This window comes from Tachyglossus aculeatus, chromosome X1 (genome assembly GCF_015852505.1).
Source record: "Tachyglossus aculeatus isolate mTacAcu1 chromosome X1, mTacAcu1.pri, whole genome shotgun sequence".
Taxonomy (NCBI): Eukaryota; Metazoa; Chordata; class Mammalia; order Monotremata; family Tachyglossidae; genus Tachyglossus; species Tachyglossus aculeatus.
The window spans coordinates 122,056,368-122,299,784 of record NC_052101.1 but is presented as its reverse complement, the minus strand read 5'-3'; the positions used below and the strand labels follow the sequence as shown (position 1 = coordinate 122,299,784).

The window sequence follows — 243,417 nt, the reverse complement described above, 5'->3', positions numbered from 1 at the left end:
AAGCCAGGGCTATCAGTGAACTCCAGGAAGGGCTGGGAGCCAGAGCTTTAGAGGTGAAAGCTTTTGGTGTCTCCTGGGGGAGGTATTTTATGAAAATTAGTGATTGCTCTTCCAGGATCCCCTGGTTCTTGCACTCCTAAGAAGGTGTGGGGGAAGGGTGAGGGTTGGGGGTCTGTCCCCAGATCTGGGAGAAACGCCAGAGAACCAGGAGAGACATTCTGCAATGGTCCTCGATCGCACCCCACCCCCACCCACTCTGGCGTTCTCCAACCCACCCTCATCAAGGTCAATTTGGTTTCAGCTGTACTCAGGCTCCTGGAATCCTGCAGCTGCCAGGGACTTAGGAAGGCCATTCCCACCAGCCAGACCAGGACCCACAACCTTGGCCCAGCCTAGATCCCAGAGCTGAGGAATGCCTCCGGGGCTATGGACAGCATAGGTTGCAGAGGAGAAGGTTCTTGGGGATAATGTGGGGGAAAGACACCAGCTGTCCCAGACTCACTGCCCAAGTTTGGGAGGCATCCAAAGCAACCCTCTGGCTCATTGGGATAGAAGCAATTTCCATCAAAGAAGAAATCCCTTTTCCCTGCAGGGGGAAGCGCCTAATGGCCCCTCCTGTAATACCATGAGGTTATTAATCAATCGTATTTATTGAGCGCTTACTAAGAGCTTGGGAGAGTCCAACACAACAGACACATTCCCTGCCCACAGAACAAATAATTGTGGTATTTGTTATGTGACAAGCATGGTGCCGAGCACTGGGGTAGAGAGGAGATACATCGTTCCTGCCCCACATGGGGTTCTCATTGTAAGGGGAAGGGAAGAATGGACATTTCATTTTTAGAGGTGGAACCTGAAGCACAGAGCTGTTAAATGCTGTGTCCAAGGTCACACAGCGGGCTAGTGACGGAGTCGGGATTGGAACCCGGGTGTCCCCATTCCCAGGCCAGTGCTCTTTCCACTAAGCCCTGCTGCTTCTCATTCTCGGCAGTGGCTTTACCTCGCCAGGCAAGGAATCCGTTGGGTTGCAAGGATGGTGTTGGGTGGTGGAGGGGCAAGGCCTGGGGAAACCCCCCAGGAAGGGTGGGGTGTGGGCAACCCTTATTTACAGACCTGGGTGAAAAGCTGGTCCCAATCAGCACATAACCACCCCAAGAGGAAGCTGAGACCACCTAACTCACCACCACCACCTGTGACCAGACCCTGGTTCCCCGGAGTTGGGGGTGGGCTAGGTGACTAAGCAGAGTTTAATCTTTACTGCTTCTCTCCCCCCTTTCACAGATGGCAGCTAATCTGTCTCTCTAGGTTGAAGCTGGTTGTTAACCCTTTAAACTTTCCCGCTACATCAGCTGTACCGGGGCTGCGACCTCATGGAGGTGAGAATAGGATTTCTTCCTCTCGTCCAGCCATCACTCACCCCTCTTTTTCACCTCCCCGCGGTCCGGCATGGCTTCACTTCCCTGTAGCCTCTGGGTTCCCCCCACCTCACCCCCTGCCCAGTCGCTAGGCCCTGGGGGACCGTGGACCAAGATCTGGAAGACAGCCTCCTTCGTCCCAGCTTTTGCTGCAGGATAAACGACTCCTGTCTGGGGACATGTGATTTATGAGCTTGAATGTGCAGGAGTCTCCCAAGGGCTCTCTGTCCTGCCCCCGACCCCCTCCCCACCCGGAGGGGGAGGCTGACGGGGGAGGGGGGCGACTTTGCCCTGTGGCACCCAGCTTTTCAGGCCCATCCAACTTGGGGCCAGGCTGGAGGGGTTTGGCCTGGTCCTGGGGGCCTGTGGAGCACTGCCTAAGCTGGCCACGACAGAAGAGGCAGAGCCAGAGGGGAGGAGCCGGGCTCGGTCTGCTCCCTGCGGACCCCGCATGTCTGGGCAAGGGGGGGGGGGGGGGGGGTAGGCGGGGCCTGCCCCCTTGGCAGGCCGACAGGGAAAATGGAAGGCTGGGGCGGGGCGGGACGGGAACAGAAGAGGAGCAGCTCCACAAAATGGATGCTGTTAAACCCCACCCTTCAGGTCTCCCAGTTGCCAGCTGCTCACGCCCTCCGGGAAACTCGGGCCCGCAAGGGGAGGAAGGGCGAAGGAGGGAAGGGAGGAGGCGGAGGAGGAGGAAAAGAGGAAGAGACAGAGGCAGGACAGACATCAGAGGAAAGGTCCAAGACTGTAGGAGCACAGGGACCCCGCTAGGCTTAGCTAGTCTCTCTCTCAGTGGTTTCCTGCCCTTTCCGTCAATGTCTGCCAAGTCACCCAAGCCAGCCGCCTGGCAGGTCTCTTTGCACCCCCGGCTGGCATCCGATCCCTTACAGGACAAGTCCGCACTGCTCCCTTGTCAGGACAGTGTCAGGCCTGGTCCCTCTTGAGCCCAGGCAGCCACCCAGTGCCACCCTGGCACCTGTGATCGGGCAGTCGATAAATAAATGGCACCTATTGAGTGCTTACTGGGTGCGGAACACCGATCGAAGCGCTTGGGAGAGTACAATGTAACAGAGTTGGTAGACACATTCCCTGCCCACGAGGAGTTTGCAACCTAGATGGGGAGACAGACATTAATATAAATAAATTATGGATACGTTTGTAAGTGCTGTGGGGCTGAGGTGGGGGCGGGGGTGAATAAAGGGTGCAAATCCAAGTGCAAGGGCAATGCAGAAGGGAGTGGGAGAAGTTTTCCCCTGCTCTGCATCTCCGCAATAATAGTGATGATGACAACTGTATGTTAAGTACTTACTATATGCCAAGCACTGTTGTAAAGTACAAGATAATCAGGTTGGACACAGCCCCTGTCCCACATGGGGCTCATAGCGTAAGGAGGAGGGAGAATGAAAAGCAGTGTGACCTAGTGGATACAACACCTACCAGGAAGACCTGGGTTCTAGTTCTGGCTCTCCCACTTGGCCGTGTGACCTTTGCCAAGTCACTTCACTTTTCTGTACTTCAGTTACCTCATCTGTAAAATGGGGATTAAGACTGTGAGCCCCAAGTGGGACATGGACTCTGTCCAACCTGATTAGCATGTATCTCAGCTCTGCCACTTGTCTGCTGAGTGACCTTGGGCAAATCACTTCACTTCTCTGGGCTTCAGTTACCTCATCTGTAAAATGGGGATTGATATTGTGAGCCTAATGTGGGACAGGGACCATGTCCAATCCGATGTGTTTGTATCCACCCCGGCACTTAGTAGAATGCCCGGCACACAGTAAGCGCTTAGCAAATACCAGGATTATTATTATCTATCCCAGTACTTAGTACAGTGCCTGGCACTTAGTAAGCATTTAACAAATACCATTTAAAAAAATGTATGAAATCCCCCAGGAAACTGAGGAACAGAGAAGTGAAGGGACTTGTCCAAAGTCAAACAGCAGGCAAGTGGCAGGGGCAGGATGAGAACCCTGGTCCTCTGACTCCAAGGCCGAGTTCTTTCCACTAGGCCACGCTGCACCCCCAGGGGGTTGATCTGAGCACCATGGTCTCAAGGTCATGGTCTAAACTTCTTGCCTGGGAGATTGGGAGCCTTAAAGGGCCACACACCCCCGGGGTGAGATGTCGTTGTTCCCTCCCTTTCCTCCCTCCCCACCCCCCAGGGCTAAAGACCTCCAATCCACCCCACTCAACTGCCAGACAGCTGCCACCATCCTTAGAGGTGGCTGCATTTTCAGGGGCTAGATCTCCTGGGGGCCCCCATGGCATCATGCCAAGACAGATCATTTTTCTTCTCCTGTATGCTTCCCCTCTGCAACCCTGTTCCCTGGACCCTCCCCCACTCACCCTAGACTCCCTCAGTGGGGAGCTGCAGTAAACAACCTGCTGCTGTCTTGTGGGCAGCAGGAAGGGCAGCTGGGGAGTGAAAGCAAAATCCCCAGGTGATGGAGTCAGAGACTCAAAATAGCTTCGGGGATGGTCCTGGTCAAGGCACCCGTGGCCACAGCTGGGTGAGTGAGTGATAGAGGAATGGTTGTGCGGGGGGAGAAAGAGTGAGAGAGACCAACCACTAGGTTGGGGGGAACACCACAGACTGAACGGACAAGGGGGAAGGGAATCAACTGTGGGGTTTGAGAAGATGTTGGTGAAGATGGGCTGCCACAAGATAAGAAATTGAGCCCAGTTACAGGTTCAGAAACACCTATTTTGCCAGGGGATAGGATTTCTTCTAGGTAGGAAAACAAAGGGGAAGTGGTCAGAAATGTGGACATGAAGCAGAGAGATGCAGTGGCCCCCCTGCACTTGATTGGCGGGACTCAGAGAGGTAGAGGGGGTCCCCCTCCACCCCTCCTCCTGCCCAGAGTGCCAAACCAGCTCAGAAGCTTGGCTTACACCCTCCCCAGACCCTTAGAAGCAGTTGCAGCAACTTCTGCTGCAGCATCTGGGGGAGGAGGAATATGCCAACTGAAAAGGGGGTTCTGAGCACAGCCAATGGGGACAAAAGCAAAATTTGGCTCCCACTTCTTGCTCTTTCCAGCTTGGACACTACTAATTCCCTGTGAGCTCTCAGGGGCCAGCCAGGGGCTTTCTTTTTGACCCAAATCTCCCTTCCCTCACTCCACACTCCCTCTGTAGCTCAGGCTACAGAATAGACAGACTATGAAACTCCAGACAGGTTTCAATTCTCTGAGCTTGTTCTTTCTTTCCCTCTCTCCCCATCTTTTCATATCTTCCTCTTTCTCTCTTCATAACTCTCTCTCCCTCTCATCTCTCCTCTCTTTCTCTCTTCATCTCTCTCTCCCCCCTCCCTCCTCGTCTCCCGTCTAAAATGGGATGCAAATCTCTGCTTTTCCCTCACTCTCCAGAATGCTAGAATTGCAGAGAAGAGGCGAGGGAAATATTTGAGTTTGCTGGAGTCCTAGGGCTGGAAATAACCAGGGAAGTGTAGCCTAGTGGAAAGAGCACGGGCCTGGGAGTCTGAGGACCTGGGTTCCAGTGTTGCCTCTGCCACTTGCCTGCTGCGTGACCTTGGGCAAGTGACATCACTTCTCTGGGCCTCAGTTTTCTCATCCGTCAAATGGGGATTCGTACCTGTTCTCCCTTCTATTAAGACTGTGAACCCTATGTGGGACAGGTACTGTGTCCAATCTGCATATACTGTGTCTACCACAGTGCTTGATGGCATGGTATTAGCAAAACCCCAATTATTTTTTTCATTATTAATCAGCCAGTCTGCACACTTCGCTCCTCTATTGCTAACCTTCTCCCTGTACCTCAATCTTGTCTATCTCACCACTGAACTCTTGCCCACATCCTGCCTCTGGCCTGGAACATCCTCCCTCTTCATATCCGACAATTACTGCCCCCCCCCCCCGACCCCCAAAGCCTTAATGAAGGTACATCTCCTCCAAGAGACCTTCCCCAACTAAGCCCTCTTTTTCTCTTCTCCCACTTCCTTCTGCGTCACCTTGACCTTTCTCCCTTTGTTCTCCCTCCCCTCCCACCCCCATAGCACTTAAGTACATCTCTGTCATTGATTTATATTAATGTCTGTCTCCCCCTCTAGTCTATGGGCAGAGAATGTACCTGTTTACTGTTGTCCCCTCCCAAGCACTTAGTACAGTGCTCTGCACACAGTAAGCACTGAATAAATACGATTGACCGACTGCCGGGCATTTGGTCAGGCCTCCGGCCTAAACCATCCAGAACAAAGGCTTTTTTTTTCTTGAAGACTTCCAGGGGCAGAGGTGATCTCTTGGAAGTCCCTTCCGTGGCAACTATCACCCATCAGGCAGGAAGTCCTTTACCTTTAACTTGAAATCTCCTGCTCTGATCTAGGTCCATTTCCTTTCATTCAGTTGTCCTCCTCATCATCTGTGGCATTTATGGTGTCCCAGTGTGCAGAGCCCTAACTGGCTATGTACAGTGGGTAGAGCAGGAACCGGGAACAGACAAGGATTGAATGAATGAATGAATGAATGAAAAAGACCCAATTTTTGCCCTTGATGGGCTCACAATCTAAGAGCCTTACTGAATTTTTTCCCCTTTGACCTTTTCCTGATTTAGCTCAGTCAATGTAATTTTATTACTGTTTCTAAAGTGAAAGCAACCACTTTCAATTTTTTTATGGTATTTGCAAAGTGCTTACTATGTGCCAAACACTCCCCCCACAACTTCTAGACTGTGAGCCCATTGTTGGGTAGGGACTGTCTCTATCTGTTGCCGAACTGTACTTTCCAAGCGCTTAGTACAGTGCTCTGCACACAGTAAGTGCTCAATAAATACGATTGAATGAATGAGTGAATCTTCTAAGTGCTGGGGTAGAGATAAGCCAATGAGGTTGGACACAGACCCTGTCCCGCAGGGGGCTCACAGTCTAAATCTAATTTCGTATCATCTACCAATCTGATGAGGATCCTCTCCGGTTCTTCATTAGGGCCACTAATAAAGATATCCACTAGAAGCAGCTTCATGTCCTGTCCCCGTGGGACACCAATTGAAAGCTAGCCCCAGGTTGGCACTTGGTCAGCTAGGTGGCCTAATATAAAGAACACAGGACCGGTGGGGAGAAGGGTCAGGAGAACTCGGTTCTAATCCTGGCTCTGCCACTGGCCTGCTGGGTAACCTTTGGAAACAGCTTGGCCTAGTGGAAAGGGGCCAGGCCTGGGAATCAGAGGATCTGGGTTCTAATCCCAGCTATGACACTTGTCTGCTGTGTGACTTTGGGCAAGTCACTTCACTTCTCAGTGCCTCAGTTCCCTCACCTGCAAAATAGGGATTCCACACCTGTTCTTCCGCCTACTTAAGTTATGAGCCCCATGTGGGAACTGATTATCTTGTATCTACCCCAGAGCCTAGTACAGTGCTTGACACATAGTAAGAATTTAACAAGTACAATTATTATTTCCTGTGCCTCAGTTTCCTCACTGGTAAAATGGGGATGAAATATCTTTCTCCTCCTCAGATTGTGAGCCCCATATGGATCAGGGACTGTATCTCATCTGATCATTTTATATCTACCCCAGAGTTTAGTACAGTGCATACAATACTTGGCACAGAGCAAGCACTTTAAGAAATGCTACACATTATTATTACTGGGCAAGACCATCCTTTCCTAGCTTGCCAATGGAGAAGGTTTTCTTTCATTTATTTTTTTTTTTTGCGAGGAAGCTGGGGGGCCCCGGGGGGAACAGAAGGTAAAGCCTTTCTGAAGCCTTGCTAGATTACCTCTATTGGTTCTATTTGTCCATGTGGCCTGTTTCCCTTTCTGAACAGGAAATGAAATTGAGCCGGCCCAATTTGCTCACTACAGAGCCTTGTTAGTTGGTTCCCAGAATGTGATGCTCTCTGCTGGGGGAAGTGGAAGAGCAAATTGATCATTTGACATTTTCCTAGGTTTCACTGTTAATCTGACCAACCTGTGAGAGCAGGGCTCACCGCTTTTTTTAAAGATGAGCACCACATTTGCCTTTTTTTCAATCCTTAGGGACTCATCATCCACGAGTTCTCAGAAATAACAGTTAGTGGCTTGCCCAGACATCCATGATTCTGCAAATACCCTAGGACACACGTCACTGGACCCTGCTGATGTAAACACATCCAGATCTTTTAGTTTGGCTTTCTGACTTGTCATTCCAAGTGGGGCTCTCCCAAGGAGGCTATTCAGATCAGAGTTGTGTGGTGTCAAGAGTGAAACCAACATTCAAGGCCTCTGCCTTTCTGGTCATTTGTTGTTATCACCAATGGCACCATATACTGAGCACTGATTATGGACAGGGCACTGTACTAGGTGTTTGGGACATTGTGGGCATCCTACCTCGCCACACTTTTCTCCTTCTACAACGCATCCCGCACACTTCGCTCCTCTAGTGTTAACCTTCTCACTGTGCCTCCATCTCACCTATCTCGCCACCGGCCCCTAGTCCACATCCTACCTCTGGCCTGGAACACCCTTCTTCCTCAAATCCAACAGACAATGACTCTCCCCTCCTTCAAAGCCTTATTGAAGGCACACCTCCTCCAAGAGGCCTTCCCAGACTAAGCCCCACATTTCCTCATCTCTCACTCCCTTCTGCATCTCCCTGACTTGTTTCCTTTGCTCTTCCCCCCTCCCAATCCCTTAGCACTTATATACATATCTGTTATTTTATTTATTCATTCATTCAATCATATTTATTGAGCACTTACTGTGTGCAGAGCACTGTACTGTTTGGAAAGTACAATTCGGCAACAGATAGAGATGGTCCCTACTCAATAACGGGCTCACAGTCAAGAAGGAGGAGACAGACAACAAAACAAAACAAGTAGACAAGTATCAATACCATAAAAATAAATAGAATTATAGATATGTACACATTATTAATAAAATGGAGTAATAAATATGTACAAATATACACAAGTGCTGTGGGGAGGGGAAGGGGTAAGGCGGGGGCTGGGGAAGAGCAGAGGAAAAAGGTGGGGGCTCAGTCTGGGAAGGCCTCCTGGAGGAGGTGAGCTCTCAGTAGGGTTTTGAAGGGAGGAAGAGAGCTAGCTTGGCGGATGTGTGGGGGGAGGGCATTCCAGGCCAGAGGTAGGACGTGGGCCAGGGATCGATGGCGGGACAGGTGAGAATGAGGCACAGTGAGGAGGTTAGTGGCAGAGGAGCGGAGTGTGCGGAGTGGGCTGTAGGAGGAGATAAGGGAGGTGAGGTAGGAGGGGGCAAGGTGGTGGAGAGCTTTTAAGCCAACAGTGAGGAGTTTTTCTTCATGCGAAGGTTGATAGGCAACCACTGGAGATTTTTGAGGAGGGGAGTAACGTGCCCAGAGCATTTCTGTAGACAGATAATCCAGGCAGCAGAGTGAAGTATAGACTGCAGCGGGGAGAGATAGGAGGATGGGAGATCAGAAAGGAGGCTGATGCAGTAATTCAGTCGGGATAGGATGAGAGATTGAACCAGCAAGGTAGCGGTTTGGATGGAGAGGAAAGGGAGGATCTTGGCGATGTGGAGGTGACAGCAGTAGGTTTTAGTGACGGATTGGATGTGTGGGGTGAACGAGAGACCAGAGTCAAGGATGACACCAAGGTTGTGGGCTTGTGAGACGGGAAGAATGGTAGTGCCATCAACAGTGATGGGAAAGTCAGGGAGAGGGCAGGGTTTGGGAGGGAAGACAAGGAGTTCAGTCTTGGACATGTTGAGTTTTAGGTGGCGGGCAGACATCCAGATGGAGATGTCCTGAAGGCAGGAGGAGATGCGAACCTGGAGGGAGGGAGAGAGAACAGGGGTGGAGATATACATTTGGGTATCATCTGCCTAGAGATGATAGTCGAAGCCGTGGGAGCAAATGAGTTCACCAAGGGAGTGAGTATAGATGGAGAACAGAAGGGGACCAAGAACTGACCCTTAAAGAACCCCTACAGTAAGGGGATGGGAGGGGGAGGGGAAGGAGGAGCCCGCGAAGGAGACTGAGAATGTATGGCTAGAGAGATGAGGAGAACCAGGAGAGGACGGAGTCCATGAAGCCTTGGTGTCATCCTCGACTCCGTTCTCTCGTTCACCCCTCATATCCAATCCATCACCAAAACCTGCCGGTCTCACCTCCGCAACATTGCCAAGATCCACCCTTTCCTCTCCATTCAAACCGCTACCTTGTTGGTTCAATCTCTCATCCTATCCCGACTGGATTACTGCATCAGCCTCCTCTCTGATCTCCTATCCTCCTGTCTCTCCCCACTTCAGTGTACACTTCACGCTGCTGCCCAGATCATCTGTGTGCAGAAACGCTCTGGGCATGTTACTCCCCTCCTCAAAAATCTCCAGTGGCTACCAGTCAACCTACGCATCAAGGAAAAACTCCTCACTCTCGACTTCAAGGCTCTCCCACACCTCGCCCCCTCCTACCTCACCTCCCTTCTCTCCTTCTACAGCCCAGCCAGCACCCTCCGCTCCTCTGCCGCTGATCTCCTCACCGTGCCTCGTTCTCGCCTGTCCCGCCATCGACCCCCGGCCCATGTCATCCCCCTGGCCTGGAATGCCCTCCCTCCGCACATCTGCCAAGCTAGCTCTCTTCCTCCCTTCAAAGCTTTACTGAGAGCTCACTTCCTCCAGGAGGCCTTCCCAGACTGAGCCCCCTTTTTCCTCTCCTCCTCCCCATCCTCCCACTCTACCTCCTTCCCCTCCCACAGCACCTGTATATATGTTTGTACAGATTTATTACTCTAATTTACTTGTACATATTTACTATTCTATTTATTTTGTTAATGATGTGCATCTAGCTTTATTTCTATTTATTCTGATGACTTGACACCTGTCCACATGTTTTGTTTTGTTGTCTGCCTCCCCCTTCTAGACTGTGAGCCCGTTGTTGGGTAGGGACTGTCTCTATATGTTACCAACTTGTACTTTCCAACAGTGCTCTGCACACAGTAAGCGCTCAATAAATTCGATTGAATGAATGAATGAATGAAGCCAAGGTTGGATAACTTGTTGAGGAGGAGGGGATGGTCCACAGTGTCAAAGGCAGCTGAGAGGTTGAGGAGGATTAGGATAGAGTAGGAGCCTTTGGATTTGGCAAGAAGGAGGTCACTGGTGATCTCTGAGAGGGCAGTTTGGGTAGAGTGTAGGGGACAGAAGCCAGATTGGAGGGGGTCTAGGAGAGAGTTGGACTTGAGGAATTTGAGGCAGCGGGTATAGACAACTCGTTCTAGGAGTTTGAAAAAGAAGGGTAGGACTCTCTAGGGCGATAACTGGAAGGGAAGTGGGGTCAAGATAGGGTTTTTTTTAGGATGGGGGAGATGTGGGCATGTATTGATGTCTGCTTCCCCCCCAAGACTTAACCTCCTTGTGGGCAGGGATTGTCACTGTTTATTGCTGTATTGTACTCTCCCAAGTGCCTAGTATAGTGTTCTGCACACAATAAGTGCTCAATAAATATGATTGAATGAGTGAATGTGTCTGTTTATTGTTGTATTGTACTCTCCCAAGCCTTTAGTACAGTGCTCTGCACACAGTAAACGCTCAATAAGTACAATTGAATGAATAAATGAATGAACTAATTCACTTGGAGTAGAGGACATTTTTCTTGCCCTCCAGGAGTTTACGATCCAATGCAGGAGACAGACAGAAGCAGATTGTATTCCTGCAATGAGAAACAAAGGGAAAAAGTGACATAAATAATAATAACAACAATAATGTGGTGTTAAGTACTTACTGTGTGCCAAGCACTGTACTAAGCATTGTGATAGATACAGGGTAATTAGGTCAGACACAGTCTCTATTCCTTACAGGGACTTAGATGTAGTCTAAGGAGGAGGGAGAACAGGTATTGAATCCCCATTTTACAGATGAGGAAACTGAGCCACAGAGATGTCAAGTGACTTCTCCAAGGTCACACAGCAGGCAAGTTGTGGAGCCATGATTGGAACCCAGTTCCTCTGACTCCCAGGCCCACAGTCTTTCCACTAGGCCATGCTGTTTCTAGAAAAGGAAAAAAAATAAGTGAAGTAAATGAACCATTCTACACCAAGGGCTAAAGATGGCTGATGGGATGACGGAGAAAGTGGGGATTTTTCAGGGAATACCTCGGGAAGGAAGTGGCTTTTCAGGGCTTTGAAGGTGAGAGGGGCATGGCTTAGCCAATTTGAGTTTTCCCCAACCCACTCTCCCTTCTGCATTGTCTATGTACTTGGATCCTCGATATTCAATCCATCCTCAGTCCCACAGCACTTAGGTTCAAATCCATAAATTACTTACTTTCATTAATGTCTGTCTTCCCCTCTAGACTGCCAGCTCGGTCTGAACAGGGAACATGTCAGAGAAGCAGCCATGTCATGTCAACATGTCAACGGAACATGTCAACGGAAAAGAGCACGGGCTTTGGAGTCAGAGGTCATGGGTTCAAATCCCGGCTCTGCCAATTGTCAGCTGTGTGACTTTGGGCAAGTCACTTAACTTCTCTGTGTCTCAGTTACCTCATCTGTAAAATGTGGATGAAGACTGTGAGCCCCACGTGGGACAACCTGATCACCTTGTAACCTCCCCAGTGCTTAGAACAGTGCTTTGCACATAGTAAGCGCTTAATAAATGCTATTAAAAAAAGTTAATTAGGTTGGATGCAGTCCCTTCCCCACATGGGGCTCACAGTCTTAATCCTCATTTTACAGATGAGGCAACTGAGGCACAGAGAAGTGAAGTGACCTTCCCAAGGTCAAAGAACCAGCACAAGCCTAGGAGTCAGAATGTCATAGGTTTTAATCCCAACTCTGCCACTTGTCTGCTGTGTGATCTTAGGCAAGTCACTTCACTTCTCTGGCCACAGTGCTTCTAAAAAATCAGAAAAAGCAAAACATTAATAAGTGAATAGACTGTAAGCTCGTCCTCTAGACTGTAAGCTCACTGTGGGCAGGGAATGTGTCTACCAACTCTGTTATGATTACCTTGTACCTTATATCTTCTAGACTGTGAGCCCACTGTTGTGTAGGGACCATCTCTATATGTTGCCAACTTGTACTTCCCAAGCACTTAGTACAGTGCTCTGCACACAGTAAGCGCTCAATAAATACGATTGATTGATTATCTACCCCAGTGCTTAGAACAGTGCCTGGCACATAGTAAGTGCTTAACAAATACCATCATTACTATTCTCCCAAGCACTTAGTACAGTGCTGTGCACACAGTAAGCACTCAATAAATACCACTGATTGATTGAAGTAAATGAACCATTATACACCAAGTGCAAAGGATGACTGGATGAGAGAACCAGAGGAGGTAGGGATTCGTACCCCTTCCCTCATAAATGTAAGCTCGTTGTGGGCAGGGAATGTGTCTGTTTATTGTTATATTGTACTCTCCCAAGCACCTAGTACAGTGCTGTGCACACAGTAAGTGCTCAGTAAATACAATTGACTGACTGACTTCACAGTATGCAGGCCAGTGGAAAGCATCCAGCCCCAGCAGCCTAGGTCACCTTGTCCAGGTACAGAACTAGACTATTTTTTTTAATGGTATTTGTTAAGTACTTACTATGTTCCAGGCATTGTACTAAGTGCTGGGGTAGAAACCAGATAATCAGGTTGGACACAGTCCAGGCCCACATGGAACTCACAGTCTTAGTCCCCATTTTACAGGTGAGGTAACTGGGGCTTGGAGAAGTGAAGTGACTTACCCAAGGTCACACAGTAGACAAGGGGCAGATGCTCCCAGGTCTATGCTTTGTCCACTAAGCCTTGCTGCTTCTAGAGCAGGGCAGAAAGGGCAGCACCTCCAGGTAGGGATTGCTGGGCTCTGGCTTCCTGCTTCTGGTGGATGTTAAGTTCAGCAAAAGGTTGACGAGGAGTGGGTGGGAGGGCGGTGGAGGGTAAAAAAAAATGATGGTATTTGTTAAAGCGTTTACTATGTGTCAAGCACTGTTCTAAGCACTGGGGTAGATACAGACTAATCAGGTTGGACACAGTCACTCTCCCACAAGGGGCTCACGGTCTTATTCCCCATTTTACAGATGAGGCAACTGAGGCCCAGTGAAATTAAGTGACTTGCCCAAGGTCACACAGCAGACACGTGGCGGTGCCAGGATTAGAAGCCAGGTCTGTGAGCCCACTGTTGGGTAGGGACTGTCTCTATATGTTGCCAATTTGTACTTCCCAAGCGCTTAGTACAGTGCTCTGCACATAGTAAGCGCTCAATAAATACGATTGATGATGATGATGATGATGACTCTCAGGCCTGTGCTCTATCTACTAGGCCAAGTTGCTTCCCTACAGGCTTTTCTACTGGTGGGGACAGAGGGATTGGGGGTTGGGTGTGGAGGGGGAGTTCAGGGGGACAGAATATTCACCATAGAACCCCTCCAAAGGGCCCTGGTTCCCGAAATCAGCCCTGGGGTTAAACGTGTCTAGCCACGCCCCTGCCTGGGACCGCCACTCACTTGAAGCTGACATTACCGTGGTCCCCGTTGCAGATCCTAAACCTTTAGGCCTGATCCAATTATCCCCAGAATAAATAGCCAACCCCCGCCAGCATCTCCAGCAACCTGCCCAGCTCCATTAACAGCTCTATCTGGCTCTTGTCAATTTTGGCTTTGGAAACAACACTCAATACCAGTTGGTAACTGATCCTGTAATTACAACAATTTGATAAATTCATTGTTTGAGCCCAGCCCGGGCTCCTGAAGGCTTTCAAAGCAGCTTTCAAATTGATTAACGGTAATGCAGGATATATTGTTCCAGCAATGCTCGCCCTAAACTGGAAAACAGTAGTTTATGTTTTCCAGTGAGACCACGAGCAGCAAGCCCTCACGACGCTGCCTTAGGGGAAGTAGCATGGCTCAGTGGAAAGAACACGGGCTTGGGAGTCAGAGATCATGGGTCCTAATCCCGGCTCCACCGCTTGTCAGCTGTGTGACTTTGGGTAAGTCACTTTACTTCTCTGTGCCTCAGTTACCTCATCTGTAAAATGAGGATTAAGACTGTGAGCCCCATGTGGGACAACCTGATCACCTTGTATCCACCCCAGCGCTTAGAACAGTGCTTTGCGCATAGCGCTTAACAAATGCCATTATTATTATTATTATTCTAGACTGTGAGCCCACTGTTGGGTAGGGACTGTCTCTATATGTTGCCAACTTGTACTTCCCAAGCGCTTAGTACAGTGCTCTGCACACAGTAAGCGCTCAATAAATATGATTGATTTATTATTATTATTATTAGTGGACAGAGCGTGGGTCTGGGCATCAGAAGGACCTGGATTCTAATCCCGGCTCTGCCACTTGTCTGCTTTGTGGCCTTGGACAAGTCACTTCACTTCTCTGTGCCTCAATTACCTCATTGGCAAAATGGGGATTAATGCCGTTAGCTCCATGTGGGACAAAGACTGTGTCCAACCTGATTAGTTCCTCCCCTCCCTGTTCCCTCCCTCTACTCTACCCCCTTCCCGCCCCACAGCACTTGTGTATATATGTACATATTTATTATTATATTTATTTTATTAATGCTATGCATATATCTATAATTCTATTTATTTATATTGATGCTATTTATGCCTGTCTACTTATTTTGTTTTGTTGTCTGTCTCACCTCTTCTAGACTGTGTGCCCATTGTTGGGTGGGGATTGTCTCTGTTACCGAATTGTACTTTCCTAGCACTTAGTACAGTGCTCTGCACACAGTAAACGCTCAGTAAATACGATTGAATGAATGAATTAATCTACCCCAGCGCTTAGTACAATGCCTGGCACACAGTAAGCACTTAACAAATACCATAAAAAAGTGTAGGCTCCTGACTTCAGAGTGGGGAAAGCGATTGCACGATCCCTTACAACAGGCCTAGAAGGCAGCTCACTTCTCTACCTTGCTTCTCTACCTTGAGCAGGGCATTTTGACGATTGGAGTCCAAGACAGTGTAAAGGGAGAGAAGGAAGAATCCCTTTTTATTGCTCTAGACTCTGTCTGCACTTGGATCAAGAATCTAGGACTGAATAATAATAGTAGCAACGATAGTGGCATTAATTAAGTGCTTGCTATGTACCAAACACTGTTCTAAGCACTGGAGTAGATACAAGTTAATCAGGTTGGACACAGTCCCTGTCAAGTCTTAAGCTCAAAGTCTTAATTCCTAATTGTTACAGACAAGGGAACTGAGGCCCAGAGAAATGAAGTGACTTGTCCAAGGTCTCACACAGCAGACAAACGGCGGTGCCGGCATTAGAACCCAGGTTCTTCTCTCAGGCCCATGCTCTACCCACTAAACTACGCTGCTTTTCATAAAGCAATCAGATTGGACCCAAGCCCTGTCCCACGGGGGGCTCATAGTCTAAATGGGAGGGGAGAATAGGTATTAAATCCCCATTTTATAGATGAGGAACTGAAGCCCAGAGATGTGAAGTGACTTGCCCAAGGTCACACAGTAGGTGAGTGGAAGAACCAGGATTAGAACCCAGGTCCTCTCACTCCCAGGCCCGAGCGTCTCTACCTGGCACATTTGAACCCAAGGACACTCACTTTCTTGAAGCTGTTCCAGGGTTTCCCCCTCCTCCCATCCACTTGCAAAACCTTCAGCCCTCAAGCAATGGTATTTAACTGACAGGCAACAAGGAGGGGTTCAGGGAAAACTCAAAAGAGTCAAATTCAGGGAACCAGTGACTAATAATGATGGTTTAATAATGATGGTTTTTGTTAAGTGCATACCATGTGTCAGGCACTGTACTAAGCACTGGGGTGGACACAGAGTTGGACACAGTCCCTGTCCCATGGGGGGGGGGGGGGGCTCACAGTCTCAATCCCCATTTTACAGATGAGGTAACTGAGGGACAGAGAAGCAAAGTGACTTGCCCAAGGTCACACAGCAGACCAGTGGTGGAGCTGGGATTAGAACCCGTGAAGAAAGAAATATTAGAGTCCCTACAGGCAACAGGTTAGTAACCCTCGTACCAAACCCTAAACTCTCTCCCTTCAAAGAGCATGACCAGATTCAGCAAACAGGTCCAGGCAGGGAGGGTCCCAAGAATACCACTACAGTAAATTGGTCGGTACCATTGTGTAATCGAATAAAGGAGCGTGACAGGACACTCAAGTTTGTTCTTTCTAGAGGTGGTGCAGCAGTGGGAAAGGGAGAGATCAGTCCAAGACCTGTGAAGCAGAGAGGGAACGGGCCAAAAATGACAGGTCTTTTTTTCCCCCCACCTGTGGCTTCAGATGCTGGAGTACGCAGAGCAGCTTAAGATTGTTTTAAAACCAAAATACAAACAAGAACCCCTGGAAAAATGACTTCCCCTGCAGCTCCTATCTAAGGATTCTGGGAAAGCAGAGGATTTATTTATAATAATATCTGTTTCCCCTTCTAGACTGGAAGCTTGTTCATTCAGTCATTCAATCCTATTTATTGAGTGCTTACTGGGTGCAGAGCACTGTACTAAACATTTGGGAGAGTACAATACAACAGTAAACAGACACATTCCCTGCCTACAACGAGCTTACAGTCTAGAGGAGTGGGGGGGAGGCAGACATTAATATAAATAAATTACAGATCTGTACATAAGAGCTGTGGGGCTGGGAGGGGGGATGAACAAGGGGAGAAAATCAGGACGACTCAGAAGGGAGTGGGAGAAGAGGGAAGGGGGGTTTAATCAGGGAGGGCCTCCTGGAGGAGATGTGCCATCAATAAGGCTTCGAAGCGGGGGAGGGTAATTGTCAGATTTGAGGAGGGAGGGCGTTCCAGGCCAGAGGCAGGATGTGGGTGAGGGGTCAGCAGCGAGATAGATGAGATGGAGACACAGTGAAAAAGTTAGCATTAGAGGAGTGAAGTGTGCAGGCTGGGTTGTAATAGGAGAGTAGTGAGGTGAGGTAGAAAGGGGCAAGATGATTGAATGCTTTAAAGTCAATGGTGAGGAGTTTTTGATGCTGAGTTGGGTGGGCAACGACTGGAGTTTTTTTGAGGAATGGGTAAACATGTCGTGAACGTTTTGGGCAAGGAACATAATAATAATAATAATGATGGCATTTGTTAAGAGCTTACTAAGTGCTAAGTTCTGTTCTAAGCGCTGGGGTAGATACAAGGTAATCAGGTTGCCCCTCATTGGGCTCACAGTCTTAATCCCCATTTTACAGATGAGGTAACTGAGGCACACTGAACTTAAGTGGCTTGCCCAAGGTCACACAGCAGACAGGTGGCGGAGCTGGGTTTAGAACCCATGTCCTCTGACTCCCAAGCCCGTGCTCTTTCCACTAAGCCATGCTGCTTCTCTGAACATGTCTACCCACTCTGTTGTAGTGTACTCTCCCAACTGCTTAATACAATGCTCTCAACACAGTAAGTGCTCAATACACTGCTTGAGAAGCAGCATGGGCTAGTGGACAGAACGTGGTCTGGGAATCAGAAGGACCTGAGTTTCAATCCCAGCTCTGCTACTCGTCTGCTGTGTGACTTTGGGCAAATCACTTCACTTCTCTGTGCTTCAGTTACCTCACCTGTAAAATGGGAATTAAGGCTGTGAGCCCCATGTGGGACATGGACTGTGTCCAAACTGATTATCTTGTATCTGCCCCAGCACTTAGAACAGTACCTGGAACATAGTAAATACCACTAAAAAGCCACGTATGACTGACTCCCCCCCCCCCCCCCCCCCCATCTTCCTCCCTCCCTTTTGGTCCGCCAAGTTCCAGAGGGCACAAACCCAGCAATAAAAGTCTAGGCGTTCATCCTCTTGTCTCTTGCTCCTGGGGGAGGGGATGCAGCACACACCATTCCTGGGGGGAGTGTAAAAAACCAGACCTTCTCGCCTGAAGACCAGAGTGGGGGAGGTGGAGTCCAGTTAAATTGATAAAACAGCTGTTTGACCTAGAAGATTTTAGGCCAGCGGTTTTCAAGGATCATTTGGTTGTGCCAGCACCTTTTGAAAGGACTCAAATGCTCGCTAAGGCCTTTAATATTCATCATCGTCATCATGGTATTTTTAAGCGCTTACTACGTACCAAGCACTGGGGTAAATATCAAGATAATCAGGTGGGACACAGTCCCTGTCTCGCATGGGGCTTGCATTCTAAGGAGAAGTGAGAACAAGGTATCAAATTCCCATTTTACAGATGAGGAAGCTGAGCCACAGAGAAGTGACTTGCCCAAGGTCACAGCAGGGAGGTGGCAGAGTCAGGATTAGAACTCAGGTCCTCTGTCTCCCAGGCCCATGCTCCTTCCAGTAGGCTCTGCTGCTTCTCCGATGACGCTCAATCAATATCATTGATTGAATGACTGATTTGGAAAGGTAGGTTAACAAGAATAAATGACTTCAAGCTAAAGGAATCTCAGCAAATATGTGAAAATGGTCATTTTTGATGGGGACATTTATTATTTGGGTAGACTGTTGGTCATGGCAAAATTATCAGACGTCTGCACTTGGGAACTTCTGGTAATAATAATAGTAGTAATAATAATAATAACAGCAATGACAATTGTGGTATTCTTTAAACACTATGTACTAAGTGCTGGGGTGAATACACTACAAAGAGATATTTATAGTGCTACATGTAACATATATATATATACACACACACACACAGTTATAACTATTATGTTGTTCTCTTCCAAGCACTTAGTACAATGCTCTGCACACAGTTAAGAGCTCAATAAATACCACTGATTGATTGAGATCAGACAGTAAGAGGGAGGGAAAACAGGTATCGAATCCCCATTTTTCAGATGAGGAAACAAGCACAGAGAAGTGAAGTGATTTTCTCAAGGGTCACCCAGTAGGCAAGTGGCAGAGCTGGGCCCATGTTCACTCCTTTGGTTTAGGCGTTTACCTGCCTGGAGGCAGGGCTCAGGTCAGTTGAGCTCTCAACGTCAAGTCAATTCTAGGGGGCAGTTCTCTGTGGGCAGGAATCCTCTCTACCAACTCTGTTACATTTTGCTCTCCCAAGGGCTTAGTACAGTGGCCTGCACACAGTAAGTGCTCAGTAAATACCACTGATTGATAGGCATCTATGTTCTTAATCCTTTCTTGTTACTGATCTCTTACTGTCAAGGTTTCTAGTGTGGTTCAAATCCAACTGGCCATAATAGCAGTTGTAACAATGATGGTATTGTTAAGCACTTACTATGTACCAAGCACAGTTAGTAGTAGCAGCAGCAGCATTTATTGCTATTGGGAAAGTACAAGACGGAGCTCCTGCCCTCAAGGAGCTTACACTTGTGGGGAGATGGATATAAAAATATTTATAAATAGAGTAATCCAAACGGATTGTATAATTGATTATACCTATACACAGGTGAGGAGGAGTCTGAATAAATACCTGAGCACTAGAGGTGACAGGTTGGAAGTTAATTGGGGAAGATTTGTTGGAAGAGCCAGGATTTTTCAGAGGGCTTTGACTATAGCAAGAAATGTGGTTTGCTGGGTTTTGGGATTGGGTGTGTGGGCAGAGAAGAAGGGAGGGACTTCCAAGCTGAAGGAACTGGAGTGACTGTGAGCTCATCATGGGCAGGGAATGTGACTACCAACTCTTTTGTATCGTGCTCTCCCCAGCCCTCAGTGCAGCGCTCTGCACGTAGCAAGTGTTCAATAAATATGATGGATCAACTGATTGATTGGGATGGAGGTGAGAGAGTTGAGAGTGAGGTATGATTAGAAAGTGATTTTGAGAGGAATGAAAAGAATAGTGAGTGGAGTGTTTGTTTTATTGGTTAAGTGCTTACTATGGGCCAAACACTGTGCTAAGCACTGGGGGTAGATACTAGAATAATAATAATTATGGTCAGTATTAAGCACTTACCATATGCCAGGCTCTATTCTAATCCCTGGGGTGGATACAAGCATACTGGGTTGGATACAGTCCCTTGTCCCATGTGGGGCTCACGGTCTCAATCCCCATTTTACAGATGAAGTAACTGAGGCATAGAGAAGTGAAGTGACTTGCCCAAGGTTACACAGCAGACAAATGGCAGAGCTGGGATTAGAACCCATCACCTTCTAACTCCCAGGCCCATGCTGTAGCCACTATGCCATGCTGCTGTGTAGTCTTTTAGGCTATATCTCCTGCTGTTGCTTTGACTATCAAGCTTGTGATTAACAGACACAAGTCACTGGCCTCTGCAGTAGGCCAGATTATTATTATTATTATTATTAGTAGTAATAATAATAATAATAATAACGATGGCATTTGTTGAGCACTTACTATGTATCATGCACTCTGCTAAGTGCTGGGGTACATACAGGACAATCAGGTCCTAGATGGGGCTCACAGTCTAAGTAGGAGGGAGAACAGGCACTGAATCCTCATTTTGCAGATGAGGGAATTTAAGCACAGAGAAGTGAAGTGACTTACTCAAGCTCACACAGCAGGCAAGTGGTGGAGTCAGGATTAGAACCCAGGGTGTCTGACTCCCAAGGCCGGGCTCCTTCCACTAGGCCACGCTGAGGGTGTCACATCACTACGTTGGCTCTGCCTATAGCAACTTGATTTTCCAAGCTTCCTCTAGACTGTGAGCCCCTTGAGAGCAGGGATTGTGTCTACCAACTCTAATAATAATAATAATGATATTTGTTAACCACTTACTATGTACCAAGCACTGTTCTAAGTGCTAAGGTAGATACAAGGTAACCAGGTTGGACACAGTCCCTGGCCCATATGGGGCTCACACTCTTAATCCCCATTTTACAGATGAGGTAACAGTCACAGAGAAGTGAAGTGCCTTGCCCAAGGTCACACAGCAGACATGTGGCAGAGTTGGGATCAGAACCTATGTCCTTCTGACTCTTAGGCCCATGCCCTATCCACTAGGCCAGTACTGTCCCAAGTGTTTATTACAGCACTCTGCACACAGTAAGCACTCGATAAATACCACCGATTGATGGATTGATTGAGGTCTGGCCCTTGGTTTAAAGATGAAGACCAGCTCATGACCGTTTACCTGAGAACACCCCTAACTCCAGGGGAACAGGTGCACCACTTTCAGACAGCCAGAGTCCAAATTGTGTTCATCTGCATTGAAAACGAGAGCCTCGCAGGAGGCCCATGGCGCTGACTGAGCAGGGCCAGATTCTCCGACACGTGAAACCTTGTTCAGCGGCTGACGGTGAAACCTTGCTCAGCGGCTGATGCAATCCCATCCCTGGATTACCGAGCCTCTGCTTCTAAACCAACACTAATCCTGGCATTTAAGACTGAGACAACGTTGAAATCTGTTTGTGCCCCCAAGATCCCCGGGGGGATCGGTTTGTTTCATCCCTGGGGGAAAGGTTTTGCGGAACCAGGGGAACCCACATTGCCGGCTGGCTGGAATTTAGAACTCCGTGCCCCCCACCCTCTCCGAGAGAAAGCTGTGGCCTTCTCTGGCTCACAGGTCTTTCAGAAGAACAGAGGCCTATGCCTGGAGCAAATGCTGTTCCAAAGCCTCCGGGCTCTGATGGCAAAGCAAGGCTCCCTGGGGATCTCCAGTTCAAACAGGACCTGGCCCTCCCTGCTGCCCCCGAGATGGATTTCATGCTGATCCGGGCAGCCAGATCACCAATCATTGACCATTGAGAGGAGGGGATAGCCCCGAGAAAAGTCATGAAACCTCAAGGGCAAAGCCCTAAACCCCACAGCTTCTCCTTCCCCAGACCAGCTTGTATTTTAAGTTGGGTCCAAGCAGCTGTAGTGGTGATAAGCCTGAAATGTTCATTGGCTGGACCTCGTCCACCTCATGGAAATTAGTGGGGAAGGGGGAGGATTGGGTTGCATTACATTTAACCCCTTGGACACTGATTAGCTCCAGATCAGCACTCTGATAAACCTTCAGGGGCCCCTCAGTATCTGTAATAATAATAATAACAATAACAATAATAATAATAATAATAATGGCATTTATTAAGCGCTTACTATGTGCAAAGCACTGTTCTAAGCGCTGGGGTAGATACAAGGTAATCAAGTTGTCCCACGTAATAATAATAATGATAGTATTTATTAAGCCCTTACTATATGCCAAACACCATACTAAGCACTGGGGTAGATCCAAGACCATCGGGTCCAACATGGGGCTCACAGTCTAAGTAGGAGGGAGAACAAATGTTGAATCCCCATTTTGCAAGTGAGGGGAACTGAGGCACAGTTAGATTAGATTAGATTAGTACCCAGGTCTTTCTGTTTCTCTATCCACTAAGCCAAGCTGTTTCCCGTTGAAGCAGGCCATGAAGTACCGATTCCTCTGCTGATCCGAACCTACCCTACCAAAGTTGGCAAAGAAATGGAAGTTATACTAGAAATCCAGCAGGCACAGACTTTTACTAAAACAATAGTACTTATAATGGCATCTGTTAAGAGTTCCCCGTGTCCCAAGCACTGTACTAAGCATGGGGGAAGATACAAGATAATCAGGTCAGACAACAGTCCCTGTTCCACCAGGGGTTCACAGTCTAAGAGGGAGGAAGAACTGGTATTGAATCCATTTCATAAATGAGAAAACTGAGGTCCAGAGAAATGAAGTTCCTTTCCCAAGGTCACCCAGCAGGCAAGTGGCAGAGCAGGGATTAGAACCTAGGTCCTCTGACTCCCAAACCCACACTCTTTCTCTGCTACTCACTGCTGAAGTTTATCAGGCTAGAAAACTTGAAGCCAGTAGGATTCAACTGAATCCACCTAGAGCACTTAACTGGCAGGTGAGGTCTTGAGGCGCTTAGTACAGTGCTCTGCACACAGTAAGCGCTCAATAAATACGATTGATGATGATTACCTTGATTTGATTCCTTGAGAATTCCCAAAATGGATAAAGGTCTGTCTTCCACTTCTGCAGTCAGCGTCATGTGGGACAGGGTGCCCAACCTGATTATCTTGCATCTACCCCAGTGCTTAGCACGTAAGTATAAAAAGTACCATTATCTCCATTACCATAAAAAAACCTCTACTACCTCCAGAGAGTCGAGCACTTTATTAAGCCAATGAACTGACTTCTCTTATTCTGGAAAGACCAGTCAGTTATCAATAATATTTTATTGAGCATCAACAGGGCAAGCAGTACAGTTAGGGTTCATGCTAAAGGGCAGATATAGTCCCTACCCTCCAGACGTTTCCAGTCCACAAGGTAATCAATCAATCAATCAATCGTATTTATTGAGCGCTTACTATGTGCAGAGCACTGTACTAAGCGCTTGGGAAGTACAAATTGGCATCACATAGAGACAGTCCCTACCCGATAGTGGGCTCACAGTCTAAAAGGGGGAGACAGAGAACAGAACCAAACATACCAACAAAATAAAATAAGTAGGATAGAAATGTACAAGTAAAATAAATAAATAAATAAATAAACAGAGTAATAAATATGTACAACCATATATACATATATACAGGTGCTGTGGGGAGGGGAAGGCGGTAAGGCGGGGGGATGGAGAGGGGGACGAGGGGGAGAGGAAAGAAGGGGCTCAATCTGGGAAGGCCTCCTGGAGGAGGTGAGCTCTCAGCAGGGCCTTGAAGGGAGGAAGAGAGCTAGCTTGGCGGATGGGCAGAGGGAGGGCATTCCAGGCCCGGGGGATGACGTGGGCCGGGGGTCGATGGCGGGACAGGCGAGAGCGAGGTACAGTGAGGAGATTAGTGGAGGAGGAGCGGAGGGTGCGGGCTGGGCAGTAGAAGGAGAGAAGGGAGGTGAGGTAGGAGGGGGCGAGGTGATGGAGAGCCTTGAAGCCCAGGGTGAGGAGTCTCTGCCTGATGCGCAGATTGATCGGTAGCCATTGGAGGTTTTTGAGGAGGGGAGTGATATGTCCAGAGCGTTTCTGGACAAAGATAATCCGGGCAGCAGCATGAAGTATGGATTGAAGTGGAGAGAGACACGAGGATGGGAGATCAGAGAGAAGGCTAGTGCAGTAGTCCAGACGTAGTCTGGTCCAGGTAGTAGTCCAGGTAACCACGTTTAGCCGCAACACAAATCAGAAAAGCCCGGGATCCTCAATTTACCATAATGTGAATGTTTTTAGAAGTTGGGTGGAGAAAATCTCGGGGAATCAATTTGATCCTCTGTGAGCTCTACCTCTGACAAAGGGAGGAGGCGAGGCTAGCTATTTCTGTCTCCTGACCGGAAGCTATTTAAAACAACTATACAGCCAACACTCATAACTAGCTCTGCTTTGGAAATCAATCAGTCGTTTTTATTGAGCACTTACTTGTGCAAAGCACCGTACTAAGGGCTTAGGAGAGTACAACAGAATTAGCAGACTTGCTCCCTGCCCGTAACGAGCTTACGGTCTCTCTAGAGGGAGAGACAGACATTAACATAAATAAATAACCAATATGTATGTAAGTGCTGTGGGGCTGGGGGCGAATAAAGGGCACAAGCCTGGGCGATGCAGAAGGGAGTGAAATGAGGAAATGAGGGCTGTCAGGGAAGGCCTCTTGGATGAGATTAACTTCACAAAAAATTTGAATGTGGGCACAGTAACTGTCTGTCAGATATGAAAAGGGAAGGTGATCCAGGCCAGAGGCATGATGTGGGCTGGTAGTGAGTTAGACAAGACTGAGGTAGAGTGAGAAGGTTGGCATTAGAGGGGCGAAGTGGGTGGGCTGGGCTGTAAAAGGAGAGTAATGAGCTGAGGTGGGAGGGGACAAGGCAATTGAGTCCTTTAAAGCCAGCGGTAAGGAGTTTTTGTTTGATACCGAGGTGGACTGGTAACCACTGGAAATCTTTGAGGAGTGGGGAAACATGGACTAAACGTTTTTGTAGAAAAATGATCCGGGCAGCAGAGTAAAGTATGGACTGGAGTGGGGAGAGACAGGAGGCTGAGAGGTCAGCAAGGAAGCTGGTGCAGTAATCAAGGTGGTATAGGATGGATTAAGGGTTTAAGACAAATGCTTGGATTAACACGGTAGCAGTTTGAATAGAAAGGAAAGGGTGGATTTTAGTGATGTTGTGAGGGTTGAACCAACAGAATTTAGTGATAGAATATGTGGGTTGAACAACCGAGAGGAGTCAAGAATAATAATAATAATGCTATTTTTTAAGTGCTTACTACGTGCCAAGCACTGTTCTAAACACTGGGGGAGATACAAGATAATCAGGTTGTCCCACGTGGGGCTCACAGTCTTAATCCCCATTTTCCAGATGAGGTAACTGAGGCACAGAAAAGTTAAGTGATTTGCCCAGTCACCCATCTGACAAGTGGCGGAGATGGGATTAGAACCCACAACCTCTGACTCCCAAGCCCGTGCTCTTTCCACTAAGCCACGCTGCTCCCCCTCCACCAGTATTACGGGCTTGTGAGACAGGAAGGATGGTGCTGCTGTCTATAGTGATGGGAAAGTCATGGGGAGGGAAGGGTTTGGCTGGAAAGATAAGGAGGTCTGTTTTGGTCATGTTAAGTTTGAGGCGACAGCATGACATCCGAGAAGGGATATCTGGAAGGCGGGAGGAAATGTGAGACTGCAGAGAGGGAGAGAGATCAGGGCTGGAGAAGTAGATTTGGGAAGTAGCCACATAGAGGTGGTAGTTGAAGCCACGTGAGTAAATGACATCTCCAAGGGAATGGGTGTAGATGGAGAGTAGAAGGGGACCCAGAACTGAGTCTTGAGGGACTCCCACAGTTAGGGGGTAGGAGGCAGGAGAAACCCGCGAAAGTTACTGAGAATGCACGGCCAGAGGGATAGGAGGAGAATCAGGAGAGGACCCTGTCAGTGAAGCTGAGGCTGGATAGTATTTCCAGAAGGGGGGGGGGTTTCCCAGCGTCAAAGGCAGCTAAGAGGTTGAAAGGACTTGGATGGAGTAGAGGCTGTTGGATTTAGCAAGGAGAGGTTACGACCTGCCCCGTGCATGCTGGGCTAAGGGGGTTTAAGCTGCAGTAGTGAGTAACCCCCACAAAGGGCAAAAGGCCCTTAAGGGTCCCTTTTACCATCAGGCTTGGTGGGCTCCATGCTTTATGTTGTTTTCTGTGTTGTTTTGGATTGATACAATTGCATTATTGTACCATTTTTCCACTTTCAAGGCTTTATTAAAATCACATCTCCATGCAGCATAGCCTAGTGGATAGAGCACAGGCCTCGGAGTCAGAAGGTCATGGATTCTAATCTCGGCTCCTCCACTTCTCTGCTGTGTGACCTTGGGCAAGTCACTTAACTTCTCTGTGCCTCAGTTACCTCATCTGTAAAATGGGGATGAAGACTTTGAGCCCTTTGAGGGACAGGGACTGTGTCCAACTCAATTTGCTTGTATCCACCCCGGAGCTTAGTACAGTGCCTGGCACATAGTAAGCACAACAAATACCGTAATTATTATTATTGTTAGGATGACCTGGGCTCTAATTCCGGCTCCGCCACTTGTCTGCTGCATGATTTTGGGCAAGTCACTTCACTTCTCTGTGCCTCAGTTACCTCATCTATAAAATGGGAATTAAGACTGTGAGCCCCACGTGGGATAGGGGCTGTGTCCAACCTGATTAGCTTGTTATCTATCCCAGAGCTTAGTACAGTGCCTGGCACCTGGAAAGCGCTTACCAAACACCATAAAAAAATGCATCTCTGGTGGCGATCAACTACTGGGTATTTCCTGAAAATCTGTATATATCCCCTAGACTGCAAGCTCCTTGTCTGCAGGGAACACAACCAACTCAGTTATATTGGACTTTCCCAAGTGCTTAGTGCAGTGCTCTGCACCCCATAAGCACTCAATAAATGCCTACCTGTAGACATCCGAAGAACCTATGGGTTCTGCTCCAATCTTTGCCATATTACTCAGCTCTCAATGTCCACATGGAGTTTTAACTTTTCAACCTACCACGCCCCAGCTTCCCCAGGCTCCTCAAATCTCCCCAAACTCCCGTAGGCACCCTCATTTCATTGACATTTTGGAGCTTTTGAGTCACTGTGAATTGGACCACTGCTACAAGTTGGAAAGGACCACTCTAAACGATCTAGGTGAGAACATGGTCATCAGCCCTTTCTCCCTACACTCACCGAACAGAAAGACCAGACCCAGGACCCGAAAGCTCTCACCAAGATTTAAATGTCTGCGCAGGACTCCTGTCGCAACCTGTGTCATGGGCTTTGCTGAACACTCATTTTTTTAAGATCACTAAAGACAAGACTGGGGAACATGGGTTAGAGTGGGCTAAAAAGCACAATAAACACCGCCCATCTCTTTTAGTGTCATGGAACTTTCTCAATACAATGTATGGATACTGATTCCAGGTTCTTTTATTCATGGGAATTGCCTCATGGGTTGACGGACATACTTCTTTCTTTTTCCCACTTGGTTTATCAAGGATGAAAAGTCAGAAAAAAATTCAAGTGACCCAAACACACCCAAGCTGGTGTAAGTGTTGGGGGTGTGTGTGTGGTGTGTGTGTGTGTGTGTGTGTGTGCGCGCGCGTGCGCAAACCAACAGTAGAGTGGTTCCGTGTGGTCTTTATGCATCATTTATAAAGACAAACCCCTCTCCTTTCATAAGGAGGGGACAGACTATATGAACCACAAAAGATTTCTGAGACCACATTACAGCATCTTCTCTTCTAGATTTTCAAGTGCAAGCCACCCATTTCCACTTTCCTATTTGCTCTATTGCCCCCCCCACCCCCGCTTCTTCCAGAAAATGTCCAAGTGTGATGTCATCTAAATGCCCAAAGACACTGATTTTCTTCTCTAAGGGATTAAGGGGAGTAGCAAAAACTAAGAATTCATTAAAAGGAATTCCTCTGAAGAAGGCCAAAGCTGAAAGGCTTCTTGCTGGAATCCTTATGCTACAGGACTAGGAAAAACTAGAAAATTGGAAATCTGTCAAAACCCCCGCATTATAAAAATTAAACCAGGCCAGTTTCATTTGGCTGCCAAGGAGACCAGGCCAAGCCGAATGACTTTAAACAACTGCCCACACGCGCCTCCCCCTCCCCCCGCCAAACAAAAACAAGAAAAATCCCAACAAACCACAACACAAAGAGCTCCCAAATCTTAACACTGGTTCCAATGAAAGCCAGGGGTTTTATTTCACAAATTGCTTAAATCTTCTATTACAACAGTTAGTCATTTTTTTAATCATTTCTGAATTATAAAATCTCAATGCTTTAGCATCTCCAAAAGGAAGAAAGAATATATATGGCTTGTAAGGACCAACTTTGCTCTAATCCTCCTCCAGGAGAGACAGGGGAATTCAACAGGATCTGAGCAGTGCCAGTAAATCAGGTGGCCATTCACAGCAAAGGCAGGGACAAGGAGCAATGCTGAGACACAGGGGCATGCGACAGCCACTTCCAGATTACACTGTCGCCAGTACAGCCAAATCTCTAACAAACACAGACAAAGACCCTTCCTGCCACCCCACCCCAACCCGGTACAGAGACAAATTTTACTTCCTGTCCAGGCTTGGTCGAACTGCCTCAGAGCTGCGCTGCGAAGGCCGGGATTCAGGAGGAAAGACTACAGTTCTTACAGTGATAGGAATGTCAAGCAGTACAACAGCAGTAAAAATAAACCAGATGTTTTATTCTTTAAATGTGCACTCAGTTTTTCCCCACTCAATTACAACAGCAAGAAAAATGTAACCTTTAGGTAACAATACTGCATTGTTGAAAATGATCTGGGTAGGGGTGGGAGGGAAGGAAGGAATCCTTCTTGTGGTTTAGCCAACATTTAAAGTGGATGGAGCTTCCGTCATCTTCTCCCTCCTCCCTTTCTAGCACATTCAAACTTGATGTGTCCCCTGCTCCACTGAGCCCAACTTTTCAAAAGTTATCTTTTCCATTTTTCCTCAAATGGCCCAAGCCCCAAGACCTATACATAAAAGCATGCCAAATCTGTTTTTGTGAAAAATCCAGCACACACCAATGCACAAAATGTCCGAGACCATCCTAATTTAGCCTCAGCAAATATTTATTTATGGAAAGAAAACTATATTCCACACCAGAACTTCAAAGACAAGTGCCTTTTCTCTCCAGTCTTTCAGTTGGTTAAATGACCTTCTTGGAAATGCACTTTTGCTAAATCTCAATTTTGTAGCTCTTGAAATCAAGGTGAGAAAAGATCTGTTAATATTAACACTGGCACTTTCAACAATGGTTTTTAACAAAACGTTTAACAAAGGGAGAACTTTCCCAGTGACCCAAACCCCAACCTTCCCGACACAAATCCACAGCACAAACTGCAATCTTGACTTCCCAATAAAGGTGCACTTTTTCACCACCTGGATGTGGTGCTTCAAAATCAAGCGTATAAACAATGCTAACTTTATGTCTCCTCAAAAAAGTCAAGGAGTTCTGGGGATTTTCTTTTGCCCCCGAACTCAAACACAGTTTGGCCCATGTCATTAAATAGAAATGGCTAGTTAGCCCAGTTAGGTGTATAAGACAGGTATTTGCCAGGCACAAAAAAACGCAAGGAATAGAAATACTTGCATACTCTGGTTTCTTGGTGCAAAAATGCACCTTTTTTCCTGAACATGAATGCTTCCCCCTGACCATCCCCCCCCCCGCCCCCGCACCCCCCCAACCTTTCCTTTGCCCCCAAGTTGGAATGGAAAACCAAACAATCCCAAATTACCCACCTGTCATCCCTGCTAACTTATCATACACTCAAAACAAAAGTCAAATGGAAACTCTAAGGTTTTTATACAACAACAAAAATATAACATTTTGCAAAACTAGGTCTTCTATTCTACTGCATATATATAAAAAAGAGATCTAAACATTAATATTATTCACACAACAGAAGAAAGGGGGTGGGGGGTTAAAATGAACTTATTAGAATGCAAGAGATGGATTTCAAGAGGGATGTCCTACAGAGTACTGATATTAAATTAAGTGTCCAACTGCAGCCAAAGGAAAAATAGTACTTGATTTCAAGTGTAAATCTGCCAGTAACTTCTCCTGTCCATATATCTCTCTACAGATATATGTTGTGACACATTCATCTCAGCACCAAGTCTGGTACCGATCCCACTGCCCCCCCAGTCCCCCCCCCCCCCCCCCAAAAAAGTGAAAAGACTGTACTTGGGATGACCAATCTGGAGGAGGAAAAGAAAAATGCCAATCTGAAACTTCTAACCAATGGCGTGAAAAGGTAACACACATAGGCAACCCCTGTTTGAAGGACAGGGTTCCTAAGCACTACCCAAACTGAAAGATCAGAGTGATGCAATGAACTTGGTATCAACTGATAAATGAAACTGCTGGAGGTGGGCAGGGAAAGAAAAGAAAAATCCGGCTAGGCAGCCATTTATGCTACCCGGAGCGGGCCCATCATGTGCTTTCACTGATGTCATCTGGCTAGAGCATGGATTAAGAAGGCTCAGCTTTGTCCATCAATAACAGTATTTAAACAACAACAACAACAACAACAACAAAAACAAACAAAAAACACCCCAGGGGGATGGGGGGGGAGGGGAGAGAAGCAAAACCAAAACCAAAAATCTCAAACAAAATACTGTAGAAAAAACACTCCCCTCTCCTCTCCCCACCAACGACCACAGCTTCCCCCCACTCCGCAACTAACCTTCTTGGCTCTGCCACAATCTATCTTCCTCCTCCTTTCCAACAGGATGGAGCTTCCTGAGATCTGAAGTTTTCAATTATTTTGTTGTCATTTTTTCCCCTGATTAGTTTTACGAAACTTTCAAGTGAGCCGCGGCGTGCTTTCTGCTGGAGAGACCAGGCTGCATCCGCTGCCGCTTTCCCCTTCAATAATTCTGGACTTGGCCCTTCAAGCCACTTTAAGAATCTGTCCTACATGATTTGGATCAAGATGACATGATGTCTACCTTAGGTTCTACTTAGAGAGCTTGCCCCAGCACCAACCAGCTAAAGAGAAATCACGCTCAACTGGAATATCTGAATCCATACTTCTTTAATCACTAATTCAGCTCTTAGGAGCAGATTTAAAGATACCTCTATCTGCAGGCTGCCGTGAGAGGAGGCAGCCACAGTGGTGGGGAGAGAAAGCAAGAGATCCCACCTGCTAAACATATCTGAAATAATCGGATTCTGATCCCACTATTGTCACACACACAAGTGCATTCTTGGTCTCCAGTGTACACTGCATGCTGTTGTGACTGGCAAGCTACCAATAATATGAAAGAAACCAAAGACACAATGAGTCCACTTAGTCCCATTTTTTGTGCTGGTGATGGCAAATGAAAGAAGAAAAACATTAAAAGCCACCCCCCCCCCCAAAAAAAATAATTTGGCCCCCCCACCACCCTTCAACAGCCTTCACCACCAGTCCGTCACAATAAGTTTATAGTCCAAGTATCAAAAAGTCTTGATTCCACAAGCCCGCTGTCGCTTAGAACCAGAATGGGAGCACATGCTGAGTTGAAAATTGGTCATCTTCCTTCCTTCAAAATGAGGGGGGGAAAGCACATCTGGCTGATAGGTGAAAGCAGGTCCCACTGTGCTGTGGCATAAAAAGGGCATCTCGTTGCATTACTTCCATGTGGCAGATTGAGGGATGGATCGGGGCGGGATCATGTCCAGGAGATATTCACGCTGGCGCTCTACTGCCGAAGAAGTCTTGTGCACTGCTAAACTAGGGTTGACAAAAGCTAAAGCCCCACCTGCACCAGGAGAGAAAAAAAGCAGGGGTCAGCCACCGGCTCAGGTCAAAGAGAACACCAGGGAGCAAAAAGAACAATTCTACGAGCCACTCTCAGATTTCGTTTAAACCAAACAAAAATCCCCACCAACAACTGGCAAAAGCCTTAATTTTTTGGTTCAGTCAGTACACTCTGTCTTTCCCCAGATTAGCAACTCCAGGAGGGAATTCTATTTTTACCAGTGCTCAGCACATCCCACTACTGTGACCGCGGTAGTGGGATTTTCACAAACCCTTAGCATTCTAAAGAGGCAAACTCCGATACTGTTCTTCTTCTAATGTGAATCTTGAAAACAACTCACAGACCATTATCCACGGGTATATTAGGCCAAAATCCAATCATTATAAACTTCAATGTATTTACTTTTACCTCACATACTTCTTCGCTTTTAACTTTAAATACCTATAAACTGCATGCCGTTCAATCCAATTTTACATTTTAGTAACGTCAAAACTCGGAAAAAAGGCTGCCGTTCAGAAAGGGAAAAGACCATCACTTAATGAAAAGGCTAAGTATTTCTTCTCTGAGTAAGATTTGGCCCCGCTAAAGAAGGGCGTTAAAAACCAGGTCCGTGCCTGCAGACTCAATTTCAAATACCGTAAGGAAATAGGAGGAAGAGAACAAGTCCTTTGCATTAGAAGACAAAAGCGACAACTTGAAAGCCCCGGCCCAGAAGTTGTGATACCAAAACGTGTGTCATTGGACGCTGGAATAGGTAACGGATGGAGCTTGATAGAGAAGAAAGAAGCTCAGTGAGGGGCATGGGCAAAAGACATTGACCCCATGCTGGAAAGTCCTGCTCAAAAAAGGCCTCCAAGGAAATCATTTCCCTCAGAGAATTCCTTCTGCTGGTCAGACTGGACTGAGGGCTGCTGACTGTGAGTAGAGAAAAAAGCCCACGCATACACACACGTGCACACAGAGGAAACACCAAACACACCTGTACTGATGGTAGTCAAGAAAAAGAGGGAGAGGGAGGGGGGAGAGAGAGAGAGAGAGAGCACACGTGCAAACACCACCAGACATACCTGTACTGATGGGAGTCTTCTTCCAGTTGGTGGTGCCCTTGCTGACAGGTCTCTCCACATGCTTACCTGGCCTGCTAATGAGGGCTGCAGCAGCTGCTGCATTCTGCAGCTTAGGCGACTGGCTAAATGCATGCAAGACTCCTCTGGGGGAACCTGAGGGGCCGCGCGACAGCTGGCTAGAAGTCTAGTGAAGGAGAAAAAACAATTAGGATGGCAATGGAACCCAGGTCCAGGCGGCTAAAAGCTCACTAGAGCAATGAGAGCTCTTTCCTCACGGTGTTTCAATCCTTCCCACCTCCCCAGGGGGGCTAGCAGTTTACCAGCGGGCCTCCAAAGTTCAGGCCAAATGGAAAGAGAGCCAAAATAAAACCCACCACAAAATAGCAGCATTGTATCTGACTGATTTTGGCAGAGGGAGGGGGCACGAAGAGTTGGCAAGAATATGGGTGGGGCTAATAGCATTGACTTCGGCCAGAGAGAGTGAAGTGCTGTACCAACGGTTCCCCAAGCACCTCAGTTCTGACCTGCAGCATAGCCCCATTAGTCCAGTCGCGGGCCTCTCCTGAGCGGAACGCCAATTTACGCCGTGGTTTTATGACCTATACAAATGGGGAGTTGAAGTTGAGATCAGACAGTTCATTTGCACTTGTGGCCCGAGTTGACGTTTTGACCCCAGGTGCCCAGCAGAGCTCAACGCACTGCTACAGTCTCCTGGCAATGCTACTGTCTTATGATTTGTGGCCATGGGATTGCAGGACAGAAAACACACGACAGGGAGGCTTTGGTCACCAAAACCTCCAACTGTTCTAGGACTGTTGCAAAACAGGCGCTTCTACAAAAGAGCTCAAGTCGGGACCCGCCGCCCCTCGCCCACCGCCGCCTCATCCCCAGCTTCCCCAGCCGATCTTACAAAATGCCTCTGGCAAACAGGGGCAGAAATGCAGAACATCTGACCAATCCCCATTCCCCACCACCAAAGGTGAGCCCCGTGTGGGACAGGGACTGCATCCAACCCGATTAGCTCCTATCTACCCCAGTGCTCAGGACAGTGCCTGGCACATAGAAACTGCTGAACAAATAAATACCAGTATTATTATTATTATTGTTATTCTCATTATTATTATCTGAGAGCAGCATGCTAGTGACAGCCAGGCAGACGGCAGCAAGGTTACGGGGAGCCGTTAAAATGGAATGGAGGCCGTTATTGAAAATTAGCGCCACGACTCTCAACTCCCACTGGGAGATGTGCATCATTTATTCATTCCATCAAGTTGCTTTTTCTTCATCACAACTGTAGTATGCTGTTCCTGGAAGCATAATCAACTTCCACGAAAAACTCCACAAAACTTTGACTACTTTCTACAACCACCCCAAATGATCTCAGTTTCAGATCGACAACTATACTCCTGGAAATCCCGATTAATCTTTTCCATAGTAATCTTTCCTTACTCCTTAAATTAGCTAGGCGCTTTAATTCAAGGTGCCTGGAAATAAGAATATCTTGAGTTTGTAGGGCCCCTTAATTTTTCCGAGGCCCTTTTAAGTGAGTTGCCTCATTTTGTCCTCATACCCTCTGGTGAATTAAGAGTCAGGTAGTATGGCCCCCATTTTCAAGCAGAAGATATGGAGGCCCAGAGAGGTGAACCAGATGTCCCAGAGCAGACAACTGCCACAGATGGGATGAGAATCCAGAACCTCTAGCTCCTAGGCCCAAGATCAGCATATTTTTTAAGAAGCCAAATGCCAGCACAAGACCGTCAATCGATGTATCTACCGAACCGCTGATGACAGCAGCAACTGAACCCTCTGGCTGGCCACATCTGTCCGGGCCCAAATTTCCCTGTCGCTAAAAGGAGGCTCTTCTAAAGCTCTGGCACACTCTAGAGACCCTCAACCGTCCCAAATGACAAAGACGCGGCCCCTCTCCCGGGCACAAAACGCAACCAAAATAATCCCTGCGCCTCACGTTCTGGATCGCCGGTCACAGTGTTGCTTACCAGCACCCGGGCGGGGCTCTGATTACATGGGCCAATAATTCTGAATGGGGTGGCGAAAAAGCCTTCAATTACCCTGCAAAACTCAGGCCCGGGGCAAAGCCCAGGAACCGTTCCACAGAAAACAGCGCCTCGGCTGTCCGGAGCAATGGCCGGTCTAGCGTACAAGGGTCAGTTACCTGCTTCAGTGAATGGTGCTGGGTGATCGGTTCTGGCTTAGCCTGCACGGGAGATGAGGTCTGCTGCAGTATCCGCTGCTCGATCTCCTGCTCTTGCTGCAGGGCCTTCACGAAGGCTGCCTTCAGGCGATTGGTATGTTCCGCCTTCAGCGCCTTCTTCTGGTTTGATGTCATACAGTTTTCACACATAATGCTTCCATTCTTTTCTTCTCTCCAGCGGCAGGTGAAATCGGTCTTGCACTGAGCACACATGTAGGGCTCGTGGGATAAAGCGGTGGTTGAAACTTTGCCTGTGGAAGCCAGATCAGTTTGCAGCGGGTGTCAGCACGTATGAACCAGGAGCATTTACCAGAAAGGGGGCTCGACCTTGGGAGGAGGCCTTCCCGCTTTTTTTTCCCAAATGGACACTAGTCCAGAGGACTGGAGTCACTCAGTTACTCAACCTCTGCTACCTTCAAGAGCTGGCGAGTGGAAGCGACTCAATATGACAACAATGGATGGTCCCCTGCCACGTGGCTACACTAGGAGGTTCAGCATGTTAAATAATTGGCCCGGCTGGCAAATAATTACCACCTCTGGCTTTAGATTAAGGCTTTTCCTGAGACTACTGCCAGCAATGATTTACCGGGACACTACTCTATCAGTTCTAAATTAAACCCCAAAGGGAAGTTTTAATGACCCTGCCAGTTTAAACACAGAAAAAAAACCATGCTAAATTACAAATGGACAATAAGAATTATATTCGAAACATGCACCCAAGCAACCTTTTCCTTTCCAGGAAAGCAATAAATTCCAGTTTGCCTAGGGCTCAACAGGGAACAAAAATTTTGTTTTTAAATGATGGTTAAAATATAGAGGGTTAAAAATATAAAAAGAAACTCCAACGCCTTTAAACTTGTACGTTAACCAAAGTGTTTCAAGCTGTCCCTTTCCCCATTTACCGATGACCTAGATACGTGTCAGTAAATAAAAGCCGGCTTCTGTTTAAATAAGCCTGAACTTCCCGGCCACCGTTCTGGGCACATGTGGCATTAACTTTGCTCCCTGGCAGGGGGAGGGGAGTGAATACACTGCCGGTTCATACTTCTGACACCGGCCACGAACTGGGGAAGGAATCAGGCTGGAGCAGAAGATGTCGGGTAGAAGAGATTCCTGAAGCTCCTTGTGGGAAGGGAACGTGCCCTACCAATTCCGCTGTACTGGACTCTCAATCAACGGGATTTATTGAGCACAGCATTGTACTAAGCGCTTGAGAGAGGACAATACAACAGAATTAGCAGACAACGTTCCCGCACGTAACGAGCTTTCAGTCTAGAGATGAGTTTACAGTCTAGAGACTCTCTCAAGCACTTAGTATGGTGCTCTGCACACCGTGAGCGCTCGCTAAATACCATTGATTGATATCACTCTCAGAGTCTACTGAAGCAGGAGAGGGAAAAGGCAGACAGGCGAGCTGGACTCTGCCACTTCAGCAGGGGCTGGGCTCAACAGAAGCACCAAGCCTCCCCCAGGAGAGGGTCCTACAAAGCACAAGTCAAACTGGCCCAGAAATGTGGGTATAATTTAAGGGATGAGGCGCTTCTGGGGGGTTGGGGGGTGTCTAAAAATCTTATTATTCTCCACACCTCAGCAGCCCATACCTTCACAAGAGGTCTTTCAATCCTTTTCATTACCAAATGAGTGCCTTTCATCTCTACATCTCGAGTCTTGCTCGGGTGACGTACAAACCCTGAAGGAATAGACCCATGGTATCCAAACCACCCAGTTCCCCCTAGCTGTTATCCTTGCTGGTAAGGGTCAGTTGAGAGGCAAAGTACTACATGGATTCTGAAGAATGAACTTGGCTTTCATAGTTCAGAACTAGGCAGCCCCAGTGTGGAGTTACATACAGAGATATGTGAACCACTGTGGTGTGTGGCCAGAGAGCTTCAGGGAGGACAGACTATCATTTTTTAAAAGCACTTGATTTTATAAAATACTTAAGCAGCTTGAAGGAGAAAAAAAAGCTATGAGCAAACCTGCTGGTCTCACCTCCGCAACATCGCCAAGATCCGCCCTTTCCTCTCCATCCAAACTGCTACCCTGCTGGTTCAATCTCTCATCCTATCCCGACTGAATTACTGCATCAGCCTCCTCTCTGATCCCATCCTCCTGTCTCTCCCCACTTCAATCTATACTTCACGCCACTGCCTGGATCATCTTTGTGCAGAAACGCTCTGGGCATGTTACTCCCGTCCTCAAAAATCTCCAGTAGCTACCAATCAACCTACGCATCAGGCAAAAACTCCTCACTCTCGGCTTCAAGGCTCTCCATCACCTCGCCCCCTCCTACCTCACCTCCCTTCTATCCTTCTACAGCCCAGCCCGCACCCTCCGCTCCTCTGTCGCCAACCTCCTCAATGTCCCTCGTTCTCGCCTGTCCCACCGTCGACCCCTGGCCCACGTCCTCCCCCTGGCCTGGAATGCCCTCCCTCCGCACATCCGCCAAGCTAGCTCTCTTCCTCCCTTCAAAGCCCTACTGAGAGCTCACTTCCTCCAGGAGGCCTTCCCAGACTGAGCCCCCTCCTTCCTCTCCCCCTCATCCCCCCCACCTTACCTCCTTCACCTCCCCACAGCACCTGTATATGTATGTGCATATTTATTACTCTATTTTACTTGTAAATATTTATTCTATTTATTTTATTTTGTTAATATGTTTTGTTGTCTGTTTCCCCCTTCTAGACTGTGAGCCCGCCTGTTCGGTAGGGATTGTCTCTATATGTTGCCAACTTGTACTTCCCAAGCGCTTAGTACAGTGCTCTGCATACAGTAAGCGTTCAGTAAATACAATTGAATGAATGAATGAAAATGACCATAACTGTCCTTTTTGTCATCATGAGCTAAGCACTTTTGAGCATACACAATGAACAAAATGAGAACGGACATTTTACTGAGGCAGATGGCCTAGTGAAAAGAGCACGGGCCTAAGAGTCGGGGGACCTGGGTTCTAATCCCGGCTCCGCCAATTGCCTGGTGTGTGACCTTAGGCAGGGTCACTTACCTGTACTGGGCCTCAGTTTCCCAATTTGTAAAATGGGGATGAAGTATCTGTTCGCCCTCCTACTTAGATCTGTGAGTCCTATGTGAGACGGGACTGTGTCTGGACCTGTCATCTATCTAAAGGACTTGGCACATTTGAAGGATTCAAATACCAGAATTATTATTGTTATTAGGGTCAACTAACCCCAAACTAAGGCAGAGACCATGTCCCTCCTAAAGCACCTGGGATAGAATGAGTCACATTTTTTAATTTTTTTTTAATTTTCTATGGTATTTGTCCAGTGCTTTCTATGTGTCAAACACTATTCTACACGCTGGGATAAGGTCAAGTTAATTAGGTTGGACACAGTCCTTGTCCCACATGGGGTGCACCATCTAATTAGGAAGGAGAACAGGAGAACTGAGGCACAGAGAAGTTAAGTGATGTGCCCAAGGTCGTACAGCAACCAACTGGCAGAGCCAGCACTAGAACCCAGGTCCTCTTGACTCAAGTCCGTACTCACTGTACCTCGTTCTCACCTGTCCCGCCGTCGACCCCCGGCCCACGTCCTCCCCCTGGCCTGGAATGCCCTCCCTCCGCACATCCGCCAGGCTAGCTCTCTTCCTCCCTTCAAAGCCCTACTGAGAGCTCACCTCCTCCAGGAGGCCTTCCCAGATTGAGCCCCCTTTTTCTTCTCCTCCTCCCCATCCCCGCGGCCCCACCTCCTTCCCCTCCCTACAGCATCTGTATATATGTTTGCACACATTTATTACTCTATTTTACTTGTACATATTTACTATTCCATTTATTTTGTTAATAATGTGCATCTAGCTTTATTTTTATTTATTCTGATGACCTGACACCTGTCCACATGTTCTGTTGTGTTGTCTATCTCCCCCTTCTAGACTGTGAGCCCGTTGTTGGGTAGGGACTGTCTCTATATGTTGCCAACTTGTACTTCCCAAGAGCTTAGTACAGTGCTCTGCACACAGTAAGCGCTCAATAAATACGGTTGAATGAATGAATGAATGCTCTTTCCACCAGGCCACACTGCTGTTTGAATTATAGAATATGAAGAATTCAGAGGTCTTTCAGAACTCATTTGATAGCAGCCCTGGCACTTACAGGAGGCCATTTCAGTCCAAATAAGGCTGCTCAGAGTTTCTTTCTCCCCCATTCACTCAAGTAAGACCAGGTCGCTGGAAGGAGATATTAGAAATTGATGCACAGGGAAAAGTTGAGTAAAGGTTAAGTTTGGTGCAAAGGAATGGAAAAAAAAAACCTACGAGCTAGAAGAGATCATTAAAACGATGGAGAAGAAAATGTGACCCACACAAAAAAAATCTCTTCCACTATACAATATCTCTTTCCCTTGCCAGTCAAAGTTACGTTTTCCAGCCCCCTACACCCCTAGTTTACCAGGAAAAGGAACATTATTTGGAAATTGTGAGCTATTGCTTGATTTATGTCATGAGACGGAAGAGAAGTAAATTAAGGGTATAACGCAACTACTTCGGAGGCTCAGCCTAAGAGATATTCTGCTCCCGTAATCGAGGAGTTTGGGATTACAGTCGGCTGACACCTCATTTCTGAAGCCCAGGAATCACTGTTTATTCAGTCAGCCTGTTGACCGCTAAATGTGGGGGAAAAAAAACAACAACAACCCTTGTTTCCTAAATCATATTCAGCCAATTCTAGCCTCGGGTATGGATCCAGCAGCGTGGTCTAGTGAATAGAGTATGGGCCTGAGAGTCAGAAGGACTTGGGTTCTAATCCTGACTCTGCCACTTATCTGCTGTGTGACTTTGGGCAAGTCACTTCACTTCTCTGTGCCTGTTACCTCATCTGGGGCAGGAGGCCTTCCCAGACTGAGCCCCTTCTTTCCTCTCCCCCTCGTCCCCCTCTCCATCCCCCCGTCTTACCTCCTTCCCTTCCCCACAGCACCTGTATATATGTATATATGTATATATGGTTGTACATATTTATTACTCTATTTATTTATTTTACTTGTACATTTCTATCCTACTTATTTTATTTTGTTGGTATGTTTGGTTCTGTTCTCTGTCTCCCCCTTTTAGACTGTGAGCCCACTGTTGGGTAGGGACTGTCTCTATGTGATGCCAATTTGTACTTCCCAAGCGCTTAGTACAGTGCTCTGCACATAGTAAGCGCTCAATAAATACGATTGATTGATTGATTGATTGATTGATCTGTAAATTGGAGATTAAACTGTGAGCCCCGTGTGACACAGGGACTGTGTCCAACCTGATCAGCTAGTATCTACCCCAGCGCTTAGCACAGTGCCTGGCACATAGTAAGTACTCAAGTACCATTACAAAATGGATTCTTCCAATTATACAGCTGGAATGACAATGAAGAAATCTGATTCAAGGCTCGCTTTGAAATCCAACGTGCTAAAATGCTAGGGGGCAATAATTCACATGAGTGCTTTGAAATCCAGGGTGTTAGCTCACCTTGAGTTTCCAGTAGGTTTTGGACCACTTCTTCCAATCCAACCAGGTAGATGAATTCGTTATTGGCAGCGCTGGGCAGAAAATTCATCTCTGGGGCAGGTGGCTTGGGTGGAGGAATCTCTAGCAGGGTCTTCTCGAGCTGTTTGCGCAGTGCAAGTTTTGCTGCAGCTTGCCGGCTGGCTGGCGAGTCATTGGAGTTCACGATGGAGGCCACGCTGGTGGTGGTAGCCGCACTGGCCTGAGCAGATGCTACAGTTGTACCTTTAATTGAGGTTGGTGAGGCCTTTCCCAAAAGACACAAATCATGGGGCTTGGTTACTAACATTTCAGGAACAACGATCGGTGTTTCTGCATTTCTTGATCACCTACGCACATGGCTCTGTACAGTCCCACAGCACTTAGGGACATGCCTGTAAATATATGTATTTTATTTTCACGTCTGTCTCCCCCCTAAGCTGCAAGCTCCCCATACGCAGGGAATGTGTCTGCCATCTCTAATGCATGTATTCTCTCAAGAGCTTAGTCCTGTGCTATGCACTCAGTAAGTGCTCAATAAATTCCATTGATCAAGTCCTCTCATCAAAAGCACTTCAAAGGCTTGTGTCAGAGACTGCCTAGTCAGAAGCTAAGATATTTCATGTGTCCTTGCCTAATGGGAGAACATAAAGAAGCAGCATGGCTTGGTGGAAAGAGCACGGGCTTGGGAGTCAGAGGTTGTGGGTTCTAATCCCGGCTTTGCCACTTGTCAGCTGTGTGACTTTGGGCAAGTTACTTCACTTCTCTGTGCCTCAGTTACATCACCTGGAAAATGGGGATTAAGAGTGTGAGCCCCATGAGGGACAGCCTGATTACCTCGTGTCTACCCCAGTGCTTAGAACAGTGCTTGGCACATTGTAAGCGATTAACAAATGCCATCATTATTATTATTAATTTATAATAATAAATAAATGCCATCATAGTTATTGTTAACTTATTATAATGATAAATAATAATAATGATGGTATTTGTTAAGCACTTATTATGTGCCCAGCACTGTTCTAAGCACTGGGGTAGACACAAGGTAATTAGGTTGTCCCACATGGAGCTCAGTCTTAATCCCCATTTTCCAGATGAGGTAACTGAGGCACAGAGAAGTGAAGTAACTTGCCCAAAGTCACACAGCTGACAAGTGGCAAAGCTGGGATTAGAACTCATGTTCTCTGATTTCCAAGCCCATGCTCTTGCCACTAAACCACGCTGCTACTAGTTATCAAGTGGAGACCCAATCTTTATTTTGGATGAGGGGAGGGGGGATGCAAAAGGAGGGTAGGGGGCCTCTTTTGCTCATGTACTGGCTTTGGGAAGACAGAGGTCTGGTAAACTGTCACAGAAGCAGCATGACACAGTGGAGACAGCACGGGCCTGGGAGTCGGAAGGTCATGGGTTCTAATCCAGGCTCTGCCACTCGTCTGCTGTGTGACCTTGGGCAAGTCACTTCAATTCTCTGGACCTAAGTTACCTCATCTGTATTCATTCAATCGTATTTATTGGGGATTGAGCCCCATGTGGGACAGAGACTGTGTCCAACCCAATATGCTTCTATCCACCCCAGCGCTTAGTACAGTGCCTGGCACATAGTAAGTGCCTAACAAATGTCATTTTTTTTTAAGTGTAAAAGAATGACTCAAACACCGCACATCTGACTATAGGGAGCCTTTACTCTTTTTTAAATTCCTTAGTACTTTAAAATAAAAATAAAAAAACTCCTGCCCAATAAAAGGAAGTCTTGACTTAATTTTTTAACTATTCAATTCTTAAGCCTCACTCTGTATCCTAGGATAATTCGGATTTCTTCCATCTTGCAAGCAGTGCACATAAGTTTTATGTAGCAGACAGAATTGTTTTCTTCTTCTCTGGAAAAGAAAAATAGAGTTTCTAGGAGCTAGGGCTCAAGAGCTAGAACCGGGTCCTTTGGCAAAGACACAAGGTGAGGGAGAGTGACAAATGTATACACTGGATGACAGAGAGCTGTGCTTTTCCTCCTTGGTTCCCTTCACGAAAGACCCGATTCAGGACTCACCTGTGGGATATTGACAAGCAGGCTAGCATTGGGGACGTTGGCAACGCGGATCAGCCCCTGTTGGATAATTCTCTGCCCCTGAATCTGGACACTGGGGACAGAAGCCCGCGGCGCAAGAAGTAGCGGAGGTGGCCCCGTGCTGGAATGCTGTCGGATAGTGTGGATTTGCTGGGGAGAGACAGAGATTGGCTGATGTAATGATTCCATGAAAGGTGGAGGGACAGAAGGGCCGGAGGTTTGGAGTGAGGCAGGGGATGAAACGGTACAATGGAAACGATGCAAGACAAGACGATAGAAGAGCAGCATTATTATTCCTATGGTCTGGGCACCTCAGTTTCCATCTTAAAAGGAGACATCATGGTTTGGTTAAAAAAAAAAGAATTATTAATCTGTAACGATTGTTTTCCTATCACAGTCAACCGATGTCTCCCATTTGGGGTACATTTTCCCTTGGGATACTCCACTTCAGTGACGGGGCTGCGAGAAGAGTTGATCCATAGTGCGGGAAACAGCTCAACCAAGTTCAATGCTCCCGGTGAAGGGCGGTCATCATTCAGGAGATAAAAGGTACGGAGATTTTTCAACCGATTAAACTGCAGCTCTGCAAATGCTGAATGCCCTGCGTTGGAGGTTGTTAAGGACTATAAGCTCATTGTGAGCAGGGAATATGTGTGTTTATTGTAGTACTGTATTACCCCAAGCGCTTACTATAGTGTTCTGCACATGGCAAGCGCTCAATAAATACGACTGAATGAAGGACGGTTAGAGCTCCCTTCTATCATATGCCCTTTGTGATTTTTCCTAGCATTAAGGGGTACGTGAAATATGAGGTCAACTCCGCTGGAAAAGTTTGGGAAGCCCTATGCTAAGGAAGTAAATTTTCTGTGTTTTCAGAAAGGACACGGGAGAACCCATAGCAACCAAACAGCAAGTATAGAGGAGAAGCGGTTCGGTGTCCCATCAAAATCACAAAGATTTGTAGGTTTTTTCCCCCCTATGTTATAAAAATGTTCACAGCAGTGCAGGTGGCCATTATCCAATTTAACTACCTCCTCCCCATCTCAAGCCTCTCCGGAGCTACCTTCTGGCCTACCTAGAAAACAAGGCGATGGTGTCACCCAAAGAGCACGGGCTTGGGAGTCAGAGGTCATGGGTTCTAATCCCAGCTCTGCCACTTGTCAGCTGTGTGACTTTGGACAAGTCACTTAGCTTTCTGTGCCTCAGTTACCTCATCTGTAAAATGGGGATTAAAACTGTGAGCCCCATGTGGGACAACCTGATCACCTTGTATCCCCCACAGTGCTTAAAACAGTGCCTGGCACAAAGTAAGTACTTAACAAATACTGTCATTATTATTATTATTATTATTAAGTGATGGATGGGCCTCAGTCCCATCACCAAGCCTTCAGAGCTGAGGATTGGCGCAAAGGAATCGATGACTGTGGCTAGTGGCTTGCCCTGGGCGGTGCCAGCTCCACACTCTTGCCCCTGCCACCTGGGTTCTAATCCCGGCTCTGCCAATTGCTATCTTAGGGACCTTGGTCAAGTCACAATTTCTGTGCCTCAGTTTCCTCAACTGTAAAAAATGGGGATCCAATACCTGTTCTCCCTCCCACTTGAGACTGTGAGCCCCACGTCGGGCAGGGACCATGTCCGATCTAACTGACTTGTACTTACCCCAGAGCTTAGGCTGATGTTTGACACACAGTAAGCGCTTGACAAGCACTATAAAACAAACAAACCCTCAAGCTCCCACCGGACATGGGCTGCAAGACAGGGACGCCAGCACACGGTGAAGTGCCCGCAACAGTTTCATGGGCACAACTCGTTTACAGCCTGGGTGACCGTGGATTAGTGCCAGTGCCATGAACCGGCGGCTTCCGTGGTCTTTGTCGCCCATGTCTGCCAGCTATTTTTCAGGATCACTGCTAAGCCTATTCATCACGTGAGAGGCCCTAAGTGGCTCTTTGGTCAGAAACCTTCACCGCTGACTGCACGGCCCCAGCAGACATTTCCTGGACTTCGAATTGTTACGCCGCTCCCCTCCACCACTTGTTGCGACAATATTCCAATTGCTACCATCAGCTGTATGTGTGTGCGTGTGTGTGTACGTACAAGCACTTTTGTGGATAAAGGAAATTCCACCACATTGGGTAGGTAGGGAGGTATGAAGAAAGTTGAAATAACCAAGCGGTATAGGCTAATGTGGCCAGGTCAGTAAAGCACACGCACGGTCAGGCTCAGTGCCACTGGGCAGGAGAGTCACGGGGCTGGAAAATCCAAGCAAAGACCAAGATGCCAAGGGAGCTCAGCCTGCGGAGTCAGCATCTTCTCCCACATTGGTAACACCTGCAACGCTATTCATGGTAGTAGCTTCCCTCCCCTCGCCACGCCCCAAAGCACAAAGAGGAGCTCGAGAATGAGTTCGTGATTGGCTTGTGGCCAACGGGGCCCTGGAGCAGAGGAATCAAGATCATAGTGAGGGAGGAAAGGGAACGCGGAGAAAATCCGGACAGAGGCTTCCTCTTACCTGTGCCCCTCTGACAAGAGGCGGCATAACGATCTGTGCGGTCTGTTGAGACCCCAACTTTGAAGATGCCTGTTGTCCACCACGGACCAGTGGAGGGGGGATAACATTTCCCGGAATTCGGGTAGAAGTCTGGAAAAACAGGAGAAGAAATTTGGGTCTCTTACTGCATTCATAAAAGCAGGAGAGAACAAGAACATCGAGGGTAATATAAAGACTTACACCAGGGCTGTACAAACCTAGAACTCAAAACGTTTCCATTAATTTACAAATGGTGGTTGATCTAGGAAAGAGATCCAAAAGCATTCCACCAGGGAAACGCACTTCTAGAGTCTGGCTGAGTCAGTAGTTTTGTGGGTGAACCTACACTCTTTCTTAGAATTCTGGTGCCTTTTTATTTGACTTTCCCATGAGGGCCCCAAATGAAACCAAGCTTGTGTGCCTTTGTCAGGGAGGGGTTTTGGGCACTAAGCATCTGATTCGGGCTGGTCACTCAGTCTAAGAGTTCTCTCCCCCTCACACTGCTTGTTCCTTCTCTGGAGGTTTGGTTTATAATCAGAGCACCCCTCTTTTGGCGTTGCTGCCATTGCTTACAGACGGGGACTCATAAGGCCCAATAAAGACAATACAAAACACTGCGCAAACGTTTAAGGAGAGAATTTCATTCCACTACCGAGAAACCTGCTTTTGTTTGACTACCCCTTTGCAGGGACTTAAATAGGGAAAGTTCTTGGCCTAGGTCTGCTTCGGGATTTCAAGTAATAATTCAGAAAAGTGGATTTGGAACTTATGTGTTGTCAGTCATTGGTTAAAAAACAAAAACTGTGCAACTACTGGGGCTGTTTTGTCTTTGGTTGAAGCCCTGAGTGGCCGCAGCAGGGTGGCTCAGTGGAAAGAGCATGGGCTTGGGAGTCAGAGGTCATGGGTTCTAATCCCCACTCCACCGCTTGTCAGCTGTGTGACTCTGGGCAAGTCACTTAACTTCTCTGTGCTTCAGTTACCTCATCTGTAAAATGGGGATTAAAACTGTGAGCCCCATGTGGGACAACCTGATCACCTTGTATTCCGCCCCAGTGCTTAGAACAGTGCCTGGCACACAGTAAGCACTTAAATACCGTCACTATTATTATTATTAAGTGACGGACGGGCCTCAGTCCCATCACCAAGCCTTCAGAGCCGAGGATCGGCGCAAAGGAATCGATGACTGTGGCTAGTGGCTTGCCTGAGAGGTGCCAGCTCCATGCTCTCACCCCTGCCACCTGGGTTCTAATCCCGGCTCTGCCAATTGCTATTTTAGGGACCTTGGTTAAGTCACAACTTCTCTGTGCCTCAGTTTCCTCAACTGTAAAAAATGGGGATCCAATACCTATTCTCCCTCCCACTTAAGACTGTCAGCTGTGTGACTCTGGGCAAGTCACTTAACTTCTCTGTGCCTCAGTTACCTCATCTGTAAAATGGGGATTAAGACTGTGACAATTAAGACATGGGTCAATCTGTTTACCCTGTATCCCTCCCAGCGCTTAGAGCAGTGCATGGCACATAGGAAGCGCTTCACAAATACCATCATTATTATTTACTGAACACCCACTAGGTACAATGCACAGCACTAAGCGCTCAGGAAATACAAAACCCAGGAGTGAAATATTCCCTACACTCAAAGAGTTGACACTCTGAGGGAGACAGAAAGAAAAAAAAATACAGTAAATATCATTCTTACAAATACATAGCATATATTGTAGTAAAAATAAAGAATTGACTATACAACTGAAAAAACCCAATGCACAAAAGTGCTGAGGACGGATGTAAGGAAGTGCATAAATACTAGAGACGGCTGATTTGTTAAGGTGCTGGGATCTCTGCACATAGTAAGCGCTTAATAAATGCCATTATTATTATTATTATTATTATCCAATTAGGTGGGGAGTGGTGGTGGGAGGGGGGTGGGGAGGGGGAGGGAGAGAGAGAGAGAGAGAGAGTATGTGTGTAGGATAAGAGTTATAAGCTGAGGGAAGAGTATGAGCAAAAGGGATTGGAGGCAGGAAAGCTGACAGTGAGTTGGGGAATCACCAGATGAAGACAGCACATAAGTACGGTGGGACTGGTAGGTGGAGAGCCTTGAAGCTGATCGGGAGGGATTTTTGTTTGCTGCAGGGTGATACGGGAAGTCGGTGGAGGGTTGCCAGGATGAGAGAGACGTGTGCCAAGTGAAAGCGACCCGTGCCACATGGTGTACGTGGTTGGAGGGGGAATGAGGCTGGAGGTAGGAAGACCACCGAGGAGGCTGATGAAACAGTCTAGCTCGCACTACGGCCAGAGGCTGGTCCGGGCTAGTAGCCATTTGGGTGGGGAGGAAGGGGTGGATCTGGAGATGTTGTGAAGGAACAGTCGGCAGGACTTGGCAGTAGACAGAGCGTAACAGTTGAAAGGCAACAGAGGAGTCGAGGACGGCACCGAGAAGGGGCTTAGCGACTTCTCCCCCCGTTGGTTTCGTTATGCCTCACAATAGCTAGACAGACTAATCGGAGGCTACGGCCTGGTCCCCCCCAGCTATGGCGTTCCACTCAAGCTCCAATATTCCAAACGAGTCATGCCCTGGTTAAACCAACATACGTTTCCTTTACCTACTCAGTTCGGGAAGGGTGCTTCTGCTCTGCATAGCTACCACGCTTTCCTTCCTGCCTACAGCCTTCTTGCTCTCTTTCCTTCACGCTAGCTGTGCTTGAGGAATACACTGACCTGAAGGGACGGCTTGCCGGCAGGAATGTTTTGGGTTCCCCGCACCAGTGGGGGAGGGGTGGCCACTGCACTCCCAGAAGAGCCAGCAGGCTGCAAGAGAACATCAGCACGATACACATGTGAGAGGGGGCGGGAGCAGACTTGTAGCTACTCAGAGGACCGACCACATTCCCCACCCCCGCCCCGAAGTGCATGAATAAGTAATAAAGCGCTCGATATTGATTTGCTTTTTTCTCCCCCCCTCAGGCACAAAGCTCTCAAAAGCTGTACTTCTAAACCAACCAACCAAAAAACTGTGTCCGTTACGGGCCCATTTTAAATGGGCAAACCACCGGGTAAACGTGAATGGAAAAATTTCCCTCCAAGAGCTTTCTCTGGCTTCTAGTAATCATAAAAGGCCACCCGCCAACACAATTACTGCTATCGGGGCTACAGAATCAAAAATAATGGGTGCTCATGGTCCTCCTAGGAAACTTAGAAAAACATTAAAAGCTACCAGTCACTTACTGCTCGAGAAGAGATTGAAGACTTACTAGAAGGTTCCCAAAAACCAAACCCCAAATCAGATAAATACTTTCTTCAATTAGACCTCTCTTTGCATATTTTATCACCAATTGTTACCCATGATTTATTTCAGTTTCTGCTTTATTGAGCTAGCTACTGAAACAAAGGAGAAGGAAAAAAGATATCAGCATTTTAGAAGTCTACAGAAATCTCAACTGGCTACATACACACTTCAAACACTTTCCCAGAGGACACCGATAATACAACTTAAAGAGTCTTCAGGGGGCAGGGGGAATAAAATTAAAACCGGGGACCTAACGGCAAGGTAAAACGGAGGAAGAAAATTTTGCACTTTCTAAGCGGGTGTCTTGTGTCTTCTAAGTGGTGTCACAGTGGGGTCTGCCCTGGTCTTGCCCTTTGTTGGGATCAGCCTGGGTGGAGCTCTAGAACACCGGTGCCCACGGGTGGCAACCTTTTGTTGAGCAACGGGGGGGTCGATGAGGAGGCAGGGGAAGGTTGGGGACTGGGAGGGAGACAGGCTTCCAGAGCTAACGGGGCAGAAGGCCACCATTTCGGATCTTTTTCAGACCTGTCGGGAAATTCTGAGGTACAGACGAGTCCTTGGACTTTAGGACACAATTGGTTCCTGAAAATTGCCTCAAATTGAAAACACAAATGGGAACCAATCTTCTCATCAGCACAGTGTCATAAATGGGGGCCTGGCTCCTGAATCAAGGTCAGATACCCTATTTTTACCAAAATGACCCAGAATTGTGTACGCAATTACAGATGAGCAATATGGCTAATGCATTTCGATCACTCCGTCACACGTGCACCCTTAGATGATGTCTCCTTGGGGTTCGAAGGATGGAAATATTGCTGTTGCACGATAGGGGAGCTGACTTTTACTTCACCAGAAGTACAATGGATTTGTCTGCCTTTCTTGGTGACTCCTCCCAAAGAGCAGCTGGCACTTCCCTCCCAACCCCCACCCCACCCCATGGCTTCTCCTGCTTCTCCCCTATGCCCCTCCCCACCTTTTTAAACATCCCCCACAAACCCCGTTCATGGGTTTACCCTTTTTTCCTCATTTCCCCACAGTTCCCAAACTGCCTCCTCACCCCCGTTGCTGGTGCCATAAAGGAGACTTGGGGCTGTCAGGTCAAAACCCAAGATTTTACATGCCGCTCGTCAAATTCAAAACGTCGTACGTTGAGGACTGACTGGATTCTCAGAGACCTGGGATGAATGGGTTCACCAAAAATATCGTGGGGGCAGTTGCCCCCACCGAGCTTGCACTCGTGCCAGTGACTCAAACTGATCCGGGGGGAAGGGGGCTGGGCAGGGAGGAGGTGGTGCTTCTGTGTATTAGCAGTGATTTTGCATGAATGCAGAAATCACCATCTAATTTGCCACCCCCTGCGCCACAGAGAATCGAGGCGGGGAGGCAGAGATGGGACCTAACCCGAGACCTGTGGGCTCACTTGAGCCCACATGGGGCTGTAGGGTATATTTCTGGCAACGTGCTGTTCAGAACAGTCCAAGCTTCTTCTGACAAAAGCCCTCCAAAAGTTCTGAGGACTGCTGGGGCCGGGGGGGGGGGGGGCGGGGTGAGCGGGCAACACGTATTAAGATGTGGTGGTCTCGTCCATTTCCTAAAACAGCATTTCCTGTCTGGACACATCATTGCGTTCCGACAAAATCCGGAGCCGAGGAGAGAAGATACGGCACTGATCAAATACGAAAAAAACACCTGCCCAATGCGTACCTCTGCCTTCAAGGTTTTTTGCCTTGGAAAACCACTGCCTGTCCAACATATTCAAGAGGAAAAAGCAAGCTCACCTTCATCGAATACTTGTTTTGTGAGGAAAATTTTTGTGAGGCAGGCTAGGCCTTTGGCCTACTGAAGAGCCAGCCCCTCCTCCCCCCACCTTTTTTTCTTTTAAAGATATTGCTCCAGAAAGTTTTGGTGGTGTGAGATGCATAAAGGCACCCTAGCTTGAGTCTAAAAGAAAACACTTACCAACCTCCACTCGCCCAGGCTACACACAGAGAAAGAAATAAAGCCAACATTCATCGGTTCACCACAAACTTTGTGCCGGGGCCAGGTTTGCCGAAAACCACGTGGCTGAGCTAAGGGGGTCGGAACTTAAAGCATCAACTGTCCACAGATGTGTTAATTAGAACTGAACTTCTTTAGACTGCGGTGCTGGATCGGTTGTGGAAGCCAGGAGGGACGCAAGTGAGGCGTGCCGGGCTGTCAATTCGGTCAATTCTGGGAACCATTCTTTAAATGCTCAAGCATTCCCGCCCCATTGGCCCTGCTACCCGACAAGAGGGGTGAGAAGTGACTGGGATCCCAGAACAGTGGCTGGGTATGAGGGAAAGAGGCCCCCTGGAGCTTCGGTGCTGGCCAAGCAGTGGGCCAGAGGTTGGCATTTCAGGTAATATGGGCAAGGTGTACCATCTTCTGGCATGCATGCTGGGGGTCGCCGACTCCTGGTACACACGCCAGAAAAAGCAAGTACCTTCTGAGTAGTGGTCTCTTTTTGTATTTGACTCTGCCTTAGTTTTTTCAATAAAACAAGTTTTGCTTCTTCTAATCTTAACTCTTCTTTTAGCTGTTTAATCATTCTCTCTCGTTCTTCAGGACTGCTTTTCTGTAAAAGCAAAGAGGAACAGATGAGGGCAAAAGAGGACAAAAGGAAAAAAAAAGAGACAACCTACTATAGCATAACTTCGTGGGCCTGAAAGAGTATAACTGTACTTGAAAACTCAAGTACCAGGTGGTGGGGGAGGGGGCAGGTGGGGGGTGGCGGGGAAAGAGAGAGAGAGAGAGAGCGCAAGCGAGCGAGAGAGAAAACTCTCTCTAAACCGCTACGGCTCTAAAATTTCACAGAGTCCCCCCGACACAGCCAAATAGGCCGTATTAGCCTGAACGGACACGAAAGGAAGATGTCACTCTGCAGGCTAACGCGGGAATATTACCACCCACACCAATGGTGCTACTCAAAAGTTTGTCTGAGGGGCCGGAAGTGCAGTGCAGTGCAAGCCGGGGGGTGGGGGTCGGGGGGAGGCAGGACAGGGGCTGGGAAGAAACTTTCAGAGCTCAGTCTGAAAAGTGACATCAGCACTCAAGGCCTGTCCTCCTGTAAAACAAGAGGTTGGATGCACTGCTATCATGGAGCCGGGGGAAGCCGGGAGGCGGACAGCAGCCTGTGAATCGGGCAGCCGCTTCAAGAGCTTGGCAATCAGAAGAATTAGCGCCTCTCTTCGGATGTTTTTCAAAAGCTATAATTCTAGAAGACAGCAAAAGACTGAACTCACCATGAGTGCCTCGGTATTGGTCTCATTTAATGCTATTTGCGTTAAACCATTCACTCTAGGGCTCGAAGGCTCATTGTCCGATAAAACTATAACATCAGGTGAGGGAACTCTCTTTTCAGGCCTTACATCACTATAAATCAAAAAGAAAGAGGGCTGTTTACAGGCTATGCTCTAATGAGAACATTCCCTTCCTCCCTCACCCCAAGAAAACTACCCATCGCACAGTTGGAAATCGGCTTGCCGATGAGGCTCCTTTTTCAGGCAGCAGTTCACTTTCTAAACCTATCTCAGCTCATACGTTTTTTAACCAGAGAAGCAGTGGGGCTTACTGGCAAGAACCCGGGCTTGGGAGTCAGAGGTCATGGGTTCTAATCCAGGCTCCGCCGCTTGTCAGCTGTGTGACTTTGGGCAAGTCACTTAACTTCTCTGTGCCTCATTTACCTCATCTGTAAAATGAGCCCCACATGGGACAACCTGATAACCATTTATCTATCCCAGCGCTTAGAACAGTGCTTGGCACATAGTAAGTGCTTAACAAATACTATTATTATTATTATTATTATTATTATTAACCAGGGGAGGAAGGCGATGGTCCATTTCCTCCCTACTCCAATGGGTCAGGCAGTGCTTCAGAGCCCACGCCGCCCCCCACAAAGACACCCTTCACCCCCAACATGAATCAACAAGTCTGAAACCCCTCTTACACCTTGCTTCCAAACAGTCCAGTGACCCAAGGTCAATGGTCTCTGAAATAGCCAGAAAATCCAACAGGTAACTTCACTTGTGAAGCTTCGAAGCACAAGTCCTTGATTCCCAGGGCAATTAAGCGGGTATGTCCAGAAATCCACGGTACGGCAGGGCAAAATGAATGTTTCTCATCGTCTTAGGTGGGAGCTATTGAAAACCGAAATGAAACACAGCGGGGCAAGGGTAGCCACCTGCAACATAACTTGTAAATGTCGCTGGACATTTAACTAACTGCCTTTAGGTTTGTGAGTTGATTTTTCTGCTACAAGTGAAAGGTTTCCAACCAACACTAAAATGGAAATTTCAAGACCATGGCAGAGTCAAAGTCTCCCTACACAAGTCTGCCCAAGAACAAATCTCGACCCAGCCTTGGAGGGGCTATAATTAGGACTTAGTTCAGGGCCTCCAGTTTCTCAGCTGAGACGGTCTGTCTGAAGTTCGTCCCTCTAGACGGTGAGCTCGTTGTGGGCATGGAATATCACTGTTTATTGTTGCACTGTACTTTCCCAAGCGCTTAGTACACTGCTCTCTGCACACAGTAAGCGCTCAATAAATACGACTGAATGAATGACTGAAAGGGCCAACTGGAGTAATGGCATTTCACTGCAGGGGGAGAAAAAACATGAGCAACAAGAGCTATTCACATGTATTATGAACTCATCCACGCCAGCCGGCTGTCAAGAGATCAGTTCCTCCACAGGTGATCCGGGTCCATAACCGGGATGACCACCTTTCATATAGAAAAAGTCCCATAACAGGTGTAATCCCTTTACTGTTCCTATACCAATGCATTTCCTTGAGAATACAGGCCCAAACTTCACCCAGCTCCTAATTTGAGGCACGTATCTTACTAGCCATACAAAGCTAAGGGTGTCAGTCCTAACTAAGCAAAAACACATGCTGAGGAGGAATTACAGTTTGAGCACACTTACATATAAGCGCCCTGGAGAAGTATCTGCAAACTTCACTGTATGTGAAATCAGAGGAATAGCGGGGATGCACTGTGACTTCTGCCTCCCTATGGTAGCAGTTACCTCAAATAAGCCAAGAGGCAGGCTTTGGAACAGATGCATGTTGGCAACTTTCACCTAAGTAGCTGGGGTTTGGATGAACGGTAAGAACGAAGGGTTTTGCTGAAGGCGGGTCCTGCTGATGAACTGGGGCTGCAGTGAGGGTAGACGGCTGAATTGAGCTATGCCCCCTAGGTGGCGCAGTGTGTCAGGCGAACAAAACTTCCCTGACAAGACCAAAAGTTTTAGCTCTCCTCCCGGATAGCAAACACCGGCGAACCGCATATGTAGTTTTTTCCCCCCTCAAGCATGAGATGCCATCAGGATAAGTCTAAAGAACGGCTTTAAAACCCCAGTGCCATTAGCCCCACTTCAGTCTATACTTCACCCTGCTGCCCGGATCATCTTTGTGCAGAGATGCTCTGGGCATGTTAATCCCCTCCTCAAAAATCTCCAGTGGCTACCAATCAATCTGCTCATCAGGCAGAAACTCCTCACCCTCGGCTTCAAGGATCTCCATCACCTCGTCCCCTCCTACCTCACCTCCCTTCTTTCCTTCTACAGCCCAGCCCGCACCCTCTGCTCCTCTGCCATGACGCTCCTCACTGTGCCCCATTCTCGTCTGTCCCGCCGTCGACCCTCGGCCCACGTCCTCCCCCTGGCCTGGAATGCCCTTCCTCCACACATCCGCCAAGCTAGCTCTCTTCCTCCCTTCAAAGCCCTACTGAGAGCTCAACCTCCTCCAGGAGGCCTTCCCAGACTGAGCCCCCTCTTTCCTCTCCCCCTCCCTACCTCCTTCCCCTCCCCACAGCACCTGTATATATATTTGTACAGATTTATTACTCTATTTATTTTACTTGTACATATTTACTATTCTATTTATTTTGTTAATGATGTGCATCTAGCTTTATTTCTATTTATTCTGAAGACTTGACACCTGTCCACATGTTTTGTTTTGTTGTCTGCCTCCCCCTTCTAGACTGTGAGCCCGTTGTTGGGTAGGGACCGTCTCTATATGTTGCCAACTTGTACTTCCCAAGCCCACTGTTGGGTAGGGACTGTCTCTATATGTTGCCAATTTGTACTTCCCAAGTGCTTAGTACAGTGCTCTGCACACAGTAAGCGCTCAATAAATACGATTGATGATGATGATTTAGTACAGTGCCCTGTACACAGTAAGGGCTCAATAAACACGATTGAATGAATGAATGAACTGCCCATTAGCTCAGGTCATCGGATGACCAATCTTCCATGAAAGTGAAACGAAAAATTAAAAAATGGAAACATTCGGCCTAGTGGACAGAGCCCGGGCCTGGGAGTCAGAAGGACCTGAGTTCTAATCCCGGATCTGTCACTCTTCTGTTGTGTGACCTTGGGCAAGTTGCTTCACTTCTCTGGACCTCAGTTCCCCCATCTGGAAAATGGTGATTAAGAATGTGAGCACCACGCGGGACAGGGACTGTGTCCAGTCCGACAACCTTGTATCCCCTCTAAACTGTGAACTCATTACGGGCAGGAAGTGTGTCTGCTAAGTCTGTTGTATTGTACTCTCCCAAGTGCTCTGCACATAGTAGGCACTCAATATAAACGAATGATTGATTGATATGGGAGCCTCCCACTTCCACAGACAACAAGAGTTGCTGACTGCAGAGGGGCGGGGGGCAGTATGTCTGGAGTGATTCAGTTTCATTCATTCATTCAATCATATTTATTGAGCGCTTACTGTGTGCTTGGAAAGAACAATTCAGCAACAAAGAGAGACAATTCCTGCCCAACAACAGGCTCACAGTCCGTTTCTTCCTCACAACTGAGTTGCCCCACTTAGATCCAGTCCTGGCCATCTACCTCACCTCATCCTCATCTCAGGAGAAGCAGCATGGCCTAATGGATAGGGCATGGGCCTGGGAAACAGAAGGACCTGGGTTCTAATCCCAGCTTTGCCATTTGTCTGCTGTGTGACCTTAGGCAAGTCACTTCATTTCTCTGGGCCTCAGTTACCTGATCTGTAAAATGCGGATTAAGACTGTGAGCCCCATGTGAGGCATGGACTTTGTCCAACCTGATTAGCCTATAACTATCCCAGCGTTTAGAACAGTGCCTGCACATGGCGCTTTACAAATACCACAATTATTATTATTCTCATCGGCTTTCGTTTGAGAGTCCATGTGGGGCAGAGTACTGAGTCACCACCTCATTTCTCCAGTCACAACAGCAGTTAGTACAGTGCTCTGCACACAGTAAGCGCTCAATAAATATGATTGATTGATTTGAAAACCTGTATATGTATATGCTTGTACATATTTATTACTCTATTTATTTATTTATTTTACTTGTATGTATCTATTCTATTTATTTTATTTTGTTAATATGTTTGGTTTTGTTCTCTGTCTCCCCCTTCTAGACTGTGAGCCCACTGTTGGGTAGGGACTGTCTCTATATGTTGCCAACTTGTACTTCCCAAGTGCTTAGTACAGTGCTCTGCACACAGTAAGCGCTCAATAAGAACACTTACTGTGGGCTAACCACTGCACTAAGCGCTTGGGAGAGTATGATTGTCTGTAGATTTTCTAATGTAAATCTGCAGGGGGAAATTGGCATTCTGCCATAAAAAAAGGAATCATACACAGCTAAAAATGGCTCGTAGAGCCCTGTCAAAGTTACCGGTCCACCAACCTGGCATTAATACCCGCAGTTAGCAGTGTAAAGAGTACCACTGGCATCACTAATAAATAACAATGATGATATTTAATTACAGTTTACTACTGTGCTGAGCGCTGGGGTAGACACTCCGGATAATCAGATTGGACACAGCCCCTAACAAGACACACGCTCACAGACAAAGAGGGAGGGAGGGAGAACAGGCAGTTTCTCCTCATTTTGCAGATGAGGAAACAAGCACAAGAGTAGCTAAGTGACTTGACCAAGGTCAAGCGGCAGAGTTGAGAGTAGGATCTGGTTCTCCTGAATCCCAGCCCTGTGCCCTTTCCACCATTACAAAATAACTGGCATGCCATGTCAATCACTTTGGATGAAGTCGGCTGCTGTGGTCCAAAAGATTAGATTTCAGAGCACTCATGTGAAGCAAATTCAGACTTCTACCACAGTCAACTCAACTCTCCTTTACTGTTTCCAATGCGGCCTCCTTCCACCTGGGCACAAAGCACGGGGAATCTAGGGGTAGGAAATACTGCCCTGGCTTAGAAAAATCATATTGTTGCTTTATGGCCTGGAATGCCCTCCCTCTGCCCATCCGCCAAGCTAGCTCTCTTCCTCCCTTCAAGGCCCTACTGAGAGCTCACCTCCTCCAGGAGGCCTTCCCAGACTGAGCCCCTTCCTTCCTCTCCCCCTCGTCCCCCTCTCCATCCCCCTCATCTTATATGTATATATGTATATATGTTTGTACATATTTATTACTCTATTTACTTATTTATTTTACTTGTCCATATCTATTCTATTTATTTTATTTTGTTAGTATGTTTGGTTTTGCTCTCTGTCTCCCCCTTTTAGACTGTGAGCCCACTGTTGGGTAGGGACTGTCTCTTTATGTTGCCAACTTGTACTTCCCAAGCGCTTAGTACAGTGCTCTGCACACAGTAAGCGCTCAATACGATTGATTGATTGATTATAGCTTTTGCATTACAGTTAAGGTTTCATAAATCACACTTGGGGGAAAAAAAGAGACGGACATGCTTAAACCCTGATTTGTCTAAAGGAGATTTAATTCAAGAAGAAATGGCTAACTGGGAGGATGGCTTCACTGGCTGAAATTTTCTAAGATCCTCTTTAACCATTCCCTTCTCAAAGCCCAAGAATAATCAATAAGCATGTCTAGCAGGGGTGATGTCAGTTCTCCTGCTCCCTACCCCTCAATCAATCTACCACACAGCATCCTTACAGCTAACAGGGAGCTAACTTCCTGTATGTTAATCAGGCCACCAAAAAGGCACGTGACAAAGGCATTTCCCTCTCTGGTCATGTGACCCCATAAGTTCCTTCCAAAGTGAAAACCATGGCAACAGCCAGTTTGAACCGGTTTGTGACACATAGCCTTCATTTTGTGAAGTGAGGTAAGGTTCAGGTACTGGAAAGAAAATGGAGCAGACTTGAAAGGGCAGCTCTTGCACTGCTGCTGCAACTTCCTGGATCAATTGTCCACTTGTAAGTATTTATAAAAAGCACCATGAACTATATAATCCAACAAACATTTTTAACACTGCTAGGGAGGGAGAGCCTATTCATTATTACAGCTTTTCAGAGTTATAAACTTTACTAGTAAGTTCTTTGGTCTTCTGAGAGCATCCAACATTATATTTAGCAATGAAAAGTGCTCTTTTAAAGATTTCTCTATTTTGGTCACATGGATTCTTCTTTTTTTGTTTTAGGCCACATGAGAGAGGAAGGCAGGAAATACTGGGAGGCGTGTCTGCTAGTTCTGTTATAGTGTATTCCCTCAAGCGCTTAGTACAGTGGAGAAGCAGCATGGCACAGTGGATAAAGCATAGGCCTGGGAATCAAAAGGTCATGGGTTGTAATCCTGGCTCCACCTCTTGTCTGTTGTGTGACCTTGGGTGAGTCACTTTACTTCTCTACACCTCAGTTACCTCATCTGTAAAATGGGGACTGAATTGTGAGCCCCATGTGGGACAGTGTCCAACCTGATTTGCCTGTACCCCAGCGCTCAGTACAGTGTGTGGCACATAGTAAGCACTTAACAAATACCACAATTATTATTATTTTTACAGTGCTGTGCAAACACGATTGACAGAACCACAGGAAAAACAGCTGCTCCATCAGATCAGCTCAAAATCCCTAACATTACCCAAGAGTCTATTAACTCTGAGTTCTCTTTGGAAGTTAAGGAGTTTGGCTGTCTGAACACCAAAACTTTTATGAGGATTTAACAGCAACATTAATAAAAGGGCATTAAGTAGACTTGCCAGTCCTGGGAAATGATAAAAAATCTCATGGTTTGGAGACTTTTTATTTTTTTCTTTTACGGTGACTTACTCAACAGCTGCTTTGCTTATCTTGAGCCTCCCACCAATGATGGTTTCTGCCTTTACAAATACGAGGCTGAAGTTAAAAATGGAATTGAAAATGGGACCTGGGCAAATGATATGTCAGCAACCTTTTTTATCTTTCAGAGCCTGATCATTCAGTTCCTTAGCTTTCTGACCTTTTAGGCACTGAACTGCTCATTAGCACCCACTTCTGAAGTATGTGAAATTTCAATCACTTAAGAGTTTCCCCAAACACCTCCACCAAAAAATCTAGTGGGTGATCAGGTTGGAGCTATTAGCTGAAAAAAAAAAAATTCTTGATTCATCTGTGAATTTCAAATATCCGTACCATGTCATTACCGTGTAGCATTTTGTTAGCCGGTAGGTCTGAAGACCAGAGGAATGAAAATGCACCGATATTTACGTTGCTGGTACGATATCTGTTGTTTTTTCTAATGTAAACCCTTTAGAACGAGTGGAAATCATTTTAATAGAATATTTTGCCCTTGTGTTGTAAGTTCATTCATTCATTCAATCGTATTTATTGAGCACTTACTGTGTGCAGAGCACTGCACTAAGCGCTTGGGAAGTACAAATTCCCAAGCAGGAGAAGCAGGAGTGGCTCAGTGGAAAGAGCACGGGCTTTGGAGTCAGAGGTCATGGGTTCAAATCCCGGCTCCGCCAATTGCCAGCTGTGTGACTTTGGGCAAGTCACTTAACTTCTCTGGGCCTCAGTTACCTCATCTGTAAAATGGGGATTAAGACTGTGAGCCCCCCGTGGGACAACCTGATCTCCTTGTAACCTCCCCAGTGCTTAGAACAGTGCTTTGCACATAGTAAGCGCTTAATAAATGTCATTATTATTATTATTATTACTGCAAATCGGCAATATATAGAGACAGTCCCTACCCAACAATGGGCTCACAATCTAGAAGGGGGAGACAGACAACAAAACAAGTAGACAGGTGGCAATACCATCAGAATAAATAGAATTATAGAAGATGTTGCTGCAAGGGGAATCCCCAGGTCTAGGTGCGGCTGAAAAAGTTTTATGCATGAGGGGGATCATGACTTAGTAAAAGGATCTCAAGGAAACAAATAAACACTCAGAGCAGCCTTTCAAAACAGCACTGAAGAGAAGCAGCTACAGCATCGGAGCTTTGGTTTCCCCTTGTAATTCGACCAGAACAAAATGAGTAGGAATTTGACAGAAACAAGGGGTTAAACACTCTTCTCTTACAAAAGGCTTGGAGAATTGCAGACTAACATTTGTGTTAGAAATTCAAGTTTTCAGCTCCAGTTACGGGATCTATTTGTGACCACCTTCCCAAATTAGTTTGCAGTGGGCAAATAAACCTAAAGGTGTGCACATGAACTCATTTTGGAGCATTTTCTGAAAATTAGGGCCGTGGTTTAACATTTCTCGTTACACTAAAAACCAAAAAGGAAACTGAATCCAGATTCTGGGCGTTTGACAATTTGTGGGGGAAAACCTTTCATTACCCTGAAAATGCAGCCTTTGCTTCTTTTTTTTGGACAAGGTAGAAAAAGTGATTCTTTGTTCACACCACTGTAAAGTCTATAATATTGTGAATCATTGTTTTAAAACTGCACATGTAGACAAGATGAACTTGTCTAACAGAAGCAGAAGATGGGTCTGAAAAGGACCACGGTGGGCGGTGGGGCGGGGGGGGGGGGGGGGGGGGGGGTGGACGACGAGACGACAGAGGAGCAAATCCCATACCAGTTCTCTAGAGTGCTGATTCAGTTCAATGGAAAAAAATAGGAAGGGCTCAATTTACTTTATGGAGGGTTCCTCCTTATCCACTGGAATAATTCCTGATTGCTCTTCTAGAGGTAATGGCAATAATAATTATAATAATTGTGATATTTAAGCACTTACTATGTTCCAGGCACTGTACTAAGCGTTGGGGGTGAATTCAAGCAAATTGGGTTGGACACAGTCCCTGTCCCAGTATTTGTTAACAGGGATAGTAAAGTAGTAATAGTATTTGTTTAGTGCTTACTGTTAAGTGCTTATTGTTATATTGCACTCTCCCAAGCACTTAGTACAGTGCTCTGACACAGTAAGCCCTCAATAAATACTGAATGAATTTGAATGAATGAATGAATAGTATGTACATAGCACTGTACTAATGTGCAAGGAGAGGACATTACATGATCAATCATTAGTATTTATCAAGCACTGTGTGCCAAGCACTGGACTAAGCAGTTGGGAGAGTACCACACAACAGAGTTGGTAGACATGTTCCCTGGCCACAGAGGATTTACAGTCTACAGGGGGTGATGGGGCTCAGAGAAGTTGCCCAAGGTAAGTCACTTAACTTCTCTGAGCCTCAGTTACCTCATCTGTAAAATGGGGATTAAGACTGTGAACCCCACATGGGACAACCTGATCACTTTGTATCCCCCCCCCCCAGCACTTAGAACAGTGCTTTGCACATAGTAAGCGCTTAACAAATGCCAACATTATTATTATTATTATGGGCATTAGCCCCGCCCCTAACAGGCTCTTCTCTGCCCCAGCAAGGCAAGGTGAAGCAAGGGCCATTTTGGCAGTTACGACAGTTGGCCTCTGAACGCCCCTACCAAATCTGCGAGGAGGCCAAGACTCCGCCCGTAAGTCACGATGCTCTGTTGTTCTCTCTGCATTTATCCTTTTGGCCGTGTCTTTTTATGCTGTTTTTGTGGATTCTTCTTTCTTTCTATATCCATCGCCCAGCCGTCAGCCCCAACCTTATCCTTAGATTGCAAGCCCATCCGTATATTTTTTCCCCCAGCACTAGTACAGTGCAGTTTGCCCGCAGTATGTGTGCAATAAATACTAGCCAAAACCTCAGCAGGTGCACTAGCAAAATGAGACCCTGTGCCCCAAGGTTTAGCATGTTTTAAACTCCCCTTCTGCAGCTCCGGGGGTAGGCTACTCTCAGTTCCAACTGATCCCTCTCCCAGCTTCCTCTGCATTTCATACTGATAAAGCAACAGGGGAAAGGAACAGGGACAGAAGTTTCTGATGGCAATAAAGACAAATATCACTTTTATCTTCAGGAAAGCTGGGTATCGTTTCCAAGGCCTCCTTTCTGAATGAAGCAGTCTGGATCACCAATTGCCATTAACCCTCTCTCCCTCGAAAGACTTGACTGAGTCAGTCTCCCAGCCTACCCTTCCTGGCTCATCATCATCATCAATCGTATTTATTGAGCGCTTACTATGTGCAGAGCACTGTACTAAGCGCTTGGGAAGTACAAATTGGCAACATATAGAGACAGTCCCTATCCAACAGTGGGCTCACAGTCTAAAACTGCCGACAACATCCCTGCAAGATTACTGCAGCCTGTAGGTACGGTTTCGAGTCCAGGTCTTGAAACTCCCTCACGGCAGAGTTGAGAAAGATACCATGGCACGAGTTGCAACCGCCCCTCTATGAAATAATCCAGAGTAGGAAACACTATCGTCAGCATCGACTTCCAAAAAAAAAAAAGGCCCCAGAAAACCATCTCAATAGCAGAGATCTGCTTTCCCTTTATTCTTAGAGGATTCCCTTTTTATGGATGAAAGGCAGAACTCCCTGTGGGCCCAACCTATTCTTGTTTTAAAGTCCAAGGGAGAGAGGGGTCAATCAATTTTGATAGGCCTCAGGTGTCAGACTATATCCTGAGAGGATTTTTTCCATTTAGTGGGGTCAGAGGTGACTCCTTCCAGCACACACTGTCAAAATAAGCCACTGCATTAGATTACACCATTCGGGAAGTAATCAAGGCACAGCCCCTAGAGAGACTTTGTGTGGGATCTCTCGCTGGGTGGGGTCTACCTTGGTGCCTTATGGCAAGAGTGAACGTGGTAATCATACAAAATCCACCCGAACCAAAGAATATTAACCTAAACGGGTTATGTGCCTGTGAACTGAGGATGCCCGAATTCTACCTCCAACAAACCTACTGCTAAGAACTTCTAGCACTTATATGCAAAACTAAATTCACACATTCTGGAGCAAACATGAAAACATTCATCTGCATGAAAAAAAAGTTAAAGCATCCTTGCAAATAGCCACTTCCTCAGGATGGGAAACAGTCTACACCTGCTTAGTAGTAAAGATGCTGATTTCATTAATTTTACTACCTTTGTACTCACTGGGGTGAGAAAATGCTGGCTAAAATTCTTTCTGATTAGGCTGAAGATTGTTTTTTGCATTTATTTGGTAGGCATGAATGAAGAGACTGCCCACTGTAAATGGAGGGAGATCAGGAAGGGTCAGTTTGAGATCCATAGCTCCCCAGTGAGGAGACAAAGATCCTTCTACAAGCCCAGCACCTGGAACATTCCTTTGCACCTCGTTTGTGCTCAATAAATATAATTGAGTGGTTAATAGCTCTCAAATGGAGATGAACAAGAGATTGGGATTGCTTTCAGGTGCCTGGGGACTCCCAGTGTGAACACAATGACAGCTTCACACTTCACCCAACTACCATTTCTATGCAGGACAGCTCCCCATACTATCTCTCTCCTTTCCCTACAATCCTGCATTTCCTCCTGCCTTGTCTACATGGAGGTCCTGTCCACACCTCAAGTTTAACATACCTCCTAAATAAACCCTGCCCTCTTTCCCTTCAGAGAGCACCAGCGTGGCTCAGTGGAAAAAGCAAGGGCTTGGGAGCCAGAGGTCATGGGTTCTACTCCTAACTCTGCCACTTGTCAGCTGTGTGACTTTGGGCAAGTCACTTAACTTCCCTGGGCCTCAGTTCCCTCATCTGTAAAATGAGGATTAAGACTGTGAGCCCCACGTGGGACAACCTGATCACCCTGTATCCCCCCCACGCTTAGAACAGTACTTTGCACATAGTAAGCACTTAACAAATACCATTTATTATTATTATTACTATTATTATTATTGTTATCATCACCATCCTCCCTGTCTCACAAGCCTGGGCCGCTGGCATTATCCTCTACTCATCTCTAGACTCGGGATGGGCAGGGAACGTGTCTGCTAATTCTGCAGTAGTGTACTCTCCCAAGTGCTTAGTACAGTGCTCTGCACATAGTGAGTACTTAATACAATCGATTGACTGATCACCTCACTCAACCCCCATATTCAGTCAGTCGTCAAATCCTGTCGGTTCTACTTTCACAACACCTCTAGAACCCATGGGCTAAGCATATCCTGCTGTAACTACTGCATCAACCTCCTCCCTGACCTCCCTGCCTTTCCCCTCTTCAGTCCATACTTCACTCTGCTGTCCAGATCATTTTTCTAAAAAAAACGGTATTGCCCACACCTCAAAAACCTCCAATGGTTTGGGGAGCCATCATAAATAAAAATGGTAGGTGGGTGGAGGATTGAGTGCCTTAAAGCCAGTGGGTAGAGAGAACATCAACTGTGCCTAGCTCTCCTTTCTCCATCCAATTTTGATGCTCACCCCACCCCCACAGCCCTCATGCACATCTGACGATGATGACAGTATTTGTGTATTTGTTAAGTGCTTACTATGCGCCAAGAACTGTTCTAAGTGCTGGGGTAGATACAAGGTAATAAGATTATTCCACATGGGGCTTACAGTCTTAATCCCCATTTTACAGATGAGGCACAGAGTTTAGTGACTCATCCAAAGACACAAAGCTGACAAGTGGCGGAGCCAGCATTAGAAACTACAACCTCTGACTCCCAAGCCCGTGCTCTTTCCACTAAGCCACGCTGCTTCTCATACTCTTGCTCCCCCCTCTATAATTTATTATAATGTCTGTTCTCTCCCACTAGACTTTAAGGTTCTTGAGGGTAGCAATAAATCCTATCTACCAACTCCACAGTCTCCTTCCAAGTGCTTAGCACAGTGCTCTGCACCCGGGAGGTGCTCAATAAAGACCACTGACTGACTGATTGTTTGCAAGGAGGTTTTCCCAGAAGACTCCGTTTCCTGGAATAAGCCAGGGGAATCAATCAATCAATCAATAAATCAATCGTATTTATTGAGTGCTTACTGTGTGCAGAGCACTGTACTAAGCGCTTGGGAAGTACAAGTTGGCAACATATAGAGACAGTCCCTACCCAACAGTGGGCTCACAGTCTAGAAGGGGGAGACAGAGAACAAAACCAAACATATTAACAAAATAAAATAAATAGAATAGATATGCACAAGTAAAATAAATAAATAGAATAATAAATATATACAAACATATACATATATACAGGTGCTGTGGGGAAGGGAAGGAGGTAAGATGGGAGGATGGAGAGGGGGACGAGGGGGAGAGAAAGGAGGGGGCTCAGTCTGGGAAGGCCTCCTGGAGAAGGTGAGCTCTCAGCAGGGCCTTGAAGGGAGGAAGAGAGCTAGCTTGGTGGATGTTGGGAGGGAGGGCATTCCAGGCCCGGGGGATGACGTGGGCCGAGCGGACAGGCGAGAACGAGGCACGGTGAGGAGATTAGTGGCAGAGGAGCGGAGGGTACGGGCTGGGCTGTAGAAGGAGAGAAGGGAGGTGAGGTAGGAGGGGGCGAGGTGATGGAGAGTCTTGAAGCCGAGGGTGAGGAGTTTCTGCCTGATGAGCAGATTGATTGGTAGCCACTGGATATTTTTGAGGAGGGAAGGACTTGGAGGCTGAGGAATTAAAGAGAGAAGTGATTTACATTGCTTTCTGTCCTCCTGCTGCCAGGTCCCTTCTGTGTGACCTTGGGCAAGTCACTTCACTGTGCCTCAATTACCTCACCTGTCAGATGAGGATCGAGACTGTGCGCCCCATGTGGGACAGGGACTGTGTCCAACCTGATTACCATGTATCTACCACAGTGCTTAGAACAGTGCTTGGCACGTAGTAAGCACTTAACTTGTTGCCAACTTGTATTTCCCAAGTGCTTAGTACAGTGCTCTGCACACAGTAAGCACTCAATAAATACGATTGAATGAATGAATGAACAGTGCTTGGTAAATAGTAAGCGCCTAACAAATACCATGAAAATAATTATGGAGAAACCCAGTGTGATGCATACCTTTAGCCAGGAGACAGGGGAACCCCTGAAAAAAAGTCATAAACAGTACCAGTACCATAAACAGTAAGAGAAGCAGTGTGGATTAGTGGAAAGAGTCCATGCTTGGGAGTCAGAGGTCATGGGTTCTAATCCCTGCTCCGCCACTCGTCAGCTGTGTGACTTTGGGCAAGTCACAACTTCAGCGCTTAGAACACTGCTTTGCACATAGTTAAGCACTTAATAAATGCCATTATTATTAGTATTCTCTGTGCCTGAGTTACCTCATCTGGAAAATGGGGATTAAGACTGTGAGCCCCACGTGGGACAACCTGATTACCTTGTATCCCCCCAAGTGCTTAGAAAAGTGCTTGGCACATAGTAAGCGCTTAACAAATGCCATCATTATTATTATTATTACCACAACCAAGCTGAAGGGTGGAACTGCCCCACCCTCATCACAGAATTAGGACTCCTCCAGAAGTGTTAACACTTCATCTTCTGCACAACCCTTCAGCACTTACTGAGATCTCAGCAGCAGACCCCAAAGCGATAATCACTAGGTAAAATACTCAGATTTGGGCCTTTCCCACTTGATTGTCAAATCCCAGGGAAATGCAGCTCCCCTAAAACCGAAAGCTCCCTACCCTCTTCCACCAACAAAATGTGCAGTTGGCCTTCGGGAGGAAAACAGCAAGAGTATCAGAGGAGGGCATGTGCAAAACCAAGGGCAGTCGTTTCGGTGGGGACAGTGTGGTGTTTTTGAGTGCTTACTGTGTGACGAGCACTCAGCTAAGCACTTGGAAGAGGACAATAAGATAGAGTTGGTAGACAGGATCCTTACCCACAGGTAGTTTACAGTCTAGAGGTGGGCAGGTTGGGGGAAACAGATATAAAATTAATCACAGAAAGGACAAATGGCACAATGTAAGGATAAGGATTTTAAGTGCAATGTGGCTGAGGGTGGGGTGGGAGTCAGCATGGTTTAGTGGCAAGAGCCCGAGTTTGGGAGTCAGGTCATGGGTTCTAATCTCAGCTCCGCCACCTGTCAGCTCGGTGACTTTGGGCAAGTCACTTCACTTTTCTGTGCCTCAGTTACTCATCTGTAAACTGGGGATTAAGACTGTGAGCGCCACATGGGACAACCTGCTAACCTTCTATCTACCTCAGAGCTTAGAGCAGTGCTCGGCACATAGTAAGCGCTTAACCAATACCAAAATTATTATTATCATTAAGTCCTTAAGGGGTACAGATCCAAGTGTATAGGTGGCAGAAAAGGGCAGGTGGGCATGTAGGGGGAATGAGGGCTTAGTCATGGGTTCTAATCTATTTTACTTGTACATATCTAATCTATTTATTTTATTTTGTTAGTATGTTTGGTTTTGTTCTCTGTCTCCCCCTTTTAGACTGTGAGCCCACTGTTGGGTAGGGACTGTCTCTATATGTTGCCAACTTGTATTTCCCAAGCACTTAGTACAGTGCTCTGCACACAGTAAGCGCTCAATAAACACGATTGATGATGATGATGCTCAAAAAGTACCATAATTACAAGTTACTTCACTTCTCTCTGGCTCAGTTCCCTCATCTGTAAAATGGGGATTGAGACTGTGAGACTGGCTCACCCCACATAGGCTAGGGACTGTGTCCAACCCCATAGGTTTGTATCCACCCCAGCGCTTAGTATGGTACTTGGCACATAGTAAGTGCTTAACAAATACCAGAGTTAACTACCACAGTGATTATCAGGGAAGCTCTCCTGGAAGAGCTGCGGTTTTCGGAGGGTTTTGGAGGTGGGGAGAGAGGTGGACTGTTGGCTAGGAAGAGGGAGGGAGTTCCAGGCCTGAGGGAGAACACGGGCAAGGGGTTGGCAGCAAGACAGGCGAGATTGACGTAGAGAGGGTAGTTTGGTGGTAGAGGAGCGGAGTGTTCAGGCTGGGTTGTAGTAAGAGATCTGGCAGGAGGAGGAGAGCTGATTGAGTGCCGTAAAACCGACGGTTGGGAGTTTGATGTAAAGGGGATTAAAATCTTCTCCCTCCTTGAATGTGAGCCCTGTGTGGGACAGGAACTGTGACCAACCTGATTATCTTGTATCTATCCCCAGTACTTAGAACAGTGCATGGCACATAGTAAGAGCTTAATGAGTGCCATCATTATCACTACAGGGAGGTTGATGGGCACCCATTGGAGGTTTTTAAGGAGTAGGGAGACCAGACTTCTATCTCTGGGCAGATCTGAAGGTCTGATAACTGCAATTGTCTTGACTGCCAAACCACCCCATTGTCAGCTAATGTTTGGATTCATTTAAGATATGTGGGGTGGAGCCTCCCTCCTGATCCCCTTTCTGGGCTAAATAAGTGTAGGGATAGGGAGATCAAAAGATTATCTTGTATTAGTACTTCCCAAGCCTTTAGTACAGTGCTCTGCACACAGTAAGCGCTCAATAAATACGATTGAATGAATTTACCCCAGCGCTTACTATAGTGCCTGGCATATAATAAGCGCCTAAGTAACATTTCAAAACCAAAAAAAAAAAAAAAAAAAAAAGAAAAAGAACGCTAGAGTGGTAATTCACCCAGCTGTCCTTCTGCCTAATCCTGGGCACCTAACATTTCCCCCATTCTCCTTTTCCCAGCAGGGGTGAGAATCTTTTATAAGTCACTGTGAACAGACAACTTTTACAACCCTCTAGACTGTAAGCTCGTTGTGGGTGGGGAATGTGTCTGTTATACTGCTTTTGTATTTCCCAAGCGCTTAGTACAGTGCTCTGCACCCAGTAAGCACTCAATAAATATGACTGACACCCATCTCTAGGTTACTCACGAGGCATAGGGTGGGGGAACCGAAATATGGCCTCCAGGATCCTCCTGAAATGCTTCTCTATGTGTTTTTTTAAATGATATTTGTTAAGTGCTTACTATGTACTAAGCACTGAGACAGAAAAAAACCTAATCAGGTTGGATCCAGTCCCAGTCCCACACGGGGCTCAGCAGTCTTAATCCTCATTTTGCAGATGAGGTAACTGTGGCCCAGAGAAGTGAAATGACTTGCCCAACCGAGGTCACACACCAGACACGCGACAGAGCCAGAATTTGAATCCGGGTCCTCCTGACTCCCAGGCTCTATCCACTCAGCCAAGTTGTTTCTCAACGTGCGGTCGGTTCCAGTGGAGACCGTGACCACCAGCTCCAACCCCACTAACAGCCTGCTCTCTGAGATCCAGGAGTTTCTTTGACCAGGCACAAATGTTTAGGAAACCTGCTACAGGGGGCAGGTACTTCTACATATTCCCCAGTGGGAGTCTGGCTGCTGGAGCCGAGGGCGTGCAGGTGGCACCGCACAGGCCTCTGCCACCACTGTAATCAATTCCCTGGCACAGGTTTTTGAAGCTAAAGGTCGCACTGAGCAAAACACCAGAAGCCGGGACCGAGGCTCGTCCGTTGGGCAGCTGGCAACCACGTCAGCATCATCGCCTGAAACAATATTTTGGCGAGCCCCCACGCTGCTCCTGCCACTTCTACTTCCATTATCAGATTTGGCCGGCTGGTCAAAATTAGAATATTAATTACGAACCCAATTAACATTTTCATGGTTTAGGTTTGTTCCCAAATAAGTAGGAGACCTACCTCGTGGCTCTTTCCACAACAATCTGCTCCGAAAAGGACTCGGCTGGTCCCCGCCTCCCCCAAGTAGCAGCTAGGGTGGCTAAACCCGAGTTCAACTCTGTGGTTACGATGTTAAAACCTGCCCTTTGAGAAGTGAGGCTCCCCCTGCCACTCCACCACCCTGTCCTTGAGAAGCCTAACTTCCCTTTCCCTGGCTGTCACCCTCTCCCTTTTTAGTAATAATAATGATAAGGTATTGTTTAAGCACTTACTATGTGCCAAGCGCTGTTCTTAGGGCCTCTACTTCATCCTAATTACTGAATTACTGCATCAGCCTCCTCTCTGATCTCCTATCCTCCTGTCTCTCTCCACTTCAGTCCATACTTCATGCCGCTGCCCGGATCATCTTTGTGCAGAAATGCTCTGGGCATGTTACTCTCCGCCTCAAAAATCTCCAGTGGCTACCAGTCAACCTACGCATCAGGCAAAAACTCCTCACTCTCACCTTCAAGGCTGTCCATCACCTCGCCCCCTCCTACTTCACCTCCCTTCTCTCCCTCTACAGCCCAGCCAGCACCCTCCTCTCCTCTGCCGCTAACCTCCTCACTGTGCCTCGTTCTCACCTGTCCCGCCGTCGACCCCCGGCCCACGTCCTCCCCCCTGGCCTGGAATGCCCTCCCTCTGCATATTCGCCAAGCTAGCTCTCTTCCTCTCTTCAAAGCCCTACTGAGAGCTCACCTCCTCCAGGAGGCCTTCCCAGACTGAGTCCCCCTTTTCCTCTCCTCCTCCCCATCACCCAGCCCTATCTGCTTCCCCTCCCCACAGCACCTGTATATATGTTTGTACAGATTTATTACTCTATTTTACTTGTACATATTTACTATTCTATTTATTTTGTTAATGATGTACATCAAGCTTTACTTCTATTTATTCTGACGACTTGATACCTGTCCACATGTTTTGCTTTGTTGTCTGTCTCCCCCTTCTAGACTGTGAGCCCATTGTTGGGTAGGGACCATCTCTATATGCTGCCAACTTGTACTTCCCAAGCGCTTAGTACAGTGCTCTGCACACAGTAAGCGCTCAATAAATATGATTGAATGAATGAATGAATCCTAATCCTCCTCGACCTCTCAGGTGCCTTTGACACTGTGGACCACCCCGCTTCTCTTGGAAATGTTATCCAACCTGACTTCACTGACCTCTGTCCTCTCCTGGTTCTCCTCTTACCTCACTGGCCGTTCATTCTCAGTCTCCTTTGTGGGCTCCTCCTCTGCCTCCCACCCCCTAACTGTGGGGATCCCTCAAGGTTTAGTTCGCGTCTCCTTTTATTCTCCATCTACACCCTCTCCTTTGGAGAACTTATTCGCTCCCATGGCTTCAACTACCACCTCTATGAGAATGATACCCAAATTTACATTTCCAGCCCTGATCTTTCTTCCTGTCTCCAGGCTCGCATCTCCTTGTGCCTTCAAAACATCTCTACTTGGATGTCCTCCAGTCACCTTATACTTAACATGTCCAAAATACAGCTCCTTATCATAATAAGGGTAATAATAATAACAGCATTTATTAAGTGCTTACTATGTGCAAAGCACTGATCTAAGTGCTGGGGAGGTTACAAGGTGATCAGGTTGTCCCACGGGGGGTTCACAGTCTTAATCCCCATTTTACAGATGAGGTAAGTGAGGCACAGAGAAGTTAAGTGACTTGCCCAAAGTCACACAGCTGACAATTGGCGGAGCCAGAATTTGAACCCATGGCCTCCGACTCCAAAGCCCGTGCTCTTTCCACTGAGCCACGCCTTATCTTTCGATCTAAACCCTGTCCTCTCCCTGACTTTCCCGTCACTGTAGACGGCACCACTATCTTTCCTGTCTCACAAGCCCGTAACCTGTTATTCAATCCGTCACCAAATCCGGTTAGTCCCACCTTCACAACTTCGCTAAAAGCTGCCCTTTTCTCTCCATCCAAACTGCTACCACATTAATACAATCACTCATCCTATCCCACATGGATTTCTGCATCAGCCTCCTTGCTGACCTCCCAGCCTCCTGTCTCTCTCCACTTGAGTCCATACTTCACTCTGCTGCCCGGATCATTTTTTTCTACAAAAACATACTGGACATCGACCTCCGCAACAAACAAAAATCCTCATCAATGGCTTTTAAACACTTCACCACCATGCCTCCTCACCTTGCTTCTCTCCTTCTACAACTCACCCCGCACCCTTCACTCCTCCAGTGCTAACCTTCTCACTGTGCCTATCTCGCTGCCAACCTCTAGCCCACGTCCTGCCTCTGGACTAGAACGCCTTCCCTCCTTAAATCCGCCAGACAATGACTCTCCCTGCTTTCAAAGCTTTACTGAAGGCACATCTCCTCCAGGAGGCCTTCCTAGACTTAAGCCTCACCTTTCACCATCTCACACTCCCTTCTATCCCTGACCTATTCCCTTTGCTCCCCCCGCCACAGCCCCACAGCATTTATGTACATGCCTGTAATTTTATGTATTTGTATTCATGTCTGTCTCCTCCACACCCCAGACTGTAAGCTCACTGTAGGCAGGGAATGTGTTTATTGTTGAATTGTACTCTCCCAAGCACTTAGTACATACAGTGCTCCGCACATGGTAAGCGCCTCAATAAATACGACTGAATGAATGAATGAACAAGTTAATCAGGTTGGACTCAGTCCCTGTCCGCCATGGGGCTCACACTCTTATCCCCATTTTACAGGTGCAGTAACTGAGGCCCAGGGAAGAGAAGTGCACTGCCCAAGGTCACACAGCATTCATTCAATCGTATTTATTGAGCGCCTACTGTGTGCGCACACTGTACTAACAGCAGTCATGTGACTGAGCTGGGATTAGAACCCAGGCCCTTCTGACTCTCAGGCCATGCTCTATCCACTAAGCCATGCTGCTTATCTCACTCCTCCTCTTCTCCACCACAAAGATTATTTTGGTCCTTGGTTGCTTGAGTTCATGGGGCAGAAACAACCAAGACAAGATCCCAAAACAGCTGTTCTTATATAGAAGCTGGTTGTTTACCCCCGCCCCACAGTTCAGTTTTGGTTACCAGGGGATAAGGTCAGCTCTTTTAAGGGGCTAAGTCATTATCATCCTCATCACTAACAAGGAGGATGTCCTCTCATCCAGTTCTCTCCTTGACCCCCTCCAATCTGACTTCCAGCTCCTTCACTCCACAGAAACTGCCCTCTCCAATGATCTTCTTGCCAAATCCAACGGTCTCCATCCTAATCCTGCTCAGCCTGTCAGCTGCCTTCGACGCTGTTGATCATCCCCTTCTCTTGGAAACTTTACTCCACCTTAGCTTTACTGACACTGTCTTTTCCTGGTTCTCCTCTTATCTCTGGCCGCTCCATCTCAATTTCATTCGCGGACTCCTCCTCTTCCTCCCACCCCTTAGCTGTGGGAGTCCCTCAAGGCTCAGTTCTGGTAGACGGCACTACCATCCTTCCCATCTCACAAGCCTGCAACCTTGGTGTCATCCTTGACTCTGCTCTCTCGTTCACCCCTCACATCCAATCCATCACCAAAACCTGCGGGTCTCACCTCTGCAACATCGCCAAAATCCGCCCTTTCCTCTCCATCCAAACCGCTACCTTGCTGGTTCAATCTCTCATCCCATCCCGACTGGATTACTGCATCAGCCTCCTCTCTGATCTCCCATCCTCCTGTCTCTCCCTGCTTCAGTCTATACTTCACTCTGCTGCCCGGATTATCTTTGTACAGAAACGCTCTGGGAATGTCACTCCCCTCCTCAAAAATCTCCAGTGGCTGCCTGTCAATCAAGCAAAAACTCCTCACTATCAGCTTCAAGGCTCTCCATCACCTCCTCGTTCCCTCCTACCTCACCTCCCTTCTCTCCTTCTACAGCCCAGCCTGTACCCTCCACTCCTCTGTCGCTAACCTCCTCACTGTACCTCGTTCTCGCCCATCCTGCCATTGACCCCCGACCCACGTCCTTCCCCTGGCCTGGAATGCCCTCCCGCTGCACACCCGCCAAGCTAGCTTGGCTAGCTTGGCTTGTTAGGCCTCCAGGAGGCCTTCCCAGACTGAGCCCCCTTTTTCCTCTCCTCCTCCCCATCCCCCCACCCTACCTCCTTCCCCTCCCCACAGCACTTGTATATATATTTGTACAGATTTATTACTCTATTTTACTTGTACATAGTTACTATTCTATTTATTTTGTTAATGATGTGCATATAGTTTTAATTCTATTTGCTCTGACAATTTTGACACCTGTCTACATGTTTTGTTATGTTGTCCGTCTCCCCCTTCTAGACTGTGAGCCTGTTGCTGGGTAGGGACCGTCTCTATATGTTGCCGACTTGTACTTCCCAAGGGCTTAGTACAGTGCTCTGCACACAGGAAGCACTCAGTAAATATGATTGAATGAATAAATGATAACTCGTTTGCTCTTATGGCTACAACTACCATCTCTATGACGGTGAGTCCCAAATCTACATTTCCAGCCTTGATCTTTCTCTTTCTCGGCAGTCTCATATTTCCTCCTGCCTTCAGGACACCTCTATTTGGATGTTTTACCATCGCCTCACACCTAACATGGCCAAAATAGAACTCCTCATCATTCCACCCAAACTCTATCTTCCTCCGATTTTCCCATTATTGTAGACAGCACCACCATCCTCTCTGTCTCACAAGACTGTAACCTTGGCATTATCCGACTCATCTCCCTCATTCAACCCACATATTCAATGTTACCAAATCCTGTTGGTTCAATCTTCACATCATTGCCAAAATCCACCCTTTCCACTCCATCCAGACTGCTACCACGTTCATCCAAGCATTTCTCTATCCTAGCCTGCTTTGATTACTGCATCAGCCTCCTCGCTGACCTTCCTGCCTCTCCCCATTCCAGTCCATACTTCACTCTGCTGCCCAGATCATTGTTCTAAAAAGTTCAGTCCATGTTTCTCCACTTATCAAGAGCCTCCAGTGGTTGCCCAACCACCTTCTCCTCAAACAGAAACTCCTTACCCTCACCTTTAAGGCACTCAATCAGCTCTCCTACCTTACCTCGATGACCTATTTTATTACACCTCAACCGGCACACTGCTCCTCCAATTGCCAACCTATTCACTGTACCTCGATCTCTCCTCTCTTGCCGTCGACCCCTTGCCCACATCCGCCTCTGTCCTGGAACACCCTCCCTTTTCATATCGCAGAGACGATTACCCTCCCACCTTCAGAGTCTTATTAAAAGCACACCTCTCCCAAGAGGCCTTCCCCAACTAAGCCCTAAATTACTCCCTTTCCCTTCTGTGTCACCCTTGCACTTGGATTTGTACCCTTTATTCACCCCACCCTTAGCCTCACAGCACTTATGTAATAATAAGTGCTTAGAACAGTGCTTAACAAATACCATACTAATAATAATAATAATAATAATGGCATTTGTTAAGCATTTACTAGGTGTCAAGCACTGTTCTGAAAGCTGGGGTAGATACAAGTTAATCAGGTCAGACACTTGAATAGGAGGGCCAACAGGAATTAAATCCCCACTTTCCAGATGAGGAAACTGAAGCCCAGAGAAGCCAAGTGACTTAACCAAAGTCACACAGTAGGCAGGGGGCAAAGCTGGGATCAAAACCTAGGTCCTTTGATTCCCAGGCCTGTGCTCTTTCCTTAGTCCACGCTTTGTTCCTCTCAAGTTCAACTCTCCCAATTGCTCACGTTCTTCCTCAGATCACCAGCTCTTCGAAGCCCTTCTGAAATCCAACCTCCTTTTCTCCCTAGCTGTAGATTATTTTACATCCCTTCCCCCATTGGGACTGTAAACTTTCTGAGGGCACCGATCCTGCGAATTCCACCTCTGTTGCTCTCGCCCAAGCTCACAGTACAACGTCCTGGCCACGAAAGGTGCTTAATCCAGTTAACTGGCTGATTAGAGGTGGACTACTAGGAAGAAACAGGGCTGAACAGATTGGCCCAGGATATAGCACTCAAATCAATAATAATAATGATGGTATTTGTTAAGCGTTGGGCTAGATACAAGGTAAGCGGGTTGTCCCACATGGGGCTCACAGTCTTAACCCCGATTTTACAGATGAGGGAACTGAGGCACAGAGAAGTTAAGTGACTTGCCCAAGGTCACAGAGCAGACAAGCGGCGGAGCTGGGATTAGAACCCATGACCTCTGACTCCCAAGACCGGGCTCTTTCCACTAAACCTTGCTGCTTCATGAAACAGTGCCAGGTCCTACAAAGGGCGACTTAGACACTAACCAAAGACCTGTATTTGTGTGTGCCTAGCGTGCAAGGAATTTTGGTCCCACTCCTGCACATGGCGATCAATGTCAGGATCACTGTCTTTGATATGAAGGATCCTTTCCTTAGGTACTTCCAGCTGCATACCAGCTGTGCTGAGATGACTGCATATTCCCAAAACAGTGGAATCTTGCTTCCCTAAACCATCCCTATGTAACTCTTACAACACCTCTCGATTCTTCTGTGGGCATTCCCGCTTCCTTTCCGTCCTCTCCAATAGTGTCCTGATTCCTTTTTGAGTTCTCTTCGTTCCATTCGGCCCCTTCCCAGCTCAGTAAATTCTGAGACTCCTTTCACGTTCGGGCAGATGGTGTGTATCATGTAGCTATGTAGGGAAAAGCACGATAGGTTCTTAGTAGCAGCCTTTTAATAAAGGCGGTACAAATGTCACTTTGACTCTGATGTTTCTTTTGAAGCACGGGTTTTTCTCAACTCATCATGGAGGATCCCGTCTCCATTAACCAATCAGGTCAGCGAATCAATACATATTTTGGGGGAAGGGAGGAACGAAGTATAAGCAAAAGGAGGAAATACTTCAAATGAGGAGAAACAATGAAGTCATAGATGACTGAAAACTGCCTGTACTTAAAATGGAATCTCAATGAGAAACTATGGTAACTGGGTCATCAGCTGACCCATGCTTATATTTTCTTTTTCTGCCAGGTGACTCACAACCACCACTACTACCTCACACAAGGAATCAATCAATCAATCAATCGTATTTATTGAGCGCTTACTGTGTGCAGAGCACTGTACTAAGCGCTTGGGAAGTACAAGTTGGCAACATATACAGACAGTCCCGACCCAACAGTGGGCTCACAGTCTAAAAGGGGGAGACAGAGAACAAAACCAAACATACTAAAAAAATAAAATAAATAGAATAGATATGTACAAGTAAAATAAAGAGTAATAAATATGTACAAACATATACACATATATACAGGACCTGTGGGGAAGGGAAGGAGGTAAGATGGGGGGATGGAGAGGGGGACGAGGGGGAGAGGAAGGAAGGGGCTCAGTCTGGGAAGGCCTCCTGGAGGAGGTGAGCTCTCAGTAGGGCCTTGAAGGGAGGAAGAGAGCTAGCTTGGCGGATGGGCAGAGGGAGGGCATTCCAGGCCTGGGGGATGACGTGGGCCGGGGGTCGATGGCGGGACAGGCGAGAACGAAGTACGGTGAGGAGATTAGCGGCAGAGGAGCGGAGGGTGCGGGGTGGGCTGCAGAAGGAGAGAAAGGAGGTGAGGTAGGAGGGGGCGAGGTGATGGAGAGCCTTGAAGCCCAGGGTGAGGAGTTTCTGCCTGATGCGCAGATTGATTGGTAGCCATTGGAGATTTTTGAGGAGGGGAGTAACATGCCCAGAGCGTTTCTGGACAAAGACAATCCGGGCAGCAGCATGAAGTATGGATTGAAGTGGGGAGAGACACAAGGAAGGTCAAGAGGCCACTCCCATCCAACTTGGCCCCTTCTCCCTCAATTCTCTACCCCAAGTTCAACTCTCATGCTCCAAATGAAGTGAGAGTACTGGGGGGTGGGGGGTGCTGGGCTCTCCAGTCTACATGTGTCTAAGGCACCAATGAAAGCGCTGACCTCTCTACTTGCCTCCCGCTTTTCAGGATTGGGCAGGGGGAGGGGGGTGGGGGTGGGGCGGTGCGCGTGCAGGAAGGTCGGGGAAGAACAATCTACATCTGGACAACTCCCATATTAACTCGGGTCAAAATTGTTTTTGATCTTCTCGGTCTCTAACGGTGGTTTTTTTTTAAAAAAAGAAAAGCATATTGCTAGTCCACATGGACTATGCCTTATAAATGAAGTAAAAATGTCAGAGGGAATCTCTAGAGATTATGGACCCATGCTGTGCTGAAACAACATCGCTCCGAGTTTAGTTATCTGATGAAAATAAAGCCGACGGGAGGAAATTTAATGATGTTTTGGGCTTCATTCATATACATACCAGACTTCCAAAACAGAACCTTATTCCTAGAGTGTACGTGAGTGTCGCAATTAACAAAAGCTTTTTGGGATCTCGTTCAAAGGCTAAATCTCTTTGACGCGGCCTGCTAATTTCCTAGTTGAGACTCTTTCCTGTTGTGTTTGGCGGAACAAAACTTGCTACTGGCCATGTGACTTGCAACTAAAACTGTCACACGCTTCTTTACCGTCCATGTTTTGTCCCCAACTTCAGCACCTCTGTCCATATTTTGCTAACTGCTTCTACGGAAGATTCTTCACGTTGATTCTTTTCTAAGTTTTAGCAGGATCTTCGCAGGTATCCTCCTCCCATTCCCTCTTTATATTCTTTCAACCAATACACTGACTCACCGTGCCAAGGCAAGCGGTAAGAGAATTCCCAAGTGAGCTGACAGCCAGTTACGTTCTGTTGGGCAGTCGGGGCTATATTTGAAGACGTTGCCACAGGAGCAAGGACCGAAAATATCCCACCTCCGGCTCACATCCTATCTGTCGGCCGGGGTGGAAAACTGGGGTGGAGGATGGCAGATTAGGGGAATTTTTCTACTCTGAATGGCCCGAATTATATATGTGTTATTTCCACACTTGCTGTGGTAGCACATCTAGTCCAATCCTAAATGAAATAGTTTTGGCAAACCCAAAATGGAGACTCTCTATACAAGCAGCGGGACCTAGTGGAAAGAGCCCGGACCTGGGAGACAGAGGACCCGGGCTCTAATTCCAGCTCTTGCCGCTTGCCTGCTCTGGGACCTTGGGCAAGTCACTTCATTTATTGTATTGCACTTTTCCAAGCTCTTAGCCCAGTACCCTGCATAGAGTAAAGCGCTCGATAAATACAGTGGAGTGATTCTCGGTGCCTCATCTGTAAAATGGGGCCTTCTTCCTCCGAGCCTGTCAGCCCCATGTGGGATAGGGACCGTGTCCAACCTGATCATCTTCTATCTGCCCCAAGAGCTCAGTACTGTGCTCGGCACATAGTAAGCACCTGATACCACAATTACCACTATATATTTCTGAATGTTGCTTCAAGAATCCCTACCGCAGCCCCCCGCCCTTCCATGATGACTTCCCACCAAAACATGCTCCCTTATTCATGGAACCTAGTGCTTAACTCTCCAGTTTCGTGCAAGAGAAGCAGCGTGGCTTAATGGAAAGAGCACGGGCTTGGGAGTCAGAGGTTGTGGGTTCTAATTCTGGCTCCGCCACTTGTCAGCTATGTGACTTTGGGCAAGTCACTTAACTTCTCTGTGCCTTGGTTACATCATCTATAAAAGGGGGATGAAGACTGTGAGCCCCACGTGGGACAACCTGATTGCCTTGTATCTATCCCAGGGCATAGAACAGTGCTTGGCACATAGTAAGCGCTTAACAAATACCATCATCATCATTATCAGCTCTAGAATTCCAGATCAGCTTTAATGTAATTTAGATTTCATTTTGATTGGAAACTAAAGCACTTCAAGGGGTCCCCCCTCTCCACAGCAAGATAGAGCATCTTATCAAATATGCAATTTCCTTAAGATCGCTCAATGTAGTTCTGGGATAATAAGAATATTCCCACTGAACGTGGTAGATCCTCACACAAGGACCAAAAAAGCAACAAAGAAAGTACAGATTTAAGACTGTCTACTTGACAGAAAGCCATAGCTACAGGGAAGTCTGTGCAGATGCTCATCTTTCCTGGTAGTTTTTAGCTGCACGAACGAGCACTGGTTCAATTCAGTTAGTGATATTTTGTAAGGGGAAAACGAGAACTGAAATATTAAACGGGAGTCTGTGAAAACACATTTTATTATGATGAACTAAATTATGATTAAACCATTACAAAAATCTTTTAGAAATATGGACTAGACAGATTAATCTTTGCTGATATTTAACAGGAAAAGAAGACAAGTCTTGTTTTGTGAAACCTGACTACTTGGGTTAGCATTGTTAAAAGTTGGTCAGAGGACAACAGAAAGGTTCAATATGCAGTTTAATCATATTTTTCCCCCTCCACAGGGAGAAATAATAATCATCTTTATGGTCACAGTGGCTTGGTTACATAAAGGGTATGAAGAGGTCAGAAACTTTGAGAACTAACAAAAGCAAAAATACAGTAGGCCACAGAATTAAGAAAAAATGTAGTGAACTGAGAAATCCACCAAACATCACTTTTCTCTGATTCAAGTTAGGTGATATAATTTAACTCATGAGAAAAATGCCACTTGGCCACCGATCCCCGAACACCCTGTGGTTAATCTAAACTTGGGTGAAAGCCCCCCTCCCCCCACCCTCCCCCAAATCCAAGAGTATTTCCAAACTTTGTGATTTATGGGTGAGGAAACTACAGACTTGTCAGCGGTCATTCATTCATTCATTCAATTGTATTTATTGAGCGCTTACTGTGTGCAGAGCACTGTGCTTGAGAAGTACAGCTTAGAGAAGCAGCGTGGCTCAGTGGAAAGAGCAAGGGCTTTGGAGTCAGAGGTCATGGGTTCAAACCCCGGCTCCGCCAATTGTCAGCTGTGTGACTTTGGGCAAGTCACTTAACTTCTCTGTGCCTCAGTTACCGCATCTGTAAAATGACTGTGAGTCCCCTAAGGGACAACCTGATCACCTTGCAACCTCCCTAGCGCTTAGAACAGTGCTTTGCACATAGTAAGCACTTAATAAGCGCCATTATTATTATTATTATTACAAGTTGGCTACTTCAACATACAACAAAAAAGACCAGACAAGTACCAGAAACGATTCCTTGAAAACTAGCTCCTCACAGAAACCACAACTTAACTTCAACAAAATTCTCTTCAGCTGCAGGGATTTTCTTGAAGGCTAAGGTAATTAGGGTTACCCCACGGTCTGAATGAAGATGTTGATAACCTTTTTAGCTTGCACTAACTACACGAAAGCTAATTACGAGTCTCAATCATTAAACCTTGAAGCAAACTGTGGTGCAAAGAAACCGAAAAACTCTTTTTCATTACATGCTCCTTACCTGCCTCTATCAAGATTGGACTTTGCAGGTGGCTGGACTTGACAGTCCACTCTTAAAGGTGTACTTTAGAGAAGCAGCGTGGCTCAGTGGAAAGAGCACGGGCTTTGGAGTCAGAGGTCATGGGTTCAAATCCCCATTCCGCCAATTGTCAGCTGTGTGACTTTGGGCAAGTCACTTCACTTCTCTGTGCCTCAGTTCCCTCATCTGTAAAATGGGGATTAAGACTGTGAGCCCCCCGTGGGACAACCTGATCACCTTGTAACCTCCCCAGCACTTAGAACAGTGCTTTGCACACAGTAAGCGCTTAATAAATGCCACCATAATTATTATTATTACTAAAGATCTAGGTTTTCAGCCTCTTGAAAACCTTCAAAGCTTTAAGGCCCATCTCCTCCAAGAGGCCAACCCTGACTAAACCTCCCCTTTTGTCTTCTCTCACTCCCTTCTGCGTTGCCCTGACTTGCTCCCTTTATTCATCCCCTCTCCCAGCCCCACAGCACTTATGTATATATCTGTCATTTACTTATATTAATGTCTGCCTCCCCCTCTAGACTGTAAGCTCACTGTGGGCAGGGAATGCGTCCTGTTTATTGTTAAGTACTCTCCCAAGAGCTTAGTACAGTGCTCTGCACACGGTAAGCGCTCAATAACTACAACTGAATAAATGAATGAATGAAAATGCAAAAGTAAATGTTCCACATTTCACAAAAGGAGACGTACCAACAGCCACGTCAGTTCCGTGAAAGGTTTTAGTTCACAATGTCCAGAAGACATCCGAGGCATCCTTCTAAAAAATTTCTCTCAAGAACACAGCCCAATTTGACTATTTTTTCACATCTAAAGCATTTCTTTCTATCAAATATAGACCGTCAGTCCTGTTCAAGTGTGTGGAATTGCGTCACCCTCTAGTGGTTGCAGCTTAAAGAGGATCAAAAACCCTAAGGAAAGAAGAGGAAGAAGAAAAAAGAAAGAAAAAGAAAAAGAAGGGATGGGAGTAGAAAAAGAGCAGAAGATGCGGGAGCTACTGCTTTGCACAATTGGCATTTGAAAATTGGATTTACCTTGCCATCCCATTAGGAGTAATAATAATAATGATGGCATTTGTTAAGCGCTTACTATGCGCAAAGCACTGTTCTAAGCGCTGGGGGGATACAAGATGATCAAGATGTCCCACGTAGGGCTCACAGTCTTCATCCCCATTTTGCAGATGAGGTAACTGAGGCTCAGAGAAGTTAAGTGACTTGCCCAAGGTCACACAGCAGACATGTGGCAGAGCCGGGATTTGAACCCATGACCTCTGACTCCAAAGCCCTTGCTTTTTCCACTGAGCCACGCTAATACCGCCCCCGGCCCCCGACCTATCATTTGGAAGGACAACACCGTGTGTGTCCAATCCATCTATCAATCAATGGTGTTTAGTGATGATGATGGCATTTGTTAAGTGCTTAATACGTGCCAAGCAGCATTCTAAGAGCTGGGGTAGACACAAGGTGAGCACTGACTGCGTGCAGAGCACCGTACCAAGCGCTTGGGAGAGTACAATACATTGGTGTTAGTAGACCCGTTCCCTGCCCAAAAGTAGCTTACAGACCAGAGAGGGCGGTGGAGGGGGGGAGATGGATGTGAAAATAAATTAAGTGTGTGGACCGAAGTGCCACGGGGCTGAGGGTGGAGCAGATATCAAGTGCCTATGCTCAACTCCGCATACTTGAAGTATCCCCTACGTTTGAGACCAGGATGGTAGCTCCTCTAACATTAGTCTCTCATGTCCTCATCCTATCATTGCCCATGCGCTTGGAGTCCATATTTTCTGAGTACTTTCCCCACCCCACTCCTGTACGTACCTTTATACACGCTTGTTTCCCGAACCTTTAATTCATTTTCACATCCGTCTCCCCTGCTCGACTGTAAGATCCGTGAGGTCAGGGGTTGGGTCTAGTTTCCTGGCTGTACTCTCTCAACTGCTAAATAGAGTGCTCCGCACACAGTCCGCGCTCAGTAGCGCTGAGAAGCTGAGTAATTAAACAGCACGGCTCCCTTCCATGTGGTCTGATAAACGTTTATTTCCCCGTTGGAGCACACACTGATGATTTATGTCTAAAGGGACCTCAATTGAGCAAAAGTGATGGAAGAAAAAATTGCCAAGATGGGCATTTCCAATCTCCGGTTTACATTTACATCATGTTTGCTTCCCAGGAACTCGTGATGGTTCTGCAAACTGTGATTCCCCAAATAACAGATACACACACGACCTTGTGAGGTGGGTGGACCTGCCTTACTCGATCTCCAGCTGAATATGAAAACAATAAACCCCACACCCAACAGTCCACTACCATGAGGCAAAACACATCCCAGGAAATTCAGTGGCACATTGCCTGCTCCCTACCATGTCCGGGCCATTAGGTCAGTTTCCGGGACCACCCTCCCGCTTGACAATAGGAACTTTTTTGCTAAGGTGAAAGAGGAAAGGAGAGGAAAACTTGGGGGGGGGGGGGGGGGGGGGGGGGAGAATACATTTGAGCCACAAACTAAGGAAAAAGAAAAGTCTCTGTTGGCTCGAAAAGGGGAGGCAGGGAAAGATAGCTTCAAAAAAGAGATGTTACCTATATAGTCCTTTTCTGAAGTCATTCTACTTCGTCCAAGTGAGTGTCCTGGACACTGGGAGTATGCCTCAAGCATGTTCTGCCCTCTCTTGCTTTACATTACACAAAGCGAGACCCACGGTTTATAAACAGAAGGTTCCGGATGCGTACCGTCTCCAATTTCTCGTATGAGGTGGGCGCGTACCTGTTCCCTGGACAGCAGCAGCACCTACGTTGCCCGTGGGACTTCTGCAGCCGACATCTCTTTAACGTGAGACATGCCGTTTCTCTTGAGGAGAGAACCTGGAGGCTAAGTTGTGCAGGATGACCATATTGAGCACTCGTTAGGTGCCAAGCATGGTGCTAATTACTGGGGTAGATATGAGACAATCAGATCAGGCACAGTCCCTGGCCCACCCAGGGTTCACACGGTCTAAGGAGGAAGGAGAACGGGTATCAAACCCATGTTTTACAGGTGAGGAAGCCGAGGCAGGGAGAGGCTAGGTGACTTGCTCGAGATCATTCAGCAGCAAAATGGTGGAGCTGGGACTAGAACCCAGGTCTCCTACCTCCCAGTCCCGTGCCCTTTCCATTAAGTCAACCAGCTTTGGGTGAGTTTCAAAACCACCATTCCTAGGCATATAAAAATATATTACTAACAGAGTTTGGTAAATGACGGTTCAGCCAAAATACGGGTCAAAGAACTTTCTGTGAGCTGCCATGATCTAGGCACGGGGTACCACACTACCCAACAGGCCTATCAATCAATCAAGCACCATACTAAGCGCTTGGGAGACCACCATGTAACAGAGTTGGTAGACGCATTCCCTGCCCACACCGAGCTTACGGTCCAGACTACGCAGCTATACGTGGAGCCAGACAATCGAGATACAAAGTTCAAAACTATTTACTCCCTCCTTTCCCCACCTCAACGAAAGCCTTATTTCCTCTGGCCTTTTTGAAATGAGTTTCTTCTGAACTTGAAAAAAGAACTCACCCAGCCTTCTCACTTTCATCCTCTGAGACGGAAGGCGAGATCCACCCTTGCATCAGAGGAATGGATGGGTATGGGTCAGTTCTCCCTTTTGGGTTTACTTTCTGCAGTAGATCGAGCAGGTCTAAGGACCCCGATTTGGGGGTGGCAGGTGAGGGAAGGAGAAGTAGCCAAATATCAAAATTCTAGCTTTGCCTTAAATGGCTCCTATAATCACAACATCTACCATCAGACGTTTTCTTCTCCGAGCATATTTGGTGACGACACAAGGAAACAAGCTATTTTTACCCTCAATTTGTTGTGAAAATAAAACAGCACACGTCTAGAGATTAAGGCACAAAACTGCCAGCAAACCCTTAAATGATGGAGGCCTCTTTGCTCTCGCTCTCTGTGTTGAGTCATAAACAGTTCAAACGAACCCCTCAAAACGGGAGAAAGCAAACAGGTACCATGACCATTTTAATGTACAATGATCCATCGGCGCTTCTGAAATGAAAAGGCATTATTGCCCCTACTGAACACTTCAGAGTTAGTTGGCATTTTGGTCTAGTCCCAACAGAACACATGCGGAGACAAACGGTTTCAGCCATCCTAAATTGTGGTAAGATATAGTTCGGTTTGCTCTCCCCACAAAAGAGGTGCCTACCGTGCCTTATTGATATGCAAAACGTTTAGTATTTACAGGCTGCTACGGCAACGTATAGGTCTAGGAAAACCCCCGAAGGCAGGCTAGAGGCCGCTCAGTTTGAGCAGAGAATCCGATGATTATTATATAATTTCCCTGTAGGAAGATTAACCATGGGCTTGACTTTCTCCTATTTTCCTACCAATCAATCCAAGGTATTTCTTGAGCACTTACAGTGTTGCGGGGTACCGGCCCAAGCACTCAGGAGAGTGTGATATGATAGATTAAGTAGACACGATCCTGGCCCTCAAGGAGCTGACGGTCCAGATGGCATGACAGACAGTAAAATAAATTACAGTTAGGAGAAGCAACAGGATGAGTGTACGAATATGGACATAAGTGCTATTGGGAGTTGGGATGGAGCACCTATGGACTCAGTGCATAGGTGACACAGTAACAAGGGGAAAATCGGGTAGGGAGATGAAAGATTAGTTAGGGAAGAATTCTGGGAGGAGATACGATTACAGTAGGGTTTTGAAGGTGGGAAAGTAGTGGCCTGCTGAAAATAGTAATTGTTAAGTGCTTACTACGTGCCAGGCACTCTACTAAGCAGTGGGGTGGATACAAGCAAATCGAGTTGGACACAGTCCCTGTCCCACGTGGGGCTCACGGTCTTGATCCCCATTTCACAGAGGAGGGAACTGTAGAAGTCAAGTGACTTGCCCAAGGCCACACAGCAGACAAGTGGTGGAGCCGGCATTAGAACCCAAGACCTTCCGACTCCCAGGCCTGTGCTCTATCCACTACACCATGCTACGCGGTGCTCCCCTTTCACACAACTTCACTGGCAGTATTTCCCCACTGGGCCCCGGACTTTTTGGGGGATTCTTCAATACATTAGAACAGATGGTACAAGGACCCCTATAGATGAATCTTCCCTCTCGTCCTCACCACTCCCTTTCGCTCTGCAGGGTAAGAAAACAACTGTTTTCTTCAGAGAAGGACGGCACTGCTCTTCTATATGTCATTTATCTACAGGTCTATCTCCCTCATCAGACTGAAAGCTCCTTGAGGACAGGGATCAGGTAATACTAATTTACTAATTCTACTGAGCCTTCAGTACATTTCTCTCTGACTCCAGTAGGCACCCAGGAAATGCGACTGGCTGGCTGACCGGTCGACTGACCCGCAGCTGTAGAATGCTGCCACTGCATCTCAAGAAACCATAAACGCGTCAATTTTATGGCACGCTTTCAACATCATTGTCCGCCCCCCGCAAAATCTCCCAAAATGTTCACAACTAAGAAGGGCTGGACGCGCTGCCGTGTAATAGCTTGATCCCAAAACAACATCTTTCGGTCACCGAAAACAGGGCTGTCTCTCTATAAGAAATTATCTCTCGTGGACCATGAGCACATCTTCAACTTTTTCTCTTGGGCCTTTCAGTCGAAGACCGAAAAAAAGGGAGGCCGCCGAAAAATTAACTTAAGGGGCTGAAAATTCCTGGTCTCCCCTTGCCCGGGGCACCTTCAATAGCCTCACTGGATATTGGTCTCAGCAGTAACCTCAAAGTGGTGCCCTGAAATATCCTTTGCTCCGGAACTTGGGCAAGAGCGCTCCAAACTGCTTTCGATAGAAATGACGGAGATACGAAACCTTGAAATGCCTCATTGCTGCTTAGGGCAGGCAGGTGGCGACTACTTTTTCTGGCTTTTTTACATAATGAAGACTTAACTAGTAATTGCTCTGGGGAGGGGGTGAAAGACAATCCATTTGGAGGGTGTTTTTTTAGAGCTCTCATTTTTAAATACGATTTTGATCACTTAAATTAAGGCAGATCAGACATAACCACAATAACTTTCAACTTATTAGTATATTAACTAGCAAAACCTACTTATCTCCCATGACTACTGATTTAATCCTCGACAAAAAGCAGACAACGTAATAGGTCAATACATCGACCGGGGTTGTTTTGAATTCAAATTTTCCATCTCTGTGATCTTGGATTACTTGTGTCTTTTGCACATAAAAAAAAATCACTCATTTTAATTAGAGGAAAAGCCTACAACTTCATTAAACTGATTGTCCACATAATGCATACACCTACCCGGGGATAATTTTCTTTCTTGGGCGGTAAAAGCAAGGGTTCATGGTCCTCTATTTCCTAGAGGGCCCATGTCTACGCATCGCCCTCTCTCCCACCCTCTACCACCCCCATCGCAGGTCACTGGAAAGCAAACATGTTTACCAAGTATTTCCTAACCCTTTATCCTAAGCCCCGTTCCCCACTTTCCCGGGAGCAGTGGCCAAAATGTAAACCTTCACCTCGGTGACAGAAGTCGGCCTCTCGAGCTAAACCGCAGTGGCTTGGATTTCAAGTACCCCGAGAATCACAGCTTCCCCCTGCAGGGGGAGGGTCCCCAGGCATAGAGCTGCGACTCCCCTAGATGTGCCAACAGTCACAGTTTGCGGGTTTCCTGAAAGAGCGGCGGCAGCGTTCGGCGCCCTACAATCAGGCCGCTGGTCCAGCCCCATTGCTGGGCGGCGTAACCACCGCCTTTCCCAGAAACCTCAGGATGGGAGGACCGCGGCTAGCTTCCCACCTACCTCTTTGAGGTACTCATGTCGACTGGTTCATCTCCCGTCTGGACTTCAACTTTGATGGTCGCTTTCACTTCTCCTCTTTTGAGTAATCCTTGCACTTTGCCTGCATCCGGCTCGGAGTTCATCGCAACGTCTGCTTCAATCTGTACATCTGATCCCAATAATCCTTTCTCCATTTTTAATTTTTTGCTATCTGCATCGTTTGGGGAGGTTTCTCGCTCAAGTGCTCGTTTCTGACTTCGTGTCCTGCATGCCTCTTCGCTCATTCTGAAGTTCTGATGAGACATGGGGGGGGGGGGGGGGGGGGGGGAGAGGGAGGGAGGGGAGAGGGAGGGAGAGAGAGAGAGAGAGAGAGAGAGAGAGAGAGAGAGAGAGAACATAAAATGGTAAAACTTATGGAAATTAATAAAATGCAGTTTAGGATCTTACGTGGGGGGGAGGGATAGTGGGAAGGGAATTAATAGTTTTTCCATACATGACAAAGACATGGATAGTTGCTGTAAAAGAGTCTCAGAAGAAGCGTAAGCGCATTCCTTCACTTTCTTTCCAAAGGCTTACATTAGTAAAGCGCTGTACTTTAATGTACTCGGTAATCATTATGGTAACAAGATTTTTTTTTAAGCATCTGCAATTATAAGAGCGGAACCATAAAAACCATCCTGTCGCAGAACTAGAAACCTGCACAGGATTAGATAATAAAAACGAAAGTTTGGCTGCTTACCAAAAAGAAAAAAGGATTCTTTGCATGTCCCAGACTTGAGTGCAAATAAAATATGATAGATCTAGATCAGAATCTCAACAGAATTTCCGCCTGTGGGCTTCTAAGTACCTGCATTTGATGGCAGGTGTAGGAATCTGATGTCAAGGGGTAAAGGATTACTATTGCCCTGTGAGAAAGAGAGAGTCCCTTCTGCATTTCCTTACAGTCTGCCACTAGAGAGTAGAGGCACTGCCATGGTAGTAATATTCAAGTTGATACTTTCTTCCCCCTTTCGAATGAATGAGGCAGGCTTTTTCACTCCAGAACACAGAAGTGTTTAACTCCTGTGGGATTCATTTAACCCCTTGGGTGTCAAAGTCATCGAACTTTTCACTTTTCTGGGTCTGGGACTTCACTCCACCACTTTACTGTACCTGCACACCCCCAACCGCCCCTCTACACACCTTGATAAAAAAAAAAAAATGAGCTGAGTCAGTTTTTGATCCCATGACATCACTGGGCTCCACATGACCTTTCCCAGGATTCAGTCTGAGAGACAAAGCACTTTCCAGAAAACCAGTCTGAACCGGTTCCAGACAACAAGCTGAAGTGTTGTTAACCCTCACAGAGACAAGACAGTAGCAAGAACAGCAGTAGAGTCGGTCTGCAGGGCTGCAGTTGGCATTCCAAAACACAAGTGGGAGACAGTCGGCCTCACCGGTCTTAAAGGGAAAGGGACCCGTTTACCAATGCCGAAGAACTAGTACTGCCACTCTCTGTCTTGACTTTTCTGCAAGGACAACTACATAGGCTTAGTTGGCCATCCCTAAATGTCAAGGAGGAAACAGGGCGGCTCTGGGAATCAGGAGACCTGGGTTCTAGTCCCCGTTCTGCTGGCTGGGGCTACGTTAGCAGCGGTGAGGGGTTTGAAAGGGCCACCTACGAGGGTGTTCTGAGAGGTGGGCAGGCCCAGTAGGAATTCTTAAAGAGAAATGGCAAACATGGGCGTCGAAGACCACGGTGACTACCAAGGGAACCGCCCAGGACGCACAGTGGCCTAGTTGTAACCTCGGCTCTGCCACTTGTCTGCTGTGTGTGACCGTGGGCAAGTTGCTTCACTTCTCTGTGTCTCAATTACCTCATCTGAAAAATGGAGATTAAGACTGTGAGCCCCATGTGGGGCAGGGACTGTGTCCAATCCGATTTGCTTGTTTCCACTCCAGCGCTTAGTACAGTGCCTTGCACATAGTAAGCACTTAATACCATCATCATTATTATTAAAGAGCAAGGGCCTGGCAGTCAGGAGGACCTAGCCTCTAACCCCAGGTCTGCTGTGTGACCTTGGGCAAGTCACTTACCTTCTCTGGGCCTCAGTTCCCTCATCTGTAAAATGGGGATTAAGACTGTGAGCCCTATGTGGGACAGGTCCCGATTAGCTTTTGACCATCCCAGCGCTTAGTACAGTGCCTGGCACATAGTAAGTACTTAAATAGCATACCCCCCCCCCCCCCACCCCGACCCAAAAAAACCCATCCCGCTGCGTTATGGCCCTATGTCATGGCAGCAACAGCAACAGCCTCGGTACTAAACTGGGGTCACTTTGGCCACCAACTGATAATAATAATAACATTAATAACTAGGGTATTTATTATTAAGTGCTATGTGCCATGCTCTGTACTAAGCGCTGGGGTGGATACAAGCAAATCGGGTTGGACACAGTCCCTGTCCCACGTGGGGCTCACAATCTCAATCCCCATTTTACAGATGAGGTAACTGAGGCACAGAGAATGAAGTGACTCACCCAAGGCCACATGGCAGACAAGTGGCAGTCGCGATTAGAACCCATGACCTTCTGACTCCCCAGCCCATACTCTACCCACTACGTCACATTGCTTCATCTGAGTCACCTAGACTGTAAGCTCGTAATGGGCAGGGAATGTGTCTGTTATACTGTACTCTTCCAAATGCTAAGTACAGTACTCTGCACACAATAAGCAAGCGCTCAAATACAACAGACTTACTGACCAGCCTATGCACTTGACATTCACCCCACCCTCAGACCCCCAGCACTTACGGTTAGCTGTTAATTTATTATACCATCTCCCCCTCTAGACTGTGAGTTCCTTGTGGGTGGGAAACGCGTCTACCAACACTGCTGTACTGTACTCCCCCAAGCGCTTAGTACAGTGCTCTGCCACTGTACTAAGAGTAAATGCTCTAAAAATGCCACTGAATGATTGTCCACTGCTGTGTTGTTCTCTGCAGCACCGGGTGAGGTTTTCTGATTTTCCTCTTGGACTCGAGAACATCCCAAAGCGTCAGCTTGAAAAGAGCTACTCTTTTCAAGGCGTAGTTTGCCTGGCTGGGCTGCCTGTCCAAGTGGCCTCTGAACATTTGAAGTTGAAGAGCAGATTTTTTTAAAACATGAGAATGTAGGGCTAAATGTTAAGAGTACTGGCTAAATTTAATCTTGGAACGAAAGTCCTGTCCTCAGAGGAACAAAGGTGTTGAGTCATTTAAAAAAAAAATAAGTGAAAACTGGCAAGTTTTCTGTTTTTAAAACTCAATCAAGCAGCTAGCTACGAAGCCTACCAGGTTGGGGTGTCAGGTCACCAGAATGATCGTCGGAGGAAGAACGGGCGATCAGAAGAACTTTTCTTCCTACCCGTTGACATGGGGTAATCGCCCTATTTTCCTCAGCCCAGTGACTAAAGTTTACTAATATCATTTCCCAGGCTAGATGTCATCCAGCATGCCAATAAAGCCCTATTCAAAATACAAATTGGGGATTTTTTTTTTCCTTTCACGCAGACATAAACCTGGATGTATTTCATTGTCTGCTAAGAGTGAGAAACTAAATGCACAGGGCATGTGGCCAAACTTTGTCAGACTTCGTCACCAAGCTCTGAAATGAGCCTTAAGCCCTACCTACATTGCCTTCTTCCAACCCTCCTTGGGCCTCCTCTACAGTTTTGTCTTCTTCTACACAGTGACCTTCTTCTCCTCTTTTTCCCCTCGGCCTCTCCCACGTCTGAGCCCGGAAAGGACTGATAAGGCGGTTCCACGGACAGACTGTGGACTGTAAGCTCGTGAGGGGCAGGGCACGTGCCTGTTAATTCTGTTGTACCGTTCTCTCCCATGCGCTTACTACAGTGCTCTGCGCATAGTAAGCGCTCAATAAATACCACCGATTGATCAACTGACTGATGGAAGCCCAGCCCAAGGACTTCCCCCGATGGTATTCTCTGAGGCGAGTGGGTCTCCTTTCCCCTTCCCTCGAGTTGAATGAAAAGAAGGGCCCCATTTTAACTCCCATCTTTTGCCGCTTTTCCCCAGTGGCCCTATGGGTTTTAACGCTCTCGCACTTGGAGGGAGCGCTCAGTTTTGCGAGGTATGTGCTCTGCGCAGTGTACGTGCGCTCCGTGTCTTGGGCGCGCCCGGGCCCATTAGGCAGTTACGGCAGACAGCTCCAGTGTTTTCTGTTGGTTACCCCTCCAATTGATAGCGTGACCTCAAAACAAGACTCAAACACAAGCAGGAAGTACAAGGGAGACGATGAGCTCAAGGTACAGCCATTACGTGGCTCTTTGAGTCGAATCAAGTGGCCCAGAGAGTGAAACAGAGTGCTTCTGTCGGGCAGTTCGATAAGATGCACTGAAGTCTCGGGACTCAGATGGGCAACAACATCAATGTCCGCACGGCTCTGGGTGAAGACAATTACGTGGCTCGATCTTAAGTCTATCTGTTGCTGAATTGTACTTCCCAAGCACTTAGTACAGTGCTCTGCACACAGTAAGCGCTCAATAAATATGATTGAACGGATGAATGAATAACCTTTTGTTACTGGGCCACGTTGACGTCAGTTTGATACATAAATCCCAAGAGCTTAGTACAGTGCTCTGCACACAGTAAGCGCTCAATAAATATGATTGAACGAATGAATGAATAACCTTTTGTTACTGGGCCACGTTGACGTCAGTTTGATACATAAATCCCAAGAGCTTAGTACAGTGCTCTGCACACAGTAAGCGCTCAATAAATATGATTGAACGAATGAATGAATAACCTTTTGTTACTGGGCCACGTTGACGTCAGTTTGATACATAAATCCCAAGAGCTTAGTACAGTGCTCTGCACACAGTAAGCGCTCAATGAATATGATTGAATGAATGAACGAACTATGCTATGTCTATCACAGTTTAAAAAAACATACTGCTTTAATCAGTTTTTTTGTGGTGGTGGTGTGTGTGTGTGTGTGTGTGTGTGTGTGTGTGTGTGTGTGTGTGTGTGTAAAATCTAATGCCTTTGACATTTCTTATGGGAAACTACATTTGGTTTAGCACTTTTGCTTAACACTGTTTTCAAGGAACCAGTGAAGAAAACTAACCCAAGTAGAGCAATACCTCTTCTACACCGTCTGCTTAGGAGCCTTTCCAAGACTGATTCCAGCTGACTAAACCTCCGACAGTGCCAGACTGGTCCCAAATTTGGCTCTTCAGAGGACTAAATGGCCAGCTAACCAGGCAGTTCACTTTTTCGGCGAACAGCAAGAGAACCGGACTCCATTTTGGGACCCAGTTTCTGAGACCCTCTGGTTCAGTGGAGATCACACAGAAGTGACATTACCCTAAATGGCCATTTTTCCAACCGCTTAGGCAAAGCCGACTTCCAAAGGCAATCAGAAATAATAATAATATTTAAGCGCTTACTATGTGCCAAACGCTGTACTCAGCATACAAGCAAATCGGGGTTGGACACAGTCCCTGTCTCACATAAAGCTCACAGTCTCAATCCCCATTTTACAGATGAGGTAACCGAGGCAGAGAAGTGAAGAAACTTGCCCAAGGTCACATGGTGGACAAGTGGCGGAGCCGAAATTAGAACCCAGAAAGGCAATCTACCACTTTGTCAGAGGTAACTAGGAAAGCAGAGTGACGGAGTAAAAGGGGGTGGGGGAGAGAAGAAGTCCAGGGTAATGTTCACATAACTGTTAGGGGGACACCAGCCACCCACATTCATTCAATCGTATTTATTGAGCACTTACTGTGTACACAGCACTGTACTAAGCACTTGGGAGAGTACAACATAACTCTGCCCACAACAACAATATTCCTTGCCCACAATGACCCACATTCCTTGCCCAGCGATTGAGCGCTGCTTAGAGAAGCAGTGTGGCTCAGTGGAAAAGAGCCCGGGCTTTGGAGTCAGAGGTCATGGGTTCAAATCCCAGCTCGGCCAATTGTCAGCTGTGTGACTTTGGGCAAGTCACTTAACTTCCCCGTGCCTCAGTTACCTCATCTGTAAAATGGGGATGAAGACTGTGAGCACCACATGGGACAACCTGATCACCTTGTATCCTCCCCAGCGCTTAGAACAGTGCTTTGCACATAGTAAGTGCTTAATAAATGCCATCATTATTATTATTATTATTACCTTCTAATTAGCTGGGCATCATAGCTCGCTTGGGAAAATACACTAAGATGGGACCAGAACCCGAGAAGAAATACTACTGCAGTGATGTTTAAATGTGCCGATTTGGAAAAGTAATGCTTGTCAAAGTGTCCAGATTCATTCAATCGCATTTACTGAGCGCTTACTGTGCGCAGAGCACTGTACTAAGCACTTGGGAGAGTACAATATACCCATCAGCAGACACATTCCCTACCCACAACCAGCTTCCAGTCTAGAGACAATGAGCTTACAGTCTAGTTCATATATTAGCAACAGATAGGGATTCATTAGTGGGAGACTAAGCTTCCTAGAGTTTATTAATAATAATAATGGTATTTGTTAAGCACTTACTATGTGCTAAGCACTGTTCTAAGTGCTGGGATAGATACAAAGTTATCAGGTTGTCCCATGTGGGGCTTACAGTCTTCACCCCCATTTTACAGATGAGGTAACTGAGGTACAGAGAAGTTAAGTGACTTGCCCAAAGTTACACAGCTGACAAGTGACAGAGCTGGGATTAGAACCCACAACCTCTGACTCCCAAGCCTGGGCTCTTTCCACTAAGCCATGCTGCTGCTTAGGTATGCTTGGAAGAAAGTAATTTACTTCCAGGTCTCAGTATTAATAATAATAATAATAATGATAATAATAATAGTGGTATTTGTTAAGGTCTTACTATGTGCCAGGCACTTTACTAAGCGCTGGGGTAGATACGTGGTAATTGGGTTGGACATAGTCCCTGTCCCACATTGGGCTCACAGTCTTCATCTCCTGAGGCACAGAAGAAGTCAAGTGACTTACCCAAGGTCACAGAGCAGACAAGTGGTGGAGCTAGAATTAGAACCCAAGCCTGTGCTCTATCCACTAGGCGTAACCTTCACATTATTAGTCGTGACATGATGCGATTTTTAAATGAACTGAGATCCTTGTCCAACATTATTTTAGACTCTGGTTTAGATTCAGCTGAGGGTGTTGAGGCACTCAAGGGTCACGGGAAAGTTCTGAGGAAGCCCTGACATTGAAGCTAGAGATGAAGATGATGGTATTCGTTAAGCGCTTACTATGTGCCAAGCACTGTTCTAGGTGCTGGGGTAGATACAAGCTGAAGGACTGCGTTAGGGGCTGCACAGTGAGTTGGCTTAACACCCACCCTACCTTTCCCATTCCCAATGCTCTCTTCTTCCAACCAGGGTTTCTGCTCCCTTCAGACTCTTCCCTCCTCTCCCACACCTCTTCCCTGTCCCTGCAAGTTTCACTTCCCTCAGGTTAGAAGATGCAGGTCTAAAGAGAAGGGAGGGAGATGGGAGATGCATGGTGGGGTTGCTGTAGGGGGAGCGGGATAACTCCCACTCTCCACCCGAAAAACTTCCTTAATGTCAACATGCAAAGGACGATTAAAATAGATATGACTGTAATCTATATTCTAAAGCATTCCTGAGGTGCTTATTTTGTGGTATTACGAGATTGCAGAAATCTTTTCTCTCCTTAGGCTTTTTTTATTATTTATATAATCTGTGTACCATCTAATTTATACAATCACCACCTAAACTGAGACAGAATTCACGGGTTCCACGGGTTAAGACCAACTGGAGTTGCTAAGAACAGTCTGAGGTTTTTCCAAGACTTATTGATCGATTTGTCTCCAAGTCTTTGCTAGTTATAAGGTCTGATTTTTCTTTTCCATTTCTCCTACAGAAGAGAAGTAAAGGAAATAAATACAGGCTCTCCCCTGCCCCAGTAAAGATCATATCAAGGGGATTTATCATAAAGCTAATAAAACCAGACGCTGTTCAAACCAACCAGATTTGGGAATCTGCACCCTCACTCTCATTTGGGATCCATTTTATTACCTCCTATAACCTCATTCCCCTTTACCCACATTTTGTAAAAAAGGGATGGATACTGTTAAACACAAGCCTGCTCCCAGCCACGCTGAATGGTACGCTCAAGGGCCCTGCGACCCACTCACCTCTCCCATATTCATTCATTCAATCGTATTTATTGAGCACTTACTGTGTGCAGGGCACTGTACTAAGTGCTTGGGAAGAACAATTCAGCAACAAAGAGACAATCCCTGCCTTCAATAGGCTCACAGCCTAGATTGGGGGGGGGTGGGGAGGGAGAGGAAACAGCACCATCTTCACCTTCCAACATGGGTAGCAGCATGGCTTAGCAGCAAGAGCACGGGTTTGGGAGTCAGAGGTCATGGGTTCTAATCCTGGCTCCGCCACTTGTCAGCTGTGTGACTTTGGCCAAGTCACTTCACTTCTCTGCGCCTCAGTTACCTCATCTGGAAAATGGGGTTTAAGACTGTGAGCCCCACGTGGGACAACCTGATTACCTTGTATCTACCCCAGAGCTTCATTCATTCATTCAATCGTATTTATTGAGCGCTTACTGTGCGCAGAGCTGTGCTAAGTGCTTGGAAAGTACAATTCAGCAAAAGATAGAGACACTCCCTACCCAACAACGGGCTCACAGTCTAGAAGGGGGAAGAACAGTGCTTAGAACAGAGCTTGGCATATAGTAAGCACTTAAATACCGTCATTATTATTATTTCAGATTCCCTATGATCACAGCTATCTTCAAGCCTCTTCCATGGCAATGTGTTGCCTTAGTGTCTAGATTAGACTTAATCTTACCTAAATTTCCCACTTGTGACCAGCAGCAATTGCATTTAAAAGAGGCCTTCACCAAAGAAGAAAGTTTCCTTTTCTGGCTAACTGACAGGTTGGTGGTGTGGGTTGGGTAGGGGAAGGAGAAGGAAGCATGATGGGACATTTCCATCATTATTAATGCTTGACAGTTAGTGATAGTTGTCCCCAATCCAGAAAGAACTAAAAAATACAATCTGAGGAAGAGATAAGTTCTTTAGGCATGGTGCATGATGCCTAGTTTTAGGAAGGCAGCATGGTGTACTCTGGGTATATTCATGACATGCAAATTTGTGAAGCGTTCCATATTTTTTTATTTGTTTTGATGTATGTCTCCCCCCTTGTAGACTGTAGGCCTGCTGTGGGCAGAGATTGTCTTTTTTTGTTACTGAATTGTACTTTCCAAGTGCTTAGTACAGTGCTTTATATCAATCAACTGTATTTATTGAGCGCTTACTGTGTGCAGAGCACTGTACTAAGCGCTTGGGAAGTACAAGTTGGCAACATATAGAGACAGTCCCTACCCAACACTGGGCTCACAGTCTAGAAGGGGGAGACAGAGAAAAAAACCAAACATATTAACAAAATAAAATAAATAGAATAGATATGTACAAGTAAAATAAATAGAGTATATGTACAAACATATATACATATATACAGGTGCTGTGGGGAAGGGAAGGAGGTAAGATGGGGATATGGAGAGGGGGACGAGGGGAGAGGAAGGAGGGGGCTCAGTCTGGGAAGGCCTCCTGGAGGAGGTGAGCTCTCAGTAGGGCCTTGAAGGGAGGAAGAGAGCTAGCTTGGCGGATGTGCAGAGGGAGGGCATTCCAGGCCAGGGGGATGATGTGGGCTGGGGGTCGACGGCGGGACAGGCGAGAACGAGGCACGGTGAGGAGATTAGCGGCAGAGGAGCGGAGGGTGCGGGCTGGGCTGTAGAAGGAGAGAAGGGAGGTGAGGTAGGAGGGGGCGAGGTGATGGACAGCCTTGAAGCCCAGGGTGAGGAGTTTCTGCCTGATGCGCAGATTGATTGGTAGCCACTGGAGATTTTTGAGGAGGGGAGTAACATGCCCAGAGCATTTCTGGACAAAGACAATCTGGGCAGCAGCATGAAGTATGGATTGAAGTGGGGAGAGACACAAGGATGGGAGATCAGAGAGAAGAATGATGCAGTAGTCCAGACAGGATAGGATGAGAGCTTGAACGAGAAGGGTAGCGGTGTGGATGGAGAGGAAAATCTTGGCAATGCTGCAGAGCTGAGACCGGCAGGTTTTGGTGACGGCTTGGATGTGAGGGGTGAACGAGAGAGTGGAGTCGAGGATGACACCAAGGTTGTGGGCTTGTGAGACGGGAAGGATGGTAGTGCCGTCAACAGTGATGGGAAAGTCAGGGAGAGGTCACCAAAGGAGTATAGATCGAGAACAGAAGGGGACCGAGAATTGAACCTTGGGGAACCCCCACAGTAAGGGGATGGGAGGGGGAGGAGGAGCCTGCAAAAGAGACTGAGAATGAACGACCGGAGAGATAAGAGGAGAACCAGGAGAGGACGGAGTCTGTGAAGCCAAGGTCGAATAGCGTGTTGAGGAGAAGGGGGTGGTCCACAGTGTCGAAGGACCACCCCCTTCTCCTCAACACGCTATCCAACCTTAGCTTCACAGACTCCGTCCTCTCCTGGTTCTCCTCTTATCTCTCCGGTCATTCATTCTCAGTCTCTTTTGCAGGCTCCTCCTCCGCCTCCCATCCCCTTACTGTGGGGGTTCCCCAAGGTTCAGTGCTTGGTCCCCTTCTGTTCTCAATCTACACTCACTCCCTTGGTGACCTCATTCGCTCCCACGGCTTCAACTATCATCTCTACGCTGATGACACCCAGTTCTACATCTCTGCCCCTGCTCTCTCCCCCACTCTCCAGGCTCGCATCTCCTCCTGCCTTCAGGACATCTCCATCTGGATGTCTGCCAGCCACCTAAAACTCAACATGTCCAAGACTGAACTCCTTGTCTTCCCTCCTAAACCCTGCCCTCTCCCTGACTCTCCCATCTCTGTTGACGGCACTACCATCCTTCCCGTCTCACAAGCCCGCAACCTTGGTGTCATCCTGGACTCCGCTGTCTCATTCACCCCTCAAATCCAAGCCGTCACCAAAACCTGCCGGTCTCAGCTCCGCAACATTGCCAAGATCCGCCCTTTCCACTCCATGCAAACCGCTACCCTACTCATTCAAGCTCTCATCCTATCTCGTCTGGACTACTGCATCAGCCTTCTCTCTGATCTCCCATCCTCGTGTCTCTCCCCACTTCAATCCATACTTCACGCTGCTGCCCGGATTGTCTTTGTCCAGAAACGCTCTGGGCATGTTACTCCCCTCCTCAAAAATCTCCAGTGGCTACCAATCAATCTGCGCATCAGGCAGAAACTCCTCACCCTCGGCTTCAAGGCTCTCCATCACCTCGCCTCCTCCTACCTCACCTTCCTTCTCTCCTTCTACAGCCCAGCCCGCACCCTCCGCTCCTCTGCCGCTAATCTCCTCACCGTGCCTCATTCTCGCCTGTCCGGCCATCAACCCCCGGCCCACGTCATCTCCCGGGCCTGGAATGCCCTCCCTCTGCCCATCTGCCAAGCTAGCTCTCTTCCTCTCTTTAAGGCCCTACTGAGAGCTCACCTCCTCCAGGAGGCCTTCCCAGACTGAACCCCTTCCTTCCTCTCCCCCTCGTCCTCCTCTCCATCCCCCCCATCTTACCTCCTTCCCTTCCCCACAGCACCTGTATATATGTTTGTACATATTTATTACTCTATTTATTTTACTTGTACATATCTATTCTATTTATTTTATTTTATTAGTATGTTTGGTTTTGTTCTCTGTCTCCCGCTTCTAGACTGTGAGCCCACTGTTGGGTAGGGACTGTCTCTATATGTTGCCAACTTGTACTTCCCAAGCGCTTAGTACAGTGCTCTGCACACAGTAAGCACTCAATAAATACGATTGATTGATTGATTGATTGGTCCACAGTGTCGAAGGCAGCTGAGAGGTCGAGGAGGATTAGGATAGAGTATGAGCCGTTGGATTTGGCAAGCAGGAGGTCATTGGTGACCTTTGAGAGGGCTGTTTCTGTGGAATGTAGGGGATGGAAGCTAGACTGAAGGGGGTCGAGGAGAGAGTTGGTGTTGAGGAATTCGAGGCAGCGTGTGTAGACAACTTGTTCAGGGAGTTTGGAAAGGAATGGTAGGAGGGAGATGGGGCGATAACTAGAAGGTGAGGTGGGGTCAAGAGAGGGTTTTTTAGGATGGGAAAGACATGGCCATGTTTGAAGGCAGAGGGGAAGGAACCAGTGGAGAGTGAGCGGTTGAAGATGCAAGTTAAGGAGGGGAGAAGGGACGGAGTGAGAGATTTCATGAGATGAGAGGGAATGGAGTCAGAAGCACAGGTGGCCGAAGTAGCACTTGAGAGGAGGGAGGAGAGCTCCTCTGAGGATACTGCTGGGAAGGATGGGAGAGTAGCAGAGAGTGTTGAGAGCCGGGGGGTTGGATAAGTGGGGGGGAGTGACTTTGGGGAGGTCGGACCTGATGGATTTAATTTTATTAATGAAGTAGGAGGCCAGATCGTTGTGGGTGAGGGAAGGAGGAGGGGGAGGAACCAGGGGCCTGAGACGGGAGTTGAATGTACGGAAGAGCTGATGGGGATGATGGGCATGGGTGTCAATAAGGGAGGAGAAATACTTTTGTCTTGCAGGAGAGGGCTGAGTTAAGGCAGGAAAGGATAAACTTGAAGTGAACGAGGTTGGCATGGTGTTTAGATTTTCGCCAGCAGCGTTAGGCAGCTTGAGCATAAGAGCGAAGGAGGTGGACAGTGGCACAGTAAGCATTCAATAAATATGACAATGAATGAATGAATTCCTCGTGAAATAAATCCGAGAAGGAATATGGCTCCCCATTCCTCAGCCCGTTTGGAAATCACCACAAATTTGTGTATCTTTTGAATTCCAAAAAGCTCACATCTTCAAAAAAAGACTGTGAGCCCCATGTGGGACAGGGACTGTGGCCAACCTGATTAACTTGTATCTATCCCAGTGCTTACCCTCTCAGGGTCGCAGCTGGAGAGTTTCCAGTACCCTACCAGTCTCGACTACGGGAGGAAGAGTCAAGCAGCGGCATTCCCATTCCATTCCGTGCTCGGGCAGTGGCTAGCGAGTGGAAGACAATCTGCTACAAGTCAAGACTCTCCTGTGCTGGGTAGCAGTGGCATGGGAGAGAGTGGAGGGCAGAGACTCGAGCTGTCTGCGATGAAGGAGGCAATGGTAAACTGCTTTTGTATTTTTACCAAGAAAACTCTACGGATACACTACTGGAACGATTGCAGATGGAGGTGGGGCGTTCTGGGAGAGATGTGTCCATGGTGTCGCTCTGGGTCGGACACAACTCGACAGCATAAGACCCCAGTGCTTAGAACAGTGCTCAGCACATAGTAAGCACTTGACAAATACCATTAAAAAAAAAGTAGTAAGAACATCACTAAGAGAATCAGTTCAATGCCTACGACAGTGCTGGGCAAAATAATAATAAAGATAATAACGACAACAATAATAACAGTATTTAAGCGCTATGTGCCAAGCACTGTACAAGGCAAACTATCAATGGTACTGATTGAGCACTTACTGCAACCAGAGCATCGTACTAAGCATTTGGGAGAGTACAATATTTTTTTTTAATGGTTTTTGTTAAGTGCTTATTATGTGCCAGGCTCTGAGTTGGTAGACACACTCCTTGCCTACCAGAAGCTTACAGAGTAGAGGGGAAGACAGTAAAATAGATTATAGATATTTATCAGCTTTATCAGCTAAGGGGATGAAGGTGGGGGTGCATAGTAAGGGCTTAAAGGGTACAGCTCCAAGAGCATAGGGGAAACAGAAGGGAGAGGGAGTAGAGAAAGTTAGGAAGGAGAAAACTAACTTGAATAGGAAGTATCAATCGAATTAAATCCAAGCGCCCAGAACAACTTCAGGAATTCCTACTTGGTTCAAGCACAGAGTTTACTCACCACCCCTCCACGCACATTCCTGAACCCTTTCCCATCCCACACTCAAGATGCCTGCTTATGCCCCAATCCCACCGAAATACGACTGAATGAATGACACCAGCAAGTTTTATCAAACGGACTTCCATTTCTCTTCTGGTTAGGGTCCACTCCACTTTTGCATGACACTGGATAATTTGAGATACAGAAAGAGCTCGTCGTTTCTTTCAGCTCCAGAAACAACACATCAACCAATAGGAAAACTCCCCCAATAGATAAAAATGAAATATTTCTGATGGTAACTGATTAGGCCATATTTGCCCTGATCTGCTACCCATTTTGTGTCAGGGCCCCTTCCTCTAATAATAATAATGATGGCATTTGTTAGGTACTTACTATGTATCAAGCACTGTTCTAAGTGCTGGGGTAGATACAAAGTAATCAGGTTGTCCCACGTGGGGCTCACAGTCTTAATCCCCATTTTCCAGATGAGGTAACTGAGGCACAGAGAAGTGAAGTGACTTACCCAAAGTCACAAAGCTGACAAGTGGCGGAGCCGGGATTAGAACCCATGACCTCTGGCTCCCAAGCCCGGGCTCTTTCCACTGAGCCACGCTGCTTCACCCCCCACCACACTTCCCTGTCATTTTCTGGGCCCCAAAGTAACAAGGAGAAAAGAAACTACTACGAGAAACTCCTACTACAACCCAGCCTGTACACTTCATTCCTCTAGTGCTAACCTTTTCACTGTACCTCGATCTCGTCTCTCTCACCACCGCTCTCTAGTCTGCATCCTCTCTCTGGCCTGGAACGCCCTCCCTCCTCATATCAGACAGATAATTGCTCATCCCCAATTCAAAACCTTATTGAAGGCACATCTCCTCCAAGAAGCCTTCCCTGACTAAGCCCTCCTTGCCTCTTCTCCCACTCCCTTCTGCACCACTCTTACTTGCTCCTTCATTCATCCTCCCTCCCATCCCCACAGCACATGGGTATATGTATGTATGCATCTGTAATTTATTTTTTATTTATTGATTGATTGATATCAATGTCTGTCTCCCCCTCAAGACTGTGGACTTGTTGTGGGCAGGAATGTGTCTTTGTTGCTATATTGTAATAATAATAATAATGGTATTTGTTAAATGCTATGTGCCAGGCACTCTACTAAGTGCTGGGATGGATACAAGTAAATTGGGTTGGACATAGTCCCTGTCCCACAGAGGGCTCACAGTCTTAATCCCCATTTTACAGATGAGGGAACTGAGGCACAGAAGTCAAGTGACTTGCCCAAGGCCACCCAGCAGACAAGTGGCAGAGGCGGAATTAGAACCCATGACCTTCTGACTCCCCGGCCCGTGCTCTATCCACTACGCCATGCTACTTTTCTCCCAAGCGCTTAGTACAGTGCTTTGCACACAGTTAAGCAAACACAATTGAATGAATGAATGAATGAATGAAACAGTGCTAATTCAGTGGAACAGCCACAGAGAATTCCCACTGCATGCATACAATTTCTACCCTGAAAGAGAAGAAACTGAGAAACAGTGTGGCGCAGTGGATAGAGCACGGGCCTGTCTCAGAAGATCATGGGTTCTAAACCCAGCTCTGCCATTTGTCTGCTGTGTGACCTTGGGCAAGTCACTTCACTTCTCTGTGCCTCCTGTGTAAAATAATAATAATAATAATAATGATGGCATTTGTTAAGCACTTACTATGTGTAAAGCACTGTTCTAGGCGTTGGGGGGATACAAGGTGATCACGTTGTCCCACGTGGGGCTCACAGTCTTCAACCCCATTTTACAGATGAGGAAACTGAGGCTCAGAGAAGTTAAGTGACTTGCCCAAGATCACACAGCGCTTAGAACAGTGCTTTGCACATAGTAAGCGCTTAATAAATGCCATTATTATTATTATTATGTGGGGGAGCTGGGATTAGAACCCATGACCTCTGGTTCCCAAGCCTAGGCTCTTGCCACTGAGCCATGCTGCTTCTCTGTGGGGATTGAGACTATGAGCCCCATGTGGGAAAGGGACTGTGTCCAGTCTGATTTGCTTGTATCCATCCCAGCGCTTTGTACAGTGTCTGGCACACAGTAACTGCTTAACAAATACCACAATTATTATCATTATTAATAAACTAGCTGCCTGCCCTACTTGACTGGAACAGTTCCCTTTACTTGTACCCTTCACGATGCCTAGAATGGCACAGGGAATACTCTACCCTGCCAACCAAGCTTCTCCTGGACAGTTTTAGGACCAAGTATGGCTATTGTACTTCTTCGAGTCATCACTAATCATCACTGGTGTAGTGGCTAGAGCACAGGCCCGGGAGTCAGAAGGTCATGGGCTCTAATCCCGGCTCCGCCACCTGTCTGCTGTGTGTGACTCTGGGCAAGTCACTTCACCTCTCTGTATATCTCAGTTACCTCATCTGTAAAATGGGGATCGAGACTGTGAGCCCCTTGTGGGACAGGGACTGCGTCCAACTCAATATGCTTTTATCCACCCCAGTGCTTAGTACAGTGCCTGGCACATAGTATGCGCTTAACAGATACCATTATTATTATTATTATTACTGACAGATGCCCCACCACTTCAGACAGGTTACACGGTGCTCCAAAGACAGGGAAGAGGAGAGGTTTGCCCAGGGTGCATATTATGAGAGAGTACGGATGGCCGCATTGGATCAACGATTTCTTTGGCAAACTTTGATTAGGCCTTTTAGGTACCTGGCTAATGAACACTTCTTTGGGAGTCTAGGGTTTGCTCTTGTAATGTTTGACGATATTTGTATAAAACAGAACCGGATCCATTATGTTCCTGCTCTGTTAGTATGAGGTGGCAGGAGTACAGCACGCCTGACTGGCTGAGGCAGGTGATGGAGAAACACTGTGGGCAACTAACTTTTTGCAAAAGTGCCAGGACTGTAGTTGCTTTTCTTGACATTCAAAAATATTGTAGCATAGGGTGGCTTAGTGGAAAGAGCACGGGCCCTTGGGAGTCAGGGGGACCTGGGTTCTAATCCCAGTTCCGCCACAAGTCTGCTGTGGGACCTTGGGCAAGTCACTCCCCTTCTCTGGGCCTCGGTCTGTAAAATGGGGATTAAGACTTTGAGCCCCATGTGGGACAGGGAGACTGTCCAATCTGGTTAACTTGTACCTATCCCAGAGCTTGGCACATATTCACATTTATTGAATGCTTACTGTGTGCAGAGAACTGTACTAAGCACCTAGGAAAGTACAACACAAAACACAGTGACATTCCCTCCCACAACAAGCTTACAGTCTAGTAAGACAAGTAAGCCATACTAATAACAACAAATTATTATTATTATTATTATTATTATTACACGAGAAAATAAAAATGATGATAATAATAGTAACTGTGTTATTTGTTAAGCACCGTACTAAGCGCTGGGGTAGATAAAGGACAATCAAATCCCACAAGGGGCTCACAGTCTAAGTAGGAGGGAGAACAGGCACTGAATCCCCATTTTGCAGATAAGGGAACTGAGGCCCAGAGAAGTGAAGTGACTTGCCCAAGGTCCCCCAGCAGACCAGTGGTGAAGCGGGATTAGGCCCGGTCCTCTGACTCTCAGGCCCGTGCTCTTTCCACTAGGCCCACGCTGCTTTCCTTTAGAGAACCTCAGTGTGGAATACTCCAAAACGTTCCTAGTTAAGATGATCGAATTATCATTGAGTGTAAATGGAGACAAAGTGCAAAAACTGTGTTTGATTTATGGCCATTAGGCTTTTAACAGTGCAATCACACTTGTGGATACAGGCACCCCCACCCCCCTCCACCAGCTCCAGATCATCCAGGTGGAGGCAAAACATGCTGAGACACCAGGCCACTTGAATAGGTTTCAGAGGTGAAACCTGTCACGAAAGTTGTAAACAACCACCAGCAACATCCCCCCTTCGCCACTCCTCCTACCATTTCAGCTTTCCAGCTTTAAACAAATGTCAGTAAACCACAGTTCCAAATAAAAAAGAATTTGTTTGGGTGTTCTAAACAGTGCTGACAGCTCCTGCATCCTACTGAATCTTTTTTCCCTGGCACATCCATTCAAATATGCCAGAGTGACAATCTGTAAACAACACGGCAGGGTAAACTAAAGGATGATCAGTTTGGGGGGCTTTTGTGATCATATTTATTGAGAACCTACGAAGAATTTCAAATACTTTTGGCTATCGCTTCTACCTCTTGGGAAACAACTATGTGAATGATAAGCATTCCCTACGAAATGAATGAGAAAAGGGAAAATGGGTCCCATCCTTCACCCAAACTGTTTGCCTTTTTTCTTTTATAGTATCAGTTAAGCGATTAATATATGCCAGGCACTCTGTACTAAGCACTGGGGCAGATACAAATTAATCAGATTGGATCCAGTCCACGTCCCACATGGGGTTCACAAGTCTTATCCCCATTTTACAGATGAGGTAACTAAGGCACAGAGAAGATATGTGACTTGCCCAAGGTCACGCAGCAAATGGCAGAGCTGCGATTAGAACTCGGGTCCTCTGACTCCCAGCCTACCGCTCTACTAGGCCATGCTGCTTCCCAAAGCTTTCATTTAAAAAAAAAAGAAAGTAAAACTTATTTTTTTCAGTATCTTGAACAAGCCATATTAAAAACACAAGTCCAAGCAATAATGAAATTTCTTCTGGGGAGGCCAAAGGAGGCCCTGGAATTTTTAATCTGATGTAAATCCAAAAGCCAGGATCCTGTTAAATATGCTTCCTCAAGACCTAAGAACTAAAGTTCTAATTTACCAATTTTTAGATTTATAAATGGGGCTGGCATTCTTTTCTTATGGTATTTGTTATATGTTAACTATGTGGTAGGCACCGCGTTCTAAGTGCTGGGATAGATTAAACAAACCAGGTTGGATGCAGTCCATGTCCCACACAGTCTTCATCCCCATTTTGCAAATGAGGTAACTCAGACACAGAGAAGTGACTTGCCCAAGGTCACACAGCAGACATGTTGCAGAGCTGGGACTACAACCCAGGTCCTAATGATGATGACAATAATAATAACAACGGTATTTGTTAAGCACTTACAATGTGTCAAGCACTGTTCTAAGCACTGGGGTAGATATGAGATAATCGGGTTGGACATGGTCGCTGTCCCACATGGGGCTCATGATCTTAACTTGTACTTCCTAAGCCCAACTTGTACTTCCCAAGCGCTTAGTACACTACTTGGCCCATAGTAAGCACTTAGACAATACCACAATTGTTATGTACAAAACGTACCATTTAGAGCTGTTCTGAGCAGTAGATGAACCCCCCCCCCCCCACCCCCACACACACACACAGGGGGTGGGTGTGGCTGGAAAAAGGCCTTTCAGTTTGGGAGGGCATTGGCTGGGGTGGGGTGGTAGCAGCAGGGAGGGGGTCATGGGAGAAGACATGAAATGTTTACTCTCTGCCAGGGCAAAATACTTCCATCACATGCAGACTTCAAAATGTACCAAAGTTAAGGTTTAATAATCACCACAGGATGGAGAAAAAATAATAACAATGATGGCCTTTAGTAAGCGCTTACTACGTGCAAAGCACTGTTCTATGCGCTGGAAAGGTTACAAGGTGATCAGGTTGTCTCCCGGGGGGCTCACGGTCTTAATCCCCATTTTACAGATGAGGGAAATGAGGCACAGAGAGGTTAAGTGACTTGCCCAAAGTCACACAGCTGACAGTTGGTGAAGCCGGGATTTGAACCCATGACCTCTGACTCCACAGCCAGTGCTCTTTCCATTGAGCCACGCTGCTTCTCTGTCTGTCAAAAGCAGTTGACAGACAAGCCTGGGAGTTTTGGACATATATTTATGCCCCCCATCTGGTTTGTAATTGCTCTAGATGGCCTAAATGACACTCCCCTCCCCCCCCTAATCTGGGCTGCCCTTTCCCCACAGCTTTGCCAAACCACATCCCTTCTCCCCTTCACAGCCCCTTTCCTCAGCTCCTCCTTGCCTCCCCATCACCCCAACTGGCCCCCTTTGCTCCTACCTCACCTCCCTTCTCTCCTCCTCCAGCCCAGCCTGCACCCTCCGCTCCTCTGCCCAACGTCCACCAAGCTAGCTCTCTTCCTCCCTTCAAGGCCCTACTGAGAGCTCACCTCCTCCAGGAGGCCTTCCCAGACTGAGCCCCCTCCTTTCTCTGCCCCTCGTCCCCCTCTCCTTCCCCCCGTCTTACCTCCTTCCCTTCCCCACAGCACTGTATATATGTATATGTTTGTACATATTTATTACTCTATTTATTTTACTTGTACATATCTATTCTATTTATTTTATGTAGTTAATACGTTTGGTTTTGTTCTCTGTCTCCCCCTTATAGACTGTGAGCCCACTGTTGGGTAGGGACTGTCTCTATATGTTGCCAACTTGTACTTCCCAAGCGCTTAGTACAGTGCTCTGCACACAGTAAGTGCTCCATAAATACAATTGACTGATACCCACCCTTCCCGCTCCACAGCCCTTGTATATATGTACATATCTATAATTCTCTTTATTTCTATTAATGCCTATTTACTTGTTCTGATGTGTATATAGACCTATTCATTCATTCAATCGTATTTATTGAGCTCTTACTGTGTGCAGAGCACTGTACTAAGCGCTTGGGAAGTACAAGTCGGCAACATAAAGAGACGGTCCCTACCCAACAACGGGCTCACAGTCTAGAAGGGGGAGACAGACAACAAAACAAAACATGTAGACAGGTGTCAAAATCATTAGAACAAATAGAATTACAGCTATAATGCACATCATTAACAAAATAAATAGAATAGCAAATATGTACAAGTAAAATAAAGGAATAAATCTGTACAAATATGTACAACTGCTGTGGGGAGGGGAAGGAGGTAGGGCGGGGGGGATGGGGAGGAGGAAAGGAAAAAGGGGGCTTAGTCTGGGAAGGCCTCCTGGAGGAGGTGAACACTCAGTAGGGCTTTGAAGGGAGGAAGAGAGCTAGCTTGACGGATGTGTGGAGGGAGGGCACTCCAGGCCAGGGGAAGGATGTGGGCCGGGGGTCGACAGCTGGACAGGTGAGAATGAGGCACAGTGAGGAGGTTATAATTCTGAGAACCTATAATTCTATTTATTTCCATTGATGTCTGTTGCCCCCTTCTAGACTATTGAGCCCGTTGTGAGCAAGGATCGTCTGTCTCTGTTGCTGAATTGTACTTTCCCAGTGCTTAGTACAGTGCTGTGCACATGGTAAGCGCTCAATAAATATGACTGACTGAATGAATAAAAAGCCACTAATTGGCGACCTTGTTAAGCACTTACTATGTCTCAAGCACTGTTCAAAGCACTGGAGTCTCCTCCAGGAAGCCCTCCCAAACTGAACCCCTCCTTTCCCTCCTTCTCCTGCCCATCGCCCCCCCGCCCAACCCCCTTCCCCTCCCCACAGCACTTGTATATATTTGTACATATTTACTATTCTATTTTATTTGTACATATTTACTATATTTTATTAATGATGCATATATAGCTATAATTCTATTTATTCTGATGGTATTGTCACCTATCCACTTGTTTTGTTTTGTTGTCTGTCTCCCCCTTCTAAACTGTGAGACCGTTGTTGGGTAGAGACTGTCTCTATATGTTGCCCATTTGTACTTCCGAAGCGCTTAGTACAGGCTCTGCACACAGTAAGCGCTCAATAAATATGACAATGAATGAATGAACGAATGAGATGATCGGGTTGGACACGGTCCCTGTCCCACATGGGGCTCACGGTCTTAATCCCCATTTTACAGATGAGGGAACTGAGGCACAGAGAAGTCAGTCAGGCCAGCCACCTCAGCACTCCTATCTATGCATGTGGCCACTCATTTACTTGGATTCTTTTTTCAGTTTCTTTCTCCTACCTCTCACATCTGTCAGTGAAGGCCTATCTCACCTCCCGGACTAGACCAGGAGATCCCTGAAGACAGGGTCTTTAACTTCTGCCTGTTTCCCCGGTGCTTAGACTCACACCCCGCACCCAGTATGGGCTCAAGGTATTTTCCATGCCCAACCACCACTGACATCATCAACAAATCCCAATGAGTTGATGACTGTTGACGGTGGCTGGGGATGGAAAATATCTATATTAATTAAGCCCTTTTCTATGAAAAATGGAACTCACGCTACCAGGATCAGTTGAGAGAAAAATATGATTTACAGAGTGAACTGACAGACGTAATCATCTGTGCTCAGGAAAACTCCCAGGAAACTGCCATGATGTCAGTTTGCCCGTTCACTTGACACACCCCAAGTAGTAGCAATATTTACTGGACACCCTCTAAGCTTGCTGTAAGCAGGAAATGGATCTGCCGACTGTGTCGTATTGTAATAATAATAGTAATTTTTATTATGCTATTTTTAAGTGCTTACTATGTGCCAAACGGGTCTGCTGACTGTTGTAATATAAATAATAATAATTATTATGCTATTTTTTAAGCGCTTACTATGTTCCAAGCATTGTTCTAAGCTCTGGGGTAGATAAGAGGTAATCAGATTGTCGCATGTGGGGTCACAATCTTCATCCCCATTTTACAGATGAGGTAACTGAAGCATGGAGAAGTTAAGCGGCTTGCCCAAGTTCACACAGCCAACAAGTGGCAGAGCTGGAATTGAGACCCACGTCCTCTGACTTTCAAGCTTTTGCTCTTTCCACTAAGCCACGCTGCTTCTCCCAAGTGCTTAGTACAGTGCTCTGCATGTAGTAAGCACTTAATAAATACCACTGATTGACACCCACTTGGTGTCCTGCACTACATTAAGCACAAGGGAAGTACAAAACAAAGGAGAGACTTGTTCCCTGCCCACAAGGAGCTTATACTTTAGCAGGGGAGACAGATGCAGAAACATCTGAAAATGGAATACCTACTTCACCTCCCTTCTCTCCTTCTACAGCCCAGCCCGCACCCTCCACTCCTCTGCCGCTAATCTCCTCACCGTGCCTTGTTCTCGCCTGTCCCGCCGTCGACCCCTGGCCTGGAATGCCCTCCCTCCCAACATCCGCCAAGCTAGCTCTCTTCCTCTATTCAAGGCACTACTGAGCACTCACCTCCTCCAGGAGGCCTTCCCAGACTGAGCCCCCTCCTTCCTCTCCCTCTCGTCCCCCCGTCTTACCTCCTTCCCTTCCCCACAGCACCTGTATATATGCATATATGTTTGTACATATTTATTACTCTATTTATTTATTTATTTTACTTGTACATATCTATTGTATTTATTTTGTTAATATGTTTGGTTTTGTTCTCTGTCTCCCCCTTCTAGACTGTGAGCCCACTGTTGGGTAGGGACTGTCTCTATATGTTGCCAACTTGTACTTCCCAAGCGCTTAGTACAGTGCTCTGCACACAGTAAGCGCTCAATAAATACGACTGATTGATTGATTAAGATAAATACCTTGAAAGTACCATTATAGATTTACTATATACGTAAATGCTGAGGGTGGGTATAAATACATAACTGATGAACTAGGACTTTAATCACCTGGCACTCCCACTGATAATAATGATGGTACTTGTTGAGCACTTACTACATGCCAAGCACATATCCCCGTCCCACATTGGGTTCACACTCTTCATCTCCATTTTTCACTGTTGAGGTGGCACAGAGAAGTCGCCCAAGGTCACACAGCAGACAAGTGGTGGAGCTGGGATTAAAACCCATGACCTTCTTCCACGCCCATGCTCTATTCACTACACTGATAAAACTAAGGGGCAGGGGCGGGGCCAATAATCCAAGATTTGGAGGAGACAAAAGCAAGAAAAAGGGCTTGAGGGGGGGAAGTCTGTAAACTCCCATGGGCAGTAATCATACCTACCTACTTTGTTATTGTTATTATTATTATGTCATTATTGTTGGTATTATTATTTCTTCATTTGTTAAGCACTGGGGCAGACAACAGTCCCTGTTTCACACAGGGCTCATAGTCAGAGAGGAGCGAGTACAAGTAGGGGACAGTATAAGTCAGCGCTTAGAACAGTGCTTTGCACATAGTAAGCGCTTAATAAATGCCATCATCATTATTATTTGTCTTTCTATTGAGAAAAACTCAAAACTCTGGAGAGATCGGAGTTGTCGAAAGACATTGGTCTGCTGAGTCTGGTTCTTTCCTCTGCCTTCCTCCAGGCCTGAAACACTCCTATGGTCGGCACAGGGAAATGACCCTAGAGGGAAAAAATCTGAAATATGCAGAAGAGCCCATGAGCCTGCCAAAGTGTCACTAAAAGATCCTGGGTTCCCCTAGGAGTTCCTAATCTAGTCACTTCTTTGGATAAACTCATTCTACTCCAGACACTACCAGCAGATTTCTGGGAAAACAAGATATTAAGATATTGCCAGCTGAGACTATTCTTTGGTCTTTACTGGACTGGACTCTCCCAAGCATTTAAGCACAATGCTCCGCACACAATAAATGTTCAATAAATACGATTGATTGTCAAATACTAATCAGTCAATGGCATTTATCGAGTGCTTACTATGTGCAGAGCACTAAGCACTTGGGAGAGTACACAATAAGACAGAATTAGAGAAGCAGTGTTGCCTAATGGACAGAGAACAGGCCTGGGAGACAGAAGGACCTGGGTTCTAATCCCGGCTCTGCAACGTCTGTTTGTGACCTTGGGCAAGTCAATTCACTTCTCTGGGCCTCAGTTACCTCATCTGTAAAATGGGGATTAAGAGCCCCGTGTGGGACAGGGACTATGCGCAACCTGATTAACTTGTATCTGTACCCCAGTGTTCAGAACGGTGCTTGGCAAGCACTTAACAAGTACCATGATTATTATTATTATCTAGTTGGATTCAACCTCCCCTTCTAGGTCAGGGGAAAGGATTCAGCCACGATGCTGGCCAGAGGCTCCCCTATAATAGTTGGCCTACAGAGGCCCCAGGTGGGTAGATTCATTCAATCATATTTACTGAGTGCTTACTGTGTGCACAGCACTGTACTAAGCACTTGGGAAAGCACAACACAACAATGAACAGTGATTTTTTTTTAAATTGGCATTTATTAAGCACTTACTATGTGCAAAGCACTGTTCTAAGTGCATGGGGAGGTTACAAGGTGATCAGGTTGTCCCACGGGGGGCTCACAGTCTTAATCCCCAATTTACAGGTGAGGTAACTGAGGCCCAGAGAAGTTAAGTGACTTCCCCAAAGTCACACAGCTAACAATTGGTGGAGGCAGGATTTGAACCCATGACCTCAGACTTCAAACACCATGCTCTTTCCCCTGAGCAATGCTGCTTCTCTAAGGAGAAATCGTAACGTCACACCAAACCCTCTGCCAAGAATTTGGCTCAGAAATACACTGCCCGGCAAAGAGAATTTGAATCAGTCTGAAATAGCTTTCGACCATCCAGCTAAGGAAAGCAGAGTGAGGCTTTGGAGAGTTTTTACGTGTGGAAGCGTAAAACAGTGACACCATGCATGTGGGTCCAACGCTTCCTAATACCTTCTATAATAATAATAATAATGGTATTTGTTAAGCGCTTACTATGTGCAAAGCACTGTTCTAAGCGCTGGGGGGGATACAAGGCGATCAGGTTGTCCCACGTGGGGCTCACAATCTTAATCCCCATTTTACAGATGAGGTAACTGAAGCACAGACAAGTGACTTGCCCAAAGTCACACAGCTGACAATTGGCGAAGCTGGGATTTGAACTCATGACCTCTGACTCCAAAGCCCGAGCTCTTTCCACTGAGCCAAGCTGCTTCTCTAAGCTGCTTCTGTGAAACCTTTCTGGTTTCTCTATCCACCTTCAGGTTTATGTCGATGCGACCTACCGGAATACCAAATTCAACTTGCACCAAAAAAAATTAATTCTCCTGACACTTAAAAACTCAAGCGCTAATGCAATGGGAGGTGGTTTAATCACCCGGCATTTTATAGTGAAGTCCAAACATACACACGAAGCAACTCACTTGGGATTAAAATCCCCTCCGGGAAAACAAAAAGTAGAGCTATAGTTTGGAAGCGTAAGTATTTCCTGAAGACCTGCAAATTTTCTCTTTCCAAAAAACTCAGCCCAAGGAGAATTTAGATATCTTATTGATTTTACTTCCTGGATAAATCCCTGACCCTCTAAGTCTGCGGTGGAGAGGAACGAAGTCTAGAGTTGCCCTGGATGGAATACCTGGGGCAAGAAGATTCATTCATTCATTCATTCAATCATATTTATTGAGCGCTTACTGTGTGCAGAGCAATGTACTAAGCGCTTGGGAAGTACAAAATAGAGACGGTCCCAACCCAACAACGGGATCGTGTTCAGGTACAGATGGTGCTCAAGGAGAAGAGGTAAAATGGTTAAAAAACAAAACAAACAAAAAAGGGAAAGGAATGGGGAACTGAGTAAAAATCATGAGTTTGGTAGGAGAAAGGGAGAAGAGGAGCTGGAGTTGATTGCTTGATTCAATTGTATTTATTGAGTGCTTACTGTGTGCAGGACTGTACTAAGCACTTGGGAAGTACAATTCAGCAACAAATAGAGACAATTCCAGCCCACAACAGATTCATCTAGATGGCGGGTGGGGGGGAGACAGATACCAAAATAAGTAAATAGGCATAGGTAGCATCATTAAAAATATATGGAATTATAGGCATTTACACATCATTAATAAAATAAATAGAATTATAAGCATGTACATATATATGTAAGTGCTGTGGGGCAGGGAGGGAGTAGAGAAAAGGGAGCGAGTTGGGACATCAGCTGATGCAGAGGTAGAGGGGAGGGAAAATATAGGCATACAAGAGCCAAGCGCATCACTGAGATCTGATCAGATTTCCACATAGTCCCATTGAGAACCACCCTTCTGGAGGAGGTGGAGCGGGAGAAGCCCGGGGAATGAAATCTCCCTGATCAGAGCCCAGCGTTTCCTCAATGGTAGATCCCTTCTCTGGGATTGACAGACTGGTGAGAAGCAAATCTCAAACAGGATCTAGGGAAAAAGAGGAGGGAGGCAGCCTGACAAGATGAGACTCATAATAATGGTATTTGCTAAGCACTTACTATGTGCCAGACATTGTACTAAATGCTGGGGTGGATACGAACAAATCGAGTTGGACACAGTCCCTGTCCAACATGGGGCTCATAGTCTCAATCCCCATTTTCCAGATGAGGTGACTGAGGCCCAGAGAAGTGAAGTGATTTGCCCAAGGTCACGCAGTAGACAAGATTACCACCCATAACCTTCTGACTCCCAGGCCCGTGTTCTATCCACTACGCCATGCTGCTCCTCTAGACTAGACTGGAAGCTTGCTGTGGGCAGGGAATGTGTCTGTTTATTGTTGTATTTTCCTCTCCCAAGCACTTACTACAGTACTCTGCACACAGTAAGTGCCCAAATAGGATTGAATGAACTGTCACCTGCCAAACTTGGCTAATAATAATTGTGGCATTTATTAAGCACTTACTACGTGCCAGGCATTGGAGTGGATACAAGCAAATCAGGCTTAGCGGAAAGAGCACAGGCTTGGGAGTCAGAGGTTGTGGGTTCTAATCCTGACTCCGCCGCTTGTCAGCTGTGTGACTTTGGGCAATCACTTAACTTCTCTGTGCCTCAGTTATCTCATCTGTAAAATGGGGATTAATACTGTGAGCCTCACGTGGGACAACCTGATAATGCTGCAACTACCCCAGTGTTTAGAACAGTGCTTGGCACATAGTAAGCGCTTAACAAATACCATAATTATTATTATGTTGGACACAGTCTCTGTCCCCCATGGGGCTCACAGTCTGAACCCCCATTTTACAGATGAGGGAACTGAGGCACGGAGAAGTGAAGTGGCTTGCCCACGGCCACACGCAGACAGTGGCGGGGCTGAGAGCAGGACCCATGACCTTCTGACTCCTGGGCCCGAGCTCTATCCACTACTCCATGCTGCTTCCCCTACAAACTCCATATAGATTCCTTTGTCAGGCAACCAAGCCTCCAACTAACACTCCAGCCCCACCCCACTCCTTGGGGAACTGATGCTTAGCTTATTGGACGATCCGGTGGCGTTCCCCACTTGGCTCCCAGGGAGCACCAGCAAGGAGGTCAGGCAGAATTGCAATCTCACAGAGGAACAAGAAAGAAAATTACGTGGAGGTACCATCACCCACAGCTGCCTCATGAGAACAGCTGGTGAAATCTGTCTAGCTACGGTACCTAGAACTGTTTTATCAAGCATACTGCTGAATGGAATTGCTTAACTTCACTTCCACTTGCTATTAAAAATGCTAATAAGTTAGCTGTTTAAAGAATCTCTCCGAGGACTTGAAAATTATATATAATTTCCTTGTGAATTACTGGAATATCGAGGGGGGGAAAAAGTGTAGCCATAGGCAAAATCAGGGTGCCATATGTGAGTGCTATCTGCCTGACAAATGTATACTTCAAATCTGGGAGCTGGGGGAAGAGGAAATGAGAATTAAATGGAATACGAGGGCTCTGTGAATTCTTGTGGCTTGAAGCCCATCATAGGTGGCTCCCTCCCTTATTCAAACAGCTATAAAGCTAGGAAATAAATGAAGACGATGAGTACCACAATGCCCCCTAGTAAGTTTTTCCTGCAGGTTCAAATTAAAATAGAAGATAGACCACCTGCATACTTAGTATTCACCACCCGCAAAAATAAAAAGTTTACAAGAGAAGGTTTTCACCATTCCCTCCAAAGAGGGGGCAGAAATACTGTCCCATTTTAAACGGAATCAGCTGAAGACATCTATGGACATTCATTAGGACCCTGCTTTCTTCAAGGCATGTACCAGAGTAGCAATAATTATTTCAAGTGGTGAGCTGAACAGCTACAAATGATAACAGTGAGACAGCAAAACTTTATTCCCTGATGCAGAAGGCCCACCGCTGGTCAAAGGTGTCTGAAAATGCTACCGAAATTGAAGTGGAGGCTGGGGAAGGGGAAAACTGTTAAAACCTGATCTCGAACAATTATTCAAAATTCGACGTAAATATATCATATATCGCAAAAACAAATAGGCAACTTGAAAGTGGTTTCTAGCTTTCCCTTAAAGGCACTCTTGTCTTTTAAGAACCTTTCGTGCAATTGAAAGGGGAAAAAAACCCAACCAAAAAAAGATACAAAACAAAAACCTCCACTGGCAAGCCCGCGGGTAGATTCAAAGTTCCAATCCAATTTAACCTTTTGTGTCCTGCAGCTGCCACTGGCTTTTAAGTGCTGATGTACAGTAACAGTAATATCAAAGCCTGACTCCCTAAGCTGCCAGCAGCTTAACGAACCCCAAAAGAATAGTCATCCGAGGGTGGGGGGAGAAGAAGAGTCACAGTCCCAACTGCTGATTCCATCTTCCGGGCCCCACTGATTTGGCAGGAAAAGCTTTCATAAAATACCCAGCTCTACACAAGTGCACACACATTGGAACCTTTAAAAACCAGGCTAGGCATAAAACACTGACTAAATAATTCCAGTATAATATACATAGAGGCACTGGTAACAGGTAACTGAAATCTGTGCCTTTATCTATTCACTGCCCCCCTCCACCCCCCACCCAAAAAAATGGCAAGAAATCTGTATTGGCTACACAGATGCCATCTGGTGAGCTTTCAGTCATGAAAATGAAGGTGACTTCATAAGAAAAGGTAATGGGGGAAAAATTAGACATGGGAAGAGTTTGCCCTTGCATTAAAAGAGATCAATACACAAGGGTTGGCTAGCACACATTTTGCTGCTTTAAAAAAATGTCCAAATGTCCAGCTCCTTTCAGGTGGAATAAAAGCAAGCCTTCCTTTGAAGACAGGTCTCCTGGACTGAGAGATATTCTGGCTCTCAAAGGGTTAAGCTCTGCCATTTTGGTGCCATTCACTGATATGGCCATTAAGAGTGTTACATAACAAAATGGCAGACTTTAACCCTTGGTGCTCTGGGCTTCCTTAGTGTCGGAGTCAGAAATGCACACCAATCCACTGAGAGAATAGATACCACTTGAACTATGAATTGTATCAGCTGGCAGGGGAAAACAAATGAGTTTCTTTGCGCACACACACAACCAGCAGTCAATTATAGCGAACAGCACAGACTCACTTCAAGTTGTCCGAAAACCTTGTGGTATCACATTGGGGGCTATGCCTCTGTTGGTGAGCCTGAAAACACTCCCAATTCGCATGACTTTGCACAGAAAAATGCCAAGTTTCAGCAGGGCAGTAGAGAGTTTGCAACTTGCAAGGAGAAGTTGGGAGCAAAGTGGGAGAGTGAATAGAACACCAAGAACCCAACTGACATACCCCAGCACCTCATCATCATCAATCGTATTTATTGAGCGCTTACTGTGTGCAGAGCACTGTACTAAGCGCTTGGGAAGTACAAGTTGGCAACATATAGAGACAGTCCCTACTCAACAGTGGGCTCACAGTCTAAAAATAAATACACCTTTCAAGTGTACCCATTTAGTGGAACAAACTGTTATGGGATGCCTATGAAATTCATGCCACTGCCCAAGCTGACAGTCCAAAAAAATACAGCCTGCTTTCAAGTTGGGCTAAATGCAACCTCAATGCAGATACTCATCCGCAGCACAGAGCGGGAATCTCCCTGGGACTCTTTGTTCAAAACTTGCTTTTCTTACCATTAAATCCACCTTATTTCCATCTTGGTGATTAACTCATCATGTCAACTCGATATGAAACTGGAGCCCACAACGTGGTGAACTATACTTGCGTGGGTTGTCCAGGAGTTCTGCAGCTGATTTTGGAAGTTCAGCCTCAGACAGATATATAGATTTCAAACTTAAGTATCCAAAATCAGAGGGTGTATCCAAAATCAGAGGGTGTATCCAAAATCAGAGTGCGTTCACTAACTGAAAATCTGGCAAATTTAAAATATATCAACCCCTCCCTCCCCCACACCCCGCTCTCCCCCCCCCCCCCCCCCCCCCATTTAACCTCTTGCTTGGGGACGAAGTTTGACAGGTCACTTCCAGCGGCTGTGAAACGCTGAGAAGACTCTGTTTTACGGTATTTGTTAAGCACTATGTGCCAGGCACCGTACTACACGCTGTGGTAGATACGGGATAATCAAGTTGGAGTCCCTATCCCACATAAGGCTCACACTCTTAATCCCCATTTTACAGATGAGGTAGCTGAGTCACAGCGAAGTTAAATGACTTGCCCAACGTGACAGCGGACAAGTGGCGGGGCTGGGATTAGAACCCAGGTCCTCTGACTCCCGAGCGTACTCTTTACACTAGGCCACGCTGCTTCCGAAAGGAGCAGTGGGATGGGAAGGAGTTCGGATGGCAGTGGCCCAGAACCCACACAAAGGAACAAGAAAAGAGGACTATCAAGCGTTGACTTCCAACTCAAAGTACAATTGGAAAAAGTGGTGGTCTTGGGGCCTGGTGGGTAGGATCGACCAACCAGTGGTTTTAACTGAGCACTTACTATGTGCACAACACTGTACTAAGCACTTGGGAGAGTACCATACAAGAGAGTTCGATGGAAGACACATTCCTGGCTCACAGTCTATAGGGGGAGACAGACACTAAAATAGAAGAGGAGGCTAAAGGAACCTTGCAGTCGGAATACGGTGAAATGATGATGATGATGATGGCATTTGTTAAGCGCTTACTATGTGCAAAGTACTGTTCTAAGCGCTGGGGAGGCTACAAGGTGATCAGGTTGTCCCACAGGGGGCTTACAGTCAATCCCCACTTTACAGATGAGGTAACTGAGGCACAGAGAAGTTAAGTGACTTGCCCAAAGTCACACAGCTGACATTTGGTGGAGCCAGGATTTGAACTCATGACCTCTGACTCCAAAGCCCGGACTCTTTCCACTGAGCCACGCTGCTTCTCTAATGTGAGTGAGAGGCAGAGAGCCATGCTGTGGTTGATGATGTCCTGAGAACTAAGAGCTGGAGCCGACGCGAAGGTCAGGAGACACTCCGACGAGCCTTGCTAAGGAGAAACTGCCAGAGGGCTGGGCCACAAGCACATCATTTATTTTGATGTCTGTCTCCCACTCTAGACGATAAGCTCATTGTGAACAGGGAACATCTCTACTGACTCTGTTATCCTGTACTCTCCCAAGCGCTCTGTACAGTGCTCTGCACCCACTAAGCGCTCAGTAAATACTCATTGATTGATTGATTAGTGACAAAAGACCCCTGGAAGGACTTGGGCCAAGGAACTGGATGACTCAGACTTGGGCTTTTAACCTAAAAGGAAGGAATACATGATGTTTTGAAAACTCAGAACCAGGAACTGAATTCTGCTGATACAGAGTTTACGGGAGATCTGGAATATCAATCCCGAAGGTGGAGATGAAGTGATGAAGAGGGTAACGGTGAAGTGGAAAAGAAAGGAGGAAAAATTAAGGGGCCATTTTGGGGAACTGACCTTGGGTGAAACACTGCCAAAATTACTGCTTTGACTCTTACTCTTCTCTTTCTCTCTCCCCCGCGCCCCCCCACGTCTATTTAAGTACTGTTCATTCATTGAGTACCTACTGTGTGCACAGCACTGTACTAAGCACTTGGGAGAGTATAATACAACAATAAACAGACATTCCCTGCCCACAATGAGCTTACACCTGGGGGGGAGAAACAGACTCATCCTGGGTATTTAAGCATCTCTACCTGTGCATTCTTTCCCAGCGCTTAGTAGTGCTCTGCCCACATTTCTACTAATTAATTCATTCATATTTATTGAGCGCTTACTCATCCACATATGCAACTTCCCTTTCTTTTCTCCCTCCTACACGTAACTGATTTAGTGTCTGTTTCCCCGGTTAGACAGTAAACTCCTTCAGGAAAGGGACTGTGTCTTCTCCCTCTATTGTGCTCTCCCAAGTGCTTAGAAGAGTGCTCTGCACCCAGCAGATGCACAATAAATATTACTGATTGAGCAAAGAAGGTTTGCTCCTAGACAAAAGGGCTTATATCTAATTCACTTGAAACAATGCACACCATAGAGGTCTTCAAGAGGTGGTTTTTGATGAGGCCACTACTGCGCTTTTGCTCTTGATCTGAAAATATATTAAACTGCACAATACTTCTAAATTGGTCAGCTCCCTCCTCCCACTACTGTGAATGAAAACCTTTTCAAAAGCGGTGGAAAATGGACTTCAAAGAGAGGAGGAACAATTATGATGGTAAAGCCAAAATAGGTTTTCTAGAGCATTCTACAGAGACTAACCACTCTGCTTTAGAGGGAGAGTAAGGGGGCGAGGCAAAAACTCCTCACCCTCGGCTTCAAGGCTCTCCATCACCTCGCCCCCTCCTACCTCACCTCCCTTCTCTCCTTCTACAGCCCAGCCCGCACCCTCTGCCGCTAATCTCCTCACTGTGCCTTGTTCTCTCCTGTCCCGCCATTGACCCCCGGCCCACATCATCCCCCTGGCCTGGAATGCCTTCCCTCCGCACATCCGCCAAGCTAGCTCTCTTCCTCCCTTCAAAGCCCTACTGAGAGCTCACCTCCTCCAGGAGGCCTTCCCAGACTGAGCCCCCTCCTTCCTCTCTCCCTCCTCCCCCTCCCCACCCCCCCTTACCTCCTTCCCCTCCCCACAGCACCTGTATATATGTCTATATGTTTGTACGTATTTATTACTCTATTTTATTTGTACATATTTATTCTATTTATTTTATTTTGTTAATATGTTTTGTTTTGTTGTCTGTCTCCCCCTTCTAGACTGTGAGCCCGCTGTTGGGTAGGAACCGTCTCTATATGTTGCCAACTTGTACTTCCCAAGCGCTTAGTAGAGTGCTCTGCACACAGTAAGCACTCAATAAATACGATTGAATGAATGAAGGCTTATTTTATTTTTGTGGCAGTTCCATTATAAAATTTCCATCGCCCATGCACTTTTTAGTCATCCCATCTTCAGCACTTATGTACATATCCGTAATACAGGCTAACGCCCATCTTTCCCTCTAGACCGTAGGCTCTTTGTAGGCATGTCTACCAACTCTGTTACACTGTACTCTCCAGGCACGTAGTACAGTGCACTGTAATAATAACAATAATAATAATAATGGCATTTATTAAGCGCTTACTATGTGCAAAGCACTGTTCTAAGTGCTGGGGGGGAGATACAAGCCCCTTCTAGACTGCGAGCCTGTTTTTGGGTAGGGACCGTCTCTTTATGTTGCCGACTTGTACTTCCCAAGCGCTTAGTACAGTGCTCTGCACACAGTAAGTGCTCAATAAATACGACTGACTGGATGAAAAGTGATCATGTTGTCCCACGTGGGGCTCACAGTCTTAATCCCCATTTTACAGACGAGGAAACTGAGGCTCAGAGAAGTTAAGTGACTTGCCCAAGGTCACACAGCAGACATGTGGGGAAGCTGGGATTAGAACCCATGACCTCTGACTCCCACGCCCGTGCTCTTTCCACTGAGCCACACTGCTTCTACTTCTGCTTCTGTACTTAGTAAGCGCTCAATAACTACGATTGGTTGATTGGTTAGGGAGTCCACCACTAGCCGCTCTGATTCTATGAGGGGGAAAAATCTATTTTAAGAGACGTTTGGGCTGTCCCATGGGTCAGTCAATTAATCCATGGTATAAAGAGCTTGCTCTGTGTAAAGCACTACAGTAAGCTCTTGGGAGAGTCCACTACAGAGGTGGGAGACATATCCCCTGCCCACAAGGCGCTTACAGTCTACAGGGGGGGGCCCCCGACATTAAAATGCATTATGGATAGTTCCCTAGGTGGAGCTGAATCCCATAATCTTTCTTTGATAGTGGTGGTGGTAAGGTAGTGGGACAAGGAGTAAAAGGACACAATTGGTACTACTTTGAAATTCCCAGATTTTGGCCATAACGTTGACCATCTGTGGCTGAACCCAGTTCAATCAGAGGGTTATTCATTTTCATTACCCCTGGCTCTAGGCTAGTACAAGATATTTGGGTTGGCAATGCAATTCACTTGGCTCTGCCAGAACATGGGTTTTCACTCTGGCAGACAATTACTCTCACCCCCCTTCGAAGCCCTATTGAAGGCACAGCTCTTCCCAGAGGCCTTCCCTGACTGAGCTCTCCTTTCTTCTCCCACTCCTTTCTGCATTGCCCTGACTTGCTCCCTTTATTCATCCCCCCTCCCAGCCCCACATCCTTATGTACATATCTGTAATTTCCTTATTTAGATTAATGTCTGTCTCCCCCTCCATTCATTCACTGAGCGTTTACTGTGTACTGTGTGCAGAGCACTGTACAAAGCGCTTGGAAAGTACAATTTGGCAACAGAAAGAGACAATCCCTACCCAACAACGGGATCACAGTTTAAAAGGGGGGAGAAAGACAACAAAACAAGTAGACAGGCATCACCCTAACCTTAATCCCTAGACTGTAAACTCATGGTGGGCAGGGAACGTATCTGTTTATTGTTAGATTGTACTCTCTCAAGTGCTTAGTACAGTGTTTTGTACACAGTAAGCGCTCAGTAAATATGACTGACGTACAACACCGGTGGGCTGCTAATGACTTCCAGGGGTTCTGCAGAACAGGAGGCACCGCCACCATCACCACTCACGGTGCCTTTCCTTATCTCCGGGGAAAGGGGGCCTCCTTCCCGGCATTCTCCCCATCCTCAATTCCTCTGCTTTTGTCACAGCTACTCTGATCACAGACAGTCTTGACAGCCTTCTAGGTGGCCGGATGGATACGAATTTTGCTATTGAATGCTCGGCCCAGTTCAAATCAATCAATCAATCAATCAGTCAATGGTATTTAATGTGTTCTTCTTGTAGGCAGAGTACTGTCTACTAAGCGCTGGGGAGAGCACAATAGAGTCGGTAATAATAATAAAAATTATGTTATTTGTTAAGCGCTTACTATGTACCAGTCACTGGACTAAGCACCGGGGTGGATACAAGCACGATCCCTGCCCACAAGGGGCTTCCGGTCTAGACGGGAAGAAAGAGACATTAAGATCAATTCCAGACAGGGGAAACGGCAGTGCAAGGAGATGCCCTTCAGGGCTGAGGGTGGGGGTGAAGGTCAGTGCTTAGAGGAGACAGGTCCAAGTGTGCGGGAGGGAGAGCGAGCAGGAGAGATGAGGGTTAAGTCGGGGAAGGCCCCTTTAGTCAGGGCTGGGAGAGAAACAACCAATAAGCAGTCAGCGGGAGCCTGGCTCCTTGCGGGTTACTCTTACGGCCCCTACGCCTCAAAAGCCTCGTGACCCAGGTAGTCTGGCAGATCAGTGGGGTGAGGAAGAGAAAATGGGGCAGGATGGGGATTTATTACGGTGAAAGACAGAAAGAGGAGTGTGGAGTATAGGAAAGAAAAGGCAAGTGGCTAGAAATTTACCTCCACTTGCCTGCTCTCAAGCAACTACTAGTTGAGCCTACAAAGAAGGTGGACTGAAAACCCCCAGCAGGTTCAGATACGGAAAACTCCACGTATGTACTGTCACAGTGAGATAGGACCCCTGGATACGTGCTGACCAGAAACTCTAGAGCCATTCCATGTGCAGGTACACACACATGCTCCCAAGGGTTTCAATCAATGTTTCGCGAGCCAACTGGAGGAAAGAAGGAGGTGCAAAGGTCCTTTTTAGATCAGTTATTTTTTAAATGGTATCTGCTAAGCGTTTACTATGTGCCAGGCACTGTACTGAGTGCTGAGGACACAGTCCCTGTCCCACAAGGGGTTTACAGTCTTGATCCCCATTTTACAGATGAGGTGACTGAGGCACAGAGAAGTTAAACGACTGTCTCACAGCAGACAATCAATCAATCAATCGTATTTACTGAGCGCTTACTGTGTGCAGAGCACTGTACTAAGCGCTTGGGAAGTACAAGTTGGCAACATATAGAGACAGTCCCTACCCAACAGTGGGCTCACAGTCTAGAAGGGGGAGACAAAGAACAAAACCAAACATATTAACAAAATTAAGTAGACTAGATATGTACAAGTTAAATAGAGTAATAAATATGTACAAGCATATATACATATACACAGGTGCTGTGGGGAAGGGAAGGAGGTAAGACGGGGGGGTGGAGGGGGAGGCGAGGGGGAGAGGAAGGAGGGGGCTCAGTCTGGGAAGGCCTCCTGGAGGAGGTGAGCTCTTAGTAGGGCCTTGAAGGGAGGAAGAGAGCTAGCTTGGCGGATGTGCAGAGGGAGGGCATTCCGGGCCAGGGGTCAACGGCGGGACAGGTGAAAACGAGGCACGGTGAGGAGTTTAGCGGCAGAGGAGCGGAGGGTGCGGGCTGGGCTGTAGAAGGAGAGAAGGGAGGTGAGGTAGGAGGGGGCGAGGTGATGGACAGCCTTGAAGCCCAGGGTGAGGAGTTTCTGCCTGATGCATAGATTGATTGGTAGCCACGGGAGATTTTTGAGGAGGGGAGTAACAGGCCCAGAGCGTTTCTGGGCAAAGACAATCTGGGCAGCAGCATGAAGTATGGATTGAAGTGGGGAGAGACACGAGGATGGGAGATCAGAGAGAAGGCTGATGCAGTAGTCCAGACGGGATAGGATAAGAGCTTGAACGAGAAGGGTAGCGGTTTGGATGGAGAGGAAAGGGCGGATCTTGGCAATGTTGCGGAGCTGAGACTGGCAAGTTTTGGTGACGGCTTGGATGTGAGGGGTGAATAAGAGAGCGGAGTCGAGGATGACACCAAGGTTGCGGGCTTGTGAGACGGGAAGAATGGTAGTGCCATCAACAGTGATGGGAAAGTCAGGGAGAGGGCAGGGTTTGGGAGGGAAGACAAGGAGTTCAGTCTTGGACATATTGAGTTTTAGGTAGCAGGCAGACATCCAGATGGAGATGTCCTGAAGGCAGGAGGAGATGCGAGCCTGGAGGGAGGGGGAGAGAGCAGGGGCAGAGATGTAGATTTGGGTGTCATCAGCGTAGAGATGATAGTTGAAGCTGTGGGAGCGAATGAGGTCACCAAGGGAGTGAGTGTAGATAGAGAACAGAAGGGGACCGAGAACTGAACCTTGGGGAACCCCCACAGTAAGGGGATGGGAGGGGGAGGGGGAGACAAGCGGCAGGGCCGGGATTAGAACCAGGTCTTTCCGACTCCCAGGCTGGTGCTCTTTCCACTAGGCCACGTTCCTTCTCTAGTTCACCATTCATGAAAAACTGAATAATACCCACCAAACCCTTCTCATAAGGTCTAGGGTACCGCCTCGCCGAAGACGAGGATGACCTGGCTCTGCACCTACTTAACTGAGCTCCACTCTTTAGGGGAAAAGGTACTACATGAATTTACAAATCACTTTAGAGTTTTTCACGATGACATATTTCATAGCCACCATGCAGCACATCGGAATATTTTCCTTTTCATTTAATCTTTGGGGTTTATAACTCTTAGGAACATACCTACAGCTACTATTTTGCTCCCACAGTTCCTTCAGTTCTTGAAAAAACTGACCCATAACTCACGAAGTGGGAATTTTAAATGGAGTTTTCCTGCACACACCAGTTGCAGGAACCTGAAAGATAGGGAGCAAATGAAATGCATGGGAGAAAACAGCCCAAATGGGAGAATTTCGGTTTTTCTCCAAATGCTTGTTCCACCATTTTGGCTTTAAAATGGGCTCTCATGAGACTAGTTTATAAAATCCTTGGAAATTGTGAGTATTATCTTTATGTAACAGATGCCAGCGGCTGGCGTTTGTTTTGTTAATTGGGAGCAACGCTGCTTTGTAAATGCACCTGCAGCCAGGTTTAAGGAAAAAAAAAGACGTCTCAACCATTTAATTTTATTAAGAAGGCGCTCCAAGCCATTTAGCCCCCACAATGGTAGTCTGGAGTAGTGAACAATGGAGCTAATCTAAACGTTTGCTATCAAAACAAATGGGTCCAATTTTGAGATTTTGGCGGTGGGGGGGGGGAGGAGAAGGCAATGGGGTTACTTTACTCTTCCACTGCAAAGTGTACAAGCAATTAAGAAAGAGGCAGGAAGATACAAACAATTTCTAAAATGGAAACAGGAAGTGAAGGTAGGGGTGAATTTGAGGAAAGAAGAGCCTCTGGAAAAAGTCCAAACCTTCTTTTAAAATTGAACCCAGGCTATCAGTGAGCACCAAAAACTCCTGCCACCCACAAGGAGAGCAGTGATAGCAAGATTGGACTAATTAGAGAGAAGGCAGATCCCCGACCAAGAAAGCTTTATACCGCGCTGTGTCGACTTCTACCTGTCCAACAATCAGCTTAAGTTGACTGATTCCAAAACATCTTCTCCCTCCTGGCAGGACAACATGGTTCCTGTGAAAGACCTGACAAGAAGAAGATGATACTTTATTTAGGAAGGTGAGGAAGTTTTTGAGTGAGTATAATAAGGCAACAGAGAGTTCTGGGATCTGTTTTCAGCAGCCCTTGCAACCACTCTATTGTTAACCCCGGGCAAATCATTTTCTTTTGCCTCATTTGGGCTGCTCGACTGGAAGTGATATTTCCCTTGGCTCCTTTAGAGGTAGATTAGGAGAATAATTGTGAAAGTTTATGGGCTTAGTTTCCTCAGATAAAATGAGTTATATAGGAATAGACTACCATCACTATCTGAGAAGAAATGGGAGAGAGAATCAAGGCAGGGGGGAAGGAAGGTCTTGTGTGTGTGGGAATTAATTACCTGAAAAACCCAGGAAACAAACCTCTGATTCTAGCACCTACATCCCAGATCTGACTTTATTCACGCCAACCGAGAAGACGCTATTTACGCTCTTTAAAGGGGGGCGGGGGGGGGCTATGTCTTTACAATTACACTTCCGCTTGCCAAACTGGGCACTTAGAAAGTAAAGGAGCATCTCATTTCTGGGCTCCCAGCTATTTTGGCTTTTATCTTGCGCATCGGCATAAGAGGTATGAAGCACTAATTGAAGCATTTAGGACAGTACCGGGACAAAACCACAAGTAGTACAATGGCATCGGGGTGATATAGCTGAGACGATAAGCTGAGCACATACACGTGGGTACAAAAGTGCTGAGGACAGATGTGATCTCTGTAAAGGCTAAGGATGGAGGTGGGTTGACTTGACTGGGGTGTTGCAGGTTAATCAGGAAAGGGTCCCTGAAGGAGGTGGGATCTGGGGAGGTGATTTGCAGATGGGAAGAACTGTGGCCTGGTGTGGATTTTGCAAGGGGAGGGAGGTAGGAGCGTTGAAGGTGGGCTTGGGAGGAATGAAGAGTATGAGCTGGGAAGAGGAGGGTGGAGAAAACCGATCGGTAAAATGAAGAAAGCCGGTGGAGAGCCCGGACAAGGAGGAAGATGAGGATTCTGACAGCAACCTTCTCAACATCTCTAAAATCCTCCGCTCCTCCCTCTCCCCTCTAACTGCTACCACGCTGATCCAAGCACGTATCCTATTGCCTTGACTACTGCATCACCTCCTTCACTGACCTCCCCACCTCCGATCTCTCCCATCTCCAGTGCACGCTCCACTCTGCTGCCTGGATCACTGAAAACAAACAAACCCCCCCACCCCCACTCGGTTCACATCTCCCCTCTCCTCAAAAACCTGCAAGAGTTGCATATCCATCTCTGCATCAAAGGGAAGCTCCTCACCATCGGCTTTAAGGCGTTCAATCAGATCTCGCCCTCCTACCTTCCCTCCCTGATTTCCTACTACAATTCTGCCCTCCCACTCCACTCTTCTAACACCAACCTACTCACTGGACCTATCTCTTGTCTTTCGCGCTGCTGATCCCTTGCCCACAATCCTCCCTCTAGCTTGGAACTCCCTCCCCCGCCCCGTGGCTCAGTGAGAAGCAGCGTGGCTCAGTGGAAAGGGCATGGGCTTTGGAGTTGGAGGGCGTGGGTTCAAATCCGGCTCCGCCAATTGTCAGCTGTGTGACTTTGGGCAAGTCACTTAATTTCTCTGTGCCTCGGTGACCTCATCTGTAAAATGGGGATTAAGACTGTGAGCCCCAAGTAGGACAACCTGATCACCTTGTAACCTCCCCAGCGCTTAGAACAGTGCTTTGCACATAGTAAGTGCTTAATAAATGCCATTATTATTATTATAACTGACAGACCACGTTTCTCCCCGTCATCAAATTCCTACTAAAAATCACATCTCCTCCAAGAGACCTTCTCCAACTAAACCCTCTCTTCTGCATCACCTACAGACTGTAAGCTCGCTGTGGGCAGGGAATGTGTCTGTTATACTGTACTCTCCCAAGCACTTACTACAGTGTTCTGCACATAGTGAGCCCTCAATTCATTCATTCAGCCATGTCTACTGAGTGTGCAGAGCACTGTACTAAGCGTCTGGGAAAGTACAATACAGCAATAGAGACAATCCCTACTCACAACGAGCTCACAGTCTGGTGTGTGGGGGGGAGATAGACAACAATAAAAAAAATTACAAATATATACATAAGTGCTGTGGGGCGGGGAGGGGGGAGAAGAGCAAAGGGAGCGTGTCAGGGTGACGCAGAATGGAGTGGGAGCTGAGGAAAAGTGGGGCTTAGTCTGGGAAGGCCTCTTGGAGGAGATGTGCCTTCAGTAAGGCTTTGAGGCGCGGGAGAGTAATTGTCTGGTAGATTTGAGGAGGGAGGGCATTCCAGGCCAGAGGCAGGACATGGGCTGGGGTCAGAGGCAAGACACGTGAGATCAAGGCACAGTGAGAAGGTCAGCACCAGAGGAGCGAAGTTTGAGGGCTGGGTTGCAGAAGGAGAGAAGTGAGGTGAGGTAGGAGGAGGTAAGGTGATGGAGTGCTTTAAAGCCAATGGTGAGGAGTTTTTGTTTGATACGGAGGTGGTTAGGCAACCACTGGAGATTTTTGAGGAAGGCAGGATGACATGCCCTCAACGTTTCTGTAGAAAGATAATCCGGGCAGCAGAGTGAAGTGTGGACTGGAGTGGGGAGAGGCAGGAGGTTGGGAGGTCAGAAAGGAGGCTGATGCAGTAATCTAGGCGGGACAGGGTGAGTGATTATAATAATGTGGTAGCAGTTTGGATGGCAAGGAAAGGGCGGATTTTAGCGATGTTGTGAAGGTGAGACCGACAGGATCTTGTGACGGATTGGATATGTGGGTTGAATGAGAACGGAATCAAGGACGACTAAATACGGCTAAATAAATATGACCGACTGACTGACCTAAGCCTTTGGATCTGTAGGGATGTCCACCCCTCCCCCAGCCCCATAGCACTTACATACATATCCATCTACAATTTATTTTGATGTCCATCTCTTCCTCTAATCTGTAAGCATCTTGTGGGCAGGGATCGCCTGTACCTACTCTTCGGTACTGCGCTCTTCCCAAGCACTTAGGGCAATGCTCTGCACACAGTGAGCACTAAATAAACACTATTGATTGATTGAGGAATGGAGGGATGTGAGCCAAGCAACATTTCAGGAAGATGATCTGAGCAGCAGCGGTATGTATTATGGACTGAAGGGAGGAAGAGGCTGGAGGTAATAATAATAATAATAACGGTATTTATTAAGCACTTTCTATGTGCTAAACACTGTTCTAAGCACTGGGGTAGATACAAGGTAATCAGGTTGAACACAGTCCCTGTCCCACATGAGGCTCACACTCTCAATGCCCATTTTACAGATGAGGTAACTGAGGCCCAGAGAAGTTAAGTGACTTGACCAAGGTCACACAGCAGACACATGACAAAGCCTGGATTAGAACCCACGACCTCTGACTCCCAAGCCGTGCTCTTGCCACTAGGCCATGTTGCTTCCCATTAGGGAAGCCAGTATTTCAATCACATTTATTAAGCGCTTACTGTGTGCAGAGGACTATACTAAGCACTTGGCCAACCCAATAGTCTAGTTGAGAGAGGACAAGAGCTTGGACCAGGGTAGTAGCCGTTTGGGTGGAGACAAAGGGGCAGATTTAGAAGTTGTTCAGGTGGGACGTGCGCCTGAGATGCTGACGGGATCTTCAAGGGGTTATGTCCTGGGGTCACCGGGAAAGGTGAGAGATTGGGGCTGGATTTGGAGTCCCCCTTCAAAGCCTTATTGAAGGCACATCTCCTCCAAGAAGCCTTCCCCAATTAAGCCCTCCTCTCCTCTTCTCCCACTCCCTTTTGCGCCACCCTGACTTGCTCCCTTCATTCATTCCCTCTTCCCAGCCCCACAGCACTTACGCCTATACCTGTGATTTATCTACTGATTTATATTAATGTCTATCTTCCCCTCTAGACTGTGAACTCATTGTGGGCAGGAAATGTGTCTGTTTATTATTTTGTACTATCCCAAGCACTTACCACTGTGCTTTGCTGCCAGTAAGCACTCAATAAATACCACTGAATGAATGAATTATCCAAAGCGAGGTGGAAGCCAAAGTCATTTAGAAGAGATGAGCTCCCTGAGAGAGCGAGGGTAGCACATGGCACAAAAGTAGGGAGGCCAGGACGGAGCTTTGCAGAACACCCAGTTAGGAGATGATAATAATAATAATGATAATTATGGTATTTGTTAACCGCTTACTATATGCCAGGCACTGTACTAAGAGCTGGGGTGGATACAAGACAGAAGAGGAGCCAATGAATGTGATTGAGAAGGAGCAGTCAGAGAGGCAAGACAAGAAGCAGGAGAGTCCCGTGCCAGTAAGACCATGGCCTGAGAGGGTTTTAAAGAGGAAGGAGTGGTTTACAGCTTCAAAGGCGGCCTAGAGTCCATTAGACTTGGCTAGGTGGAGGTCACGGGTGACCTTGAATGTAAGCTCAATTAAGTGAAGGGGAAGAAAACGTGGTTCAGTCCCACAATCTTCCTGAAGCCTCTGGTCAAAAACGACCTCCCCGCTTTTGATGGCACCACACACCCACAACCAAGTAAAAACTCCTTGCTACTGGCTTCAAAGCTCGCCATCACCATGCCCCTTCTTACCTCGCCTCCCTTCTCTCCTTCTACATCCCAGCCCACACACTCCACTCCTCTGGTGCTAAACACGTCCTACCTCTGGCCTGGAAATCCCTCCTTCCTCAAATCGGCCAAACTAGCACACTTCCCACCCCTTCAAAACCCTACTGAAAAGCTCACCTCCTCCAGGAGGCCTTCCCAGACAAAGTCCCCCCTTCCTCTGCTCTCCCTCCCTTCCCCATGGCCCCAATTCACTCCCTTTGCTCTACCCCCCACCCAGCGCCCCACAGCACTTGTGTATATATGTACAGATTTATAATTGTAATTCTACTTATTTTTATTAATGATGTGTACATATCTATAACTCTATTTATTTATAATGATGCTACTGATGCCTGTTTACTTGTTTTGATGCCTGTCTCCCCCCTTCAAGACTGTGAGTCTGTTGTTGGCAGGGATTGTCTCTGTTGCTGAATTGTACTTCCCAAGCGCTTAGTACCATGATCTGCACACAGTAAGTGCTCAATAAATATGATTGATTGAATGAATGAATGAACCACACATGTGCAAGTGTGCGCGTGCACGCACACACGCACTCTCACTCACTCACTCAATCCCCGGCCCCCCTTCTGCTGCTCCTGCACTGGTTGGGGAAGCGTTTTGGTTTTTTTAAAATAATACTGACAGTATTTGTTAAGCGCTTACTATGTGCCAGGCACTGTACTAAGCGCTGGGGTGGACATAAGCAAATTGGGTTGGACACAGTCCCTTGCCCCACGTGGGGCTCACAGTCTCAATTCCCGTTTTACAGATGAGGTAACTGAAGCTCAGAAGTGAAGTGACTTACTCAAGGTCACACAGCAGACAAGTGGAGGAGCCAGGATCAGAACCCATGACCTCCTGACTCCCATACCATAACATCCTCTGGTGCCAGGAGCCACACCAAAACCCCAACAAGATGTACTGTTTGCCAAAGGCTCTTAAAAAGACCAAATGACTCAGGAAGCCATTGCCAAAAATTCTCCCCTGCGTTTCTGGTTCATTCATTCATTCAATCAATCGTATTTACTGAGAACTTACTGTGTGCAAAGCACTGTACTAAGCTCTTGGAAGAGTACAATATAACAACCAATGGACACATTCCTGCCCCTGAGGAGCTCACAGTCAATCAATCAATCAATCAATTGTATTTATTGAGAGCTTACTGTGTGCAGAGCACTGTACTAAGCGCTTAGGAAGTACAAGTTGGCAACATATAGAGACAGTCCCTACCCAACAGTGGGCTCACAGTCTAAAAGGGGGAGACAGAGAACAAAACCAAACATACTAACAAAATAAAATAAATAGAATAGATATGTACAAGTAAAATAAATAGAGTAATAAATATGTACAAACATATATACATATATACAGGTGCTGTGGGGAAGGGAAGGAAGTAAGATGGCGGGATGGAGAGGGGGACAAGGGGGAGAGGAAGGAAGGGGCTCAGTCTGGGAAGGCCTCCTGGAGGAGGTGAGCTCTTAGTACGGCCTTGAAGGGCCTATGGGAGCAGCTGAGAGAGAAACAATGTGTTCATTCATTCAATCGTATTTATTGAGTGCTTATTGTGTGCAGAGCACTGTACTAAGCGCTTGGAAAGCACAATTTGGCAACAGATAGAGACAGAGACAACAACGGGCTCACAGTCTAGAAGGGGGAGACAGACAACAAAACAAGTAGACAAGCATCAATAGCATCAAAATAAACAGAATTATAGATATATGCACAACGTACCCCATCCCGTGTGTGTAAAGCACCATTCCTAATGAACATTTGTTCTGAGTATCAATGACTGACACCTCAGATAGCGAAGGAATTTAAAGAGGTAAATCAGTGCAGGCCAAGTTCCTTTAAGTTTAAGCAAACACTGAAAAGTCAAGGAGCACAGCTAAAGGACAAAGTCTGTATGGATAAGTGTTAATTATTTTCCGGTCCATGGTTACCTAGCTAAAGGGTAGCCCCGGGAAGCACCTCATCCTATTATTACTATGGTACCTGTTAAGCCTTTATTATGTGCCAAACACTGTTCTAAGCACTGGGATAGATACAAGTCAATCAGAATGGACACAGTCCCTGTCCCACATGGGGCTCACGCTCTGAATCCTCATTTTACAGATGAGGGAACTGAGGCCCAGAAAAGAGAAGTGACTTGCCCAAGGTCACACAGCAGACACGTGGCAGAGGCGGGATTAGAACCCATGTTCTCCTGACTCCCAGGACCAGGCTTTATCCACTCAGTCATGCTGCTTCTCCTATTAGTCTGATGCTTTTCTAATTCGAGATCAATTGAAAATACTTTCTGTTCTGCCTCCGTCTTTGCGACGCTGTAGAAACAGGGCAAACTGAAGCGAGATCAATTGCCTCACCCATCAAACTCCCTAAATATCTGGCTTGGGCATGAAAACAATTACTTTTTAGCAGTCATTAAAATGGCAAACAGTAGGGATGCGCCAGAGAAATGGAGCTGCTGATCAGCCTGTAATATTGTGACCAACTAAACTCCTAAAATACGTATGTGACGGAATCTCCCGTCCAAAACGACAGATGGGCCTCAGTCCTGACTGCTCAGGCCCTATTTCCAGACAAAGTGACCGTAGCACAGTGTTCATAATAATAACAATAATAATAATGTAAAAACTGTGGTCTTTGTTAAGTGCTTTCTATGTGCCAAGCACTGTACTAAACGCTGGTATAGATATGGGATAATCGGGTCAGGCACACGCATGTCTCACATGGGGCTCACAGGCATTTCATCCCCATTTTCGAGGCGAGAGAATGGAGCCACAGAAGTCAGTCATTCGCCCAAGGATCCACAGCAGACAAGCGGTCCCAACTTCTAGGCCCATGCTCTTTTTAGCCTGTGAGCCCACTGCTGGGTAGGGACTGTCTCTATATGTTACCAACTTGTACTTCCCAAGCGCTTAGTACAGTGCTCTGCACATAGTAAGCGCTCAATAAATACGATTGATGATGATGATGATGCTCTTTCCTCCAGGCCACACTGACAGAGCTGCTGCAGTCTTCGCCACCCACCCTAGCCAGTGATTTTTCAGGATTATTATTATTGTTAATAATAATAATAATAAGAGAAGTAGCATGGGGTAGTGTATAGAGCACAAGCCTGGGTGTCAGAAGGTCGTGGATTCTAATCCTAGCTCGGCCACTTGTCTGCTACGTGGCCTTGGGCAAGTCATTTAACTTCGCTGTGCCTCAGTTACTGCACCTGTAAAATTGGGATTATTCATTCATTCAGTCATATTTATTGAGTGCTTACCATGTAAAGAGCACTGTATTAAGCATTTGGAAAGTACAATACAGCAATAAAAAGAGACAATCCCTGCCCACAACGGGCTCACAGTCTAGATGGATTTGACTGTGAGCCCCACGTATAAGAGGGACTGTGTCCAACCTGATTACCTTGTATCAACCGCAGTGCTGAGAATAGTGCTTGGCAAATAGTAAGCGCTTAACAAATACCATAATAATAATAATATTTGTTAAAGTGCTTGTATGTGTCAAGTACTGTTCTAAGCACTGGGGTAGATACAAGCAAATCTGGTTGGACATTGTCACTGTCCCATGTAGGGCTCACAGTCTTAACCCCCATTTTACAGATGAGGGAAACTGAGGCACAGGGATGTTAAGTGACTTGCCTAGGGTCACACAGCAGACCAGTGGCGGAGCTGGGATTAGAACCCAGGTCCTCCTGATTCTCAGGCCCGTGCTCTCTTCTACTGGGCCTAACCACCTCTCCAAATGCCCCAGCGTGGCTCTGCATTCTAAACCCTTCCTACCTTCCTTAGCTGCTTCCTTAGAGAAGCAGCGTGGCTCAGTGGAAAGGGCACGGGCTTTGGAGTCAGAGGTCATGGGTTCAAATCCCAGCTCTGCCAATTACCAGCTGTGTGACTTTGGGCAAGTCACTTCACTTCTCTGGGCCTCAGTTACCTCATCTGTAAAATGGGGATTAAGACTGTGAGCCCCCCGTGGGACAACCTGATCACCTTGTAACCTCCCCAGCGCTTAGAACAGTGCTTTGCACATAGTAAGCACTTAATAAATGCCATCATTATTATTATTATTATTACCAAGGGTAAAGCCCCAGAGGAGCAGGGATTAGACTCCCTGTCTCCTCATTTCCCAGAGCCAGGCTCTTTTCATTGAACTCGCATAAAGAACAAGCAAAAGTGTGAGCAGAGCAATTCACGAGAATTTCCTTACTCTCTCAGTGAGTGAAATAACAATAATAATAATAATGGTATTTGTTAAGCGCTCCCTATGTGCCAAGCACTGTTCTAAGCGCTGGGGTAGATACAAGGTAATCAGGTTGTCTCACAAGGGGCTCACAGCCTTAATCCTCATTTTACAAATGTGGTAACTGAGGAGCAGAGAAGTTAAGTGACTTGCCTAAAGTCAAACAGCTGACAATTGGCGGAGTAGGGATTAGAACCCATGACCTCTGACTCCCAAGCCCGCGCTCTTTCCACTAAGCCACAGGCATCATCTGGTTCTGGAAAACAGCAATCCAAGATAAACTTCCGATAGCAGCTCTAAAAATCAAGTCACGTCTTCACTGCTGCTACAAGGCAGATTTACGTGCCACGGAGAAGCCGATAAACTGCTAAGTTGACTGTATCAGTTAGTCATAACTGAAAGCGACTTGAAAGAGAACTTGAACCAATCTGCTCAAATGAAACCAAAGTGCAAAAGAAAGCACTGAATTGGAGGACGATTTCTGATATATTTTAGAGTTCTCATCCTAGCCCCTAATCTGTTGGTGCCATACGACTGAATCTATGACTAGCCTACTGTCACACTCCCATGTAATCCTGAGAGCAACTATCAGCCAAGATATTTTCTGTTAATAAAAATCTGGACTTTGGAAACAGGGATATCCAGGGCCCCTAAATTCACAACCTCAGACCAACTGAATCCAAATCGGTAGCTATTGAGGTCTGAGTGCAAGGGTCATCTTTTTTCTTTAGCCTTCTGACACAACAGAAGGGGTGGTACAATGCTGAACCTCTTATTTCTAAATAGATGTTAAATTATTCAAATGCATTATGCCCAGAATTCCGGTTTACCGGAGCCCTTTAAAATAAACCAACCAAAAAAGTGACAGGCAGGTTAGCTTTAAAGTATTTTCTGGCACTAAATGGTCCCCAAATTCCACCAGGCTTGCAGTTCTGAACGGCAGATTGCATAAACTACCCTTATCTGTAATTTAAGTGTCTGTCTTCCCCACCAGACTGTAAACTCCTTGAGGAAGGGATCCTGTCTTCTAACTCTAACTTAGACTGTGAGCCCGTTGGGTAGGGATTGTCTCTGTTGCTGAATTGTACTTTCCAAGTGCTCAGTACAATGCTCTGCACACAGTAAATGCTTAAACGCTCAATAAATACGATTGAATGAACTCTCTTGCGCTCTCCCAAGAGCTTAGTACAGTGTCCTGTACACAGCAGGCGCTCAATAAAAGCTAAGGATGATGATGATGATGACGCTTATGTGGTCATTTTTTAATCGACACGCCTGCCGCCTGTTAGCTCCTCCATTATGTAGATTTGACTTGAAAGAAAAAGTTGGCTCACACGCAATTCAGTTTGTGAACCTTGAGAAAAGTTTCTCGAACAACTTTAGGAAGTAATGTATGGAACCAACTTAAGATAAATTTTATGGAACAAAATTGGGTTTCTTTTTTGCAACAATGGATAACATCTCCAGATTCTGACAAAACTAATAATTAGCAACTGGCAACTCTAACACTTTTTTTTTGGGGGGGGGGGGGGTATAGAAGATGAGAGATTAATCAGGGAAGCTGGGGGGAGCAGTGGATGTAAAAGGGGAAGTTTCAAGTAGAGGGGAGGGTGAATGAGGTTGGTGACAGGAAAGGTGAGAACAAGGCACAGTGAGTAACTTGGCTCCAGAGGAATGAGGGGGTGGTGGGATTAGAGAGGATCAGTAGGAGGGAGAAAGTTGTCCAAGGGTCTCAGCCAGTGGCTGAAAGTTTCTGCCTGATGTGGAGAGAAATGGGGAACCACTGGAGTGGGTGGGGGTCATACCTACCAACTCTGTTGCACTGCTCTCTCCTAAGCGTTCAGAACAGTGCTCTGCACAGAGTCAGTGCTCAATGAATACCATTGAATACCCCACTTTTGCTCATCTCCCACTCCCTTCTGCATCGCCCTGTCTTACTCCCTTTGGTCATTCATTCATCCAATCGTATTTATTGAGCGCTTATTGTGTGCAGAGCACTGTACTAAGCGCTTGGAAAGTACAATACAGCAATAAAGAGAGACAATCCCTGCCCACAATGGGCTTAGTCTTGCTCTTCCCCCCTCCCCAGCCCCACAGCAATGATGCATATATCTGTAATTTTATTTATTTGTTTTGATGTCTGTCTCCCCTGCTCTAGACTGTGAGCATGCTGTGGGTAGGGATTGTCACAGTTTATTTCTGTATTGTATTTCCCACTGTACTAAGCGCTTGGGAGAGAACAACAGAGTCGGTAGATACGTTCCCTGCCCACAAGATGCTCAGTCTAGACTACTTCATAAGTACTGATATTTATCAGTGCACTTCAAGAATTAAGAATGTTTCTGAAGGTAGCGAATCTCTGTTTATCAACGGAACCTACACCTAACCAATCAATCGCATTTATTGAGCGCTTACTGTGTGCAGAACACTGTACTAAGCGCTTGGGAAGTACAAGTCGGCAACACGTAGAGACAGTCCCTACCCAACAGCGGGCTCACAGTCTAGAAGGGGGAGACAGAGAACAAAACCAAACATACTAACAAAATAAAATAAATAGAATAGATATGTACAAGATAAATAGAGTAATAAATATATACAAACATATACACATTTATACAGGTGCTGAGGGGAAGGGAAGGAGGTAAGATGGGGGGGATGGAGAAGGGGACGAGGGGGAGAGTCACCCTCACCTAGTGACTTAAGTCACCAAACCGTCAAAGAACAAAAACAGAGCACTAAAAGGAGAACATCCAAATCTATCAAACACCATTGAGTAGCCACTTTGGGTGTTTCAAAACTAATGGTGATTTCAAACGGACACAACACGATCCTGTTATTTTTGGGTTAAGATGTTCAGACAACATTTCGACACCACTTAGGCCCAATTCACTATCAAATAATTCCCAAGGATATGATTATGAAACCAAGAGACTGGCATGCTGACCCCTGGCACCAGAGCCAGGGACTGTTGAACCCTGATCTGGATCTTTGAGATACCTGTTAATGCCACTTATCGTTAGCTAGTCAATCTATTAATGAGTGCCTATTATGTGCAGAACACTGTAATCGGCACTTGGGAGTGTAAAAATAATGATGGCATTTCTTAAGTGCCTACTATGTGCCAAACACTGTTCTAAGCACTGGACAGTTGCATGAGCAACTTGGCCCATGCCCTTCAATGTTGATTTCATTCATTTCATGAAATCGAGAAATCAAGTTTTTCTTGAACTCTGGATTTGACCCGTGCCCTGTTGGTGCTCGAAAGTCACAATTTTTCCAATAGGGAGTTTTCTTCCAACTAAGAAAAAACAAAAAAGCCCCCCCAGACCAATAAACTGATAGCTACCTTTCAAAATGGAATTCCGGTTAGAAAAGAGATCACGCTAGGAATCCCGTCAAATGATAAAAGGCAATTGCAAAGGAAGTTCACACCGAGAGAATTTAATTTGGGGCTAAAATACCTTGTCTGGCAAGCCAAGCAGGGCCATTTTTACTCTGCTCTTCAAGCAGTTCTGCTCCTTGCCCTCGACTGCTCAGAAAGAAGTGGCACTGACCCTGGTTCCAGAAGCTCCATTTCCATAGAATTTTTCCAGGTCAATTCCACAAGCTCTCAGAAGCCAACAATTACATAAACTAAAGAGAAAGCTATGCTACATTGGATTTACTTTCACCTCTCCCCTACACTGTGACACTAATCTTGAGATTTTTGGACAATAAAGTGAGCAACAGTTTTTCCATCTTCCCAGCACCTTACCTTACCTACTGTCTCAGGTGCTCCAGTGTATTTCTCACTGGAAAAGGTGAGGTAGGGATGTTTTCAAGCCTTGCCCAACTCTTCTCATGGAATACCGTCAAAATCCTGATTCTGTCTGGTTTTCCTGCCACCTTTTTTGAGGCCCCTCTCGGAGAGATGACCAAATACGTGGTGCATTTATTTAAACCGTGCCTTTCGCCAAGTGCTGAATTAATCCTCCAGTTCCTTTTAAAGAAGGGAAAGGGCAGGATTTTTCTGTTCGCTTTTGTAAATACAGACACTGAATTCCACAGGTTTTAAGAGTCAACGGCCGAGACGGCAATAGGTCCTATTAAGCATTTTGCCCAGCCGCCGGTCCAGTAGGAAGAGTCCCGCTCTGGGAATCAGGGAGGCCGGAAAGTTGGTCGGGAGCTGGTAAACGGGGGCGGAATGTGCTTCGCAATACTCTGTGCCCCTGCCCGCCGACTCCCTCATTGCACTCCGTACCCCTCAGGGTCATGACTGGCCGGGGTATCTGTGGTATATTTGAATGTCTGTCTCCCCCTGTAGACTGTAAGCTCCTCGTGGGTGGGGACCGTGCCTGCTAACTCAATTATTATATTGTACTTTCCCAAGCGCATATGGCACAGTGCTCAAAATATACCAGTCAGTCGGTCAATTGTATTTGAGCCCTTACGGTGTGCAGAGCACTGTACTGAGCACTTGGGAGAGTACGATATGACAGACACATTCCCTGCCCACAACATGCTTACAGTCTAGAGAGGGAGACAGACATTATTAACATAAATAAATTACAGATATGTACATAAGTGTTGTACCACTGATTGCTTGGTGAATCGATGAGAGTTCTTGGCCCCTCACAAGCCACTAGTGCTACAACCAACTCTCTGTGCAGATAGAGAAGCAGTGTGACTCAGTGGAAAGAGCCCAGGCTTGGGAGTCAGAGGTCGTGGGTTCTAATCCCAGCTCTGCCACATGTCTGCTGTGTGACCTTGGGCAAGTCACTTAACTTCTCTGAGCCTCAGTTACCTCATCTATAAAATGGGGATGAAGACTGTGAGCCTCATGTGGGACAACCTGATCACCTTGTATCCCCCCAGCGCTCAGAACAGTGCTTCGCACATACTAAGTGCTTAACAAATGCCATTATTATTATTATTATTAGATTAGGATTCTTGGTCCTGAGCTCGCAGGTTTAGGCTCACCTTGATGGGCGCCTTCTCCACATCACACCCTCTGCTTCTTGACTTAAAAATTTTTTTTAAATATTTGTTAAGCGGTTACTATGTACTGTACTGCAATGTACTAAGCACTGGGGTAGATACAAGCTAATCAGTTATATACATTTTGCAGATTAGGTAACTGAGGTACAGAGAAGTGAAGTGACTTGCCCGAGGTCACACAGCAGGCAAGTGGCGGAACCGGGATTAGAACCCAACTTCCAGCCAATCAGATTAGTAGAACCTAAATTCCAACCCATAAATATTCCGCTCACCACTCCTATTTGCATCATACTTTACAGAGCAAATTTTGCCTCAACATCTTCTGCATCCTTTGATTGCCAGTCATGAATGACTTCCTCCACCCTTTCGCTCCTGGTTTCAAACTCCTGAGTCTTTCTGGCGAAAAAGTACAACTGTACACCAACTGATTCTACAGCAAGTTTTCTGTTTTCCCGTCCATACTTCACCTCACCAAGGAAGAGTATTATTCCTCCCTACAGACTCACAGTCCTTGCCAACCTTTCTCCATTTGTGGAGAGAAAGTACTTTATAAATCCAAGATAATGTCATTAATAGTATCATTATCAATTCTTTATGCACTTTGTTATTCACCACACCCCCACAGCACTTAGGTCCGTCTCATACTCTCTTGGTTTCCCGACCTGTGATTTACTTTCATGCCTGCCTCCCCCAGCCAGAATGGAAGCTCGTTGAGGGCAGGGAGCTTGTCTACCTACTCTACAGTACCCCCAAGTGCTCGGTACAGTGTGCTGCACACAGCATGTGCTCAATGAATACCACTGATTGAATGTAACCATCCCCTTTCACATGCAAAGATCATTCTTATGGACAACCGGTAAATGTGAGCAGTCTCCAACACCGTTCTATATTCTCTTCCATGTCTACTCCCGATTCTGAAACATCCATATTATATCAATGGTATTTGCTGAGCCCTTACGGCGTGCAGAGCACCATACTAAGAGCAAACTCCTGTTCTCTTCACCCTATGCTATCCCACCTCAAGCTCCCTCTTTCCTCTGTTTCCACCCAACAAATACCCAAGCCTGCATTCATTTCACCCACTCTTTAAAAAAAGCTTGCTCTTGATTCAACTGTCACGATAAGTTCCTTGAGGTCAGGGGCCGTGTCTTCAAACCCTATTGAACTTTCCCAAATGTTTAGTACAGTGCTCTGCACACAGTAAGCGCTCAAAAAAGTACTATTTTTTTTATTTGTGTCCCCCTCTTCCCATTCTTTCGCAGCCATCTCCACCAGGTACTTTAGCTTTCTCAACTCCATTTCTGACCCCATTCTAGTAGAGCTTCTACTTCCACCATTCCACCAAAATCAGTCTTGTTACAGTTGATAATAAACATGCCAAATGTAAGCTCATTGTGGGTGGGGAATGTGTCTGCTTATTGTTGCACTGTACTCTCCCAATCGCTTAGTACAATGCCCTGCACACGATACGCGCTCAATAAATACGGCTGACTGACTGAATGAAGTTCAATCCCAATTCGGCTTGACCTCTTTATTGCCTCCAATAATTCACTCACACCCATCTTCCTGAAAACCCTCTTCGATTGAGTTGCCTGGGTTATAGCCATCTCCCGGTTTTCCTCTTCTCCAACTGTTCCTTCCCCTCTGAAGGCTTCCTCTCCTTCCGGCCACCAGACAAGAGGGTATCCCACAGGCTCTGTGCACGGCCCTCTCCAAGGATCACACAAAATAAAGCAGCCTATCTCTTTTGAATAGATTAATGGACTTGCCTGAGTTTATCCCGGGATTGGGAAGAGCGAGCCAAAGCCAGATGTGGGGAGGACAAGTGCTGGCATGGGGGTTAGCCACTCACCCAGGGAATATCCTCATGTGAAGGAAGAGAAGCAGCAGATAAGAGGAGAAACCACTATCGCGATCATAGCAGTCGTTGCAGCCGTGATGGCCGCCCTTCTACTCTCATCAGCTCCTGTTCCACTTCTTACTGGACTTCTCCAGAGTTCTTGCTTCTGCTGGAGCTTCTTCCCAGGACCCACCCTGAAAGCCTTCCTTTCTCAGCCCCATTCACCTCAACATGTCTGTTCTGGGCACTAGAGCAGACCCAGGGAGGCAGCATGGCCTAGTGGATAGAGCACGGACCTAGGAATCAGAAGGACCTGGGTTCTAAACCTGGCTCTGACACTTGTCTGCTGTGTGGCCTTGAATAAGTCACTTCACTTCTCTGGACCTCAGGTACCTCACCTGTAAAATGGGGATTAAAACTTTGAGCCCCGTTTGGGACATGGACTGTGTCCAACCTTTTTATCTTGTATCTACCCCAGCACTTAGAACAGCGCCCGGCACACAGTAAGCGCTAATGCCATCAAAAATAAATAAAAAAAAATTTTAAAGCTAGTGAAGGAGGGGCTCCGCCTGTCTAGAACTCCCTCCCTCCCTCACATCCACCTCCTCCAGAAGGCCTTCCCTGATTCATCTCTCATCTCCCCCATCCTATTTCCCCTCTAGGCTGTAAGCTCATAATGGACAGGGAACAGGGCAGTCTACTAATGCTGTGGACACTCTCAAGCACTTAGTACAGTGCTTGGCATACAGTAAGCACTCAATAAGTACAACTGAATGAATGAATGTTTGTTCTTCACAGCATCTGGCACTGTTTTGGGCTTTTGTCTCCTTGCCTCACAACCCTCACAAAGCTTCTGCTCAAAAACAGCCCCTCTTTTCTTCAGCCTCTAGACTGTAAGCTCATTGCGGGCAGGGAATGTGTCTGTGTGAGAAGCAGTGTGGCTTCCCCCTCCTCCCCCTCCCCCCGCCTTACCTCCTTCCCCTCCCCATAGCACCTGTATATATGTATATATGTTTGTACGTATTTATTACTCTATTTATTTAATTTGTACACATTTATTCTATTTATTTTATTTTGTTAATATGTTTTGTTTTGTTCTACGTCTCCCCCTTCTAGACGTTGATCCCACTGTTGGGTAGGGACCGTCTCTATGTGTTGCCAACTTGTACTTCCCAAGCGCTTAGTACAGTGTTCTGCACACAGTAAGCGCTCAATAAATACGATTGAATGAATGAATGGAATGAATGAAAAAGCGCGGGCCTGGGAGTCAGAGGATGTGGGTTCTAATCTTGCCTCTGCCACTTGCCTGCTGTGTGTCATTCATTCAATCGTATTTATTGAGCGCTTACTGTGTGCAGAGCACTGTACTAAGCACTTGGGAAGTTCAAGTTGGCCTTGGGCAAGTCACTTAACTTCTCTGTGCCTCAGTTACCTCATTTGCAAAATGGGGACTAAAAGTGTGAGCCCCATGTGGAACAACCTGATCACGCTGTATCTACCCTAGTGCTTAGAACAGTGCTTGGCACATAGTAAGCACTTAACAAATGCCATCATTATCATTATAATTCATGTACTATCCCAAGCTTAGTACAGTGCTTTACGCACAATTAACGCTCAATAAATGATTGACTACCAACTCTGATAAATTGTATGCCCCCAGGCATTTAGTAGTGTTCTCAGAACAAAGTAAGCACTCTATAAATTCGAGTGACTGACTGATTGATTGGGGAATGGATTACTGGCAGGACCCCACTCTGGTCTTTCTGAGGCATTTGAATGGTTTTCTGCAGAGATGTCCTCTTATCCTCTTGCTTCCTTCTTGCTTTCAAGAAGAAAGCAACAGCGTGGCTTACTGGAAAGAGCACGGGCTTTGGAGTCGGAGTTCATGGGTTCAAATCCCGGCTCCGCCAATTGTCAGCTGTGTGACTTTGGGCAAGTCACTTCACTTCTGGGCCTCAGTTCCCTCATCTGTAAAATGGGGATTAAGACTGTGAGCCCCCCATGGGACAACCTGATCACCTTGTAAACTCCCCAGCGCTTAGAACAGTGCTTTGCACATAGTAAGCGCTTAATAAATGCCATCATTATTATTATTATTATTATTATTTCGGTTTCCCCATTTCAGCTGGCCATACGACTGCTCTGAGTGTCCTAATGTCATTCATTCATTCATTCAATCGTATTTATTGAGCGCTTACTGTGTGCAGAGCACTGTACTAAGTGCTTGGGAAGTACAAGTTGGCAACATAGAGACGGTCCCTACCCAACAGCGGGCTCACAGACTAGAAGGGGGAGACAAACAACAAAACATATTAACAAAATAAAATAAATAGAATAAATATGTACAAGTAAAATAGAGTAATAAATATGTACAAACATATATACATACATACAGGAGCTGTGGGGAGGGGAAGGAGGTAAGGCGGGGGGATGGGGAGGGGGAGAGGATGGAGGGGGCTCGGTCTGGGAAGGCCTCCTGGAGGAGGTGAGCTCTCAGTAGGGTTTTGAAGGGAGGAAGAGAGCTAGCTTGGCGGATGTGCGGAAGGAGGACATTCCAGGCCAGGGGGAGGACGTGGGCCAGGGGTCGATGGCGGGACAGGCGAGAACGAGGCACAGTGAGGAGGTTGGCGGCAGAGGAGCGGAGGGTGCAGGCTGGGCTGTAGAAGGAGAGAAAGGAGGTGAGGTAGGAGGGGGCGAGGTGATGGACAGCCTTGAAGCCGAGAGTGAGGAGTTTTTGCCTGATGCGTAGGTTGATTGGTAGCCACTGGAGATTTTTGAGGAGGGGAGTAATATGCCCAGAGCGTTTCTGCACAAAGATGATCCGGGCAGCAGCGTGAAGTATAGACTGAAGCGGGGAGAGACAGGAGGATGGGAGATTAGAGAGGAGGCCGATGCAGTAATCCAGTCGGGATAGGATGAGAGACTGAACCAGCAGGGTAGCAGTTTGGATGGAAAGGGCGGATCTTGGCGATGTTGCGGAGGTGAGACCGGCAGGTTTTGGTGACGGATTGGATGTGAGGGGTGAACAAGAGAGCGGAGTCGAGGATGACACCAAGGTTGCGGGCTTGTGAGACGGGAAGGATGGTAGTGCCGTCTACAGTGATGGGAAAGTCAGGGAGAGGGCAGGGTTTGGGAGGGAAGATAAGGAGTTCAGTCTTGGACATATTGAGTTTTAGATGGCGGGCAGACATCCAGATGGAGATGTCTTGAAGGCAGGAGGAGACATGAGCCTGAAGGGAGGGAGAGAGAGCAGGGGCAGAGATGTAGATTTTTTTCCCTTTTTGTCCTTTTTCCTTTCGCATCTCACCCAGCACTGTTAGATCGAGGGGAGCAGAGCTTCATCAACGGTATTTATTGAGCGCCTGTGTGCAGTGCACTGTACTAAATGCTTGGGAGATTTCAACAGAGTCGATAGATACGAGTCCCGGCCCACAACGAGCTTACCTTCTCAATTCAGTTTTCAACCTCTTGTCTAGCATGGCATGGTTGTCCATACGGTGCCTTAGTAACATACTTCAGGGACAGTGTTGAGCTCTGGGTTGCCAATATAGTTTTTTGGTCATGTGCAAGCTTGTTGTAGGCAGGGAACATATCTATCAACTCTGTTATACTGTACTCTCCCAAGTTCCTTAGTATAGTGCACTGCACACAGTGAGTGCTCACTAAATACAATTAATTGATGTACGGTTTCCTTAATGCCGGCTGATACCTCCGTTTCCTTTAGGCTGATTGTCAGCCTGCAGTGCCTAGCTCATTCAGCAAAATGGTTTACTGATTGATTGATTTACAATATTTGCATAATAATAGTGATAATGATGGTGATGGTATTTAAGCGCTTACTATGAGCCATGCACTGTATTAAGCGCTGGGGTGGATACAAATAAATCAAGTTAGACACAGTCCCTGTCCCATGTGGGGCTCACAGTCTCAATCCCCATTTTCCAAATGAGGTAACTGAGGCACAGAGAAGTGAAGTGACTTGCCCAGGGTCACATAGCAGACAAGTGGTGGAGCCGGAATTAGAACCCATGACCTTCTGACTCCTAGGCCCATGCTCTGTGCCATGTGTATCTCTGTGGTGCTGCCACCTGTACACAGCAATTCTTGCCTGACTGTCCCTAAGACTTTGGATGATGCTCCAAGTCTGCTGAGTTGGAGGCATCTTCTATCATTCACATTTATTGAGCACTTTCCTGTGTGCAGAGCATGGTACTTAGCACTTGGGAAAGTACAAAATAACAGAGTTGGTAGACACATTTCCTGCCCACCATAAATTTATAGTCTACAGGGGGAGACAGACATGAATATACATAAATACATTATGGATATGGACATCATAATAATAATGGTATTTGTGAAGTGCTTACTATTTGCAAAGCACTGTTCTAAGCGCTGGGGGAACACAAGGTGATCAGGTTGTCCTACGTGGGCCTCCCAATCTTAATCCCCATTTTACAGATGAGGTAACTGAGGCACAGAGAAGCTAAGTGACTTGCCCAAAGTCACACAGCTGACAATTGGCGGAGTCAGGATTAGAACCCATGACCTCTGATTCCCCAGCCCGGGCTCGTGCCACTGAGCCATGCTGATTAAGTGCTGTGGAGCTGAGGGCAGAGTGGAAGCATATCCTTCTAGCCTGTGAGCCCGTTTTTGGGTAGGGACCGTCTTTATATGTTGCCAACTTGTACTTCCCAAGCGCTTAGTACAGTGCTCTGCACACAGTAAGCACTCAATAAATACGATTGAATGAATAGTCTAATACCTGCATTCAGGGCTCTTGTTGCGCCCTCCAACCTGAGTGGAATGAGAAGCAGTGTAGCTTAATGGAAAGCACATGGGCTTAGGAGTCAGAGGCCGTGGGTTCTAATCCCACCTCTGCCACTTGTCACTTGTGTGACTTTGGCCAAGTCACTTACCTTCTCCATCTGTAGAATGGGGATTAAGACTGTGAGCCCCACGTGGGACAACCTGATTACCTTGTATCTACCTCAGAGTTTAGAACAGTGCTTGGTACACAGTAAACCCTTAAATACCATCATCATAATAATAATTATTATTATTGAATTGAACAGGACCAGAGCCCACTCTGTATCCCTGCCTTATCCCATTGGCAATGGGGAATGGATTATTATTATTATCACTAATAATTTACACTATAATAGTTAATAATAATAATCGTAGTATTTGTTAAGCGCTTACTATGTACTAGGCACTGTACTAAGCACTAGGGTGAATACAAGCATATCAGGTTGGACACAGTCCATGTCCCACATGGGGCTCACAGTTCTTAATCCTCATTTTACAGATGAGGGAACTGAGGCCCAGAGAAATGAAGTGACTTGAACAGGGCCCTGACCTACACGTGCCTGGCCATGCCATCACCAAGTAATCCATCGATGGGACTTAGTGAGCATTTACTGTGTGCAGAGCACTGGGCTAATCACTTGGGGGAGAGCAAAACAGACTCTGAGCCCCGTGGGTCTGATCTTCTCCAAGAGGCCTTCCCGATTAAGCCCTCTTTTCCCTAGCTGGCTCTCCCTTCTGCATCGTCCGTGCACTTGGATGTGTGACCTTCGGACATTTGATATCGACTCCACTCCCAACCCAACAGAACTTATGAACCTATCCTTAAATTCTAAATTCATGCTACTGTCTGTCTCTAGACTGTAAGCTCATTATGGGCAGGGAGCCTGTCTGCTAATTCTGTTCTACTCTCCCAAGAGCTTAGTGCAGTGCTCTGCACATAGTTAAGCACTCGATAAACACCAGTGACGGATTGGAAGGTTCCCTGACAACCAGGAGCTTAAAGTCTAGAAGACTGTGATCCACTGGTAATCTCCCGAACTGCAAGGAACTTTTTAAGGGCAGTCAAATTTAATAAGCAATTTCCAGGCTCTAGATCTACTGAAGGTGTCAACTGCTTTCATCAGGACAATGAAAGCCATATGGAGGTCCTGGCGTTTTTCCTGTACCCCATGGCCTAAACTGGGGAGTACGCTGGCTAGAATTTTCCCAGCAATGGAGAGTAATGAGAGGCCTCAATAACTGCTACAACTTGGTCTTTCACCTTTCTTCTTGGAGATGTGCTGATGCGAATAACAACAGTATTTGTTAAGTGCTTACTATGGGCCAAGCGCTAGACTAAGGGCTAGGGTCGGTAAAATGTAAGCAGATTGGACAAAGTCCCTGTCCCACAAGGGGTTCAGAGTCTAAGTGGATGGTGGTATCTTTGAGATCTAGATTTTGAGGAAGGGTTAGTACAGTGCTGTGCACACAGTAAGCGCTCAATACAATTGAATGAATATCTGTATAATTTATTTATTTATTTAGATATATTAGTGTCCATCTCCCCCTCTGGACTGTGAGCTTGTTGTGGGCAGGAATGTGGTCTGTTTGTTGTTACAGTGTACTCTCCCAAGTGCTTAGTACAGTGCTTTGCCCACAGTAAGTGCTCAATAAATATGACTGAATGAACGAATAAATGCTTGGAGATCTTCTTGGTAGGAATGCCACTGGATCCAGGTATTTTGCCATTCTTCATGGCTTTGACTGCTGCAGTGACTTCCTCAATAGTTGGGACAATCAATCAAGCCTATCTATTAAGCGTTTACTGTGTGACAAGTGCCATGTCTTTGCACGATGAAAGGTTTTCTAGGTTCTGAAGGGCCTTGTCTTCAACAGCAGAAGGTGCATGAGGAGAATGTTGACATGCTGCCATCTCTTCAGGAGAAGCAGCAGGGCCTACTGGATAGAGCCCAGGCCTGGGAGTCAGAAGGACCTGGGTTCTAATCCCAGCTCTGCCACTTGTCAGCTGTGTGACCTTGGGCAAGTCACTTCACTTCTCTAGGCCTCAGTTCCCTCATCTGTAAAATGATGGGGGGGATTAAGACTGTGAGCCCCATGTTGGGACGGGGACTGTGCCCAAACTGACAACCTTGTATCTACCCTGGTGCTTAGTACCGTGCCTGGCACATGTCATGATGGCATGTACAAAAGCATGTAGTGGCTTTTGGCTTCTGTCTTCTTTTTTATGTTCATTTTCTGAATGTCAAATTTCTCCAAGCTCCCATCTATTATATTTCAGGGGTTCTGAATAGGCACCTTCTATGTATTTTTGAACTGCAAACTGCATTCTTCTATGAGGATTACAATTCAAATAAATATACGCCTTTTAGGAAAGCCACTAGTGGTGGTGTAAAGTCCCCGACCTGTGGATTTCAAAGCTCCCTAAGCTTCTGGAGACTAAAGGAAGCATTTACAAACAACAAAAGTACGAAAAGCAGGACCTACTGGAAAGACCATGGGCCTGGGAATCAGAAGGACCTGGGTTCTAATTCTTCTCGACTGTGAGCTCCCTTCCCCACTTCTAGACTGTGAGCCTGTTATTGGGTTGGGACTGTCTCTTTTTGTTGTTGAACTGTACTTTCCAATCACTTAATACAGTGCTCTGCACACAGTAAATGCTCAATAAATACGATTTTTATAATGGCATTTATAATGGCCATTGAATGAATGAATGAATCCTGGCTCCGCCACGACACGCCTGCTGTGTGACCTTGGGCATGTCACTTAACGTCTCTGGGCCTCAGTTCCCTCATCTGTAAAATGGATGAATTAAGACTGAGACCCACGTGGGACAGGGACTGTGTCCAACCTGATCTGCTTGCATTCACCCCAGTGCTTAGTACAGTGCCTGGCACATTTTTTTTGTATTTATTAAGCGCTTACTATGTGTCAAGCACTGTTCTAAGCACTGGGACAGATACAAGGTTATCAAGTTGTGCCACATGGGGCTCACAGTCTTCATCCCCATTTTCCAGATGAGGTCACTGAGGCCCAGAGAAGTGAAGTGACTTGCCCAAAGTCACACAGCTGACAAGTGGCGGAGCCAGGATTAGAACCCACGACCTTTGACTCCCAAGCCTGGGCTTTTTCCACTGAGCCATGCTGATTCTTACAAGCAGCCTCACGTCTCATGATTTTTAGCAGTTTCTCTCAAAATAAAAAAAAGAAGTATGTACTAAAAGGTATGACTTTACCTTTTGGGAGTACTAGTAGTAGTGGAATTGTTTCAACACTGACTGGGTGCAATGCACGGAGCTAAGCACTTGGAGCTTGGAGCTTCCAACAGAAGCTCAAGGCACACTCCCTCCCCTCAAGGAGCTTCCACTCTAACAATGCTCAGATCTGGGTGGGACCTGCAAGCAGAATGAGAGACAATTCAAACCCAAACAGCTGCTGTATGCAGAGCAATAAGAAGTAACTATGGTACTTTTTAAGTGCTTACTATGTGCTGAGCACTGTTCTAAGTACCGGGGTAGATACAAGTTAATTAGGTCAGACGCAGTCCCTGTCCCGCATGGGGCTCACAGTCTTTATCCGCATTTTACAGATGAGGTAACTGAGACCTAAAGAAGTTAAGCGACTAGCCCAAGGTCACGAAGCAGGCATGTGGCGGAGCCCACATTAGAACTCAGGTCCTTCTGACTGCCAGGCCCGTGCCTCAGGAGAGGCAGAGAGCAAGGAGAGCAGAGGGAGTGTTTTCAGGATCCAGGGAAACGGAGCCTCAGACAACGCTGCGCGGCATCCCAACTGAAAACCGGGAGTTGGTTGCTAAGGACAGGCCTGCGTGGCCTGCTGTAATCAAGACAGGAGTAGCTCTCTGAGCAGAGAGAGACAAGGAGGCAAACAACTCTACAGGACTATACTCTCCCAAGTGTTTAGTAGAGAAGCAGCGTGGCTCAGTAGAAAGAGCACAGGCTTTGGAGTCAGAGGTCATGGGTTCAAATCCCAGCTCTGGCAACAGTCAGCTGTATGACTTTGGGCAAGTCATCTAACTTCTCTGTGCCTCAGTTACCTCATCTGTAAAATGGGGATTAAGACTGTGAGCCCCCCGTAGGGCAACCTTATCGCCTTATAACCTCCCCAGCGCTTAGAACAGTGCTTTGCACATGGCAAGCGCTTAATAAATGCCATCATTATTTATTTATTTATTATTTAGAGTGCTCGGCACACGGCAAGTGCACAACAAATACCATCAACTGAAAAGAGAAGGCGGCTCCAAGTACCACAAACATTAAGTATGACTCCATGACCAGGGAGTCTTTCTAGACTGTGAGCACGCTGTTGGGTAGGGATCGTCTCTATATGTTGTCAACTTGTACTTCCCAAGCGCTTAGTACAGTGCTCTGCACACAATAAGCGCTCAATAAATACGATTGAATGAATGAATGAATGAATGAATGAATGAATGAGGGATGGCCATTTTGGGTACTCAACGTGGCGGGGGCCGTGGATCCCACAATGGCCTTTTCAGCTACACACGCACGCTCATAGGAGAACTCTTCTAACAACCTAAATCGTCAAGAGGAAGCATAAGATATGGATTGAATTTTAATTGGGAGGGTTAAGAATGAATAACCAATGAACGATCTTTAACACAGTGAAGAAAAGGTTAAGCCTCAAGAAAGTTTTTTTTTCCTTTGAGCCTTTCATAAAATTCTCTTTCTGATGACAGAAAACCGGGGCTGTTCAAACCTTGGTTGCACTAGTCAGCAGTTTGCCAAGCTGAAGTGAACAGAGCAAATGTGACAAAGAGTCCACAGATGCTACATGGAAAATGAAACCCTGAGTAACCCCAGTCGGAGACCTAACTCAGCACAAAATGGAGAGCATTTCTTTGCAGGCAATTCAGAAGATCAGTAATGCTCAAAGCACCCAAATCATGATTTGGTTGGCTACTCACGAATAGAAAAAGAGAAAAAAAGAAAGAGAAAGAAAAAAACAATGTCTAGCTCAAACAGAAGTATGAGCATGTGGATGGTGTTTTATTTACAAGCAAACCTACGTGTCCTGTTGGGATTTAAAAATTAGGAATTAGCGCCCAGGCAAATCCTAAGAAACGTCATTTCTAATCTCACTGATCCAATGGGAGTCGCCGTCAATCGCCCTAAATGTGGAAATCTGAAAAAAAAAAATTGGAGTGCATACAGACACTCTTTCCATTGAATCAGAATAGCAGAGTGGCCCTTAGAGAGGGGAAAAAAAACCCTCAATATCTGCCTTTATTAAAATAATATCATGCTATTTACTATGGTTGCTATGCACATACAGTTACACACATGTATACTCTGTATGCTTATGTGATCTCTCAATCTTAGGTTCTAATTTAAGGTTTATCAGTTTATCATAAGAATAACAAGACAAAAGGAAAAGACACCCCACCCCACCCCCGGGGGGCCCAGATTTCCCAGGCTTGTGGTGGTGTTTTCAAATTTAAATCTTGCCTAGAAACTCTTTTGACGTATAGGGAAAACATTATTCATCAGAGGGTAAGAAAGCATCCAGTACCTTCTGAGACACCAATCGACAGTAACTTCATGGTACTGTGTTCCTTTAAAGCAAGTCATTAAATCACTAGCAGATTGAAAAGGCCTCAGCAGAAAAAGAGTAAATTTTGAGGGGGAAGGTGGGGGGGAGCCTTGAGTGTTAATGAAGGCCCAGCACAACCCATAGACTTAAAGACACTCCACCATATTGTTTAAACAAAAACCCATCGCCCTCTAAAGCCACGGACAAAAAAACAAAACAACCCAACACACCCAACATAACCTATACTTATAGATCTTGAAAAAGGGGCCCCAAAATCAAGTGGGCCTGTTTACGAATTTACTGCCAGAACGGACTAATCTCTTAGCCATTAAAGACACCTCTAAGGACCCTGCTCTGCAAACATATGATGATGCTCTGAGACAGATGGATTTTATTTTTCATTCCACTCAGTTGACCCCATCCAAGCTATTCACTAAATTGGGCAGTCAGGGTGAATAATCGGTTGGAAAAGGCATAATTTATAATAACCCTACAACAATATAAATTGCCCAAGACATGAGTATAAATAAGTTATATTTAAGAGCTGAAATTGCTGGAATTATGTTTATGGGGAAGAGGAGAAGGAAGAGAAGAAAAAAAGGGGGTGAAAAAGCACATGAAGAGGAGGTAAACAGAAATAATCAGGAGTTTTCCTGGTTAGCCTGGTAGTGTCTATAAATAAGATGCCCAAGAAGAACATAAAACTTGGGAATCCTAAAATTCGCAGCATAATTGCAGCATAATTCACTGTAATGCATGGGTGGCCAAAGATAAGATGGACCATTTCAACTAGGAGCATATAAATGTGACACAGTCCGTTAAGGCTACTAGCCCTGCCGAAGTGTCTTTTTTTGGCTTTCATCGGTAAAATAACCTACCTTTCACTGCTCTAGACTGCAAGCTCGTTGTGGGCAGGGAACTCATCCACCGACTCTGTCATATCGTAGTCTCCCAAGTGCTTAGTACAGTGCTCTGCACCCAGTAAGTGATCAATACACATTACTGACTGTTGAGCATCAGCGGTATCCTCAGAAAATCCAGAGGGTCTCCTCTGCCGGAACAGCGTTGCCAGAGTTCTACGGCTACTGATCGCCAATACTTTATGGTGTCCTCACCAGCCTCCGCCACTTCATTCCAACCAATCCATCGATCCTAAAGAAGACCCTATCTTCCCAACTAGCAACTTACAACCTGAAACAAATGCCAGGGGTTTAGCGAAGCAACTTACAGCGCAGGGGAGATAAAGAATGCTTATGCAGTAGCATACAAATAGGATTAGCCCTTGACCGCTTTTAGTTGTTAATGGACAAGCAATAATTCCAGGCACTGCAATTTTTCCACAAGGGAGATCCAAAATGCATGAAAACTTAGCCCACCTGAAAACCCCTCAGTCACGTTAGGGCCAGGTCCATGTAGATGACCTGTTTTGAGCCAGTCAGTCCATCAATCGTACTTACTGAGCGCTTACTGTGTGCAAGGCACTGTGCTAAACACTTGGAAGAGTATGCTGTAACCATAAACAGACAGCCAGGTTGAAAAGGGACTCACTGCTTTAATGAAGCATCACCTTCATTCATTCATTCAATCGTATTTATTGAGCGCTTACTGTGTGCTCACTGTATGCTCACTGTACTAAGCGCTTGGATCACCTCTCACAAAACACCAAGCTTGACCCACCTCTGTCAGTAAGACGGGAAGCAGTGTGGCTTAGCAGAAAGAGCAGAGGCTTGGGAGTCAGAGGACGCGGGTTCCGATCCCAGTTCCGCCACTTGTCTGCTGTGTGACCTTGGGCGAACCACTTCACTTCTCTGTAAAATGGGGATTAAGAGTGTGAGCCCCGGGTGGGACAGAGACTGTGTCCCACCTGATTAACTTGTATCTACCCCAGGGCTTAGAACAGTGCCTGGTGCATAGTAAGCGCTTAACAAGTAACATCGTGAATTAATTAAGCACTCTCCCACCAGGAAAGACCCAATTTCTTACAGGAGGGGGTCTTCACTCACTTTTAAAAACTGTCGCCCTGGGGCCTCAATGTTGGATTTCAAGTATCACCCGGCCCATCCTTCACCTTCAAGCTCCTCTGCATCCAGCCCTCCCTTTCAATCGCAGTGCCCGGAATCAGGGGACCAGAACGGCGACAACCAGAGCAGGTGAGAGGAGAAAGGACTCTACGCCTGCTGCCGTCACTCTGGAGGGTTTCTGCTTTCAGGTCTGCGTGGTTGCTTCTTGCTCTGCTCTTGGCAGTGGCACATTTGTTCACTCACTCAATCGCATTTATTAAGCGCTTATTTATTAAGTATTTATTGTGTGCTGAGCACCGTCGTGCTAAGTGCTTGAGAAAGTATGCTACAACAATGAAGAGTGACAATCCCTGCCCACATTGAGCTCACAGTCTGGGGGTGGAGACAGACATCGATACAAATGAATAAAATTAATACAAATAAAGTGAGAATCGAGGAAGTTGGCAGTGGGGGGGCCGCAGGGGCAGCTTCTCTTCTCACCTGCTCTGGCTGTTGCTGTTCCATTTCTTCTGGGGACCTCCAGGGAGGTCTTGTCAGGGAGCCCAGTAGGCAACAGCTCAGCAGCTGCAGCTGCCCCTGTCACAATACTCTGGGGTACTCGGGCCCTGGCTGAGAACCTTCCAGAAATAATACTTCAGTGAATTTCTTTTTTTTTTATGTTATTTGTTAAGCGCTTACTTTAAGCCCAGCTCTGTGCTAAGCGCTGGGGTAGATGTGGGCAGGGAATCTGTTTATTGTTGCACTGTACTCTTAGTACAGTGCTCTGCACACAGTAAGCGCTCAAGAAATACAATGAATGATTGAATGAATACCACATAATCGGTTTGGACACAGCCCCTGCCCCACATAAGGCTCACAGTCTTAATCCCCGTTTTGAAAATGATAATAATAAGAACGATAATAATAACTGTGGTATTTGTTAAGCATTTACTTTATGCCAGGCGCTGGGGTGGACACAAGCAAATCGGGTTGGACGCAGTCCCTGTCCTACATGGGGCTCACAGTCTCAATCCCCATTTTACAGATGAGGTAACTGAGGCACAGAAGTGAAGCAACTTGCCCAAGGTCCCACAGCAGACAAGGGGCAGAGCCGGGACTAGAATCCAGGTCCTTCTGACTCCCAGGCCCAGGGCTCTAGCCAACCTGCTTCTCAAGTAAGCGAGACGATTCTAACCACTGACAGTTACCATTTTCTGCCGATGGAAATCAATTCCTCTGAGCACCAGACATAATGAATCCATCACCTTTTCCTAAACAAGACAGCAACCAAACACTAAATCATCAAAACTCAACTCTAGTGACTGAACGCTACCTTGCTGCAGTCTAGGCACTAATTTAACAGAACTAGCTCAAAAAAAGTACTTAATCCTTTCCTCCGGCAGCAGCAGCAGCAGTAGTAGTAGTAGTAACAGTAATATAATAATGATGGCATTTGTTATGCGCTTACTATGTGCCAAGCACTGTTCTAAGCACTGGGCACTGGATTTACTGGGTACTCACTGGGTGCCAAGCCTTAGAGTAAGCACTTGGAAGTTACAATAGAAAGAAGAGACACGCTCCCTGGCCCATAAGGAACCTACTCTCTAACTGGGGAAGACTGACACAAAAACATTTACAAATAAAGTAATCAGTCATTCAGCAGTAGTGGAATTTAAAAATGAGTTGCCTTGGTGAGTCCAAGCACTGATCTAAGCGCTCGGGTCAATACAAGCTAATCAGGTTGGACACAGTCCACGTCCCACTTGGAGCTTCTGTTCTCGATCTACACTCACTCCCTTGGTGACCTCATTCGCTCCCGCGGCTTCAACTATCATCTCTATGCTGATGACACCCAGATCTACATCTCTGCCCCGTTCTCTCCCCTTCACTCCAGGCTCGCATCTCCTCCTGCCTTCAGGACATCTCCATCTGGATGTCTGCCCGCCACCTAAAACTCAACATGTCCAAGACTGAACTCCTTGTCTTCCCTCCCAAACCCTGCCCTCTCCCTGACTTTCCCATCTCTGTTGACGGCACTACCATCCTTCCCGTCTCACAAGCCCGCAACCTTGGTGTCATCCTCGACTCCGCTCTCTCATTCACCCCTCACATCCAAGCCGTCACCAAAACCTGCCGGTCTCAGCTCCGCAACATTGCCAAGATCCACCCTTTCCTCTCCATCCAAACCACTACCCTGGTCATTCAAGCTCTCATCCTATCCTGTCTGGACTACTGCATCAGCCTTCTCTCTGATCTCCCATCCTCGTGTCTCTCCCCACTTCAATCCATACGTCATGCTGCTGCCCGGATTGTCTTTGTCCAGAAACGCTCTGGGCATGTTACTCCCCTCCTCAATAATCTCCAGTGGCTACCAATCAATCTGCGCATCAGGCAGAAACTCCTCACCCTCGGCTTCAAGGCTCTCCATCACCTCCCTTCTCTCCTTCTACAGCCCAGCCCGCACCCTCCGCTCCTCTGCCGCTAATCTCCTCACCGTGCCTCGTTCTCGCCTGTCCCGCCATCGACCCCCGGCCCACGTCCTCCCCTGGGCCTGGAATGCCCTCCCTCCCCACATCCGCCAAGCTAGCTCTCTTCCTCCCTTCAAGGTCCTACTGAGAGCTCACCTCCTCCAGGAGGCCTTCCCAGACTGAGCCCCTTCCTTCCTCTCCGCCTCGTCCCCCTCTCCATCCCCCATCTTACCTCCGTCCCTTCCCCACAGCACCTGTATATATGTATATATGTTTGTACATATTTATTACTCTATTTATTCATTTATTTATTTTACTTGTACCTATTCTATTTATTTTATTTTGTTAGTATGTTTGGTTTTGTTCTCTGTCTCTCCCTTCTAGACTGTGAGCCCACTGTTGGGTAGGGACTGTCTCTATATGTTGTCAGCTTGTACTTCCCAAGCGCTTAGTACAGTGCTCTGCACACAGTAAGCGCTCAATAAATATGATTGATTGATTGATTAATCCCCATTTCATCGATGACAGAACCGGGGCACAGAGAAATGAAATGACCTGTCCAAGGTCACACAGCAGACATGTGGCAGAACCGGGATTAGAAGCCAGGTCCTCCGACTCCCAGGCCCATGCATGCTCTAGGTAACGCTGCTTCTCTCCTACCTCCCACCCCTTGACTGTGGGTGTCCCTCAAAGCTTGTCACTCCATCAGTCAATGGTATTTATTGAGTGCTTACTGCATGCAGAGCACTGCACTAAGTGCTTGGGAGAGTACAACATGATAAACAGACACATTCCCTGCCCACAACAAGCTTACAGTCTAGAGGGGGAGACAGATATTAACATAAATAAGTAAATATATTTATGTTCAGCTACCACCTCCACGCAAGCTTGCCTATCTCCCCAGCCAGGACCCCAACCTGCAACGTCACATTTCCTCCTGGCTGCAGGAGGTCTCCCCATGGACCTATTTCACTCAATAACACCAACATCCTCCTTGCCCCAGAAGTTCAATCCTCAACATCTCACTGTCTTAAACTGTCACATTCAATCTACTGCCGACTTCTGCCAGTTCTTCCCTCTCAACATCTCCCAGATCTGCCTACTCCTTTCCACCCAACCAGTTACCACTGGCTTAGTGGAAACGGCCTAGCTTGGTTGAGTACAATATAACAGAGTGGGTAGACAAGTTCCCTGACCACAAGGAGCTGACAGTCTATGCTTAGTAGGCTGTACATTCAATTACTTATTCTTACTCTGCAAATATTTTTATGTCTGTCTCCCCCGGTAGAGTGTACACTCCTTGTGGGCAGGGACAACTCTTGCTTGTTTTGTAGAAAAGCAGCCTGGCGTAGTGGATAGGGCCCGGGCATCATGCGTGTGACCTTGGGCAAGTCACTTCACTGCCTCTGTGCCTCAGCTCCCTCATCTGTAAAATAGGGATTGCGACTGTGAGCACCACATGGGACAAGGGACTGTATCCAACCCAGTGCTTAGTACAGTGCCTGGCACACAGTATGCGCCTAACAAATAATAATGATGGTATTTACTGAGTGCCTACTATGTGCCAAGCACTGTTCTATGCGCTGGGGGAGATACAAAGTAATCAAGTTGTCCCATGTGGGGCTCAGTCTTAATCCCCATTTTACAGATGAGGGAACTGAGGCGCAGAGAAGTTAAGTGACTTGTCCAAAGTCACACAACTGATAAGTGGCAGAGCGGGGATTAGAACCCCCGACCTCTGACTCCCAAGCCCGGGCTCTTTCCACTAAGCCATATCCAATCTATTCTCCTTTCTTCCTCCTCTTCTCTGTACAAATCTTCTATCGCCAGCCTCTGGCTCACATCCTCTTTCGTGCCTGGAACTCCCTCCCTCTTCAAGTCCTCCAGACTTCAGTTCTCCCCATCTTCCAAGCCCTTCTGAAATCCCCACTCCTCCAGGAGGCTTTCGTTACAGGCAGGGATCGTGTCTGCTAATTTTGTTGTATTGTACTCTCCCAAGTGCTCAGTACAGTACTCTGCACATAGTAAGCGCTCAATAAATACCACCATGATTGATTGAGATTTTTGCCAATTTATTTTTCTCCTCCTCAGGTCACAACCGTCACCTCAACACTTTTGCACCACTTTAGCACTCAGGTCCTCACAAACCTCCCTTGGCACTTTTATCCATATCCATTTCCAGTCTATTTAAACATTTCTTCCTCCTATCTGTAAATTATTTTGCTTCTGTCCTCTTCGTTAGACTGTTAATTTCTTGGGGCAGGGATTTTGTCTTCTAACTTTATTGTACTCTCTCTCCAAAGCATTTAGTAAGGAGCTCTGTACACAGAGGTGCTCAATAAAAACTACTGACTGAAAATGATTATATATCTGCCTCGGGCAAGGATTAGGCCACATGCTGTGGATTTATATCTGACATCATCTTTCAGCTTTAACTTTTTAACCTATCTGGTTTTCTTTAAAAAAAAAAACAACCAACATCCACCTGAAACACCAACGTGTTCTCCCAAATAAGGTGTTCATTTCCTGAGAGTCTACATTATAAAGTCATAAAATCTCTGCACACAGTAACCGCTCAATAAATACGATTGATTGATTGATTGATAAAATCATGACACCAACCAGGGGACCCTCACATTATCAAATATTGCCAACATGAAGATCTGGCTTCCTTTCATCAGTCCATCGGGTTTATTGAGCGCTTACTGTGTGCAGAGCACTGTACTAGGCACTTGGCAGTGTACAACATAGCAACATAACAGACACATTCCCTGCCCGCAATAAGCTTACAGTCTAGAGGGACTTCAGCCTCATCAACACCCTCAGTTTTTTAAGGTTCAGAAAGGGGGCGGGAAAAGTTCTGAGTTCTGTCCAGCATGTGATGATGGAATCTCCCATTGACAGCAGAGGAGCTTTCTTCCCTGAGACTTTTAGGACAGGCACCTTTGGGAAAGAACTGCTGCGATGCTAACGTTTTGCATAGCACCACTCGCACTCTCCTGTATCCCAGTCATATTCCCGCTGGGGCCCAGCGTGTAACAAGCGAGTAGGTGGTTGCCTTGGTAGCCGCCTACGGTCTTTGCTGACCCTGTTAGCGACTATTTTTCAGGACTCTTTGTCCACCTTGAAGATCGCCCTGCGGGGGTTCTTTGGTCAGAAACCTTTGCCACCGATGGCATAGCCCCTGCAGGCTGGGAAAAGAACCCAGATCTCCTGCTTGCCAGAGCCCTTTCTACTAGACCAACAGTATCTAAGCAGCAGCAGTATCCGAGAAGCAGCATGGCACAGTGTATGGAGCACGGGCCTGGGAGTCAGAAGGGCGTGGGTTCTAATCCCAGCTCTGCCACGTGTCTGCTGGGTGACCTTGGGCAAGTCACTTCACTTCTCTGTGCCTCAGTCATCTCATCTGTAAAATGGGGATTGAGACTGTGAGCCGCATGAGGGACAGTGACTGTGTCTGACCCAATTTACTCGTATCCACCCCAGCACTTAGTACAGAGCCTAACACACAGTAAGTGCTTAACAAATACCACTGCTATTAATATTATTATTATTATCTAGCACACAGACTAACAGTGGCATTAGTAATAAACCCCGGTACCTATGTAAAGATCCTGGTACTCCATTTCCTTTCTACATAATTTATTTTAATGTCCATCTCCCCCGGTGGACTGTGAACTCCTTGTGGGCAGGGAGGGATCTTGTCTACCAACTCTGTTGTACTGTACTTTCCCAATCACTCTGTACACAGTAAGCACTCAATAATTTTTCTTTTTCAATGGTATTTGTTAAGCACTCTAAGCACTGAGGTAGTTATAAGCTTATCAGGTTGGACACAGACCCTGTCCCACATAGGGCTCACAGTCTAAGTTGGAGGGAGGAGGATTTAACCCTCAATTTACAGATGAGGTAACTGAGGCACAGAGAAGTTAAATAACTTGTCCAAGGTCACACGGCCAGCGACTGGCATGCCGGGATTAGAAAATACCACTGATTGATCGATTTTGTCCCTGTGCGTCTATGCGCGCATGAAAAGACACATGCAACAATAATGCTTGTCAGGATACATTTTAAAGACATCTCAATGAAATACAATTGGAATGATTTTCTATGTACCACTTAGCCCTGATCACCTATCAGTGGAGACTTCATTACTGGAGATATTACAGAATGGGCACTCTACCTGTCTTGTTTAGTCATTCACCTTCCTGGAAGCAAGGGGCTGGATCGAATCATCTCAAGGTCCCACATCTGCTTCTGTTAGGCCCACAGAGCTGGAGTTCACTGAGGAAGTGGCAAGCCAAAGTCAACCGTCCAGAAAGCCCCCACCATGAGAGCTACTGGCATGGAAGTATTCATGGCCTGGGCTAGGAAAAGGGAGGTTAACCTTGGAGTAAATGTATAAATTTAAAGGCAAGGTCATTTGGAATCAGACTTTCCCTCATATGTTACCCGATCAAGAAATGTACACTATATTTAAAACCGATGGTTCTAGCTATTTCTGGTTTCTGCATGTAAGCACGGAGATGACTGACCCTAACAGTGGAGAGAATGGCGGGGGAAGTGGCAGGAGGGACTGGCTGGCTGGACCCGAAATGAAGTAGTCTGGCCTAGTGGAAAGAGCCTGGGCGGCAGAGGACCTGGATTTTAATCCCGTATCTGCCACTTGCCTGCTGTGTGACCTTGGGCGAGTCGCTTCATTCATTCATTGATTCAATCGTATTTATTGAGCGCTTACTGTATGCAGAGCACTGTACTAAGCGCTTTGGAAGTACAAGTTGGCAACATATAGAGACAGTCCCTACCCAACAGCAGGCTCACAGTCTAGAAGGGGGAGACAGACAACAAAACATATTAACAAAATAAAATAAATAGAATAAATATGTACAAGTAAAACAAATAGAGTAATAAATATGTACAAACATATATACGTATATACAGGTGATGTGGGGAGGGGAAGGAGGTAAGGCAGGGGGATGGGGAGGGGGAGGAGGGGGAGAGGAAGGAGGGGGCTCAGTCTGGGCTTCACTTCCAGGGCCTCAGTTTTCCCATCTGTAAATTGAAGATTCAATACCTGTTCTCCTATTGAGACTGCAAATCCCATCTGGGACAGGGACTGTGTCTGTCCTGATTATCTTGTTATCTATCCCAGCACTTGGTACAGTGTTTGGCTCACAGAAAGCGCTTAGCAAATACCATTATTTTTTTGTAATGATTCCCTTGCCGTATGGGGGTGCTTATCTGAAGAGCCATGGGATGGTGGCAGTAAATTGAGGGGAGAATTTTTAGGGGCCTCTCTAAAGACTTCTAGAAACTTCCCCTATCCCAGGAAGGGAAAAACCAAGAATTTCAGGAGATTGAGGACCCTGCCAGATGTCAGCCCTTTTACCAGTGACTTTGGGGGTATTTTGGCTGGGGAACTTCCAATCCAGTACATGATCACCCTAAAACTAATGGTCCTTCATCCTCAACCTATTCCTGTCCCATTCACTCTTCTACATAAACATTGGGACTGGATCCCCTGCCATTCTTTCCTGAAAGGTTCTCACCGTCGCCCACTCCCCCAGACGCACTCCCTCCTGACCCAATGCCGCTTTCACACCACCCTCTATTCACCTACTGCCTGCCTGGTCCTGTCTCTGCTTTTCCGAGCAGCTTCGATGCCTTTCTCTCCTCCTACATGGACCCTCAGGAACTTCAAAAATCCACATACATCCACCTCTCAACTCCACTGACCTGCTCCTCCCTACCTCACCACCACACGCTGGATCTCATTCCAAAAACAAAGGTTCTGCTTCTAACCTCGCCAATTCCAAAATCCCACTCTCCGGCCACAATATTCTAACCTGTAGCCTCTCCCATGTCCCCTCTCCCCACAGAACTCTTCTCCCCCTCACAGAGACATAGGGGCCAGAGAAAATCTCCAAGTATGCCAAGCCATCATACCTCCCTGGACTCCCTACTCAACCCTCCGGCACCCTCAGCACTGCCCTCTCCATTTACCTCAATTCTCTTGCCAACCTGCCCCTCTGTCAATCTTGCACTCCCCCATCCTCCAAGCCTGGGATCACCTACAGTCCCAGCTTCTTTCGCTTCTGCTGCAGAACGCTGTTGGCGGCAATGCAGATGCCAAGGTGGCTATTGCCTCTTCACTCTCACTTGCTACAATTCTGCCCTGTCTTCTGCTCAGCAACATTACATTCTCCTCTCTCTGACTCTCAGGCCTGTGGCTCCCACCAATTACTCTGGATCTTCGACTCCCTCCCAAAGTCCCCAGCGTCTCCACCTCCCCCACCTTTTGTCCCTGAAGACCTTCCCAACTATTTGTTGCTAAAATCGAAGCCAGGCATGAGCTCCCCAGAGGCTCCCCCACCCCCTCGTCACTTCACCAACTCCCTCCTACCCAGATAACCATTCTCATCTTTCCCCAGCCATCTCTCAAGAGATCTCCCTCCTGCTTTCAGAATCTACCCCCTTCTACCTGTGGCCCTGGCCCTATCCCCCCCATCTTCAAATACCATTTGCTCCCACCCTTCTTCCCTCTTCTGTGCCCTAAATGTTGACGGCACTACCATCCTTCCCGTCTCACAAGCCCGCAACCTTGGTGTCATCCTCAACTCCACTCTCTCATTCACCCCTCACATCCAAGCCGTCACCAAAACCTGCCGGTCTCAGCTCCGCAACATTGCCAAGATCTGCCCTTTCCTCTCCATCCAAACCGCTACCCTGCTCATTCAAGCTCTCATCCTATCCCCTGGACTAGTATCAGCCTCCTCTCCGATCTCCCATCCTCTTGTCTTTCCCCACTTCAATCCATACTTCACTCCACTGCCCGGATTATCTTTGTCCAGAAACGCTCTGGGCATGTTACTCCCCTCCTCAAAAATCTCCAGTGGCTACCAATCAACCTACGCATCAAGCAGAAACTCCTCACCCTCGGCTTCAAGGCTCTACGTCACCTCGCCCCCTCCTACCTCACCTCTCTTCTTTCCTTCTACAGCCCAGCCCGCACCCTCCGCTCCTCTGCCACTAACCTCCTTAGTGTGCCTCGTTCTCACCTGTCCCGCCGTCGACTCCCGGCCCACGTCATCCCCCTGGCATGGAATGCCCTCCCTCCCCACATCCGCCAAGCTAGCTCTCTTCCTCCCTTCAAGGCCCTAGTGAGAACTCACCTCCTCCAGGAGGCCTTCCCAGACTGAGCCCCCTCCTTCCTCTCCCCCTCCTGCCCCTCTCCATCCCCCCGCCTTACCTCCTTCCCATCCGAAAAGCACCTGTATATATGTATATATGTTTGTACACATTTATTACTCTATTTTACTTGCACATATCTATTCTATTTATTTTATTTTGCTAATATGTTTTGTTTTGTTCTCTGCCTCCCCCTTCTAGACTGTGAGCTCACTGTTGGGTAGGGACCATCTCTATATGTTGCCAACTTGTACTTCCCAAGCATTTAGTAAAGTGCTCTGCACACAGTAAGCGCTCAATACGATTGATTGATTGATTGATTGATTCTGGCCTCAAACACGCTCAAGCCTCCCTCATATGAAAACAGCCTTCTCTGGAGCCCAGACACCCTCCAACTAATGTCCATTCTACCTGCCCCCGTTCCCATCCAAACTTCTCAAATGGATCAGATACTCTGGCTACCTCCACTACTTCTCCTCCTCCAGTGCTCTTCTTAATCCACTACAATTAGGTTTCCACTCCCTTAACTCCACTAAGACCACATTCTCCAAGGTCACCAATGACCTCCTCCACCTCTCCACCACCTTTAACCCTGGGGCCCAATTGTGAAAGCACAATCTGTCGTTTTACCAACACAGTTCTCTTCTGGTTTCCCTCCTCCCTCAGACTCTTTCCCTATCTTTTCTTCTACCTTTCACCACTAACTGTGAATGATCCTTTGAGGCTCTGTTCCAGGTCCCCTACTCTCATTTTCCATTCCCTCCTTATCTGCTCCCAGAGCTGCAGCTATCACCTCTGGGTGGGCGACTCCCAAATCTATCTGGCTCACCCTTTAGCATTCAAGCTGATTCAAAGCCCCTTGGGCCAGCAGAAAATTAAAATCAAGTGGATTTTGGGTGGACACAGTTTCACTCCACTCCTGCTACTTTGGTCTTACCTAAACTGGTGTAGAGGGAGAGGAGAGAGGGGAGGAAGGGAGATTCAGTCGTTGTTTATTTATTGAGCACTTACTGTGTTCAGAACACTGTACTAAGCACGTGGGAAAGTACAATACAACAATAAACAGTGACATTCCCTGCTCACAATGAGCTCACAGTCTAGGGTGATAAATGCACATTCAAATGTTTCTCTTTGCTTTGGCAAAGAAAGCATTTAAATCTGCACATCTTCAATCAACCTATGGTATTTATTGAGCGCTTACTGTGTGCCAAGCACTGTATTAAGCACCTGGTACATACCGTAGAGGACATACTGTATTAAGTGCATACTGTCTTACACACCCTATTTAAGCACTTACTCCCCTGTGTCTATTTCTCCAATTAGCTCCTTGAGGGCAGAAATATATCTTCTAACTCCACTGTTCTCTCCGGAGCACTTAGTATAGTGCCCTCTCTGTACACAGTAGGTGCTCAATAAACACTACTGATTGCTTGATCGGATGGACACTTAACAGAGGGGGGGAGTACAACCAAAACTCTTTAGTCCACCTTAAAAAATTTCAGTGTTTGGTAGCAATAATAGTAGTAGTACTAGCACCTGGTTGCAATGCACTGTGATAATATCAATCAATCAATCGTATTTATTGAGCGCTTACTATGTGCAGAGCACTGTACTAAGCGCTTGGGAAGTACAAATTGGCAACATATAGAGACAGTCCCTACCCAACAGTGGGCTCACAGTCTAAAAGGGGGAGACAGAGAACAAAACCAAACATACTAACAAAATAAATAGAATAGATATGCACAAGTAAAATAAATAAATAAATAAATAGAGTAATAAATATGTACAAACATATATACATATATACAGGTGCTGTGGGGAACGGAAGGAGGTAAGATGGGGGGATGGAGAGGGGGACGAGGGGGAGAGGAAGGAAGGGGCTCAGTCTGGGAAGGCCTCTTGGAGGTGGTGAGCCCTCAGCAGGGCCAATAATACTTCATTCATTCATTCAATCATATTTACTGAGTGCTTACTGTGTGCACAGCACTGTACTAAGCGCTTGGGAAGTACAACTCAGCAACATATAGAGACGGTCCCTACCCAACAACAGGCTCACAGTCCAGAAAATACTTGTATCTGTTAAGCGCTTTCTATGTGCCAGGCACTGTACTAAGCACTGGGTGGATACAAGCAAATCGGGTTGGACTCAATCCCTGTCCCACATGGAGCTCAGTCTCAATCCCCATTTTACAGATGAAGTAACAGGCCCAGAGAAGTTTAGTGACTTGCCTAAAGTCACACAGCAAACAAGCGACTTTCTGACTCCCAGGCCCTTGCTCTATCCACTCTACCATGTTGCTTCCCATACTTGGGTATGTCCCTTGAATATTTAAGTGAATGTCACTTGCATCTTGGCTCTTACTCTTTTATTTATTACATATAAAGTTCTCACTTGGCGTTTTGGGCCTGCAGACTCCATTAGATAACTGTGGTACTTGTTCATTCCTTCATTCAGTCGTATTTATAGAGTGCTTACTCTATCAGAGCACTGTACTAAGTGTTTGGGAAAGTAAACTGTGACATTCCCTGCCCACAAGGGCCTTACAGCCTATTGGGGGGGAAGCAGACATCAGTACAAATAAAGAAAACAACAGAGCTGTGCATAAGTGCTGTGGGGCTGGGAGGCAGGGGAAGAGCAAAGGGAGCAAGTAGAGGTTACATGGAAGGGAGTGGGAGATGAGGAAGAGTGGGGCTTAGTCTGGGAAGGTCTCCTGGAGGAGATATGCCTTCAATAAGGCTTTGAAGTAATTGTCTGTCGGATAATTGTCTGTTAAGCACATACTAGTACAGTTCTAAGCACTGGGGTAGATACAAGTCAATCAGGTTGCACAAAGTCCTCGCCCCATATGGGGCTCACGCTCTTATCCCCATTTTTACAGATGAGGTAACTGCAGCACAGAGAAGTGAAATAATAATAATAATAATAATAATAATAATAATGGCATTTATTAAGCGCTTACTACGTGCAAAGCACTGCTCTAAGTGCTGGAGAGGTTACAAGGTGATCACGTTGTCCCACCTGGGGCCCACAGTCTTAATCCCCATTTTACAGATGAGGTCACTGAGGCCCAGAGAAGTGAAGTGACTTGCCCAAAGTCACACAGCTGACAATTGGCGGAGCCGGGGTTTGAACCCATGACCTCTGACTCCAAAGCCCGGGCTCTTTTCCACTGAGCCACACTGCTCTGCCCCAAGATGACTTGCCCAAGATCAAAGAGTAGACTTGTGGCAGAGCCTGGATGAGAACTCAGGTCTTTCTGACTCCCAGGCCCGTGCTCTGTCCACTAAGCCACGCTGCTCCTCTAGATAGCACGTTCCTACTAGACAGGAACCATGTCTTTAACTTCTGCTGCAGGTTCTCAAGCACCAAGTACAGTGCTCTACCCTCAACGGACAATAAACACTGCTGCCGGTGATAATCTTTAAGTCTCTCTCCTCCACCAAGCAAAACATGACTGGATCACCATTCTGTTGAGAAGGGATTCTGTTGAGAAGGGAAGAGACAGTAACAGGCTGCTGCTTCTGCAGTAGAAAGGAGAGGTTAACCTGAGGAGAGCGCACGGGAAAAATGGGAAAAGGGGGAGAGGCTAGGCTAGGGGAGGACAAGGACAAGGAGGACGTCGACCCCCGGCCCATGTCATCCCCCTGGCCTGGAATGCCCTCCCTCCCAACATCCGCCAAGCTAGCTCTCTTTCTCCCTTCAAGGCCCTACTGAGAGCTCACCTCCTCCAGGAGGCCTTCCCAGACTGAGCCCCCTCCTTCCTCTCCCCCTCGTCCCCTTCCCCCTCGTCCCCCTCTCCATCCCCCCGTCTTGCCTCCTTCCCTTCCCCACAGCACCTGTATATATGTATATATGATTGTACAAATTTATTATTCTAGTTATTTATTTTACTTGCACATATCTATTTATTTTATTTTGTTAATATGTTTGGTTTTGTTCTCTGTCTCTCCCTTCTAGACTGTGAATCCACTGTTGGGTAGGGACCGTCTCTATATGTTGCCAACTTGTACTTCCCAAGCGCTTAGTACAGTGCTCTGCACACAGTAAGAGCTCAATAAATACAATCAATAAATTGATTGATTGACTGATTGATTGAGGAATGGAGGAGCAGTGATCATTGATGCTGGGAGGCAGAGGAGGTGCTAATGAGCCCAAAACAAGATCCCCTCCTGCCCCTTCCCAAACAGCAGCTCAGAGATCTACAGCTCCCTTGACCCTCTCAAAACTCCCCTATGACCACCCCCCAACCCCACACCAAAAGGGATCCCAAACCCCATTCTGAGGTACCTGCTCTCATCCAACATAATGAGGTTGAGGGTTTGTATCAGAATTTAGAGGATGATCAGAATGGATCATGTCAGAAAACATTTTAGGCCATTTTAAAACCCAAGAACCCTAATTAAACAGGACTAAAAGTCCTCTTTAAACCCATATTTTCTTTGGTTGGCTTCATCAGCCACAATATCCTAACCTTTCTCATCACAGTAGCCAGAGGGCCTTTTGCTTGCGATTTTGATGAAGTCGCCCTCTACATTCATGGTTAAAGCAGGCAGAAACTCCTCACCCTCGGCTTCAAGGCTCTCCATCACTCACCCCCTCCTACTTCACCTCCCTTCTCTCCTTCTACAGCCCAGCCCGCACTCTCTGCTCCTCTGCCACTAATCTCCTCACCATGCCTCGTTCTCGCCTGTCCCGCCGTCGACCCCCGGCCCACGTCATCCCCCCGGCCTGGAATGCCCTCCCTCCCAACATCAGCCAAGCTAGCGCTCTTCCTCCCTTCAAGGCCCTACTGAGAGCTCACCTCCTCCAGGAGGCCTTCCCAGACTGAGCCCCCTCCTTCCTCTCCCCCTCCTCTCCCTCTCCATCTCCCCCTGCCTTACCTCCTTCCCTTCCCCACAGCACCTGTATATATGTATATATGTTTGTATGTATTACTCTATTTATTTTACTTGTACATATCTATTCTATTTATTTTATTTTGTTAATACGTTTGGTTTTGTTCTCTGTCTCCCCCTTCTAGACTGTGAGCCCACTGTTGGGTACGGACCGTCTCTATATGTTGCCAACTTGTACTTCCCTAGCACTTAGTACAGTGCTCTACACACAGTAAGCGCTCAATAAATACAATTGATTGATTGATTAAAGCAAAAATGGGTGGGGAAAAAAACATGAGGTATTTATGGGGAAATATTAGAATTCATTTTGGCAAAGAAAAGGGCCGCCTAGAAGAAGAATAAATAAGACCCCCATCCCACACACCAAATCTGGAGCTGCTGGCAGAAAAAGGGACTCCTGGGTTCCCTCCCTTTCTGACTCAAAGGTAGGGGCCGGGAATTATTGTCGCTGTCAACGACAGCTGTTACGGAGTGCCTACCGGGCGCAAAGCATTGTGTTAAGTGCTCAGAAACAGTCAACAAAAGTACAGAATACTACCCCTGTCCTTGAAGATCTTAAAACAGAACGGGAGAAACAAGGAGGCAGAAACTGCCAAAAATCTATGGCAATAAGAAGGGGGAAATATACAGGATAAAACAAAAGCAAGCCATTAAATACATTGCAAACAGACAGATAAATCACACAGGTGCTCCACTGCCCGACAAAATGGCATGACCAGGAAGCTGGGAGATCAGTTAGGAGGTATTTCTTGGAGAAGACTTTTTAGGTGGTCTTTAAAGGCGGGAAGAGATGTGATTGGATGGACTATGAGCTCGCTGTGGGCAGGGAATGTGTCTGTTTGTTGTTATATTGTATTCTCCCAAGCGCTAGTACAGTGCTTTGCCCATAGTAAGCACTCAATAAATATGATTGAATGAACGAACTGGAAAGGAGAGGGAGCTCCAGATGGGAGCCAAGGCTTGACCTACAGGTGGGAAACTGGAGCATCTCGAGCCAGATAGTTGAATTAAGCGCAAGATGGAGTGTAGGAGCTAAAGACGGCGAACAAGTAGCTGAGGTAGAGCCATGAAGTAAAATGTTAGGAATCATTGCAAAAAGCAATGGATGGCCATGGGTGGCTTCTACAGAAGGGAACAGCATGTTCTAAATGATGTCTTAAAGAGATGATATATGTACCCACAGGTAGGATAAACCACTCTCCCTGCAGCGTGAGGTGGAGGGACCAGAAAGGAGGCCATTTCACTAATCCAGCCAGGAGGTGACAGGGAGTTGAACCAGAGTGGCGGTAGTAAGGGTGGAGAGGAAGGAGTGGAATAAGTGAAAGAAGTAAAAAATGCCACTGAGGTTGCAGACTTCGGGGACAAGGAGGATGGTGGTGTGGTGGCAGTGACAGGAAAGTAAGATTGAACCTGCGGGTTTAGGAGGAGAGTTCTAAAGGACAAGTTGTACTCTTCATATACTGAGGTGCATCGAACTCCACTCCTAGTGCAAATATCAATCAATCAATCAATCAATCGTATTTATTGAGCGCTATGTGCAGAGCACTGTACTAAGCGCTTGGGAAGTACAAATTGGCAACACATAGAGACAGTCCCTACCCAACAGTGGGCTCACAGTCTAAAAGGGGGAGACAGAGAACAGAACCAAACATACCAACAAAATAAAATAAATAGGATAGAAATGTACAAGTAAAATAAATAAATAAATAGAGTAATAAATATGTACAACCATATATACATATATACAGGTGCTGTGGGGAAGGGAAGGAGGTAAGACGGGGGGATGGAGAGGGGGACGAGGGGGAGAGGGCGATCCCTGCAGCTTCTCAATTTTCTCAAATGTTCAGGTATCCAAATGGATATCAGAGTTTGCTGTCTGTCTGAAAAAACATTCAATTTTTTGGTAATCTTAAGAAATACTCAATTGATACAGAATTCGGATGACAAAATAAAATCACAATGAAGCTTTTTGTAGAGCCTTGTTTACTCCACTTTTTCAAAATTGGCTTAACCAAAAACAAAGTGTCCATGAGTGTCAGAATCAGTGAAAATACACATAGGAACGGAGATTGCCCTGAAGGCAATGTTGAATACTGCCTTTTTCCCCCAGCCTCAGTTCCACCTCTCAGAGAAGCATCATTGATACTTCCCATGGGCAGTTTTACCCAATCGCCCATAGCCAAAAAAATGATGCCAAATTTTTCCATTCCATTTATGTACTTACAGCTCCTAGGTTTCAGACTTTAATACTCCTGAAGTTGCCTCGCACTGAACAAGGATAAATAGTACCGAATGGGTTTTTTGGGGGGGTATGAAGGGAAAGTTACAAATGGGTCAACGTAAAGGGATGAAAAGCCTGAATGCGACTCCGATCCAAACCAGGAATAAAACAATGAAAAATAAAAATCTGATAAGAAACCAGAAATGTCAGGAGAAATTCAAATACCCCACACTGCAACCTGAGGATGAACTGGTATAACTGTCTGTGAGGAGAAAACTCAAAATTGGGCATTCCAACTCAGTTCCACTTATGTGCAACTTCACAATTGTGGATTTCAATTTTCTAGCACTGCCTGTAGACAAGAATGTGGCTTTATTTGCTGGGCTGAGCTTACCCTTTACCCATCAAACAAACCAGTTTTCTAAAGCAAGCTAGCTAAAAAGCCCTCCGATACCTAGAGCAGCTTTATGGGTTTTGTGTCGGCATTTCCCTGTCCTAGCCTAAAGATATCCTGGCCTCTGTGAATGCCATGGCTCAGGGCAGGAACCAGACAGTTAAAAGCGAAGTTATTAGCAACAAGTTTATGTCTTAATTCGGCAGGTTTAAAAACAAAATGCCTAGCCCCAGAAGGGTTGACAAGCAGCAGCCTCGCTTTAAGGAACTGGCACTGTATCCTGACAAATCCACTGAGGATTTGGGAAGCTGTTGTCACTTCCTTATTGCTAAGAGCCTCCTTGGCAAAGGCTTTAAAAAAAAATGAGGGTGGGGAACACAGTACTGCTGAAATAAATGTAGCCATTTTTTCTTCACAAAGACAGGAACCCATAGCATGCATAGGAATAGGGCATGAATCATTCATAAAACCGAACTTCTTTCAAAGGATTTGTTGATGATTAGTTAGGCCTGAACATAAACTTCTTTATAAGTCCACAGGCCTCCAATGAAACAATGCCTGCTGAACAAGACTTCTGTTGGCTAGTCGAAAATTTAAAGCATTCCCCACACCCTTTAAGTGTGACCCACCACTCACGGCACGACTCACTTGTTGAACCCACTGCCCCATTGGGGGACAAGACGGTCAGGGATGATAATAATAATAACAATAATAATAATAATAATAATAATGGCATTTATTAAGCACTTACTATGTGCAATGCCATTGTTCTAAGCACTGGGGAGGTTACAGAGTGATCAGGTTGTCCCGGGGGGCTCACAGTCTTAATCCCCATTTTACAGATGAGGGAACTGAGGCACAGAGAAGTTAAGTGACTTGCCCAAAGTCACACAGCTGACAATTGGCGGGGCCGGGGTTTGAACCCATGACCTCCGACTCCAAAGCCCATGCTTTTTCCACTGAGCCATGCTGCTTCTCTAAGCAGTGCTGATGAGACGCTGAGTGTAGATTGGTAGCTCCTGGCCAGGGACCAGGTCTTCTTCTATTAATAATGATGGCATTTGTTAAGCGCTTACTATGTGCCAAGCACTGTTCTAAGCACTGAATAAATCCAATTGAATGACTGATTGATAGAAGAGGCTTTTGAGAAGTTTATTCTAAGTGGATTCTGATGAAAGTAAAATCAATCAATCAATCATATTTATTGAGCGTTTACTATGTGCAGAGCACTGTACTAAACACTTGGGAAGTACAAGTTGGCAACATATAGAGACAGTCCCTACCCAACAGTGGGCTCACAGTCTAGAAGGGGGAGATAGAGAACAAAACCAAACATATTAACAAAATAAAATAAATAGAATAGATATGTACAAGTAAAATAGAGTAATAAATATGTACAAACATATATACATATATAGAGGTGCTGTGGGGAAGGGAAGGAGATAAGACGGGGGGATGGAGAGGGGGATGACGGGGAGAGGAAGGAGGGGGCTCAGCCTGGGAAGGCCTCCTGGAGGAGGTGAGCTCTCAGTAGGGCCTTGAAGGAAGGAAGAGAGCTAGCTTGGCAGATGTGCAGAGGGAGGGCATTCCAGGCCAGGGGGATGACGTGGGCCCGGGGGTCGACGGCGGGACAGGCGGGAACGAGGCACGGTGAGGAGTTTAGCGGCAGAGGAGCGGAGGGTGTGGGCTGGGCTGTAGAAGGAGAGAAGGGAGGTGAGGTAGGAGGGGGCGAGGTGATGGAGAGCCTTGAAGCCGAGGGTGAGGAGTTTCTGCCTGATGCGCAGATTGATTGGTAGCCACAGGCGATTTTTGAGGAGGGGAGTAACATGCCCAGAGCGTTTCTGGACAAAGACAATCCAGGCAGCAGCATGAAGTATGGATTGAAGTGGGGAGAGACACGAGGATGGGAGATCAGAGAGAAGGCTGATGCAGTAGTCCAGACGGGATAGGATGAGAGCTTGAACGAGCAGGGTAGCGGTTTGGATGGAGAGGAAAGGGAGGATCTTGGCAATGTTGCGGAGCTGAGACCGGCAGGTTTTGGTGACGACTTGGATGTGAGGGGTGAATGAGAGAGCGGAGTCGAGGATGACACCAAGGTTGCGGGCTTGTGAGACGGGAAGAATGGTAGTGCCGTCAACAGTGATGGGAAAGTCAGGGAGAGGGCAGGGTTTGGGAGGGAAGACAAGGAGTTCAGTCTTGGACATGTTGAGTTTTAGGTGGCGGGCAGACATCCAGATGGAGATGTCCTGAAGGCAGGAGGAGATGCGAGCCTGGAGTGAGGGGGAGAGAGCAGGGGCAGAGATGTAGATTTGGGTGTCATCAGCGTAGAGATGATAGTTGAAGCCGTGGGAGCGAATGAGGTCACCAAGGGAGTGAGTGTAGATCGAGAACAGAAGGGGACCGAGAACTGAACCTTGGGGAACCCCCACAGTAAGGGGATGGGAGGGGGAGGAGGAGCCTGGTAGAATCTACAGGACTTTGGGGGAAGGGAAGGGCCTGCTTATTCAATCAATCAATGAATGGCATTTATCGAGCAGAGCACAGTACCAAGTGCTTGGGGGAGTACAATACAATAGTTATTCCAGACCCACACATACAAAATTGGTTGATGCATCCACAGAAATCTATCAACTGTCGATTCAATGATAGGAATGTCTGCTTGAGAATATCCCGACCACAGGTGCTCAGCCGAGCTGCGCTCTGAAAGCTGAATGGATTCTTCGGTATCATTTAGATTAGTTTCAAACAGATCTACTTATAAAATAGGCTACCTGAAAAAGGATTTCTTTTTTTCATGCCGAAGGTAGCTTTACTTTCAAAAAGAGGTAAAGGACCAAGACAGGGAGGAATCTTAATGACTCATTCTTGGTGGCTTCAGACAGCAGTTTTTCTATCTGCCATTCTTCTGGAGAGAAACATGCAGTATCTTAAACAACTACATCGCTCACTGGCCCCTCGGGCCATCCATATAAGAAAACAACTAAAATAAGGATATCTTTGGCACACCACCTTATATTTTTTGGCTTCAATTACCGAATCTAGTTATCATAGGTCTTACTGGGACTGACTGTGAGGTACCACCCAATCTTCTAAGTTTCACTTCAAGGTAAAGGCAGGTGATGACGGGACGGGAGGAAGGGAATCCGAGCTCTGCATGGGCTCGGGAAAGCCAACAGCTCCCACAGCACTGGACTCCGGGGACCGAGTCGTTGACACAAAGCCACACTCGGCTAGGCCTGAGTGCCCTTCCCCTCTTCCCCCGACCTGTTTCAGACAGAAGACTACAGTGCCACTAAATCAGAACTGCTCCACACCGAGTGAAAAATGGTTGGAAATCCACTTCCAGGACAGCACGTGAAGTTCCCTGGGAACTTCCGGGCCTGCAATGCCTCTCTCCCTCCCCACCCCACCCAGAAACAAGTTTTCAGCCATTTCCAGCACTTCCTGTTTGGTGATTCCATGGCCACTACGCTGGACTACACCAGATTCTAAGGTCGGTTTGGGCACGGGGCTGGGCCTGGCCCAGCTTTGCATTTCCAAGTTATGTAGGCCTCTAAAAAGGAAGTACAGTGTTTGTTACTAAACTACCTCCTGTTTCTACATTTTAAATGGGTCAAGGAAGCGAAAGACAAAAGCTTAATTCCTCAGTAATCTCTGGGCCAATAAAAATGAGTACTGAGTAGTAATAATAATAATAATAATAATAACGATGGTATTTGTTAAGTGCTTACTATGTGCCAAGCACTGTTCTAAGCACTGGGGGGGATACAAGGTAATCAGGTTGTCCCACGTGGGGCTCACAGTCTTAATTCCCATTTTACAGATGAGGTAGCTGAGGCACAGAGAAGTTAAATGACTTGCCCAAAGTCACACAGCTGACAAGTGGCAGAGCGGGGATTAGAACCCGTGACCTCTGACTCCCAAGCCCTGCTTGTGATCACTTTTGCTTGTAACTATGCCACGCAGCCCTGACAATATTGGGGATACAAAAGCCACCTGATGACCAGGTCATTCAATCCTATTTATTGAGCACTTACCGTGTGCAGAGCACTGTACTAAGTGCTTGGAAAGTACAATTCAGCAATAGAGACAATCACTGCCCACAGCAGGCTATTAAGCGCTTAGGAGAGGACAACAGAGTTGGTAGACACGCTCCCTGCCCAGAGTGAGCTTACAGTCTAGAGGGGGTGACAGACATTGATATAAACGAATAACAGACTTGGACATAAGCACTGTGGGGCTGAAGGAGGGGTGAATAAAGGGAGTGGGAGAAGAGACTGGAGACTGCAGGCTCGTTGTGGGCAGGAAATGTGTCTGTTGAGAACATGGTTTAATGGTAGAGCACGGGTCTGGGAGTCAGAAGGACCTGGATTCTAATCCCGGCTCTACCACACACCTGCTGTGTGACCTTGGGCAAGTCATTTCACTTCACTGAGCCCCAGTTACCTCACCTGTAAAATGGGGATTAGGAGCGTGAGCCCCATGTGGGACAGGAACCTTGTCCAACCTGATTAATGTACCTACCCCAGCGATAAGAAGAGTGCTTGGCACACAGTTAAGTGCTTTACAAGTACCATAATGATCAGATTGTTATATTTTACTCTCCCAAGTGCTTAGTACAGTGCTCTGCACACAGAAAGCGCTCAATAAACATGGTTGACTGACTGCCAGAAGAGTAAATGAAGAGGGGCAGGCAGTTGTGGTGGTTTGGACCTAGGATGGACCTGCCTGGAGCAGTGAAGAGTCTGAGGACTCTTTCCCATCAACAATATCGGGCTAATCAGTGGCAACCTTTCTCTCCCTAGTGGTTAAATATATTTTAAATACAGTTAAAAACCACTAGGGAGAAGCTGCGTGGCTTAGTGAAAAGAGCCCAGGCTTGGAAGTCAGAGGTCATGGGTTCTAATCCCACTTCTGCCACTTGTCAGCTGTGTGACTTTGGGCAAGTCACTTAATTTATTTGGATCTCAGTTCCCTCACCTGTAAAATGGGGATGAAGCCTGTGAGCCTTACGTGGGACACCCTGATTACCTTGCATCTATCCCAGCGCTTGGAATGGTGCTTTGCCCATAGTAAGCACTTAACAAATTCCATCATTATTATTATTATTTCAATCATTCAATCGCATTTATTGAGTGCTTTCTGTGTGCAGAGCACTGTACTAAGCACTTGGAAAGTACAATTCAGCAACAAAGAGAGACAATCCCTGCCCACAATGGGCACACAGTCTAGAAGGGGGAGACAGGCATCAGGAGACAGGTGAGTACTTCTCACCTTGTAAGCACTTAATCAATACTGAAAGAATACCACAGTTGCTCCTTTATGCCATCATTTCCTGATGCATCGAATCTGTTCAAGGGACCATTTCTCTTGCAAGAATCTCCTTCTGGCCACACTCCTACCTGGAAAACCAAAGGCTGAATGCCAATCTTCCAGGAAGTTCCAGGGTTGGGAAGGCAAAACAAACACGAGAGGTGCATTCAACACTAGTTCTGTCTCAGGAACTCTGTTGTCATCACCGCTGCCTGAATGACCCAGAACATTTTAGGGTCTTTCAACTCCCTGGGAGGCAGCCCGGGCATACTGGTGAAAGAATGGGGGAAGAGGTGCACATCAAGGTCACCCACATCCCCCAGGGCAGCAATCAATCAATCGTATTTATTGAGCGCTTACTGTGTGCAGAGCACTGTACTAAGCGCTTGGGAAGTACAAGTTGGCAACATATAGAGACAGTCCCTACCCAACAGTGGGCTCACAGTCTAAAAGTAACTACCAACCATGTAGACCTTAGGCTATCAGAAATCAATTTCACAACAAACATTTCAATTTCCTGAGGTCCACAGAACATTCTCCAGTTCTTACAATGCTGAATTGACGATGCATATTTTTTCTCTTGCATTTTAGCACTTTAGCATTTGGGTTTCACTTGGAATTTTTTTTCCCCCAAACCACGCAGTTCACTGTGTGTAGACATATTCATGGAGTCATATTTAACCTAACCACTGTAATATAGTATATTGCCTTTCTTACTTAGGGTTGACCAGAGATGAATGTGTTTACCATCTCATACCTCCCAAATTGAGCCTAGGCTCCCTAGCCAACTAGTGCTCTGCACACAGTAAACACACAATAAATTCGATTGACTTGACTCCCCAGAAACTCCTCCCCTAAATGGCTATGCTTTACTAATATACATCCATAAAAAAATGACTCACGGTTCAGCAATGGCAACTGGACATATATTTGTATTTCTCATCTAGTTCTTAAAAACTATTGAAATTAAAGCAGTATGTCTATCTGTCCAACAAGTATATTTTTGCATATTCAAACTTCACTAATGCATATTACTCCGATACGTGCAATGGCACGTCGCTGCTTTCTAAAAGGAAGTTAAGCATAACTGAAACCATATTAATTGGGAAGTACATTTTAAATACTTTGGGAGCAAACTCTTTATAGATATCCAAACCTGTTTTGACTCCGTTTCTCAAGAGGGAACCGCCACCAAATCTTTCCACTTCTGGGTAATAACTACATCCTTATGAAAACTCACGTGTTTTAAAGGGTGTTACACTGTGCCGGTCAAAAGCTTCGGCTACCTTACCTTTGGAGTCGAGACACTTTTACGCTTTAGTGTTCTTCAATGCAGTTCCCAGTCTTCGTGTTCTTTAAAGTGAGGGAAAAAAGCAGCTACCGTTTAGTTTTCTAAAGCTGATAGGGCCTAACTGTACTCTATGGAGAGATTAACGTGAAAGTTCATAATGACCCAGTCATTCAGCTTTGTCCCAACTTTGAGCATCCCAAACAGGTAACATCTTCTGCTGGCATCAGGTCAGCCAAGGTGCCAGATAGATGTCCTTAACCTCCAGGACAAGGACTGGGGCCACCAAATTCATTTCACAGTTTGATGAGATCATCAAACTCAAACCATTACTGACTTGGCTAGATTTTAAATCGCCAGTGCACTAAGCCAGTGAGGCAAAACCTTTAAAAGCTGGACAGCCGTTTTGCTGCTGAAGAGAATTCCATTTATTTTACAAACCTCCGTATCATGACATAGGATATTGAGATTTGCCAAATAACACTCCATCAAAACCCAATAACCTGGCAACAAAAAACGTCTCTCCTTAGACGCAGGGACTGGGGACAGACTGGGATGGGAAAACACAGATATACTGTAATGCAAACTCAGATGATGAATGGGTTGTTTTTATGCCCCAACCCTTTGCCAGGGCCAGCTCCTTTTTTGGCGTGTGCCTCCAGAATCTAGATGCCATCATTTGAATCTGACTTCCACCCCCCTTCACTCCACAAAAACTGTCCTCTCAAAGGTCAACGATCTCCTACTGAGAGCTCACCTCCTCCAGGAGGCCTTCCTAGACTGAGCCCCTTCTTTCCTCTCCTCCTCCCCCCAGCCCTACCTCCTTCCCCTCCCCACAGCACCTGTATGTTTGTACAGATTTATTACTCTATTTATTTTATCTGTACATATTTACTATTCTATTTATTTTGTTAATGTGCATCTAGCTTTACTTCTATTTATTCTGATGACTTGACACCTGTCCACATATTTTGTTTTGTTGTCTGTCTCCCCCTTCTAGACTGTGAGCCCGTTGTTGGGTAGGGACCGTCTCTATATGTTGCCAACTTGTACTTCCCAAGCGCTTAGTACAGTGCTCTGCACACAGTAAGCACTCAAATACGACAATGAATGAATGACTGAATCTCCTTCTTGCCACATCCAACGGCCTCTACTCCATCCTAATCCTTGACCTCTCAGCTGCCTTCGACACTGGGGACCACCGCTTTCTCCTGGAAACATCCAACTTTGACTTCACTGACACTGTCTTCTCCTGGTTCTCAATCAATCAATCACTCGTATTTATTGAGCGCTTATTGTGTGCAGAGCACTGTACTAAGCACTTGGGAAGTATAAGTTGGCAACATATAGAGACAGTCCCTACCCAACAGTGGGCTCACAGTCTAGAAGGGGGAGACAGAGAACAAAACCAAACATACTAACAAAATAAAATAAATAGAATAGATATATACAAGTAAAATAGAGTAATAAATATGTACAAACATATATACATATATACAGGTGCTGTGGGGAAGGGAAGGAGGTAAGACGGTGGGGATCGAGAGGGGGACGAGGGAGAGGAATCAATCGTACTTATTGAGCGCTTACTGTGTGCAGAGCACTGTACTAAGTGCTTGGGAAGTACAAGTTGGCAACATATAGAGACAGTCCCTACCCAACAGTGGGCTCACAGTCTAGAAGGGGGAGACAGAGAACAAAACAAAACATATTAACAAAATAAAATAAATAGAATAGATATGTACAAGTAAAATAAATAAATAAATAATAGAGTAATAAATATGTACAAACATATATACATATATACAGGTGCTGTGGGGAAGGGAAGGAGGTAAGATGGGGGGATGGAGAGGGGGACGAGGGGGAGAGGAAGGAGGGGGCTCAGTCTGGGAAGGCCTCCTGGAGGAGGTGAGCTCTCAGTAGGGCCTTGAAGGGAGGAAGAGAGCTAGCTTGGCGGATGTGAGGAGGGAGGGCATTCCAGGCCAGGGGGATGACGTGGGCCGGGGGTTGACGGCGGGACAGGCGAGAACGAGGCACAGTGAGATTAGCGGCAGAGGAGCGGAGGGTGTGGGCTGGGCTGTAGAAGGAGAGAAGGGAGGTGAGGTAGGAGGGGGCGAGGTGATGGAGAGCCTTGAAGCCGAGGGTGAGGAGTTTCTGCCTGATGCGCAGACTGATTGGTAGCCACTGGAGATTTTTGAGGAGGGGAGTAACATGCCCAGAGCGTTTCTGGACAAAGACAATCTGGGCAGTGGCATGAAGTATGGATTGAAGTGGGGAGAGACACGAGGATGGGAGATCAGAGAGGAGGCTGATGCAGTAGTCCAGACGGGATAGGATGAGAGCTTGAACGAGAAGGGTAGCGGTTTGGATGGAGAGGAAAGGGCGGATCTTAGCAATTTTGCGGAGCTGAGACTGGCAGGTTTTGGTGACGGCTTGGATGTGAGGGGTGAATGACTGAGCGGAGTCGAGGATGACACCAAGGTTGCGGGCTTGTGAGACGGGAAGGATGGTAGTGCCGTCAACAGCGATGGGAAAGTCAGGGAGAGGGCAGGGTTTGGGAGGGAAGACAAGGAGTTCAGTCTTGGACATGTTGAGTTTTAGGTGGCGGGCAGTCATCCAGATGGAGATGCCCTGAAGGCAGGAGGAGATGCGAGCCTGGAGGGAGGGGGAGAGAGCAGGGGCAGAGATGTAGATCTGGGTGTCATCAGCGTAGAGATGATAGTTCTCCTCTTCTCTCTCCCAACCGCTAACCGTGGAAATGCCCTCAAGCTCAAATCTGGGTCCCCTTCTATTCTCCATCTAAGCCCTCCCACTTGGAGAACTCATTAGCTTCCCCGTGGCTTCAACTACCATCTCGACATGGATGACTCCCAAATCTACCTCTTCAGCCAAGACCTCTCTCCTCTGCATTCTCTCATTTCCTCCTGGCTTCAGGATATCTCTACTTGGATGTCCCGAGGAAACACCTCAAACCTAACATGTCCAAAACAGAACTCCTTTATCTTCCCACGCAAACCCTGTCCTTACCTGAACTTTCCCAAACCTGTAGACGGCACCACTGTCCTTCCTGTCTCACAAGCCCATAACCTCACCCCTCTCATTCAACCCACATATTCATCATCAATCGTATTTATTGAGCGCTTACTATGTGCAGAGCACTGTACTAAGCGCTTGGGAAGTACAAATTGGCAACATATAGAGACAGTCCCTACCCAACAGTGGGCTCACAGTCTAAAAGGGGGGGGGGGGGGAATATTCAAACTGTCACCAGATCCTCTCGGTTCAACCTTCACAAAAATTGCTAAAATCCATGTTCTCTGGGCCTCAGCTACCTCATCGGTATTAATGATTAATACAGATTAAGACTGTGAGCCCCAAGTGGAACATGGACTGTGTCTGACCTGATTAGTTTGTATCTGTCCCAGCGCTTAGAATAGTACTTGACACATAGTAAGCACTTAACAAATACCATCAGCACCACCATCAGTATCCTATCCCACCTTGATTACTGTACCAGCCTCCTCGCTGCCCTCCCAGCCTCTTGTCTCTCTCCACTCCAGACTTCACTGCTGCCTGGATCATTTTTCTACAAAACCATTCAAGTCCATTTTCCCCCACTCCTCAGGATGCCCAAGTGGTTGCCCATCCACCTCCACGTCAAACAGAAGTTCCTTACCATTGGCTTTCAAGTAATCACCTTGTCCCCTCCTATCTCACCTCACTGATTTCCTACTACAACCCAGCCCGCACACTTTGTTCCTCTAATGCCAACCTACTCACTGTAATTTGATCTCATCTATCTCACCACCAACTCTTTGCCCACATCCTGCCTCTGGACTGGAACTCCCACCCCCTTTGTATTCGGCAGACATCACTCTCCCCACCTTCAAAGCCTCACTGAAATCACATCTCCTCCAAGGGGCCTTCCCCAAATAAACCCCTATTTCCCCTTCCCTCACTCCCTTCTGCATCGTCCTTGCACTTGGAGTTGCACTCTTTATAGCTGTACTTTATTTGTATATCTGTTTATTTGCATATTTAATATCTGTCTGTGAGTCCCACGTGGGACCTGATTATCTTGTATCTACCCCAGTGCTTAGTACAGTGCTTGACACGTAGTAAGCACTTAAATACTCCAGTTATTCTGTACATATCTGTAATTTATTTATTTACACGGTCTGTCAGTAAACCCTATGTGGGACCCGATTAGCTTGGATCTACCCCAGTGGTTGGCACCCAGTAAGCACTTAAACACCAATCAATCAATCAATCGTACTTATTGAGCACTTACTATGTGCAGAGCACTGTACTAAGCGCTTGGGAAGTACAAATTGGCATCACATAGAGACAGTCCCTACCCAACAGTGGGCTCACAGTCTAAAAGGGGGAGACAGAGAACAGAACCAAACATACCAACAAAATAAAATAAATAGGATAGAAATGTACAAGCAAAATAAATAAATAAATAAATAAATAAATAGAGTAATAAATATGTACAACCATATATACATATATACAGGTGCTGTGGGGAAGGGAAGGAGGTAAGACGGGGGGATGGAGAGGGGGACGAAGGGGAGAGGAAAGAAGGGGCTCAGTCTGGGAAGGCCTCCTGGAGGAGGTGAGCTCTCAGCAGGGCCTTGAAGGGAGGAAGAGAGCTAGCTTGGCGGATGGGCAGAGGGAGGGCATTCCAGGCCAGGGGGATGACGTGGGCCGGGGGTCGATGGCGGGACAGGCGAGAGCGAGGTACAGTGAGGAGATTAGCGGTGGAGGAGCGGAGGGTGCGGGCTGGGCAGTAGAAGGAGAGAAGGGAGGTGAGGTAGGAGGGGGCGAGGTGATGGAGAGCCTTGAAGCCCAGGGTGAGGAGTTTCTGCCTGATGCGCAGATTGATCGGTAGCCATTGGAGGTTTTTGAGGAGGGGAGTAATATGTCCAGAGCGTTTCTGGACAAAGATAATCCGGGCAGCAGCATGAGGTATGGATTGAAGTGGAGAGAGACACGAGGATTTCAGGACACCACAATTACTGTATACTTCTATGTAATTTATCAATGTCTGTCCCCCTCCAGAGTATCAGCTTCTTGTGGGCAGGGAACGTGTCTTCCAACTCTTGTTATACTGTACTCTTTCAAGTGCTTAGTCCCATGGTCTGCACACAGTAAGTCCTCAATAAATACGACTGATTGACTGACAGACAAGCACCTGTGGTTTTGCCGCTCTACTTCCCCTCTCCCCCACCTTATCCCTGGCCTAAGGTCCGTGGGCACTGTCCTGAATTCAGGAAGGTCAGCGTCAGCTTCAGGGAGAGGGCACAAAATGCCTAGACATCACTTGGTCATCAAGTGGCTTCAACCAACAATTGAGTGCACTCCCTGATCAGGAAACACAAAAGAAGAAAGAATATGGACCGATTTGTTTGTCACAAGCCCAAACAAGCCATCTGACTTGAATGGTTTTGACTGAGGGCTTTGGGGTGAAGAATGATGCTGCATATGCTGCCCGCCCCTCCTCCCCCATCCCCTGTAGTGTGCAATTTGCCTGGGATAGAGTTGATATAAGTCAGGAGTGGGAATTCCCCCTCTGTTGGTCCACTTTAGAGTTGAAGAACGTTCCACTCTACCCATCGATTGGGAAGATGGGGTATCTCTACAAAACTTTCAATTTGAGAAGAAACCAATCATGTCCAATGTGCCAAACCAACTCTTAAATGATACATTTTCCTTCCACATTAAAAAGGACCAAAACAGGGTACGTGACATAATGAATGGAATAGCTACATGCATCTATAAAATTAATAATTTTATTCTAAGCCATTTTTTTAAAATCACAAAACCCCAAGGCAGGAAGAGACTACAGAGGTCAAATAGTCCATCCCCCTGCTTCCATGTAGAGTTGCCCCAAAGCCATACCAGTTGGGCTTCTTATCCTATTTTTACAGATCTTGGAGGAAGGAAGGAGATTCCACAACCTCCCTCTATAACCTGTTGCAATGTCTTAACAACTGCTTATTCTTAACACACAGCCATCCCTCTATAACCTGTTGCAATGTCTTAACAACTGCTTATTCTTAACACACAGCTTGGACTAGGACAACGGCAAATATTTCCTTGCGACCAAGTAAAAAGCCTGCAAGACTGTGAAAAAGGTTAGGCCTACCTGGTGGGTGGGAAGATTTTCTGAGTGAATTTCAACCATTTCTCACGCCCAAGGACAGAAACACAGGGTTTTTATCAGTACTTTATGCCTGTCACAACCAGAAGGTGTCACTGTATGTACCACCATAACGAAATCAAAGGAATAGAAATGCTGCACTCTTAGAAGAAAAATGAAAGAAGCTGAGGAGTGGGGAGGAAAGAAATAAAATCTAAAGTGACTCACCTAGACTTTAATCTAAAGACTCTAAGGCTCATGGGATAAGGATGAAGCTATACCTAGGTGACTTGGTTAGAGTACATGCTTTTTGTTCTGACAAATTCCATCATTCACTACCAAAATTGATTATTCCCTCTGCAGGAACATTTTTCCACAGTGCTAATTTAATTCAAGGCAAAAAAAAAAAGGCTTTCTTAAGAAAGCTCATCCACCGATTCCGAATATTTTCAAAAGTGACTATACTGAGGTCCCCCCACCCTTCGAAACCTTTACACGTTGCAGTGCCAACACGCAAACTCTCGGCAGCACCAACACGCAAACTCTCAGTGGCAATCCCTCGACGAAAAATCCGGCAACCGCTGTCTAAAGATGGTCCAGTCACTGCCGCTGACCCATTACAGGTGGAGGAAATCATCATCGAGATGGAAACTGCTTGGATCGGAATCAAGGATGGAAAACCGAACAGGAGGCCAAGATCCTGAAAATAAGCATGGGAGTCCAAAGGTAGAAATGGGGGGGGGGGGGGTGCGTGTGTGTGTATGTGTGTGTGTGTGTGTGTGTGTGTGTTTTGCGGGGGGGGGGGCAATGGGGAGGGAGTCCAGCAGAAGGAAAAATATCCCGGTGCACCTTTGGGAGTAGAAAGGACATCAAATGAGAGCGGATGTGTGAGTGTGTGTGACAGAGGGGAAGGGAGAGAGAGAGAGAGGGAGAGAGAAAAGGAGATGGGTGGGGGTGGGAGGAGACTCTTATTCTGACAAGAGAATCAGCCTGGCTGCCACAGCCGGGTTAAGTGCCACGACTGGGGCTCAACCGAGACACACACACACACACACACACACAAATATGTCCATTCCCCCACCCCACCCCCAGCCCTTATTAAATCCACCCCGAACCACGGGGCTCCTGCTACTACTGCACTCCGCCCACCAGCGGACAGGAAGCGGGGGACAGTCATCCTGCCCAAACCAAACCCGTCGAAGGCTAGCCCCTCACCACAACCTCCCCCACCCCACCCCACCCCAAAAAGGCCACCTCCTCTTTTCCAGCGGCGGCAGGTTTCAGTTTGACCATTTTAAAATCGCGCCATTCCAGAGAGCACAATCGGTTCTTCCCTGCATCCAACGGTATTCCACTGTCTCCTCTGAGTCCGGGGGAGGGGGGTGGTGGTGAAGGAACGTTGCGGGGGGGGGAGGAAGGAGGGAGGAGGGGAGGAAGGAAAGCGTGTGATGGTGGAAGGAGGAAGAGGAGGCGGAAGCAGTCGGGCAGGCGCGATTAAAAAGCCTTGAATAACTTTCCGAAACAACTGGTTTGTCCTTCCTCCTCTCTTTTTGCATCTGTCTCCAAACCGGACGCATCCCCCCCTTCCTCCTCCCCCCCTCCATGATTTTCGTTCCCAGGACAGACCGGTAAAGAGATTACTGAGCGCATCTTTATGGGGGGGAGGTGGGAGAACCACACAAAACTTTTCACATAAAGAAGAAGAGGTTCCCGGATATTTCACTCCCCTCACTCTCGACCCTGTCTCCCCCCCCCGCCCCCACCGCTCCAGAGAAGCAAACCTCTTTCCCAAAGAATAACCCCTCCCAGCCCCCCGACCACCCCAGGTTGCTAGGTGGTGCAGCTCCAGTTCAGGACTTTGCACAGCCCGTGAATCACCCCGGTAAACCCGGCGGGCTAGACCGGTTCGCTTTTATTTTAAGGGGCGTTCGGCTCTCTCCCCGCGGGGCCGAGTGGAGGGTGGGGGTGGGAAATCGATCGGCTGCATTGCAAGGCATTCTGCAAAACAACTTAGCCCCATTTCCCCCTCCCCTGGGGGGCAAAAACAACAACAACAAAAAATCAGAAGTTGAGATCTGAGCACTTACAGTCGGTAGAGGTTAAGTAGCAGCTCCAGGAGGGTTTGGCTTCTTTCTTTTTCAAAGGGTTCCCACTTACACACATACACACCACCCCCCCTCCCCCGCCGGGGATCCCTCTAATCCTCTCCTCCGCCGCTCCGGTTGCCAAATAATGCGCTCCTTACACATGGAGCCGCGGCGTCACTCCCCCGAACATGCGCACCAGGGGCGGCACACTTAGTCCATTACTACCCCCAAAACACAGGGGACCTCTTAAAGGCAAAACAGCAGGGCCGGAGAGGGCTGTGTGCCTGGGACCATGTGGTCGGGCCATGCAGTGTCCAACAACGTGCGAGACACACACACACACAGACACACACACACCCACCCCCCCCCCCCCAACAAGTCTCTGCAGACCACGCTCCCGGCGACCAGAGGTACAATTCACACCAGCCAAAATCGGAATACCGCCACCAGAAACGTGGCTGGCGACTTTCTGGATGCCAGCTCCTTCGCCTGAAAATCGTCCAGGCTGACGGCTGGCACGTTACTTTCATTTGGCTTAAAAACCGAACAGGGATGACAAGGATAACCAACCCCATACTCAAGAGGAAGAGTTATCCAGGTGGAGGGGGCGTTTACTACTGGCACAGAAACTTGAGAAGGTTCCCCCCCCCCCCCCCGCCGCCACACACACACCCAGGTTTAGTTTCAAAAACTTTTCCCTTCTCTTTGAAATGCCATTGCCCAGTTCGCCAGAAAAGGCTGAAAATGAATGGGAATCATGGGCGAAAAACTACTAAGGGAAGTCAGTCTAGTATACTTGAGAATTTGAATCCAGTATATGTTGTCGATTCAAGACTATTTTACTCGACACGAGTAAACTCTCGTTGCCGTCTCAGAAATAAAGCCATTTTCATAGGGCAGAGTTGAAAATTATTCTCGGTAATATAATAATAATGGTCCTTGTTAAGCACAGCTTACTATGTGCCAAGCACTGTTCTAAACACTGGGATAGATACAAGGTTACCAGGTTGTCCCACTTGGGTCTAGCAGTCTTGAACCCCAGAAGTGAAGTGACTTGCCCAAAGTCACACAGCTGACAAGTGGCGGAGCCGGAATTAGAACCCACAACCTCTGACTCCCAAGCCCAGGCTCTTGCCACTAAGCCACTTTGCTTCTAATATAACTGGATATGTAAGTGCTCAGTGCTTAGAACAGTGCTTGGCACAAAGTAAGCCCTTAACAAATACCATCATCATCATTACTTGTAAGCACCATGGTGGTAATGGATAGGGCATGAGCCTGGGAGTCAGAAGGTTGTGGGTTCTAATCCCAGCTCTGCCACTTTGCTGCGTGACCCTGGGCAAGTCACTCCATTTCTCGGGGCCCCAGTTACCTTATCTGGAAAATGGGGATTGAGACTTTGCGCCCCCTGTGGGATAGGGACTGTGTCCAACCCAATTTGCTTGTATCCATCCCAGTGCTTAGTACAGCGCCGGGCACATCGAAAGCATTTAACAAATACCACGGTTATTATTAACTCCCTAAGTCAATGTTATGGTGCCCCTCAATGAATTTTGGAGGCCTGGAAATGGGAAAAAAAATCCCCAGCCTCTTAAATATCAATCAATGGTATTCATCGAACACTTACTGTGTGCAGAACTGTATGCACTAAGAGCTTGGGAGAGTACAATATTAAGTCGGCAGACATATTCCCTGCCAACAAGGAGCTTACATCCTTATATTCTCATGGCCAGGGAATCTATCATTGATTATGGAGGGGTATCGTTACAAAACTGCAAGCTTTCTTTCTATTTAAAGAGGTCAAAGTACAGGAAAATAAGTGGTGAAAAAGAAAAAACTCAGATAACCAGGGGAGTTCCTGATCTCCTGCTTTGATACTGCTCAGTCTTCTCCATGAGTAGAATGCTATAGACTTTTTTTTACATGGTGTTTGTTAAGCGCTTACTATGTGCCAGGCACTGTGCTAAGCACTGGGGTAGAGACAAGATAATCAGGTTGGACACCACCCATGACCTACATGGGATTCACCCTATTAATCCCCATTTTACAGATGAGGTAACTATGGCTCAGAGAAGTTAAGGTCACACAACAGACAAGTGGCGGTGCCGGAATTAAAACCGAGGTCCTTCTGACTCCCAGGCCTGTGCTCTAGCCACTAGACCACACTGCTCCTCGAGTAAATATTTAATGCATTTAGTGAAACATTTCAGGTTTTTCCAAAAGTATCCTCTTCCCCCGGCCCAAATTTTGTATTTTTCAAATAAAGTCTGGTATTAGAAATGTGTGGGACAGAATTTACTTTGGGGTAAGTGAAGAGAGAGAAAAGGATGGCTGGGTCCCATTTCTGACCGAGGGATCTGGGGGTGGCCAAAAGGGAAAGCAGAAGTCTCTCACCAGCAGCTCTGGATTCAGAGTGGAGTATTTTTAAATTACCCTTGCTCTAAATCCACCGCAGATACCTGGTTCCATTTTCTGACCCAAAATAAATTCTGATTTACTCCAAAATCACTTTTCCCCCCTACCAACTGTCACTTATTTTGCAGCCCAGTAATCAACCCTGATTTAACAAGTAATAAAATAAAACTGAAAGTGAAGAGCCCCTAATTATGGGCTACAGCATATTGGTGCCTTTCCTGGAGGAAGAGAACTTCTCTGCTGCTCTGAAAGGACTGGCCACTTTTTGTTATACAAGACAGTCAAACTGCACCAAAAGACCACCTTTTAAAATACGATTCTTGAGGACATCTCTGTGTGCAAAAGGACTTTTGACTGAGAAGCACGTTACTAAGGAGTGGAAGGTTGTAGTCACTCATTCAATCGGGTCTATTGAGCATTACTGTATGCAGAGCACTTGTATTAAGCGCTCGGGAGAAGTCGAATCAACAATAAAATTCATTCATTCAATCGTATTTATTGAGCGCTTACCGTGTGCAGAGTATGGTACTAAGCGCTCAGGAGAGAAGCAGCGTGGTTCAGTGGAAAAGAGCCCAGGCTTTGGAGTCGGAGGTCATGGGTTCAAATCCCGGCTCCGCCACTTGTCAGCTGTGTGATTTTGGGCAAGTCACTTGACTTCTCTGGGCCTCAGTTACCTCATCTGTAAAATGGGGATGAAGACTGTGAGCCCCCCGTGGGACAACCTCGTAACCTCCCCAGCGCTTAGAACAGTGCTTTGCACATAGTAAGCGTATAATAAATGCCATAAAAAAAGCAGCATGGCGTAGTAAATGAATGACACATTCCCTGTCTACAATGAGATAATTTTGAATTTACTAGGTTGAACCCACTGGTGACAGGAGTGGGGGGGCCGAGAGAATGCTTCCACATGCAGCATGTTTCATAAATAAGAGCGCTTTTCTATAAAATGACCCCTTTAATGGGAAGTTCAGAAATGCCCATTTTAATAAAGGTTTAGGTTGTGCCCACAATCAGTGGTTCACAAAATTCATAAATCCTTTGCAGAGTGGCAAAGTTTACATGCAGCAAAACAAATGCCACACTGCCAAAGAAAAGAAAAAAATACTGGCCCTGCACATTCTTCATGGTGCAACAGAAATAACCGGGGGTGGGGGGGAGATGGGGATGGGGGGAAGAAGGGGGACAGAGGTGGATGGTATCCAGCTCCCTACTATAGGAAGCAGCATGGCCTAGTGGCAAGAGCCCAGGCTTGGGAGTCAGAGGATGTGGATTCTAATCCCAGCTCCGCCACTTGTCTGCTGTGTGACCTTGGGCAAGTCAACTCCCTTCTCTGTGCCTCAGTTCCCTCACCTGTAAAATGGGGATTAAGACTGTGAGCCCCATGAGGGACAGGGATTGTGTCCAACCTGATTACCTTGTATCTACCTCAACCCTAGAACAGTGTTTGGCACGTAGTAAGCGCTTAACGGACACCGTAGTTATTATGGCAGGATAGAGTGAGGGGGCCTGCCTAAGACCTATGGGAACCATCCTGACTTGGGGACATTCCCACCTCCCTTCTCCTGGGGCTTCTCTACTCTGCTGACTTGATTAAAAGAAAGGGCAAAGAGGAGGGTTTGGGGCCCCGGTCTTAAGCTACGTGAATTACCAAAGGGGAGGGGGAAAGTGTCATTGCCCGAGTCATGTGCCAAGAATATATACACATATATAGCTGTCCTTCATGCTAGAAGATGACACCACTGACATTTACCTATGGGTGTGGGCATGGCTGAAGAGGCCAATGTGGAACCCCAGTCGCGCCGCACAGTGCACTTTTGCTGCTTGCCGGTCCCCACTGCTGTTCTCTTTTGCCCCCTTAGCTTGTGAGCCTAAAAAGCTTACATTTGAAAAGTTGTCCCTTTCTTGACCGCTGTAGGATATGCAGTAGGATCTAGCTGTAGCAACTGACACCCGGTTTGGCAGCAGAGATGCAACACTGTCTGAGGCTTTGCTTTTCTGTGTCCTTAGATCGCTCTCTCCGTCCTCCCTGCTTTAGGTGACTCCATCTCCGCTCGCCATACATTACCTGTCCGGGTAGCGACCGATTCTACTGGGTTGTACTCTCCCAAGCGTGTAGTAGCGTGAAGCAGCGTGGCTTAGTGGAAAGAGCTCGGGCTTAGGAGTCAGAGGTCGTGGGTTCTAATTCCCGCTCCCCCAATTGCCTGCTGTGTGACTTTGGGCAAGTCACTTCACTTCTCTGTGCCTCAGTTACCTCATCTGTAAAATGGGATTAAGACTGAGAGCCCCAACTGGGACAACCTGATAATCTTATATCTCCCCCAGAATTTAGAACAGTGCTTGGCACATCATAAGTGCTTAACAAATACCACCATCATTATTATTATTAATAGTACAGTGCTCTGCATGCGGTATGCTCTCGATAAATACCACTGATTGACTGTTGTCCATTCTCCTTACCTGTCCCACCCAAAACAGCTGGATTGAGATAATAATAATAATAATGGCTTTTGTTAAGCACTATGTGTAAAGCATTGTTCTAAGTGCTGGGAAGGATACAAGGTGATCAGGTTGTCCCACATGGGGCTCACAGTCTTAATCCCCATTTTACAGATGAGGTAACTGAGGCACAGAGAAGCTAAGTGACTTGCCCAAGGTCACACAGCTGACAATTGGCAGAGCTGTGATTTGACCCCATGACCTCTGACTCCAAAGCCCATGCTCTTTCCACTGAGCCACACTGCTTCTCTATGAGGAACCTGCTGGGAGACTGACTTCACTGTGAAACCCATCTTGCCATTTGATGTTGAGTGTAACCCGTAAGTGACTCTGAGAGATGTAGGTGCGTAGTCCAGGTCTCACAGGTTGCGGGTTGGGCAGCTCTACGGGTTTGTGGACCTTCGGTTTGGTCTGAAGCCTAATATCCAATTGCCATCGCACTACATATCAGAGTAGGCGTGGGGAAGCAAGCCCTCCTCCCCACACCCCCCACTTTTTTTTTTAGCCAAGGTAAAAAAAAAGAAAAAAATAGCAGCTCATCCCTTACTCTGATGGCCATCCAGTTTTGGAGCAACGGCCTTCGATCAAACCAACGGCATTTTTTGCCAATACAGTCAGTTCTGCCATGTCCGCTACCTCTGTTGAATTGGACTCTCCCAAGCACGTTCAGTGCTCTGCACATAGTAAGCGCTCAATAAATACCACTGACTCTACCAGATGGCATGTTTTCATTGTAAATAGAAGGCTATTCTGCAATTAGCCACGCTCTTCCGGCAATGGACATCTATCTGGATAGAGTGCGACACTGTTGGAAGAATGACTCTGACTCCGGAAGCAGGTTCAGACACAGCAGCCATCGGTAGTACGACGCGAGTTATCATGAACGCCAGGCTCTTCAGGAACACAACCCCCGTGTTATGGCACAATGGACTGTAGCTCTTTTCTGTTGAAATTTTTCAGGATCAGCTGAAAGCTGTTTGTTTTGGACCACACAGACAGGGTTTATTTGCCATGGCATTATTCTCTTTCATGCCTCCTGAGTGGCCTAGGAGCCCACGAGATTGCCAACAACTGCCTTAGAGGTGCTGCCTGGTGGCTTCTTGTGCTGCCTGTCGCCCAACAACGTGCAAAGTAGTTTATCATTGGGGGTAGTGCACTGAAGTAAAAAATGCAACAAATTACAAAGTTTTCAGCTTTTATTTCCCTGATCCAGAGGGATCAATAACCCGACTTACTCCTGGTCATTCATGAACTTGCAAACGTACACATTCAGGTACTTGCAAACTTACTCACGAAAACAGGTGACATGGGATAATGAAACCAGAAAATTTCCTGCACAGTCAATTGTAAAGACTAAGGCAGCTGTTGGCATCTATAAGCTTCTCTACAATTTGCAGTTTCCCAGATTAGGGTTTTACTTCAAATCATTACATGATGTACATCTAAACAATGCAAGCAAAATATTACCTCACCTGGGTCTTGATTAGTGCCAACTTAATTAAAAACAAACAGAGGAACGTGTGGTCAGATGGGAGACCCAAGATTTTGAGAGACTAAAAGATTCCAAAGTCTAAGCTGGCAAATCCTGGGTGTGACATTAAGGTGATATGCTGTCTTTAGGAGTTGGGCATCAGCTGCACTATGCTAATGACACACCTCTATGGACTGGCTCCAGGGGGAGAAATAACTCTCTCTCTCTCTCTCTCTCTCTCTCTCTCCATATCTTCTCTTCTCCAACTAGGGAAATGGTGGGGGGGGGGGCGGCTTAATAGTTTATTTTTTGTGATGAGGGCCGGGAAGGACAGAAGGGAAGAGAAATAGGGAAATTAGAGCCAGAAGGAGAGTTGGGGAAGGATATCTGAACCGTTCAAGACTCTTGCTTGGGTGGTACAGAAGCAGTTTAAAGCATCAGATGTGGAATAAGGCTTCTCTAGTGGATATCTCTATGTGACTCATTTGTTGGGTGAAATAATATTCTTAGGTGTGAGCACACAAAACATGATGCAATCTGATTCAAATACAATTCTAAACCCTAAGATCTACTAACTAAAGAAAAAGTCTACAGAGCTGGAGCCATATTACAGATGACCTCAGAATTCCAACTCAATCAATGGTATTTACTGAGCACTTACTGCATGCAGGGCACTTGTACCAAGCGCCTGGGAGATTACAATAGAACAGATTTGGTAGGCATGTTCCCTGCCCCCAAGGAACTTGAAGTTTAAAGGGGGAGACAGACATTAATATAAATAAATGATGGATAGGTATATGAGTGCTTTGGGGCTGAGGAAATTGTTAACCAATAGTCAACCGATCAACTAATCCTTAGTTCGTGCCCAATGATCCCATGGCACTGATCTCGGTGTAGAGTTGGTAAATAAAAACAGTTTGAGTAAAATAAAATTATCAAACCAGTGTTCCTAAAACAATACACCCTTCAGAGCAGTCTTTTTATCCGAGATGACAGAACTGTATCCGTTTTCCCCCATTACAATAATACACTGAATATCAAATGTGTTATATTTTCAGCTGTTTATACTTGGCACATTTCATCCAAACTTTCTTCAGTATATAACTGGAAAGACAGTGAGCTCCCTCCCATCAGTTCCCAAACTCCCTCCTAAAACCTACACCCCATCTCTCATGCTTCCTTGCTGTCTCTATCTCTCTCGGCCTGTCACCTACTCTCAAAATCTACCCCCTCTACCTTTGCCTCTGACCCTATTTCCTCTCATTTTCTAAAACACTCGCTCCCACTCGTCTTGCCTCCCTAATCATCATCTTAGACCACTCATGGCTCTTTCCCCTCTGCTTTCATATAAGCTCAAGTTCCCCCTACCTTTCTCTGGATCCTCCCAGCACCTTTCAGCTATCATCCCATCTCCTTAGTCCCATTTCTGGCCAAACTCTTCAAATGAATTCTGGACATCATCTGCCTCTACTTCCTCACCTCAAACTCTTTTCTTGACCCACTACAATCCGGTTTCCACCCCCTTTGTCGACTCTCCAGGGTTACCAAGGCGTTCTGCTTCCCAAATCTAATGGGCTCCACTCTCGCCTAACCTTTCTGAACTCTTAGCCGCCCCGAGACTGTACGGCATGCCCCCTTCCTGAAAATACAATCCAACATTGGTTTTTACCGACACAGTTCACCCTGGGTCTCCTTCACCTCCCTAGCCACTCCTCAGTCTCTTCAACTGGTTACTCTTCCACCTCTCACCCTCTAACTGTGAGTGTCCCTCAAGGCTCAGTTCTGGGCCTCCTACTCTCCACAGTTTACACTTCCTCTCCCTCCTCCTGTTCCTCCCTCGGGGAGTTTATTCGCTTCCATGGCTTCGGCTACCACCCCTATACCGATGACTTTGCACAAAAACACAAAATGGTTTTCTTGAATTATTATTACCAAGAAAAGCAGTAGACTCAAACCTTGCAAATCTAATCAATAGTCTACCAATTCTGAGAAGACAGTTTTATGGATTATAGTCTGTTTTCTAAGATGTAAAACAGGTAACCATGAACAAACAGCTAGCCTCCTAGAAATGAGCAAACAAGTTAATTTTTCACCAAGAGGACTGTAGGATGGGATGCGCAACCTCAATAAGTAGTATTTGTTTCTTTTCTGATTGTACATTAGTTTAGTCCTCTGAAGACCAGGTTGCAGAGTACGTTGGTAAGGGCCAAGTGGGTTTAGTAGATGTTTAGTAGATGCTTGTGAAGGACAGCATAAACAGTAAGGAGAATTCAACACCTGTTTGTTTCTTTGCAGAGATTAATTAGGTTTAAATACTCCCTGAAACAACAAAGTGGGTTCTCTGGAGATATGCTGTGAAAGCAGAATATCCCAATAGAACAGTTCAGTGAGACTTACCATGTGAAAGCCCTTTAAGCATTTAATCTATAACTAGACAGTTTTCAATAATGCACTGTTAATATGCACTATCTATAATTTGTCCTCTACACATCTGAAACTGGCACAGTGACTCCTAAAGATCTTAGGCCCAGCTTACGCTTATGCTTAATTAGTTCGCTGGTTCACCAGTGTTGTGTTCTTGAATGTGTCCAATTCACAAATACTGTCCAGAAAGGGTTAAAAAAAACTGCTCAGAACTATTGTAGAGAACAGGAAGTGGATCTCCCACTCTGTCTTCATCTGCATGTGTCATTATTTGGCAAGGAACACCTCCTTTGTGTCTATGTGGTAAAACCACCTACCTACATTTAGATCAAATTAAGTATCGGAAAAGTTAGTCCTTGAGCCTTGTTTTCTAAATACTGAGGGATTAAAATAACAGGAAAAAAACATCTGTCCAAGAAAATACAGCTTTTGATAGATGTGTCTTAAGACCTTAAGTATATTTAGTGGTGTATTTCAACCTCAAAGAAAGTATTTGTGCTGGACCTGTGTACTCATATACATATACTCATGTACTCATATACATATTCAGTTCAGACGTAAAGACACTTTTTTTTCCGCTAAGTTGTGCACTGCTCGACAGTTCATGCACATAGCTTTTTCTGATGTCACCTTTTCTAGTTGATCATGGGTACTGAGCAGGAGTACCTTCCAACAGTACAGCTGCTGAAAAAGAAGGGGACTCGATTCCTAATATAACAATCACGTCTTGGGGATATTTCCCCAATTTCCATTCCCCGATCTATGGAAAAGCGATGGGCAGCACAACTTTGAGAAGCATGGCATCATTTCCACTTTCCACACTTGGATGAGGTAAGTAGTAGAATATAGGTTTTACCATCTTTAAAGAAGAGCTGCCTTGGGAGGAATTTGAAATCTTAATCTATTACATATTTAGGTCAAAAGTCCTCTTGCAATCTTTAAAAGGTTAAACAAGACAGCCTGGAGCTTGAGACAATGCAATTAATGCAACAATGTATGCATTTTTAAAATACAGAAATACAGGTTTTTTAGATGCTTTTTGGAATTTGAAATCTTAATCTATTCCATATTTAGGTCAAAAGTCCTCTTGCAAACAGGAGATTTTAAAAGGTTAAACAAGAAAGCCTGGAGCTTCAAATAATGCAATTAATGCAACAATGTATGGATTTTTAAAACACATAAATACAGTTGTTTAGATGCTTTCTGGTAAGATGGAAGTAGATAAACCTAAAAAGCTGAAGAATCAATTAATCAATCAATGGTATTTATTGAGCACTTACTAATGTGCAGAGCACTGTATTAAGGGCTTGGGAAAGTAATAACAATAATAAGTGTGGTATCTGTTAAGCACTTACTATGTGCCAGACACTGTACTAAGCGCTGGGGTAGATACAAGCAAATCAGGTTAGACACAGTCCCTGTCCCACATGGGGCTCACATTCTCAATCCCCACTTGCCAGAAGAGGTAACTGAGGCCCAGAGAAGTGAAGTTCATTCATTCATTCAATCGTATTTATTGAGCGCTTACTGTGTGCAGAGCACTGTACTAAGCGCTTGGGAAGTACAAGTTGGCAACATATGCAGACGGTCCCTACCCAACAGCAGGCTCACAGTCTAGAAGGGGGAGACAGACAACAAAACATATTAACAAAATAAATAGAATAGTAAATATGTACAAGTAAAATAGAGTAATAAATCTCTACAAACATATATACAGGTGCTGTGGGGAGGGGGAGGAGGTAGGGCGGGGGAATGGGGGGGCTCAGTCTGGGAAGGCCTCCTGGAGGAGGTGAGCTCTCAGTAGGGCTTTGAAGGGAGGAAGAGAGCTAGCTTAGCGGATGTGTGGAGGGAGGGCATTCCAGGCCAGGGGGAGGCCGTGGGCCGGGGGTGACTTGCCCAAGGTCACCCAGCAGACAAGTGGCTGAACCGGGATTAGAACCCATGACCTTCCGACTCCCAGGCCCATGCTCTATCCACTACACCATGCCGCTTCTCTGAGTACAACAGAATTAGCGGACCCGTTCCCTGCCCGGAACGAGCTTGCAGCCTAGAGGGGGAAAGACAGACATCAGTAGAAATAATTTATAGAGTATAAAGATATGTACATAAGTGCTGAGGGGTTGGGGGTGGGGCTAATGTCAAATGTCCAAGTACACAGATGACGTAGAAGGGAGAGCAAGGGAGAAGAACCCTCAAAACAACCAGTTCTCCTATAATGCAGGAGTTGCACTCCTGAAACACCCCACTTTTAAGAAAAGCTCCCGTTGCAGTACTTGGTCTGCAATGCTGCTTCACACTGCAATCAAACAGATTCACGCTTCTGGATGAACATTTCCCTAAGAGCATCCCAGCCAAAGCCCATAGGGAAAACACATGATCAGGCAGCGTTGCCTAGTGGAAAGAGTTCAGGGCTGGGAGCCAGGAGACCTGGGTTCTTGTCTCAGCTCTGCCTTTGGCCTGCTGTGTGACCTTGGCAAGTCACTTAACCTCTCTGGGCCTCAGTTTCCTCATCTGTAAAATAGGGATAAGATAGAGTGTGAGCCCCAGATGGAGCAGAGACTGTGCCTGATCTAATAATCTAATATGCATTCCAATGCCTAGCACACAGAAAGCACTTAATGCCACAACTGTTGTCATTATGATGTGGGGACATCATATTGTATTCATACAAACAGTAAACTCTCCCTATGCCCAATCAGTAATATCACGAACAATTACTCTCCCCTGCTTCAAGGCCTTACTGAAAGCACATCTCCTCCAAGAGGCTTTCCCTGATTAAGCCCTCTTTTCCTTTTCTTCAACTCCCTTCTGCGTTGCCCTGACCTGCTTCCTTTATTCACCCCCCCAGCCCCACAGCACTTATGTACATACCTGTCATTTACTTTATATTAATGTCTGTCTCCCACTCTAGACTATAAGCTTAGTGTTGGACAGGGAATGTGTCTGTTGTATTGTAGTCTCCCAAGTGCTTAGTACAGTGCTCTGCACACAATAAGCGCTCAATAAATACAACTGACGGACGGACTCAGATGGACTATGGATAGAGCACACAGGGCATGTTTCGGTTTTCTGACAGCCACCTCCCACGCCCCAGCTCAAAGAAAGGGGTTGCTCACCCCAGGGTCAAAGACAGGACTCAAGTGTCCCCTCCATATGCATTCTTTTATACCCTGGCTAGACTGTAACCTAAACCTAAAACACAGAGGTAGAAGATTATGTCTCCTGAAACCTGAATTACTATTCCTACTTTCCCTGCAGAGAAAACAATTCTCGTAGAGGTTAAATGACTTGCCCAAGGTCACTCAGCAAGTCACTGGTAGAAGTCGGGATAAGAACAAAGATCAAAGAACTCTCATTCCATGGCTGTTGTTACTAACCACATGGCCTCTCCTTGTCAACATAACAAAGATAATTAATTATGATTACTGGGATCTTCCCAGAACCATTACAATCTGCAGGGCACTTTATGTACAAAAGCAAGAAGACCAAATGCTGATTAAAGTTGTTATAACAAAACGGACTCAAAGAAAATGTTATACAGGACCATAAGAAAACAAGGCAAAAGAATCCCTATAATAATTATTAATATTATTTTGGCATTTATTAAGCACTTACTCTGTGTTCAGTGCTGAGGGAGATACAAGGTTGTCAGATCAGACACACTCCCTGTCCCACAGGGAGCTCAAATGAGGAACTGAGGCCCAGAGTAGGTAAATGACTTGCCCAAGTTCATCCAGGAAGCCCATGGCAGAGGTGGGCCTAAAATAATAATAATTACAAATTATTATTATTGTATTTGTTAAGTACTTACTATGTGCCAAGCACTGTTCTAAGCCCTGGGGTAGATACAAGGTAATCAGGTTGTCCCACGTGAGGCTCACAGTCTTCATCTCCATTTTACAGATGAGGTCACTGAGGCACAGAGAAGTTAAGTGACTTGTCCAAAGTCACACAGCCGATAAGTGGTGGAGCCGGGATTAGAACCCATGACCTCTGACTCCCAAGCCCGTGCTGCTTCCACTAAGCCATGCTGCTTCTCATCCAGGTCTTTTGACTTGCAGTCCTACGTTCTTTCCGCTACGAACCATTTCATCCTTTGCATCCGATGGCACTAACATCCAAGTGTGCAATTGTGAAAAGACTGATGTGAAGCCAGTACAGCAATTCCCTGCTACAATGTTCTTTTAGTGCTTTTCCACAATTGCAATATTTAATTTTAATAACACTGTTCCTCACACTTAACCATAGCGCTCTGAGCGATGAAGATACAGTCTGTGTTTTACCTTGAAGTTAGTTACTCTGCAAATTGATACATTACAGCATATCGCGATCTCAAAGCCAACCTCGAATAATGCAATATGAAAGCACTCTGCTGGGGGAAAAAGTAAGGCTACATCAGAGACTCTGCTGAGAAGTAACAGAGAGCCAGACATACAGCAGAGAAATACCGGAGAGCCAGGCGTGAGCAGAGTCAAGCGCTACAAGGAGCAAATGGTTAAATGAGATGCACTGCAACATCTCCAGATGAGCATCTATTCAATGCAAGCACATCTCTGGTAAAGACAACTGTGCTTTTTCTATGTTGACACAGATTAACACGTAATTGTTTAAATTCTTCATCTTTTATCACGATACATATTTAAGCGCAGATGGCCGCTAATAGACAGCATTAACTATATTGGTTTCTTATCACTGTTTAAAAGTATATTCGCATTGTATTGGTCAATTTGGGGAATCTTGGGAATGCACTGATGCACTTACAATACTTCCTATTGGAAACTACACTTTGTTCAGCACTCTTTCACATAACACCATTTTCAGAGACCCAATTAGGCCTTGCCAACCAGCGAAGAGGAATACTCCTTCCCAGGTTGCCTACATGTGAACTTTTCATAACACACTCTTCCCAGTTCTGCCTCTCCAACTCTGGGCTAATTAATGCCTTTGATCACTGTTGTGGCAAGTTGGTGCATCGGCTGCTATTTTTCTGCATTCTCCTGCTGTGCTGCATTACTCGAATTTACTTTGCCCTTCTTACCTGCATCAGTTTCAGTACCCTGCCAACAGTAATCCATCACACTTGTCTGGCCCAGCACTGGAAGGCAACAGGCATCCCTTCTTTGCTGGGACCTCGCTGGCCACAAAGTTTTCCCGGAGACTTGGGGACACTGAAGAAACCGCCGAAGTAGTCACACAGCCCCTTTAGCTCCAACGGAAACGGCCCTCTCTAGGTCACCAGTCGTTCATTCAATAGCATTTATTGAGCACTTACTGTGTGCAGAGCACTGTACTAAGTGCTTGGGAGAGTACAGTACAATCAACAGAAGCATTCCCTGACCACAATGAGTTTATAGTCTAAAAGGGAGGAGACAGACATTAATATAAAGAAATGAATTACAGATATATACCTAAGTGCTGCAGGGCAGGGATGGGGGAAGAACAAAGGGAGCAGTCAGGGTGCCACAGAAGGGAGTGGGAGAAGAGGAAACGGGTTTAGTCAGGGAAGGCCTCCTAGAGTACATGTGCCTTCATTAAGGCTGTGAAGTGGGGAAGAGTCATTGTCTCCTTCTTGCCAAATCCAGCAGCCTCTACTCCATCCTAATCCTTCTCGACTTCTTGGCTGCCTTCGACGCTGTGGACCACCCCCTTCTGGAAACATTATCCAACCTTGACTTCACTGATACTGTCCTCTCCCAGTTCTCCTCCTATCTCCCTGGCCGCTCCTTTTCAGGCTCCCCCTCTGCCTCCCACCTGTGGGAGTCCTTCAACGCTCAGTTCTGGGTCCCCCTCTATTCTCCAATTACACCCACTCCCTGGGAGAACTCATTTGCTCCCATGGCTTCACTCATTCAATTGTATTTATTGAGCCCTTACTGTATGCAGAGCGTTGTACTAAGCACTTGGGAGAATACAATATAACAGTAAACAGAACCACCCACTGCCCACAGTGAGCTTACAGTCTAGCTTCAATTACCATCTCTATGCAGATGATTCCCAAATGGACCTCTCCAGCCCTGACCTCTCTCCTTCTCTGCAGCTTTGCTTTTCCCTCTTGCCTTCAGGACACCTCTCCACCTCAAACTTAACATGTCCGAAACAGAACTCCTCCTGTTCACACTAAAAACACTGTCCTTCTCTTGACTTTCCTACCACTATCACCACCATCAGCCTTCCTGTATCACAAGCCCATACCTTGGCATAATCCTGAACTCATTTCTCATTCAACTCACATATTTAATGTCAACAAACCCTGTGGGTTCTACTTTCACATCATCTCTAGAACCTGCCCTTTCCTCTCCATCTAAACTGCTACCACACTGATCCAAACACTTAACCTAGTTCCACCTCGACTACTGCATCAGCCTCCTAGCTGATTTCCCTGCCTCCTGTCTCTCCCTTTTCCAGTCCTTACTTCGCTCTGCTCCTCGGATCATTTTTCTAAAAAGTCATTCGGTCCATGTATCCCAGCTCCTCAAAAAACCTCCAGTGGTTGCCCAGCCACCCACCCCAAGGGCTTTAAGACACTCAATCAGCTCGTTCATTTCCTGCTACAACCCAACCAGCACACTTTGCTCTAACACCAATCTATTCAATCTCATTACCTCACTCTGACCCCTTGCCTGTATCTTCCCTCTGGCTTGGATCTCCCCCAACATGTCCCACAGACCACCACACTCTCCACCTTCAAAGTCCTCCTAAAATCACATCTCCTCCAAGCCCTCATTACCTGCCCTCCCCTCTGCGTCATCTATGTACCCCTTAGTACTAGACGGTCACTCCGTCCTCAGTCCTACAGTACTTACGTATATATCCTGCACTCTGCCATTTCCCCTTTCTGTAATTTATGTTAATATCTGTCTCCCCATTCTCACCTGTAAGCTCACCGTGGGCAGGTAAAGTGTCTGTTACGGTGTTATATTGTACTCTTCCAAGTGCTTCGTACAGTGCTCTGCACACAGTAAGCACTCAATAAATACGATTTGACTGTGAGCTCCTTGTAGGCAAGGATCTTTTTTAATGGTATTTCTTAAATGTTTATGATGTGCCAGGCACTGTACTAAGCACTGGCGTAGATAAAAGATAATCAGATTGGACACAGTCCCTGTCCCACATGGGACTCACAGTCTTAATCCCCATTTTACAGATGAGGTAACTGAACACAGAGAAGTGAAGTGACTTGCCCGAGGTCACACAGCAGACAAGTGGCGGAGCAGGATTAGAACCCATGACCTTCTGATTTCCAGGCCTGTACTCTATCCACCAGGCCACGATGCTTCTCAACTCTATTGCACTGTACTTTCCCAAGTGCTTAGTCCAGTATCAATCCATACTTCATGCTGCTGCCCGGATTGTCTTTGTCCAGAAACGCTCTGGGCATGTTACTCCCCTCCTCAAAAATCTCCAGTGGCTACCAATCAATCTGTGCATCAGGCAGAAACTCCTCACCCTGGGCTTCAAGGCTCTCCATCACCTCGCCCCCTCCTACCTCACCTCCCTTCTCTCCTTCTACAGCCCAGCCCACACCCTCCGCTCCTCTGCCGCTAATCTCCTCACCGTACCTCGTTCTCGCCTGTCCCACCGTTGACCCCCGGCCCACGTCATCCCCCTGGCCTGGAATGCCCTCCCTCCCAACATCCGCCAAGCTAGCTCTCTTCCTCCCTTCAAGGCCCTACTGAGAGCTCACCTCCTCCAGGAGGCCTTCCCAGACTGAGCCCCCTCCTTCCTCTCCCCCTCGTTCCCCTCTCCATCCCCCCCGTCTTACCTCCTTCCCTTCCCCACAGCACCTGTATATATGTATATATGTTTGTACATATTTATTACTCTATTTATTTTGCTTGTACATATCTGTTCTATTTATTTTATTTTGTTAATATGTTTGGTTTTGTTCTCTGTCTCCCCCTTCTAGACTGTGAGCCCACTGTTGGGTAGGGACTGTCTCTATATGTTGCCAACTTGTATTTCCCAAGCGCTCAGTACAGTGCTCTGCACACAGTAAGCGCTCAATAAATAGCACTGATTGATTGATTTTGCACACAGTAAACACAATATCACCATCATCTTCATCAATGGTATTTGAGCGCTTACTGTGTGCAGGGCACTGGACTAAAAACTTGGGAAAACACAATCCCACAGAGTTGGTAGACCCACTTCTTGCCCAGAATGATCTTACAGTCTAATTCTGTATTTCTAATAAAATTTTGGGTTTTCCTAGTGCTGACATGTGACTCTAGCATTTCTTCCACCTTAACGTCAGTCCACCCGTGCTATGTTGATTCTGCAAAGGAGCCCATTATCCCTGGCATGGCTTTCTGGGTGCAGTTCCAGAGCTTAAATAGTCCCCAGCATAAAGAAGCTGCTGGAGAAGATAGGCACTGAGAAGCAGCATGGCTTAGTGGCTAGAGCACGGGCCTGGAAGTCAGAAGGTCATGGGTTCTAATCCCAGCTCTGCCACTTGTCTTCTGTGTAACCTTGGGCAAGTCACTTCACTTCTCTGGGCCTCAGTTACCTCATCTGTAAAATGGGGATTGAGATCTTGAGCCCCACGTGGGACAGGGACTGTGTCCAATCCGATCTGCTTATATCCATCCCAGCGCTCAATAGAGTGCCTGGCACAGAGTAAGCACATAAATACCATAATAATTATTATTATTATTATTAAACTTGACTTCTACTTAGCTCTGAATGGCCTTGGTCAGTGATTCTCAGGGAAAAGAATGTTCTCATTTAAAATTTCATTCTTGACGTATTTTGCTAAGTTCATATCTGATTAGTTACCTTCAACTGTCGGCATCAAACAAAACTCCTCACCATCGGCTTTACGGCACTCAACCAGCTCTCTCCCTCCTACCTTACCTCACTGATCTACTACTACACTTTGCTCCTCTAACACCAACCTACTCACTATACCTCAATCTCGGCCATCTTGCCACCGACCCCTCGCCCACGACCTCCTTCTCACCTGTAACTCCCTCCCCCTTCATATGCAACCACTTGCCCCATCTTCAAAGCAGAAAGAGGCCGGGCCTGGGAGTCAGAGGACTTGGGTTCTAATCCCACTTCTGCCACTGGCCTCCCGTGTGACCTTGGGCAAGTCTGGCTCTGAAGTCCCTCGGCTGTAAAATGGGGATTCAATACCCGTTCTCCCTTCTACTTGCAATGTGAGCCCCAAGTGGGACCTGATGGTCTTGAATCTACCCCAGAGCTTGGTAAAAGGCGTGACATAGAGTAAGCGCTCAACAAATACCACAGTTATTATTACTATATCTCCTCTGTGGCACCTTCCCTGACTAAGCCCAGATCATCTTTGTGCAGAAACGCCCTGGGCACGTTACTCCCCTCCTCAAAAATCTCCAGTGGCTGCCTGTCAACCTACGCATCAAGCAAAAACTCCTCACTCTCGGCTTCAAGGCTCTCCATCACCTCGCCCCCTCCTACCTCACCTCTCTTCTCTCCTTCCATAGCCCAGCCCGCACGCTCCGCTCCTCTGCCACTAACCTCCTCACTGTACTTCGTTCTCGCCTGCCTGCCATCGAACTCCGGCCCACATCCTCCCCCTGGCCTGGAATGCCCTCCCTCCACACATCTGCCAAGCTAGCTCTCTTCCTCCCTTCAAAGCCCTACTGAGAGCTCACTACCTCCAAGAGGCCTTCCCAGACTGAGCCCCCTTTTTCCTCTCCTCCTCCCCATTCCCCCACCCTACCTCCTTCCCCTCCCCACAGCACCTGTATATAATAATAATAATGGCATTTATTAAGCGCTTACTATGTTCAAAGCACTGTCCTAAGCGCTGATATGTTTGTAGAGATTTATTACTCTATTTATTTTACTTGTACATATATACTATTCTATTTTGTTAATGATGTGCATTTAGCTTTAATTCTATTTGTTCTGACGATTTGACACCTGTCCACATGTTTCATTTTGTTGTCTGTCTCCCCCTTCTAGACTGTGAGCCCATTGTAGGGTAGGGACCAACTCTATATGTTGCCAACTTAGACTTCCCAAGCGCTTAGTACAGTGCTCTGCACACAGTAAGCGCTCAATACGATTGAATGAATGAATGACTAAGCCCTCATTTCCCCCATACCCCCTCCCTTCTGTTTTGCCCATGCACTTGGATCTGTACTCCTTAAGCACTTTGATATTCACCCCAACCCCAGAGCACTTATGTCTATATCCTTATACTCTGCTCCTTCCCCTCTCTATAATGCATTTTAATGTCTTTTTCCCTGACTAGATTGCAAGCTTCTTCAGGATAGGGATCAAGTCTACTAGCTCTATTGTACTGTACCTCCCAAGTGCTTAGTACAGTGCTTTGCACATAGAAAGCACTCAACAAATGCTACTGACTGAATGATTCAACTTTGTCATGAGAACATAAGCAATGCCATTAAGTCAGAACAATGGCCCATCTCCTGTGATGGCAGCAACACATCAATAAGCAAGGGAGGGAAAAGAACCCCTGAATGGCTTACAGTGGAATCAAGGAGGTCACCCAGGGGAAAAAGCCATCAGTTTTTAAAATGGAAAGCTCATTCCAGTGGGGAGAAAAGGAAAGCCCAGAGGGGTGGGACAGGTGCAAACCCGAAATTAGGGACAAAGGAGTTTGAAGAGCACCTTGCAAGGGTGCTTTTAATAATAAAAAACCCTCCAATGTCTCCAGAGGAAAAGGCCAGTTAGGGAATCAAGGGAACCACTCAATGATCAAGGGGTAAGAAGTGCACTCAGGGATGAAAAGGAGGTAGCTGAGAGGCTCAATGAATTCTTTAGTTCAGTCTTTCTTTACTAAGAGATTCATACCCTCCTTGTGGAAGCTCAAGGCAGAGCAACTGAATCAAATTGTGGGGTCTGCAAGGGACGCTTTAGACCATTCTGATTAACTACATAAAAACGAATCCCTCGGACGGTAGCATCCACCAAGTTTTTGTCTTTTTGTCTTTTTTTAATGCTAATTTACTAAGCACTTACTATGTGGCAGGCACTGTACTAAGCGCTGGGGTAGATACAAGGTTGTCAGGTTGGACACAGTCCCTGTCCCGCATGGGGCTCACAGTCTTAATCCCCATTTTACAGATGAGGTAACTCAAAGCACAGAGAAGCAAAGTGACTTGCCCAAGGTCACACAGCAGACAAGTGTTCTGAAAAATAGCATTACAAATGGCTTCTATTCCAAAAGACCAGTGGATCACCAGGGGAACTCCCATCTACATCTAACTCCCAGATGTGATCCTGAGAGATAATAATAATAATAATAGTATTTATTAAGTGCTTACCATGTTTCAAGAACTATTCTAAGCACTGGGGTAGATACAAGCTAATCAGACTGGACACGGTCCCTGTCCCACATGGAGCTCACAGTCTTAATCCCCATTTTACAGATGAAGTAACAAACAGAGAAGTGAAGTGACTTGCCCAAGGTCACATAGCAGACAAGTGGCAGAGCCGGGATTAGAACCCAGGTCCTTCTGACTTCCAGGCCCGGGCTCTGAGTCTCACATCTTTACCTGGCAAATTAGGAAAATCTAAAATTAAATGAAAAACTGGTCAGCATTTAGAAAAACACAACTCACTGGGCGAAGAGCCCATGGTTTCTATAAGGGAATGCCTCCCTAAGAGTCATGTAAGCATGTAGATAGAGAAAACCAGGGAACAGAATTCCTTTAGGCTTTCAAAAGGACTAAATTCCCCACCAAAGGCTTATCTACAAATTGGGAATGTTCTTGTCATTGAGAGAAAACTGGCCAGGAGAGAGGCAACGAATGGTCCATCAGAGGAGATGGGGCCTTGTTCTAACTTAATAACGGTGTTGCTTATGTTCTCAAGACTTTAAGTTGAAGGTAACTAGCCAGATAAGAATTTAGCAAAATACATGAAAAAAACAAATGAAGGCTAGAGATTAATGGACGGAGAAGTGTAAACAGTGGGTTCCCCTTGGGCTCAGTGCTAGAATTGGTTTTAACATTTTCAGAAATAATCTGGAAGAAGGGTTGGAGAGTGAAATCTCCAAGTTGGCAGATGACATTAAGCTCTTTTGGGTGGGAATAAACTATAGGAAGACCTCAAATTGGAGTGAGCCATTAAGTGGAAAATGAACTTCAATGGGAACAAGGTTTTCTGTTTTACTTTGCTTTTTTAATGGTATTTATTAAGCTCTTACTATGTGCTGGGCGTTGTTCTAAGCACTGAGGAAATATTCATTCAGTCAGTCATATTTATTGAGCGCTTACTGTGTGCAGAGCACTGCACTAAGTGCTTGGGAGAGTACAACACAAGCTAGTCAGGTGGGACACAGTCCAGGTTCCACATTCATTCAGTCGTATTTATTGAACGCTTACTGTGTGCAGAGCACTGTGCTAAGCGCTTGGGAAGTACAGATCGGCAACTGTGAACACAAGGGGTTCACAGTCTTAACGCCCATTTTACAGATGAGGCAACTGAGGCCCAGAGAAGTGAAGTGAAGGAGTTTCAGGCAGAAACTCCTCACCCTTGGCTTCAAGGCTCTCCATCACTACACCCCCTCCTACCTCACCTCCCTTCTCTCCTTCTACAGCCCAACCCGCACCCTCCGCTCCTCTGCCGCTGATCTCCTCACCGTGCCTCGTTCTCGCCTGTCCCGCCATCGACCCCGGGCCCATGTCATCCCCCTGGCCTGGAATGCCATCCCTCCCCACATCTGCCAAGCTAGCTCTCTTCCTCCCTTCAAGGCCCTACTGAGAGCTCACTTCCTCCAGGAGGCCTTCCCAGACTGAGCCCCCTCCTTCCTCTCCCCCTCGTCCCCCTCTCCATCCCCCCCGCCTTACCTCCTTCCCTTCCCCACAGCACCTGTATATATGTATATATGTTTGTACGTATTTATTACTCTATTTTATTTGTACATATCTATTCTATTTATTTTATTTTGTTAATATGTTTTGTTCTCTGTCTCCCCCTTCTAGACTGTGAGCCCACTGTTGGGTAGGGACCATCTCTATATGTTGCCAACTTGTACTTCCCAAGCGCTTAGTACAGTGCTCTGCACACAGTAAGCGCTCAATAAATACGATTGAATGAATGAATGAAAGTGACTTGCCCAAGGTCAGACAGAAGACAAGTGGCAGAGCCCAGGATTAGAACCCAGATCTTTCTGACTCCCAGGCCCGTGCTCTATCCAGTAGGCCACGTTGCTTCTGCCTCCCCCTCTGGTCTGTAAGCTTCTTGTGGGCAGGAACCATGTCTACCTAATCTTTAGTGTCCTCCTCTCCCAAGGACATAGTACAGTGCTCTGCTCACAGTAAACGCTCAATCAATCAATCAATCATATTTATTGAGCGCTTACTGTGTGCAGAGCACTGTACTAAGCACTTGGGAAGTATAAGTTGGCAACATATAGAGAGAGTCCCTACCCAACAGTGGGCTCACAGTCTAAAAGGGGGAGACAGAGAACAAAACCAAACATACTAACAAAATAAAATAAATAGAATAGATATGTACAATAAATAAATAAATAGAGTAATAAATATGTACAAACATATATACATATATGCAGGTGCTGTGGGGAAGGGAAGGAGGTAAGGTTGGGGGGATGGAGAGGGGGACGAGGGGGAGAGGAAGGAAGGGGCTCAGTGTGGGAAGGCCTCCTGGAGGAGGTGAGCTCTCAGTAGGGCCTTGAAGGGAGGAAGAGAGCTAGCTTGGCGGATGGGCAGAGGGAGGGCATTCCAGGCCCGGGGGACGACATGGGCCGGGGGTCGATGGTGGGACAGGCGAGAATGAGGTACAGTAAGGAGGCTAGCAGCAGAGGAGCGGAGGGTGCAGGCTGGGCTATAGAAGGAGAGAAGGGAGGTGAGGTAGGAGGGGGTGAGGTGATGGAGAGCCTTGAAGCCCAGGGTGAGGAGTTTCTGCCTGGTGCACAGATTGATTGATAGCCACTGGAGATTTTTGAGGAGGGGAGTAACATGCCCAGAGCGTTTCTGGACAAAGACAATCTGAGCAGCAGCATGAAGTATGGATTGAAGTGGGGAGAGACACGAGGATGGGAGATCAGAGAGAAGGCTGATGCAGTAGTCCAGACGGGATAGGATGAGAGCTTGAATGAGCAGGGTAGCGGTTGGGATGGATAGGAAAGGGCGGATCTTGGCAATGTTGTGGAGCTGAGACCGGCAGGTTTTGGTGACGGCTTGGATGTGAGGGGTGAATGAGAGAGCGGAGTCAAGGATGACACCAAGGTTGCAGGCTTGTGAGACAGGAAGGATGATAGTGCTGTCAACAGAGATGGGGAAAGTCAGGGAGAGGGCAGGGTTTGGGAGGGAAGACAAGGAGTTCAGTCTTGGACATGAGTTTTAGGTGGCAGGCAGACATCCAGATGGAGATGTCCTGAAGGCAGGAGGAGATGCGAGCCTGGAGAGACAACTATTACCAATCAATACCATTGATTGGTAATAGGTAATAAATCTAGGGGGGAAAAAAAAACCCAAATTCCACCTACATGAGGATGGGCTCAGAGTCATCAGTCATGACTCAGGAAAGAGACCTTGAAGCCACTGTTGACTGTTCATTTAAATCAGTGGTTAATGCGTGACAGCAGCCAAGAAAGTCAACTAAATGCTGCACATCATGAGGAAGGGAATAGGAAACAAAAACAATAGACAGTTTTAAGGATGCTAGATGGTCCATTCCTAGGCATGAGTACGGATGACAAGGACAGCAGCATGGCCTAGTGGCAGGAGCACACAGTTGGGAGCCAGGGGATGTGGGTTCTAATCCCAGCTCCGCCGCTTGTCTGCTGTGTGACCTGGGGCAAGTCATTTCACTTTTCTGTGACTCAGTTACCTCATCTAGAAAATGGGGATGAAGACTGTGAGCCCCATGTGGGACAGGGGCTGTGTCCAACCTGATTAGCTTGTACCCACCCCAGCGCTCAGTATAGTGACTGGCACATAATAGGTCCTTAAAGAGCACCATTCACATCCAATCTGTCACCAAAACCTGCCGGTCTCACCTCCGCAACATTGCCAAGATCTGCCCTTTCCTCTCCATCCAAACCGCTACCCGCTACCCTGCACGTTCAATCTCTCATCCTATCCCGACTGGATTACTGCATCAGCCTCCTCTCCAATCTCCCATCCTCGTGTCTCTCCCTACTTCAATCCACACTTCACGCCGCTGCCCGGATCGTCTTTGTGCAGAAACGCTCTGGGCATGTTTCTCCCCTCCTCAAAAATCTCCAGTGGCTACCAATCAACCTACACATCAGGCAAAAACTCCTCACCCTGGGCTTCAAGGCTCTCCATCACCTCGCCCCCTCCTACCTCACCTTCCTTCTCTCCTTCTACAGCCCTGCCTGCACCCTCCGCTCCTCTGCCGCCAACCTCCTCACTGTGCCTCGTTCTCACCTGTCCCGCCGTCGACCCCCGGCCCACGTCATCCCCCTGGCCTTGAATGCCCTCCCTCCGCACATCCGCCAAGCTAGCTCTCTTCCTTCCTTCAAAGCCCTACTGAGAGCTCACCTCCTCCAGGAGGCTTTCCCAGACTGAGCCCCCTCCTTCCTCTCCCCATTCCCCCCACCTTACCTCCTTTCCCTCCCCACAGCACCTGTATAAATGTATATATTTGTACGTATTTATTACTCTATTTAACTTGTACATATTTATTCTATTCATTTTATTTTGTTAATACGTTTTGTTTTGTTGTCTGTCTCCCCCTTCTAGACTGTGAGCCCGCTGTTGGGTAGGGACCGTCTCTATATGTTGCCAACTTGTACTTCCCAAGAGCTTAGTACAGTGCTCTGCACACAGTAAGCACTCAATAAATAAATGAATGAATTACTATTATTATTATAGCTGCTGCATATATCTTATTGCCTCTGTCTGACAGAGAATGTAGGGTGAGGCAGACCACTCCTCTGACCAGGCAGGAGATTTGCTTAGGCTCTCAATGTTCCATCCGACCTCAGCCTTCTCGACCAATCAATAGTATTTATTGAGCACCATCAATGGGCTCGATAAATGTATTGAGCATCTCCAATTCAGAGCACTTGAGAGGGTACTAAAGGGTGAGACAAGATCTGTGCCTTCAAGGAGCTTACAATCTAATTAGGGGCACAGAAAGACACAAGGCATTCACAGAGAAAGTAATGATGCTACTGTTGTTGAAAGCAAAAGTACTGAAGGATATATAATAATGATAATAATAAAAATAATAATGATGGCATTTGTTAAGCGTTTACTATGTGCCAAGAACTGTTCTAAGCGCTGGGACAGATACAAGGTAATCAGGCTGTCCCACGTGGGGCTCACAGTCTTAATCCCCATTTTACAGATGAGTTAACTGAGGCACAGAGAAGTGAAGTGACTTGCCCAAAGTCACACAGCAGACAAGTGGCAGAGCCGGGATTGGAACCCACATCCTCTGACCCCCCAAGCCCATGTTCTTTCCACTGAGCCACGCTGCTTCACAATAATAACAGTATTTGTTAAGCGCTTACTATGTGCCAAGCACTGTTCTAAGCACTGGGGTACATAAAAGGTAATCAGGTTGTCCCATGTGGGGCTCACGGTCTTCAACCCCATTTTCCAGATGAGAACTGAGGCCCAGAGAAGCGAAGTAGCTAACTTCATACATACAACTAGGTCTACGTCAAAAATACGTCTCACGCTAAGGAGAGCTAAAGGAAGATTCATTCATTCACTCCATCGCATTTATTGAGCGCTTACTGTGTGCAGAGCACTGTGCTAAGTGCTTGGGAGAGTACAATACAACATGTGACTTGGGTCTGTGGAGCTCAATCGCAGAATGGTCCCTAAGAGATGGGTTTTCAATAGAGTCTTCTAGACTGTGAGCCCACTGTTGGGTAGGGACCGTCTCTATATGTTGCCAACTTGTACTTCCCAAGCGTTTAGTACAGTGCTCTGCACACAGTAAGTGCTCAATAAATACGATTGATTGATTGATTGATTTTCAGGAGGGCTTTGATGATGGGAAGAGCTGTGGTCTGGTGGATTTGAAGGGGGAGGGAGTTCCAGGCATGAGATAGGACATGAGCAGGGGGACAGAGTTGGGAGAGTTGAAAACAAGGCATAGTAAAAACAGATTGAGGCATTCTAACCATCTAAGTCCATCTTCATAAGGAGATTTTCCTCTGATAATAATGGCACTTAATCATCTCTGATCATCTCAGTTGCCTTCCTCTGTAAGGTTCTCCAGGTCGTTGTGGGCAGGAAATGTGTCTGCCAACTCTGTGGTCCTGTATTCTCCCAAGCGCTTGGCATAGTGTTCTGCACAAAGTAAGCGTGCAAAAAAATCCATTGATGATAATGTCATTCCTAAAATGTAAGACAGAGCTGCACACAGTATCCCAGGTGTAGGTGTACCATGGCCTTATGTAGTGACAAAACTTGGTCTTTTCCTTTGCTTTCCGTTAGTCTAATTTTAAAAAGATGAAACCACAGAAACATTGTAATGACCACAGCAGACCAGCAGCTCGGGCTAGTGGAAAAAGCCCAGGCCTGGGAGTCAGAGGTCCTGGTTCTAATCCTGGTTCTGCCACTTGCCTGCTGAGGGACCTGGGGCAAGCCACTTAACTGCTCTGGGTTTTCTCATCTGTAAAAGGGGGATTCAATAGCTGCTCTCCCTCCTGCACAGACTCTGAGTCCCATGAGGGGCAGGGGCTGGGTCCCACCTGATTATCTCATCTCTCCCAGCACACAGTATGCACTTCGCAAATACGAGAAGCAGTGTGGCTCAGTGGAAAGAGCCCGGGCTTTGGAGTCAGAGGTCATGGGTTCAAATCCCAGCTCCACCAATTGTCAGCTGTGTGACTTTTGGCAAGTCACTTAACTTTTCTGTGCCTCTATTATTTTCAGCGCTTTGAACAGCGCTTTGCACATAGTAAGCGCTTAATAAATGCCATCAAAAAAAAATCACAATCATTACTATTACCACAGATCTGTATGAACCTCTACACACTTCCAAGGCCCCAGTGAAATATCATGACAGCTTCTTCTTCAGCGGGAAGTCTTCAGAGATCAACAGTCTTCTCCACCCAACTTTCACCATCTCAGATGAGGGCCCCCTCAAATGGAGTGAACCTGACAACTTCATTCATTCAATAGTATTTCATTCATTCGTTCAATCGTATTTATTGAGCGCTTACTGTGTGCAGAGCACTGTACTAAGCGCCTGGGAAGTACAAGTCAGCAACATATAGAGACAGTCCCTACCCAACTACGGGCTCACAGTCTAGAAGGGGGAGACAGACAACAAAACAAAACATGTAGAGAGGTGATATGGACTTTGCTCTTGCTTCCAAAGTCACCATGGCACACCAGCTGAAATTTCTGGGCAGGGGCTGGGGAGAGGGGGCAGCTTAGGTCTCTGCAAAGGTTGTTCCCTCATTTCCATCTTCACCACAATACGAAAAGACATCTGACTGCCCCAAGCACCTCCCAAGCCCCCATCAGGTAAAATCCTAGCTGAAGTCCTTCTGGGTAGCTCTCAACCATGTGTTCCAGGAATCGCAAAGTGGCTTCGGGCCATAGCGTGGAAGGGTTAACATATGCTCAGCGCGCCAAATACAGGGACAAACAACCTCAAAACCTCTATGTGACCTTACCAGATGGTTTAGCCTCCTTGATAGGTCTGAATTCTTTAGCAGTCCTTAGGCAAGTTTGTCAGGGAAGAGACTGCAGAAAAGATCCCAAGACTACTCTATGATTCTGTTCCGAAGAGACAATGCGATCTCGTTCCAAATATTCCCTATGACCAAAGATGGCTGTACAACAGAGGTGGTATTTTATTCAATCTGTTCGAGTCAGCCATATTTCAGAAAATACCAAGAAACCATGTTGGATTCTGCTTTCACTAATCTGGGAAGCTCTTCCAACTCAACAGGCTACAAGTAGCATATTCATTCATTCATTCAATCGTATTTATTGAGCGCTTGCAAACACCATTCACTGAGTTAAATAAGCCAGAAGACCTACTAGATACTGCATCTTCTGTACTGCCGGAAGGGAAAATGACTCTCTCCCTGTCTAAATCTCTGATCTAGAATCTTTTGCTGATAGGACTACTAACACCTCACTGACAACTCTAGTCGATATATATATATCTATATATATATATCTATATATATATATATATATATATATATATATATGTATCTATATATATAGAGAGAGATATATATATAGATACAGATGTATTGTAGGTTTCAGGCTTAAATATAGGGAAGACCCTTCCAAGCCTTACTCATTGGCTAGTATAAAGGGTGTGGGGGAGGGGGATACCGGGGAAGAGAGAGAGAAGAATTCAACTCTCCCTACCAAGTAGTGACCTGGTCCTCTAAATTTTTCTTAGAAAAATGAAGAAAAGCCCTCCGGCTATAGAGAAAGCAAAATACAAAATTGGTCCAATGCAAAAAGGGAAATTGAAAGCATTACATTTCATAATTTGAGTGCTCTAAGCATACCAGGTATAGTAGTTTACTTCACAATTCCAAAAAAGGCAAGCTAATTTCTTATCCTCTCGATCTCTAGGGATTTAACATCCCCAAGCCTTGTATCCAACAGGAAGGAAATCTCTCACTTCCCCAGCTATTTCAGTTATATAAATCAACAGTTCATGGGTCTATGGTTTGGAATTGGAGAGTGAATTTAGATTCACAGGCTTTTTAGAGCTGCCCACCAATGGGTAACCAAGTATCATTACCACCTAATAAACGTACCTTGATCTACAGATCAATACAGCTTCTAACTTTCCATAGCTTTTTATTGCTGTGAGAATTCTTCAATAAAAAAGTTTCAAAAACTTCCTGTTAGATAAAAGAATGATTTGCTCAACTTTGTAATGGTGCCATAATCCACCAGAGCGAAGTCTGGGATATATACTAGTAATGAGACAATTTCACAGAATTGCAACTTTCAAAACTGTTTGCCTGGTTAAAAAAACAAACTTTGCTCATTTCTAGACCAAGGGTAATTTTGTCCAGGAAGAGTTGACAGGTTTTTCCTTCAAAGAACATTTCTTTCACCAAGTATATTTAAAAAAAAACACCCAAACTACCAAAAGAAATGTATATATGATGGAAAAAAAAATAAAATCATTTATCTGAGCACTAGCTATTCCAACAGAGGTTACCTGGGATAAAAGTCCAAAGAACCAAACCCAATTTTGTTCTGTATCTTAACATGAGATTTCCAATGTGAACTAAGCTCTGTCTCAAATGACTCGAATACTCTTTTCTGGTTTAAGAAGCTTTGTTTTGGGGTTTTTTTGGGGGGGCGGGGGGGAGAAAGATGAAGAGACTTTCAACTATCCTTTCCTTCTAAATTTACCCCCAAACCATCATCAGTAGTATTTATTTACTGTATTTACTTCCCAAGCGCTTAGTACAGTGCTCTGCACACAGTAAAGGCTCAATAAATACGATTGAATGAATGAATGAATTTACTGTAGGCAAAGCACTGTACTAGGCTTTTGGAAACACACAATAAAAGTAAACACTGTTTCTGCCCTCCAGAAGGGTACAATCTAAACGGGGAAGCAAGAGCATACAAAATATCAGATATACAATAGGTATGAGCCCACTGTTGGGTAGGGACCGTCTCTATATGTTGCCAACTTGTACTTCCCAAGTGCTTAGTACAGTGCTCTGCACACAGTAAGCGCTCAATAAATACGATTGAATGAATGAATGAAAATAATTCGTTCACAGTATATTAACCAGAGTTTCTACTGGTAACACTGAAGCATCATTAAGAAAGGGATATGCAAAGGCTGCAGGAAGAAAGCCTACCACAATTTGATACTGTTCAGAGATGATTGTGGAGGCATGAAGGGGAGAGAAGGCTTGATGCCCTTTCTGCAGGCTGATCCCTTTTCCCATTTTAACCCCCCAAAAGGGGCTTTCATGACAAAAATGTCCACCCAAGTTCTATCTCGGTGACTCCCGCCCCCCACCCCCCAAGAAAAAAACAAAAACAACAACAATCAGGGCCTCAGATTTCATGAACTAACCATAATTCTTTCTACATATCATCCCACCTTAAAAAAATTTCACCCCAAGAGTTGTACAGCACCCCTCTTCCCCCTCCCCCACCCCTTCCACAGTTAAGGAAGGCTGGACCTAGCTTCTTCCGGACTTAAGACATGGCACTAATGATCAGATAGGCTAAAGAAATACCAAAATGTCCTCCCCTCCCCTCCCCCAGAGGAGCTGAGTCAGCTCTCTCCACTGTTCTCCCAGTCCAGGGAGCTCAAGATGAATTCTGATCTTCCATGTGGGCACTACGCCACAAACTGGCCCTCTCCAACTACTATTACCGTGTTGCATTAAAGTGCCTTTGTGCATCACTTTTCCAGTCTTTGGTCCCCAAATCTGACCCATTTCCCTGAAGTTTCCCTTCCAATGATTTAACGCATAAGAACAGACAGCTGTTAAAGACGGATACTCCCGATGAGCTATTCCAGCAGTCACACTACATTTTGTAATTTGTTCTGAAGCATAAGGTTTTTATTTCTGTTGCGCGGGGCATCCTCGGAGGTCCTGCCATCACCACCCAGTCACTTTTACTTTTAACAAAGGTCCGATTGAAGCTGTTCTTATCACTCCATACTGCTTCAACACCTCTCTCCTGTGGGTCTCCAAAGCACATTACATCTCAGGGCATTTGCTAGTGTTATCCCCATTTTACAGCTGGGGAAACTAAGTCACAGATAAGGGATCTGCTACAGGCCACACAGCAAGTGAGTGTCACGGCTGGCACCAGAACACAGGAATTCTCTGCTCCAAGAGTCAGAGGGGTGGTGGGTGTTGCAAGAGTCATACAAGGAGTTTCTCCCCCCTAGGGCACATTTTGACTTGGCAACATTTCAAACCCCTTGTGGCCGCAGGAAGGCTGGGCCTAAACCCTGATCTCTTGAGCAGCGCTTCCATTACAAGGGTCATAACCCTCTCAGTTGGTTTCACCTTCATTTGGGGGATCTGGTCTGACCTCACTACGCTCTGGTCAACCCTGACCATTGCAAATGCCAAGGCTCCACTCCATATTCCCCACCTCTCGCATCGCTGTTGTGCCAGACAAGCTGCTTCCTTCGAGGCAGTGCCAGTCTGAGGTTGGCCAGAAAGAGGCAGTAAAGTAGTAAGCAACTAGCAAGCGGCATCCTGCCCAAACTTGACTAGAGCAAGATCCTCAGTACCTCTCAGCCTGCATCTTTCTACACGGGATAAAATAGCTTCAGTTCAAACTTGTGTCCACACGGCACCCTGACAGATTTAGAACTCAAATTATAGTCTGAGGAAGAGCTTTCACAAGGAACCCAAATTAAACCAGATTTACGTTGAACCTGGGGGCCTGGCCTTGAATCGAACTGTAAAGAGAGCTACCGTTCTACCCAGTTGGGAGTTCAGCACTCAGGTAATCCCAGCTGGAGCAGAAATTCAGGTCATGTGAGTTGGAAGTCATTTAGGAAAAGTATTTTTCCCCAAAGGTTTTTGAGTTGGGCAGTTTTGTGCATGGACACAGAGTGGTTACAACAGCTCCTCGAGTTTCAAAATGAGTTCATTCCAGTCCTGTAGACCACTACTCAGAGTCACTATTCATCCACTTGGGCCGGTAGGGCTTTGCATTCAGCAAAGCCGATCAAATTAGCAGTTGGGGGTGAATTTTCAATCCAAGGTGGGAAAGTACGTACACATTGGTAAAAACGCATGTAAAAAATCTCCTTCATGGTCCATTAAAGTCATAAGTTTTACTTGCAAAAACACGGACTTTGCTGAGAAGTCAAGTCGCCGCTGGGCTTCTGCCTCCCACCTCCCCCAACCTGGGGAGGTTCAATTCCTGCTCCTTGCCCGGTATTTCCCCAAAATGTGAAGCACACAAACCCTGAGACCCCCCTACGCCCCCAAGAGAATACTGTATTGCACTGGAGTGAACTGGCTTGGGGCTAGGGAAAGCAAAATAGACGCAGTGATCGTTTTTAAAAAAGAGAAAGGGAAGGAGACAAGGCTGGGTGGGGGACAGAAGGGGTCACTCTATGTGACTTAACACGATAATGGAGAGACAATAGTGTGGCTCGTTCTGGGCCCGGGCCACACCGCGGTTATTCCGAACAGGCGGGGGTGGGGGGGAATTGTTTTAAAAATAGGGTGCTTAAACGTGATTTTTTTGGGGGGGGGGCGGGGGGTAAGAGATCCATCCCTATCCAAGAAGCTTTCCGAGGGGTGAATTGGTGGGAGGAGAAAAAGTTGCTCACGCCTTAGTCTTCTGATGGGATCCGATTAAAAGGAGACACAAACCGGAGGGCCAACCCACACGGCCCCCCACTCCCTCCCTCTTACCCAAAGGCTCCAAACACCAAGTTACACGGACTCGAATGCGAAAAAAAGTTCAGCAGCTTTCCGAAGGCGAGAGAGGAGGGATGTTCCCAGGCTGAGACGAAGGGGACGGGGAGGGGTCATTCTTCCCACCCCAGGGGGCTGCCGCCTTCGGGGTTTCCGTGACAAGGATCCTCTCAGCGGCCTACACCCGTTCCCCCCCACCCCGCCCCCGCCCTGCGGCCAACGGGGAGGCCCCGGCCCCCCTCGCCAGGATCGCCTCGGCTCCCCCTCCGCCACCGTGGGGACCCCCACCCCCCACTCAGTCCAGAAGCCCCCAAAAGGCCCCTCGCTGGCGGACTGGGCATGTTCCCGGGCCCGGGCAGCTGGCCCAGTGGGGCTGCGCCAGCGGCCTTTCCCCTCCCTCGCCCACCACCTCCAGCTTCAGGAGGTTTCAAGAAAGGGGAGGCCGGGTGGGGGGGGGGGGAGGTTGGGCAACCCAAAGTGAAGGTGGGGTGGGGGGCGAAACTCCTTTCTCCCACAGTCCCCACCTCCCCTCAGGGGGAGACACTTACCGGCCCCTAAAGTTGCCCCTTCTCCTCCCTGAGACTCAGGCGACCGGGGCGGCGACGGCGGCGGCCTCTGGGCGGAGACCCGGGGCTGGCGGGCGGGCGGGACGGTCCCAGCGGGACCGGGCGGAGGCGGCTCCTTCAGGTGGCGGCGACTGAGTGAGTGCGTGTGAGTGTGTGTGAGTGTGCGTGTGAGTGTGCGCGCGTGCGCGCGCATGGATGGGGCGAGGACGCGCTTTCGGGGGCGGCCGCTGCGCGCTCCGCCGCCCCCCTGTGGCGGGGGCGCGCACTCCGGCCAGTGGGGGTAAGACGTGAAAGGGCCACGGGGGCGGGGGGGGGGCGTTAACTGGTCCGTGGCGGGGGTGTGGTGCTAGTGGCAGGACACTCTGGGGGGCGAGGGGGCTGACGTCTCCGGGAGACTCGGGGTTTCTTCCTCAGACTGAAATTACCCGCTTCCCAGCCCGGCTTCCCCGGTTGCTAGGCAGATTTCGGCTCCCGCTCTTCCGGGTTCAGCCGTGTCCCCTTTGAGGAGCGCGGCCGGGAACCAATAGGAGGAAGCGAGGAGCGCCCAGCGGGCGGCGGCTGCTCCCGGAATCGGCGGCCGTGCCCTCGATCGACAGGGTCAGCGGCCAATGCGAGGCGAGCCGACGGCCGCCCCTCGCGGCCCCGGCGGCCATTGAGCCCCGGGGGGCGAGACCTCGGGAACCGGAGCGTGAATGACGAGCAGATAAGCCAATCGGTCCAGGGGGGTGGGCCGGCGGCCCGCTCGGGGCTGGGCGAGGGCCGGGTTTCGGTTTCAAGACGGCCCCGAGGGGCGGCCATGGTGGCCGGGGGCTCTCTCCGGTGCTCGGCAGGGACGCCCCCCTCACAAAGCACCCGGCGGCGGGCGGAGACGGCCGACAGAGGCCGGGAAGGAGCGCGGGCCGGCCCGGTGGCGGGCAGACGAGGCTTTCGGGATGCCGACCAACTGACCTTGGGCGGGGTGACCCCTCACCTCCGTAGTCCCTCTGAGGGAGGCATCCATTGGCCGCCTCCCCTCTCTCCTCCTCCCCTTCCGCCCCGCCCCGAGAGGCCGCCGCCCGACTTTCTTGACTAGGCCCCTCTGACCCCGAAAATGATAATGATGATAATAATGGTGGTATTTGTTAAGCAATTACTATGTGCAAAGCACTGTTCTAAGCGCTGGGGGGGGGGATACAAGGTGATCAGGTTGTCCCACGGGGGGCTCGCAGTCTTACTCCCCATTTTACAGATGAGGCAACTGAGGGCCAGAGAAGTGAAGTGACTTGCCCACGGTCACACAGCTGAGCAGTGGCTGAGGCAGGATTCGAACCCATGACCTCTGACTCCTAAAAGATAAATACATATCTATTCTATTTATTTGATTTGGTTAGTATGTTTGGTTTTGTTCTCTGTCTCCCCCTTTTAGACTGTGAGCCCACTGTTGGGTAGGGACTGTCTCTATATGTTGCCAATTTGTACTTCCCAAGCGCTTAGTACAGTGCTCTGCACATAGTAAGCGCTCAATAAATACGGTTGATGATGATGATGATGACTCCCAAGCCCGCGCTCTTTCCACTGAGCCACACTGCTTCTCTAAAGTTGGGGCGGGGGGGGGGGGGGCGGGCATCGTTTCATTCATTCTTTCAATCGTATTTATTAAGCGCTTACTCTGCGGAGCACTGTACTAAGCGCTTGGGAAAGCACAAAGCAGACAAGGAGAGCCCGGGCTTGGGAGTCAGAGGACGTGGGTTCTAATCCCGGCTCCGCCACTCGTCCATTCAATCATATTTATTGAGCGCCTACTGTGTGCAGAGCACTGTACTAAGCGCTTGGGAAGTACAAGTCGGCAACACATACAGTCCCTACCCAACAACGGGCTGACAGTCTAGAAGGGGGAGGCAGACAACAGAACAAAACATGTGGACAGGTGTCCAGTCGACAGAACAAATAGTATTAAAGCTAGATGCACATCTTAGTACAGTGCTCTGCACACAGTAAGCGCTCAATAAATACGATTGATCATCATCATCATAATAATAATAATAATAACGTTGGTATTTGTTAAGCGCTTACTATGTGCAAAGCACTGTTCTAAGCGCTGGGGAGGTTACAAAGTGATCAGGTTGTCCCATGGGGGGCTCACAATCTTCATCCCCATTTTCCAGATGAGATAACTGAGGCACAGAGAAGTGAAGTGACTTGCCCAAAGTCACACAGCTGACGTGGCGGAGCCGGGATTTGAACCCATGACCTCTGATTCCAAAGCCCGGGCTCTTTCCACTGAGCCACGCTGCTTCTCAATCATCATCATCATCATCAATCGTATTTATTGAGCGCTTACTGTGTGCAGAGCACTGTACTAAGCACCTGGGAAGTACAATTTGGCAACATTAGAGACAGTCCCTACCCAACAGTGGGCTCACAGTCTAAAAGGGGAAGACAGAGAACAAAACCAAACATACTAACAAAATAAATAGAATAGATATGTACAAGTAAAATAAATAGATAAATAAATAGAGTAATAAATATGTACAAACATATATACATATATACAGGTTGATTGATGATTAACAAAATAAATAGAATATTAAGTAGGTACAAGTAAAATAAATAGAGTACTAAATCTGTACAAATATATATACAGGTGCTTTGGGGAGGGGAAGGAGGTAGGGTGGGGGGGATGGGGAGGAGGAGAGAAAAAGGGGGCTCAGTCTGGTGTGATAGTAGAATGAACAGAATTTGGTGACAGATCAAATATGTGGGTTTAATGAGAGAGGGGACTCTCACATAGAATCCTACCTCCTCCCAAAAGACTTCCGCAGTTAATTCCCAGCAACCTGCATCATATCAACCCAATAGCCACTTCAAACAATCAATCAATCAATAGTACTTTGTTCTTCACTGATGCCCATCTTCAGCACTTGTGCACATTCTTATATTCAGATGCAGTTGAGCACTTGTCTGCTGCGTGACCTTGGGTAAGCCACTTCACTTCTCTGTGCCTCAGCTACCTCATCTGGAAAAATGGGGATTAAGACTGTGAGTCCCACGTGGGACAACTCGATTACTTTGTATCTACTCCAGAGCTTAGAAAAGTGCTTGGCACAAAGTAAGCGCTTAACAAATACCATTATTATTATGCCCAACCTAGGTTGGCCTCGCCACACCTACTGTGAAGGTTACAAGAATGAAAGAAAGAGTAGAGGTAAAATGCATTGAGGTAATAATAATGATGGTATCTGTTAAGTACTTACTATGTGCCAAGCACTGTTTTAAGCGCTGGGGTAGATACAAGGTCATCAGGTTGTCCCACATGGGGCTCACGGTCTGAATCCCCATTTTACAGTTGAGGTGACTGAGGCACAGGGAAGTAACTTGCCCAAGTTCACACAGCAGACAAGTGGCCAAGCAGGCATTAGAACCCACATCCTCTGACTCCCAAGCCTGCACTGGCTCAAAGTGGCATTCATTCATTCATTCAATCGTTTTCATTAAGTGCTTACTGTGTGCAGAGTACTGTATGAAGCATTTGGGAAAGTACAATAAATAGTAATTCCCTGGAGTGGTGTCAGTGAGGCGCCCAGGGGGGCCCTGACTTCTTGGTGTGCCTTAAAACATAGGTGCTTCTGCAAAAGGTGTAACCAAAAAAAAAAAAATGGTTAGCCCAGAGTGTTGTTTTCCTATCCATAGTATGACAGGGTTTGGCAGTAAAAGAAATACATTTGTGAACTTTCAAAAAAACTAAAGAGAAAGTGAACTGTGAGTTTGATAGAATGTAATTCCATTTGACAAGCTTGAGAAGGAGGCGAGAGAAGCCACAAAAATAGCTTTAAAGAATTTGGGTGTCCTAAAAAATCAGCCCTAAGATTCACTACAAGTGATTTTTGGGCAAATTATTTGAGGTGTTGTGTGGTCCATAAAGGAGATGGGATTTGTCTCTGTGTGCCCTTGTAAACTGGCCATATTAAAGACTTGGGAACCCTGACTGGCAGTGACTTTTCCCTTACTGAATGCTGAATCAGACCGAATGCTACCATGCCAAATAAACCTCAAAATTCAGGAACATGGTGGGGGAGTGGGGGGGCACTTCGGGGGGAAGGGTTGATTCTTTTGGCAGAAAATAAGCATAAGGCTTGCGAGATACCTTATGTGCAATTTCCAGAGAGTCCCCTGGAAATGCCATGATATGATGATCAAGGACCTATAATTAGCTTCTACCTTCTCCTTTTTCTTCAGAAGTGAAGGGGAAAATTCTCCTTTATTTGGAAAGCTTTTGCCCGGAGGCAGGGGGTTGGACTACATGATCCCATGAGACCTCTTCCAGCTCTGTGAGTCTACACAGGTTCCATGGAGAATGGCCCAAGTTACTGGGAGTATCCCAAACACCTGAATCAAGTGTACAAAAGTTCTCCCAAGAGTCCCATTGTAAATTCCCCATCCAGCCAGCTGAATGCTGGGTTGGTTGGGAGCTCACATCTCCAGCTGGGTAGTAAGCCCAGCTTGCACTCTTCTCAGAGACCTGTTTGAGGAAACCCATCATTCATTCATTCGATTGTATTTATTGAGCGCTTACTGCGGGCAGAGCACCGTACTAAGCTCTTGGGAGAGAACAATACAACAGCGTGGTAAAAATGGGCTCTGGGATTTTAATTTCCGGCATGGGGAAAGAAGAAACTGCACAAACCCCACACAGGCCACATTCTTCTCTTTCCATGTTTGTAGAAATGACATCGCCCCACACAGGCGTGCCCCTTCCCAGGACTGGGAGCACATCTGGGCAAACTGGCTAAGTCACATTCATATCCAAATAGGGAAATAGGAAGCGAGCCAGCAAGCAGTCCCTGACAACAGTGGAGGTGGGGCCTCGCCAGAGGTGGGGAGCACGAGGGAGAAGACCCTGTGCTGGGATTCTTGGGGTCCCTCTCCAACTCCACCATTGCTGAGCTTTGCGACCTCGAGTTCTTTAAGAAAATGTTTCAGCGGCTTCAAAGATACAGCCATCCTTAGGCTGAACCGTGGTGGACCTCTGAGCCTCCCAAGAGGGCACTGCTTATTCCTTAAGAGCAGGAAGCAGAGCAGTGACCTGTGTCCTGCTAGAGTGGCAGGGACGGTTCAAGGGTGCAGAACAGGATTCCTCAAATTGGCATCTGACGGTGATGACATTCCCCACACATAAGGCTTTCTCACCTCCCTGAAGTGTTTTAAAGTACTCATTTAGGTTTGCCAAGCACTTTGAGGTCCTCAGTGGGAAAATTATTAACTCGGAAAACCTGCTCAAATTGGGTCCACAGAGCGGGTCCCTTCTGAGTTAAGCCGTGTTGGTTTTATAGGGCTCCCTTCCGTCATCAACCGAAGCTCAGCGACAGTCCGATGGTGCCTACATTTTGGATCCCTCACTTTTTGGTGAAACTCAAGAGATCCCATGTGACCTCTTCTACACTACACTCTGCACCTTCTGGTCATTTCTGTTACTGAATGAAGGAAATTTCTACTCACGCTACCATAATCCACTCTTACCAAATCTTCCACCAACATCCATTTTGATCCCTTCGGGTCAGTCTCTTAAGTGGCCAACCATAAGTATCTGGGAGCAGGGGATCTGAGCTGTTTTCCCACAGCTCCCTGTACCTTCCTGGCTTTGACCCTGTATATATGTATATATGTTTGTACATATTTATTACTCTATTTATTTACTTGTACATATCTATTATATTTATTTTATTTTGTTAGTATGTTTGGTTTCGTTCTCTGTCTCCCCCTTTTAGACTGTGAGCCCACTGTTTGGTAGGGACTGTCTCTATATGTTGCCAACTTGTACTTCCCAAGCGCTTAGTACAGTGCTCTGCACACAGTAAGTGCTCAATAAATACGATTGATTGATTGATTGACCCAGACCAAGGCCAAGTTTTCTTCTTTCAAAACCTGCTCTATGCTTTGGGTATTTCCTCACTCTGCTGAAGTTTTTTGACCTTTCAAAAATGCCCAGATCTTCTCTGAGAAGTTACCCCCCGAAAAAGAAAAAAAAAAACCCAAAAGAAAATAGTAGTAGCCCAGTGTAAAATTTGCATAGGTGGTTTAAATTACTGCTCCCTGCTGTTGGAGGACTCAGCAGGAGAAGGGTTGGTTTTTTAAAAAATCTTTCTAGCTGCCTTGCTATGTCCAATGTGAAATAATTAAACTTTGGAAGGTGACTTTAAAGTACCACATACAAAGCATCTTGTGGTCCCTCGGGGATAGGGAGAAGTTAATGAGATCTGATTATACCTGTGTATATGTATATATGTTTGTACATATTACTCTATTTTACTTGTACATATTTATTCTATTTATTTTATTTTGTTAATATGTTTTGTTTTGTTGTCTGTCGCCCCCTTCTAGACTGTGAGCCCGCTGTTGGGTAGGGACCATCTCTATATGTTGCCAACTTGTACTTCCCAAGCGCTTAGTACAATGCTTTGCTCACAGTAAGCGCTCAATCAGTACGATTGATGATGATGATGATATGTATATATGTTTGTACATATTTATTACTCTATTTTACTTGTACATATTTATTCTATTTATTTTATTTTGTTAATATGTTTTGTTTTGTTGTCTGTCTCCCCCTTCTAGGCTGTGAGCCCGCTGTTGCGTAGGGACCGTCTCTATATGTTGCCAACTTGTACTTCCCAAGCGCTTAGTACAGTGCTCTGCACACAGTAAGCGCTCAATAAATATGATTGAATGAATGAATGATTAGTAAACAACAGTGTGTGGGTTCATTCATTCAATTGTATTTTTTGAGCGCTCAGTGTGTGCAGAGCACTGTACTTAGCACTTGGAAAGTACAATTCAGCAACAGAGACAATCCCTGCCCACAACGGGCTCACACTCTAGAAGGGGGGAAATAAATCACAGATGGAAAAATGGTGATTTTCCAAATTCTAGTTTCATTCCAAGACAATGTGAACATGATTTAGTGAACAATCCTTCAGTTCATGCTGGTTTTTAGACACCGCAGCTTATACTGGGACCCTAGTATTTGACTTTCATATTTCAAATGTTTATCAGATGATTCCATCCTAACAACCTGATGGCAAACCACCATGCTTGATTTATTTGCCAGCTGGATTCAGGTCCTGGCCCTTTATACACGAGATTGAGAGATTTTTCCAGTTTATGTTGCTTGTAAACAAACTTTGACGGGGAAGAAATTCAGAGTATTCCATAATCCAGTCAAGTACTAAATGTGCTGATGGCACATTAATAGTCTAGGAACGAGTTTGATTAAAGATCTTCTGAAAGGTTCAAAACGTTTCATCTACTTCACCTCGTTTATCATTATCTGGTGCCTGTGAGTTACAGAGGAAGATGTGTTCTCGTTGTACCCGTGAGGAAATAAGGAACAGAGAGGTTGTCACTTGACCAGTGTCACACAGCAAGTTGTTTGTGGAAGCTGGAGGTAGGACCTGACTTCTAATACAGTAGGAGTTGGAGTAGTATAAAAGATGGGTTGGTTTGGTGCTGTTTAAAGTGAGTTAGATCTTTGTGGAGGTCCGCTAGAACTCTGTGGTGCTGTAAATCCTTCTGTGAGTTCACTGCAAAGAGTATTTAATTAGGTCAATCAATCCATGGTATTTATTGAGCACTTGCTGTGTGCAGAGCACTGTACTCAGCACATGGGAGAGTACGACAGAGTTGGTAGACACGTTCCCTGCCCCACAAGGAGCTTACAGTCTAAAGGATCTAGGGCTATACATTCTCTAGAGTGTAAGCTCGTTTTGGGCAGGGACCTTATCTACCTACTCTGTTATAATGTACTCTCCCAAGTGCTTAGTACAGTGCTCTGCACACACAGTAGGCGCTTAATAAATACCACCAATCAATCAATCGTAAGGAGTTTGGTGTGGAGGTGGATGGGCAACCACTGGAGGCTCTTGAGTGGGGATTGATTGATATGCGATAGTCGGTTCTGCCACGTAGTACTGAGGATTTTTATTTGGACAACATTTTCATCATTGTTGGTTAGCTATTTCTCACATTATTTTCATGGGGAAGATGTCTTTCGGCACCTGTGAAATCATCAATCGTATTTATTGAGCGCTTACTATGTGTAGAGCACCGTACTAAGCGCTTGGGAAGTACAAATTGGCAACATATAGAGACAATCCCTACCCAACAGTGGGCTCACAGTCTAAAAGGGGGAGACAGAGAACAAAACCAAACATACTAACAAAATAAAATAAATAGAATAGATATGTACAAGTAAAATAAATAAATAGAGTAATAAATATGTGCAAACATATATACATATATACAGGTGCTGTGGGGAAGGGAAGGAGGTAAATTGGGGGGGATGGAGAGGGGGACGAGGGGGAGAGGAAGGAAGGGGCTTAGTCTGGGACGGCCTCCTGGAGGAGGTGAGCTCTCAGTAGGGCCTTGAAGGGAGGAAGAGAGCTAGCTTGGCAGATGGGCAGAGGGAGGGCATTCCAGGCCCGGGGGATGACGTGGGCCGGGGGTCGATGGCGGGACAGGCGAGAACGAGGTACGGTGAGGAGAACGAGGTACGGTGAAATGAAGTTAAACAGACCAGGATACATCAAGTAGCCTACAGCGTGCCTAAGAAATGTACCTGAAAGGCAAGGGAGATTGAATGCATAGATTTAAAGGGGGCATGACTGGCACCATTACAGATGTCTCCCACCCTGAAATAATTTGTCGTTAGTGGTTCTGAGCTCAGTGGTTGGAGCAAGCGCTGCTGATGTGGTGGCTACTGCTTTAGCTTGGGGCTTAAGCCCCAGGCCCACCACCGATGATGGAGTCTCCCATCAGGAATGACTGACGAGCCTTGGTCCTGAGAACCTGCTCAAAAGCACAAGGGGATGAAGGAGGGCCTCCAGCAGGCCAGAGCCCAGGACAGCCGCAACTAGCTCGTGGCAAACAAAATGCAGCTGTGGGCTGGGATGCCATTTTCTGGTGTGAGAGCATCTTAGCCCCTTCCCTGGGCTAAGTCAACAGGATCTGGTTAAAATCCAGTTTACCAAACAAAAGAAATTATCAGAGGAACACGAGGTCCACAGAACCAGTGTTCTTATGCCAGCAGATGTTCTTAGGTCTCCATCTCTAGCCTGAGTCCCCCTACGAACAACATCAATAAATACGATTAATTGATTAGAGAGGCAGCGTGACTTAGTGGAAAGAGCCTGGGCTTGGGAGTCAGAGGATGTGGGTTCTAATCCCAGCTCTGCCACTTGCCTGCTGTGTGACCTTGGGCAAGTCACAACTTCTCTGTGCCTCAGTGACCTCATCTGTAAAGTGGGGATTAAAAGTGTGACCCCCACGTGGAGCAACCTGATAACCTTGTATAAACTCCGGTTGTTAAAACAGTGTTTGGCACATAGTAAACGCTTAACAAATACCATCATCATTATTATTATTTCCCTAGATAACTGAGCGGGGTCGTAAATCGCCAGACACAGAACTATAATATCATCCTAACAGACTTTGGTGTAAGTGTCGAAGCAACTGTCCTGTTCTTTTTTTGCTTTTTGATACTTAGAAAGAAATTAAGGTGGCAATTGGGTGCCAGCAACGCTGTGCTAAGCGCTTAGTACAGCGCTCTGCGCACAGTAAGCGCTCAATAAATACAATTGAATGAATGAAGGCAAAGCCAGCACATTGGAGAAGCAGCGTGGCTCAGTGGAAAGAGCAGGGGTTTTGGAGTCAGAGGTCATGGGTTCAAATCCCTGCTCCGCCAACTGTCAGCTGTGTGACTTTGGGCAAGTCAGTTCACTTCTCTGTGCCTCAGTTACCTCATCTGTAATATGGGGATTAAAACTGTGAGGCCCCGTGGGACAATTTGATCACGTTGTAACCTCCCCAGCGCTTAGAACAGTGCTTTGCATATAGTAAGCGCTTAATAAATGCCATCATTATTATTGGGTGGGCACAGCCAAGCTCTTTAGGCTGAGCTCCTTTTGGTGTCTATTTAGGGCCCACAGCACCACCTAGCGGCAGGCCCGTTAGCTTTGGCCCTGTCGTACAGAAGTGCCTCAAATTCATATTTTCCTTTGAATTAAGATGGAAAAGTTAGTGTCCCTTTTCCATCCCCTCGGACCTTTAAATAATATATAAATGATAGTGGTACTCGTTAAGTGCTTACTACGTGCCAGGCACTGTAAATAAGTGCTGGGGTGGGCAGGAGCAAATTGGGTTCATTCACTCAATCGTATTTATTGAGCGCTTACTGTGTGCAGAGCACTGTACTAAGCGCTTGGGAAGTACAAGTTGGCAACATATAGAGACGGTCCCTACCCCAAAACGGGCTCACAGTCTAGAAGGGGGAGACAGACAACAAAACAAAACATGTGGACAGGTGTCAAGTCGTCAGAACAAATAGAATTAAAGATAGATGCACATCATTAGCAAAAATAGAACAGTAAATATATACAAGTAAAATAAATAGAGTAATAAAGCTGTACAAACATATATACAGGTGCTGTGGGGAGGGGAAGGAGGTAGGGCGGGGGGGATGGGGAGGAGGAGAGGAAAAAGGGGGCTTAGTCTGGGAAGGCCTCCTGGAGGAGGTGAGCTCTCAGTAGGGCTTTGAAGGGAGGAAGAGAGCTAGCTTGGCAGATGTGCAGAGGAAGGGCATTCCAGGCCAGGGGGAGGACATAGGCCAGGGGTCGATGGCGGGACAGGCGAGAATGCGGTACAGTGAGGAGGCTAGCGGCAGAGGAGCGGAGGGTGCAGGCTGGGCTATAGAAGGAGAGAAGGGAGGTGAGGTAGGAGGGGGCGAGGTGATGGAGAGCCTTGAAGCTGAGAGTGAGGAGTTTTTCCTTGATGCGTATGTTGACTGGCAGCCCCCGGAGATTTTTGAGGAGGGGAGCGACATGCCCAGAGTGTTTCTGCACAAAGATGATCTGGGCAGCAGCATGAAGTATAGACTGAAGTGGGGAGAAACAGGAGGATGGGTGATCAGAGAGGAGACTGATGTAGTAATCCAGTCAAGATAGGATGAGAGACTGAACCAGCAAGGTAGCAGTTTGGATGGAGAGAAAAGGGTGGATCTTGGCAATGTTGCGGAGGTAAGATCGGCAGGTTTTGGTGACGGATTGGATGTGAGGGATAAACGAGAGAGTGGAGTCGAGGATGACACCAAGTTTGCGGGCTTGTGAGACGGGAAGGATGGTAATGCCGTCTACAGTGACGGGAAAGTCAGGGAGAAGGCAGGATTTGGGAGGGAAGATAAGGAGTTCAGTCTTGGACATATTGAGTTTTAGATGGTGGACAGACATCCAGATGGAGATGTCCTAAAGGCAGGAGGAGACACGAGCCTGAAGGGAGGGAGAGAGAGCAGGGGCAGAGATGTAGATTTGGGTGTCATCAGCGTAGAGATGATAGTTGAAGCCGTGGGAGCGAATGAGTTCACCAAGGGAGTGTAGATAGAGAACAGAAGGGGACCAAGAACTGACCCTTGAGGAACCCCTACAGCAAGGGGATGGGAGGGGGAGGAGGAGCCCACAAAGGAGACTGAGAATGAACGGCCGGAGAGATAAGAGAAGAACCAGGAGAGGACAGAGTCTGTGAAGCCAAGATTGGATAGCGTGTTGAGGAGAAGGGGGTGGTCCACAGTGTCGAAGGCAGCTGAGAGGTCGAGGAGGATTAGGATAGAGTAAGAGCCGTTGGATTTGGCAAGAAGGAGGTCATTGGTGACCTTTGAGAGGGCAGTTTCGGTGGAGTGTAGGGGACGGAAGCCAGATTGGAGGGGGGTCAAGGAGAGAGTTGGCGTTGGACATAGTCCCTGTCCCATGTGGGGCTCGCAGCCTCAATCCCCATTTTACAGATGAGGGAAAGGAGGCACAGAGGAAGTGAAATGACTTGCCCGAGGCCACACTTGCCCGAGGCCACACAGAAGACAAGTGGCGGAGCCAGAATTAGAATACATGACCTTCAGTGTGGCTCAGTGGAAAGAGCATGGGCTTGGGAGTCAGAGGGCATGGGTTCTAATCCCTGTTCCACTACTTGTCAGCTGTGTGACTTTGGGCGTCACTTCACTTCTCTGTGCCTCGGTTACCTCAGCTGTAAAATGGGGATTAAGACCGTGAGCCCCACGTGGGACAAGCTGATTACATTGTATCTCCCCCAGCGCTTAGAACAATGTTTGGCACATAGTAAGTGCTTAACAAATATTATTATTATTATTATTATCATTATTATTATTATTATTATGACTCCTAGGTCATTGCACCAGAGCACATTTGTAGAAAGTCAAATTTGGGTAAAGTGTGAAGTGTTACCCATATCAATCAATCAGTGGTATTTATTGAGTGCCTACTGCGTGCAGTCAGTCAATTGTATTTATTGAACACTTACTGTGTGCAGAGCACTGTACTAAGCACTTGGGAGAGTACAATATAACAATAAACAGACACATTCCCTGCCCACAAGGAGCTTACAATTTAGTGAGAAGCAGCGTGGCTTAGTGGAAAGAGCATGGGCTTTGGAGTCAGTGGTCATCCTCCCTTCAAAGCCCTACTGAGAGCTCACCTCCTCCAGGAGGTCTTCCCAGACTGAGCCCCCTTCTTCCTCTCCCCCCCAACCCCCCCGCCCTACCTCCTTCCCCTCCCCACAGCACCTGTATATATGTTTGTACAGATTTATTACTCTATTTTACTTGTACATATTTACTATTCTATTTATTTTATTTTGTTAATATGTTTTGTTTTGTTGTCTGTCTCCCCCTTCTAGACTGTGACCTCTTGTTGGGTAGGGACCGTCTCTATATGTTGCCAACTTGTACTTCCCAAGACCTTAGTACAGTGCTCTGCACACAGTAAGTGCTCAATAAATGCAATTGAATGAATGAATGAATGAATGGTCATGGGTTCAAATTCTGCCTCCACCAATTGTCAGCTGTGTGACTTTAGGCAAGTCACTTAACTTCTCTGTGCCTCAGTTACCTCATCTGTAAAATGGGGATTAAGACTGTGAGCCCCCTGTGGGACAATCTGATCAATCGTATTTATTGAGCGCTTACTGTGTGCAGAGCACTGTACCTTGTAACCTCCCCAGCGCTTAGAACAGTGTGTTGCACAAAGTAAGCACTTAATAAATGCCATCATTATTATTACTCCAGCTCTTAGAACAGTGCATGGCACATAGTGAGTGCTTACCAAATACCATCATTATTATTATTTATTATTATTAGAGGGTGAGCTTACAGGCTAGAACAGCCCTCATAGCGCCCATCCACCCCCTCTCGCCCCAACCACCTGACACCTACCCGTGCCCCCATGTCCCTCAACTTCCTCCTTCCCTCCAAGCAGCCAGCTCCTACCCATGCCTTCGTGTCCCTCAATCTCCTCCCATGTCCTCCTAAGACCCCTGTCAATACCCACACCCCTCAGCCTCCTCCCTCCCTGTCCTGAAACCCCCAACCCTACCCACGACCCCTTCCCAATAACCCCCAGCCATCTCCCTCTCTGTCCTGAAGCCCTCTGGCTCCAACTCCTGGCCCCATAGCCCTCAACCTCTTCCCTCCTCCTTCCTCCATCCCTGTCCTGAAGCCCTCGGTTCGACGCCCCTAAGCCCCCTGCCTCCTTCCTCCTGGTCCTGAAGCCCCCACCCCTCTCCACAACTCCATGTCCCTCACTCTCTCCTGCTTCCCCCCTCCCACTCCCCGCACCTCCGGCCCTTTCCCGCGCTGGAACCTCTGGGGCAGCACGTACCTTCCAGAGCACTTGGGAGAGTAATAATAATAATGGTAGTATTTGTTAAGCACGTACTATGTGCAAGACACTGTTCTAAGCGCTGGGGGGGATACAAGGTGATCAGGTTGTCCCACTTGGGGCTCACAGTCTTAATCCCCATTTTACAGATGAGGTAACTGAGGCACAGAGAAGTTAAGTGGCTTGCCCAAGGTCACACAGCTGACAAGTGGTGGAGCTGGGATTCGAACCCATGACCTCTGACTCCCAAGCCCGCACTCTTTCCACTGAGCCACGCTGCTTCCCCTACAGAGTACAGTATAACAAAGTTGGTAGACAGGTTCCCTGCCAACAAGAAGTTTACAGTCTAGGGGTGGGGACTTTAAGTTATAGATATAAGTGCTGTGGGACTGAGGGTGGGGTGAATATCAAGTCACTTGGGCAATGAATGATTCATTCATTCATTCATATTTATTGAGTGCTTACTGTGTGCAGAGCACTGTACTAAGCGCTTGGAAAGTATAACTCGGCAACAAATAGAGATCAGCCCTACCCAATAATGGGCTTACAATCTAGAAGAGGAACTTATGCTCTATAATTCTATATGAGTCTCTTTCTATCAAGTGGCTAATAAGCCAGTTTGTTTAGCTAGGCTGGTGAACTCAATGTGATTATTCAGTGAGTTTGCTATTTAGATAGTTCAAGCCCTACTTAACGTCAAACGGCAAGGTAGGGTTGCTGAAATGAGGACTCAAGATACAGAAACGCAAGGGCGATGCGGAAAGGAGGACTAGGGAAATGAGGGCCTCTTGGAGGAGATGTGATTTTTCAGAAGGCTTTGAAGGTGGAGAGAACAGTGGTCTGTCAGCTATGATGGGGGCAAGGGGTCAATGGCGAGATAGACGAGATCAAGGTACAGTGAGTTAGGTTGGCATTAGAGGAGCCTAGGTTGTAGTAGGAATTCATTGAGGTAAGATAGGAGAGGGCAAGGTGATTGAGTGCCTTAAATCCGATGGTAAGGGGTTTCTGTTTGACGTGGAGGTGGATGGGCAACCCCTGGAAGTTGTGGAGAGGGGAGAGGCAGGAGGCAGGGAGGTCAGCGAGGAGGCTGATGCAGTAATAATCACAATAATGATGGTAATTGTTAAGCACTTACTATGTGCCAGGCACGGTTCTTAGCACTGAAGTGGATACAAGCCAATCCAGTTGGACACAGTCCCTGTCCCATATAATAATAATAATGGTATTTGTTAAGCGCTTACTATGTGTGAAGCACGGGACTCACAGTCTCAATTCCAGTTTTACAGATGAGATAACCGAGGCCCAGAGAGGTGAAGTGACTTGCCTAAGGTCACGCAGCAGACAAGTGGCAGAGCTGGGATTAGAACGCATGACCTTCTGACTCCCAGTCCCATGCTCTATCCACTATCTCATGCAAAGCGGAATAGGATAAATGCTTGAATCAGCATAGAAGCCATTTGGATGGAGAGGAAAGGATGGAATTTGGTGATGATGTGAAGGTAGAACCAACTGGATTTGGTGGCAGATTGAATATGTAGGTTAAATGACATAGATAATTCAAAGACAATGTCAAGGTTAAGGGCTTGTGAGACAGGGAAAGGACAGAGGACATCTTTGGGTGGGAAGATGAGGAGTTCAGTTTTGGACATGTTGAGTTTGAGGTGTCGGCAGGACATCCAAATACAGATGTTCTGAAGGCAAGAGGAAATGCCAGACTGAAGAGAAGAAGAGAGGTCAGGGCTGGACTGGTTGATTTGGGAATCATCTTTCTAGGGATGGTAGTTGAAGCCATGGGAGAGAATGAGTTCTCCAAAGCAGTGGGTGTAGTTGGAGAATAGAAGGGGACCCAGAATTGAGCTTTGAGAGACTCCCAAAGTTAGAGGGTGGGAGGCAGCGAATGAGCGGTCAGAGAGATAGGAGGAGAATTTGGTGAAGACGATGTCAGTGAAGCCAAGGTTAGATAAAAAATGTTTCCAGAAGGGGGTGGTCCACAGTTCTATGTCCAAGACCTTGATATCCCTGTAAACTGTAAGCTCGCTGTGGGCAGGGAAATTGTCTGTTTATTGTTATACTGTACTCTCCCAAGTGCTTAGTACAGTGCTGTGTATACAGTAAGCTCTCAATAAGTACGATTGAATGAATGAAAAGACTGTCAAACTATTTTGTCCCACTGATGATGGTTTAAAAGCCAAAATGGACTAAACCTAGAGCTGGACTTGCATTTTTTACTGCATATAAGGCAGGCAATATAGTACATACCCAGTAGGCTATAAATCACATCGAGCTGCCCAACATTTGAGGAATCCGCATAATCAGATGACTCCATTTGCCTTCACAAGAAGGCCATTGTTTTTATTTGCAAAGCTCAGGTTCCTGTTCTTGTCAAACTTCTATCAGCCCAAGATAGTTCATTCAATCATTCGTTCATTCAGTCGTATTTATTGAGCACTTACTGTGTGCAGAGCACTTTACTAAGCACTTGGGAAAGTACAATTCAACAATAAACAACTCCCTGCCCATAAAGAGCTTACAGTCTAGAGGGGGAAGACAAACATCAGTACAAATAAATCACAGATATGAACATAAGTGCTGTGGGGCTGGGAGTGGAGAAGAACAAAGGGAGCAAGTCAGGGCAATGCAGAAAGGAGTGGGAGAAGAGGAAAGGGAGATGCCTAGCCTGGAAAGGCCTCTTGAAGGAGATATGCCTTCAATAAGGCTTTGAAGGGGGGGGGAGAGTAATTGTCTGTCGGATTTGAGGAGGGAGGGTGTCCAAGCCAGAGGCAGGACGTGGGCCAGGAGTCGTTGGCGAGACAGGCGAGACCGAGGCACAGTGAGAAGGTTAGCACTAGAGGAGTGAAGTGTATGGGCTGGGTTGTAGAAAGAGAGTAGAGAGGTGAGGTAGGAGAGGGCAAGATGGTGGCGTGCTTTTAAGCCAATGGTGAGGAGTTTTTGTTTGATGCGGAGGTGGATGGGCAACCACTGGAGTTTTTTGAGGAGTGTGGTGACATGTCCTGAGCGCTTTTGTAGAAAAATGATCTGGTCTGTATGGACTGGAGTGGGGAGAGACAGGAGGCTGGGAGGTCAGCAGGAAGGCTGATGCAGTAATCCAGGCGGGATAGGATGAGTGACTGTATTAATGAGGTAGTGGTTTGGATGGAGAGGAAAGGGTGGATTTTAGCGATGTTGTGAAAGTGAGACTGATAGGATTTATTGATGGATTGAATATGTGGGTTGAACGAAAGAGAGGAGTCGAGGATAATGCCAAGGCTATGGGCTTGTCTGAGAGAAAGGATGGTGGTGCCATCTACAGTGATGGGAAAGTGGAGGGGAGGGCAGGGTTTGGGTGGGAAGATAAGGCATTCAGTTTTGGACATTTTATAAGCTTGAGGTGATGGGAGGACATTCAAGTAGAGATGTCTTGAAGGCAAGAGGAAATGGGAGCCTGCGGAGAGGGAGAGAGATCAGGGCTGGAGATGTATATTTGGGTATCATTGGCAAAGAGGTGGTAGTTGAAGCCATGGGAGCAAATGAGTTCTCCAAGGGAGTGGGTGTAGATGAAGAATAGAAAGGGACCCGGAAGTGAACCTTGAGGGACCCCCACAGTTAGGGAGCAGAGGAGCCCGCAAAGGAGACTGAGGCTGAATGGCCAGAGAGATGAGCAGAACCAGGGGAGGACAGAGACAGTGAAGCCAAGGGTGGATAAAGTTTCCAGGAGAAGGGGGTGGTCCACAGTGTCAAAGGCAACTGAGCGGTTGAAGAGGATTCGGATGGAGTAGAGGCCGTTGGATTTGGCAAGAAGATCGTTGGTGACCTTTGAGAGGGTGGTTTCTGTGGAGTGAAGGGGACGGAAGCCAAATTGGAGGGGTTCAAGGAGAGGATTGGAGGAAAGGAAATTGTCAACTTACTCAAGGCGTTTGGAGAAGAATGGTAGGAGGGAAATGGGGCAATAACTGGAGGGGGAGGGAGCCGTGGGATCACGGGAGGGTTTTTTTCAGATAGGGGAGACATGGGCATGTTTAAAAGCAGTGGGGAAGAAGCCGTTGGTGAGCGAAGAAGAGAGGGGGTGAGAGTTTTGATAAAGTGTGAAGGAATGGGTTTGGATGTGCAGGTGGAGGGGGTGGCTTTTGGGAGGAGGCAGGAGATCTTCTCTAGAAATACTGCTGGGAAGAATGGGAGAGTTGATGAGGGGGCCGGAAGGGGGAGGGACTGGGGAGGGGCAGGGGCGATTTTAGGGAGCTCACGCCTGAGAATAGCAATTTTCTTAATAAAGTAGGTGGCCAGGTCACTGGGGGCAAGGGATGGGGGAAGCGGGGGGAACAAGGAGCCTGAGAAGGGAGTTAAGTGTCTGGAACAACTGGCAAAGGCAATGGGCATGGGTGCCAATAAGGGTGGAGTAATAGTTTTGCCGGACAGAGAGGGCAAAGTTAAAGCATGAAAGGACAAACGTGAAGTGGACCAAGTTGGCCAGATATTTAGATTTCCACCAGCAGCGCTCTGTGGCTCGAGCACAAGAGTGAAGGAGGCAGGATATGCAGGTGTTCCAGGATTGTGGGTTAGTGCTAAAAGATTGACGAAGGGATAGGGGAGCAACTGAATTGAGTTCAGTAGAGAGGGTGATGTTGAGAAAATCTATTTGGTCATCAAGGGAGGGTAGTTTAGGTATGGAGGCTATGATGAGTTGAGAAAATTGGATGGGATCAAAAGATCGGCAGTCTCTTGGGGGAATCTCCCCCTTCTAGACTGTGAGCCCATCTATATGTTGCCGATTTGTACTTCCCAAGTGCTTAGTACAGTGCTCTGCACACAGTAAGCACTCAATAAATACGATTGAATGAATGAATGAATGGGAATAGTACAGATTTATGGGGAGGAGCTGACTTTCCCATCACTCTTGACGGCACTACCATCCTTCCCGTCTCACAAGCCCGCAACCTTGGTGTCATCCTCGACTCTGCTCTCTCATTCACCCCTTGCATCCAAGCCATCACCAAAAACTGCCGGTCTCAGCTCCGCAGCATTGCCAAGATCCGCCCTTTCCTCTCAATCGAAACCACTACCCTGCTCGTACAAGCTCTCATCCTATCCCATCTGGACTACTGCATCAGCCACCTCTCTTATCTCCCATCCTCGTGTCTCTCCCCACTTCAATCCATACTTCACGACGCTGCCCGGATTGTCTTTGTCCAGAAACGCTCTGGGCATGTTACTCCCCTCCTCAAAAATCTCCAGTGGCTACCAATCAACCTACGCATCAGGCAGAAACTCCTCACCCTCGGCTTCAAGGCTGTCCATCACCTCGCCCCCTCCTACCTCACCTCCCTTCTCTCCTTCTACAGCCCAGCCCACACCCACCGCTCCTCTGCTGCTAATCTCCTCAGCGTGCGTGCCTCGTTCTCGCCTGTCCCACTGTTGACCCCCGGCCCACGTCATCCCCCTGGCCTGGAATGCCCTCCCTCCCAACATCCGTCTAGCTAGCTCTCTTCCTCCCTTCAAGGCCCTACTGAGAGCTCACCTCCTCCAGGAGGCCTTCCCAGACTGTGCCCCCTCCTTCCTCTCCCCCTCATCTCCCTCTCTATCCCCCCGTCTTACCTCCTTCCCTTCCCCACAGCACCTGTATATATGTATATGTTTGTACAAATTTATTACTCTATTTATTTTACTTGTACATATCTATTCTGTTTATTTTATTTGTTAATATGTTTGGTTTTGTTCTCTGTCTCCCCCTTCTAGACTGTAAGCCCACTGTTGGGTAGGGACTGTCTGTATATGTTGCCAACTTGTACTTCCCAAGTGCTTAGTACAGTGCTCTGCACACAGTAAGCGCTCAATAAATATGATTGATTGATTGGGAGATGAGGCAAGTGAGGAGGGATAGAGGGATTTCAGAGTTCATTCGATCGTATTTATTGAGCACTTACTGTGTGCAGAGCACTGTACTAAGTGCTTGAGGTGGAGACTGTGTAGTGATTAGGGAGGATGAGATCGAGTGTGTGTCTAAATTGGAGAGTGGGCAAGGTGGGGTGGAGCAGGTTAACAGAGTTGAAGGAGTGACAGAAGGTGGTCAGCAAAACGTTCATCAGGATATCAAAGTCCCCGACGATCAGAGTGAGCATGGAGGAAGAGAGAAGGAATGTGAGACAGGGATCAAAATTGTTAAAGAAGTTGGAGGTGGTACCTGGGTGCCGTAGATGTCAGTGAATTGTGTTTCTTTCTGGGTTGACTCTGTAGTACAGAGCCAGTGTCACACCAACACCATCATTCCAAATCGCTTCCCAAATACCAAGGGCCCCTCCAATGCCTTTGCTTTTTTTTAAAAAAAATGGCATTTGTTAAGTGTTGATGATGTGCCAGGCACTGTACTAAGCACTGCGGTAATAATAGTAATAATGATGGCATTTATTAAGTGCTTACTATGTGCAAAGCACTGTTCTAAGCACTGGGGAGTTTACAAAGTGATCGGGTTGTCCCACATGGGGCTCACAGTCTTAATCCCCATTTTACAGATGAGGTAACAGGCAGAGAAGTGAAGTGACTTGCCCAAAGTCACCAGCTGACAAGTGGCAGAGCCAGGATTTGAACCGATGACCTCTGACTCCAAAGCCCGTGCTCTTTCTGCTGAGCCACTCCGCTTAGGTTGGACAGAGCCCCTGTCCCACGTGGGGCTCACAGTCTTCATCCCTATTTTCCACATGAGGTAACTGAGGCACAGAGAAGTGAAGTAACTTGCCCAAGGTCACACAGAAGACAAGTGGCTGAGCCGGGAGTAGAACCCAGGTCCTTCCAACTCCGAGGCCCATACTGTATCCACTAGGGCATGCTACTGTTCTGCTCTTAATCAATCAATCAATCGTATTTATTGAGCGCTTACTGTGTGCAGAGCACTGTACTAAGCCCTTGGGAAGTACAAGCTGGCAACATATAGAGACAGTCCCTACCCAACAGTGGGCTCACAGTCTAGAAGGGGGAGACAGAGAACAAAACCAAACATACTAACAAAATAAAATAAATAGAATAGATAGGTACAAGTAAAATAAATAGAGTAATAAATATGTACAAACATATACGCGTATATACAGGTGCTGTGGGGAAGAGAAGGAGGTAAGATGCAGGGGATGGAGAGGGGGACGAGGGGGTGAGGAAGGAAGTGGCTCAGTCTGGGAAGGCCTCCTGGAGGAGATGAGTTCTCAGTAGGGCCTTGAAGGGAGGAAGAGAGCTAGCTTGGCGGATGGGCAGAGGGAGGGCATTCCAGGCCCGGGGGAGGACGTGGGCCGGGGGTCGATGGCGGGACAGGAAGGCTGAGTAGGTGCGAATGAGGTTGTCGTTACTGTAACTTGGTGATAACAAGGGCCTTTTTCCCGGGGTGGGGAGTGGGGGAGTCAGTCAGGACAGGACCGGGAAGGGGGTTGGGGGGCACTATAAGGAAGGTTGCTTAAGTGGGTGGGGGTGGAAGCAGGGGGCGTCTATGGCGGCGCTCGGAGGAGAGGAGCCTTCCGGGAGCAGCGGGGGCCACGCGGTGTGATGGCGGGCGGGTGGGCGGGCCTCTCGGGAACGGAGTCCCGGGCGTCTATGGTGGGGCTCTGAGAGGATCATTCCTGGAGCAGCGGGAGACACGCGGTGTGATGGCGGGCGGGCGGGCCTCTCAGGAACGGAGTCCAGGTCGTCTATGGCGGAGCGCTCTGAGGAGAGGATCCTTCCAGGAGCAGCAAGGCCGCGCGGTGTGATGGCGGGCGGGCCTCTCGGGAATGGAGTCCCGGGCGTCTATGGGGGCGCTCTGAGGAGAGGCTCCTTCCGGGAGCAGCAGGGGCCACGCGGTGTGATGGCTGGCGGGCCTCTCGGGAACGGAGTCCCGGGCGTCTATGATCTTTACACACATAAATGGCCTACGTGTTTCCCCCGACAGATGGTGACTATTCGGGAAAGCAGCGTCACTCAGTGGCAAGAGCCCGGGCTTTGGAGTCAGAGGTCGTGGATTCGAATCCCGGCTCCGCCACTTGTCAGCTGTGTGACTTTGGGCAAGTCACTTAACTTCTCTGGGCCTCAGTTCCCTCATCTGTAAAATGGGGATGAAGACTATGAGGCCCACGTGGGACAACCTGATTACCTTGTATCCACCCCAGCGCTTAGAACAGTGCTTGGCACATAGTGAGCGCTTAAATACCAACATTATTATTATTACTATTGGCTCCTGGCTGGAACTGTGACCCTGCCTTTCGTGTGTCTGAATTAAATAGTAAACTCTTTGCAGGTAGGGCCAGGGGTTTTACCAGCCTATATCACTCATTCATTCCATTCAATCGCATTTATTGAGCGCTTAATTGTATTTATTAAGTGCTTACTGTATGCAGAGCACTGTCCTAAGCACTTGGAAAGTACAATTCAGCACCAGATAGAGACAATCCCTACCCAACAATGGATTTACGGTCTAGAAGGGGGAGACAGACAACAAAACAAAATAAGTAGACAGTCATCAGGCAAGCACATCCACCTCCTCCATTAAGCATTTGAGTGCCCTCCACTGTTCTCCGGTTCCCACTTCTCCACAAGATGCAAGTGAAGGAAAACGACCCCCCTCCCCTGCAAACTTATGCACTTGGAAGGAGAAAAGTGGGCGGGGAGGGGGGGCGAGAGGGCGGGAGGGAAGGAAGAGGCCCTGCAAAGAATTCGTAGAGCAAAAATAGGCTCCGCATAGCTTTTTTCCGTATTAACTAGACTGAAGATAAATCCCAAGGGCAAGGTTCCTAAACTCCAATCAAGAGAAGTGCATATGCAAGCAGAAAATGGCTCCAAAAACCAAAGTCTTATGTTGCAAACAGAATGATTAGAAATGTAGGACCTTGCAATCTGAATACCATGATAATTAGGTATTTGACCCCTACCCAGAAACCCTGCTGTGGAGGGAACAGTCCAGGACAACTTGGCCTAGAAAGATGGGTTGGCTAGGGCGGCACATCTTTTACTTTAAAGGTCACAAATAGGCAACCTGTCCAGGCTATCCAAAGAGCCTTTAAGGGCATAATTGCAGTTATAAATAATTAAGAATGTAATAGGGGTAATTCATTTGCAACTAGTTACCAGAGAACAAACAGCCCCAGGCTGGACTCCAGGCCATTCACGGGCTGGTGGTAGCATCCTTTTGAACTTCCATCATGTTTTCTTGGGGCAATCCAAGCTAAATAGATTTGGGGGCGTGGGGCGGGGGGAGAGGCTCTGTTCCAGTGCTGTTATTAATAATTTTAATGATTTTGGTATTTATTAAGTGCTTACTATGTACCAAGCACTGTTCTGAGCGCTGGGGTTGGTACAAGGTAATCAGGTTATCCCACATGGGGCTCACAGTCTGAATCCCCATTTTCCAGATGAGGTAACTGGGGCACAGAGAAGTTAAATGAGTTGCCCAAAGTTACACAGCTGATAAGTGGCGGAGCCGGGATTAGAACCCATGACCTCTGACTCCCAAGCCCGTGCTCTTTCCACTGAGCCACGCTGCCAGTCAGTCATCTGTATTTGTTGAGTGCTTACTGTTTGCAGAGCACTGTACTAAGCGCCTGGGAGAGTACGATATAACAGTCACATTCCTTGCCCACAACAAGCTTACAGTCTAGAGTGGGAGACAGACAATCTAAAATGAAATTAGTGATGTGCATGTAGTGGATAGAACACTGGCCTGGGAGTCAGAAGGTCATGGGTTCTAATCCCTGTTCACTGCTTGTCTGCTGTGTGACCTTGGGCAAGTCCCTTCACTGTGCCTTAGTTACCTCATCTGCAAAATGGGGATTGAGACAGTGAGCTCCATGTGGGACAGAGACTGTGTCCAACCTGATAAACTCGTATCTACCCCGTGCTTATGACAATATAGTAAGTGCTTAAATATCAATCAATCGTATTTATTGAGCGCTTACTGTGTGCAGAGCACTGTACTAAGTGCTTGGGAAGTACAAGTTGGCAACATATAGAGACAGTCCCTACCCAACAGTGGGCTCACAGTCTAGAAAATATCACAATTATTATTACATAAAGTGCTGTGGGGCCGGGAGTGGGGGTAATCGAAGGGAGCAAGTCAAGGCAATGCAGAAGGGAGTGGAAGAGGAGCCCAATATCACAGGAGCACCAGCTATAATTGACTAAGAGCAGTTTACTTCCACACCCGTTGGTTCTCACTAACTCAACTGGCTTTGGGGGCAAAGTGGCAGTACGTCCTCCAATGCAAGGGAAAACTGGGAGAAGCAGTGTGGCCTAATGGATAGAGCACAGACCTGGGAGTCAGAAGGACCTGGGTTTTTTTTTTTTAAATAGTATTTGTTAAGCACTTACTATGAGCTAAGCATTGTTCTAAGCACTGGAGTAGATACAAGGTAATCAGGTTGGACACAGTCCATGTCCCACATGGGGCTCACAGTCAATTCCTGTCTCTCCACGCTTCAGTTTGTACTTCATTCAGCTGCCCGGATTACCTTTGTGCAGAAACGTTCTGGGCATGTCACTCCTCTCCTCAAAAATCTCCAGTGGTTGCCCATCAACCTTTGCATGAAGCAAAAACTCCTCACTATTGGCTTCAAAGTTCTCCATCACCTCGCCCCCTCCTACCTCACCTCCCTTCTCTCCTTCTACAGCCCAGCCCGCACCCTCCGCTCCTCTGCCGCTAACCTCCTCACTGTGCCTCACTGTTCCTCATTCTCGCCTGTCCCGCTGTCAGCCCACGTCCTACCTCTGGCCTGGAGTGCCCTCGCTCTGCACATACAGTGCTCTGCACACAGTAAGCGCTCAATAAATACAATTGATTGATTGATCCACCAAACTAGCTCTCTTCCTCCCTTCAAAACCCTTCTGAGAGCTCACCTCTTCCAGGGGCCTTCCCAGACTGAGCCCTCCCATCCTCTGCTCCTCCTC

At 46.9% G+C, this 243,417-nt stretch overlaps 1 protein-coding gene and 1 non-coding gene across 6 annotated transcripts; one reads left to right on the top strand and one right to left on the bottom strand.

The window, feature by feature from the left end:
• Positions 1–31,508: 31,508 nt before the first annotated feature.
• GATAD2A (GATA zinc finger domain containing 2A) lies at positions 31,509–212,060 on the bottom strand. 5 transcript variants are annotated; one of them, XM_038772502.1, is made up of 13 exons: positions 186,154–186,268; positions 126,037–126,137; positions 87,149–87,420; positions 51,756–51,885; positions 50,957–51,088; positions 47,925–48,014; positions 45,192–45,320; positions 42,662–42,829; positions 40,603–40,885; positions 35,110–35,399; positions 33,461–33,535; positions 32,937–33,120; positions 31,509–31,869 (listed from the first exon to the last, which is right to left on the bottom strand). In XM_038772502.1, the coding sequence occupies exons 3-13, from the start codon at positions 87,409–87,411 to the stop codon at positions 31,739–31,741; spliced, it is 1,875 nt and encodes a 624-aa protein (XP_038628430.1). In that variant the 5' UTR covers positions 87,412–87,420; positions 126,037–126,137; positions 186,154–186,268; the 3' UTR covers positions 31,509–31,738. The 5 variants fall into 5 exon arrangements, with proteins under 5 accessions (XP_038628430.1, XP_038628429.1, XP_038628428.1 ...); XM_038772501.1 differs by having other exon boundaries at positions 126,057–126,137; XM_038772500.1 differs by lacking the exons at positions 126,037–126,137; positions 186,154–186,268 and adding an exon at positions 212,040–212,060.
• Positions 100,018–100,155, top strand: LOC119920090. The gene has a single exon (XR_005447857.1). It is a non-coding gene; the product is annotated as a small nucleolar RNA SNORA7 (small nucleolar RNA).
• Positions 212,061–243,417: the final 31,357 nt, after the last annotated feature.

Bases quoted from the DNA above. Each gene is read 5' to 3' on its own strand.
- GATAD2A (XM_038772500.1), bottom strand. The intron at 51,089-51,755 runs GTGAGTTCAGTC...TTGCTTTTACAG, and splicing joins CCAATACCGAGGCACTCATG to AAAAGCAGTCCTGAAGAACG. The intron at 33,536-35,109 runs GTAACTGACCCT...CCATTTGTATAG, and splicing joins AGCACCATTCACTGAAGCAG to GTCATAAAACCACGGCGTAA.